Source organism: Hyperoodon ampullatus (assembly GCF_949752795.1).
Source record: "Hyperoodon ampullatus genome assembly, chromosome: 13".
Lineage (NCBI taxonomy): Eukaryota > Metazoa > Chordata > Mammalia > Artiodactyla > Ziphiidae > Hyperoodon > Hyperoodon ampullatus.
In genome coordinates this window covers 43,810,696-44,099,053 of record NC_136926.1, presented here as the reverse complement: position 1 = coordinate 44,099,053, position 288,358 = coordinate 43,810,696, and the positions used below count along the sequence as shown (strand labels likewise).

The following is a 288,358-nucleotide window of genomic DNA, read 5'->3' as shown; positions in this document are numbered from 1 at the left end:
TCCTTGAGGTGCTATGTCTCTAGTGTAAATGATGGTTAGGCTCCCTGAGGTCACATAGCATTACCTTGCAAGAGATACTTGCCGGAAATTTTATAAATGCATTAAAAGAAATTGCTGTTAGAAATTCAGTTCGCACTATGGACCATATAATTTACTCTCCAACTAAACTAAACATAATATCAGAGCCAGATCTCAGAAGGCAATAGTAAGATGCCCCTGAAACATGGGAATAGGTTGTTAATATGTAGCTGAGGAGACAACTGATCCAGTATCCATAAGTGTATCTATCATTCGTGACCAAGATTAATTGGTAAAAGAGGTTGCTGGAGCTTAATCAATGATATTAATCCATTATAAAAAAGAGGATGAGCCAGTAGAAGAAGGTTGTGTGTCTAGAATTCAGGAGGAAATTATAGTGGTGACAGATGAGGGAAGGGGAAACGAGAAAGTCTGAAAATTTGTATCCCAGTCTTCAATAATGGCCCAGGAAAGAGGGCATCGTGATAAACCTGAGTCCATGATTCAGGCTATTTGTCAGGTGGATGCCTTTTTGATAAATCAACTCTCACAGCATGGTCCTCCACTAGCCACAGGGAGAGTGGCTAAATAAACCACTTGGCTTCTTTCCATAGTTACCAAACAACAGCCTGAAAATAATATGAATTATTTTGTATGCTTTCCTAGCTTTCAGTCTTATTCTGTCTGGGCAGCTATATTTCTTGTTGAAAATAAATAGAGTTACATTTGAGTTTTTACAGGCACACTGTCTTATCAACTCTCGATGCTTTAAAGAAAATAAAATTTCTGGGTGTAAGCTCAGGACTAGTATAACTATGATGGTCATTTCAAATAATGCCATTCTGAAAGGTGCAGTCTGACTTTATATGTCTGGTGTATAAAGCATGATATATATATTTTCAGACCAACATTGTTCTTCCTCACCTATACCTTATGTGTCTTTGAAGCTCAGCCATCAGTCTACACCACATACCATCAGTCTATACCTCCCTATATCCCTTCTCATCATTTCCTCCTACTGATCTTCCAGAAATTTGGTGTTCAGCTGATAGCCTTCCTTTCAACCATACATTCTGCTGCAGCCTGACAAAGTGCTCTTTGGATAAGAATGAGGCAAAACTAATGATCCAGGCTCAGTTTAAGGTAGAGAAGAACTTTGCTTAAAAGAAAAATGTAACCAAGCAGTACAAAAATTGTTGGTGAGAGATATAGATGAGATGCTTTGGGTACCTGATGGAGAGCCAGGAACCTGCCTTAGGTTGGCTGGTTTGGGGGCTGCAAGGCTGGAGCAAAGAAGACACCAGCACTCACTCTACATCCATGGAAGACGTGGGGACTGTGTGTTCTAGTTCCCAATGTGTCAGCAGGATGGCTGTGGCATGGCTTGCCACTTCATCCACCCAACAGCCACTTCATTTCTAAATTGTGAGAAATAAAAGTACAGTCTGAGATTCCCCTATGGTTCCTGCTTTAGTCTTAGCCAGAGAGCATCCATTCAGGTGAGTGTAGGCTGAGCTCTTCTTACTGCAGTTGCAGCCTGATTTGGGAAGAATGTAGCTCTATTGGCACCTCCAGGGTTGAACTGATATAACACCAATGTGTCCCAATTTTCCCTTTTTCCAAAAGTTAATACAATACATAAGGACATTGATGTACCAACTAAACACCCTTAATATTGAGAATTAAATAGAAATTTACTCATCCAAAGCTGGAAAATGGCACGTATTACCCACAATGCGATTGCCAATCATGCTGCCTGAAGAATGGGATCACATAAGTAGTAAAAACAAACAAACAAACCTCTGATTCACCTTATCAAAATGCCAGTTTTGATGGTCATTCAACTATTTCATATCTGGCCATTTGCTGTGCAGATTTTCAGTCCATCTGCTGTTTGTGGTAAGCAGAATTCTAAAACAGCTCACAAGATTCCTAGCCCCTGATATACACACACCATGTCCCAGTTATTTTTGAAACACTAATTGAGGTAATGCTGAGAAAGGGATTTTGCAGATATAATTAGTTCCAAAATGAGTTGACAATCAGATAAAAAGATTATCTAGGTGGGCCTGCCCTAATTTTATGAGCTCTTTAAATGTGACTCCAGAGGTCAGGTAGAGAGAGAAAGAGAAGTCACAGGGATTTGAAATGCAATAAGAAATCAACATGGAAGAGATTCTCTGATGCTGGCTTTAGAGATTAAGGGGACCACATGTAAGAAATGTGTGTATCCTTTAGGAACCAACAGTGGCCCCCAGTTGAGAGCCAGCAAGGAAATGGGGATCTCAGCCCACAGGGAACTGAATTCTGCCAATGGAAGTGGACCCTGAGCTCCAGATGAGAATGAAGCCAGGCCAACACCTTGTTATCAGCCTAGGGGACGCTGAGCCCAGAACCCAATGAGCCAGGCTCAGACTTCTGACCTACTGAACTGTCAGCTAATAAATGGGTATAGTATCAAGCTGGTAAATTTGTGGTAATTTGTTACACAGCCATAGAATATGGTTGAACTATTTTTTTCCTACCAATTTATCATGAAGATTCTATAGTTTGCCTTTCAGTTTACTTTTTAAAGCTATTGCCAGGAATTGAGTTCAAAACTGAATTCTACACGTGGAAGATGGTGGTAGAGTGAGAATGTAAGGAGAATATCTTGAGTCCACAGTATTTCCATATAAGACCTTATAGCTCTTATAATGATTCCTGAGAACTTCATTTTTAAAGGCAAGAGAAATCATGACCTAGTCTTTTCTGCAAAAATAAAATATAAACCAAGTTTTTAATTTATTAAATATACAAAAGCTTTCTCTGAAAGCTTTGGTAAAATGATTAGTTCATCATATGGTTCTAAGTATTTGGCCTATTTATATTTAACAATTTTTAAGCCATATATTTCCTTTTCTAAAATATATAATATATTAACTATAATTCTGTATTATATGTATATTTGGGGTTAAACTTAACCATATAAGAAGTGGTCAGTGGAATGTTAATTTAGCACATAATATTATTTATTGTTGAAACTTTTCAATTCAGTGGGGAATATATATAAATACTTTTCTTTTTGGCCATGCTGTGCAGCTTGCCGGATCTTAATTCCCCGACCAGGGATCGAACCTGGGCTCCCTTTGATGCAACATGGAGTCCTAACCACTGGACTACCAGGGAATTCTTTCTGGGGAATATTTTAGATACTAATGTAGGTGAAGGCATATATAAGGAAAAACTGATATTACCAAGAATTAAGACAGTAATGAGCTAGTACTCCCAGGATATAATCACTGATGGCATAAATGTTCACGGATTTTCAAAAAATGAAAAAAATAAAGTCAAAAAAAATAAATGGTTTCTTCTACTAGTGTATGGAAAAAATAAATGTTAGTCACCAGTGTATTATGATAGTAAAAAAATAGAAGGATAATGTCATCAAGGACACAACACGTTATCCACTGATTAAACCCCTTTAGGGACAAATAAACACACAAAAATGACCAGAATAGGGCCTCCCTGGTGGCGCAGTGGTTGAGAGTCCGCCTGCTGATGCAGGGGATACGGGTTCGTGCCCCGGTCTGGGAGGATCCCATATGCCGCGGAGCGGCTGGGCCCGTGAGCCATGGCCGCTGAGCCTGCGCATCCAGAGCTTGTGCTCCGCAACGGGAGAGGCCACAACAGTGAGAGGCCCGCGTACCGCAAAAAAAAAAAAAAAAAAAAAAATGACCAGAATAAAGTCTGCGAGAGAAAAAAATGTGGATGAAAACATAGTAACTACCTGCAAACATTTGAACATTAAACCGGAAATGGAGCTGTTTATCACTCCATGCCAGCTACAACTGAAAGATTATAGGAATTTACAAAGGAGATTTTTTTTTTTTTTTTTTTTTTTTTTTGTTGCGGTACGCGGGCCTCTCATTGCTGTGGCCTCTCCCGTTGCGGAGCACAGGCTCCGGACGCGCAGCCTCAGCGGCCATGGCTCACGGGCCCAGCCGCTCCGCGGCATGTGGGATCTTCCCGGACCGGGGCAGGAACCCGTGTCCCCTGCATCAGCAGGCGGACTCTCAACCACTGCGCCACCAGGGAAGCCCTACAAAGGAATATTTTAATTTAATCTTATGTAAGTCTTCAGTAGATTAACTATTCTCTTTGGGATTTGAGGAACTTAATGATATAGATTTGCTTAGGCTGAATACCTTTATAATCCTAGTCAAATTCAGTGGTTTTTAAAAGTCTTTACTGCTGTCATATCTTAAACATCTCTAAAAATGTTATTTCCCTAAACACATTCTTTCCATTAAAAAATATTTTTGCAGATCTTTTATGTTTCTCATAACCCTTTTGGATATTTCTGGAACTAGGGCAATTTTTTTCAAGTCACCAAGGTGATAATCAGTGCAAAAACTTAGAAATTTAGTAAATAATATCCTAAAAAAAACAGATAATATATTTCTCTGTACCAAGCACTGCTATCAATATCATTATCAAAAGAGAATGTAGTATCTTACTCATAGTTCAATGCATACTGGACTGCCTGAAAAGTAGATAAAGGAAAACATATTTATGTGCTAAGGATCATAAAGATAGCATTTGCAAGAATTTTTCACTTGTATTACAAGTGTGAAGAACTGTTAAGTTCATTACTGGAGTACCATACCAACTATAAGGGGTTATTGGGAATTATTAATTTTTTACGTTGTTATGTGATTTTATTCTTGCTTAAGACTAGCATGATAAAGCGAAGTTGCAAACATATAATGGAAATCTATTATCACTAAAGGTAAATTATTTTTAAAAGGCAGATGATTAATTCACCCAGCAGATATTTATTTGGGGCCAACTAATTGACAGGCTCCATTCAAATCACTATAAAAACTACGTCTATCTTCCATGAACTTTCTAACAATGGCAGTTTCAGCGATAAACAAAAGCTTGACTGAAATTCCTGAAAGGTTATGACAAGTTTAAAGTTCAACTTTTGTTGACAAGCTGAGCTATGTATATTCTGAAGTTCAGTCTGATGTAGCACTACCTGCATCACACTGGCAAGTTTCCTGTAGATTACGTCTCCCTTTTCCTACTTTCCCCCATTCCCACTGCTAAGGCATTTGTTCAGGCCACTCCCATCTCTTGCCTAGATTAGTGCAATGGTCCCCTCCAGCCTTGAGCATTTTGCACCCTCTACCAGTGTGTGCTTTCTGAGGTGTTATTCCCTTGCTTATTACCTCATTCTCCCCATTGCTTTTGGAATAAAGTTCAGATTCCTTAAAATAACACACAAGACCCCTGCTAACATTTGCCACCTCATATTCCTCACTCCACTAAGCTGCTTTTTGTTCTGCAAACACACCATGCTCTTTCTCAGCCCTGGACATCCTCCGATACTTTTTCTTGTGACAAAAAAGTCCCCCGTTCTTCATTCCCCCTCTTTGTTCCCAATCCTACTCTCCAAATATGAATTTAGTCACCACTTCTGGAACTTTCCTTGATGCTCCCTGACCACTCTCCCAAGGTTAGGTGACCCTCCAGTCTTCTTCTCTAGCATTTCTTACTAACACGGCTGCTTCCCCTTGCTCTCCCCCAGAAGACATTCATTTCCTTGAGACCCTGTGCTGTCACATCCCCTACACCAAACATGGTGCCAGGACCACAGTAGACATCCAATAAAGATGTTTAATGTGAGAAATAAATGACTGAATCAAATCATCAGGGTGGACTCTGCTTTCTTATCTGCTAAATAATGTGATCGAACTGGGAATAGATTTATCCTTTGGGAGGTAAGTCTGTCTAGGTACAGAGGAATCCAGGTAGGATGGCATACTAATGGGGAACATTGAGGAAAGTTTAATAAGTGGATGATTTACAAAGGTGTGGACAGCTTTTAAGAAGATCATCCAGGAAGACAGTAGAACCCCAGGGCTAGTGAAGAGGATTGAAAAGGTATGGAAGTATCACATTTAGGCCTAGAAAGGAGAAGGGATGGAATGGTCCTAGGGTTCAGAGGGTAGAGGGTTGGGTTGTGACCTTTGGAAGAATATTTTAGTGACCCCTTGACAACCTGGGAGGCGGAAGTCGAGGGTATAAGGCTCTTCTCCTCTCTTGCCTCTTCCTCTCTGACCTGTGCCAGCATCTCACTGGCAGAACCCAGCCGGAAGCCAGAGGACAAGGAGATCTGAAGATGTGGTCCATACATGCCTGCCCTCTGACACTGGGCAGGATGGGGAGGTGACATTTGGATGTGGAGCGGCAAACAGAAAATACCCACCACAGTGATCTAATATTTCAAGAGTTGGCAAATAATAACAATGTTTAAACCGTGAATCGAGACAGTGAACTATTTAGGTGGGAAAAATTCTGCCAGAGGGGAATAATTAGTAAATTACTGTAATTAGTAAATTTCAAATTAGTGATTAAATAAATAATAAAAATTATTTAATAATCTGACCTTATAATGTAAAGGTTAAAGTGACTTTGCTCCATATACTCCTTTTCCACGATGCATGTTTCTAACCTTTTCATTCCTGGTCCAAACACCACATGGTAAGATAATTCCATCACTCTCTTGAAGTCTTCCTTGAAACCATTGCTATGCCCTTGCATTATAGAAAAACAGGGGTCTGTAGGTATCGCAGACTTTATTTAAATTGTTACAAGAAACTAGAGATGTTGAATAGGGCAGTTCAAAGGGGCAGACTATGGGATTCTGCAAGTTTATATTGCATGAAAGTTGTGAGGTTCAAAGTTGAGTGGGGCTTAGTGAGGTTCAATCTGCATAAATAAAATTTTTATTATCTTTTCTTTTAATTTTCAGATTTCTTACCCTCTGTTATGGGCTGAATTATATCCTCCCCAAAACCTATAGGTTGAAGTTCTACCCTCAGGACTTCAGAATGTGCCTATATTTGCAGGTAGGGTCTTTAAAGAGGTAATTAAGTTAAAATGAGGTCATTAGGGTGAGACTTAATCCAATAAGACTGGTGGTTCTTTTAAGAGAATATTACGACACAGATATGGAGGGAAGACGATGGGAAGACATATGCAGAAGATGGCCACCTACAAGCCAAGGAGAGAGGCCTTAGGAGCAACCAACCTTGCCAAACCTTGATCTTGGACTCCTAGCCTCCGGAATTGTGAGACACTACATATCAGTTTAAGCCAGCCAGCCTGTGGTACTTTGTTAAGGCAGCTCTAACAGCGCCCCCTCACCCCCCAGGCCACCATCACATCTCCTGCAATTTTTAAGCTGACAAATTTCCTGCATAACTCTAGGATTCATTTTCTCCCATGAATTATGTCACCTCAGGGTCTTGGACAGCCCACAATTTTATAACATGATTAAAGCAACAGCAAAATGGTGAAAAAAGATCTCAAATACCAGGAACACAGCCAACGTTCTTCAGGCCATGAGCTAGGGCCTGCTGTTTCCTGTCATCAGGGGGTCTGTGGGATCCAGTTCGTGGGTGTGCAGCTCCAGCTGGGTACTTTTCTTTAACAAATAGTAAAACCAAGCAAGTCTCAGAGTTGCTATTTTTCAAGGTGTAAAAGCCCAAAGAGGTCCACAATTTCAGTGGGAATGCCAATGATAATGGTTGAAAGAGACCTGGAGAAATCTTCCCTTTTCAGATCACTTTAGCCAAATCAAAGATCCATTCATAATCATATGCAAAACCTCACCAGAATTAATTATAAGATTGATCCTAAATTTAACCATACACTTATATGGTGGTTTATGATTTTTGTTAAAGACGTAAGCTAGACACAAAAATAATTGACTTGCTATATTGTGTGTGTGTGTATGTGTGTGTGTGTCTCTGACATAAGGGGTTCTCATGTTATGATTAATAAACTATTTCCACACACTTAAAGGTAGGCCCACATAGAGAGCATTCTTCAAGGAGAAATTATTCTATTTTAAAAGATGTTTCAGTCCTTGAAACAATAATACAACCTCTGTGTTAATTTGAACTATTGTTTACTTACATCCACTATTAAGAAATACAAATCTGACTATTCTTAAAACCATTTGGCAGCTTCCCACCACACATAAAGTGTGAAGAACCTAGGGATAAAACAGGAATAAAGACACAGACCTACTTGAGAATGGACTTGACGATATGGGGAGGGGGAAGGGTAAGCTGTGACAAAGCGAGAGAGGCATGGACATATATACACTACCAAACGTAAGGTAGATAGCTAGTGGGAAGCAGCCGCATAGCACAGGGAGATCAGCTCGGTGTTTTGTGACCACCTAGAGGGGTGGGATAGGGAGGGTGGGAGGCAGGGAGACGCAAGAGGGAATCGATATGGGAACAGATGTATATGTATAACTGATTCACTTTGTTATAAAGCAGAAACTAATACAACATTGTGAAGCAATTATACTCCAATAAAGTTGTAAAAAAAAAAAAAAAGAAAGAAAGTGTGAGTGCTTTATCATGTCCACGAGCTCTCTATGAACTGAGCCCTTTGATTTTTAGCCTTAGCTTATGAGGACTCATCCTGCCACCCACAGTCCATTTGGCTTTCTTTCTGTTCCCTAAATACACCAAACTCTTTTCCATCTCAGAGCGTTTGCACATTCTGATCCTTCTGCCCAGAAAACTGTTCCCAAGGGTTTTGACTTAATTTACTCCTTCTCATCTTTGAGGACTCAGCTCACACATCACCTTCTTTCTTGAACTTCTACCTCAGTGCCCTTTCCCCCCTATTAACTATCATATAACCCTTGTTATTTCCTTCATAGAAACTTTCAGTCTTACATATCATGTTTATTTATTTTGTGTACTTACTTAGTATCCTCTTCTTACTAGAGTGTAACTGGCATAAAGGCAGAGATCTTATTTTTCTTGTTTACATACTTATCCAAAGAGGCAGCTGTGGACACGGGAGTTGCTCAATAAATATCTGATAAATAAACAGACAAAAGATATGGTTTCCAAATATACATGTGTGTAATATTATATGATCCTTGATGCTGTCAATCTCAGCCCATTTTTTTTTCTTTTTCTTTTTCTTTTTTTAAGATGTTGGGGGTAAGAGTTTATTAATTAATTTATTTATTTTTGCTGTGTTGGGTCTTTGTTTCTGTGCGAGGGCTTTCTCTAGTTGTGGCAAGCAGGGGCCACTCTTCATCGCGGTGCGCGGGCCTCTCACTATCGCGGCCTCTCCTGTGGCGGAGCACAGGCTCCAGACGTGCAGGCTCAGTAGTTGTGGCTCACGGGCCTAGTTGCTCCGCGGCACGTGGGATCCTCCCAGACCAGGGCTCGAACCCGTGTCCCCTGCATTAGCAGGCAGATTCTCAACCACTGCGCCACCAGGGAAGCCCCTCAGCCCATTTTCTTTAAAATATTTTTCAGTGTTTAAAATTTTGCAGACAGCTTAAATAATGCTAGATTACTTGGTCTTTTCCATAAATCTTATTTTAAGTTTAACTTGATTCTGTCAATAAATAAATCATGCTTGCCTATAGTATGCCAGGCACTATACTTGGCACTTAATATGACCATGTAGTGTTCCTTCCAATTCTCTTTCCATTTTTCAGAATTCTCAGAGATTATGAAGCTATTAGAGATTATGAATTATCAGAACAACTTATAAGAATCTTCCCAAAATTTGCTGACCCTCAATACTTTTGCCTATAAATTGGAGATAGTCAATACCAAGCCTCCACACCTCTAATTCTGTTGGTATTGTAGTTCTATTTTCATTAACTTATGCTCCTAGCACCTCTTTGTATTTATACAGTGGATAAAAGTCATCAATGATGATGCCACATCCTATTTAGTCCTCTCTTTTATTTTCCTGCAGACAAGAAATATACAGCAGGAAAGAGATGGTTTGAGGAAAAGCATTTTTTCTCATGCAGGTACAATTTAAATTTTAAAATGAATGTTTAAAAGAGGCCAGTTTAATCTGCTGAAGAGACAGGCTACCTAAGGTAGGTAATGGTACCTATAAATATTTACTAGTTATTTCCATCAACAGACATGTTTTCTAAATATTCAAGAAAAGTAGGAAGGAATAACAAACACTGGGCTTCTCCTTTCCTCCCTAATGATGCTTTTTCATTGCGTATAAGATCATTTCTTGGCTGCTCTCTGCTCATCCCACAGGTTCTAGCTATTCTGTGTTCACCATCTATGATAAGTCATTTCAACTAAAAGTAATACCTTTTTATTGCATTTAATCCAAAGGGTGATTTAAAAATTTATTCATAGCAAGGGAGTGCCTGTCAAACATTATTTTTACACATCAATTCCTAGTCTTTACCACATTTACAATAAAGTCATCAAATTGAGCCATATTTGTTTCTATATCTTCCTGTAAAGTCTTTCCCCTCCTTCCTGCTTTTTTGTCACCTTGAAACACATTTCACTTTTCTCTCCCATGAAAGACTCCGGTGAGCTTGAAAAACAGATATGGGCTAACGCCTACGCTGGGGAAGAAGATATTGGCACATCTAACCCAGAGGTAGAGACAGCGTTCCAAAGATAGTATACTGGTATTTTACTCCTTTGCTGTCAGTGGTGGTTGAAAAACAAATAATAGGAGAGTTTTATAGTTTCTGGACATGTGTATCATGTATAAGTGATTTAGTACTTCCTGAAGTGCAGTCAAATATGTCTGAAAAATGCAGATTGAACATCTCTGTGCAGATTTGTTAAATAGTCCTTTCGATCAAAATGAAAAATAAACCATAAAGATGTATCAGATATGATGTTGTGAAAGTTTCTAAAAGGTGTCACTCGACACTGAAAAATTACATAGAATCAATAAGTATACTACAGACTTACTCTGTGCGTGGAGAATTTTTCAAAATATTATCAGTGTTTTGAAATTAAGAATTAAAGTGCTCAGCACAGTGGCTAGAACACAGAATGTGGGCCAAGAGGAGAGAGAAAAGATGATGCAGGTAAGAGATTCTGAGGTAAGAGTGATATCATATTGCTCATTTTTAATATTCTAACAATTAACTCATCAGTGCTTAAATCTATAATTCCCCATGAACTTAAATTTGACAACTTTTTGAGGGAGTTGCAATAAGTCACATTCTTTCTTGGAAAGTTTATTCTTGGATGTTCCCATGTGTTAAGAAATATGTTGAAGATGAATTTAAGCAAGAGACCATATCCAGAACTTGTTTACTTTTACCTTAGTACTAAGGTTCAAGTTACTTTCAAAATTATAAGCCAGAAATAGTGTCCTTTTTACCACTAGAAAAGGCAGTCTTTCAAGTTTTAAATCCCACTGTCATTAGTTCTCACAAAGACAAAAGCAAGAAAATACATATCTAATCAATATTAACTTCTGTCTTCTCCTCTCTTCTAAGTACTATGAGAAAAAAATTTAATTCCTTTTTTAACACAAGCGAAAAAAAGACTTTTAAATATACCAAGTACCCAAATAGTGTTAACAATAAATATGTGCTGACATAAGGTGAGATGTAAATAACTAATTAAATCACATGAGTTTAATGATACTAAGCTGAGCTGGTTCTGTTTTCAGCTATTTTGAGTATCAACCTCAGAAAATAATATTTGCAATACATATGCTACATTTTATGAGGCTACCAGATATAAGATTTCTTGAATTTTACACTAATTTTTCATTATATATGTTAGTTTCAAAAAAAAAATCACTATTTACCTTCATTTTTACAAAAATCCTCTTGTTAACAGTATTTATTTTGAATGAACAGTCGACAAGAAGTTCTCAAAAAAAGCTAGGACAGTCACCACAGCCTGTGTCCCTCAGGGCTGAAATGATATTAGATTTGGTGAGGTGAACCGTATATCACAAATACTCCCAGCCCTGGAAAAGGAAATATTTCATTGCATGGGAGGGGTGGATTTAGAATTACTCTCTGCCCTCAAATGCCATATTTTATCTTAGGATACATCATTGACATACTCTCTTGATTTCATCAAATCTCTTAAGAGCTTGCTTTCTTCCTTCAAATACAAACTCACACACACATATGCATACACATCATTGAATAAATATCATTCAAAGCGATTTCAATTTTGCCTTTTTTTAAACTCTCAGCGAATCTTTCTTTTTTTTTTCCTATAGGCTTAGCATTTCTAAATTTAATGATATGTGATTTGAATTCATTAGTTTTCACCTTATTAAAAGGGATCATATCTCGTTAATTTTTGTATCCAAGGCACCAACACAGAGTACCCACACTGACTAGACAGCCATGCTTGGTGAATTAATTAGCAAAATATTTGTTAAAGAAGGCTCCATCACTAACCCACTTCTAGACACTGTTGAAACTTACAGTACAGAAGGCCCCTCATCAATTCAGGCCACTGCAAATGATTTTTTATTTTGACTTAGGGTCTTGAAGTCATCTTCAAGATCACTTCATATCTTAACCGACCATATCAAAAACTGAACCCATTTCAGGAAATAAAAATGTATGTGTTCAAATATTGGTTTAGAGGAAAGCACTGCATTTTTCCAGTAAGTTGTTCACATAGAATTTTCCCTATTCCAACCACCTATCAAAAACCATCAAAGCTGTAAAATAGAATTTCTTTATACAGAGGCACATTTATAGTTCCACATGTTGTATGTTTCTAATTTAGGTTTTTCTCCATATAAACACTGGCTTATAAGATTTTTATAAAATTTCATTGCTTAAGACTTAAAAGTGACTATTTGAAAAGGTTTTGTTTTTGTTATTTTTTAAAGGAAATTCATACTCTCTTAGTTTAAAAAATTATAGACATAACTTCCCTAGTGACTTTGATTTCCCTAAAATAACTGCAAGCTGTTCTTGTTCAACCAATCAATATATATTTATTGACTTGTTCTATTTACCAAGACTATTAGGTTCTAACTATTCTATTTGACCTTGAATCATTGCTTTATTTGGGCAGCAGAAAAATAATAAAATGGTAACACATCTTGTTTCATTTTTGTTTATAATTATCTTTTAGTTTTTCTGTTTGACCAATACTATCTTGTTCTCTATTTTAAAGTTTTTAATTCTTTAGGGATCGTAGTCCTTCCTCATTTGCCATTAATCCTGTGTTTTGTCCCATCATGCATTTTCTTCCTTTTTCTTTTTCAGTATTCTTCTGGACACTTAATTTGTGCTTTAGTTATATATATCTGCTTCTTGATAATTTTTCTTAATTTTTGAAGAAAATAATTTCTTCCCTAAAAAGTGTTAAAGACAGAGCTCACAGAGCCAAATCTTTTTTATTTCCCCATCTCTCAATAATTTTGGGCAACCTCAAATAGCAGACTTTGCTTTACAGTGCTGGGTATAGCGGGAAGTAAATAAATCATTATGCTTCCAGACCCCTCCTAGTCTGTAAAGTTTTAATGCTTTGTCTTTGTCCTATTTATCCCTAATATTAAAATGATAAGATGTTTTCTTCTGAAACTTCAGAGAGGAAGTGCTACTTTGTACCATACCACATCCTGCATCCTGTAGATCAACGTTGGATAACCAGTACCACAGTCCTCTAGTGTGCTCTCATTTTTGTTTTGAATTTCTTCTACTGAAGAAAAGCCAACCCCAGGCTTTTATTTTCTGATTAGAGTTCACTTTGGATGTCACTATGCAGATCCATTGATATGTGAAGTTGAATAATCATCGGAATAGCTTGATCAAAATAAGTGATCTTGATCAGACATCAGGGAAGTTTTGAATTTGGAAGGATCATCAGGGACCATCCATTCCCATGACCTCATGCACTACAGGTGATAAAACTGAGCCCAGAGAGAAAAGACTTGCCCAACTTCGTGGAAGCAAATCCAGTTCTCCAGTACTCTTGCCATTTCATCTCACTAGACTAAGCTTTTTAAAAATGGTTTCCAACCTCTTTTTCCTTAAGAATTATTTTTATTCCCCTCCCCCAACCCGAAAAGTCTGGATAAAGTGGTTTCTGTCATCTATTACAAGAGTCCTACCATTCTCTCCTCTGGTTCAGTGGGGTAGCTTGTGTTCTCTTGATCGTGAATCAACATAAATGATGTTCTTTGATTATTTTTCTTGTTTTACTCCTGCTCTGCAGAATAAGAGCAAGAAAAGTTAAAGGGAAATTACAATAGCTTCTGGCCTATCCTCTGTTGACTCATGTAAAAATACTTCTTTCCAGGTAAATATATCTCTGCTTTCCCTCAACAAAACAGCTGGAGCTATAAATAAGATGATTCAGAGGTATTTGTAACCCCCATATGGCCTTGTACATTGTGCTTAATACATTTCAGCTGAATTATTATTTTGGCTATTTATTAAGCCAAGTCATCATTTGAAACTGCATGGCTAAAGACAAGCACAAACTCAAAAATAGCAAGAACTATCCCGTAATAGTGTTGTACTTGTACCTTAAAGTAGCTTTTTTTTGTGCATAGAGACACTGGAAAAATATCCTTCCCGACTCTTTTCCTAGTCCTCTACCCGATCCTCCTCACACACAGCTTTCATAAACTATGAGCCCCTCACTTGGCTCATTCTTTATATTACTAGTTACACTATTCTCAAAGTGAGGTTTGCATTTCTTATACTTAATCCAATGATATCTACACTGTGTGTGTTTCACAAATAAACTTATGAATGATGAAGTCCTCTTTATACAAAGGCACTCTTGTCAACGAACGTACCTTGGGATTTGATGCAGAAACTTCTTCTATGACTATAATTGTTACCAACCTACACATTAAAGGATCAGTGATCTGTAAGCTTCACACTTGCCCAGAAACAATCGATAGTTAAGCACTTTAAGAAATTCAAAGAACTAAACAAAATTAATAGACTGGAGAGTTTAGAAACATGCTGTGAACCAATGTTTTAGGAATAATGCACTATGTAAAAATTAAACTAGTTTAATTACAAAATTTAAGAAGGTGCTATTTTCACTTATCCATGTAACTCTCTTACCATGCCATAACCACGTAATCAAATGCCATGGGAAGATACATCTTATACCGATGCTTTGTATGCTTTTTAAGGTGATTCTTTGATCCTTTATTCATCAGTGTTGAAAATTCAATTTCCTTAGTCATTAAAATATTTTTAATGGGTTTGGACAGAGATTTATAAATGGAAGACAGTTCACATTTCGAAGTGTTTGATTTGCTATAATAGACAAATGAAATAGATTCTAAAGACTGGAAAATTCCACAATGGACGGCAATGTCTAGAAGCACATCAATCACACAAATTCCATGAGAACTGGCCTGACTATGCCCAGTTTCCCCCATGAGCTACAAAAACTTTAAGAATTTAGAAACAACAGGGTTATAATGATATTCTTGCTTGACTCCTTTATTTTACAAATGAGAAGGCAGAGGCCATAGAAAAATTGTATGACTTGAAGTAGCCAAGAAGTAGAGTCCAGGTCTCCTGACCCCGGCTGGGATTTATTCACTGCTCAAGTGTAATAGATGGTTACAACCCCAAGAGCTCATAGAATATGGAATGACACCCATGGGACCAAACCAAAAATGACTAAGTTAAATTGGTTAATTCATTCAATAAGCACTCATCAATTTCCAGTTAAATATAGCTCAGGGACACTACCTTGTTTCTTTAAAACTCCAACAGCAGGGCTTCCCTGGTGGCGCAGTGGTTGGGAGTCCGCCTGCCGATGCAGGGGACACGGATTCGTGCCCCGGTCCGGGACGATCCCATATGCCGTGGAGCGGCTGGGCCCGTGAGCCATGGCCGCTGGGCCTGCGCGTCTGGAGCCTGTGCTCCATAACGGGAGAGGCCACAGCAGTGAGAGGCCCGCATACCGCAAAAAAAAACAAAAAACAAACAAACAAAAAAAAACTCCAGCAGCAGAAAAAGAGGTTCATTCTAGTGGTGAATAAGGCCTTCAGTGCAGTATCCAAGTTAGCCGTTAATAATAAACCAGCAGACATACAAATTAAGATAAAACTTGTAACAAAAATCAGGCTGTGTTTAAAAGAAACCAGAATCAGGCAAACAAGTCCTATAATAGTATTTCTTCACGGAACCAGAGTTTATTACCACCAGATGTGTTCTTCCTAACCCACTTGTAAGAATAAGACCTACTGAAAACGTAAAAGGTTGATAACATCTCCGTTTGAAAAAATATATACTCTAATATAGCAATGAGGTAGGTTTAGACACTTACTACTTTTTTTTTTTTTTTTGCGGTACGCGGGCCTCTCACTGTTGTGGCCTCTCCCGTGGCGGAGCACAGGCTCCGGACGCGCAGGCTCAGCGGCCATGGCTCACGGGCCTAGCCGCTCCGTGGCATGTGAGATCTTCTCGGACCGGGGCACGAACCCGTGTCCCCTGCATTGGCAGGCGGACTCCCAACCACTGCGCCACCAGGGAAACCCGACACTTACTACTTTTAAAAAAATTAGTTTTTCTTTGTTAACGCATAGAAACTACCTGAATGCAAAGTAAGTGATCAAGGGTTATGCTAATTTTGTTTGCCCTAGTCTGTTCAAATTGTTGCTAGTATAATATTTGGAACTAACGTTTAGATTTCAACGAAGTTTCCTTTAACGATAAGAAAAAAAAATCCGTCCTGACCTTGGTCTGCCAACTTCAGCTTGCTGGATTTTGAAATGTGTGGCCTGAGAGAGCTACAAGGTCTTGGATTATTGTACAGGGCTTTTTAAGGAAGTCTTTGCCTTACACAAACCTGCTACCAAACTAGCCTGTGGCGCATATATCCTTACTGGAATTTACTGACCTATTATTTCATATACAGATAGAGATATAGGTATAGATATAGATCTATCTATATAATAATATATATATAAATAATAGATAAATCTGTCTGTAAAGCAAAAAAAATTCTAAGACTTTGGAGTCAATGTTTGCTTGTCACAACCTACTAACCTATAGATTTGTCCTTCAGGTGTTTCTAGAACACTTGGGAAAGAATCTGAGACAGGGCAGAGGTGAAGAAGAGAAGGTGACTTAGGAGACAAACGCCGGAGATCACCACTCCCTGGACCAGGAGTGGGTGGCACCAGAGCCGTAGGGCTGGGAGGGAGGGCGAGTGGCCAGCAGAGGTAAGGCCAGAGAGTGACAGCCAGAGAGCGACAAAGGCGGAGACGGGGAGGCCGGCGGGCGGGCGCGCGGCTGGGGGGAGTGAGGGGTTGGTGGGGGAACCGGGGGGCGGAGCCGCGGGGCGGGGCGGCGGCGGGAGCGGGAGCGGCCGGGAGCCCAGGCGGCGACGCCGCCCCAGTCCGGCGGACGGGCGAGGGTGAGCTCCGCGCTCAGCGCCGCTCCAGCTCCGGCACCGCGCTCCTGCCCACCGCGCAGCCCGCGGCGGGCGGAGTCCGCGAGAGTTTGCCCCGGAGCTCGTGGAAGTTTCCCGCCGAAGCTCCGCTCCTGTGAAAGCAGCCCCTGCCGGCACCCTCCGCTCCCCTAGCCGCTCGCCAGGTAACCGCCGGGGGTCGGGGCGTGGGGGAGGGGGTCCGGGATTGGAGGGGCCGAGATTGCGGGGGCGCCGCTTGCACCTTCGGTAGGAGAGGGGTCTGGGTGGGCGGGGAAGCGCGTCCTCACCTTTCCAGGTACTTCACCTCTGATGACTGACTGCAGAAGGCATCTTTCTTCTCTTTCTACCCTAATCCCCTCCCCCCCCCATTTGAACCCACTCCCGTTCACTTTATTGATTGTGCTGAGGGGAAAGGGAGATGGAGGGGGTGCGAAGACTTGGAGAGGGGCGGCGGAGGAGGACGGGTGCCTGAACTCGGGAGCTACCTGTGCTGGATTCCTGAGCCCCGGCGGGGAGGGGCACCCTGCACCCCAGGATTCTGGTGCCAGCCCCCACTCGGGGCAAGCCAGCCGAGGTTGGAAAGAAGACGCCAGGAGGAACGGTCTTGAGTTTCTGATGGCGGTTTATCCGGCCCTCCAGCGCGTTGGGCAGAAAGATGAGCATCTCCGCTGTGATGCCCCTTTTTGCATCGGTCCCAAACTCCGAGACCTCGCAGAGGCTCTTGCTTGAGGCTGAGGGCCACGTGGGAGGGAAGTGCGGAGACTCGGAGCCCAGGTTCCATCCGGGCCGGGCAGAGGGGTTGGGGGTGCCCTGGGGAGGGGGCCCGAGGTGGGTGGGAGAGAGTAGGAACTGCGTGGTTGCTTTGTGGCCGCAGCTGTTACTTTCACACGGTTACCTGCTCCCCGCTTCTGCCCCGTTTCAACATCCTGCCTATCAACGTGTTTCTGTTAGGAGGCTAAAAGGTGTTATGTTTGATGTCTGTCAGGAGTTATTTCCAACTAAGTTCACAGGAGCGATGCTGGAGCGGCCGCTGGTCCTCCCTTCTCTTCCTGCTGGTCCACCCCCAACTCCCTCCCATCAGCAAACCCGTCCTGAACAGTTCCCAGGGTTTTCAAAGAGATAGGAAGTAAATCATACAAAGTGTGTGCTTGTGTGACTTTTCCCCCAATATGTTATCACGAGCAAATCAAAACACTGTGGATGTTTAGTAGGACTCTCCTTTAACAGTTTTTATAGTAATTAAGAGTATTATTTACCAGTATTTATTTTTCTTTAGTTTAACCCCAAACATTGCGTTAATCTCTCTGTATACAGTTTTATCTGTGTTTGTCACTATTCCATTGGGTTTAAAGGACATGGACTTATTTTAGACTGACATATATATATACACACCAAAATACAGTGTGACTGTAGTTAATATTTATCTGTCTTCCTAGTTCGGTGGTCTGGCACCTGCCAATTCCAGTACATAATTATAGTACAATATGCCTGTCTACCAAATTGAGAATAAGGAGATTGTTATTGCTTTTCATGGGCAAGAGTACCCTGGACTACCAGATTTTATGATTGCTCAGAGGGTTTTTAAGGGCTTCAATCAGCATGAATCAGATACACAGAACAAAATTACAGTTCTTCCCCATGTATCCAAAAAAGGATACAATACCCGGGCCCTGGTAGTTGACTCATTATTGAGGAAAAATTTAAGGCCTCTCATCACACAGAAAACATTTTGATTGAATATAGTCAATAAGAAATAGCACACATTGAATGACTTGAGAAAACAAGAAGAATTTTCCTCTGGCCTCATTTGGGTTTTATCTCTTTTATTACAGTAGCATCCTCCAGAAAATGAGCCTTGCAGATAGTTGTTGGTCTGTGGTGACTACAACACCATATTTTTTAATACAGAGGCTTGGTGACAGTCCAAAACCATAAATGTTTTAAACCATTACCAACCATCTGTTCTCTCCCACTCAAAGCGTAATGTTTTATTTTCACAGGTATCAAGACATACATCCTCACTTTATACATTTCCATGAACATCCCAAAAGCTGTAATGGTATCTGATCTTGACCCAAGTTCAGCAACTGTTGTGTTTGGCTTATTACACTATAAGCTCCTCTCCTTTTATTTTCAATGGAAGAAGAAATCAAAAAAGTTTTAAAGCCTTTGGCCAAGGCTGGTGTATACTCCAGTGAAATCTGATTGCTCTTTTTTCCCCCCATCTTTTTATTACCAGAGAAAAGCTGAGAGTTAGTGCAGCTGCAGGCTCCTCCTGATGGCATTCTTTCCCTTTCTTCCTGGTCACAAGGGTAGTGTTTGGTGCTCTGAAGCAGTGCATGAAACAGCCCTATGACTCCAGAAAATTAGTGTGGTTTCCAGAAGAATGTAACATCTTCCCAGGAAGAATTGACAAAATGGGAGACTAACCTAATATTCCAAACCCCAAATTAAGTAGACCTAAGACATACACATTCTTTCCCGCACAAGTATTGGGTATGTGTAATATAGGGTGTTATATAGGATACGAATAAAATGTCTATGTACATAGTATCTTTATATTTGTGTTTGGGAATCTAGATGAATTTGTATATAATCAGCAGATAGATACGCACCCTTCATTTTGTTCATGTTGTCATTAAAGCAAGATTTGACGTTTTGAGTCCTCCCCCCATCCAGAATGCTTTCCCATTTGGGAATGTCTGCTTTATCTGGAACTGCAATGTTAGGATATTTTTATCACTTAAAATTAAGTCACATAATAAAAATATTGTTCCTTTAGTGTGGCCAGAGCATTGGGAAATTCTTTTTACTCAAATCTGGGTGTCCCAAAGCACTTCCGTATTTTTAAGGAAAAAGATATTGGCAATCTTGCTCACACTTTGCAAATAATGGTTATGTACTTGAAGACTATCAAGAACCAAAGAAAGGTGGGGCTTCTGTCTTCTTACCTGTTACACTGCTCTATACTGCCCTTACCTTGAAGGCACAAGATTCTCCTTACTTGCTGCCAGGATAGCATTGAAAAGAATGAACCTAAGCTATAGATAATTTTGAAAGTAAAGTTGCATTTAAAAATATGGTCTAATTTAAACCTTTGGAAAAACATAAGGATGCAATTTTTCTGTGTACTAAAAATGAATTATTGAGGGGAGACAGTTTCATCACGTATAGGAAGCACTCTGAATTATCCATGTTAATGAGAGGAATAGAGGCAAAGATAATCCAAAATCATGGTTATTTACAAAGTCATTTGTGTTTGTCTTTGGAATGTATTACACGTTTGATTTGAAAATGATTTTCATTGTTAATTGTGGGCAAGTTGCCTTTCTAATTATTTTGTTTTGTTTAGGTTAATTTTTAAATGAGCTTGCATATCTCAACCACCAAAACTGATTTATGGGGAGGTGGGGCATGTGGGCAGCCTGCCCAGAAACGAGCTGGGTGACAGAAATGGCAAACCTGGTATGAAAACTTTGAAGTAAATTATATATAACTCCCAGAGAGGTAATCAAGACTGGATTCTATATCTACTTAATGAATTTGTGTTAAGGATTAGATGTGTTCCTGGAAAAATAAAAGTCCTTCAATCAAAATTTGAGAAATTCAGTCCCACTTTGCATATGACAGAGGTGATTAATATGTTTTTTAAAAGATGATAGTGCGGGGTGCTTCTGAAAACCAAATAGGAATATTCTAACTTTTAAGTCTTTTTTTTTGTTTGTTTGTTTGTTTTTGTCTTATTAAGTGGAAGTTTTTAAGCATGAGGTTTTCCTAAAGCATACACATGTGTATGTGTTAAGGTGATACCCCTAAGCCTTATTTATATATGTATGTTCCAAAAGCAAAAATAGCAAGTTGCCATCAGAATAAGGGGTTTGGTCCATTTGCTTTCTGCACCTAGGCTCCAAATCAAGTTTTATCAAAAAGAAGCTCTCAAGTATCTATTGTTACCAAGGACCTGATTAGATAAAGTAGCTGAAGTTCAGTAGGGCTGCCAATTTAACAGATTTCTATTGTGTTTTTCAAAAGCTCCAGGGCAAAATTCATTGTCGATGAAATAGTTACTTGGACAAGAAGTTGATTCACAGCATAGCACTTGCTCTTGAACACCTTGTCTGTGGTCAGTGTTCAGTGTTCAGTTGTGTATAGATTTTGTTGAATTGTTATTGCTGTGGACTATTAGAATTTAGAAGACCTCTGTGGAGAAGGTTAGAGCTACCAAAAATATATGATTGGAAAGGCAGAGAGATAAAATCATTTTTATTTCAAGAATTCAAAGCAAAAAAGAAAACTGTGACTTTTACAACAGGGAGCAGGATGGTACTAGAAAAGTAGATGTCCCCTTCAGATTGGTGACTGTTCTCATAATAAATGTGCTCACTCCATAAGTGTAGGGGGACTTCTTTTTTGAGGAAACATTTTAATTTTTTTATAAGACATGGCATTTTTAAAAGACTTGACTAGACTGAGTACTTAAAAAATATATTGTGGTTGGAAATATAATTGCTACCCACAGGATATATTTTATATACATTTATTAAAGGAATCAGTTTCTTCTGATCAGTGCCTGTCTTAGAATCAAAATTATGCATTTTGTGATAGAGCTGGAAAGGACCTTAAAAGTAATTTATTCCAATGCCCTTATTTTACAGTTAAGGAAATGGGGGCCCACAGTGATCCCAGTGAGCTGCTAAAGGTCACACCGGTGGTTAGTGGCAGACTAGATACTAGAAACCTGATCTGTGCGACTCCTTATGCAGCTCCCTTGACTTAAGTTGGGTAGCTGGATGGGGGAGTTAACTCTTCCTAGCCATGATGGTATCAACTGTACACGATAGTCATGAAGTGAAGTGGTACAGAAGTACACGCAGGAGGCTTGTGATTTTTCTGTCTTCTGTCATTCACTGTCATTTGCTGTGGACCAAACTGTGGTTCTCAACCCTCTTAGACTCTGTCCTCTTCTTAATAACAAATATTTTGTGTCACCCCCTTAGTATCTTGAAATGTAATTCATCAATAATATAATCACTGAATATATTTGTCATGAAAAGGAACAATACAGTAAAAGTAATTTTTAGTGCAATGTGCATTTCACTATGCTAATGTTTGGGGGTGACTTCACTGGAACACATAGTAAAGAAGTCAGAAGCTTGCTTGTGTGTACATACTCTATAACAAATAAATTTGGATTTAAGACAGGAACGTCAGAAGACATTCCATATAGGAAGTACAGGAAAATGAATGGAGAATAGACTAAAAGTAGTATTAGGATAATTACAGACCAGACATGTGTATTTGGAAAGAAGAAAATGATGGTCATCATTGTAGGGAAACTATGCCAAAGTCAAGTTATAGAAAGGCGGAGTGGAGAAAACGTGGAAATATGATATTTTGCAAATGAGAGAGTAAATACTATTAATATAGTCTCACCAAAATCCCCAAACTGCTTTATGCAGCATTTTCCTGTTGTTACTAATGTAAACTCAACTTCAAGGGACTCTGCAGGCTACCCACCATATCATCAATAATAACAAATAAAATATTTCCGTGATGGAACTTATTGACAGTGCTGATACTGCCTTTTTCAGTTTATTTTCTTTTAATGTTGTAGTCTGTTAAGTCTAGATTTAAGAGAAAGACTATACAAAATCGTTGAATTATTCCCCACAGCAACCTTGTTGTAAACCACTGGACTTTTTGGTGCAAATTCTTAGAAAATGCTTAGTTATGATTATATACCAGATTCTACAGGTTGATATTCATTATAGGTTTAGTTCAGGGGACACTGCATGTTGTTTGGGATATTTGGGAAAATTCTTCACCAAAAAAGCCACTAAAAACCAATAGAACTCCCCTCCCTTAATGATTGTGACGAACCTGAGCCTCCCCAGTCCTTTGCAAAATATTCTCTAGGGGCTGTCTGGCCCTGATGAGAGTCAGGGCTAGATAAGCAAGATTTTTTTAAAAATTCTTATTTATTTATCTTTTATTAAAATATAGATGATTTACTATGTTGTGTTAGTAATAACCTATAAGGGAAAAGAATCTGAAAAAGAATAGATATAGATAGACAAGATTTTCATGTTGATGTGGGTTATTTTTCATGCCCCTATGCAATCCTTACTTCTTTTAAGTGGGACCATCCCACTTGTCCATTGGTCTCTGCCTTCAGTGGACCATGATTACAAATTTCACTGCCCATCAAACTCAAGCTCATGTTCTGATCTTTTTCTCTTTCTCACCTTTATAAAAATTTACTACTTCTTCCTTATTTCTCCTAGGAATCTATCTTTCATGGATGACTATGAGTGTTGACAAACTAATGTGCAAGCTGGATAATATTTTACTTCTCGCAGGCCTTAACCTTGTGCATATCTCCAGAAAGCATTGAAGGCTTTTATGTATAGAGACAATGTATACATGCACACATATGTATGTATATGCATGTATATGTATAGATGTACATGTTTTCTGTGTCTACGTCCATATATACATACATAATTTCAGGCACTGAAAAAACAGGAAAAGGAGGCATCAATTGAGATTATATCGTCAATGCCCTTGAAATAGGCTTATGCAAAGAACTGCACGGGTCCAATACTGGAAGTTGCATCATGAAACATAATGTTGTGAAGTATGTTCATAGCAGAGGCCAAAATCTGTTACGAATGCAAATAAACTGTTGTATTAGAATGTTTTTGTGTTACTTGAATTAAGTGTGTCCTGTGCTGGCATATGGGAGTTGGAGGGGGAGAGGTATAGACAACTCTATTGTCTGTCTCAGATGTATATAGTCTGTGCGCTGTTGCCACACTAAAAACACACCAACATCTCTTCTCTTTGCATAATATATAGTCTTTGCAGAGGGATTAGAGGGTTTTGAAGATTGCCCATATACACAACCTATATATGGGCAAGAGAGTATATAGAGTATAGGATCCGAGAAGCAAGGAGGAAATTGAGAGCGAAACTCAAATTTTCTTACTTATAATGGTTTGTTTACTAGACCATAATGTAAGACCTGCTCTTGGGAACTGAGTTATTATAAAATATCATTTCAGTATTAGTTACAGCAAGCATCTTGAATTTACCAAATTGTAAGGAAGACTTTTTTTCTTACATTACTTTCCACAGTGGGTCCACCTAAGATGTCTTTTATAACATCATATGACTTCCTCTTTTTTCTTATTCTTTTTAAAGAAAGAAGCTTTTTAATGTAAAATCTTTTAAAATTTTTATTTATTTATTTATTTTATTTTTGACTGCGTCGGGTCTTCGTTGCTGCGTGTGGACTTTCTCTAGTTGCAGCGAGTGGGGGCTGCCCTTCCTTGCGGTGCGTGGGCTTCTCATTGCAGCGGCTTCTCTTGTTGTGGAACACGGGCTCTAGGCTTATGGACTTCAGTAGTTGTGGTTTGCAATTAAGATTGAAGTCACAGTATGTCTGTGTGTGTGTGTGTTTGTGTGCGCGTATGGGAATAACCAGTTGCTTTGACATAATCATAAGATTTTTGACATAGAAGAACATGTTTTACTCAATCAAGAGAGGCAGGTTTTCATACAAAAAGGATGCAGCAATTGTACAGAACACAATTTGATCTATGATTGTTTTGCTGTATATTGTTCATTCTTACTGGAAGCTTCTTGATCAATTGAATGGCCCAGCATTCAACCTCAGACTGATCCCAAACTTGATTTGGTCCACTTTTGTTACAATTTCTAATAAGAGTCTAGTGGGGCAATGGGAATTGAGGGAAGATAAAATTGAGGGGGTTGGATTGTGGAGGTGATAAGGAAAATAAGGAACTTCTTTCATTTGAGCAGCACAAAGATCTATATAGGCAGTGAAATTTTATTGGAATATCTGCCTTTTCTTGTTACGCTTTTTACTCTTGCATGGAATGGAGGCAAAGATTGTGAAAGCAAAGCCCTTCTTCCTCTTTGTACCGTTAACAATGCCACACAAGAGAAAACCTTCTTTGTCAGAATAAACAGATATGACACATTCCAGTCATAGTGCCTCCTTTTTCCATAGGACCTCAATACTCCCCTAAACTGAAATCTGAAACACTAAAGAATGTAGGTATGAAAGGGAAAAATGCTCCCAGTTAGTGTAGTAATGTAGTAAAAGAAATGTCAGAGCCTCTATTGGATACACATGAAAATGGAGAACGGAATAAGACAACGTTGTCAATTCAAATGAAGAACACAACTCTTACTACTGCATTAGTTTCAGGAGCAAGAAGCTCAAAGCTCACTTAGCTTTGTGATCATTTCTGTTGTCTTTTTTGTCACCAAGGGGGTTAGAGCTGTGATCCAAAGTTACAGGTTACTTTATGCAAATACAGTCTGTGAAGATTTAGATAAAATGATGATGTTGATCGTATACTTTAAAAAAGAAGTTTCAAAATTAAAATGTGGACACAAATTTTTAGAAACATATCTCTCAATAAATTTGATTTTTCCACAGCACACTTGGACAGTAGATTAGAATGAGGGTAGTTTCCTCCCTCCCCCCCAAAATCAATTTTCTCAACGTATTAAGATATGCTTAGGTGTTAGTGACATTATTGGACTAAAAGTAGTAACTACCAACACTCTTTTACCTTCTAGTATTTGCACTTTATTTTCAATTAGGAATTTTTACCATCAGAGGATGAGATTCTATTACTGTGACAGGGTTGGCATTCAGCTGGGTGCACTGATGTGGTCTTACTGGTTATTTGTGGCTGGAGCCCAAGTTGTACAGATTATTAAATACTTTAATATTAATTCTGTACTTACATGATCACTTTTGTGACTTCAATATGGATACATGCATAGCTCTCACTTGCTAAATGTGTGTGTGTGTATATATATATATATATATGTATATCTCACTTGCTAAATGTGTGTGTGTATATATATATATATATATATATATATATATATATATATATGTATATCTCACTTGCTAAAATGTCTAGCAAAATCATATTTTCAGATTTTGCAGATCAGGAAATTATAACAGCATTTAGAATAGAAATGGATTTGCAAATTACTGAACTCTCAATTAACAGAGGTTGTTCTTCTAGTACCTTAGAACTTTGGTTCACTTTGACTTTTCCCAACATACTTACACCACATACTGTCCAATAAGATTCCTTGAAATTACTGGTGTATGTTTTATTCAGAGCACTCTACAAAACATGATTATGGCTCAGAAAGTCTCTCTAAATTCTCCACTTGTAGATCCAGCTCTGTGCTTGGTATTTCTTCTTGTCAGTCTTAAACATCAAATGAAACATGTCAAAATCAAACTTGTGATCTCTGCCCATCTCACCTCAACCTCCAGGATTCCCCAGCTCCCAATCCAGATTTTATCTTTGACATTCCCTCTCCTTCCACCGCATATCAAAGCCCTCACCCTGTCACTGATGTTACGCGTCTACCTTAGGGCATCACCTAAGTCTCAGCTTTCACCATCCATTGTATGAGGGTTACTACAGGGCTTTTATAACTCATCCTCTGGCATCTGATGTTGCTCCCCCTCCAAATCCATCCTCCAATAAGGTGAGAGGAGCCTTTTCAAAATGCAAATATGACAACTATCACCCCTTCAGCTACACATGCCACTTAAATGGATTACCACTGCTTTAAGATAAAGACCAAAACTGTGCACCTGATTTTTTGAAACCCAGCGAGGCTCCTCCAGTCTTATCTCTTTTGGTAGCTCCAGTCCTTCCTTCTACTTCAGCTACCTTTCTTCCAGTTTCTCTGACTCTCCCTGCTCTCTCCCATCCTCACACCTGTAAACACAGGTACCCAAACATTGCCTAGTGAACTCTTAGTTAAACCTCAGATATCAACCCAAATGTCACTTCCTCAAATGAGCCATGTTGTGCCCCTAGACTGAGCCAAATTCCCTTATAATACACACACACACACACACACACACACACACACATCTTTGTATGCATACATGTGTCTATACTTGGGTATCCATATCCCTCATCGCAACTAGTTGCAGATTCACATTTATTTGTGTAACTGTTTAATTAATCCTAAGGGAGGGACCTGTCTAGTTTTCTTGGTCCTTATATTCCTGGAAGATACCATAGTTCCCACTCAGAGTGGGAGTGTAATAAGTATTTGTTGAATAAATGTTGATTTGGTCATCCTGTCTTTAACCCCAATGTGCACATGCATACACATATACTACACACAAACACACACATCCACCCACACATTCTAAGATAGATAAATAAATAAATAAATAAATAAATAAATAAATAAATAAATTACTTGGAAGTTACAAGGCCCCATTTTTTACTTTCTTTGTGACCTCTCCAAATATCACACTCCTCTTTCTTCAGTTTCTCTTCCCTATCAGTGATTCTTTCAGAGGTGACTTCAGCAGTGCTACATTTGCTTAGAGAGTGAGGTTGGTCTATTGAATTTTTTACCAAAAAAAAAAAAAAAAAAAAAAGTCCAGACATTGCTTTACATTATTTCCTCTGACATGTGAAATCACTTGATAAATTCATGAATCTTAAAAGGCTTTACTATATCAGGGATTTATGCTGTGCTGTTTGTGCATATTTTGGCATTAGTTAGTGATCTAAGATTATACCACGTTAGAGAAAAAAAAAGAAAATCCTTTAGAAGTTTTCTATTTGTATGATTTCCATACAGAGATAAAAGAAATGAAGGAGAACAAATTAAAGTAAGAAAAATAGATGAATTTGAAAGAGTAACATAAAAATCTATGTTATAAATTAAAAGTCTATATTTTTAAGAATTGCACAAAGGCTTCAAACTATGGCTAAAAAAGTTAAGGAAGCGACCTATCATACTGACTGGCACTTACTATGTTCTAGGCACTATTCTAATTATTTGTTCCTGAATTCAAATTACTGCGTTAAAATTGAGTTAGTCTCCTTTTTATTTAAAGCCGCCTTGGTTGAACTAGTGTAGGGGAGAATCTGCTAAGCCTGGCACATTTTGTGCCAGAAAACAAGGAATTGTTCAAAAGGTGGTGGAGACACATCAGAAAGACATAAGAGCCAGATTTCAGGGATACCCACTGGCCCAACTTGGGATCATTTGAACATAAAAAGTAATAATGTATGTTATGGGTTACAGCACATTAATAAGAAGAGCATCCATGAGCCCATAGTGTGTGTAGTATGCAGACGGGGGCAGGTAGAAGGAAAAGCTCTGTTTCACTGAAGAGTACAAGCAAATGAATAAAAGAAAGGATAGAATTATAAAGTCACTTTTTGTGACTACTATTACAAAGGATAATCCACCACTGGGTGAATGGTTGATGGGGACAGGATAGTCAAACTAACTCTACATGTCAGCCCACAGATTGCCTATTAGTTACAAAGAGGGGAAGTCCCTTTACAGGGATAACCAAGTGACCACACTTGCCATCACCGATAGTGGACAAACTGACATCGTGTACCTCCTGATACACACGTGAAGTAGGATAATCCCCTCTGAAGTTATTTTGCTAGAAATGATTCTCCTGAATCTAATCTTGAGGAAACAATCAGACAGATCCAAATTGGTAGATATTCTTCAATATAACTCACCTGGACACTTCAAAAATGTCAATGTCACTAAAAATAATCCTGGAAAACTGTTCAGTATTAAAAGACTAGAAGAAATGGCAACTAACTGAAAGATATCCTTCCTGATTAGATTCTGGATGAGAAAAAAAAACTATAAAGGATAATATTGGGACAATTGGAAGGAATCTGGATATGGGCTATAGATCATATACAGTATTACACCCATGTTAAATTTTCTAATCATTATTGGAGTCATGTAGGAGAACGTGTTTTGGGAGAGATGATATACTTAAAAGTATTTAGAGATGAAGTCTCAGAATCTCTGCCATTTTCTTTCACGTGGTTTGGCAAAAAAAATTTTTTTTTAATATGGGAAAGAGAAAAAAAATGTGGCAAAATGTTAACAATTGTTTAATCTAGATAAAGATTGTACAATATTACTGCTAATTTTCTGTAGGTGTTTTTCAAAATAAAAATTGGGTAAAATATTCTGTGATTTTAAACCAACTATCCAACAGTTGCAATCATTGTCACGTTGTATTGAAGTGAGCTTTTGCGCTTGAAAGTGGTTTCATTGGTCAATTAGTAAAGTGTCCTCTCCAGAGTATCTAAATATCTTCATCCAGCATTCCATAATACTCACTAATTTATATTTAAACACTTAAGAAAAAGCTATCCTTAAAAATTATGTTGTAGGCAGTATACGAGACAATACCTAATAGAATACTATTAGTAAATATTAGATGAAGTAATATTTTTCCCGTTGTTCAGTTATATATGAGAACTTTTCAACATGTGAAATTTTATAGGGAAATTAGGCAACTTGGTAATACGTTTTTTCTTCTTTCATGCCTTTGCTTAACATTTGGTGCTTGCCTATAAAACAAAGTGTAAGATTACTGATGATTTTCACGGAAAGATCTACAACATAGCAGAATGCAGTGTGCAGTGTAGAATAGATCTGGCCAAGGCTCCAATGAGATTTAGGATCCAGTGTGATTCTCAACTGTACATCGTCTAGAAGGCAGGCAAGCACTATCAGTACTTGTATATTAGAAACAAGTACTTAAAAGCCCAATACCATGGATTTACAAATATCAGAAAACAGAGCTCTCTGTTAGGTCAAAAGTGAGAGTCGATTCTATATGAAGCACAAAGTGAAAGAGATTAAATTTTTTAAAAGTTACAAAATTTGTAATAAAAAATTATCTCTTTGGAAAAATTTCAACTTCAAAATAAGTATTTAAAATACTCCTCCTACCATTTAAGTGTATGATGTAGTATTTGCAGTCAGGTCCCTGTAAGAATACTTTGCATGAATACTTTTCTGATAACATTTAGGGCTGCTTCGATATGTACCTTTCACTTATCCAGAACAAGTGGAGCAGTGCTTCTCGATATATGATAAAAAAAGAACTTCTAGATCTTCTTGTATCTTAAGATACAATAAACCAAAGGTAAGATTATTAATAGAACTCTTTCCCCTTATATTTCATATGTTAGTTCATAAATTATTATAAATTATAATAAGAGAAGAGGTTTGAGTTTTTGAAAAATCTGAAAGAACCAGTTTCTTGATACTGCCAGGTTATACTGTCTTGAGGCTAAATTTCGCTATGTTAGGAAGTTAAACTTCATCTTCAGCTTATATTGAGACAGACGAGTAGTTTAAACTTGGAATTGTTTTTAATAAGGGAAAAATAGTAAATTATTATGGGGAGAGAGTGGTTCTTAAAAAAGTCTTGATTATCTTCAGATAAAGGTAATAATAGCTTTAGTTCTTATACCCATTGTCCCACTACACACACCTCTGCCCCAAGCTACTCATATACATGTCAGTACTTATACAATGGATACCCATACTACTGTAAGGGGGACAGAATTTTAAGACGTGAGAACTGGGTAAAATTGAATTTTGTGATCTCATTAATATATTTTAATATATTGTTAATATATTTTTATTTCATATTTTTAAAAAAATTTCTAAGACCATGAACAACATAAGTTAAAAGTTTGAATTTATAGCAATAGGAGAAGTGAACTTTCATATAGAATTTGGGTTTAAAAGTGAACAGCTATGTGAACAATTTGTGTAGGTAATTATTAGCTGGAAGCTGTTTGTACTCTAAGTTTATTGAATATACACATATGATAATAAGACTTTGCACAAATAGAATCTTTTGATAATAAATACACGTGAAAGATTGTGCCGTGGGGAATAATTCTAGATATTATAAGTATATGGAATTCCTTGCACACAGAATGCAGAACCCTCGACCAAGTATGTAACTATTTTTTCATTCATGAAAAATAGGTCATTTTACCTAAACTCTCAGAAAGGATCAGTGTAACAAACAATGGAAAATGGTGTTGTTTTATTTATACATATATCCCAAACAGCAATCACAGAAGAAATAGCAAAGTGGAGCCCTGTATCCTGTCACCAGTAGTGAGCTAAACTACGCTCAAAATTACAGTTATCAGAAACAAATAAATACCTAATCATTACCTGAGAAGTCTCCCCTGTCATTGTGTATTGGAATCCCTGATTGTTCGCTTTTGTGGGATCTACTCACCTGCTTAGAAAAAGTACTTTAGCAGTAAAATAAAATATAGAAGAGCTGAGTTCTTTTTATGAACCTTGTACATTTATAACACTTCATGGAACTGTACACTCCCCCAACAGTTTCACTGTATGCTAACAAAAATAAAATGAAGTATCCTTCCAGTTCCCTTCCCTCATTAAGATTTTTTGTTACATTTTTATTATTATGCCCTATTACCTATTTCCATATATAAATGAAATCAGTGCTCAGAATCAGTCCTTTCATGCCTGTTTCCTTTTCTGAGCTACCTTGATTTATTTCGTGGATTGCCAGATTTCACTATTAAGGAGTTTATTCTAGGAGGGCTCGTGTGCACTATACTTCCTGAATTTTTACTTGCCTGATCCTCATTCCCCACCCCCTTTTCCCTTGCCCAGCACGGATGTCTTTCATCCATAAGCCATTTTCTGATTTGCTTTTCATTTTTCAAGGGGGCTGGCAATGTGGAATGGCAGGAGCTGGTGTAGTGGGCAGTCTGCAGCTCCAGTATGGGTCTTGTCTAGAATACCCTCTCTCACCATGCTTGTTCTACTTACCCTCGAGTTTAAACAGTCAAGCCCCTAACTCAATGTTGTGATTTAGCAATCATGGCTTTCCTCCCATTGTCTCCAATGGTACACTCAGCTGGGAGACCAGTCCATAGCTAGTAAAAGTAGAAGGTGGGTGTGTTATTTTCTCTAGCCTACCATCCCCAGTCATTCTGACTTTGAGTAGGGAAGTTTCACACTCCCTAGAACCTTCTTGTACCCTCAGTGTCACTGTGCCAATCTAAGGTTGGGGACAGCCTGTTGGGACTATGATATTATTTTTAGGAAAGTTTATATCCACCTCAAGGTTTGAGAGCATATGTGAATTCTCATCATCCTCTCGTTTCTCTCTAGATTTACAGAATTTAGCAGATATGCCATGCAGTTAGTGGTTTGAAGTTGTGGTTCTTTCCTTGTTTAATTGAAGATGGAGTACTTTTTCACTAATTTTTAATAGACTTTATTTTTTAGAGCAGTTTTAGGTTCACAGAAATATTGAGTAGAAGATACAGAGATTTTTCATATACCCTCTGCCCTCCCACCCCCCAGCCTTCCTCGTTATCAACTTCCTCCACCAGAGTGGTACACTTGTTACAACTGATGAACCTACTTTGACACATCAACATCACCTTAAGTCCATAGTTTACATTATGGTTTACTCTTGTCCTGTATATTCTGTGGGTTTGGACAGATTTTAAATGACATGTATCCACCATTATAGTATCATACAGAGTGATTTCACTGCACTGGTGAAGGACATACCTCCCTCTCCTCCAACCCCTATCGACCATAGATCTTTTTACTTGTCTCGATACTTTTATCTTTCAACAGTGTCACAAAATTGAAATATTACAGAATGTAGCTGTTTCACATTAGCTTCTTCCACTTAGTAGCATGCATTTAAGTTTCCTCCATGTCTTTTCATGGCTTGATAGTTCATGTCTTTTCAGCCCTGAATAGTGTTCCAGTGTCTGAGTGTACTACAGTTTATTTATCCATTCACCTGGTGAAGAACATCTTGGTTGCTTCCAAATTTTGGCAGCTGTGAATAAACCTGCTTTAAACATCCATGGGCACGTTTTTATGTAGACGTTAAGTTTTCAGTTCCTTTGGGTAAATGCCAAGGAGCATGATTGCTAGGTTGTATGTAAGGGTATATTTAGTTTTGTAAGAAACTATCAAACTGCATTCTGAAGTGATGGTATCATTTTGCATTCCTGCCAGAAGTGAATGAGAATACCTGTTGCTCCACATTCTCACCAGTCTTTGGTGTTGTCAATGTTCTGCACTTTAGCCATTCTGATAGGTGTATAGTGGTAACTCATTGTTTTAATCTGCATTTCCCTGATGACATATGATGTGGAGCATCTTTTCATATGCTTATTTGCCATCTGTATGTCTTCTTTGTTGAGGTGCCTGTTAAGATCTTTGGCCCTTTTTTTTTTTTTTTTGCGGTACGCAGGCCTCTCACTGTTGTGGCCTCTCCAGTTGCAGAGCACAGGCTCCAGATGCACAGGCTCAGTGGCCATGGCTCACGGGCCCAGCTGCTCTGTGTCTTTGGCCCATTTTTTAATTGTTTGCTCTCTTATTGTTGAGTTTTAAGAATTCTTTGTATATTTTATTTTTATTTATATTTATTTATTTATTTTTTTGTGGTACGCGGGCCTCTCACCGTTGTGGCCTCTCCCGCTGCAGAGCACAGGCTCCGGATGCGCAGGCCCAGCGGCCATGGCTCACGGGCCCAGCCGCTGCGCGGCACGCGGAACCTTCCCGGACCGGGGCACGACCCCGTGTCCCCTGCATCGGCAGGCGGACTCCCAACCACTGCGCCACCACAGGGAAGCCCCTTTGTATATTTTAGATAAAAGTCTTTTATCAGATATATATTTTTTGAAAATATTTTATCCCAGTCTGTGACTTGTCTTTTCAGTCTCATGACAGTGTCATTTGCAGAGGAAAATTTTTTTAATTTTAATGAAATCCAACTTATTGATTCTTTCTTTCATGAATCATACATTTTGTGTTGGATCTAAAAGCCATCACCAAACCGAAGGTCACCTAGATTTTCTCAAGTTGTCTTCTAGGAGTTTTATAGTTTTACATTTTACATTTAAGTCTGTGATCCATTTTGAGTTAACTTTTGTGAGGGGAGTAATTTCTGTGTCTAGATTCATTTTTTTGCATGTCGATGTTCAGTTTATTCCAGCACCATTTGTTGAAGAGACTGTCTTTGCTTCTTTATATTTCCTCTGCTTCTTTGTCAAAGAACAGTTGACTGTATTTATGGGGGTCTACTTCTGGGCTTTCTATTTTATTCCATTCACCAATTTAAAAAAATTGTTTTTCACCAATACCACAATGTCTTGATTACTGTATCTTTATATTATATTATGTCTTGAAGTTGGGTAATGTCACAGTTCTCCAACTTTGTTCTTCAATATTGTGTTAATTATTCTGGGTCTTTTGCCTCTCCATATAAACTTTAGAATGAGTTTGTTGATATCCGCAACAAAATAACTTGCTGGGATTTTAATTGGAATTGCATTAATCCATAGGCAAGTTGGGAAGAACTGACATCTTGGCAGTGTTGAGTCTTCCTATCCATGGACATGGACTATCTCTCCGTTTATTTAGTTCTTTATATTCTTTCATCAGAATTTTGCAGTTTTCTTCATATGAATCTTGCACGTGTTTTGTTACCTAAGTATTTAATTGGGGGGTGCTAATGTAAATTGTATTCTGTTTTTAATTTCAAAGTCTACTTTTTCATTGCTGATATATAGTACAGCAATTGAATTTTGTATATTAACCTTGTCTCCAACGACCTTACTATAATCACTTATTAATTCCAGGAGAGTTTTTTTGGCAGTTCTTTCAGATTTTCTACATACACAATCATGTCATCTGTGAATAATGATGATTTTACTTCTTCCTTCCTAATCTGTATACCTTTTATTTCCTTTCCTTGTCTTACTGCGTTAACCAGGACTTCCAGTATGATGTTGAAAAGCAGTGGTGAAAGGAGACATCCTTGCCTTGTTCCTGATCTTACTGGGAAAGCTTCAAGTTTCTAACTTATGTTAGCCATAGGTCTTGTGTATATTTCTTTATCAAGTTGAGGAAGTTCTTTATTCCTAGTTTACTGAGAATTTTTCGTCATGAATGAGTGTTGGAGTTTGCCAAATGCTTTTTCTGCATCTGTTGGTATGCTCTTGTGATATTTCTTTTTCCGTCTGTTTATATGATAGGTTGCATTAATTGATTTTTGAATGTTGAATCAGCCTTGCATACATGGGATGCATCCACTTGTCATGGAATATAATTCTTTTTATACATTGTTGGATTTGATTTGCTAATATTCTGTTGAATATTTTTACATCTATGTTCATGAGAGATATTGGTCTGTAATTTTTTTATAATGTCTTTGTTTAGTTTTGGTATTAGGTTAGTACTGACCTCAAAGACTGAGGAAGAGATTATTTCCTCTACTTTTATCTTCTGAAAGATAATGTCGAGAACTGGTATAGTTTTTTCCTTTAATGTTTCGTAGAATTCACCAGTGGACCCATCTGAACCTGGTACTTTCTGTTTTGTAAGGTTATTAATTATTGATGCAATTTCTTTCGTGGATATAGACCTATTCATATGTCTATTTCTTCTTGTGTGAATTTTGACAGATTCTGTCTTTCAAAGAATTGGTCCATTTCCTCTAAGTTATCAAATTTGTAGGCATATAACTGTTCATAAGATTTCTTTATTATCCTTTGAATTTCCATGGAATGGGTACTGTTGTCCCCTCTTTTATTTCCAGTAATAGCAATATGTGTCCTCTCTTTTTTTCTTGATTAGTCTGGCTAGGGACTTATTGCTTTTTTTGGTTTTTTCAAAGAACCAGCTGTGGTTTTGTTGATTTTCTATCTTGATTTCTTGTTTTCAATTTCAAATCTAATTTTTATTATCTCTCTTCTTCTGCTTACCCTGGAATTTATTTGTTCTTCTTTTTCTAGTTTCTTAAGGTAGGAGCTTAGACAATTGATTTTAGATAAAATATGCATTCAATGTTATAAATTCCCCTCATCTCACAAATATTGATAAGTTATGATTTCATTTTCATTTAGTTCAAAATATTTTAAAATTACTTGAGATTTCTTCTTTGACACATGTGTTATTTACAGGTGTGTTGTTTAGTTTCCAAGTATTTCGGGATTTTTCAGATATCTTTCTGTTGTTGATTTCTGATTTGATTTCATTATGATCTGAGAGCAGACATTTTATGATTTCTAGTCTTTTAAACTTTTTAATGCCTGTTTTATGGCCTGGAATATTTTCTATCTTGGTGAATGTTTGTGTGAGTTTGAGAAGAGTGTGTATTTTTGCTGTTGTTGGATAAAGTAGTATAGAGGTCCATTATATCCAGTTGATGGATGGTATTGTTGAGTTCAACTATGTCTTTACTAATTTTCTGCCTGCTGGATTTGTCCATTTCTGATAGAGGGGTGTTGAGATCTCCAACTATAATAGCGGATTCATCTGTTTTTGTTACAGTTCTATCAATTTTTGCCTCCCATAGTTTGACACTCTCTTGTTAGACACATACACATTAAGATTTATGTCTTCTTAGAGAACTAACCCCTTTATCATTATGTAATGTTCCTGTCTATCTCTGATAACTTTCCTTGCTGTAAAGTCAAAAACAACCTAATTGAATCCTCTGCTTAAGGTTCCACAAGGCTGCAATCAAGTAGTTGGCTGGGCCCCATTTTTCATCTGAAGCCCAGGGTCTTCTTTCAGGCCCGTTGAGTTTATAGGCAGAATTCTGTTCCTTACAGCAATAGGTCTGAGAGCCTCAGCTCCTAGAGACCATCCCTCTCCAAAGGAAGTTCACAGCTAGCTTTTTGCCTCTTCAAGGCCAGTAGGAGAGCATCTCTAACTTCAGGGAAGTCCTGGACCCTCTTTTAAGTCAGGCCCACCCAGGATGCTTTTATTTTATTTTATTTTATTTTATTTTATTTTGGTTATCTTTTTCTTTGTGTACAACATGATGATTTGATGTACATATACATTGTGAGATGATTACCACAATCACATTAATTAGCATATCCATGATCTGGCATAGTTACCTGATGTATGTGGTGAGAATACTAAGATATACTCTCTTTGCAAATTTCAAGTAAATAATACAATATTATTAATTATAGTCACCGTGCTCTATGTTAGGTCTCTAGAACTTATTTATCTTATAATTGAAGGCTTTTACCCTTTGGCCAGCAACTCCTCATTTCCTCAACTCCCTAGCCCTTTGTAACCACCATTCTATTCTCATTCTCTCTTAAATTCCACATATAAGTGAGATCATACAGTATTTGACTTCCTCTGTCTGGCTTATTTCACTTAGCATGGTATCCTCCAAGTTCATCTATGCTATAGCAAATGGCAGGATTTCCTTCTTTCTCATGGCTGAAGTAATCTCTTGTTTAATTAACTCAAACACAGTTGATTAAGGGCATTAATTAATTCTGAAGGTTTTTTTTTTTACCTTTTTCATATACTATTCATTAAAATCAAATTACAGGTCTTCTCCACACTCAAGAGGAGGGGATCATGTAGGGCCAGGCCTATTAGGGTTCACTTTAGAATTCTATCTGCCACAGAAATCTTGCATATTGACTTGCATATTTAATTTCTTGTCTGGTGCCTTGACTTGGTGTTGTCATAAATACCTAAAATTCAATATGATCAAAACTGAGCTCTTGATCTTCTTCTTTGAAGACGTCCCCTATCTTGAGTATCATTTCAAAAGTTAATTTCAAGTTTTTTCACTTCTTTCCATCTCTACTGCTGTTACTCTGATCCAAGTCATCATCATTATCCATATTTGTAGACTACAACAGCCCCCTTCCTGGTTGATTTCTTTATTTCTCAGATCATGACTCACATGGCAGCAAAAGTGATTTTTTTTATAACAAAGTGAATCAGTTATACATATTCATATGTTCCCATATCTCTTCCCTCTTGCGTCTCCCTCCCTCCCACTCTCCTTATCCCACCCCTCTAGGTGGTCACAAAGCACCAAGCTGATCTCCCTGTGCTATGCGGCTGCTTCCCACTAGCTATCTATTTTACATTTGGTAGTGTATATATGTTCATGCCACTCTCTCACTTTGTCACAGCTTACCCTTCCCCCTCCCCATATCCTCAAGTCCATTCTCTAGTAGGTCTGTGTCTTTATTCCTGTCTTACCCCTAGGAAAAGTGATCTTAATACATAGATCTAATCCTTTCTCTCCTCTGATTATAAACACTCTATAGTTATCTGATGCTTTTTAGAATTGCCCTTATGGACCTGATAGGACCTTGCCTATCTTTCCAAGATCACCTTAGGCCACTTTCTTTTATTCATTGAGTTCCAACCATACTGTCTTCTTTCAGTGCCTAGAACATGTTAAGTTCTTTTCTCTTTCAGAGTATTTTCACATGTGATTCACTCTATGGGGAACTCTCTCCCTTTACCAGCACAATTTTGCATGAGACTAGATCCTTCCTGTCATTCAGATCTGCTTAAACATCACCTCCTCAAAGATGCATTCTCTGACCAACACGTCTAAAGAAGTTCTGCTGGTCCTTATACCAATATTCAATATGTTGACCCTTGCTTTTAGTATTTGTCACACTTCTTAATCATGTTTGTTTTTCTTGCTTTTTCTTGGCTCACTTTTGTGTCCTAGTATTTAAACAGTGCCTGTCAAATAACAGATCATCAAAACATATTTCATGAATGACTGAAGTGTTGCTATTATCAAAAAAAGGGGCTAGAGTAATTCAAAGAAGCCTTTATGGGAGAAGCTGGGCTCTTTTTTATACATGGATGTATAACTTTTTAAAAACATTTTTATTTATTATTTTTGGCTTCGTTGCTCCACGTGGGCTTTCTCTAGTTGCAACGAGCGGGGGCTTCTCTTTGTTGCCATCTGCAGGCTTCTCATTGTGGTGGCTTCTCTTGTTGCGGATCATGGGCTCTAGGCGCTCCAGCTGGACTCCAGGCGCTTTGGCTTCAGTAGTTGTGGTTCGTGGGCTCTAGAGCACAGGCTCAGCAGTTGTGCAAGGGCTTAGTTGCTCCATGGTATGTAGGATCTTCCCGGCCAGGGATCAAACCCTTGTCCCCTGCATTGGCAGATGGATTCTTAACCACTGCACCACCAAAGAAGTAGGATGGAGAGTCAGAAAGTCCCAGACAGATGGAGTAAAGAGCAAAAACAAGTTGATGGATGTAGAGATTAGCATGGAATGCTCAGGAATCAGTAGACAGAGAGAAGGCTTCACATTGGGGAACAGCAGGAAATTAGGTTGCAAAGGTATAGTTACCACCTTATGAAGAGCCTAGTAGACAGACCTTCCAGTATAGGTTATTACATGATATTGAATATAGTTTCCTGTGCTATATAGTAGGTCCTTGTTGGTCATCTATTTTATGTATACTAATGTGCATATTTTAAGGAAAGGAAAAGCATTGAATAAGCAATATTTAAGAAAGATTAGTGAGGCAGCATTATTTGTATTGAATTGAAGAGATTATCTGGAGATAAGTTGTTTATCCAGAAGTATTTTTGTTCATTTACGCAGCACATATTGATATCCCATTCACTATGTCTAAGGCAGTGTGTTTGGCATGAGGGTACCATGAGTATCACTTCAAAGTTGAGTCCTAAAAAACAAAGACCAGCTTGAGGTTGGTGGAGGGTCTGAAAAAAAGAAGAAAATATTCATGTGCCCAGGGACAAAAGAGAATGCAGTTAGTTCTTAGGAATTTATATAGTTCAGCCTGCCTTGGGAGTAGCGTTTGAGTAGAGGTATGAGTGATAAAACTAAAAAAGTGGTGTCGAGCTAGATAAGGATGGGCCTTTTTAGTCATTACACTTGACCCTTGAACAATAGGAGGGTTAGGGGTGCCAAACCCCGCACAGTCAAAAATCTGCATACTGCTATCGCTGACTCAAAAGTAAAGGAATTGATGAATGATTCACCCAATGGCAGGAAGCTGAAACCATTTGGATAAAATCAGGACTGAAACTCTACTTCTTCTGATTCCACATATTGGGATCTCTAATCAAACAAACTTTCCCCCACACTTTGTTAATTAAGATCTGTAAAATGAAAATACAGGTACTACATTTATGGACAAAAATCTGCTTGTAAATGGACCTGTGCAGTTCAGACCTTTGTTGTTCAAGGGTCAATCATATAAGAAACTTGGGCCTGTTAAAAAGTGTGAGGAGTGGTAGAATATGCAGTCAGCATTTAGAAAAAAGGGATCAGAACAGGTGAGTTATTAGAACTGGAAGCATGGATTAAGCTTTCATCTTTGCAGAAATTAGATCATTTCATGGGGGATGGAGCATAGAAAAGAGAGTAGAACTCCAAGGAAAGAAAAAGAGAAGTGGGTGAGATCATTAAAGCTTGAAAAAAGATCACAGTAAGGACCAGAGATGTGAGACGTTTCAGAATGGTCAACAGATCATGGCATGAAGAGGTCAGGAACTCAGAGGATATATTTTGCAGCGGCAAGAAGGAAATACCTTGTAACCCTAAAAAAGGCATTTTCTCTGTGGTTGCTTGAATGCCCAGTTAACAGCTAATCAGAATATTTCAGTGTCGATGCACACTTTTGTGAGTTCCTAAGATATGTGGGTAAATAATGTAAAAGTATTTGTCAGTGCTGGAAAATGGAATGTTTTCTTAAGACAAGTAGTCCCTTATAGCTTACTGAGGTTTTCAGTTTATTTAGTCAGCTCCGACTTTTGGTAACTAACTAATAAAAAAGTAAATTAGCTTATTTTGAGCAAATTTTAATAAATTTCATAATTTTGGCATCACTCTATGTAAGTGTTATTTGAAGTGTACACTTAAGTTTAGTGGAAATCTTGCAATTTAAAGACAGATAAACCTGAGTTTGGATAATGACTCTACCTGTTATGAGTCACGTGAACTTTCATATTTTGGTGTTTACTTCCCTAAATTGTCTCTAGACAGCATCCACATTTTAGAGCTTGATATTTTAGTGTTAGGCTTTACCTGTTGACTTTCCACCATGATAGAAGAGAATTTAGTCCTTTTTCCTTCATCTTACCACACATATTCATATTTGTCCTTCCCAACCCTTCTGTCCTCCCAATAGTGATAGTATTTTGTTTAGACACATATTCAGTGTTTTTGTCGTCAGGACTCTGTAAATGTTAGCCACAGCTTAGCCATGCAGTTTAATCTGGTTTTTTTTTTTTCCTTTCCTACATTTTCTGTTTTTCTGAAGTTAATAGTATCTTGCTCTTTCATTTGTCTCATGTTCTAAATTTTTGTCACTGATTCAGGCAAACTCTTCGTCATTGTTTAAATATTCTGTCAGGATGTTCAGACAGATCAGCTAGACCAGCTTTCTGAAAAGTTTCTCCCATGCCTCTGTCCTACTCCAGTTTGAACTGCTCACCCTCTAAACCTGTACGCAGCTTTCATCTTTTCATTACTGACCAGAAATCTCTCTTATGTCATCCCTCTCCTTTTCTGGGCCTACTGTTTCCTGTATCCTATTTCTTCCTCTTATTTTATTACCTTGGTTTGTGCTTTTGGGGAGGTGAATTTTTTTGAAAATTTATCTGAAATTTTTTTTACCCACACCTTTGATTGAGACTTTGATAGAAATTGGTAGCATTTAATAATATTTTAAGTGAAAATAATTTTCCTTGAGAATTTTGAAGTCATTCTAGCTCCATTGCCTTATTCTAGATTCCACTGTTGCTACTGACAAGTCTGATGTTATTCTGATTCTTGATCCTCTGGATGTGATCTGGTTGTGATCCATTTGTTTCTCTCTGGCAACACATAGAATCTTTTATTTATTCCTAGTGTTCTGAAATGTCTATACAATGTCCCTTGGTGTGTTTATTTCATACCCATTGTGCTAAGTACTCAGTAATCCCTTTATGTCTGGAAACTCATGTCCTTCAGTTCCCTGAGATTTTCTTGAATTATATCACCAATGATCTCCTTCTTTTTCTCTTCTCAGTTCTTGCTGCCTGGAATTCCTCTGTTATTCAGATTTTGAATCTCTTAGATTAATCCAATTTCCTGGCTTTTTTTTTCTTGTCCAGTTTTCCATCTTTTTGTTCTTCTGCTTTACCTTCTGAGAAGTCATCTTAATGTATCTTCTGACCTGTATGTTGAGTTTTCAGTTTGGTTATGTTTTTCATTTGCAAGAGCTTTCTTTTTTTTTTTTTTTTTTTTTTTGCTCTCTGATTTCCTTTTTTTAAATTAAATATAGGGTCCTGTGCCATTTGATGGAATCAATTTTTTTGTCTCTCTAAAGATGTAAATTATAGTTCTTTTGAAATTTTTGTTTGTTTAGTTTAGTTAGTTATTTTCCTATTCTTTGCTCTGCTTCTCTTCAGGTTATCTATTGCTTTCTCTCTTGCCTTCCCTCTTCTGGGGAACCTAGTGTACCTTTCCTGGGTTTTATAACACAGAGTATCTTGCCTCTTGTTAGTATCTATGGAAACTCTTTGATTTCAGCATTCTTGATCTTTTAAGTTGGTTATCACTCCTCTGCCCGCATTTATCTTCTAAAACTTTTTTATTCTTTCTCTCTCTCTCTCTCTAGTAATCATCTCTTATATCTTTGCAAGTTTTTTTTTCCTCTAGTGTCTTTGCTTTTGTTTTAAAGGAGATTGAGGAAGGAACACAATAAGTCCCCTACATACGAACAAGTTCCATTCCAAGAACGCGTTCATAAGTCCAATTTGTTCATAAGTCCAACAAAGTACCTAGGTACCCAACTAACACAATTGGCTATATAGTACTGTACTGTAATAGGTTTATAATACTTTTCACACAAATAATACATAAAAAACAAACAAAAAATAAAGAAAACATTTTTAATCTTACAGTACAGTACCTTGAAAAGTACAGTAGTACAGCACAACAGCTGGCATACAGAGGCTAGCATTGAGTGAACAAGCAAGAAGAGTTACTGAGTGGAAGAGGGAGAGGAGGTGGGAGATGGTAGAGCTGAAGGATCGTTAGCAATAGGAGATGGAGGGCAAGATGCAGTTTCACTCATGCCTGATGTTGATGGCACAGGTTCTGGTTCCTTGCTGGATTCAATTCTATCTACCCTCTTGAAAAAACGATCTGGTGATGTCTGGGTAGTAGCACTTTTTTTCTCATCATAGATGACATGGTAGCACTGGATTGCATTCTGAGTGGCTGCTGCAACCTTTGTGTATCATTCTACATTTGGGTCCTATCCTCAAAAACTAACAGTGCTTCCTCAAATAAAGAAAATCCCGTTGCCATTTCCTGCGTTGTGAATCTCTTTGGTTTTTCAGTTACTTCTTCCTCTTGTCTCTTTCTGTCCTTTCTCTGGGCCTCCAATTCCATCAGATTTTCATTAGTAAGCTCCTCGTGTTGCACAGCAACAGTACTGTACAGTAAAGCACACAAAAGCACAACCACTTGTAGAGGATGGACGCATGTGACAATGTACACCAGACGCGTGAACTAACTTACATGATTGGACATGCAAGTGCACGTTTGCATTTTTCAAAGTTCGCACCTTGAAGGTTTGTATGTAGGGGACTTACATGAGTTCATGAGTTCAGTCTGTCCCTTTACTAGATTTAACTAGACATACTCTTCATTGATTAGTTAACTAAATTAATTTAGATTAACCAATACAATAATAGCATTAAATGCATCACTAATTATTCATAATTTTGTAGTATCCTTCAGGCTCACAATTCTTTTTTTATATATTTTGTTGTATTTTCTGACATTTTTATGGGATGTTAATCTTCAGAGTTATATATTATTCCTACTTTGCTTTGTTGGCATCATTTCAGCCTTCTCAATATAGCTATACTTATTTCAATGACTACCTTCTGGCAGTTACTTTGATGTTTTAATATGAGCACTGTTTTGCAGTATGTTCTTTGAAAATGCCTTAAGAGCTTACTCTTTGATTTTTGTCAGTAGATATTTTTGCAAGTTTAATTTATTTTTCGTTTTTAAACCAAGATTTGTAGATTAGCACCTTTTCTGTTTTACTTCATGTTGTTTCTCTACTAAATGGTTGCAGGCGAAGCACAGATGGACTAGAATGTGAAACAAGAACAAAGAGATGGGGCATGTAGTAAAATTTAATAAATATTTGCATGAGATTGCTTGAAGCCAGCTTTGAGTGCTTGGCTCACAAACTTTGCTATCCCTAAGAAACAAATCATATTTATTTTAAAATATACACATATTTCTAGTGTTTTATAGAGGTTTAGGTTAGCCTTAAAATTTTGCTATTTTATGGAAAGTAATGTTATCCTTTCTACAAGAGACATTATACAATGGCAGCATACCAGATGTCTAGATAATATATAATGAAGGGGAAAAATCAATCTTCTAAATAGTTATTGACTGTCTAGCTAATCATTAATAGAAATAACTAACCAACATATCTGGCATAAGAAAGCAAGATACTCTATAAATATTACACCCTTACAAGGGTTTTATTGTTACTGTGATGAGCAGAAAAGGGAATATAGAAATAGTGTAATATATAGGTAACAACATAGAAAAGATATTTTATCCAGGTAACAGCAAGTAACATAGTAATAATAAAACAATCTATGTTTTATTGTCTCATCATAAAAATACTAATTTGAAAATATATCAGGACAGTTTGTTGAATATAAAGCAATGCCAAACTTTTTGTCTAAGTTATTTGTCACAGGAATTTGTCATTCTAGAAGTCGTCTTAACTATTGGACATTAATTAAGTACAGATACTGCTATTTTATTGTAAAAAGTAACATCGCAAAACCAATTTGATCCATTCTGTTTTATGTTGTAGCTAACATTCTAATTTGAACCACTGCTTACTCAGAAGAACTGCAAAGATCAAAATGACTTCCTAACATTCTGTTGCCTCTTTTTTTTGGGGGGGGGGGGGGGCGGCTGCTCCGCGCGGCTTGTAGGATCTTAGTTCCTTGACCAGGGATCGAACCCAGGCCCCAGACAGTAAGAGCGTGGAGTCCTAACCACTGGACCACCAGGGACGTCCTTGCCTGTTGCCTCTTCAGTGCTGCCATCTTGTTCTTGTTTGTTGTTGGTTTGTTTTGGTTTTTTTTACTAGTGACACAACCTCCACCAATCATAAGGAGGGCCAGAACACAATTCTACCCATGACTGGGGCGGTGGGGCGTGAACTGCAATGTTTAGCAAACTGCATGTTCCAGCAGTTTTATAGTTTGCCCTCTTCACTTAAGAAGGTATCGTGATATTTTTCTGTGATTTTAATGATTCATCTTCAATGTCAATGTTATATCTACATAATAGTTCATTACATGCTGGATTTTGTTTATTTTCTGAGGTCTTTTGGAAGTAAATATATTGCTATGAAGCTTTTAACATTCTCTGGCTTTCTCTCTGTCTGTCTCTGTTACTCACTCACTCCTACATTATCCTATTTTTGAATCATGTCACTTTTTTCAGCTATAATGCCCCAGCAAACTCACTAGATTTTGTAATTCCTTTATATATTGGTCTATCTCCCTGAAAAACAACTTCTTCCTTTACTTGATATGAAAAACTCATATCCTGCTATCACTGAAACTGAAAACAAAAATTTAAATTAGCATATATTGCTTGTTTACATAGTACTCAAAGTACTTGATTATTATTTAAGATTCAAGGGTGTGTGAATGATATTTGTATATGTTAGAACTATTTTGACCTACGGTGCACTACAGTAAAACACATATCCTTTTTCTCTTTTGACACTTCAAACTCATGGTTGGAATAAAAAAATTTTCATCTTCCGGTTCCTCTCCCCAAAATTCTTTAGTCCTTTTTGATCTTCTCTCAATAATTTCACTTTGGTGTAGTCATCTTTTCTGGTCTCTTCTTTTTCCACTTTTGGGGGGACCATATTTCATAGTTAACCTTCATGCCTGCTATTTCTTAAATCCTTGCCCTATGTTTACTTATTAAACTAACTGTTCATTTACAGTCTGCCATGTAATAAGATCCTGTCTTAGTTTCTTAATTGCATGTTCTTTATGACAAGTTTCCTACTTCATAATCCTTTCTTTCAAATTTTTATAAAGAAGATATTTCTATTACCCTGCTGTTTGGACTGAAGGAAATCCCTCAGGCTCTAACCTGTAACCTGTTTTATTCTCCCACTTTATCTGTGAATGCCCTCACGTTTAGCTATTATTTTTATGGTGCTGATGCTTATAACATTACCCATCCGTTCAATCACGCTCTACTTCTGAGCCCTGCATTTAAAGAAAAGCATTAACAAACACAAATATGTCTGGAGGAGGATGGTTAAATTGATTGAATACTCCTAAACCATGTCCCATAAGGAATGGCTGAAGGAATTGTGCATATTTATTGTTTATCTGGGAGTAAAAAGATTAAGTATAGACAGGATAATTGTTTTCAATAATTGGAAAGTCTGTCATGTGAAGGAGAGAACAGATTTGTTATGAGTTGTTCTAGAAGACTCTCCTAAAACCAACTTGTGCAAGTTGTGAAGAGCTAGGTTCAGCTGTTCTCTGATGAGGATCAGAGATTAAACCTTACTCCCTTTGGCTTTGCTTACAGTGTCTGGCACTGAGCCTTAGTCATATTCCAGCCTAATGGATGTTTATTGATCGGGTTGAATTGGCTTGAATTGAAAGAATAAACCTTCTAACAGGAAAAACAGACTGCCTTTTGAAGTAAAAGTACCCTATCTTTCAACAAATATTTATTGATTAACTACAGTGTAGCTGCCCCTGTGCTGGACATCTGGAATGTAAAGATACTAACATTTTAATATTATAGACAACCTCTATAGGCCAGGTATTCTTCTAAATATCTTTTATGTATCAACATTTCACAACGTTGACCTCACATGGTAAACACTTTTATTCTCCCCAATTTAGATGTGAGGAAACCGAGGTACATAGGGGTTACATAATAAGCCATGTGACTAAAGTAGTAAGTCATCAAGCTGTGATTTGAACCTGGCAATCAGGCTCCAGAATCTTCATTCTTAACCACTATGATAAACTGCCTCCAGTAATGAAAGACAAGAGGATGTGCGTGAATGGAAGGACAGAAGGATTTTCGGATTGGAATAGAATCCAGTCCAATCCCTGCCCTGGGGATTCCTGGCCAGCAGCTGTCCTCTTCCCAAATGCCTGTGGTCTTCTTTACCTTCCATCCCGTCTCCACACTGCCTCTGAGTGATCCTCCCACAGTGCAAACCTGATCCTTCCACTCCCTTCAAACCTGCCGTTGGTCCCCTGGTGTCCACAGGACAAATGTAGTCACCCTAGGTTGACGCTGAGGCCCTCTGTGGTCTGTGTCCACCTCCACCTCTCGCCTCACCTCCCACTGAACTCTGCATCAGACCATGTGGTTATGTGAGCCAGCCCTGCAGATTTCTTGACTGGGGAGATAACAGAGTTACTGTGAGAATTAAATTAAATAATCAATATAAAATGCTCAGAACAGAGCCTACAATGTATAACTGCTCAATAAATGTTAGCACTGTTCTTTTCATTTATTTCTGATTATCTTGCTGAAATTGCTTCACCCAAAATATAGCCTATTCCTAAGTTCTCTCACTGTACTTACAACTGCTTTGTAATACACTGAAAAATAAAGGAACTTTATTAGGAACTCCTAGTTCACAAATTCAGAGGCAGAGTGAGTACCTTCAGGGCCTAGTCAGAGCTGTTCCTCTGTTTCTCTGCAGGTTTCTCAGCTTTGCCTTCCTCTGTGCTGCCTTGTTTTTTAGGCTGGCTTCCATCAGGGCTGCCAGAAGACTTCCAGCAACAGCAGGAACTGTGTGCTTCCTTATTCACAGTCACTAAGAAAGAAAATATCACATCTCATGACCATCCATCCAGAGCGCTAAGCTTGGTTCTGATTAAATGGCCTCCAAAACAGTCACCGTGGCCAGACAAAGCCTGGTTCAGTGGGTTGAATGGTGACCCCATTAGCTTGTGCCCCCCACCCTCACCCCTGTATTGCCCCTCCCCCCTCCCCACTGGTAACCACTAGTTTGTTCTCTGTATCTGTGAGCCTGCTTCTTTTTTGTTATATTCACTAGTTTGCTGTATTTTTTAGACTCCACATATAAGTGATATTATGTAGTATTTGTCTTTCTCTGTCTGACTTATTTCACTTAACATAATACCCTCCAAGTCCATCCATGTTGCTGCAAAAATATTTCATTTTTTTAATGGCTGAGTAGTATTCCATTGTGTGTATGTATACACACACACACACACACACACACACCGCATCTTCTTTATCTGTTGATGGACTCTTAGGTTGTGGAAGCCATCTTTTATTTAACATGTCTTGGGTTATATTATTAACTACTATGGTAACTAAAACTCAGTCATTTCATTTGACTTGCTGACCATCCTCTCCCTTATCCAATTTGTAGTTATCACTTATCTCATTTGACATAATCCCTCACTGATAACTCCTTCAAGTCATCTTAGAAATGATCACTCAAATTGCCATTTCCTTGTTTCAGGACTCCAAAAAACTTTTTAAGGACTCCCTCTATCTTCATAGGACCCTTTAATGAAATAGAATTGGATGGTGTATTTACCTTATGTTTTCCTGAATGTGATCCTGGTGATTCCTGACTGACATATAAATACATGCTACAGATTCTTGTGACTGTGCTTAAACAAATGTAAAAATAACACTATTTCTGTATCATCCATATTTAACACTTTGACATCTTTAGAGTGGGGAACAAGTAAAAATGAGAAATGAGAGGAACAATCCATTCAACAATAATCTGTATGGGTATTTTTATTTTTCCCCTCTTTAATACAAACAAATATTTGCAAGGGCCTTTGGTTTTAGTCTTGTGCAGTCTTTAAAGACAGACTATTGTTGCAAAAACCAAACTAAAACAAAAAACTCTACACTGAACACTAGAATATAAAATATGAGTTTAAAACTTTTTCTTCTAAAACAAAGGATATAAGGGCAAAGCCTTGTCTTGTTAAAAACCTTAATTATAATTAAAGTTTAATTACAACAGCTAAAAGTAGAAGGTACCTGTTAAACAAATTACACAGGAAATCAAAGCAACAAAATTCATAAGGAAGCACCTACAAATTAGTGTCTAGTGAAGGAATATGTTTCTATGTTCTGTATGACAAAACACGTTGAACAATGGAGCTATTATAGGAATAGACCATGAAATACTGGGCCTGAGAAACCATGTGAAAACTATTTGAAAAGATCAGTATTATTGTACCCATGCATAGTAATTTCACAAACTGTCTTCCTTTAAAATTACTTTGTAATAGTAATGTACTATATTAGTTTTCTTTGCTGCTGTAACAAATCATAGCAAATTTAGTGGCTTAAATAGCACAAATGCATTGTCTTACAGTTCTGTGGGTGGAAAGTCTGACACAGGCTAATTAATACTGAACACAGAAATTGATAAAATACCAATAAGTTTAATTAATTATTTAATAATTAATAATAAATATATATTTTAAATGATTGAAATTAAATAGAAAATCTCAAACATGACCAGGGTGAGGAAACCCTGTTCAATGAGTATTTAAAGCATGCTAAAGTTCTTGTGAAAACTGTAAACTTTACTAGAAAAATTTATTGTTAAGAAGGTAGTTTTTAAAAAAAATTTAAAGTGCTGCTTAGCTAACAGAAATAAAATTTGTAGATTCAAAGAAAGCAGAAAGAGGAACAGAGAGGATTCGAAAATTTTAGGGAAACTAAAGAAGAAGGAGAAAACCCATTTTAAAAACAAACAAGAGACATAAATTTATGATAATTTAAATTACAAAATATTTAGAACTGGATGACAATGAAAATACTAATGTGAAAATATGTGATATGCCACAAAAGTAGTTTTGGAGGAAATTAGTGGGCTTACATAAATGTGTGTTATAAAAAAGATCTAATATACATGAATTAATTTTCAATTCAAAAACTTTGGGAAAAAAAACAACAGATGTCCCTAAAGAAAAAAAGTAGAATGAAGAAAGAAATGAAGGTAAGAGAAGAAATAGAGAACAAGAAACAATAGAGAGGAATTACAATATACTTTTAAATAAAACAGACAATTCTCTAACAAGAATGTTCAAAGAAAGTAAGAGAAAAGGCACAAATACATGTATTGAGAATGAAAAGGGGGCTATATTTACAGCTATGAAAGATATCTTTAAAATCATAAGAAAATCCTCTGAATAACTCTGTGCTTATAAATTTGGACATTAAAAGGAAATGATAGTTGTCTAGGCAATATAATTGTCTAAAGGTGACTCAAAGTAAAATGAATAAACAACCATTAATAAAATCAAATCAGTAATCAGATTCATTTTCCATTCCTCAAAGATAGGCCCATATGTTTGTACAAACATATATAGGAACTTGCTATATAACAAAATCAGCATTAAAAATCAATAGTAAAATAATAAGCTGTTATTATCATGTGAAATGAATTGCCTACAACATACACAAAAGTACACTCCAGGTGGATTCAAATTCTAATTATGAAGAGTAGAACTTGAAAACCTTTGGAAGGAGATATGAAAGAATAATTGCGTTATTTGAAGGTAAGGAATATTATCTCAGAAAACTCCTCAAGAGCACAAACTGAGCTTGATGTCCATCTCCACCGTCCCCTCCCTGTGCTGTGGTTGAGGAAGCTCATGGGAATGTGCTACATAAAAAAGCTCTCTGGTCCTCAGGCTGTCAGTCTGGTTTGCCAAATGGATCACTGGCAGGAAGTCTCAGGACAGGAGGAAATTGAGGATGGTGTATTATTCTTCTGGTTCCCATAACACCTGGCTACAGTGTATTGTCCGTGTCCTTGTACAATAGGCCACAGCTCCCCCTCAGCCCTCCCCCACCTCCAGCCCCCTCTCGAGGCTCAGGAATAATAGTTCTACTTCCTGTCTTCACTTCTAGGAGTGGTTGCTGTTCCTTGCCCTTGAGGACTGCTCTACCCCTTGTTGGTTTCCCCAAACCCTGAACACATCTTTGTAAATTGTCCCTTATTAGACTCTCCACAACTTCATGATTTTGAATACATCACGTGTTTTCTTTCAAGACTCTAGATGATAAATCAACAAGGAAAAGAATGATAAAAATTGATTTTAAACTTCTGCATAATAAAACAATCACAGCACCAGCAAAGGAGGGAGGGAGGGAGGAAGGAAAGAAGTTGCAGACAGGAAGATTTTTGCAATACATAACTGATGAAGAATTTCCATCCAATGAGAAAAGAAACAAGAAAAATGGAAAGGGCTATAAACAGGAAATTCATAGAAGAGGGAACTATTGAGTTGGCCAAAAGGTTTGTTCAGTTAGTGAATATGTTGTTCAATCAAGTTCTTCGTGAAAGTGAAAAATGTGTCTTTTATTATTACTTAAAACTGAATGAACTTTTTGGCCAACCCGATAGATTAGCAAAAAGACAAAGTGAAACAAAAACTCAGGGTATTTTAAATTTTCCATCCCTACACAACTTTGGAGCTTCATCGCATCTTCTTCAGCCTCCTGGGCAGCTGGGGGTTGAGAAAAGGCTGGGAAATAGGCACCTGAGGCCGTCAGGGCAGAGTCCTCTGTCTTCAAGCTTGCCTGGGAGTGACAGCAATGGGGCAATGACTGGAGGGGTTACAGAGGGAGAAGTCATTGCGTAAAGAGGTTCAGGATAAGACCCAGGCTCTGGAGGGTGATGCAGCTGCGTTTCACAGCAGCACAGAAGAGAGGGAGACAAGAGTGAGGACTCTTATTCATCAGAGGTAGAGGCACAGGGATGTGGACGGGGCCAGTGATAGTGAACTTGGCGAGGGGCAGGTAGTAATTGAGGGAGTTTGTCCCCGATGGTCTGTGCTTGGGAAAGCGATGGAGAACCGGGCGGCTGCTATGGGAGAGGCAGGAAGCAAGGACTGTGAGGTCCTGCGGAGGCTGAGGGCAGAGACAGGTGGTCCCTTGACTCTGGGCTTTTTCAACACCAAACTGCAGAATGAGGTCCAAGCTGGCCTTTCTAAAATTCCATAACTCCCTCCTTAAAATCGTAGGCTGCTGCCAAACTGGACAGCTCACAATTTCCTCTTACATAACTTGCCTCCATCTTGTAATCTTTCACTAGACTGAAGTCCCAAAATGCTTCTGTTGGTAACCATGGTTATTTGAAAGAATAATTTTTAAAGTGTTGGAAAAGAGATAACAGAGCGAAATAATTATTTTTATATTTTTTTATTTATTAGGGACAAATCCATAGGATATGCAAAGAAAAAGAAATACGTACTTTTTAAAAAAGTCATATAGACCCTTTCAGTATTTTAATAGTCTGTATTTCTCCATTCAAAATTTAGGACTAAGGATTTACAAATACAGCTAGAAAATTCATTACCTGTATTTTGTTATTGGAGCTCCAAATTCAATTCAGTGCAACCCATTGTTCGGTACCTGCTAGGTACAAGGTATTGTGCGTATGAGCGGGCAGAGGAAGGATTGTATAAAACAGGAAGACTTTGACCATGGAAATTGTATAATGCTGGTACCTAAAATAGCATTATTCCAAGTAATTTCCATCTCCAGTAGTCTGCACTTTTTCCGCAGGCATGGAGGTAGATGTATGATCTCCAAATAGGTGTGTTTTCCCATCACAGCTGACCTTCAGGTTTGCTTAAAGCAATACTGCCTCTCCTAGCGCCTCACCTCTGTTTAATGAGAGCCATTTCCGAATGCCAACGTTGGGTTAATGGACTGAGATGGGAGAAAATCAAACGTATCTCTCCGTTTTACACCAGATTGCCTTTCTGCCTTGTGGCTTTAATCGCTCATTTCTACTCACATCTGCCATAATAACAATTACGGGTTTTCTACCGACTTCTTACCCAGGAGGGTATGTCAGAGTACAGCAACATCTCCTGAAGAAAGGAAGGGCAGATTCTTAAATCTTTTTCCAGCATCGTAGGTGATAATTTTCCTCTGCAAACCCCCAAGGAGTACTTCTTTTGGCTTTCACACCCACCATTCCCACAGGTCTTTGGCTCTGTTCTGATTTACGAGTTTTCTTCTATCCTCTTTCATCTGGGTTAAGTTTTAATTATGTAGACAGATTGTCAAAGTCTCTTTTTTCTTGTAAACAACTATTTCTTTGTTAGTAGTAGATTTTGTTTAACTGGTTTTCTCCTATCTGAACCTTCTTGTGGACTCAGGAATTGTGTCTGTTCATTGTTTAACTGCAGCATCAACAGAAGAGAAAGCTGGCTTCCCTTCGGAGTTTTCCGTGAGGGATTCAATCTTGGAACACCTCAAATTGCAAATCTCCCTCGGGAACTGTTCTTTGTTGCATATGTTTGGAAAGCCCATAATATTTCAGTTTTGAATCAGTATAAGAGCAGAGTATCACCCACCCAGTAAGCAGTGTGATAATACTCTCAGTTCTTCTACTTATTTAAAAACTTCCTCTACTACCCAAATCAAGAAAGTGCTTGAAATCCTCAGAAGCACTTGTGAAAACATTAACTGTTGTCTCTTCATCAAGGGACTCAGAGAAGTGAATTCGAGAAAGCTCCTCAGGTAGTGCTGACAACCAGTGCTCTTACTCTGGGACCTTCTGTGTATAATTAAAATATGAAGGAAAAAATGTATTTATAATAGGTCTTTTCACTGTTGTTTTGCATAAATACTTTTACCCATTTGGTGGATTTCTTTTTTCTAATCACGAGGTCATGCTGCCACATCCACATCTAATTCTGACCTCATAGGTTACCTTTGAAGCCCGACATCTGCGTGAACATTGATTTTGCCAAGTATAGCTAAATATTATCCTTTCACCAGCCTAGCAATCTCCCACAGCATTTTTAAACTTTTACCTGGCACCTCACCAAACGCCTCTTAAAAAGGCTAAATCCATATTCTTTCAGAAGTTTTTGAGGCATCTTTGAAGAGAAAGGAGAGAGAATTTTTAGACACAGCAGTGTATGTAATGTCCTCGCAGTGAGAAACCATTTATTCAGCTCATCCCAAGGCGGGGGGTGTGGTCCGTGGCCAAGGAACAGAGCTAAGGTCTTTGACCAGCCTTAGACCCAAAGCCATGACCTTGGCCTCATTAGCTGGGCTGCTAACTATGTGAGCTCACCATGCAACCTACTGCATATTTGCACGGCTGTTCATAGGGAGCAGGGTTTCTTAACTTGGGTTGCAGTGAGTGTCCGTAAACATACTGATTTTTTTTTTTTTTGCGGTACACGGGCCTCTCACTGTTGTGGCCTCTCCCGTTGCGGAGCACAGACTCCGGACGCGCAGGCTCAGCGGCCATGGCTCACGGGCCCAGCCGCTCCGCGGCATGTGAGATCTTCCCGGATCGGGGCACGAACCCGTGTCCCCTGCATTGGCAGGCAGACTCTCAACCACTGCGCCACCAGGGAAGCCCAACATACTAATTTTTGATGCTAGATTTTCTGTGTGTTTATATTTTTCTAAGGAGAGGGTTTATATTTTCATCAAATTCTCAAAAGTGGATGGAGCTTAAAAAAAATGTAAGGTTAGGATTCCACTAAATGAGATCATTCTAAAACAATGTCATTTCAATATTTCTTTAAGTAAAGTAACCTTTTATTACTGAGGTAGATTTCTGTAATCCAACGTAGATTTCTCTACTCCATGTTATTGTGGGAGAGGCCCTTGAACTCTGACCTTTTCATTATTTATCCTTTTATGCCTTTGAGGGAATTTAAGTGTACTCTTTAAGTTGGAGAAACCTACTACTTTTCAAGGAGAGGGAAATGAGAGATTGAACCCTTCATTTTTTAATTTTTGTATATTTTTAAGACATGAAGTGGTGTTTCCCCCCTTTATCTACAAACATGTTTTTCAAAATCCCTTCCTCAACAGTCTATTCTGAGAGTCTTCTTTCCCCTCAAAACCATTCTAAGATAACTTGAACCTGACTTTACGATATAGGAGAGCTGAAGTCTGGGATGCTTCCCCTAATTAAATGTTAGACTGTTACTTATTAACTGTAGGATAGCACATTCCTTAGGTAAGATAAAGGTAACAGTAGAAAATTGCCATTCTAGGGCCATCAACTGCAGTCTCTTCTGTCTTCAGTGTTAACGTTCATGTAAATCCTCAGTATTGTTGATAGACTGTATATCTGTACCATATTTGGGAAGAAATGTTATCAGCAAGGTACAATGTGGATTTTTAAAAAATTCTAGGTTACTTCACCGAACGAGCACTTAAGAAGAAAAGAAAGGATTGAAACTCTGTGGAAAACCAAACTATGTGGTCTTCAGAAATGAGAGATGCAGCCATCTGAAATGGTCATGAACCCCAAACAAGTCTTCCTCTCAGTGCTGATATTTGGAGTAGCAGGGCTACTCCTCTTCATGTATTTGCAAGTCTGGATTGAAGAACAACACACAGGTAACACCTCAACTTGTTTTTCCTATTTTTAATTATAATGGTCATTTTCACTTAAATGAGCTATGGTGTTTATAGATATATACAAAGTCACAATATTTCCAAAAACACAGAGCATTAGACACAAAATAAAACCTCCAGCTCCCCAGAGAAAAGATGGTTATACATTTCTGGGGAGCATTTGCTTGGTCCCTTGGGACCACTCTTGGAATTTTTGTTACCGTGGCCAAGTGGCTCATTAGCCTTTTGGCTCAGCAAAGACTGCTTGTAGAGAATTTGTCTACTCATTTATCCGACCTTCGATGTGTCTACTAAGCATTGAGCACAAGTCTAAAGAGAGCTGAATATACAGCAAACTCTCTCTTTTAATTCCTTTTTAATTTTTGTGTTGATACTCCAGTTGGTGTAGAAATTCTTTCATACCTTTAATATAAAGCAAGAGTTAGCAAACCTTTTCAGTAAAAAAATAGAAAATATGTTAGCCTTTGCAGGCCATGTCGTCTCTATCACAGCTATTCAACTCTGCCAACGGATCAGAGAAACAGCCAAAGATTATTATGTAAACAAATGAATCAGGGTGTGTTCCAATAAAAGTGTTATTTACAAAAACAGCTGGTAGACCAGCTTTTGTCCACTGGTTGCTGCCTACTCTACTTATCTTGTATACTCATCATTCAGTTCGTAATTGCTGTCCGTTGGAGGCACTCAGTTACTGTTAAAATGGATTATGTTTATCATGATGCAAGGAAATGTTTTAGAGCATCATAGAAACATATACACATAAGTGTTGTGAAATTTGGTTGTTTTCCGTTAGTAGAAATAGCCTATGGCTTATGACTGTTAAGAAAAATAAAATAAAAATAGAACTATTCCTTAGTTGTTTTCAACTGTGGCCCATTTTTAAATTATTCTAGATATAAAGCACTTAAGAATCTACCCTGAATGGACTTGAGGACACAGGGAGGGGGAAGGGTAAGCTGGGACGAAGTGAGAGAGTGGCATGGACATATATACACTACCAAATGTAAAATAGATAGCTAGTGGGAAGTAACTGCATAGCACAAGGAGATCATCTCGGTGCTTTGTGACCACCTAGAGGGGTGGAATAGGGAGGGTGGGAGGGAGACGCAAGAGGGAGGAGATATGGGGATATATGTGTATGTATAGTTGATTCACTTTGTTATAAAGCAGAAACTAGCACACCATTGTGAAGCAATTATACTCCAATAAAGATGTTTAAAAAAAAAAAAAAAAGAATCTACCCTGAAAGATAATTCCATACTAAGTCTTAAATAATGATGATTTTAAAAGTTGTTTCCATTTTTAAATTCCTATCCTTGGTTTAGCCTCATAGACACTTTGGAATTATTTAATTTATATGGTAACTCTTGTGAACAGAATTCGCATATAATTATTTTCTAGAGAGTATGTAACATATTGTCCAAACTTATTCTTTTTTTTTTTTTTTTTTTTTGCTGTACGCGGGCCTCTCACTGTTGTGGCCTCTCCTGTTGCGGAGCACAGGCTCCGGACGCGCAGGCTCAGCGGCCATGGCTCACGGGCCCAGCCGCTCTGCGGCATGTGGGATCTTCCCAGACCGGGGCACGAACCCGTGTCCCCTGCATCGGCAGGCGGACTCTCAACCACTGCGCCACCAGGGAAGCCCCAAACTTATTCTTAATTCCCATTACAGTTTGTAGAAACTATAATATTTTCTGTTTTCTATATTACTGCAGTATTTTATCATACTAACTGATAATATTGAATGAGACCATCTGTGATAAAATAAATAGGCCGATTCCTTTTGCAATATAATTCCTAGCATAGATCTTGTCACATAGCCTTCAGTAGGTGTTTGTTGAATGAGTGAATAGATGAAAAACTCACTGTAGACTATAGACTGGAACGCGGCAAAGAATGAAGAATCAAAGAAATCTCACTATTGGGAGGTTTGTTAACATCATAGTCTCATAATAGATTTCCCAAGAAAAGTATCACAACAAAGCTCCAATACATAAAAGAAAATATATTCCTATATACAGACTAATAGAGAAATGTGATTTAGTCTGCCAGTAAGAAACTACATGACTTCTGAGGAAACAGCCAAGTCATATGATAACCTGACATATACAATGCAATTTACAAAATGTGTCCACAAACATCAGTAGCTACAATTGATCGAAAGCTTACTAAGTGCCAAATGTTTACATGTATTTTCTCTTACCCTGTAGACATCTCACTGGATGTGCTATTCTAAGTTTGTAGATGAGGAAACCAAGGCTCAGGTGGATGAGGAAGTTAGACAAGGCCCCACATGAGTGGGCTGAGGTACGGAGGGAAAGCTAGGATTCAAACCCAGGTTGTATGTCTCTGAAGTCCATGCCTCTACCCTATGTATTGCTTCTATGAGGGGGAAAAGGTGGATATTATTACCCCCTAGACACACATGAAGCAACTGATTAAACTGAAACTTTAAGTGACTTGCCAAAAGATACAAAGCTAAGCATTTTCAAAGTATGATCCATGCCCAGGTTCTCCTATGCCTCGTGAGCCCTGAGAGAGCCTCCTAACCAAAAAAGGCAGATAAGATAAACATATATGATACATGCTGTAGCATCAGTACAGACATTTTAAAATCACTGACTTGGTAAACCTAAGCTATGTTTACAAGTTCATAAATATATAATCTCTTCTGCAAGTTGGATTCCTTTTTTTCTAATTTTTATTTTTCTTAATTGAGTTCATAAGTTTTCCAAGTTGGGAAATTATTTTCCTCAGTGAATATGGGCTGGTAAAACATTTACCATTTATTCTCTTAATTTTTGTGATTTGCTAGAAGTACTTTCTCTGATTCTCAATATGTCCTAAATGAATTATGTAATATTTCACAATCTACTCACGACAGTGAGTATAAACGTTAGAACCAGGATTCCTTTAGATAACTATTTTACTGAAGAAACATTTTATTATTCTTCAATAAGACTTCATCTGGAGTTTTGCCTTATACTAGGCTGGTGTCCTAGGTTGTAATTCTGTAGTTTTCTAGGTAGACAGGTCCCTATGTATTTTATATGTGTTTCACATAACATCAGGCATTTTAAAAATAAATTTATTTATTTAGTTATTTATTTATTCTTTTGGCTGTGTTGGGTCTTCATTTCTGTGCGAGGGCTTTCTCTAGTTGCGTCGAGCGGGGGCCGCTCTTCATCACGGTGCGCGGGCCTCTCACTGCCGCAGCCTCTCTTGCTGCGGAGCACAGGCTCCAGACACGCAGGCTCAGTAGCCGTGGCCCAGTACGCGGCATGTGGGACCTTCCCAGACCAGGGCTCGAACCCGTGTCCCCTGCATTGGCAGGCAGATTCTCAACCACTGCACCACCAGGGAAGCCCAACATCAGGCATTTTTAAAGGCGGTCTCTTTAAATCAGAAAATACCTGAATGTATGCTTTGATGTTAAGTTAAAAATTGGAAAATCTGAGTTTTGGACACTTTAAAACTGTCACTCACAGAACTCTGAAAGATGTTTTGGTTCCAGAGATCCTCTGTAAGTGGAGCAGAATTTAAAGCTTTGGATGGTTTGATCTCATATACATTTCAGTTGTACGTAAGAACTCTTAGGTTCTTTTCATACCTTTTTTCTTTTGAGGTTTTAAAATTCAGTAAGATACAGATTGTTTTCTATACCTCCCTAGTTTTCCTGGGCTTCTTCTTGTTAAAATAAAATGCTTTAGGATTACAAAAAAAAGTCTTAAGTATGCTCCGATGTGCTAGTAAAAGATTATGAATAGACAAGACCTTTTTGGAGGCAAAGAGGAAAAATGTGTCACAGAGAAATGAAATTCTATCCAATTATAAAACAGTTTCGTATGAGCATCCATTTCAATACCATCATCAATTAAATTATGCCTTTCTCTGCTAATTTTCAGTATATGGTTGTATTATTATGAACTTTATTTTGTACATTTCTTTTCCCTAGTTGTTAGGAGTGCAAGTTTTACATTCAGAGGAAACTTGAAAATCTCAGATCTCCTTGTTAACTCTGGATAAATCACTTAGCCTCTCTAAGCCTCGATTTTCTTATCTGTAAAATGGGGATAATAATGTTTTCCATATAGGGTTGCAGTGAGGATCAAAGGAGACAATGCCTGCAAAGCACTTAGCACGGTGCCTGGCAAGCAGTAGTGCCCAATAAATGTGAGCTGTTATTATGATCCTGGAAATGATGCAGAGCATCTGCAGACTTGCTTTTTCTGAGTTATCCCAGTTAAGACTCAGCCACAATTCAGGAAAACAACCCCAAGCTTGTGCCTTGACTGATTAAGAGGAAAAAAGAAAAAAAGAAGGCTCAGTTCCAGCTCTGGTTAAAATAGCTGGGAGACTCTAACTGGCACAGAGCCATCGTGTTTCACAATGTAGACACTGGACAGGGAGAGATGGGATTGAGTGGCAGAGAGGAGAATTCGGGCCCAGGACGATCTCAGGTCTGTACAGGCTGCCCAAGGTCAGGGTACCCATTCATTCAACAGCATTTATTGAAGACCTAACAATCGGAGGTGCCAACAGAGAACCAGATATAACCCCTGTTCTCAAGGAGACTATAGTCTCATGGATTGTAAGGGAGAAAATGGTCTTGAGTCCAGGCCAAGGCTTTGGTACAAAAGGACAGTCCATTGTGACAGGAAGGAAATAAGCCCTTCTTTATGAGGTAAAGTAATGAGTCAAGACCAGGAGAAAGAGCCCAATCAGTTGTCAGTAATGGGACTGCTGACCAGATAAAAGTGTTAAAAGGAGCGGCATAGGGGTGGGGGCAGGGGCAGCAGATGCAGAGGACCAGATCCAAGCAGAACAGGTACCTGTCTGGGGAAGATGCAGTAATGAGGAGGGCCATCTCAGGATAAATCACAGCAGTGGCTCATTTTTTTGCCCAGCTCCTGTTGAAATCTGCAATTTGGTGCTCTTTCTCTAGGTAGACTGCTACTGCTAAACAGAACAAATACCAGAAGGTGTGGTACATAATTGTTCTGTATATGCAATAAGACAGGGTGAAGACCCCGTCACAACAGAGTCAGAATCTCAGCTTTAGAAAAAAATTTAAAGATTATCTTGTACACCACCTTTTTTAAAAAAATATAAATCCAATGACATCACTCCCCTGTTTAAAACTTGACCGTGATAGCTCATTCCCTTTAGCAAAATCTTCTCCCTGGGCCCACGAAGCTGTGGGTGTAGCTGCCTCCTGCCCCAGAGCCTCCCCTTCATTCCCTTGCCAGTGTTCCCAGCTTTACCTCGATTTTTCTACCAAACTAAGCCCTGGGCTAACTCAGCGCTCTCACAGTCTCAGAAGGTGGGATGCTCTTCCAGCTGTCACCTGTCAGGGCTTAGCTCAAATGTCACCTACTTTGATCACCCCACGATCCATCCGTCAGCCTCTCCCACCATCTTATTTATTTCTGTCGGAGAAATGGTCATAATTAGCAATTGCCTTGTTTAATTATCTGTTGATTTACTTATTAATTGTCTGTATCCGTTAACTGTTTTGCAACCTCCACGAGGACAGAGATCTTGTCTGTTTCACTTATCGAAGTGTCCTCTTTCCACAGCATGGAACATGTATTTGGTAGGTGCTCAATAGTATTGTCAGACAGGTGCATAAAGAATGCCTCCGGGGCTTCCCTGGTGGCACAGTGGTTGAGAGTCCGCCTGCTGATGCAGGGGACACGGGTTCGTGCCCCGATCCGGGAAGATCCCACATGCCGTGGAACGGCTGGGCCCATGAGCCATGGCTGCTGAGCCTGCGCATCCGGCGGAGCCTGTGCTCCACAACGGTGAGAGGCCTGCCTACCGCAAAAAAAAAAAAAAAAAAAAAAAAAGATGTATTCTATTATCGTATGAAGCCTGTGTTAGAAATACATATATCTAATAAAATCCCCTGTCAAGTAGTGAAAAGTTATTTACACATATTTTCAAATATATAAAGTAGTGAAAATTAAACATCCCACTGAATAGCTTATTTCTTTTTTTGAGATATTCCAGAATCAAGTTTTGTCTCGGAGACACTGCTTTGGGAAGGATCCCCAGTATCCTCCTTACTTGCTGCAAGTAATAATAAATCCTTCTTTCTACTGAAAAAAAAAAAAAGTTTAGTCTTAACTATTCCAAACTAAAATTGTTGCCTGGATTTGTATACATTGTAAAAATCTATCTGACAACTTCTGAACATTATTATTCAGGACCAGTATTTTTTAGTTTTTAAATTTTTTAAAAGGAAACAAATTTATTTAAACAAAAACTAAAATACAGTTCACCCATTTCTCCCACCGTTGCACCCCCCACCTCTGGCAACCACCAATCTGTTCTCTGTCTCTGTGAGCTTGTTCTGTTTTTTGTTTATTGTTTTTAGATTCCATGTATAAGAGAAATAATACAGTATTTGTCTTTCTCTGTCTTACTTATTTCACTTTATATAATGCCTTCAAGGTCCATCCACATTGTCACAAATGACAAGATTTCATTTTTTTACCTCTGAATAATATTCCATTGTATATGTATACAAATCTTCTTTATCCATTCATCTGTCAGTAAACGCTTAAGTTGTTTCCATATTTTGGGTATTGTAAATAAAGCTGCAGTGAACTTAAGAGTTCCTATATCTTTTTCGAGTTAGTGTTTTCATTTTCTTCAGATAAAAACCCAGAAGTAGAATTGCCAGATCATATGGTAGTTCTCTTTTTAAGGTTTTGTTTTGTTTTTTTTTTTTTTTTTGCGGTACGCGGGCCTCTCACTGTTGTGGCCTCTCCCATTGCGGAGCACAGGCTCTGGACGCGCAGGCTCAGCAGCCATGGCTCATGGGCCCAGCTGCTCCGCGGCATATGGGATCCTCCCAGACCGGGGCATGACCCCGTGTCCCCTGCATCGGCAGGCGGACTCTCAACCACTGCGCCACCAGGGAAGCCCTCTTTTTAAGTTTTTGAGGAACCTTCATACTGTTTTCCATAGTGGCTGCACCAATTTACATTCCCACCAACAGTGCATGAGGGTTCCCTTTTCACCACATCCTCACCAATGCTTATTTCTAGTCTTTTTGATGGTAACCATTCTAACAAGGGTGAAGTGATAGCTCATTGTGGTGTTGATTTGCATTTCTCTGATGATGAATGATGTAGAGCATCTTTTCATGTACCTTTGGCCATCTGTATGTCTTCTTTGGAAAAACATCTATTCAGATCTTCTGCCCATTTTTTAATCAGATTGTTTGGTCTTTGCTATTGAGTTGTATGAGTTCCTTATATATTTTGGATATTAGCCCCTTATCAGATATATGATTTGCAAATGTTTTCTTGCATTCAGTAGGTTGCCTTTTTCATTTTGTTGACAGTGTCCTTTGTCATGCAGAAGCTTTTTAGTTTGATGTAGTCCCACCTGTTTAGTTTTGCTTTTGTTGTTTTTGCTCTTGGAGTCAGATGCAAAAAATTATCTCCAAGATCTATATCAGGGAGCTTACAGCCTATGTTTTCTTCTAAGAGTTTTATGGTTTCAGGTGTTACGTTCAAGTCTTTAATCCATTTTGAGTTAATTTTTGTGTATGATGTAAAATAGTGGTCCAGTTTCATTTTCTTGCATGTGGCTGTCCAGTTTCCGCAACACCATTTATTGAAGAGACTGTCTTGTCCCCATTATATATTCTTGGATCCTTTGTTGTAAATTAATATGTAGGGGTTTATTTCTGGTCTCTCTATTCTATTCTATTGATTTATGTGTCTGTTTTTAATGCCAATACCATACTGTTTTAGTCACTATAGCTTTGTAATATAGCTTTGTTCCAGCTTTTTTCTTTTTTCAAGAATGCTTTGGCAGGACTAATAATGTTTTAGATATTGATAGTATTTTTACATGTTTACCTTAAGCAGAAACTTACTTGACTTTTCTTTCATACCTCTAATGACATTTTTTTTGATTCCTACTAGTTTATTTCTGATTTACACTAAATAAGTACTGATATCTGAATTTAGTTTAGAATTCAACATTAGCATCTAAAGTCAATTGCTTAGCTATAAATTATCATACCTAGCATATGAAAGAATCACATAGCTATAATCCCACCTTTTCAAAACTCATTGTCACCAATCCAGGCTCTATAGGACTCTGATCCCAAAAATAGTTGGCCTGAGAAGTATGTTCATTTTGGTCAATGATGTGAACTTTCTGTAAGCCAGGGCTTTATTCAGATCTTCAATGCTGTTATCAATGGCAAGATTGCCAAAAACAGATGGCTACTTTTAATTTTTTTTCTTTTGCAAAAGTTCAGTAAACATCAATAGGCTCAGGTTATGTTTTAACCTTCTTGTGTTTGTATGAAAATGATAAGTAGTAGCTACAAGCTTCTGATTTTAGGCAAAGCAAAGCCACCTTATTGTTCTCTTGGACAGTTAATTGATTCAGGACCTCATAGACAAACTGGCCTCCATGCTTTGGTATAATATTTCTAACAAGATTCCATCTTGCTTTTTTCCAAACTAAATATATTTTGTGGCCTATAAATAAGCTTTGCTTTTAGACTGGTTTGGCATAATTCTTTTCTCTTGAGCCTCTCTGATGAGAAAGTGTGTTCTTTTCCTCTGAAATCAGGCTGTTTTTCCTGATTTTGATGTTGCTGTATTGAAATTCTGTTTTCCCCCAGGGGATCTTTGTATACCTGACCTGGAGCAAAGGCACTCATAACATGGAAGGACTTTATGCCTACTGTCAATCATATCCTCAGGAAAATAAAATTGCTTTTCTTTTAAGTCACTTGTTTGAGTTACTTCCTCTGGTTTTGATGAAGGTTGCAACCATTTTTTAATCAAATAAACACCTACTCCCTCTGTCTACCTCTGGACACTGCCATCTCCCATCTTCCTTTTACATGATTTTTCCCATCTCAGTTGACTTAGCTGTTCTCTCCTCCTGGAACATGTTTTACTTCACTGCTTCCATTGCTGGCTTTTCCTTATCCTTCAGGGTATAGCTTAAATATCACCTTCTCTCAACTTCTTATGTAAAGTTGATATCCTCTGATGGTTTATCTCCCAGCACCTTTTATTTATTACTTCTTAAAATTTATTTCATGGCACTTATTCTATCTGTAATCATTCTTTTCATTTATTTATATATGCTCTACCTCTCACAATGCAAGTTCCCAAGGACAGGGAACTTGTATGTTGGTCACCAGTGTCCATTCAGACACCCATCACCCACTTTCAGATCCTGATGTCAATTCTCACTTCATTGTGTACTCCCAGTGCCCTCCAAATTCCATGTGTGTTCTTATCCACTCAGCTACCTATAACTTGTCCCTCCCAGTGGACTCTGTTTTAACTCTCTACCCTGCCTTCTAAGTCTCCTGTCTTCCTGGGAGCTGCCCCCTGTGTATGCCCCGCACCCCAGAAGCCATACTACTAGAAATGAAGGAGTAATGGTCAAAGTTGCTTAAAATATTCTGAATTTGAATAACATTCAGTGGCCAAGCTTTGCTACAGAGTTCATCCAATCAATGTAGATTTTTAAAAAATCTAGTAATCAATTGAATGCATTTGTTCTCCAAATATGTTCTGAGTACAGGTAAACAATAGTGCTGTTGCTTCAGCCCAGCACTCACCCTTCTTCTGGGTGCCACCCCTGCCTCTGTTTCTTTTGTTCCTCCTCTCCCACACCATCTACAGAGGGTAGCAGAAACTGCCACTTGACAATGGGACCCTTCGTTTGGTCCGTTGGCACCTGGCCAATGCTGGGCCCATCATCCATAGGACACCGCACATCACTGGTCACCATGAATTACTAGTCTAAGGAATGGGTGGCTGATTCAAGCTTAGCTGATGATTCCCTCTCTTGAAACTTTGGGAGGATGGCTCTGAGTGCCTGGACGATAAGATGCAAAACTCAGAAGCTCAGGTGGCTGTTTCCTACCACGTGGGCCAGAGCAGCTGAAGAGACCAGGCTGGAGAGAGAGCAGAAGGGCAGTTGGGAGGAGAGGAGCCCAGCTGAGGGGAGAGCCTCAGAGAGCGTTTGGGCTCCTGTATCATCTTCTCCCAAGATTCAGGACTGTTCCTGCCTGGGGTATTTAAGGTGGCTTGTAGGGGTGGAAAAATTTCCCCTCTGCTTTTCTTGTTTCTTTGGCTGTTCCAATAAATTGACATGAGATGGATTAATAGGAGAAAAATGAAGGTAATTTCATACATATTGGAGCCCCATAAAAATATGAGACTCTAAAAGAAGTGGCCAAAGCAGGAAGCTTTTACACCTTTTAGACAAGTAACAATACATTTAGAATTGACATGAATTGACATGAATTGAACATGAAGAATTGACATGACAGAAGTCTTCGGGGTTGGGGTAGTAGACTGGTAAAGAAGTAACAAGGTTTGTGTATACAGCCTTCTCTGCACTGAATTCCCTGTCTCTGGTGATAAGGATGCCTTCTGCCCTCCTGGGACAGGGAAGGTACCTTTCACAGGGGAGGTTTATTTCCTGCTTCAGGGGGACAAAGGAGGGTCAGAAGGTCCTTCTTGTACCAGCTGTTTCTCAAGTACCTTTAATTCAAAATAATCAACATGCCAAAGTGACATATTTTGGGGTGACATATTCTGAACCCCTACAGGCTCAACTTGGGCTTCTGTCACCTGCAGCCCAAAGAGTCCTAATAAATCCACACCAGCTCTCATACCTTCCTTCCCACCCTCTGTAAGCAGCCATCTTTCACAAAGTGGGGTTACTGGAGCTTAGAGGGGCCTCATAAAGAGCCCCATTAGCTTTATTCATCTCTTAGGGTAGGGTAAGGGGCAAAGGGCACAGACCAATCCTCCTTCACTGATTTATCTTACACTGTGGACCACAGGGTGCTGCCTTGCTCACTGCTGTGCCCCTAGCACGGTGCCTGGCAAGCAGTAGACACTCACTAGATCTTTGCTGAATGAGTCAATCCACATGAAAAACTAGTCTCAACTAAGCTAAAGAAGGCATATGAGGCTGGTGCTCAACGCTGGGTTTTCCAGAGGTTACAGTGTTTGGTTTGCAGGGCATTTTCTCCAAGGATATCCTGAAATGTCTTCCTTGAGGTTAGGGATGTGTTACCTGGAGAGGCTTATTTTTTCCTTTTGCTGTGTTTTGTTTCTAATAAAGGCTGGATCATCCTTTAACAGACATGTTGTTAGGAAAAGTTGAAAATTGAGGGAGGAGTTGTATAGGATGTCTTTTTAAGGTCCCTTATAATGTTAAATTCCCTGTGACTATCATTTTGTGTCTGAAAGAGGTATTAACAAATAAACTTGGGCTCAGAAGTGCTCCCTTTTGGAGGTGGTATTCTGTATTGGAAAGCACTGGACTGTAGTTTCTAGCCTGTTTTGTGTCCTTGAGCAAGTTGATTAATCTCTCCAGATTCTGGTATCTTTTCTCCTCTGATCAACCTCCATACCTTCTTCCTTGTTCTCCTCAGGTAACCACCATCCTAAATTTGATCTTTATCACCACATTCCTGTGCATGTCTCTATAATTTTTTAACACTTATGTATATTCCTTTTTCATACTTTTAGCCTTACATAAAAGGTGTCTATCTGTATATACCCTTTTGCAAACTTACTTTTTCACTTAACATTAGGTTTTTGAGATTTATTTATATTGCTATATATAGCTTGATTTCATTCACCTAAGTGCCGTGTAATGTTTCATTATGTGAATCTGCTGCAATTCATTTGTCCATTCTTCAATTGATGTACATTAAAGGTGCCTCTAATTTTTTGCTATCACTCACAATCCTGTTGAGAACATTCCTGTTCTCAACAATAACAATACCATTGTTCACATATTTGAGAATTTCTATAAGGTCAAATTTCATGTTTTCCAAAATAACATCATCTTCAAGATTCTATGATTTTATATTATATCTTCTCTTCTGCTTTCACACATCAAAATTAGGACTTCTTAAAACACTACAAATGTTTAATGATAATCCTTATAAAATGCATACAGAAATATTTATTTGGACACACGTTTCCATTCAGAATTATGAATGGAAGGATACAAATATGAGGCACAGAACCGGCACTCACAGTGCTGCCTGCTTTATTGGTATGCCATCGGGGTAGTTAACAGTTCATTAAGAATCAATGAAAATAACTACCGGTCATTAGTGTGGACTTGGAGTATGAGTGCAAAGATCTCACTCACTAAATAATTCATGGTGACAGGAAAGTTATAGCTCCTGTTAGGGAGTGTTGGTTCAGAATGTAATACCACCTAGTCCAAACTCTCTGATTTTCCTCATAAAAATAAACTTCAAATACCAAAGCATCATTTAGTCCCAGCCTCCTTCTTTTACAGAGAAGCAACCAAAAGGCTTAAATTTGCATAGCCAGGAAGTAACAAAACTGGCACTAAAACATGATTCCTGAAAACTGCCTATTTCCCCCTGCAATACTCTTCTCCTGCCCCTTGAGGTACAAGAGGATTCAAGACACTTTGCATTTTTGGTTTGTTTCCTAAAGTGGCTTGAACATAGCCATTCTCAAACCCGGTCTAGAAGTCTAGCAACCAGATGCATCACCAGAGGCAAGGATATAGTTTCTGTTCTCCAGTTGAAAAATCTGCACAAAGGAGAGCTTACTGTTGTAACAGCCCCAGACTTCAAAAGAAAGTTCAACAGTACAGAGCCAATGTCTTTGGGAACATACCTTTCAAGAAGAAATCAAGCAACTAAGAGGGTTGGTGGGAAATTTCATGGTATCCAGGTCATTACAAATTAAAGGGGAGTAAAATATGAAAAGAAAACATGGATTGTTTTCAAATAAAAGAAGAACCTTATTTTTCACTAAGTGTTCTCTCTGTTATGTTTCCCTGAGTCACAGATTGCCAAAAGTTATATTGAGTTTTATGTAGAGGATTGAAAGTAAATGTTTTTGTGCTAATCCAACAGACAGAATTCACCACTAGTCCCCCCTTACTATTCTCAGGCTTTTATCTCCATCTCCCGTGGTGTGACTCAGCCTGGGTTGTAAACATTGGCTTTCATACCTGTCTCCTCAGCTGGCAACCCACTGAGGGTCAGGACCACCTTGCCTGGAACACAGGAGAACCCCCAGTAAAGAGCTCGATGGGAAGAAATGGGAAAGAGATTCTGGAGACAGAGAGCAGTTCATCATTTCTGCAGGACTCACAATGTATCAGCCAATCTTCAGTGTGGTCACAACCTTCTAGGTGTGTTTGTGAGCTTGGTAGCTCTAGATACTCCATTGGGCCTCTTGTGAAGAATTAAACAACTGTTGTCTAACTTTTGTTACACAGTCACACTGGTATATATGTATAACCCAGAAATGGTTTAATTAATGATTATCATATTAATGGAGCTGTATCTTCCCAATAGCTAGAGTGACTATAGGCACTGGCCAGTCTCCCCCACTTTCCTAGGCTCAAGGTGTTGGGAAAAAACTGTACTCTTCTTGGGGTTGTTTAATCAATTTGGAATATTCTTGTGGGGATGTTTTGTTCAAGTCATGAAGCCTCATAAACTAACTGTTTAACAAAATATTACATTTTATGATGTCATCCCTTCAAGATCAGCCTGGCTGTCTGTTTTTATATCTGGCAACTGTAGACTGTGATAGAAAATTCCAGGAGACAGATTGGTAGAGGATAAACTGACGGCTCTTCATGTTGCCTGGCAATCCCGTGTTCCCTAGTGAGCTGTTTCTCTCCTGTTTTCCAGAGAAGCAGTTTCTGCCATGTTACTTTCTCCTCAGCACTCCGGGCACATGTGCTCCCCCCGTGTCTCTCTGCAGATCCCCTCTCCTCCTACTTCACAGAAAAGAGATGAACATCAGAGAAAACTCTCGGAACTTCCATCTAACAACATACAGACTGATCAACTTCCACCCCGTCTCCGGCTCTCCTCTCAGCTTCTTCCACCTTCCCCTCTCCTCACATTCATATTCTGTCTCCCGAGGGGTCTACTTCCTCAGTGATCTTGCCCATCTTCCATTTCTTCTCTTCTCCTATATTTTCATCTTTTCTCTATCACTTCCTTGTATCTGTATCTATGCATGATCTATACGTGTATCTATACATGATCCTCACAGACCTCACTGATCTAAAAATAACCGAACTCACATATCCAGTTCTTTCAACCACATTTTTCCTCCTCCCCCAATTTATCCCTTTCCTCCCCTTTCTCTTCTTAAAAGACTTTTGTGTAATCACTGTCTCCACTTTGTTATTCTCTACTCACCCTGCCCTTACATCGTGCCGTCTGCCGCCGTCAACCACTAGTCCTGTTCTCCCCAGCATCCTGCCTGCCCTCAAATCTAGCACGTCCTTCCCAGCCCCCATCTTAGATCGGTGCAGTTTTAGATACTAGTGGCCCTTCAATGCCACCTTCCCTTGGTGTCCCTGACGACAGACTCTTCCACTTTTCCTACCCTTCTCTGGCTGTATTCTCAGTTCCTTCTTCAGACTACTGTGTTTCTTTTTCCATCCCTTAGATGTTGGTGTTCTTCCGAGTTCTACCCTTGGGTTTCTTTTCTTCTCATCTTCATGCTCTCCCAGTGTAATGCCATCCATAGAGCCCTGATGCCTCACACCATCTGCTTTCAGGGCATCTGTACTTGAATGCCCCCCAGATCCCTTCAACTCAGGAAGTACAAAGCTAACCTCATCGTTTTTCTCCAAAGTCTGTCCCGTTTCCCGTTTCACTGTTGAGGCAATGGCCCCACCTAAAGACCTTGTTGCCATCTGTGATGTCTCCATTTTCCTTTTCCCTCCTGCATAAATCTCTTCTTGGCCTCCAGTGGCTCTTGGGAGAAACCTAAACTCCATAATTTGACTGTCAAGTCCCTTTATTATAAGACCTCTACTTAACTCTCCAGGCTCGTTTCTATCCACATTGGTCATGTTGCACTTACCCTTCAGCTGTGCTAAATTTCTCCTGGTTCCTTGAACCAGTCATTGGGCCTCTCAACCCTAGACCTCTGCAGGTGCCTCTAGAAGCATTTCCTGTGTTGCCCACCCCCCCATCGTGTGCTCCCTGTACTCCCTATGAAAGCACCGATGATGGTGAATTTGGAGTGTTTGTTAAAATCACGCCCATCACCTTCAACCCACCAGGTCACCAGATTTCTGAGGGTGACACTAAGCAGGCCATTTCACAGTCGTGTCCTCTGCACCTGGCACATGCTTCCCTTGGCCATGACAGGTAGGATTTTGCCATATTTTTTGCAAATACTGAGTTAGAAATCTTTGGAAAAAATACAGGTATATGCCTCCTTGCTTAGGTATATATATGTCAGCCTCCCAACTTGCATAACCATGAAAATGATATTTTCTCTCTCTGTGAGAATCCATCATCTGACTGCATGGAAAGAACAATGTTCTGTATCATGGAGACATACTTTTGTAAAACTTCTTTTTTATCATGCAATATTTTAGTGATAATCTAGTTAACTTTTAGTGTATTATAATTGTTTGGTTTTTCTCAATGATAAAAAAATTTACTTTATAGGTTAGTTATTAAATTTCTATCCTTTTACTCAGAACTCTGACTTCTCTTATTTTCTCAATCTTACCCTTCTGAAATTTCTTTGTTTTCCAGAACATTTTAAACTCACCCGGGGGGGACTTCCCTGGTGGTCCAGTGGTTAAGGCTTCACCTTCCATAGCAGGGGGTGTGGGTTCGATCCCTGATTGGGGATCTAAGATCCCACATGCCTTGCGGCCAAGAAACCAAAACATAAAACAGAAGCAATATTGTAACAAATTCAATAAAGACTTTAAAAATGGTCCACATCAAATAAATAAATAAATAAATAAACTCACTTGGGTAGTCCATATGTGTATGGCCCTCAGTGCAAAATTATTGTCCAGTGTTAGTGTGATTTTTAAAAGCCAATAAAGAAGAATGCAGGGGCAGAGTTGACACCAGTGACATTGACAGCCATCATCTTGGGAAGTTTCCCATTTGTTTGGACCCATCTCAGAGAAAAAACAAAATACATCCTGCCCAGATGCCATTTTCTTCTTTGCGGATGACATTTAACTGTTATGTGGGTGGCAGCTGGCTACATATTTAGTAAAGATTCTTGATGGAGAGAGAATTTTCCTCATTAATTTTTTTAAAACTGAGAAGGCCAGAAATTGACATCAAAAATGGTTCAGATCTAATCAGAGTAGAAACAATAACAGAGGTGAAATGTCCAGCTTTCTGTGCTGTGGCCGAGCACTGAACACAGTACTTGTGGAAATGCCTTAACATACGCTTAATAAAAACATCACAGTGATAAATGTAGAATTCCAGAATGCTTACCGTGTGCTGTATGGGTAAGGTAACAATTAATAGTTGTTTGTAAATGAAAAGCAATTAGACATGAATATTTATCTATTTCATGGTCCTGGGAACAGCTTTCAAGTTACTTTTATAACCAATTTATTACGAATTATTAGCTCATAAAAACTAGGCTCACACAATTTTGCATTTCTTGTAATATGAAATACTGCTTTAAGATACGAATGATTTTTATCATAAGATAGTCTCCATGGTTTCTACATGACCCATCACAAAATAATTAGCTAAGAAAGGTATATTTATTAATATTAAGAAACTCTACTTTTAAACTTTCAAAATTCAGTTTTAAAAGTCTCTTCAGATGCATAAAGCCAAAGGATATCTAGTAAAAGGAGAAAAGAAGAGGGACAGCCAGCTCTCACACACTCAATAAACCAATGGAGGTTTTACTAAGCCTTCTTTTAAGTTTGCTCAGGAGAGAGATAAATCCATAAAGCAGTCAGGCCGCTTATGATCATGTTGCCAGAAATACACTATAAACAATGGAATTGCCGTCAAAATTTGGACTCAGAATTTTATGATTGACATTAAGGGTCAGTGCCTGCATTTTAGATCCATTCCCAGAAGCAATTTAATAATCAGCAGAAATCAGAAGTCCATTCACTGAACCACCGGCAGAAAATTAGGTAGAGACTCCCAGTCTCCTTTGAATCAAAGGTATGTCCGATAACCCAAAGCTAGGGAAAAAGACATAACTACAACCTGAAATCCCATATCCAAAAAGTGAGATGCTCTGTTTTTGGTAGTGCTGTGAAGAGTTATGAGCAATAGATGGGAAAAATCACAAAATGCCCTTAAATGGAAAACTGGTAGTAATGGAAAAAAATTAATAGGTTTTTATTCTGTTCCTCATTCTTCTGAAATATTTTTTACATCAACTAGATTGAGCTTGTAATGGCAGGTGACCCTTTGAAAAACTCTGAACAAATTCAAATTCTACTAAGGCAATACCCAGTGAAATTTAAATAGCATACGTCTTGTTTATTTCACAGGAACAGGTAGGCAGCTTTTCTTCCTCTGTATCTCCTACATTTAAATTGCATGCTCTCTGTTTACAATTGGCAAGAGTCAGGGGTTATCCTCAATTTCTGCCAAGATGCCAAGTAACTTGGCTGATGTTGGATTCCAGAAGGCAAAGAGCCTTCTTCCCCGAAGCAATTTCTGATTAAGAAGAAAATGAGATCTCAGGTGTAGTTTTAGCATCTGGAATTCTTAAATATTCATTTATTCAGTTTTGACTTTGGGATTTGGGTTGTTACATTTTTGGTGTGTCCAGTGAATAGCACTACTACGTGAATCATTATATCAACTTCAAACAATTGTGTTGCTGTTCCTTCCAGAAGGCTCCCTTGTAAGGTTCATATAACTTCATAAGGGCATCCGTCTGTGTCTGTATTCTCTGAATATTCATGAAAGTCATTGAAGGCCAAGGACCGCAGGGAGGAGGGAGGGTTACTGAGGGAGGGGGTTTGTGCAAACATGACAGGATAAGATTTCAGCTTCCTGGTCCAGTGTGAAATGCACAGACCGAAGGTTTCCTGGGGGTGTTGGTGATGATTTGCAAAGAATAGCCTTGTTGCAAGGCTTTGGCTATCTTGTCAGATCCCAGCAGACCACATGCTTGATGTCAGTGCATAAAAATGGCCTCTTCTCTTGCCACAATATTTATGTCTGCTTTGGAGCAAGCTGCTCCCCAGCAATTCTGAGAACTAATAGAGTGTCCTGGAGAAATGAGTAAATCTTCCCTTGTTTTTGACATTTCTCCCCATTACCTCGTTGCCCTCCCCAGACTTCTCACCTCTTTCGTTCTGATTCTGTAGGATTTAACTAAACCGAGGACATGATACTCTATCTTTATGGCATTAAGGACTATCTTTTTTTACAAATGTAAATTTCTATTTAAAAAAACCACATAATTCCAAAAGGTTCATTAAGATGCCACTGAATACTATGGCCTTTTACCAGGTGACTATGCATTAGGGAAAAGGAAATGATCAGTCTTTTCGGGAATTACTGGACACTGGCCCTGAATTGACACTAATTTCAGGAGACCCAAAACATCACTGTCAGACTAGGGACTTATGGGGGTGGTGATCATTGGTTTTTTTAGCTCAGATGCATCTCACAGTGCGTGGGTCATCCCCAAACCCATCCTGTGGTCATTTCCCGAATTCTAGGAGGCATAGGTGGAATAGACATACTCAGTACCTGGCAGAATTGCGTTAGAGATCCTGAGAAATATGTCTAGTGGAAGAACACTATCTGATCTGTGTGCTATTTCCTAATAGATGTATATTTTAGGGAAGGAAATAATCACTGATTAGCACCGAGGGAACTCCCCCTGAGTAGCTGTGTGGCCTTGACTGAGGCCCTCAGCCCACCCAAATATGTCTCCTAACCTAAAACACAAAGAAGTGATAATAGTCGTTTTCAGCTCTAAAATGCTGATATTTTTATTTGCTTACAACTCACTTCTTCCAGCATTTTTTCCTTGAGTAGTCACACTGGAGATGTATTGGGTTCATATCTATTTCGTTTGTATTATGACCAAATAAAGATAGCTTGGCACTCCTGTACATTTTTAGTGATAGATCGTGCCATAAACGCTGATGTTTTCCTACATTCTTTTGCTTCCACGTGCGTCAAATTTGCCTTTTTCCTCTTCACTCTTGCAGCCCCACCTCCTCATTTTGGAGTTCTGGCTAGTTTGACATGAAAAATGTGCATTAGAAAGCCTAATGAATAATTACATCAAGGAGGGAGGGAATGATCTAAATTTCAAAATCAGAATAATTACCTAAGTCTTAACTGTAACTAGCATAATATAATTACTTTTTTTCTTCAACTTTTTTTTATTGTTCTGCATATACAAGGATGATTTTTCATTAACTTTTAATGCTGTTTGTAACTCCATTCCAGTGTATTCGATGCAGCTTTGAATAGAAGAGTTCTACTCACAATAGAACACAATGTCGCTAAGCTTTACCATAAGGCACAGACTGCTACGGAAGCTGTAGAAATAGCATTTTTATTAAGGTTGTTTTGTTGAAGGGAAGGGACAAGCCCACTCATATCTGGGATCATATCTCAGCAGTAGCAAAATTTTTGAGCAGTGCAGGGTAGTAGATACAGTTTTAAACTTTTAAATTTATCTGAATCACTCATTTTAAGTATGTTTGCTCTTCAGTAATTGTAAAACCTGGCAAGCTTGAAAAGTGACAATCCTGCCTTCATCTCCTATCTATGCTTCTGCTCTTACTTCTCTGGGTTGTTAACTGGAGATAACCTTAGCTTTTCTCATCAAACACAACTTCACAGGACTTTGGAATAAGCCATATTGACTACAAATATGGCAGAAAAACACCCAAAGGTATTATGCAGAACGCTGGGTTTTAAGTGACAGAAATCCATCTCCATGTAGGTTAAATCAATAGATAAATAGGTAGATATATTCCACAGGAGACTTCCTTAGTCTCTGCCCAGGCCCTGGGAAGTCCACAGTGGTGTCAGAACTATAGCAGGATCCAGAGTTCCAGCAGTTTCATCATGAGGACTCCCTCCATCTCTGGCTTCCTCTCTTGGCTTTGCTTTCTTCTGGACAGTGGCTTCCTCAGCGGGTGCCTGCATTTGATGGCAAAGATGCCCATGGGAAATTCCAGACTTTTATCATCTTTATTGGTAGCAATTACAAAGAAGAGACCCCTTCCTCCCCTGGTGCTTATGTCAGTTACTGAAAATGGACCCTGATCCATCCTGCAGGGGTCTTCTGCTACAATTACTGTCTTCATGGAAATAAATATTCTGAACAGCCAACCTGACCTTCCCCTGTCTCACAGAACATGTGGCCTAACAATTGACAGCTTTGTGCCAGTCAAGGGGGTGTGGTGGTGGAGGTAATACTGCAGAAGAAGGCATGAGGACAGGTTTTAAAACTGTAGCTGATATTCATGCTACCACATTCAACTCTGCAGCGGTGGAGTTACCCAGCTCCTAAAGGGACTCACAAAGTGACCTCTAGAGATGACTCAGTGGAAGTCCTCCTGTCTATGGGACAATCCGGAGTTGTGAAAGTCCATAGAACTGGCATTTCCTTCAGTGATTGTCTTTCTTATCCAAATATGTTACATGAAGTCAGGATTCTCTACCTCTTTTTATACTCACAACAACCCCATAAGATAGGTACCATTATGATTCTCAGTTTGCAGTTGAGGAAACAGTCACAGAGAGGGTAGGTAACACACAGCTAGTAGTGTAACAGGGTTGCTCAATCCTTTTTAAAATCATAATCACCTGAGAAGCCTTTTTTTTTAATGTGGATTACCTGGGTCTCACCCTAGGACATCCCAATTCAGTAGTTCTGGAATTGGGTGGTGAGCCTTACAGTTTATAATGGCCAAAGTGATTCTGGTGAGTGACCAGGCTCAAGAGCCACTGATCCTGAGAGCAAGAAGGAAGCAGAATGGCAAAGGGCTGGAGGATTTTAGTTATGAGATAAGCAGTAGTAAAGAACACAGGAAAAATAAATAATGTATTTGAAATCATTTGTGGCAACCTGGTCATGAAACTCTGGTCCTGTTATATCAGGAAAAGAGCATCTGGGAGGAGGCTGAGTGGTAGTGACTCTAATCTCTCCTTCAGCCACTGCTTTCTCTACTCATTTCTAGAATTTACTCTTAATATAGGCATCTGTTTCCTCTATATCTGTTTCAGCTACAGTGGAAAAACATGTTTTTTCTTTGGCTAACAAACGTTCTTACTAGTGTGAAATGAACAACTTAAAACCTCACAGTGATTCTAGAGGCTGTTTCTTCCATTTGGAGTAGTCCTGCCCATCTCCCTTCACTACCACTTACACTTCAGTTCTCAGGTTTAATATCACCACCTCCATGAGGCCTTCCCTGATCTACCCATCTCTGTCCAGGTTCCCTGGACACACTGTCTATCAGCACCTTGTACCTTTCCTTCAGAGCAGTTACCATAATTGGCAATTGTTAATTTACTAGTGTGACTGTTTGATAGTCTGGTACTCATCGCCCCCCCTAAACTATAAATGAGTGACTGCATTTGATTTTTTACTGCTGTATTCTCAGCATGCTGTACTGTGCCTGATGACACATACTAAATATTTGATAATTCTCTGTTGAATGAGAATAAGGATAGTCTCCTTTAAAAAGCCAGTGATGCCTGGAATAAGTCCTTAAGGAGACATTCCCCCAAGTGGAATTTCTCAAAAGAGAAAGAAGTAGAGAAAGGCTAGGAGAAACTAAGAAAACGCTTTGAGAGCAAGTAGCAAAAAACTGATAAGGAGGCAATTATCACCTGCAATCTAAGTACAGACTTAAGCAAACAGAGCCTTAGGCTGTGCAAATAGCTGGGTAGCCACAGGAAAAGGACCACTAATCAGGCCATTAGCTAGAGAAACAAGAGCTAAGTACAGGGAAGAGGATATAATGTTCTTGGAAGTATTTTGTTGTTGTTTCTTTTTTCACAAAATGTTACAACTGAAAAAGACTTTTAATAACACCTACCCAGCAGTCCCCAAGCTGGGGTCGCCATATTCCAGAATCTTAGATTACTGGGAGCTCTTAAACTATATTCAAAGTTTCTGACAGTCCAGTGAATGGCATATCTTTCTCTATAATGTGGCTGAATGATTTAACAGAAAGCAAAAGTCCTTTGCATTTGCTCCCAGGCTTATCACCTCCATGAAGTTATGGGTGTACCTTGTTAATTAAAACAAGAAGGTAGATGTAGTTGGTTGGGTGGGTCAATCATTTAGAAATACTGGGTCCAAGAGGAGATATAATAGAGTCTGATGACTTTATCCAAAGGCAACTCCCATCAGCCCCATACCCAGAGTCTATGATCTTTTCAAGAACTCATGAAAATGTTTGAGTGATTGACAGACATAGTTTTTGGTTCCCAAATTAAAAAATAAAATGAAAGGAAACTGCTAAATCAAAATCAATGCACATTCACCTAAATGCACATAAAACATAACTCTTAATCAACTTCATTAATTATCTAACAGAAATCATTAACATTTTCATTAAGCTTGAAAAGTATATAATGGTTAGCCAGGAGATTTTGATGTGGGTAGGGGGGATGGTGGGGGAAGGAGAGGTCAAGAGGAACAGTGACCATTCTGACAAGACTAAGGGCTCCTTGGGAAGAACTAAGGGCCTCTTCCATGGTTAAGTGAAAGGAGTCCAGTGGTGGAGGTGGTCCAAGGCAGTGGTGACTGGGGACAGCAGTGCATAGGTGAACAGGGGCTCTAGCGTACATTGTGAGCTGCTTTCTCCACAGTCAACTTTAGATCTACAGGTGTTGCTATTATTTTGTTTTCTGTTTATTAAATCTCTTCCTAAGGTATTTGGCTAGTACTCTTACTTGGAAAGAGTTTTTGAGTCTGGCCTTGAAGTCAGACAGCCCAGGTTCAGATTCCCCACTCTGTCTGCAGATTTCAAATTCCCTGATGTTGAGCTCTCCCAGCCTCTGTTTTCTCATCCATCAAATGGATTATTAATACTTGCTTCCAAGGCTGGTGTAAACATATTAAGTAACGTAGGAGCACTTAGCATAAGGCCTGACGTAGAGTAGATAAAATTTTTCCTATCCTAAATATCCAAGTAATTTTAAAATAGCATGCATTTTACACATATTACTTGAGTATGTTCCTCATCCTTTGGTCATTTAAGAAAAGAGTCTTCAAAACTGGGTATGAAAGTGGAAAGTGAAGTCTGGTATCCACATTTAAAACTGGAAAAGGTATCTATTTACAGATGATATGATATTAAATATGGAAAGCCACAAAAAAATTAAGTGAGTTTGGCAAGGTTGAAGGATACAATCATATACAAAAATAATTCGTATTTCCATACATGCAGTGAACAATCCAAAGTGAAATTAAGAATCCCACTTACAGTAGCATGTGGTGACCTAAATGGGAAGGAAATCCAAAACAGAGTGGATATATGTATACGTACAATTCACTTTGCTGTACAACAGCAACTAACGCAACATTGTAAAGCAACTGTACTCCAATAAAAATTAATAAAAAGAGGAAAAAAGAATAGAATAAATAATTAGGGATAAATTTTGCATTTCTTCTGTTACAACAGAAGAAATGCAAAATTTATGCTCTAACTACAGACCAGTATTTAAAGAACTAATGACTTCAGGAACACAGTCTTCTTCCATGAAAGATATTGGAGAGGGCATAGCAGTAGACTCCTAAATCCACTTTACCCCAGGTGAGTGGTGGAAATCAGACTTGAACTTGAATCAGAATCACTGAGGTGTTTGTTAAAGCACAGATTGCCGGGTCCCACCCCCCAGAGTTTCAGATCCTGTATGTTTCCGGTGGGGCTTGAGAACTGGCATTTCTAACAAATCCCCAGATGATGCTGGTGCTACTGGCCTGTAACCACACTTTGAGAACCACTGGTCTATGGTCGCCATTGCCCTGGTTGTTCATGGGTGATGGAATGGGCATCTGCTCTAAATTTAGCCCCGGAAACCTGAAGGGATGTGTGCTGCAAGACGTGACATACCTCACTGGAGAATGAACAGTGCCTCCCCACCATCCTTTTCCCCAGAGACGTTCTGTTTCTAGATATGCAGCCTAGAAACAGCAGAGGCCATCCTGTGACCATCTGTGACCATGAGGGCACACACCTCATCAGGACACCAAGGCTGAGATGGCTAAAGCAGGGAACTGGAAGAAATTTGGGTCTGTGATGACATATGGCCCAGATGGTACTTGGCCTGGGGCCTGAGCTTCCAGTTATGTGAGAAAATAAATATCTTCATTGTTTTAGCCAGTTTGAGTTGGACATTTCTGCTCATTATGGCCCCAAATATCCTAATTAATATAGAAATGCCAGAGGGCATGAAACCTATAAAGGGAACAGAAAGATTTTAGGTAGAAAAAAACCCCATCACCTGCAAACAAGAGGACGTGTTAGACGCTGTGTGAAGCAAGAGGCAACAGTAGAGCCCAGATCTAACTAAGTGGGAGAAAGCAAGGAGGCAAAGGCCAATAGCAGATTAGAAAAACAAAACTTTTTTCAAGTGGCAGAAACGAAACAATCCAAACCAAAAACTAGACCATAAAACTCTACAGTGAACGTTTACACTTTTGCAATTTGATTTATTTTAATGTGTTTTAAACCCTCAGGCAAAAGCTCTGTCTTCCCCCTTCTGCCTTCCCAGACCAGCCTGGTAATAAATTACTCAACTCTGCTTCCACCTTAATAAAGAAAATTAGACTTCCCCATTTCTCTCCTCAGCCAGGAGCTTCCCCTCCCGATAATGGGTAAGACATGGAGACCTAACTTCTCTTAAATGTGCCAATGGCTCAGAGGCTACGGTCCGGAAACTTCCCTGATTATGAAGAGAAACATCAAATTGTCAAACTCACCTAGGTAACCAGGGCACAGCCTTGAGGTTAAAAACAATAGTTGTCAGAATCGATTTTAAAATTTACTAGGAGCTGCTGTCAGACAAATGAAGTGGTGATGATGAACTGATTCAGATAAGAAGTGATGGAAGTCAAGCAGCTGGCCTCAGCACCGATTAGACTCTGGCACTGGAGCAGCCAGCCACACACATGGCCACGTGCTCCCTGGGAATCAACAAGCCGTCAGGGCTACATTGGGATCGAACAATTAGATAAGATACAGATCTCAGTTGGATTAGTCAAAGGCTTTGCATAGTCTTCAACTGTGGCCACATGCCCCTTCTTCCCTAGGTCCAAGACAGGGATCTATCACTCAGTATTTTGCTGTCTAAATCCAAGGCAAAAATGAGCAACTTCTCAGCAAAATTTAAAATAATCCAGCTCCTTCACACTATGAACAAATGACACTTGCCAGGGTAAATAGGGACATCAAATCCCAGGAACCAGTAGGCTCTGTCCCATGCGCTTGTAAGAGAAAAAAAAAAAGGTAGTTGTGCCTTGATTAAGGACTGACTTAATGAGATCCAGCTTTCAGGTGACCAGAGGCCATCCCAGGTGTGGGCACAAATTCATGATACTGTAATATTATCTGCTTTCACATGCTCTGTTTATTTGCTACATAAATCTTGCTGTGTAGTGGGATTTGCTAGAAACACTATTGGCATTTTGTTATGAATACAACTCAACACTTCTGACCTCCTCATCCTGTAATTATTCCATAACTGCCTTGAGAATTATCATATGATATTTTGGCATATCTATGAATGTAAAACAACATTGTCCTATGCAGTGAGGATATAAAATAAAGATACTTATTTTTAAAATGTCTGGGAAAAATAAAGTTTCTGCCCACTTGGACCTGATAAAGACCAGAATTGAAAAAGAAGAATGATTTATATATCCCAATATGAAATGCATTAATAAGTATAATACCTTTATGTTACATCATATATATAATTAATAGTGATTTTTCTATTTGGTAGGATAAGAGGTGATAATAGGGGATAATTTTTTCCACACTTTCCGTGACTCCTTCCTCTCCTTTCAACTTTCCCCAAATGATTCAGATATTTCTTGGTTAAAAAAAAAAATGAAATAGCATTATCTTGAAAAAGAAAAGTGTTCTTTGGAACAGAAAAATTCATATTTCTATTTAGATCCATTTTTTCTTTTCATTTTTCGTTTCCCTCATCTATCTTCCAGTATCTGTAAATATGTAATCCAAACTCTCAGTCTTTTAAAGCGATTGTCTGTATTTATCATACAAAACTATCTATCAAAATGAAACATCATTTAATATTATTCACATATAATTTAAATACCCACACTAGAAAAAGCTCATTTGCTTATTTCTATAAAATAATACACCTTTTTCTATCACTTTATATTCAAAGTTGTAAAGAACTATAATTTAACTGATGATAAAAAGCCAAAACCAGGGAGTTTTGAGTCTTAGCACTCAACACATCCCCTAAGTGGGAACATGCATTTGGAAGTAGCTCCAGCCACAGCTATTAGGGGAAATCTCAAAAGACAGGTGGAACATGATTACAAGAGAATCATAAAGGTCTAGTAAAAATAATCAGTGGGGTTTCCAGGAAACATAGAATAGATTAACAGGGGACTCTGGGAAGAGGCAATAGGTAGTGTCTGGTGGGTGGATGGTTGACATCAGGACATTTCAGAGAGAACTTCCAAGAAGAGAGAAAGACTTCAGTCTCTAAGGAACTGGAGAGGTTGACAGGGGACCAAGAGAGACAAGCCCCGAGTGATGACATGGACATGAAATTTGAATGTACTACAACATAAAGCAGAAATGCAAGTGGTAGGGAATCTACCAGTATGCTTCATTCTTGCCCACAATCACCCTTCATCCAGACTCCTATCCTCAAACGCAGCACATTTGGAAGGAGAGACATACCATTAGAATTGAGCCCTGGAGATATTTATCAATTCAAGAGAAGTATCTACTGAAATGACAGCAGAAAAACTATGACTGTCTCCGTGGAATTTCCATTTTTCCTATTCACCAGTACTATGAGGACTGGGGGCTGAGGACCGTCTACACTCCAGAGAAGCAACAGACACTTGGTTAAGAAGCACACAATAAATCTGAAATTTTCAGCCTTTTTAATCCCAGGTCCAGCTCGTTACTGAAAGCTGCATGTCCACCATAGACTTACAGCATCTGTTGTAGCTCCCTTCTTGTGTAACTTTAGAGAACATTTGACTGACAAAATTGACTCATAAACAATGAGACCTTAGGAAATTCTCAACACTAGTCTCTGTGCTATTTATAAATAAAAACTGGGGGACAAGGTGATACCCATGCAGCAGTGCTATAGGATGAGCTGAAACTGGGCAACCCATAGCCAGAGGGGATCTGAGCAGATCTGCTTCCCTAGACTAATTTTGATACTGTTGCAAAGGTTATCTTCCTAAAATAAGTCCCCGTCATACCTCTGCCCAAAACTCCAGTAACTGTCCATCGCTTATAGACTAGAACTGAAACTCTGTAGGCAAATTTTAATACAATTCAAGGTGTAGCCACTATCTACCTTTGGAGACCAGTCCACTATTCTAATCATCACACACTTCATCCCCCCAGGGACCTTCTACCTTTCCTTATCAAAGGCTTTTGTCACTCATGGAAATCCTCTTCATCTTTTAATGTCAGCTCTAAGCCATACCAGTCACCAGTTATTTCTCTTGATCTTCAAATACAAACCCACCCACTCAGGCACGTACATAAGCTACTGTGATATTTAAGTGTAACCAAAGTCCCAGGATTATTTTTTCCTTTCAAATTATGAGAAAGACCTACGTAAGTAAAAAGGTTATTTAATGGAAATAGGGTATTGAATATTAGACAAATTTGTCAACTGCTTTAGATAGTTGATAAATTGTCAATCGTGGAATTTATCAAAATTAAAAAAAAATTTTGGTATATTCTTTCAGTTTTTTGACATAGAATTTGCATAGCAAAAGGATGTGTTACATTATGTAAATAAGCAATGCTTTAATTTAAACTATATTCCCACATTTTTTACCATTAGCCAGAAACCAAACTATAAATATTAAATGTCTCGTTCATCATAGTTGAAAATATATGATCATATATGCAAAATGTAGAAGAAGAGAAGTTTTATTATACAAGTTTTCAGTGTGTTTTCCTAAGGTTATATGCAAAGTCTCAGGGAATAAGAAGCTGTTATAAGACAGCAGTTACAAACAAATGGGAACAAATTGGTTAAGCTGGTAGGTGAATTTATCCAACTCCAATAATAGCATTAACAAAATTAGAGGGCTAGTTTTCAAATGGAGCTAATCATTAAGAGGGGAAACTAAGAAGAATGATCCTTAGTTAATGATTTTGTTCAAAGTTTAGGCTCAGCGAATTTTATACTTAGTGTGGGACTGTCTCTGCTTCCTCAGAGACAAACAAAACTGCTGGAAAAATACACAGTTCAGTCAATCAGTACTTTGGGTGATGATACCAACCAGTCACTAAGAACAATTGTGTGGCTGAGTTTCCTGGATATTTATGCATTGATTAATCTTTCAAAAGTTTATTTGAGTTTCTAGCTACGTAAATTGGATTTTTCTTCTAGACATTCAATTTTTTTTTTAGTTTTATGAGCAAAATAGCCTGCTTCTATTGAAGTAAAATCTAAAATTTACAAAGTGAGTTGGAATGCTAAACTTTGGAGATATATTTTTGACAACCTGTATCCATTAATGTTTTGAAATTTTCCTACATTTGAAAAATGTTTTATCCTTATACCTTAAAATTTCATTCTAACTTTTAGTTGTCTACTCTGAGTAGCGCATTGAATTTGGAATTGCAGATTTTTATATGTGTAAGGGTAGAGGGCTAAAGAACATTTCTCGTCCAAATAATCAGACTTTAAAAGTTACTGTAGGGGCTTCTCTGGTGGCGCAGTGGTTGAGAGTCCACCTGCCGATGCAGGGGATGCGGGTTCGTGCCCCGGTCCGGGAGGATCCCACATGCCGCGGAGCGGCTGGGCCCGTGAGCCGTGGCCACTGAGCCTGTGCTCCGCAACGGGAGAGGCCACAACAGTGAGAGGCCCGCGTACCGCAAAAAAAAAAAAAAAGGGAAGAAAAAGAAAAAAAAAGTTACTGTAACTGCACTTGTAATGACACATGGACCAGGTTTTGCATAACATAATATTCAAAAGAGTAGAGCAAGAAATTAAAATAGAACTGAAATGAGTCTTGAATTGAGTCTCTTACATGAAAGAGGTGCTAATTCATTATACATAGTGGCACTTCTCAAAAGTTTCTGTCCTCTCTCTCCTCCCTTCTCTTCTCTTGTACCTTGTGGCTGCTTGAGAGTTTCTCATACACCAAACCTCCAAAACTTTCTCCTGATAAACACTACATAACCCTTCTGTCTGTCCCTTCCTTTCTCTTGGTTCTTTATTTAATGAGGCTCTCCATCTCTTCTCCAGATTCAGAATCACAAAGAGTGCTCACATTGTTCTGACAAAGACAGAACTCTTCTGAGAGAGAAAGCAAGGGGAAGAAACTAACTGCTCAAAGAAAGGTTTTCTTCCTTTCTTTGTTTTCTTTAAAGCAAACAGAGTGAGTGATTTCAGGAGAGGAAGAGGAAAAGGACCTTGAAAAACTCAAAATTAATAAAGTGTGTCTTTGTTGAGACTTTCCTGGTGGTCCAGTGGCTAAGGCTCCGTGCTCCCAATGCAGGGAGGCCCGGGTTCGATCCCTGGTCAGGAAACTAGGTCCCACAAGCCGCAACTAAGAGTTTGCATGCCGCAGCTAAAAGATCCCACATGCACAGTGAAGACCTGGTGCACCCAAATTAATTAATTAATTAATTAATTAATTATTTAAATTCTGTCTTTGTTTTACAAACTTCAGTGATTCAAGAGAAATGGAAGTCCATGTTTATTTTCATGGTCATAATTAATTTTTTTCCTTAAAATATTCATTTATGTTACTAAGACCCCAAATGATGTCTCCATTTCAGACATTATTAGCAAAAGAAAAAAAAAAGAAAGAAAGAAGAAAGAGCAAGGAGGGAAGTGAAGAGAAGAGAAACCTTGAGGTAGTTAAACCTCGTTCCCATGTGTTACTGGAACATGACAGTTCCTTTGCTAATATGACTAGCAATTGCTTCTTTTATTCACTTAACTATTTCTTGAGTTCTTGGCTGCCTACAGAGTAGGCATCCTGCTGCTTGAGATTCAAATGCTGGACGAATTTCATTTTTCTTCAAGGAAGCAAGATGAAAGCACAGAATAGAAGGACGACATATTCTAGATAATCTATGGATATAATTATTTGTCCTAATATGGTTCCTCTGCCCCTTGCTTCACCTTAGTTGACAAAATTAGATTTGAGAGATTATGGAAAGTACACGTCTCAAAGCACAATCAATCATTTTTCAAAGTTTAAATAAACAGTCAAAATCAGTAGCTTAGCCAAAGAAGCTGCTTATTCTGTAGAGATAATCCACCCAAGTCAGTAACCAGTACAGTTTTGAGACTTGCTTAATGACATATTCCAAGAATCACCCTTTATATGCTGAGTTAATGCTTCTCAGTAGCATCTCTGGCCTGAACGAAATTCGACTTTAACAATAGCCTAAGGAGAAGGTCTTCATTAAAGCTGATTTGTTACCACACAGGACACTAAAGTAACAATTTCTGGTATAAATTTCTACCCATGAAAAGAGGTCAAAGAGCCTGTACCAGTGAGGTTAGCAGAAGGCAGGAAGTTTTGCCTCTGTATACCTATCAGACACACAACCCCTTTCTCAGACACCATGAAGCATCACAGCAATGCCATGACTACATATTCCAGTATATTCAGTCCTGCTACTGTGATTTAAAAGACCATCTTGGAGGGATTTGGAATTTAATTACAGTATATGGAATGAAGCATTTTTGTTGGGTACTCAGCGCAGTGCCTGGCTCTTAATAGGTGCGCTGTACACGGTCGTTGTGATGGTGGACGTAGGGGTGAGGCAGTAGTTATTAGCTTTTAAAATGATAATAGTCATTCAAAGTCTGATAGAAAGAAAAATTTAAATGTCACATTATATTGTTCAAGGAGCATTTCACAAAGTATGCACTCAAGGTTTATTTAAATAAATTCTATTCTCATTCCCTTGCATCAGGTAGTGTTGACAAGGCATCAGTAAAACCTAGAAATCATGTAATAGTCAAAGTTCAGGGTAATGAGCCTCTGGCTTCTTTGTACTTGTTAAAGGAGTGCTTATAAACAGCCATGTGAGAGCACACTAATCCTAATTATTACAGTAATTTATTGCCTTGAAGTCTGTTAGTGACCGGCAGTTGATGATTTAAAGAAATCTGTATTACAAAAGGCCACCTGGCTTAATTCACCAAAGGCATCTATATACTCCCATGTAAGGAGTCCAAGATTTTTCAACAAGTCTTATTGATTGTAAATGATCATGTGAAAGGATGAACTTGAATTTGGTCAACCCCACTTAATGGGCTCTTTGTTTGGTCTTACACCTTTGTGGAAACCATCTCAGCCCCACGCAGATTATTTGCAACATGGATTACCACCACCATGTTTTTCTGACAGTGGGTTTCCAGTGATCTCGGTTAGGTTGTAAGAGTTTGTAAAGAAGGACCTGACTGAGCCCTTAACCTTGTGCTTCAGCATCTTGAAGGGAGCAGTGAGGCTGAACCAGTGGTGCCACCTGTCCCCGAAGAAGGAGTTTAGCAGAGACTGATCAGTGAACAAGGGGAATCATGGCCGAGAGGCAGCCCAGAGCAGAGGGACCGAGCACTGTGAGATACTGGGACCACAATTAGGCACTGGCTGTTTCCACTGTCTTGTTATATGAACTTGAGAGAATCACCTACTCTTTTCTATACCTCAGTTTACTCATCTTTACAATAAAGGGAAAGGGCAAGAGAAGGTGTCTCTAAGGTGCATTCAAGACAAAGAATTCCGAGCTTCTCTTCATCATTCATATGGCCATTTTCCAATTATTTTTCCACTGTCTGTGTACGCATTCAGTTGCAGAATTGGCCAACAACAGAACACGTTTGCCTTCTATCACATTAGCAGGACTAATGATTCCGCTTTTCAAAGAGAGACGAATACCCTTTATACAGACTGATAACTGCTATACTTCACCTCATCACGTTCAAGATAATCACCAACAGTACCTTACAATCTAGTAGGTTAAAAAAAAAGCGTGGAGTCCCAGCTATGCATCACGCATTGTGTTAAGCACTGGGGCATAGCTTTGGCTAAAACAGACACAGTTCCTGTCCTTAATGAAGCTTTGAGTGGGGGGAGGGTGGGATGGCAGACGTTAAACAGCTAATCACGCAAACAAATATTACAGTTGAGACCACTTCTGTGAGGGAACAGTCCAGGGTGCTATGTGAGTATATCCAAGGGGAATCTAATCTCACCCAAAGGGACAGGAGTACTTTAATGTGAATAAACTTATCTAAAGCTTAACATCAAATATTGATGTGATAGTATGATTGTCCAAGAAGTTGTTAATTATTATCTGAAGAATATTCTATATTTTATCAACAAAGAATGCTACATACTTACAGAAAAAATCCACTGTTCAGGATGGAGTAAAAATAATATAATCTTATTCTTTTTTTATGCTTGAGGGTAGTCAATTTCCAAAAATTAATGCCATTGGACAAAAGTAGACTGAATCCCCAAAGAGGGAAAAATCATAGCCATTTTTTCTCAAGCAGTAATCATCACAAACTTTGCTCTAGCAAATAAATGTATGATCTGTACTATAAATTACTAACACTTTTCCTCAAATTCATTTATAAAATGCTTACTTAGGGTCATCCTAAACAAAGATATCTGTAAATTAGTACAGAAGTTTTACTATGCTAATTAGATTGTTTAATTGACTTTTAAAATGAGTACATATCGGGGAAGGGATAAATTGGGAGATTGGGATTGACAGAGACACACTACTATATATAAAATAGATAACTAATAAGAATCAGCTGTGTAGCATAGGGACCTCTACTCAATACTCTGTAATGGCCTATATGGGAAAAGAATCTAAAAAAAAAAAGAGTGGGTATATGTACATGTATAACTGATTCACTTTGCTGTACACCTGAAACTAACACAACACTGTTAATCAACTATACTCCAATAAAAAATTTTTAAAAAATGAGTACATATCTATGCAAATAAAACTTGGTCATCTATCTTCTAACATTATCTTGAGTACCAGACTTTAAGAAACGCTGATCATAACCTGTGGCTCCACATAAAGACACAGACACAAACTGTAACGTTGGAAAAAATTTTCAATTAATGTGAATGATGCACAAGCCCAGTTACAACTCAACATCTGTGCCTTTCAGCAGAGTTTTCTTAAATGTCCCTCATGAAGTCATTTGTGATTTCTAATAGATTCTAATTTAATCAATAAGTAATTATGAAGAACCAACTGTGTAGTATGATTTCTAAATACAGTGATATCCTCACTAAATATTTGGAAATTTAGAGCTATTTTGATTTGACGTGAAGACTAAGAGCATTCTATACCTTCAGTCTAAGAATGTCTACACCTAATATAATTTTGCAGTAATACGCTGGAATATAGAGTTTCTCAGAAAGCTGATTCAAAGCCTTTGCAATAGCAGTGAAAAACCTTGGGAATTCTGATAGCAGAAATGTCATTTATAATGGTTATCACCTGTGCGATGAAAGCATAGGTATTTAAGAAGAGGGTGTTTAAAGCCAGAAAAATAATTTATTTTTTTTACCTCTGTGGAAGTGTTAGTTTCACTCTATGGTATTCAAAAATAATTATTCATGTAAAATAAGATAATTTCTTGAACTTTCAGTACCATTTCCCCATTTCTCTGAAAAACTTAATTATGCTTTAGCTGTATCTCCCAAATACTGTAACTAGAAATAATTTTTTTTGAGTCACAAACTTTGTGGGATATTTTACATCTTACACAGTGATGTACTTGGGGTTTAACAATAATTTAGAGATTAGTGTTTTCTAGTTACTTGAAAGCAAGGAAAATCAATTATATTTGTCTTTTCAGGGTTTTGGGTTCCTGCATTAATAAATCATCAGAGATTAGGGCATGTAGAACAAGCGTTTATCTGTGTCTAGGAACCAAGTTTTCCTCTAGTTCTCTTGACAAGTGTGCGAACGATTCTTAAAAGAGGTGAATTAAAGTAAGCAGTGTGCTTCACAGATAGAAAAATATACCTGACTTGGCTGCTAAAGGTTACCTGCAGCAGTCTCCTTTGTACCAACCAACGGGAGATGCTAAAATCAATTAGGATGAATCCTGGACTATGGCAAGGGATTGGGTGTATTTGTTGCTGTTAAAGCTCCACAACTTGGGTCTGAATGATGTACTGTGGTTTCTTCCTGTTCATTTTAGCTGAAATTATTTAAAATCTAAAATCATGGGAAAGATATTTGAGGCTGCCATATTGATTTCCTTAACATGTTTTGATTTCACATTTATTGCCTGTAGGATATAAACACCAGTAATTTCACTCACGAATGAATTCCATTCAGCTTAATTTTAGTTAAAAGATTGTTCTATTGGCATTTATGTCAGACTTGAGAATCATGAAAAATATTATAACAGGCATTGCTTTTCCTTCAGAGTAGCTCTTGTTTCTTAAGTGTGAATACGTGGTACACATTTGAAAGCTCCTGGTCCCACTATTTATCCAATGCTTATTCAGTGCTGGAAAACCAAGATTTGCACATTTCATATGCCCCTTAAAGTTGTGAGTTAGTAACCTTTATGTTAAAGGAAATCCACCCCCAAATTTTATTTTATAATGTAAATTAACCTCCATATTTACTGTAGTAGATAGATTGCAGATCTTAGAAATAGAAAACCTGGGTTTTAGTTGTGCTGTAAAAATTGTAGAAATCACTTCATCTTACTAGGATGAAATTATCTTGTCAGGCACCATGGTATATGGAGACAATCATGGGCTTTATATCAGAAAACAGAGGTGTGAGTCCTGCCTTAGATACTTGCTAGCTGTGTGACCTTTGGTGAGCCACCTAACCTCTCTTAGCCTCATTTTACTCATTTGTAAATTTGCAGTTGTAGCTTAGATTTCATTGGGTTGCCACGAAGGTTAACTGAAATTTCAAAATTTCAAGCATTGTGTCTGGCCCATAGTATAGATGTATGACTTGGTAGGTCCCTTCTGCCTATGCCTTTATCTCTAACTTCCTGAAATCCATATCTGGCATATTTAAAATGAAATGTCATCTGTAATTTCCACTGCTTACATTCTGTATAAATACACATCGAGTTTGGTAATTGCAGTCATTGTTGCTTTTGCTGTGGTCATCCATTTACAATGCTTGGTGTCAGTTTATCTCTTGTAAAAATAAAATACAGTGTGTGTGTGTGAAAAAAAAATAAAGAAAAATAAATAAATAAATACACATCAATACCAAGATAAACATACCCGTAAGAGGAGATTGCTAAATCTACTTAACAATTTCGTAGTGGAAACTGAGAACTCAGTCATAGGCATTTTGGGGCTGTCACTTTAATGTTACCACCTGGCAAATGAGGCTTCTAAATTTTTCTCATGTCAGTATTTATTATGAATCTTGGAATATAAGAAGGGTCTTGTTTGACATATATATATATTAAAGTGGTAATAGCTGGAAATGGAGTACAGATGGTTATAACTCAGTATATTAACAACATGGGAAATGAAACAAACTAAAAACAAATGAGAGTAAAGATTTTCTTTGAATAAGATTTTCTGTTTTCTTTACCGAGTGTTGAGGAATTTTGTCCCCTGCTCCGCACCCCACAGTGGATGTGACAAGATGGCCCAGCTCTGTCAAGGGGTCTCAGTTTTTGATGATTGTGTCTGTCCCCACCACCACTTCATTCTATCTTCTAGAGCAAATAAGACTTTTTCACTATGTATATATAGTGCCCTATAAAAATGGGAAAGAAGGTATTTTCCATAGCATCCCTTAATTCTCCCAGTATGAAAATAAATTCCATTATGTGCTTAACCTAAAATCTACATGCTTCCATATAAGCTTCTTTACCTTTGATTCTGACTTAGCATGAAGAGAAAGAGTAAAGGCATTAGTCTTTTCATGTTTGAAGAGCATTATTTAATCATGTCACAATCTCTTTGATCAAAGAAACACAAAAGAGAGAAAAGACAGAGAAAAGAGGAAGAAGGTCTTCTTTAACAATTATATGGAATATTGATGTGTTGCAAATAGCATGAAGTTGGAAACTGGAAAATGAACCAGGCTATTAATTGATATATTTTAATATCAAGTAAAATAATGACACTTTATTGCAAACAGTGACTAAAGAGTAGCCTCTTCTCATCTTCGTGTACAGAGGTTCTCAAGGGCTTACTGGTATAGCCATCAGCCCACTGTCCTAGGCATTAGAATTCAGGAGGATCCTGAACCACAGTGCCGGGTCTGGGAGACCCTGCCTGGCAGTTCCTCCCTGTAGCAGCTTTGGAAACCTATACGTCTCAAAGATGGCATTCAATTTAGAAGCAACTTGCAGAGGTAGCCCCCTTCTATTCCTAATGGACGTTTCCCAGCCTACAGGCATTTTAAAAAGTGATAAAAGCTGGAAATGGGGTACAGATGGTCGTAACTCAGTATATTAGCCACACGGGAAGTCAAATGAGTGAGGGACAGAAGTGTAAATTATGGGTAAATGTAACTCAGATGGAAAGAAGACATTTCTCAGGAGCTCGTGTCCTTTAGCTTTGCCCAGTAGACCTTCCTTTTCAACCTCTTCATTGCTAATATGGTTCTCCTGTTTCCATAGGTAAATTCTTCCATGCTTTCATTTACTGTGGAGTCCAAAACTTTGTACACAGTAATCTGCAAGATCCTGGGTATCACATATTCTGAGATGATGGGGGAATCATCACTATTATAAAGTGGGAGCCTATAGTGTAATATTTACTTAAAGGACACAAGTAAGTTTCCAAAAGCTTCCCAAGTCTTTGAAAAAGAGCATTTGTCCTTTGAAGAGTCACCAAGTGGGGGGAATTGAAGAGCTGAAGAATCTCTAACATGATTGTCCTGTGATACCTGAAATTGTCAGGAGATTGCCCAGTAACAAAAAGATCGCTTTGGGCTCTATCTGGGACCAACCAAGGCGTTGATAGGCTGCTATCCCCTCCCCCAACAGAGTCTTTTTTCACGAATGCCATTCCCTAGGGACTGCTGTGTACATTAGATTCCTTGGGAAAATAGTTGCTAGTAAAGTTATCTGGCTAGTAATTATTATCTAATAATACTGTTAGATACTCATGGTTTTTCCCAAAGTCATTGTGGGATAATGTCCCTAGCAATTTAGTGGAGTCTTGGGAGCAGGGGAGAGGGGGAGGGCAGGCACGTATGAGGATATATTCACTCTAAGTCATGGTTCTGCCCATTTCAAATTCTTATACATTAGCAAAGCAGCATCTATTAAGAATATTGAAGTGAAATATGCCTAGTACACTTTCCTTAGAAAAAGAAGGCACTCGGTAAATATTAAGAATGAATGATTGCGTGACTTGCCCCAGTCTGCTATTGGAAAAACCAACCAAAAGGGCAAGGACACTCAACAGAAAGGCAAAGAAGCTCATTTAGAAAGGTGATTTTGCCAGTGTTTCTGCGAACGTTGGGTCCAGATGAGAAGTGAAAGTGACGGATTCTGACAGCGGGGATGATAAGATGGAAAAAAGCTTCCTGACACCTTCTTGAAGTATTTTTTTCTCCTTTTCCTACTAGCTCCATGCTGACATTTCTGATGTCAATGAACATAAATTTTTAGAATAGCCTCTGGGAAAGAGAATAGAGGCCAATCCAAGAAAGCTGACTTTCAGATATCCCAGTAACTGTTCTGCAGTTTTATTATGGCAGGAGTAGAAAGTGTGGAGGGCTCCCACCCTCTTTATAGACTTACTTTCAAGACAGCGTTACACACACTTCAATTCTTGCTTCATATAATAGACATGCTCTCCATGAATCACTTTTTAAGGGTCTGTTTCTTTTCCATTTAAACCTTTACAGGAACTTTAAGAGACTGACCAGCTCATTTTAAGAGCCCTTACATTCTGGTTAAGCAAGACTATCCAGCTCTCATATTCTGACACCTTCCCTTTCTTTGCAGAGATGGTTGCAGAAACTCATTAGAATTTTATCTTACCTGAGTATTGATTAAGACTTTGAATCTCTGCAATTGTGTAAAGTATACACCCTTTATCCAATTTTAGGCTTCTTCAGAGCTTCCCATCAGGAAACAAGTCAGAAATTATTTTACTTTTTTTTTTAAGTAATTGTCCCATGTATTAAAAACACTGTGTTTCTGGATGTGGTTTAGTTTAATATAAGGCACACTAGCTTTAGAGTCTGACAGGCTAGATTCAAATCCTAGTTTTGCTGCTTAATAGCTCTGTGACCTTGGGCAAATTATGTAATCATTTTAACCCTCAGTTTTCTTATGTGTTAGAAAACTCTTTCAATTACTGTCAGAATTCAATGAGGTGATACTTATGAAGAGCCAGGCATAAAGAAAGGACTCAATAAAGGATACTATTATTTTTAGATTTTCTTGGGTAGTTTTAGGGAATTCCAAATCAATTTGCTAAAAACCATTTCCCCCAAGTTAATTGGTAAAAGCCAGTTCACCAAATTTTCAGTCCAAGAAAAGTTTGCTTTAAAGTGTTATACAGGTATTTCAAACCAGGTCTGGGACAGGTTGGTATAGCCAGAGGCAGGAGTTGAAGCAAATGTAAGGGCTGATAAAAGAGCACAGGTGCGGTGGGGACACATGAGACCAGAGGCAGAAGTTCCAGAAATTCTAGACATCTGAATTTTGAAACATGCCAAATGGATAGTAGCTAAACCCAGCTGATAAGCCAGTGGGAAAAGAGGTTAAAGAGACGTGATGAAATTAACGCTTGGAAAAAAACTGGCAAATTGGTTATTCAACAGATTGATTTTTGGTGACTTGGCTTTGTGTAAATTAGTCATTTAGCAAATTGGCCTGCTTTTCTTTGAGGCCTATTTTTCTAACAAATAGAGAGGAATGAACATTTTCAGTCTAATGTGTCTTTAAAAAACGTATTTATCTTGGAAATAAAAAATAATTTATCTCAGAAAAATGCATCTCCAGAGACAATGGAATCGTAAGTTAGTGCATGTATATCAACTGTGTGACATAAAAATAAATGTTTCACCCCACCTGGAGTTTGCCTGTGCCCGGTCTCTCTCAGAATGTGCCTTGAACAATTCATGACAAATAAGTTATAATTGATGTCAAATTTTAATCATGCATCACAAGTTCGTCACAATTCTGCATGTGAGGTTGAGCGGTAAATAGAAAGAATACCGCATTACTTCTTTTCCAGTATCTATTTAAATAAGCTTAACGCTGACCTAAGCGGGAGCTGATGAGTATATCGAGCTATCATTTTTCAGATTCAATTTAACACCTCTCCTTGAAGCTATCTCTTCATACCGGTTCTACATTTCTCTCAGAAGCCTTCATCACCATTTGGGTTGTAAATAAGCAATACCATATGATTTGACCACCTTTCTAACATTTGATCCAATATACCTACCAAAGAAGCATGATATGTTTCACCCTGAAAAATATCCATTCCCTAAAAGGTATGTGAAAATCTCCTGGTTCCTAGAGGGATTTAAGCAACAAATTGCACACAGCACACAAAATAAGCATTTAGAGAAAATTCTCTAGAGCTTGAGTGCCCTTTCAACTGGACATATCAAAGCCTAAATGTGTTCCTCTTACACTATCATCTTGCTCCCTCAAGCAGAAAGACTCCTGAGGTTGTCTTTTCTCTGTAAATTGCTAAAAACTTCAAGTAAATGACAGTAGGAGCCAGCTGTGAAAAGCTTTTGAAATTTTTGCCCAAAAGTTTTTCTTAGAAACTGGCTTGCTTTGGAAAATTAATCCCAGTTCCTGAATAGTGTAATTCACCCATTAATTGTATTTTTCAGTTTTATTGTCATTCACAGGATTGAGGCAGGGTAAGTGCCACATTGAGGACAGGGGAATCAGCTAAAAGGGTTAATGGGCCAGTTGGATGGTTACTGCCACAGAACATGCTTGGAAAGATAGAGGCATGGCTGGAAAGGAGACTGCACTTACCCGGGTGTGGTAGAAACACAATCTGCGCATTGTATGTTTTTCCATCCAATATTTTCCTTAATGTAAATCAATGCTAGATCTGAGAATTATCTGCTAGTAGGACAACTTACTGAAGTTAATAAATTGTCACTTCTTTCATGCTTAACTGTAAAATATAAACATTTTGATGAGTTTTTCAAGTATCTATTATTATGACTATACCAAAAAGCAAATTTTCATTATCTACATATTCAAACATGTGAATGTCCTTTGTCTTAAGTCTTTTGAAATCCTGGTCTATGAGATGTGTTAGTATTTAACATATTTTCTGAGATCCACTTTTAAGGGAAACTTGGTAGATCTTTTGTTAGAGCTACATTTCTAGTAACTTAAGAACTGATTACCCCCGGGAGGGAGCATTCGGACTGGCTGATAAACCCGTTGCAGGTGACTTTTGGATTAAATCTCATCCTGGGACAGAAAGCTCCTGTTTATATTTTTAATTAAGTGCAGGCTTCTGTCCTTTATATGAACCTGAGAGGTATCATGTAGCAGGAAGTTTCAGCTGAGCACCGTCCAGAGTATTTTTCACACAGTTCCACTCTGCAAACAAGACAGAGAATTAACACAAGGTGTGATTTAGCCTCTGGCCTGTGCATAGTGTCTTTAAACTCCTTTGTAGCATTTTTTTTTCATTCCAGGACCTTAGGCAAACAGGAGAAACTAGATAAAATATTAAGAAAAGCAATACCACTACTCCTGAATCTCATTCATTTATTACTCTCTTGATCAACATACGAAGTGTGAAGAACAGAATCCAGCACCTGGGAGGCATAGAGATGCAAAGATAAAGCCCCCACCCTCGAAAGTGTATCATCCAGGAGGGTGGGCAAGTCCAATACCCTCCTCACAGAACAGTGATGCAAAATACACACACTGCTTTGTGCCATCTAGCGGCTCAGAGATGGAAGGAATCACTCACCTACCATCAGAGGATCAGTCCTCTGAGAAAAATTGCTCCGTCCTTCATCTGTTGTTGATTTCTTTAAAAAGTGCCCTTTTAGCTGAATCCCTCAAAATATACTCACCGTCTGTCTCTGATTCCTTTCTCTTCCCTTTTGACAGTCTTTCTCTTCAAGCCACCCTTCTGGCTCATACTTAACTCCTAAAGAGACTAATTCCAAACACTACCCCGATTTTTCTCCTAAATTCCACCTCGTCATTTCCTGGTTATCTCAGTCAGCTGTTGCCTTAAACTCTTCAGATTCATGGAGCTGAGAAAAAAGTCATGATCACTGCACACCGAACCTCCACCTCCCCACCTTTGTGTATTATTTCTGTTATGGCCATGACTGTCTTTCTGCTCATCCAGGCTTCCGAGTGGAGCTTCATCCTAGACTTTTTTTCTCCCAACTTCCCTCCCCTCCCCTTTCTCCATCAGTCAGTTGAAAAGGCCCTCTTTACCCAGCTCCAGTATGTAGCTGACCTTCCCACTGCACGTGACATCCTCGCTGCCCAAAAGGATGTAGTCAGTCATCATGCCCTCTGTGCACAGTGCTCGCCCCAACTAATTCATTTATGAAATATTTCCTGGGTGTCTATTATATGCAAATCATCATGATGCGTTGAGGATACAAAAATGAAAAAAGAAACTGGAAGAGTTTCTTAGAAGACAAGAACTCTTTCTAGTGAGAGAGGCAATTAATTAAACTATTTTTTTAATGTGATAAGAGTACCATCTCTGCTTAGCGTATCAAAGGATGCATCCCAAAAGAAGTGACTCTTGAATTTTAAAGGATGAGCAGGAGTCAACCAAGTTTAAAAGGGGGGAATGGCATTTCCAGATGAGGAACAAATAGGAGAAAGTTGAGATTTTTCCAGTTGGTTGGTGACCCATCTCTTCCTTCTCTGAACTCCCATAGGATTGGAAAGCAGCTCTGCCTTGTGTGGCTATCGTAGTATTTACCAGCTCCTGCCTAGATTACAGGTTTTAAGGGTAGAGACCATGCCTCACTGTCTTTGAACTCACTATAACACTTGTACCCAGGTTACTTTTGTGGTAGGCTAAAAAATGACCCCAAAGATGTCCATGTAGTAATCCCCAGAACCAGTGAATATGCTACCTTACATGACAAAAACGACTTTACAGATGTGACCTTGAGATGGGGAGATCATTCTGGATTATCCAGTTAATTTGCGATTACCCTGATAATCACAAAGCTCTTCATAAGAGGGAGGCAGGAGGGTCAGAGTCAGAGGAGATGTAGAGACAGAAGCAGAAGTCAGAGCAATGTGACTTTTAACTGTGAAGATGAAGGAGGGTCCACAAGCCAAGGAATGTAGGCAGGCACTGGAAGCTTCAAAAGGCCAGGATTCTCCCTGAGAACCTTTAGAAGCCATGCAACTCTGCCTGCATATTTTAGACCTCAGAACTGTAAGATAATAAATTTGTGTTGTTTTAAGCTACCAAGTTTGTGATAGGTTGTTACAGGAGCAATAGGAGACTAATACAAGGTTTAATATTCGTCCATGTTGTGTAGATCGTGACATGATTTTTAGTATTTTCTATATTAGCACAACAGTTGTAGAAGCATTTTAAAGAATTTTTGTATAGGGAATTCTAAGTGTAACAACCACTAGATCATGCTGGCTTGAAAAAGTAAAGCAAATGCAAAATTTTCATCATACAAATTTGAGTCATCAAAGAGGATTGAAAAAGAAGACTGATGAGAAGTTCCAGATGTTGTGATAAAGCTACTTTCTTCAACTAATGATATCCTTTACTTTGGAAGATAATTTCAAGAAAAATTTCTCTGCGTGCAATTATCAGAAAACGTGAATTTTTACTAAAGTTCCCACAAAATACCATCCTACATTTATCTGTAACTAACTCTGTAATTTAGAGTATGAAGATAATATTTCATGTGCATTGAAAATCTCTTAATGTTTTCTGAGAAGAGAGTCCATAATCCATTTTGATAAGTTTTGGTAGACAGTGAAGGTAAACATGCTATCGAATGCAAACATTGGTGGCAGGGGTCAGGACGGTCTCCAGAGCACACCCAGAGGCTTTGCCACTAGCAGGTGGTGGAACAAATACTTGGGGAAACTCAAGCCTATATAGGACATCGGTCTAGGAACTGAGCTACGCTGAATTTAGTCCTAATGTTAAATGACCTGTACTGATACAAGGTTCACAAATACAGTCCATCCTCATTATTTTGAGATTCTAAATATGTAAATTTGCCTACTTGCTAAAATTAATTTGCAATCCCCAAATCAATACTTGTGGCACTTTGACAGTCACACGCAGACGAGAACAGAGTGGCAAAACTTTGTGTCACGCAATGCATACATTCTCAGCGGAGGTCAAAGAAGGCCATACTCTGCCTTCTTGTTTCAGCTCTCCGACAGAGGTGACCAGAGGATGGAGACTGTAGCGGGCGGCGCACTACAGTGCAGGAAGCTCTGGCTCTGGGGCCAGTTGGATGAGGACTGAATCCCCACTTTGGCACCTGTTCTGGGGCGGCCTCAAGCAAGCCACTGAACACCTCCAGAGGACTAGACTCTGGTCCAGCTGGCCTGTGTACCACACTCTAGTACCCTGTTTCTCACTTGTACCAACAATAATGAACAAAATAATGAATGCCTTCTACCATGTAGTACTGTTTTCTGTCTTTATATGAGCAAGATACATTATTTACTTATTTGTTTTTAGCAAGTTACAAATTTTTCTACGGTATTACATTTTAGACACGTGGACTTAAAAATATACAGAATTCATAGAGATGTAATGACTTTATCACTCCCCACTTTCCCCAAAGAAGTTTATTTCTTTGTTGCGATAAGAATCTCCAAACCAAGGCCCCCTCCTCTCCTATCCACAGCATTCTCTATTATGAAACAGAATTTTTGTTCCCAAGACTCACTCAACAGGATTGATTAGGCACTGCGCTGAGTGCTGTGGAAGATCCAGATAAGGACGGTGTCTCTCCTTCTTACCAAAACATAGGAGGAAATTCAGTGAACATACAGAAAAGAAAAAGAAAACTATATGATCAAATAAATACAATTATATTGAAGTCTATGTGTTTAGTCTCTAACTTAAAGCATTCCAAGAGTCTGCCAATCAGAATTTTAGCCATTTGGAATTTTCCTTATTTTCATCCATTTTGTAATTAAAATTACCATAACGCCTCTCGTTTCTGTCAATGTGATGGGTTCTGAACATTGGTAAAGATGAAGGAAAAAAACACCACTGGCGCCACCAACAACTATTAAAAATTTTTTTCCAAATTTCCATACAAATGAGTCAATAAACTCTAGCTTGGTAGGTTAAATGAACCATGTGAAGCTATAAATTCAGAATTTTATGCACCTCCTAAGAACATGGTATAAACATAGAGGGACTGCCTCTTCCAGTACAGTGAGAACTCTTTGATCAATGTCTGCAGTTATGCTCTGTATTAAGGCCTCTAGAGTCCGTTTGATGAATCACTGCTCCTAAGGGCTAAATGTATGGCTAAATGATCGGTTCCCCTTTCTGTTCACCTCCTTCCCCCTCACTGGCATGTAGTTCTCGTCTCCTTTTCCCATTCTGTGCAGAAAATATGGAACAACCTCTGTACTAAATTTTCTGTCAGACACCTACCTTATTGGCCTGATTGTGGGTGAAACAGCGATTGGTGCCTAGGACTCAAAGCTTACACATAGGATTCACATCCTCAACGGAATCACATTCTCAAGACCCTAAGGTCATGTCCAGGGAAGCATGGAGTCCCTTGTGTTAACTGCAGACAGGATGTCTATTCAGGGTTTGCTCCCCTAAACACAGACAAAAACCTCACTGGCTTTAAACAGGAGTCAGCACAGGACTGCAGGCCTGGAGACAGCGTCTGTTCATTCTGATGTCCTTGGCATTCGGCTCTTGGTTGCCACACCAACCGACCCACACCTATCCCCAGGTTCACCTATTGGTCAGGTACCAAAACATTCCAAGCATCCTTGAGACTTCTTCTTTTGAAAATAATTTTAAAATGGAACCTTCGAGGCCTATGAAAGCTGAGCCTACTAAAGTGAACCAGTATTACACACACATGCATTCATTAAAAACAAGCTGGCCCCTTAAATTAAATAGGGCAGTTACTGCTACTGCTTCTGAATTGTTCCATATCAGAAAGAGCCTAAAATGTCTAATATGTCATTTAACTAAACTCTCAGGAATTTAATCCTTTTCAAATAGAGCCTATTGTCTTGAAATTGCACATTTAGTTAAGGGACCTGAGTCCTTTTACCAGAGTACTTCATGAATATTGAGAAATGTCAGATTCAATAATTTATCACCTGGATAGCGCATGCATTGAAGTTGAGGACACAGTAACAGTGGTAATGACACAGTGAATTATGTTACCATGGCAGGACAGCCTCCAACAGCTACTCGGGTTTCAGCTCTGTGGACTTCACATCTTTATCAAGACCTGGGTCAGAGGGGCATGGTGTTGGCACACGTGTTAAAATTGTTTGCTCTCATGGAATTTTATAATTTGCTCCTTGGATTCAGACATCCATGACGATCTTTTAGGTACCATAAGAAATCCCTGAATATGACAGATCTTTAAATATTTAGGTGTTTTGTAATTAATTTTAGTCATCCTCACACTGTACATTTGAAAAGAGTGTTTTCCAGCTCTGATAGGACACAAAAGAAGTTTTGTACTTGTGAGAGTAGGTAAGTATGTGGAAGAGCTACTTCATCATTAGTAATTGGTGCCTAGTAAATGAGATGTTTCAGGTTTGTTAGAAACAAAAAAATCACCCCTGGTATGGTCTAATTTTACATGTTATTGTGGTCCAATAATCTATGTTCTCATGAATTCTACCTAAAAAAGGATAAGTGAAGTAAATTTGTAAGAATGTCAGACCATTTGGTCAGATAGGATGTATTTTCTCAATATTGAATCAGAGGCTGAGAATGAATGATTAGATACGATCAATTGGCAGCCTGGAGTTTGTTTTCTCCTTTCTTCTTTGGTATCCTTCTGGAAATAAGGATTTCTCTGTGTGTGTGTGTGTGTTCTTTGCATTTGTAAAGTTTTGGAAATTTAGTATGCTTGCTATCTATTTGGTCAAGTTTGTAAAATAAGTATGACAAATATGAGTCACCCAGTGAAGCTTCTTGCAACTAATAAAGTGTATCAGCAAAAGAAAGAAAGCACCTCTCACAAGAGCTGCAATATATGCTAGTCAGAGAGGCAGTTGCTGCACCAATTTGGGGACACTTCATTTTTATTTATCAATGATCCACAGTCTATACTTCCCGGCTTTTAAAAATTAAAAAAAAAACATGGTGGGTGAACATTTTCTTTAAAGCATTGTTTTTATTACTTATATTCAATGACGAAGTTATAGCTATCAAATCATGTATTGCTGTACTCTCAGTATATAAATATATAAGATTTACATATATATTAGATATTAGATAGTATTATATATGACCATATACAGTACATATATATTATATATGACCATATTATACTATGTATACTATATACTATATTATATAGGTATATAATTATATATAAATTATGTATTATACATTAATGTTATTTATCTTATATTAGGATTTACTAAGTCTTATATATTGGTATACTGTCTTCTAACCTTAGCAATATGTTAAAAAGCAGAGTGTAATAACTGTTGCTTATGCAAAGCTAGGAACAGAAAATAGCGTCTGTGTTTTGTACAAGTACCAACATCAGGACACAAACCACCCTATTACTCAGAGGAAGGCTGATAGCACTATGTGAATGTCAAGGTTGCGGGTGTAGAGATGGAGGTCAGGAAGGTGGGAATCTCTTGTAGTCATCATATCCCAGAGAAAATCACAATTTGTCAGATGGAGAAAAGATAACATTAGTTGATTCCATTTTATTCATTTCTACAAAAGAACACACAAAAACTCATACCCCGCAGGCTTTTTTTAAAATGCCAATTTGTTACAAGTCAGTTGGATTAACTTGAAAGCATTTTTATAGTTTTGTCTTGTTTAAAAATTAGTACCAGTCATTAAAGACTCCATTGTTTACTGAATAGATAGTATACATGTGGATTCAGATATTTGGGGTAAATAATAAAGAAGAAAATGAGATGAATTTTAGAAAGGATCCTTCAAGCTAAGCTGACCAAAATAAATCACAGTTTTCAAAATAACATACCTCTTGAGAGAAAGTTGCTTCCATGCTTCATAACTTAAGGATGTTAGTCTCATAAAATTTCACACATTTGAAGGGAATGGTAAACAACTAGGTGTCATATTCAAAAGCGCTAGGATAAAATATGAATATCTGTGTTCTATTCTTAACTTTGTTACCAAATATGCTACCTTAGGTGAGACAAGTGGTTCTGTGTCACAGTTATAACTCAGCTTCGACTTATCAAGGCTGAATTATACCTGCACCTCCTCATAGAGCTGTAGACACAACTGAGATTAGAAAAAATAAGACAAGATGAGAGCATAAATGCGAACCCAGAGAAATAGAAAATATGATGGACTGCCCTGTATACAGGGGAAAAAGATAGATTTAGTCATGAAAAATAAGTAAAACAGTGTTGAAAGATATACGAAGGTCAGAAGCCACAAATAGCTTCCTGGGGAGGAGGACCACAGAGGGAGCGGAAGTGGTGACTGAATCCCGGTCAGACCAGCAGTGGCTGCCTGTTCTCCTTCCTGCAGCGCCCTCTCTGCATCAACCCTAGTCACCCCTCTAAGTCGCCCCTAAGAACTTGTCTGTCTGGGCTCCTTCTTCCCTTTAGTCCCAGTGCTAGTTTTCCTGACTACCTGTCTCTAATGATGTCACCTCTGTGTACCTATAGTATAGTTGTTGACACTCTGGGCTACTGAGTCTGAGGGGGGTCCGCTTCCCCACTGAGACCCTGTACCTGCCCTGCCCCTCGGCCGGGTGCTCCCCTTGTTCTCACCTAACTTGTTAACCCAGCAAGGGCATCGTTCTCGGGGTGTGCTCATCTCCCGAGGAGATCGTGGAAGACCTGTGAACCTGGTCTCCACTCCACCTGGCTAGCCCTGTCCCTCCAATACTGGGGCCTTGAGTGTCCCCTGCTGATTGGAATTCTCAGAACATTGTGAGGCAGGTCATTGTGAATTCCAGCTTCCTCACCCAGCCAGGTATTTACCTACAAGTGCAAAGTTCCCGTTGCCAGTGAGGAGGCCGGGTGCTCTTTTTGAGCTAGTCACCTGGTGATTCAAGGCAGTGCTTCTCAAACTTCACTGTGCTTATGGATTACTTAAATCTTGCTAAAATGTAGCTTCTGATTCACTAGATCCTGGAGTGTGGCCTGAGATGCTTCACGTCTAATGAGTTCCCAGGTAATGACAATGAACTTGTCCCCTACACTTTGAGTTGCCAGAATCTAGGCAGAGTTGGGTTGAACCTCTCAAACAGAAAGGGAGTCCCCTGCAGGAGCAGTAATTATGCTTCTTATGGAAAGTTGCCAGCCACTCATGCCATCTATTGCTTTAAGGCTGTAAACTGGACCAGAGTCTTCTGCCAAGGCTCGGGTTAGAACAGCACAGCCTGTTGTACCTGTTAAGAAAAGGGCTGTCCCTCTCTGCCAGGAAGGGCTGTCTTGACTCCCTGAATCTCATCACTGTGGGTTTGGGTCCAAGTGAGACTGAAAGTCTGGCTGGGCAGCACTGGCTTATCTGTGAGACAGGGTGTCGAGGCTGTATCGTAGTTACAGGTCACATATATGGACACCCACGTCTGCAGCTTCAGCCTGTGCATCTCAGATGTCCCCTTACCGACTTAAACCATTTCATCAGCTATGGTAAATATTGCCACGAAGTTGCTAAGAAGAAGCCTTCTGGCATTTTAGAGGTTCAGTGCTTATCCTTCAGTGCTCATCCTTCAGTGCCTTCAGTGCTTATCCTAAGTCCAACAGGAACGAGCAGATCATGAAATTGTTGTTGACAACCCTGGTCGTACAGCATCCCAAAGTGAGGGAACTGCCGACAGTTATGCCAGAAGGAAGGCTTGAAGAATGTTCTGCATCCAGGATTCAAACAACAAAGCTTCGCTGCCGATTGCCAGAAGGCGGCAGGGACAGGGAGGTGAGGCTGGCACATTGCAACCCACAATGGAAGAGCTTTTCTTCTGAACGGAGACTTCACAAGCTTGCTGTTAGTTTAGGAGCAAGAATTGCAAATAGCCTCTCAAAAGCCCAGCTGTAGCCCAATCAAAGAACAATCTTCACACTGGGCAATATGGAAATAACTACTGAGCCGCCCTGTATCCTGACAGCCATGCTCATACATGATGAATGAAAAGCATGATGCAGGAAAAGCGTCATCTTCAAATAGAGGAGCTCTATTACCATGCAAATATGTAGATGCCCCATTGATAATCAAATATGCCATGTATAAATGTATGTCCGGCAGGAAGAAGGCAAGTTGAGAGACTGTTTCCACTAATTGTGAAGATGTCTATAATTGGTAGAGTTTTAGAATCATGAAAATATCGACCCCCCCCCAGTACTTCTATTATTATATTAATGCTGTCCATTATTTTTATGTCTTCAAGCTATGATGTCACTTTCATCTGAATAATACACAGTCCATTTTGTCCTGGCAGTTGATTTCTCAGCACTATATGCATATGAGAAATGCAGATATTTCCACGGAAATATTGGTTTCTACACAGAGAACTATGAATTAAATTTTTGGACTGAAAAAAATGCAGTATCTAAAATTCACCGCTATATTTAAAGAATTACAACAATGAATTTCTTGAGCACCTGGTATGGGAGCGGCATCGTCTTAGGATAAATCTCACTTTGCAAGTGTGATTCCTCACTTACCCTAGACTGTGTTCCTGTGCTCAAGGACAGTAAACACATCTGCATAAGCGTTTATCAAATAAGTTCAAATGTTTTAAGTATTACAAAAGAACTATAAAACGTGGATTGGACTTGTGCCCCGAAGGGTGAATGAAATATTGACATGTGTCAGTAAATGGAAAGCTAGGTAGAAAGGAGGCACAATTTTAGAAAAAAAAGAACAGGATCCAATTAGAAAAAGAGAAACTACTATGGTGACACAGGTGCTGGAAGAGCTGGGCAGCCCAGCAGTGGATAGTGGGGCTCCAAGATCAGCGAGACAGGAAGGGCACTGCCACCACCAGGGCTGAGAGGACAATAATGTTACTGGAGCCCAGGAGCCAGGACCAGTCAGCAGATGCTGACCAGCAGGGGCTGGGACTGTGGGCGGGAGGAAGTGTGGGCGCATGGGAATGGCCCCATGAAGATGGCACAGGAGCCTGCAGGGTGGTGGGGATAGGCGGTGGTGTAGAGCCTGCCTACTCTGCTCTTTTATTCTACAAACTTTCATCAGTACCTACCACTGGCCCAGCCTACCAAGGAGTACAAGAAAATCTGGGAAATTGTGTTTCTGGTTAACAGGGAACAAAGCAGGATAAGGATGGGGAATGAATCTGAGAGCAAGCGGGCATAGCTGGCAAATGCAAGGATTGCAGAAAACAAGGGCTAGTTGGGAATTTAATGCAATTCCAAGTTTAAAAGTAATGTGATTTACCTGTAACACATGATGAGTTAGAACAAGTTCATACTTCTTTTCTTCACAGTTACTGGAGGACTAGAAATGAATCTTCATTAAACAAATGCATGAATGAAGGAATGGATGAGGTCAGGTAAATTAAATATGGAATCATATATTGCAACCACTTCTTGGAAAGTATTGAATGACAGGCTAAGGAGTTTGATGTTTACCTGGTAGGCAATAGGCCATTTAAGACTTTTATGCCTGGAAACATGATCAAAATTTTATGCCTCTTACTGGACAAATATAGAAATAGGCTTATCATATTTAATCCAGTCAGGACTCGCTACATAATTTATGGGTCTCGGTGCAAAATAAAAATGTGAGACCCCTTGTTGAAACATTATTAAGACTTTTTAATAAAGATATAAAACTTTTAAGACAGCAACAGCAGGAGGTATGAAGCTCTTAAGGCTGATCTGAGCCCAGTGCATTATATCAGATGCTTCTGAGAAATAAATTTACTGGGATTGATGTTAATTGTCAAACTTTTGGTAGATCATAGCTATAAGAGAGTTCTAAATATAATTTAAGATAACTATCATTATTTGATTTATTCTCAAAGAGACATTATCTTTTCTGGTATCAACTCTTTATGTGCCAAGCAAGGGCAGACAGGGTATTGAAACAAAAAGTTTCTTCCCATGAAATAATTGATTTTAAAGTCACTAACATGTGAAAGGCGCTGTTGCTTAAGTTCCAGACTGTGTTCTCATGCTTTATTTAATTCATCACTCTTGAAATAATTTATTTCGAACTTCTTCCTAGGCTGAAATAGGAAATATACTCTGCTATTTGGTATATCCGAGCTAGAATAGTATTCATTTTGCTGCAATTTGTGTCTGGCGGTGCTCTCTTCAATCCCGGAAGTGATTTTTCATGTATCTGCTTAATCTTTATTTCCTGTCTTACTTCTACTTGTTTTGCATTGTAACAATCTAAGACAGGTCTACCAAAAAGATCACAATGAATTAATATAGCAGGAATTTAGAAATCGGAGTCTAACTGCATATAGCTCCTAGGATCTCAACAGATGTTCTAGAGCAGCTGTCCCCAACCTTTTTGGCATCAGGAACTGGTTTCCTGGAAGACAGTTTTTCCACGGATGGGGAGGGGGCGTGGTTCAGGCGGTACTGTGATTGATGGGGAGCGGCAGATGAAGCTTCGCTCCTCGCCTGCCATTCACCTCCTGCTGTGAGGCCCGGTTCCTAACAGGCCGCAGACCAGTATCAGGGGTTGGGGACACCCTGTTCTAGGGTACATTCACTACCTCACAGCAGATTTATTGTCCTACAATCTGTATAATAGTTGGCATCTATAATCTGTCATGACTTCATGCTCGGTGAAGAAGGAATGTTGATTTTGAACTTAGTATGAGAATGGGGAGATTGGTCTTTTGGAAAAAAATTTCTTTCATTCTGTTTTTTTAAAATTTTTTTACTGAAGTATAGTTAATTTACATGTTGTGTTAGTTTCAAGTGTACAGCAAAGTGGTTCAGTTATACATATATATATATTCTTTTTCAGATTCTTTTCCATTATTGGTTATTACAAGATAATGAGTATCTTGTGTAATACAGTAGGTCCTTATTGTTTATCTATTTTATATATAGTAGTGTATATATGTTAACCCCAAACTCTTTAAAAAGTTACATATTTTTTTTTCCATGTGAAAGACTTATAAAAGAAATGCTTAGAAGTGCTTGCAATTGTCTCACAAACATATCGAGCCAGATAAATGGAGACAAGACTCTGTGGAATCATTGCTTCTTTGAACTCTAAAGATATATTAGGGGACTGCAAGGCATATTAGAGAGCATAACTGAGCCTGTGCTCTAGAGCCCTTGAGCCACAGCTACTGAAGCCCACACACCTAGAGCCCATGCTCTACAACAAGAGAAGCCACTGCAATGAGAAGCCTATGCACCGCAACGAAGAGTAGCCCCCGCTCACTGCAACTAGAGAAAGCCCATGCGCAGCAACGAAGGCCCAAGGCAGCCAAAAATAAATAAGTAAAAAAATAAATTAAAAAAAAAATGAGCCCTCACTTATATTATGATGAGAAGACCAGTGGTGAAAGAGTTCACAATAAATAAAGGTCCCAATTCCACAAATTAGTTAACTCATATTCATTCATTTGCTCATTTGGCAAATATTCACTTAGCCCTTACAGAACTGTACAATTAGGCTGTCCTGACATCAAGAGCTTACACTCTACTGGAGGATAAAACTAAGTAATAAAAGTAAGCAAGGATTCCCAGTCAATTTGGCAACTGACCTGATGTAAAAAAAAAAATTTCTCTCCAACTCCAAACACAAAAAATATCAAATAAAATACAAGAAAAGCTTTCAAGGTTAGCATGAAACAATGGAAAACCTTTGTATGCTAGAATCAAAGAGTAATTAAAAGTAAGAAACGTGAACAGGAGCTAAAGCTGATATCATTCTCATGTCCACATTTGAAGAACAATCCAAGCTACGAGGCCCCATGCAAACAAAAATATGGAATTACGGCCACGTTTGTGAAAGGGACCTAGAGGAACCTGGAAACTGCCCCAGAGTTGCAGCCTTAGCAAGTAAGCCAGGGGCCTCAAGAATAAAATTAGTCATGAAAAAAGAGAAAGGAATGTTATTTAAACTGACAGTATCCATCTTCAGCAACAATGGGTGTTAGAAGACAATGAATTAGTCTTTTCAAAGTGTTGTGAAAATATAACTTTTATCCTAGAACTCTATCCTCAGCTAAACTATCCTTTTAGATAGTTTAAATATATATAAAATAATAATATATAATAAATTAAAAATGAATATTAATTTTAAAAATATATATATTTTCAGGCATACAAAGACTGAGAGAATTTACTCCACAAAGACCTTCAGTGGAAGACTGAGATAACTCCTCTTTTTCTGGCTTAGGCAGCTGGGTGAATATTGTTTCCATCTACTGAGATACAGAATACAATAACTGTATGTTGACTTTTAGAGGTTTTAGAACATATAAATGGAGATGTTCAGTAGATAAATGGAGCTGACAATTTTGCTAAGGATATAGATTTGAGATTCAGTGGCATTTAAAAGATATGGGAATGGATGTGGTTGTCCAGGGAAAGAATTTAAAATGAGAATAAAAGAGGTAAGAACCCTAAGAACCCACCATTTAGAGGATGAGCAAAATAAGAACATGACAAAAGACTGAGAAGGATTTATCAGAGAAAAGGAAAACCAAAAGAAAATGATACCATGTGAACAAAAGGAAACAGAAGTGGACACCAGTAATAAATGTTGAGATGTCAGAAATGTCAGAGATGAAATAAAATCAAGACTGAAAATCTTTCCACTGGATTTACCTAAAAGGAGATTTTTGATGATTTAGGCAAGAAAAGAGTCTTTGAAGTAGTGGAAACAGAAGACAGTTATAGTGAGTTGAGGACTGAATGGGGAGTGAGCAAGTGAAGGCAGTGAACATGGGCAGCTCACAAATCCTGGCTGTGAAAGAGGTGGGAGAGAGAAGAGGAGCTGGAATGAAAAGAAGGGTAGAGGGAATTTGATTTGTTTTGTTATAAAGTGGAGACTTCATCGCATTAAAATACGGACAGCGAGGATCTAATGGGAGACAAATAAGAGAGAAAGAAAATAATCTGGGGACCCTGGAGGGTATGGGATCAAGAACAGCCTTGAAGAGGGAAGGGCTACTTCGTCCATCCTGACAAAGAGAATGAGAATTGCATGGTGGCAGGTGCGTTGCAGAACTTTGGGAAACCCATTTAATGATGACGATTTTAATCTGCAAAGTAAGAAATAGGGTGATGCTTTTTATCTTTGGATAAAGGAGCAGGTATGAAATGCCCATAATGAAGGATAAGAAAAAGAACTGACTAAAGAAACCAAGAATTTCCAGGGCCCCTGACAGCCAATTTGGGTTGGATACCATGAATTTGTGGTTGTGTGCTTGTGAAAGTAGGTATCTTGCTTGTGAAATGTGCATATTTGAGTATTTGATGCATTTTCAGTTATCAGTCAAATGAAAAGGTAGAGAGTTGGATTGATCCTAGAATGTGGTTTTTACCAGATAGTTAAACAGAAAGGCAAGAGAACAGAGGTGTTAAGGCAATGATAAGAGAGGGTTTAAAGTGACAGACTATAGGGAAGTGGCACTAATTTACACACAGTCTTCATTTGTAGATCTAAAAGGAGCAGAATATCTTTAGACTACGTTTTTAAACAATTTTCCACTTCTAATAAGAGAAAATAATGTTTCATATGGTGTGACTGGCATAAGTTTGTTCAATGGTCAAAAACCACTTTTAGGAGTAAATGATTGAAAATGTATTTCATAAAGAAATAATCCTTGCCTCTTTTTATTCCTCTTATTTTCTCCAGATTAATTTCCACAAAATATTTGTATTGTCTTTTTTTTTTTTTTTTTTTTTTTTTGTCTATGGGATCTTATCATCACTTGATTATTGTTCCTTACAGGGGCATGATTGAAGTTGAGGGAGGGAGAGGAACAGGCAGGAAAAGTTGGAGAAGGAATCATTTATGAGAGTCTTCTTTTCATGGAAGAGAGGGAAAATGGATCATTTTTAGAGTGCCCAAACTAATATAATATGCAATAGTTATAACTTGCTTGTTTTCTCACAGATTATAAAAAAAATCTGCTTTGAGTTTCAGATCATGCCCTAGTGTTGCTGCAATAAAATGCTTGAGGGGCAGCGGGGCTTAATAAACTAAAAACTGGATAGATATTCCCAAAATAATCAAGTGGCCTGTCAATCTACATGTATTAGATTTAACACTCTAAAGGTCACTGTAACTACTCCTTTTTAAATTCTACTTTTACAGAGGGGTGCATAGGGCCTATAGAAAAATGGAGGTAGGGTGTAGGACTAGAAACACTCAAAACAGTCCACTTTTTCATAGAAAATAGATAAATGGAAAAGAAATATGTTGGGTACTAGCCCTGCTTTGAAATTGACAGAATTTAGTAGTTGAGTTCCTTGACCCTGTTACAAGAAGGCTTTTTATTTTTCTTTTAGTTTTCTTTCTTTCTTTCTTCCTTTTTAAATTTCTAAAGAGAAGGAAAATGTCAGGTACTGGTATGTTGTTACTGCCACAAAATATTATTAAAGCATAACTATCAAACCAGAAAGCATCACCCTGTAAATTTAACACAGTGTCAGTTTTGATCTAGGTGTTTTGTGCTCCAAAGAGATGCTTAATCTCCTAAACAAAAAGGAACTGAATGGATTTCAAAAAAAAAGTCTGTAGTGGTAAGATGTCAGTACAGTTTGCCAGCCAAATAAGCAACTAGAGACATTCCCATAGGTGAGTATATGACTTTGTAACTTTGGTTGAACAATGAAAATATTGATTGGGTGGTGCAGTGATAAATGGTACCACTTTACCTTCAAGAGGCAATTAGAAAATTGGATCATACTACTTGAATTTAAAGTTTGGAACGTAGAAAATTTGGCCTTGACAGTAACAAAAAAATCAGAGGCATCAAGATCAAATGAGATCATACACATGAAAGAGAAACCACTACAGAAATGTAAGGCTTCATTGGAGTAATCATTAGCAAGACTTGAAGATATTTATTGAACATGGTGATTTCCTGAAAGTCATGATATTTACAAAGTTTAATGAGACCTATTTAGTTAATCCTTTTAGAAATGACTTTAATTGTTTTTAATAACCAAATAAATATACCTATGAAATTCAAATAATTTGGAATATATAATGAGACATCATTAATGAAAAAAAGACAACTAGATTTGCATGAAATTGTATGTAAAATATCACCAACTAGTTAAGACACTTCATTAAATAATGAATGTAGGAGATATGTAAATAATTTAGGCTTTTTGGGGATAGTGGGATCCTGCCAGGTTTATGGAATCATATTGATTTTTATTTTACTGTGGTTTGAAAGTTGTTAATTTAGAGCCCTCATTTATTGAGAACATGATATTCAGTATTTCTTCTCATTTTTATAATAACCCTAATATTCAGTAGTTTAGTATTATTGCTTCTATCTTGAACATGAGGAGCTGGAAATACATAGGGGAAAGCAATTGGCCTAGATCTTGTAACTTTTAAGTAGAAGAATGAGGATCCAAATGCAGGCCCTCCCTTTACTTGTTAATGCCTAACAATTAATATTCAAAACATGCAAATCAGTAAAAGCAGTCTTACACAGTGCTCTTTTCCTTTATTTTTAAATTTTATTGAGGTATAGTTGATTTACAATTTGTGTTAATTTCTGCTGTACAACAAAGTGACTCACTTATACATATATATATTCTTTTTCATATTCTTTTCCCTTATGGTTTATCACAGGATATTGAATATAGTTCCCTGTGCTATACAGTGTTATCCATTCTGTATATGCTGGGGGGGGGGGTCTTATAGTTTTTAACCTTTTTGATTTTCTTGCCCAGATTCAAAATTCTTCTACCCTTCCTGAGTCGACCATTCTTTTGATAACCAAATAAACAGACTCTTCCCCCATCCCCTGTAAAGTCCAGTGTCCTCTGTCCACCCCAGTGGGCTTTTCATTTCTTCTGCTCATCAGCTATTCCATTTTCTGCTTATGCTCCTTCTCCATGTTTTATCTCCTAGAACAAAATGCTCTGCAGTATATCAGTCCAAAACCTTTTGCCACACTATCATGCCTAACCAAAATTATATCAGTCCAAAACCTTTTGCCACACTATCATGCCTAACCAACTTTCGTTGATTTGGGAGGTTCAGAGAACAGTGTTCAGCACATTACAGAATTGGAAACAACTTACATTGAAAGTAGTTATTGTGGTTGCAAACGTTTGTTGGCCATTTCCTAAAAAGGGAATTTCTTATTGGTTGTATCTTTCCTTCGGTTCTAACCGACTACCATATTCATATATAAACCTGAACCCAGCCCCTCCCTTTTTAGACCATTTTTCCCCTTACTTTTTTCAGAGTTATTTAACCTCTCAAAAAAATTAATGAATAGCTCCACAATTCCTCTTATTTTATTATACAGAAAAATCCACCCTTCCTTTTCTGCACACTCTCTCAACTAAACTATCCCAGGAATCTCACTTTCATAACCAAAGTGGGTTTTTAAGGCACCAGGGAATTTTCCTGAAGAACAGTTTCCCTAGCGATGGCATTCTGCCACTCCCCTAGAAGGCAAAAAGTGGCTGCCATTTGTTTTGTTTTTAATAACAAACCCTCTTTCTTGTTAGATTAGTATATTCAATGCATATTTATTTTCACACAATGGTTATGAAAGATACCAGAATCACAAAAAAAAATTCTTGGTTTTCCAGAATTGGGAGAAAATATCCCAAAGGCCCTTGTATTCCTTTGAAAGCAGACTAAAGTCCGACCAAATGTAGCTGGCTGTGAGGTATACTTCACTCAGCAACTTTCCTTAAAATGCATGTATTTTAATTCTGTTCCATGGAATTATTCAACCTTAAGGTTGAAATATTAAGATGCTTATTGAAGACTTTTCGGTCACTTAAACACAGAAAGAAAAGCTCCAGGTGGTGGATCTCCTTCCTCTCCCCTTTGGTTAATATATTACAGCCCTTATTGTGTGCACCAAAACTAAACATCTTGCCAGGGGACACATACCCCATGTGTCCTGCTAAGGAGGTAGTGTGCGATGCTTGAAATGTTTGAGATGACAAATAGCCCAGCGGGTCTGGCCTCTTCTCCTCCTGCCCTGCGCTGCTGGCAATCTATTTCAAATTGTGTGTGCATTGTCAGGTGAGCATGTATCTATGAGTGCCAACTTCACCCCAAGCAGTGTCCTATTGAATATGGGATTAAGTGAACGTCTCTGGAGACCAGCCAGAGAATGAAAGTGCACTTGATCACCAGAGGCACAATCAGCTGAACAGAAGAAACCTCTATGTTCCATGCTTCTTTCAAATGTTTGTGGTGTCATATGCAATTCTGTGAACTATTTCTGAAAAGGCAAAAAATAAAAGTATGCACCAACCGCATTCTTTAGATGAATAGTTCACCCATCCATGGGGCCATCATTTGGACACCAAGAACAAAATCTAGGTTTTGAATGACATTGAGTTGAAGCTAGCCTTGCCATCTTGCTTAAAGCCCAAATAGTACTTTCCACCACAAAAATGTCCCCTCTCTGAATCTCAGGAAACAGAGTGTGGTGACTGTGTTAATAATCTTGGTGGCATCCAGATGGGTAGATATTGTTGGAAGCCAGACACAGCAACCTGGCTACATCAGGCTGAGTCCATGGAAATGATGGCAGAGTTCACAACCTGCTTTTTTTTTCACTTTAAGGCTGAGTTATTGCAAGTGTGTGATCTGGATTTTGTAATATCTTCCTCATCTTTTTGAAATGATTCTTTTCTATACGTATATGTATTATCACTTTTCCAGGATTTCCTACCAGTTTCTCAAGAACTGATGTCAGCCTGCCTATTAATGCTCAGGCTTGATTTTTTCCCCCAAAATATTTGGCAGTGTCACAACACAGTTAAAAAAAATTATCTAAGTGTTTTCTATAGATATTCAGTATTCTGAGAGAAATCTCTTATGTGTTTGAGAGTATAAGTGAGTCGTATACACGTGGAAATGACATCTCCCCTTCCAGAGCTACCCCAGGAAAGATGAAAGGATGAAAGTAATATTACAAAGGTCTACAACCCTCCAGGCCTCCCCTCCACTGCCCTCAGCCAGATTTAAATACAGTTGGTTCAACTGGAAGATAAAAAACTGAAATTTACCAAAAAAAATATGCAAATCACCTTGTAACTTTTTTCAAAAGTCTGTAGCAAATAGTGAATTGGGGAATTTAAAATCAAAGTGACAGATTGGGGCTATGTAAGCAACCAGTTCATATAATTTTATGGAAAATAAAACTTACATACTTCGCACAACAAAGGGAAAAGAATAGATTTGACCCATTTCCAAAAAACTTCAGAGAACATTTTATACAAATGAAAGTGGATCATCTCTATCCTGTAATACCATGTGAGAAGGAAAGGCTTACCCTGTCCCACTTTATTTACTTTATACCAATATAATATTTTCACTTTTTAATAGATAAATTTAACAATGATTCATTTATAAAGAAATTTGATTGAATTTCATTTATTTGTATTTTACCCACTTAGAGTAAACATTGCTAAGAATTTTTGAGATAGGAAACTGGAGACAAATAAAAAGGGTAATTTAAAACAATCTCTGTCTTTCAGTTTTGTATAGAAATTAAACCAACATCACAGAAAAATCTGAGAGAGCATATGCCGTAACCAGTATGATCTTCAAAGGTCCTGGATTCAGATCCAGATTCTAATACTTACTGGGTAATCTTCAGCGAGTTCACCTCTCTGAGACTTTGTTGTTTTCTCATTTATCATCTGTGGATAAAATACTTCCCCCTTCCTTCCCTTGGAGTGTTATGAGAATTCACTGAGACACTGTTTATGACCCCATCATTTCCATGCATTCTTACAGGAGCTACCCTCAGTGTTTGTGTCATGACAGACCTGCCCTGTAATTGCTGGGTCTGGGGCAGGAGAACCAATATAACCCGCTTTTCTTTCTACCTTCATCACAGCCCTCCATCACAGCCCTTCCAGCATCATGAGGGGCCTCACTCACATGAACTGGGACCAGTCTGCACACACATCCAAGCCCCAGGCATCCTTTGAACACCCCTCTACAAGCCTAGTACCAGTGGTGCAATATGGTCCCCCCTTCTAGAGTTCTGATCTGGAGAGAAATCCCATGCAACCCTGCAGGGCCTCGGGGATGTTTGGCCAGGGAAGTCTGGCATCCCAGGTACCCAGTGCATGGTCCAGGTAAGGCATGGACTCCATGGGCAAACATTTTGGTCCTTCTCACCCTCTGTGAAGTGACATGCCTGGAAGAGCTCAAGACCGGACCCTCTAAAGTGTAGCCTCTATAGCCAGGGAGTAGTCTCACCCCCACAATTCCTGGGGCTCTCTGAAAGACAGTACTCTTTCCTTTCCTTCAGGTTTTATTTCTAATTCTTTTCACATAGAAGATGTAATGAAATAATTATTTTGCATTCCCAGTTTATTTTGCATAGAACACTACTGTTTTGCTGTTGACCTGTGTACAAGATACACAATGCTTTCAGCTGCAAGTAACTAAAAACTGTCACTTAAACATTAAAAGGTTAAATAACCCATAACAAGAAATCTCAGGGTGGGGTGGTTCTGTGGCACATGAATTCAGAGCCTTAGGGACATCCTCCTGGGGTCTGTTCCCTTCAGTCATCCTTGCAGTGCGTGCTGTTCTTCTCCTGTTGCAGGCATCATACCTAGATGTGACAACATCCTCTGAAAGAAAAGAAGGTACATAAACTCAAAATGGATTAAAGACCTAAATGTAAGGCCAGACACTATCAAACTCTTAGAGGAAAACATAGGCAGAACACTCCATGACAAATCACGGCAAGATCCTTTTTGTTCCACCTCCTAGAGAAATGGAAATAAAAGCAAAAATTAAAAAATGGGACCTAATGAAACTTAAAAGCTTTTGCACAGCAAAGGAAACCATAAACAAGACCAAAAGACAACCCTCAGAATGGGAGAAAATATTTGCAAAAGAAGCAACTGACAAAGGATTAATCTCCAAAATTTGCAAGCAGCTCATGCAGCTCAATATGAAGAAAACAAATGACCCAATCCAAAAATGGGCAGAAGACCTAAATAGACATTTCTCCAAAGAAGATATACAGATTGCCAACAAACACATGAAAGAATACTCAACATCATTAATCATTAGAGAAATGCAAATCAAAAGTACAATGAGATATCATCTCACACCAGTCAGAATGGCCATCATCAAGAAATCTAGAAACAATAAATGCTGGAGAGGGTGTGGAGAAAAGGGAAGCCTCTTGCAGTGTTGGTGGGAATGTAAATTGATACAGCCACTATGGAGAATAGTATGGAGGTTCCTTAAATGATTAAAAATAGAACTACCATATGACCCAGCAATCCCACTACTGGGCATATACCCTGAGAAAACCATAATTCAAAAAGAGTCATGTACCACAATGTTCATTGCAGCTCTGTTTACAATAGCCAGGACATGGAAGCAACCTAAGTGTCCATCAACAGATGAATGGATAAAGAAGATGTGGCACATATATACAATGGAATATTACTCAGCCATAAAAAGAAACGAAATTGAGTTATTTCTAGTGAGGTGGATGGACCTAGAGTCCGTCATACAGAGTGAAGTAAGTCAGAAAGAGAAAAACAAATACCGTATGCTAACACATATATATGGAATCTAAGAAAAAAAATGGTCATGAAGAACATAGGGGCAAGACGGGAACAAAGACACAGACCTACTAGAGAATGGACTTGAGGACACAGGGAGGGGGAGGTGTAAGCTGGGATGAAGTGAGAGAGTGGCATGGACATATATACACTACCAAACGTAAAATAGATAGCTAGAGGGAAGCAGCTGTGTAGCACAGGGAGATCAGCGCGGTGCTTTGCCACCCCCTAGAGGGGTGGGATAGGGAGGGTGGGAGGGAGACACAAGAGGGAAGAGATATGGAGATATATGTATATGTATAGCTGATTCACTTTGTTATAAAGCAGAAACTAACACACCATTGTAAAGCAATTATACTCCAATAAAGGTGTTAAAAAAGAAAGAAAAATTAAAAGAAAAGAAAGAAAAGAAAAGAAGGTGTTTTCTCCAATCTGTTGTTTTTTATTGGCATGGGAAACCTTTCAATGAAATTCTTCAACAGAATTCATCTGACATGTCATTGGCCAGAAATGTCAAATGACCATCTAAAGAAAGGGGAGTGGGACCACGATGATGAGTTTATGTCAGTCATGTTTCATCCATGTCATCCATGTGATTGGAGGGTCAGGTACCAGCATGGAACAAGAGGAGCAGTGACTGGAGGGGAGGCACTCAGCTGTGTCTGCCATAGTAAACACAGCTAGAAAGTCACTCCCCTCCCCTGGGAATGCCAGATTCTCAATCTTGTGCAAATCTAAGCTTGCAGTGGCTGAAGTCGGTGAGAAGACTCTCCTCCATGCTCCCACTCCCTTCCTGTGCTCACCTGCACCCTCTCCGGGGTGGGGGAGTGGGGGGTGTTCTACTTCCTGTCTTTCTGGGTAAGCTGCAGCAGAAGGACCTCCACTCTGCACTGTGTCAGCCCTGGCTTGCTTTTTCCAAAATCAGCATCTCACACCGAACACCAATAAAAGATCTTGCCAGAAAATAACTTATTGCCTTAGGTGTTCAGATGATATTTATTTCTCTTCCCTCCTGGAGCGTTTCCTCTTCTGTCTCTATTATTAGGTAAAGGCCCACTTCCAGCCCCTGCTGGAGGCCGCATCCATTGAACCAGTCAACAGACTCTGCTTTCCACAGCCCTTCCCTTGGCCAGGAGTTTCTTGTCTACTCTTTACAGAGTGTTGCAGACATAAAATGCTGAGCTTTCTGCCAGTCATGTCATAGGGGCTTGGCAGCATTTCTCTCTTGTTGCTTTCTCTGAAGGACCCAAGTGTTGGTGAGCCTCTTTCCCTATACATAAAATGGACTAGATCATTAACAACTTTTCTAGTAAACTCGGGTAGTCAGCCAGGTTTACAGAGGATAGTTTTACAAGATCACAAAGTACACTGCAAAGTCTGAAAGCAGTAAATCCATGGCCACTAATCTACGCACACTTTCTTCATCGTCTTCCTTCAGTCTATGAAATAAGAGCTTCCCTGCATGTCTAAGGCCCAAACCTTTGATGCAGGTCAATGTGAAGGAAAGGATAAGTATGATGAGCATTTTTTAAAGATAAAAAAGGAAAAACTTGGGGCTAGTGGGAATGAAAATGGTGCTGACATCTCAAAGAGTAAATGAAGCTCACCTCTGGCCCCTAGCAGCTTTCTTCACAGGCTAATGAGGAGATGATTAAGAACACAGGAGAGAGCAGTGAAATGTGCTCATTTCCTTCAGATGAAAAGCTGGGCTGGATTGTCTGTCTGTGAGCCAAATAAATTGTATTTAAAGTGAACAAACTCCAACTTCACAAGCATAGTGTCTGACTGGACTCAAATCATTACCTTTCTTAATGAAATGTTTCCCCTTGTCACCTTCATACAGAAAATGAACCCTAAATAATATCAAAGCTCTTAATTCAATATAGATTCTACTAATTTATCCTTTAAAAGTAAATCTACCAAGGGAAAGTAAGATAATTTTAAATTATTTAACAGAAATTGCTGTTGAATCTTTTCAGTGTTTCAGTTCAGAGGGTTTCTGTATAATTTCCAACCATCAGCGATAAAGTTTTTGAAGCCTGGATGAATATTTAAATGTTGTTTCAAACGGGTGCCTCATTTGATGGTTGACAAGTTCTGAAATGCTACATAATTGGCAAGTCTCCACTTTACTTTTGATTGATAACCTGGACATAGGCTAATATTGTAATACTTTTATTAAACCAAAGTACATATTAATCTATATAGATTGTACATAAATTAACCATACTCAATAATAACAGGTTTCATTCTGTGTCATGAAGAGGAATAAGTTTAAATGCTAAAATGCTGGATAATAGAACATATTTATAGGTATAGTTGAGCAAGCCATCTTAGGAAAGAAGGAACCTAGGTGAGCCCTGCTTTAAGGGAAAAAAAAAATCAATATATACTGGTATATATTGATAGGTTTATCAATAAATATTCTTACTGTGAAAACAGAAACAGGAGATTTTTTTATTATCTTTTGATTAAAACAAAGTATGCCAAAACATAATGGTATAAAACAAACATTTATTTAGCTTTCAGTTTTGTAGGTTAGAAATTTTGAAAAGTTTCATCTGGGCAATTTGTCTAATCCATATGGTGTTTGCTGAAGCAACTGGAGCTGGAAAATCCACTTCCAGGATTGCCTCATCATCCACACAAGTTTGGCGCCTGGGTTGGGATGGCTGGAACAGCTAGTTGTCAGTCATGTATGATTCAGGCAGCTCACTTTCCACAGGGCCTCCAGGTGTGGCTCGCTTGAGCTTCCTCACAGCATGGTGGTCTCAGGGTAGTCTTTCTTACATTATGGCCAGACTTCTCTCAGAGCAAGTATTAAAAGACTCGGGAAGTGGGAGCTGCCTGATTTTCAAGGCCTAGAAACTGACATTTCCGGCCTATTCTACTCATTAAGCAATTTACAAAGGCCTGGACAGTTCAGTAGGAAGGAAACTGACTCCACCTCTTAAAACATGGTCATTGTTATTCTAGCACAGGACTGAATAATTATATTATGAAAAGATTCTTTATTTTGCAAAATAATTCATTCCTATTTCTTTTATATAATGAAGATTCCAAGGGCACCTAGAATAATATGTCACTTAAGAATAATTATTAGGGGGCTTCCCTGGTGGCGCAGTGGTTGAGAATCTGCCAGCCGATGCAGGGGATACGGGTTCGTGCCCCGGTCCGGGAGGATCCCACATGCCGCGGAGCGGCTGGGCCCGTGAGCCATGGCCGCTGAGCCTGCGCGTCCGGAGCCTGTGCTCCGCAACGGGAGAGGCCACAACAGTGAGAGGCCCGCGTACCGCAAAAAAAAAGAAAAAAAAAAAAAAAGAATAATTATTCACGGGGCTTCCCTGGTGTCGCAGTGGTTAAGAATCTGCCTGCCAGTGCAGGGAACACGGGTTCAAGCCCTGGCCCGGGAAGATCCCACATGCCGCAGAGCAACTAAGCTTATGCACTACAACTACTGAGCCTGTGCTCTAGAGCCCGTGAGCCACAACTACTGAGCCCACGTGCCACAACTACTGAAGCCCATGCACCTAGAGCCCGTGCTCCACAGCAAGAGAAGCCACCACAACGAGAAGCCTGCGCACCACAACGAAGAGTAGCCCCCACTCTCCGCAACTAGAGAAAAGCTTGTGTGCAGCAACAAAGACCCAACGCAGCCAAAAAGTAAATAAATAAGATAAAATAAATAAATTTATTTAAAAAAAGAATAATTATTCACATCTAACGTACAAGGAACATGTTATTGCACAAAGGAAAGTACAAATGCACACATCCCTGCTTTGGTCAGTAACTGAAACATATATTAGTAAAACTAGCATTCCCATTTTACAGAGATATTTAAGACCTGGGTTTGGGTTGATTGGATATTTTTTCCAATCTGACTTCAACATCTAAAGGTCTTCCAAAAAACTTCTCTGCCAACAAATGATTGCTTCAGAATGAGGTTCTGAATATCAAAAGGTTTACTTTAAGATTTAATTCACCCAGGCCAATGTTGGGAATCTGAAAGAAACTGTTGCTTGTCACATTAATTATGTGCTTGTCAGGTGGATCTAAGTCGGAAGAAATTCTATACTTGAGAATTTCCAAGAGAACATAAAACTGTTGTTTCTCCTACTGATTTTCCTATTTCTCTGTAGAGGGGTCAGCCCAGGAAAACTCTTTGAGCATTCAGTTCTTCTCAGGCTTTTTACACGCGATGACGGATGGCAGACCCTAGGGCTAGGGGGCGCAGATGGAGTATCAGCTCTGCCAGGGCAGATGGCCAACCTCAGAGGCCAGAACTATCGGTATCGATACGTTTCTGAAGGGTGTTTTTCTGTGGCTCAGTATACACTGTCTGGAGCTCACAGCATGCAGTGTGCTCATAATGGCTCCGTCTGCCTAAGCATCCTAGTGACACATCAACTCAGCAAATAGAAATGGACAAAAGAGCAAGTGGAGTTTATCTAAACGTGCAGGAGGGCAGTGAGGGTCCACAGCCATAGAGGCTCATCACAGTGTCTGCTGAGGCCAGTGCCGTTTCAGCATCAGCATAAATCCAGATATCAATAATAAAATAAACTCCTCTGCCTTTTTGTACAATTGACCAAAGAGAAACTATGCAGTTTCTCCAGTCTATTTTTTTAAACTTTTTATTTTATATTGGAGTATAGTTGATTAACAACGTTGTGTTAGTTTCAGGTGCACATCAGAGTGATTCGGTTATACATATACATGTATCTATTCTTTTTCAACTTCTTCTCCCACTTAGGTTGTTATATAATATTGATCAGAGTTCCTTGTGCTATATAATAGGTCCTTTTTGGTTTTAGACTAGCTGGTCTTTACAGTGGCTTAGTTAGGTGTCTCTGTTCCTGCCCTATAGTACGGTACTTGAAATCTTCTCACATCCCTGTTTGTACAACTTCTTTTGGTATTATTGAAAGATAGTATTTACCTATCTAACTAAAGAGACCTGTGAATCTTGGAAATGTCAAGTTACTTGTTCAAGGTCTTACCATTTGTTTCAAGGAATAAGTTCTGGTAATGAGGTCCTCTGGTTTCTAGAAAAGCTCTCCCTTTCTATTTAGACCATATCAGACTGTTGACAGTTCCATAGCTGCTGGTCAGTACAAAATATGGATAGGGATTTGGACCACACATGCTGGGTTCTAAAATCATGTCATCTGAACTCATAATTGGGGAGAGTTTTGCCATATCAATGTATTTTATCAAACCAATTTGTATTTGGAAAGAGTTACGAGGAGAGGAAAGGAATTCACTAAAGTGAAAAGCTACTTCTCGATTAGAAATTCTAAGGGAAAGCAAGAAAGAGATGTGATGGTAAAAATCTGAAGTGTAAACAAAGCCATTGACCTTGAGAATATGTAGAAGTATCATATGTTACCATGGACCACCTGACATGGAACATTCATAAAGAGAAGCACCTGACAATACGCTATGTTGCTATTTTCCAGGCACTGAAGTGAGAACATTATAAATGTGATTGCATTATGCACTCAAAATATTTAGGATTATTATTAAACACATTATTTTGTTTAACCCTCACAATGACCCTGTGAAGTAGGAACTAGTATTATCCCTATTTCCAGATAAATACAATTTAGAGAGGTTAAATGATGCTCCAGTGTCCCACATTGATTAAGTGGAGGAGCTCTTTACCACTCTACAGACCTGCCTGTAATCACCGCAGCCAGTAAGCTCAGAAAGGGTACAGATTTCAGCTTCAAAGTCTAATCCTGCTAATCACTAACTGGAACCTTGTGCCGTTTCAGAGAATTTTCTGAGCCTCCTTTCTCCACTGGAAAATGGAAGTAATTTTCATCTACTCCATGAATTGGCGACTGAGAAATTGGTGTGCAGTGAGGAAAGCTTGATAAGATTCCATGACAGACTTTATTACACAATGACGGAAGCAGGTAGAAGAGTGTATATTTTGGAGATTAGACTATATCTGATTGTAAAATCACAGGACACACACCACATGTACATACATGTAATGCATTATGTATATGTAGATATATAAATATATATACACACATATATACGTGTATGCCCACTATTTGTATATGTGTATACACATAAATACTTACATATGTGTGCACAAAATTTTCTTTTCATTAGAAGTGGCATAAGATACTGACTTGTGATACAAACACCCTGCTCATGATTGGTGAGACATCGTTGGATTGCCATGTATGTGTCTGTGGTTTTAAAAGATCAGAAAAAATCACTTCGATTAAGGGACTACTTCAGTACTGAAATGTGCTATAAGTGGATATATATTTAATGTTTCTCCATGAAACCATATCAACCCCAAGTCTAAAATAGCTTTTAAAAATATCAACTCAGTTAGTTGTGAAAATTAAAGTAAATAATTTTTAAGTGTTATTAGGGTGCCCGACTCATAGTAGGTACTAAATAAATACGAAACTACTAAAAAAGTTCAAAATCTGAAGGTCTTTTTGGCATTCTACTCCTGAAACATTATCATTAGGTATTTAGCAGCTAAAATAAGCAGTTCATTTATTCAAACAAATAATTTGATAAATAATGAAGAGCTAGTTTTTAAAAGTCTATGGAAATATTTTAACAAAATAATTTATTCAAGTAACCCTCCAAACCTAAGGACTGATTATATACAGTTTATGGATAGATATCCAAATCGTTACTCCTCCCTACCTTTCACCGCAACTATTTTTTATCCTCTGGTTATTTATTTGCCACTAAGCAGTTCAGTGATTTTGTAAAGTTATTTACCAAATTTCTACCGAGTTTTCTTACCTGAAAATCGGTAGAATGTAAAGTCTCATAATACTGTGAAGATAAAATGAATTAACACATATAATATGTTGATTACAGTGATGAGCACATAGATATTGTTTAATAAACATTGGCTACTATTATTAGCATGATTATAAAAATAGCACTCTGCTAATACCACTTGGAAACAATATTGGAAGTAAAACTCCAATTGTTTATGTTTTCAGTTGAAATACAAGAGTTAGGTAGAGATAGATACAATAGATAAATATAGATAAGCAGATACTATGTATATGTATGTCTTGTGTACACACACACACACACACAAGCACTGGAGAGAGAAGAGGAGACAACAGAAAGGAACATGTATTGAGGAGATACTCTATGCCTTGTTCCCAGGATTACATAGCTCCGAGGGACCAGTGGTTAAGACAGGAAGTCACTCCATCTAACTCCAAAGTCCATGTTTATTTCACTATATCATGCTGTTTCCTGTGGGAAGAGATTGACTAAGAAAAACCTTGCATGTAGGTGAATTTTATTTGCATTTAGGTGAATATATAAAATTCATATTCTCTCTGATTACAATCAATAAGCAGGAATCTTTGGTATACTAATACCCAAAACAACAGTAATTTTTTAAGATATTGATAAAGGCATTTTTTCCCCCATTACTCAAATGCACATTCTGAAGGTTACTTTTCTCTTAGGTCTTGCATTAAAATAGCTAAACATGCAATAGTGGTGACCTGTGTATTAGGCTGGCTCTACAAATCAGCTAGCACTGTAACCTAGTAACCCCATCTGTAACTGACGCATTTGAAGTGAGTGAATCTTAAAACCCCACCCTCTCTAAGTCCCTATAAAGGAAACAGAATTAAAACCCTACCTCCTTCTACTTTTCCTAGTTAACTCAGAAGTAGAGAAGTACTACAGATTCTCATTATCCAGAAATATTGCCAGCATTTTTCCATTAAAGTCTAGGTGAAACAAACGGTATTAAAAAAAAATTCATGGGAGTTCACATTATATTATCTGGTAGTTATGTTTCTTTCCCCCGCTGCTTTTTTAAAAATAAGTAGCATGTGCACAGTAATTTTCCTTGTCATGATTCTATGCCATCTTCATAGTGCATTTTGCCAAAGAAACATCAGACATAAATGAACATTCTCAGGTATCCTAGCAACAGGATGTGATTAATAATACCTCTCAGAGCAGGGCAGATAAAATGCCTGTGACTGAATGCACACTCAGATTTGGCACTGAGAAATTGGTAGTGCAGTGAGGGAAGCTTGATAAGATTCCATGACACACTTTATTACACAATGATGGAAGCAGGTAGAAGAGAGAGTATATTTTGGAGATTAGACTATGTCAGATTGTAAAATTACAAGATACATATCACATGTACATATATGTAATGCATTATATGTATGTATATATGCATATATGTACACACACATATGTGTATACCCACTATTTGTATATACGTATACACATAAATACATATATATGTGTGCACAAAATTTTCTTTTCATTAGAAGTGACAAGATACTGAGTTGTGGTACAAACACCCTGCTCGTTATTGGTGAGACATCTTGGATTGCCGTTTACGTGCCTGTGGTTTTAAAAGATCAGAAACAATCACTTCGATTAAGGAACTATTTCTGTACTGAAGTACTGAAATGTGCTATAAGTGGATATATATTTAATGTTTCTCCATGAAACCATATCAACCCCAAGTCTAAAATAGCTTTTAAAAATATCAGAACTCAGTTTATATAAATAAATAGTCATGAGATGTGGAATTTTAATGTTCAACTAAATATATTTTCTCAGAAGAACAGTTGGACCCTGAAAATTCCATTTTTATGAAATTATAGTTCATTTTGTTTCCTCACAGGTGGAGTGCTACATCCAGGCTTAAAGAGAAGTAAGATGCAAACCATACTTTAATGCTTTGTTCTTAAAGTAGAATCTGTGTTACAATAAAGCACAACTAGAGCAAAATGTATGTTCATTATTCTGATAGCCTCTGTTATTTTATCACCCACTTTTCTAATATAATAGCTTTCTAGGTTGTCAGTTGTAATGTAGATACTTGGTAAAAGCTCTGTTCTTGGTTGTACTTGCGCTCAACGTTAGCAGCACTAAAATAGCTTTCATGTTCTTTAGCATTTGAAGGAGTGTTGGGATGATACATAAGTCTCCCGGTGCCCACTCAATCGCAAGCATTTGTGTTCCAGGCACTGTGAGGCGTGAGGAGACAGAGAGGCACAGGATACACCCCTTGCCCTAAAGGAGGCCGCAGTCCAGCTGGGGAAATAAACACACAATTGATTATAAACCAAACACTGGAGTTAGTGCTGTAGCAAAGGTACAAATAAAGGACTAAAGGAGCATAGAAAGAAGAATGATTAATTCTGCAGGGAGTGGACCATTGCGGGAGGTGACACAAAGCCGAAGGCTTCACAGAAGGGCCAGCATCTGAGCTCAGCTCTGAAGGATGAATGGAGTTTTGATAGGCCCAAAGGACACGACAGGACATTCCAGGAAGCAGAAGCATCATGCACAGGGAGTTGGAGGGGGAGGTACAATTCCTGATATAGTTGGTAAGTGTTCTGTATGGTGCTTCAGGGGTGGTAGCAGAGGGTAGGCCATGGCCAAATCTTCCAGGGTCATCAGTTTCATATTAGGGAATGTGTATTTTAACCTTTAATAGAGATCAGACTGCAAGAATGGAAAAACGATCGCTAAAACCAAAGAAATCAGTTCGGAGCCTCTAGAAAATAACCCCAGGAAGAAATATCAAGTTTATGAAACAGGACAATGGCAACGAGAAAGGAGAGGTTAGATCTTAAAGACCCTGTAGAGAGAGAATGTAGTGGTCTGATGTTGAGTGAAAGGGAGGAGCTGATGATTCTTAGGTTTCATGTTTGGGTGCCTGAGCAATAGGAGGATAGCACTAAAGATAAGCAGTTTGGGAGGGGAATATAATGGTTTACATTAAGGACTTGTGTTGTGAAGTAGAAAATACAGATAGAGATTTCCAGTAGACCTAACACCTAGGTAGATTTTGGAGCTGGAGATGTAGGTCTCACATCATCTTTCTGTGAAGGTGAACACTGAGAGATAAGATCACCCATACAGAGCAAGATAAAGAGACCAAAAAAGAAATCTAGAGGGTTATCTCCAGTTAAGCTGTGCAATCTCTGTGTCTCTTGATCAATATAAGATTGTCTTATTTATCCAGTTTTTATTTTTCTCATTTGAAGTTTACTGTATACGTAACTAAGAATAGAAATCCAAGTGATTCCTATAACAGAACTAATAGCATAATAAAACGAATGCAGAAGATTTATACACCATTCCACAGTTTACAGAGCCCTTTCATACAACACAAGGGCAGAGAACTGTTTGAGATCTCAGTGAAAAAACATTATCAGCAATGCCGTCCAGGCTCCCTTCTAAAACCTCGAACCCCAGTATTTTGTGTTAGTTTCCTCCATTTCTTGCTGGCTCTGCATATGGACTTATTTAATCCTCACAGCATTCGAGAAAAGCAGGCTCTGACCCCACCGTACAGATGAGAAAGTCAGGGTGACTGACTGATCTGCCACAACTAACATCACTGTAGGTATATCCTATTAAGTGGTAAATTAACCCAAACTTTCATAATAAAATTATCCCATAAGTATTAGTTATGTAATACTGTATAATAATTTACCCAAAACTTAGCAGCTGAAAACAACAGTAAACATTTATTACGTCACACAGTTTCTGTGGGGAACTCTGGAGTGGCTGATTGGGTTGTTCTGGGTCAGGGTCTCGCAGGAAGTTGCAGTCAAGGAGACAGCCAGAGCTGCGGCCATGTGAAGGTTTGAGAGAGGCTAGAGAATGGGCTGCTCGTGTGCGGGCAAGTTGATGCTGACTGCTGGCAGGAGGCCTCAGTTCCTCATTGATTGTTGACTGGAGCCCTTGGTTCCTCACTGGCTATTAACAGGAGGTCTCAGTTCCTCTTTGGCTGTTGACGGAGGCCTCAGTTCCTTGCCACGTGGGTCTCTCCTTTGGGCTGCTTGGGTGTCCTTGTAACCTATTATCTGGATTTCCTCAGAGGAAGTACTCTGAGAGACAACAAAATGGAAGCCACAATGTTTTTTGAGGCCCAACCTTGGAAGTCACACTTGATTATTTCTGCAAAATCCTACTGGTTACAAGTCAGTCTAATTCAGTGTGGGAGCAGACAACACAGGATACAAATGCCAGGAGGCGGGAAGATGAGGATCATTGGGGTCACCTTGGAGACTGGTTACCACACCCTGTTATTAATCTTCAATACATTCATTGTCAACTTTAAGGATTTATGATGCATCCTCAGACAAGTTAAAGGCTCTCCAAAAAGATGGGGTTTTTTAAACATCTTTTTAATATTTTTTTTAATAATTCAGGACTTGAATAGCATTTTTTAAAATTCATGAAAGTGTTTGAGGCCCCTAGTATATAAAAATTTATAATCAAAGGTACATAGTGGCTTGCCCAATAAAAATCTTAAATGAGGAGGTACCCCATCATACTTGGTAATGAATGAAACCTTTAAATGGACCATTCATGCCATTTATCTGTTTGTATCATTGAAATAAATTGCATCAAACAAGTCCTCTGGAAATCACCCAAATGAATAGAATGTGAGATTAATCAAGATGCCAGTTAAATGAATTCTACACTTTGGGCAGCTGCACAAGGGAAGGATTATACATTTTCCACCTTACAGTCTAGGATTTTATTTTATTTTATTTTTATTTTTAAATTTATTTATTTATTTATTATTTTTGGCCGTGTTGGGTCTTCGTTTCTGTGTGAGGGCTTTCTCTAGTTGCGGCAAGCGGGGGCCACTCTTCATCACGGTGCGCGGGCCTCTCACTATCGCGGCCTCTCTTGTTGTAGAGCACAGGCTCCAGACGCACAGGCTCAGTAGTTGTGGCTCACGGGCCTAGTTGCTCCGCGGCATGTGGGATCCTCCCAGACCAGGGCTCAAACCTGTGTCCCCTGCATTGGCGGGCAGATTCTCAACCACTGCGCCACCAGGGAAGCCCCAGTCTAGGATTTTAAAAGACACGAAGTGCTGGTAGAAAAACTTAAAGTTTACGTGCAGCTTCCTTAAACTCTCAGTAACTAGCTCCATCTGTGACAAGTTGATAAATGACAAGAAGGTGATGGCTGGAAGGGTGGCCCTCACTTACTCATCACAAAACCAAGGCTCTCACCTCAACTGTGGTGTTTACACACACCACTGCCCTGGTGCAACGTTTCCTATCTAAGCCTGTAAACATGCTGAAGTGTCCCAGAAACCCTGACTGAACTCCTGCCCAAACTGTTACCTCATCTCATTCATGTTTGTGCTGGCAAATGTCGTGAGCAAGTCATTTCCTCCTCGGCCTCATCTTCCTCATCGCCCACTGCTCTTCAGACACTCACAACCTCTTACTATCCCCTCTCTGCTAAAACTTCTCATTCATAGTCTAGCAACAACCGCGTGAACTCAGTGGTATCGGAGGCTGTTGGCACCCCTGATACTTCTTAAAACTTTATTTATGGTACATGACTTTGTGTTCTTTTGATCTCCGTGGAGGTCTGCTTCTCCTTCTGTCTCCTCATCGTCCTTCATCACAAAACAAGAGTAGAATTTTTGTTCTCTTGGTCACTGTCTTCAGCCCAGCCCTCTGTTCTGTCTGTCTTTATGTTTCCATTTCCCCCCTCAGCTCCAGCCATCTTCTCAAGATGGACATTTTCTGCATCTATAATTTCAGTTTTGATCTCTCTCCCAAACTCCGTCTCCTGGAAGCACTTCAAACTCATTAAGTCTAAAACTGAACTCATCATTCCCATGCTCGCACCCTATTTTACCATTTCCCCAAATTGCATCACCACACCCAAAGTCAACTAGCAGCCATTCATCTTGACCTTTCCTTTTCCCGTGCACTTCACATTTTGTAAATTCCTGGGCCCTATAGGTTCTGCCTTCCCACTGTCTCCTACACCCCTCACTTCCCTCCTCTCTACTCCCACTGTCATACTCAACCAGTTACCTCTTGCCCAACCTCTGGGACAGGGGTCCCCAACTCCCTGGCCGCAGACCTTCGGAACCGGGCTGCAGGAGGTGAGCAGTGAGTGAGCGAGCAAGGCTTCATCTGCCACTCCCCATCACTCCCCATCCCTCCCCACTGCTCCCCATCACTCCCCATCACTCCCCATCGCTCCCCTCCACTCCCCACTGCTCCCCATCGCTCCCCACCACTCCCCATTGCTCCCCACCGCTCCCCATTGCTCTCCATCACTCCCCATCACTCCCCACCACTCCCCATCACTCCCCATCGCTCTCCACCGCTCCCCATTGCTCCCCATCACTCCCCATCACTCCCCATCGCTCTCCACCACTCCCCATCGCTCCCCATCACTCCCCACCGCTCCCCACCACTCCCCACCGCTCCCCATTGCTCCCCACCGCTCCCCATCGTTCCCCATCACTCCCCATCGCTCTCCACCGCTCCCCATCGCTCGCATTACCGCATGAACCATCCCTTCCCTCCCCCGTCCGTGGAAAAATTGTTTCCACAAAACCGGTCCCTGGTGCCAAAAAGGTTGGGGACTGCTGCTCTAGGATACTCCTCCTATGGAAAGCTACTCTCATTCAGGTTTTTAAAGCAAGCCCTAAACATGACCCTTCTTGCTTAAATAGCTTTGTCCTACATAGCCCATTACTGTTTCCTTTGCCAAGAATCAATCCTTTCCCCTTTTCAAATTCCCCAAATCACATGTATCTCTCAAGGTCCAAATCAAGTACTACTTTCTCCGTAACTTCATGGGCACCCTTTTATTTCTTAAAATAATCCTTTCATCCTCTCATATCTTTAAACATTTATACCCTTTGGGGGCACATCTCATTTCATGTTATATTGTCTGTCCTTTACCTTCCCAAGTAGGTTGTAAGAGACCATGGTCTTATCTTAGTCAGGTGTTTACCCCCATGTAGAACAGTTTGTTCTATGGGGATTTGCACCTTGTAGGTTTATTGTTGAGTAAATGGCTCTTACTAACAAGATTTTTTAAACCCAGAAGCATGTTTAATGCATATTCATTAATTTTTGACTTTCATAAATTGATTTGAGAATATTTTTCACCCTTTTCCTCTGTGCCCAGTCATCTCTAGAGGAATGTTGGACATGGCTGACCTAGTGACTGTGTCTGGAAGTTACCATTAACTGGGCTTTCATCTTAGTTACATCATATTCTCATGGCTGCACATTGCAACTGATCTGCCACTTCTTATTTCAGGGAGAGTGGAGCAGAAAAGAGAACAAAGAGCAGCTTCAGGTAAGATGTTGACTAATTGGCCTCAGCTTTATGTTGTGTTTTTACTTCCACCTTGAAAAAAAATCTATTTGCAATGTAGTATTCAAAAACTCACCTAAAAATGTAATAGTTTATAATCCTAGACTTGACTGATTTTAAATTAATTAAAATAAATTAATGCATTTAGCTTTTTCACTTCCACATCAGTCATGTCCTTTTCATCCTATCTTTCTATTCAAACAAAAATGAGATGGCCTGTTATTTAATTTTTCCATGATTATCCATTTAAAAGGTAAGTGTTGCAAGCACTGATTTCAAAATATGAAGGTTGTAATCGTTGACAACTATTTCATCTTCCCAAATACGTATGAATCTCGATTATTTTTCTTAAGCCCATTTATGTAGCTGATGTTTTTCAGGACAGTGTCAACTGCTTAACCAAGAAGAATCTTTACATTTTGGAGAAATTTTAAAAAACATTCCACTTCTAAATCCTAATATATATTCAGAAGTGAGTGATGCTTTGGCACAATGCCATTGCACATAGTAGGGGCCAATATTTGCTATCTAATACAAAAATGAGTCTTTACATTTCCATATTTTCATCACTTGGCTTTTGGCTTAAAGTCATAAGGTAAGATAAATTTACCAATTAAATCTTTGCATAAGGGCAATCTTCCAGCTCCCAATGCCCTAAAATTGTCAATATTTGTAGAGAATTCTAATTTGGCATATACATCTATGCCCACCACCCTTCCGAAGTCTTCACCAACCCACTATTTTATGATATGTGAGAGCACCCAACATAAAGACACATTACTCCCAAACACTTACCTTTTTTCATTTTTTTAGTCTGGTAACAATGTATTTTGTGTGTTTCCAAACAGTGAAGTCAACAGAAGACCAAAATCTGTGTTAATCAAAAAATGTATAAACAGTCTAAGCCCCTGTCTCTTTTCTCCTTTCCAACCTTAGCATTCATCTCAGACAACTGGGCAACTTACTACCTGCCTGATTTCCCTCTTAGATGTTATTGTTTGCATTCTCCTTGTGGCTCTTTTAAAACCTGATCATGAATACCAAAAAAAAAAATGTGAAGGCAAGCAAGTATCTGGTGTCCTCACAGATGTGCTTACCTCTATTATTGCTCCTTGGGGGAAAATTATTTATACTGTTTCTGAAATGCTATTGCTATGATCCTGTAGGTATGGGCTTAAAGAAACTTTATAGTTGGGAAGAAAGCTAAATTGGCCAAAGTGTTAAACCAGATGCCTCTTTAAGTTCCCTCCATGCTCATAGATTCTGATATGCTGTGTGACCAAGGTGACACAAAGGACTAGAGAGAGAGGCAGGAAATGAACTCAGATTTCTTCATTCCGTATTCTTCCCAGTGTCCCCCATTCCTAAGCTTTCTTTTTAAATCAAAGTGCTAGTCAATTTGACACTGTATTAGGTTTCTTGCTTAATAAAATATTTTTCAACAGTTGGAAAATCTTTTTAAGGCAACAGGAAACACTAATCATCAGGATTCTGAGGAAACTCCCTTTATTAATGGAGCTAATTTTCCCCAACTGATTCACAGCTTGTCAATGTGTCCCATTTCTATGAGAAAGTGAAAGAAACTTTCTATGAGAAAGTGAAGTCAAGGAGAACTAATGGAGAGAGCTCAAATTATTGGGAAAATTTTTTTTGACTCCTCATGTCAAAGAACACAAATCCTGCCCTCGGGAAATCTACATTTGTAAAGATAGTCTGAGTTTTCAAAATTGAAACGTAACCTTTGCCAGTGCGGTCCTAAGTATCACCATGTTCAATTTGTGGTGCTAGAATGAATGTCTGCCTCTTTATAAAGCATGTGCCTGAGATACCAAGAGCATCATGGGCATCCCTGCTTCTCACTTCCTGCCTGGACTTCTTTATATCATTCGTTGTTCATTCTGCTCAGATTCTATGTCTTACCTGCTGTATTAGACAATACACCCCACACCCTTTTGCTTATATTGGGTCTATCTCCCAGTATGGGAGAAAGAATTTAGAAGAAAAATATTGTAGACAAAAAAAAAAAATTCCCCATTAAAATAGGGACTTCCAGGACCCTCACTTTTTGGGTAGGTAAAGTTGGTTAATTCTTCGTTTAAAGAATCTTGCACTAAGATGAAACTTACAGAGGTAAGTTTTTACTCAGAAAAATAAATAACTTTCTAACAAGGAAACCTCTCCAGGACTGGAAAGAATGAGATTGTGTGAGTAAAACTGTACAAAGGTTGTGCCATCACCTGCAAGGGATGTTGATAAGAGATTCGTGAAGAGTTTGGTTGGATCATTCCTGAAGTTCTTTCCAATTTTATGTCTATGATTCTACTTACCATTATTAATTTATTGAAATGGTTCTACTGTGTGTGTATGGATCGACACAAAATAAAGCCTTCTAAATGGCTCACATTATATAACTGAATGAATCATGCTCCAAAACTTAGCTAAATCAGTTTAGACTGAGTTGCTTAGTAGAGCATATAGCTAATAGAGCTAAGACTATGAAATAAAATTGTTCTATAGGATATTTAGCTTCTTTGGGGGAAAAAGTTGTTGTTTGCACCCTGATTGCAACCCCAGCTGTCATTTCAAGTGTGATGCTGTTTTTGATAATCCAGGAATGAGTCACAAGAGAATATGTATAACCTGATATCATTTTTGAAAAGCTATGGTAAGCTTAGTCATTTTTGAAAAATAATTCAAAGCATATGCCTCCTGACATTGGATTTGGAAACCCATGTCAAATTCATAAAACATGGCCAGCAATATCAAAGCTAAATTTGGCTATTTGGGTTGGTAAAGAATATTAAAAATATGTGGTGGTGTAATGGTAAACAGACAAATATTAGGGGTCGTGTTACTGATATCATCAATTACCTATTCGCCCTTGATTATTTTAAGGACCCAATGTCCTCACCAGAAAAATAGAAAGAAAAAGAAGAAAAAAACCCAGCTATATTCCATAGATTTCTGCCTAAAACCTTTATTGAGTTTGAAGTGTTTTTATCTTATTAGGAGAAAAATCCCTTTTGAGGTCAAGGAATTCTTGCTCTTTAAAAAACAACACAGCAAAAAATACAAAAAATTCTCGCAGAGAAAGGTGCTCCATAAATTATTATTTAGAAAAAGATAAATTAGAAGGCTTACTAGGGTAGGCTATACTGACGCCATCTGTTAAATATATATTGTTCCAATTTTTCCAAAAAGGAGAACACTTTCAAATCCAGTTAAGTATTAAGTAAAGAATAGCCCTAGTGGACCAGAGAATGGAGTCATCAGTATAGATGATAATGAGTGTTTCAAAATGAATTTGCCTTCTTTTCATTTATGACATTAAAACATCCCTAAAGTTCAAGATGTTTTTTTATTTGCATAATTTGCAAAAAGTAACCGGTAAAGAAGAACAATGCTATTTTTTTCTCAACTTAAAAGGTGGAATTTATTATTGGAAATTCAGCAAATGGTAGAACACCTGCTTTGCAAGTTTAGATCTTGCTACTTACTCTTTGACTGGGCTTTTCACTTCTGTGAAATGTTCTAAAACAGAAATAGCACCTCCATTTTAAAACTTTTAAACACACATTGAACATGCAGTCATTCAGGTTTTTAAAAAGTTAGATACTGAATAAATCCTTCCATCTGTGCGGGAATAGCATGTTCAGTTTCTTAAATGTTACTCATTTATTGAACGCAAATTTTCAAGTGGATGCATATCTAGTGTGATTTTCATCTGTGCTATTACTATTTTGTAATGCTTTTTGCCACAGTTCTGATATCTAAAAAAACCCTCAAAAATAAACATGAGAAGACCTAATTTGTCATTGTCTTCATTACTGGTGACCAACAGTAAACATGAAGTTAGCAGGCAGGTTGTGTTGCAACAAATATGCTTAAGTAAACTATCATTCTTGAAAAGTCTATCATTTCTTGGATTTTAATATTTTTTAATATTCTACATGTTTTATTCTCACTTTGAAAATCATTATTCCAGTTAGAATCAAGGTTGAAAATGCATACCATCCTAACTTGTTCATAGCTTACAAAAGCTCTTGTCACTTAATACTATATAACATATTTGAGGGTTGCTAAGAAAGTAGATCTTAAAAGTTCTCATCACAAGAAAAAAGAAAGTTTGTAACCATGTGCAGTGACAAATGTTAACTAGACTTACTGTGATGATCATTTTCTGATATATACAAATATTGAATCATGTACACTTAAAATTAATATAATGTTACATGTCAATTATATCTCAATTAAAAAAAAAAACTCTTGTCTTGATTCCATCTCATCTAGCACCACAAAGAGGGCAGAGAAGGAATCTGAGAAGGCATTTAGAAGTTGATGCATTCAATTTGCTAAACATTTTTGCAGTCCAGGCTTTGTGCTTGATACCGGAGATGCAGTGGTGAATAAGATATGGCATTAATGTTCATTCACTTTCTGGGGGAGAAAAACAAATGCATACAGATGATTATAATCCAGTGTGAAGAGTGCCTTCTAGAGAATCATGTACTAGGTGTCCTGAGGATTTCAAAGAAGGGTTCATGGAAGAGGGGAGACTTGAGCTGATCCTTGAAGAAAGAATTGGAATTCACTAGATGGAAAAGGGGAAGGGCTGGCTTTCCAGAGAGGTAAAGACAAGAAGAAGCATGGCCTATTGAGGGAAAGGTTTGTGGTTAAGTAAGACTGGATGGAGTATAGTCATAAATAGGCAAGAGGCAAGAGACGTGGCCAGAAAAATAAGCATGAGCCAGAATTAACAAGGGCCATTTTGCCCTTCCGTGGAGTTTGACCTTTATGCTGTAGGTGTGGGGAGCTAATGAAGGGCAAGGAATTACATGATCTATTTGCATTTTATAAAAATCCTCCAGAGGAAGTGTGGATTGGAAGGGGAATTGACTGAAGGCAGGAAAATCAGGTGGTATATCACTTTAATATCAAAGAATGACAGTATGAAGGTCTGAGGGGTCTTTACTAAGACAGTGTCATTATCGAGGAAGCTAAGGAAATGAATGCAGATATATTTACAAGGTAGAATTGGCCTGTTTGATTGGATATGGGAGGTAGAGAAGGATGACTCCTAGGTTTCCAGCCTAAGAAATAAGATGAATAGGTCATCCTGTGTAGGGAACACAGGAGGAGGGACAGGTCTGGTGGGGAAAATGATAAATTGAATTATATCTTTGTTGATTATAGTGGGACCTATGAGATATAAAGGCAGAAATGTCAAGAATGTTAAATAAGCAGCAGGCATTACAAGCCTGGAGCTCCAGAGAGAGGTCTGAGATGCAGGCTTGCCTTTCAAGTTGGTGCCTGGATAAGAGTTGAAGCCCTGGTTATGAACGAGCTGCCCAAAGGGACAGGGGTGTGTGAGAAAAGAGGCAGGGATGAGTCCTTGGAAAATCCCTAATGTGAACAAGAACACAGTAAGAAGAACCAGAGGCTACAGCCTAGGAAAGATCTAGGTTGTCTTGTGAGAATCAACAGGATTCTCTGTCTCTGAATCCAAGAGAAGAAAAAAGAAAGAAGAAGAAGGAATTGGTCAAGTATGTCAAATGCCACAGAGCAATCAAATAAAATAAGCACCTAAGAAACGTCCATTGGAGTTGAGGGGAAAAATCTGCTGGTCACCACAAAGAAATTACTTTTTAAGAGTTCTATTAGTGAAATCCAGATAGCGATGGGTTGAGTGAGGGAGTAGAGAACAAATACGAACTGGTTCTTTTGAAGAGTTTGCCTGTGAAAAGGAGGAAGGAGAGAGACAGAATCGTTATGTCAGGGAATCGATGTGTACTGAGACCTGCTATTTCAGGCTCTGCGCTCAGTGCCTTCCATTTTACCCTCAAAATGGCCTTGTAAACTTTGTTTATGGTCAACATTTTAAAAATTAGAAAACCGAGATGTAGAGAAGTTAAATAACTTGCCTTTGACCCCATGTGTTAATTGGTGGAGCCAGAAATGACACTGAGGCAGTGGCATTGAGCCTGTGTTGTCTGGGGAGATGTCTGGAGTGAACTGTTTGTGCTTTTCTTGTCCCAGCTCTGTGCTCAGTGAGGTCACGTAGGTAACTTCAACTGGCCATGGTGGGAGCATTTACACCACGGAAATTAACAAACGTTACAAACCAGAGTTGGTTGATTTGTTTGCTTGTTCCTGGAGAGCCAGTTGTTAAACACTGACAAGCACAGCACTGGGTCTCCATCTGAGTGACAGCAAAGCCTCAGTATTTCCCACTGCCTAGTATATGTGACTTGGCCAAGGTCACTTGGTTAGCTAAAAACAACAGAGTTGAGACTGGACCCCAGACCTGTGATTCACATCCAGTCCTACACGGGCCCCAGGGCTTTGATGAAAAAATAAGTAAAATATTCATTCCTCACATTCTGTACCCAAATGGTCCAGGTTGGTATAAACGATGTCTCGTCTTTATCCATGCTCTGGTTCTAAACTACCAGTCTTCTGCTTCGGCCTCCCAGGCAATGCATCTCTGGGGTGTTGGCTTTTTTCAACAGCTTTCCTGAAGCATTGACTCTCTGAACTATGTTAACGAAACCTATTTAAAAAAATAACCGGGTTTCCCTGGTGGTGCAGTAGTTGAGAGTCCGCCTGCCGATGCAGGGGACACGAGTTCGTGCCCAGGTCCGGGAAGATCCCACATGCCGTGGAGTGGCTAGGCCCGTGAGCCATGACCACTGAGCCTGCGCGTCCAGATCCTGTGCTCCGTGATGGGAGAGGCCACAACAGTGAGAGGCCCATGGACCACAAAAAAATAAAAAAATAAAATTTAATTTAAAAAAACCCAATCTTCTCCGGGTTTGTGGTTTCAGAACAGTATTTGTCAGCGAGTGAAGTAAGTTATCTTAGATGCATTTTTCTGTCCACAAAATGGAAGACAGACACACGGGCTGTTCATTAAAAGGAGTCCTGAAGAGTTTATTTTTAAACAAACTTCATTTTCCAGCTAGTCGAATTTATGATAGAGAATGAATAGCAGCACAGCTGTGTCACATTATTCAAAACTCTCTTAAATTTCATTGTATAACACTGCATTTAAAACTGTATGTGTATGCAAACTAAACAAATCTAAAACGATAAATAGCTAATGTGGGAGAAATTGCCATGTCACCCCACATGGTCAAAGTGCAGGTATGAAAACGTTTCCTGGAAATTCCCTCCACATGTTAAATTTGGATTGCTGCTATGGTGCACAGAACAGGATTTATTTGCACAAAACTGAGGCCTGAGACATTCTTTAGGTGGTAGAGGAGAAATATTCTTTTTAGCTGCATCACAATAGACTTTACCTTAAAGCAGCGTGGCTCATTGTAAAACTGAAAAAGAAGAACTTTTATCTGGGTTGATTCTTGAACAACATATATGTGTTCCTTTTAACCACAAGATAAAATAAAGAAAAGTTTTGTAATTTTGTTAGCCAAAAATTACTTCAGTCTTTCATCTTTAATATTCTATAAGAAAGCCACAAGGAATTCCCAATTAAAATGGAAAATAACTCAAATAAAAATGGACTTTCAGGAGGTATATGATAGAGCTTATTAAGGCAGTATAAGCCAAAGTGTTCTCAACAAAATTAGGCTCACACTAGTTTGAATTTATTGTGGAAGTTACACCAAAGGGCATCCGAGGTGTGTATATCAGTCAATATAATAGTAACTACACTTTTGTCTGACCTGATTTGCTCCAATCCCGAGCATTCTAGGTCAATGCATATTTTGATTAGTTAAAAGTTGTACTTACACTAACAAAGGATTAAAAATGCCCACAGAAATAGAATATAGGTGATCCTGTGGCTTTCTTGTGAAAGGAGTCTTAAGTCATACCTGATTTTCCCACAGAGAAAACAATGAACTTGTACTTCTAACCAAAGGAACAGACGCCCAACTTTTTTTTTTCATAGAAATGATCACAGACATTTTAATCAACTGTAAATGATATACTTGTACACGGTGTCACTGAAAACCTTCTAAAGGGAATGTAGTCATTTGAGCTGAGCAATACAGTAATCAGTTGTATAAATGATCCTATTATCTCACTGAAAATTCCCGATAAGATGATTTGTAGGACAGGAGAGAAGCCAGGAGACTAGGAGGAAATAAGAAACACCTTCAGACTGCTCACCCCAGAAGTGAGGTTATGACTTGAGTGGCAGTTGCAGCAACTCTGAACGGGGCAGAGCCTTGGCTGAAGTAGAGACAACCAGGAAGGGGAAGACCAGAGCCAGGGGATGCCTTCAGAAACAGCTGAGTAAACTGATCACACATTCATACTGAGGGATTACTACACGAATGACTACATTACTGATTTGAGAAAGCATATTTAATCTGTGTTCCACATGACCATCAGTGTCTTGGCTTATTGAACCACCTATAGACGATGATCCTGACCACGGCCCATGCCTTTGTTTGAACATCTTTACCTCGTTTGAGTCCTCACAGAATGTCTCTTGAATTTATCTTTGCTTGCCTGCCTTTGCTTATACATCTTCACCATGGAGTTATTAGCATGACTGTAAATCTGTAACACATTTCTTACTGCACAGAAACAATCTGTATTTCTCTGTCAAATGTGGTCCTTTCCTCCTCAGAAATATCCCTGAGATGCAATTCCACCCAAGCCTTCTCTGAAAACACAGCTTTCTATTTCATTGATAAGTTGAGACAAAACGCCACATTCAAACCTGACTTTATTTAATGCATTTTTCTCTTGTTTTCTTTGTCCATTTGTGCACCTAATCTGCTGACTTCCCTGCCATTTTAAAATATTCATGTGGGAACATATAGATAAGCAAATATGGACTATGTTAAATTTGATCTTTTTCATTGACCCCACAATACATAGAAATACACTCAATCTTACTAGAGTAATATAGCTACTTTCCCTATAAGGTTTAAAAAAATTTTTTTAATTGCAATAATTACACATAACAAATGTTACCATCTTAACCATTTTTAAGTGTTCAGTTCAGTGGCATTGAGAACATTCACCTTGTTGTGCCAGCATCACCACCATCTATCCACACAGCTCCTTCCATGCTGCAAAACCCAAACTCTGTACCTGTTAAACAACTCCCCATTTTTCCCTTCCCCCAACCTCTGGCAACCACCCTTCTGCTTTCTGTCTGTATGAACTAGACTACTCTAGGTACCTCATATAAATGGAATTATGCAGTATTTGTCTTTTTGTGTTCACTCAGTATAATGCCCTCAAGGTTCATCTATGCTGTAGCATGTGTCAGGATTTTCTTGCCTTTTAAGGCTGAATAATATTCAATTGTACATGTATACTGAAATTTGTTTATCCATTCATCCATCAGTAGGCATTTGGGTTGCTTCTACCTTTTGGCTATTATGAATAATAATGCTGCTGTGAACATGGGGGTACAAATATCTCTTTGAGACTCTGCTGTCAATTCTTTTGAGTATATACCCAAAAGTTAAATTGCTGGATCATATGGTATCCTATAAGGTTTTAACTTAGGCAGAAAGAATGATTATATTTGTAAGATTCTCTAGATTTTATAGTTATTTGCTTGCTTATAGTTGTTTGCTTGCTTTGGTTTTGTTCCCTCTCTCTTGCTTTCTTCTAGATTAGCCATATCCCATAGAAATACAATTCAAACCCCAGATGTATATTTAAAATTTTGAGTAGCCACAGTTTAAAAAGTAAAAAGAAATAGATGAGATTAATTTAATGATATGCTATTTAACCCAGTATATTAAAAATATTATCATTTCAACCTGTAATCAGTATAAAAGATGATAAATGAGATACTACAAATTATGCATTTGCCAGACATGCAATGAAGATTAATAGAGTACGTGGTACAACAGTTAAAGAAAAATTGTAGTCCCACCAAAACAACAAGGTGTGTTTAATAGAAAAATGTTTTATACTGGTTTGGTTTTAAATTAAAATTTAAATTAATTAAAATTTAAAATTCAGTTCCTAAGTTGTCCTAGCTGCATAGCAGGTGTTCAGTAGCCACATAGCCACATGTGGCCAGGGGCTACTGCAGTGGACAGTGCAGAGATGAGCATTTTCTTTTTTTTCTTTTTTTTTCTTTTTTTGCGGTACGCAGGCCTCTCACTGCTGTGGCCTCTCCCGTTGCGGAGCACAGGCTCCGGATGTGCAGGCTCAGCGGCCATGGCTCATGGGCCCAGCCGCTCCACGGCATGTGGGATCTTCCCAGACCGGGGCACGAACCTGTGTCCTCTGCATTGGCAGGCGGACTCTCAACCACTGCGCCACCAGGGAAGCCCCTGAGCATTTTCATCATCACTGGAAGTTCTATTGGACAGAGATGCTCTATTCTCTGATATCCCTGAGGGCCAGGAACTTGGATCTCTTTTTTATCAGCAAAGCTTTATCACCTGGTGCCTAGTAAGTGTTGAATATGTATTTGTTGGATGATCTACTAAATGTATTTAGCAAGCTCTGCATTATCGAATGCTCTCCATCTACCAGGCACTGTCATGGCACTGGGAACTTACTGAGTGAGTTTATATCAGCAACATGTCCCATCCCGGAATGTCTGTCTAGAGATTGAGGTCTTGGCAGGTTCTACGTTCTGTTTGCTTGGTTTCTGAGCTAGACTTTGAATGAAATGGGAAAATGTATTGAAAACAAATACAGAAGTTGCTTGTATGGTTCTGTTTTGTTCCTGGGGCCTCCCGCAGGGCCTGAAAGAATTAAATATTGGCTCAACAAATGAAGGAACAAGTGGCCTTGTGAAATCATCCCACACAGAAAATGGCCCTGTGAGTTTCCTGAGGAAAGAAGTCCCTGAGAATGGTGGGAAGGAATTGTAAGGGGAAGACAAGAGAAAACCAGAGAAATGGGAACACACAGGAGAAGGGTATGAGCATCCTAGATGGTATATCTGAAGTAAGGAGAATTATCTGTAACCAGCTCAGAGCCGTGAGCACTTCCTTATCCATAAATTAAAAGGCAAAATTTATTAGTTCTGCATATAAATTTCTGCAACCTAATTCCATTTGGAAGCGAAGTCATTCATTTATTCATTCATTTGTTGAACAAGTGTGTGCTTGCCTTCCCAGTGTCTGCTGTACCCAGGCCTTCTCAGCAGCGACAAACAGTAGTGCTCATTGTGTGCTAGGGGGACAGCTGTGCATTGACTTCCTAGCAAGTATAAGGGCATTTGTGGAAAGTCAAGCAATAGCATTCGAAATATCCTTAATCAACGTGTTTATAGAATCATCACTATAAACTAAAAAAAAAAACTGCCTCATATTCAAAATATGTAACTCATACTTAATTCATATGTAAATATGTTTTTTTTAAATATTAAGTAACAATGTTAAAAAATCATTACAGTGGTTTAGCTAAAATAATTTTGGGCCTAAAATACCCAACACATAAAGTGTTATGACTATATCATTTAGGATGATGTTTTTGATTATTGAATATATTAGAAAGTTAGCATCTTCTTTCTTTATTTAACCTGATACAAATGTACAGAATTTTTTAAGGTAAAATGTAAATTCATTCCTAGAATTTAATTTACCTTTATTGTGTTTATCAAGAAAACAAGAAAAAATCATTTTCCTCCTCCACATGAGGAAGAAAATCAAGAGAGATAATCAAATGAATACTTTTTAACTCCATAGCAGAAGTCTTTAAATAACAACTTCCTAACACATCTGGATTAGATCCTGGTTTCACACTGAGGAACCAATAATGTCCTATTCTTAGTATTCTAATTATAGTCACAATGTCTGAATTTCACTGAATTTTTCAGGAAGCATTTAAACTTGGCAGTAGTCAAAGTCATTGAGATTGTAAAAATCGATCAAACAAAAGGCCTGAAAGATGGATTTCGTTATCTCCTCTTTTTAAGTAACATGCAGTGATTGTTGGCAGAAATAGATAAAGCAAACAGATGTCTCTGATCAGCTTGCATTTTTAATCTTTTCAGTCCAAAGACCACCCTGTTGTGTCCAGGATCATCACAGTAGGATCTAGTGCAGCATAACTTAGGGATCATACTCTTTTTTCCACTAGTAAGTTATCAGATTTAGCATTGTCACTCATGAGATAGTGTCAGAGGAATATCTTTGTTGGTGAAAAATAAAAGATTTGCATATAAGATGGCAGATACGATTAAACTTTTAGTTCATATTTGCCGATAGAAATGTAAACACCAAGGCTAAGATGTGACTCATTTCGATTTTTTTTAACCATTTGACTTCAGAACTTGTATAAGTAGCGCAACACAGGCAGACCTCAGAGATATCGAGTGTTTGGTTCCAGACCACCACAGGAAAGTGACTGTCACGATAAAGTGAGGAACTGAGGCTAAAAGAAGATCCCTATTTTGGATACCTTAAGTTCGAGATCACTATTACCTACTCAGCTAAGACACTTCTTGACCATCTATTGCAGTGACAGTGGGGCTGGAGGAAGTGGGTGGATTTGAGAAAAGTTTGAAGAAAGAATAAACAGCACTTGGTTATTAATGGCAAGTGAGCATGAGGGAATTTGAGAGGAATTCCAAGGCCCCTGATTTGGATGACTGAGGGTGCCAGTCCCTGAGAGCGAGCACTGGGGCAGGTGCATGGTTAGAAGAGGAGGACTTCATACTGAAGTAGGCGCGGTTTTAGTGCTTTGGGAAGATCTACAGCCATGTGCTCTGAACACGTTCGTGTTTCAGTCTGGAGCTCAGGTGAGAGACACAGTTTAGAAATTTGGGAGTCAGTGATGTAAACATAGTCATCATCAATGCCAACAAAGTAGATGAGATTACTCCAAAAAAGCTTGTAGGGTGAAAACATAAAGAGACTGTATTTCAGATGAAAAGAAAAAGCTTGGCATGGATCATGCTGCTTAGCAAAACAATCCCGAAAATGCAGAGAAGGGAAAGAAGGATGTGAACACCCTTCCAAATCAGGTGCGTTATTTTATGGGCATAGCTCCTCTTCAGCTAGAACTTACAATGAGGGAATATTGGACCTGCGTGCAAGTCTCACAGTCAAAGAGCAAAACCTACAGCCGTAGAACAGGGCAATAAAGAATTCAGAAATGGAGACTTTGATTTTGAATTCTTAGGTAGTTACATACACAGTGTTGGTGAGAATGCAAAATGGTGCAATCACTATGGAAAAGCAGTATGGAGATTCCTCAAAAAACGGAACCACTATGTACTCCAGCAATCCCTCTTCTGGGTATTTACCCAAAAGAATTGAAATCAGGATCTCAAAAGATATTTGCACTCCCATGTTCATGGCAGCATTATTCACAATAGCCAAGATGTGGAAACAACCTAAATAGCCATTGACAGATGAATGGGTAAAGAAAATGTGGCATATACATACAATGGAATGCTATTCAGCCTTTGAAAAGAAGGATATTCTGCAACACACAACAACATGGATGAAGCTTGAGGACATTATGCTAAGTGAAATAAGCTAGACAAATATTATAAATGTCCACTTATATGAGGTACCTGAGATAGTCAAAGTCATAGAATCAAAGAGTGAAATGGTGGTCACCAGGGTCTGAGGAGAGGGGGATATAGGAAGTTACTAATCTATGGGCATAAAATTTCAGTCAAACAAGATGCTCTCCAGTCCTGCAGTACATTGTACCTATAATCAACAATAACGTACTGTGCACTTAAAAGTCTGCTAAGAGGGCAGATTTTCAGAGAACATCTGGGCTGGCCGATTATCTTCCAGGCAGCTAAGATCAACAGGAGACAAGCCAGAAGTGATGGATGCAGGGCCCTGTGACGGGGGCTACGGTGAGGGTGCCAGTTAATAAAACAAACCTGCTTCTTCTGACTCCAAAACCGGAGAAGTCTCTCTGCCCCAAAGCTGCCTCTTTAGAATAATGGACGATCTGTGTCTGGGAGGAAGTCTGGAGATGATCTGGTGCTAATTTTTTATTTTACAAATGGATTAAATAAAACCCTGAGAGAGTAACTTGTTCAAAGTCACACACCTGCTTTTGGGTGAAGTCTGTGCTGACATTGGGAGCATCCCTACTGGACTCTGATACTATTCGTGGGACTCTTTTCAAAGGAAATGAAACCAATTTTGCATATGCCCTCTGCATGCCATGTGGCTAAATCTACTCCTGGAAGAAGTCCAGGGTTAAGGTTAACAGTATAAGCTCTACGGCTTCCCTGGTGGCTCAGTGGTTAAGAATCCACCTGCCAATGCAGGGTACACGAGTTTGAGCCCTGGTCAGGGAAGATCCCACATGCCGCAGAGCAACTAAGCCCGTGCGCCACAACTACTGAGCCTGCACTCTGGAGCCCGTGAGCCACAACTACTGAGCCAGCAAGCCACAACAACTATGAAGCCCATGCACCTAGAGCCCATGCTCCGTAACAAGAGAAGCCACTGCAATGAGTAACCTGTGCACCGCAATGAAGAGTAGCCCCCGCTCACTGCAACTAGAGAAAGCCTGTGCACGGCAACAAAGACCCAACACAGACAAAAATTAATTAATTAATTTTAAAAAAAAGAGTATAAGCTCTAGTCTCAAATGACCAGGGCTGGAATCCCACCTCTGTCCCTTGGGAGTCATATGATCTTAACCTCTCGACTTATTCCCCTTATATGCAAAATGGAGATAATAATAGTATTATCTTATAGAGTTGTTATGAGGATTAAGGGGGAAAATACCTGTCAAGGCCCTGATGTCTAGCTCATGGTATGTTCACAATAAATTTTAGCAGTCATTTTATTGCTTTTGATATTACTTTATATTACTCCATCTTTCAGCATCTGGGGTGGAAATGTTAATAACACCCACAGAGATTTGTTTTTCTGGCATGTAGTGTGCATAAAACAAATATTTGTTGAGAGAGTGACAAAAGAAGGAAGAAAAGAAAAAAGAAAATGAGGGAGGGAGGCTATGACATTAGAAGACCTTTCTTCATTGTCTGACCCACATTCTGAAACGTGGAAATGTACAAGGTATTTTTATTATGAATATTACCCCTTTTCTGATCAGCACAACATGTAGCCGTGCTTTTAAGATAATGTAGGAAAGCTCAGGAAGGGAGGTGTGTGTCTCCATGTGTTTTAGCGAGCTTCCTGCATCTCTTAGCATCTCTGTTCGCTGGTCAGAGGTTCAGAGAGAACAGAGACAAAGTGCTTTCCCTTAACGAGCTTCCATGTGGGACAGACACTTGACACGATGATTTCTTTTTTTAAATATTTATTTATTTATTTGGCTGCATCATGTCTTAGTTGCAGCACACAGGATCTTCCTTGCAGCATGCAGGATCTCTCATTGTGGTGCATGGGCTCTTCGTTGTGGCATGCAGGCTCTCTCTAGTTGTGGCATGGGGCTCAGTAGTTGTGGCGCACGGGCTTAGTTGCCCCACGGCATGTGGGATCTTGGTTCCCCCACCAGGGATCGAACCCACATCCCCTGCATTGGAAGGCAGATTCTTAACCACTGGACTACCAGGAGAGTCCTGACATAATGATTTCTATAACAAAAGATGCTTCTGTAGATGGTGGTGTGAGGGCTAGGAGCCTGCACTCTATGGCTGGACTGCCCAGGTTTGGATCCAGCACTTGGCAACTTTGTGACCTAGACAAGTTAAGTAACCTCTCTGAGCCATGCTCTGACCTGTAAAGTAGGAATAGGCATTGTACTTACCAGATAAGGTCAAGGAACAAGTGAGTTTTTATACGTAAGTGCCTAGCCTGGCATGCTGTTTATTCCTGGGCTTTGCCTGCCTCTCAAATGAGTGATAACTACTAAAGTTCAGAAGACGACCACCCAGAACATGGAGAGATGAGGTCATCAAGGTTAGATCTTGAAGAAGGAATGGACTTTGTCAAACAGAAGGAAGAGAGTTGGCTATTTCAGGCTTGGGAATAGAAATGGACTTGGCCTTGTATAGGCAAGTTCTGAGTTGCTCAGGTAAGCAGTGATCATATTTTAATGAGCACTGAATGCAGAGTTAGACAGGATCTGGTAACAGTGAGAAGCAAATAGAGATCTTGAGGAGGAGATTAGCACAGGCAAATTGGTTATTTTAATGATTAATTTGGTATATTAACATTAGGATGGAGATTGAAATCAGGACATCAGTTTGGAGAACATTGCAGTAGTATAGACTTTGATGTGCTCAGGATCTTGGAGGGATTGATGGGAGGTTAATATAAAAAAGAAGAATGAGTATGAGACATAGAAAGAAAAGATCAGAAGGTGACTGGAAACAGGTGTGAGGAGGAGATGAGGGGAATGTTAGAGTCGCAAGCCTGACTGGCAGAGAAGTCTGTGTAATAGACACACATGTGCAAGTTCAGAGGGATGGGTGGTTTGTGGAAAAGGATTACAAGTTTCTTTCAAGTCTAGTCACATTTGATCCAACAATAGGACACCCATGTGGAAGCTAGAATTTGGAGAAGCAGAACTGAAGTTCAGGAGAGGTCAGAGCTAAACGTCTATATATACTTGGGACTGAATCAAGTATAGGTGAAAGTGAGAGACAGGAGAGAGGGTGAAATTTCTGCAGAGATGGTAGGGCGAGAGTGAGGCAGGATAACATGCCAGCAAGTAATAGCAGTGAGGATCAGAAGAGGTGACATATATGACAGCACGTATGGGAGTGGGGGTGATGAAATACAACATAAATAGGAAAAACTTGGTGACTACCCTGTTTCCTAGAATCTCAAAGCCAAAATGGACATTAAGACATTTTGTAGGTGAGGGAATTAGGGCTCAAGGAGGCTGAGTTCATTGATTTCCCCTGAGATAGCTGCAGAATCGGATCTGTCCCTTTTCAGTGCTGTTCTCACTTTACAGGCTCCCGCCTGGCTCGTCCTGTCTCTCAGTGCCCAGCTGCATATGGTTCAATCTGTACTCTGTTTTACATAAAGCATACTGTAGAGTGCTGGGTCCCCCTGAGTGGGCAGCGTGCACTTGGCCAAGGGCAGACCACAGAAGCTGCGTCAGCCTAGCAGGATTCCATGAAAGGGCGTGTTCAGTATACACACTGATGTTGGATCTCGCCCTATTTCTCTTTTTCATGTGTACTTCCTTTAGTTAATTAACTAATTTTGCAATCTTTAGAAAATGAAATAAGCAGTTTACCCATACACTCCTTACCTTTGCATGCATGTTAATTAAATAATTATTCCACTGCTTCTAATATTGCTTCCCAAAAGATATTGAACTGTTTTTTATATGAAGGAGGCTCTAAATCTCAACCACGTTTATAGCTCAATGATCGCAATAATTATTTTTTAAACCACATCAGTTAGAAATCGAAATAGCTGCTTTTGAAAATGCATAAAAGTGATGTCCCATGTCCAAACCGTTTGTACAACTTAACATAATTTTATTGAAGGGATAACCATTTGAGATCTTAACCTTTTTATGAATTTATTATGAAGTCATAGAAATCTTAATGCCTTTCTAATTTTCTTCTTGAAGGAAACAATTTGGAAAATGCCAAGGACAAAAACATAGGAAGCATTTAACATAAACTGAAATCATTAATACTGAATGGAAAAGCATAATCCATTCCGAGGCATTTTAAAACCTCTTCCGTAAAATCATTGCTTCTAGGAGGTGTTAAAAAACAAAATTCATCCAAGTAAATTTGAAGATCTAATTGGCCTTAATAAATGCTTCATGAATCGGTCAGCATCCCATCTAGCAAGTTGAGAGGAGCTCTGAGGAGGCTGTACAAGATGGAAGGCTTTTATAGGCAGAAAGAGGAAGGGATAAGGAAAGATCAGATTACAGCATCTTCCTTTGGTGGATAAAAAGGGTCTCTGTGGCAGATTACCTCATCGGTGCTGACCAAAAAATTCCAAACTGACCAGTTAAGACTACGTTCCTGGGGGAGATTCAAACTGCAGTTAGGTTAAGTATTAAGTTTCTGTTTGGTGACATGGGCTTAGCACAAGTGACTCCATTTTGGACCTGTTGTTTCTTTTTTAACAGAGGCTAGGTGGTTCTTCACAACTGGTGCTTCAATAGTCTTATTCAAAGAAAGACTTGATGGAAATAAAAGCCATAAAACCCAAGGATTAGAAGGAAGTGGGGGTGAGATTCAAATGACCTCATTTAAAATGCTATTTGTCATCACAGATTTCTACTAAGCTTGCTCCCACACCTGGCTTCCCATGGGACCCTTGGGTCAGAGGTTCTTCTGTGTTGTTTTTTGTTTGCTGGAGGGGAGGGATGCCCTTTCAGGGTTTCTTTAATTTCAGAGTTGCAAAAACTGGTTCTGAAAATAGTTGGCAGTATCCGTTGGCCAAACTTATTTGCTGAAAACCCTTTTGTTTTGAACCAGTGAGGCCCAAGGTCAAGAAATACTTGGGTTAACTTAAGGTTAACACAATAACAGGGTTCTTCTTTTGCAAACTTCCAAGACTATTTCATTACTTTCTGGCTTCTTCTCTCTTCTGTTACTGTGTTCTCTTGCTGACCACTGTTGAGCTGTCTCAAGCCCCCTTCCTTGGTGGCAGCAGCCCACCCAACCCTCCAGAGTTCTCTCTGTGCTGAGGCTCATGGGATGGAGGGAAAGAGCACTGAAATGCTAGACTTGGATGCTGAATTCTGGAGCCAAGTCCAGTTCGATCTCTAGTTTTGTGATCCTGGGCAAGCTACCTAAACTCACTCTCCTTCTTTTTCTGCTTCCATTTTTTAAAAAATTATCTTTTACAGTAATTTTATCAAAGTAATGCCTATGCAGTTAAAGTATCAAATACAACAAAAGTTCTTTTAACTAGCCTTCTCTTAAATGATTTCCCGGACTAAGCAACTCTCTCCCTTCCCTAGATATAACCTGCTGACTGATGCTCCCAGCCAGCTCACACCCAGGGCCTCACCTGCTGTCTCTTGAGCCCTCCTATAACTTCTGACCCCACCTGTGGGGATGAATATGGACCAAGAATTAGTTGTGTTTGTTCCCATTGTACTTGTTAATATAATTGTTCAATTATAAATTATATACAACCAATGACGTATGAATGCATAAAAGAATTTCTATAAAAATGTTTTGGAAAGACTCAAAGTTGAGTTACTAAAAGTAAAAAGCTACAGAATTAGGTGTGAAAATAAAATGGTAAAATATTAGGAAAAAACTCAAATCTAAAAGGATTCCGCTTTGTGTCTTTAAGTTCTCAATCCACTTTAATGGAATAGAAACTAGGAAATATAGATGATGGTGATGGGTGTGATTTATGTAAAAAAGTGAAACACGTAGTTATATTCGATAAGCAGAAATCCAGGTCATATTCCCATGGGATTCTTCTGGTATTAGATTAGATGAGGTTCACATAAAGTGCTCAGCATCATGTCTGATATTTAATAAGGATTCAGTACATGTTAGCTGTTATTGTGGTTACTATTGATTTAATAACTGTATATCCAGGTGACATTAAAAGGAAACAGGAAAGAAGGTAAGGTGAGACCAAACCAATATTACAAAATAAAATATTGGGATAAACCTAAACCCAGCAACCAAATGTTATACAACAAAGGACCTAAACTTCACTGTGAAAAACTTTTTTTGTATCAAAATATCTTTATGTTAAACTAAGAGTGTATTGATAATCACATTTATGACAGGTATAGCTGGAGAAAAAAAACATTCATTCATGAAATGTAACCCTGTTTCAATTTTAACAACAAATTGCTGCATGGCCTTAGGAAACTGCCCAACATTTTCCTGTCTTTTATTCTCTGTTAGGCAAGGATGATGATAACCAACTGAACAAATTTATCATGCCGCCAGAAGAATTACTTTCAGAAAAGTACATTATGGGCATATTTGTGTTTTGTCACTTGAATGTGAGCTCTGCTTGCCTGTGCTACTCATGCTGCATAGAGCTCTCAAACCCTCAGAAGAAGGATCCGTGAAGTGCCTTTTTTAAAAAATTGATTTCCGGCAGCATGTACTGTATGTGGAGCAGTATACAGTGAAGCGGAGGGAGAGCGGCTCCGTGAACTCCTCTCCACTTTCCCATAGAGAACCCTTGACTGCCTGCTGAGGGTGAGTCACACACATTCCCTCATGCTCAGCAAGCCCGCAAGGTCGCTATCATAGGACAAAGGCTTTGCTGCAGTTCATCTTCCTCCCTGTGTACATTCCATTTGCTTTCTTGGAATCCTGTTGCATCACAGAACCTGGAAGTTCTGATTTTCCATTGAAATCACAATGGAAAGTCTTGACTTGCCACCGTGTGGCAGACAGGCCCTTGGTGCTCCAGCCAGGCACCAGGTCTGTGCCTCTGAGGTGGGAGAGCCAAGTTCAGGACACTGGTCCACAAGAGACCTCCCAGCTCCACATAATATCAGATGGCAAAAATCTCCCAGAGATCTCCATCAATGCCAAGACCCAGCTCCACTCGACCAGCAAGCTACAGTGCTGGACACCCTATGCCAAATAACTAGCAAGACAGGAACACAGCCCCACCCATTAGCAGAGAGGCTGCCTAAAATTATAATAAGGTCACAGACACCCCAAAACACACCACCAGACTTGGACCTGCCCACCAGAAAGACAAGATCCAGCCTCATCCACCAGAATACAGGCACTAGTCCCCTCCACCAGGAAGCCTACACAACCCACTGAACCAACCTTACCCACTGGGGAAAGACACCAAAAATAAAGGGAAGTACGAACCTGCAGGCTGCAAAATGGAGACCCCAAACACAGTAAGTTAAGCAAAATAAGAAGACAGAGAAACACACAGCAGATGACGGAGCAAGGTAAAAACCCACCAGGCCAAACAAATGAAGAGGAAATAGGCAGTCTACCTGAAAAAGAATTCAGAATAATGATAGTAAAGATGACTCAAAATCTTGGAAATAGAATGGAGAAAATACAAGAAATGTTTAACAAGAACGTAGAAGAACTAAAGAGCAAACAAACAGTGATGAACAACACAATAAATGAAACTAAAAACTCTCTAGAAGGGATAAATAGCAGAATACCTGAGGCAGAAGAACAGATAAGTGACCTGGAAGATAAAAGAGTAGAAATAACTACTGCAGAGCAGAATAAAGAAAAAAGAAGAATGAAAAGAATTGAGGACAGTCTAGGAGACCTCTGGGAAAACATTAAATGCACCAATATTTGAATTATAGGGGTCCCAGAATAAAAAGAGAAAAAGAAAGGGACTGAGAAAATATTTGAAGAGATTATAGTTGAAAACTTCCCTAATATGGGAAAGGAAATGGTCAATCAAGTCCAGGAAGCCCAGAGAGTCCCATACAGGATAAATCGAAGGGGAAACATGCCAAGACACATATTAATCAAACTATCAAAAATTAATACAAAGAAAAAATATTAAAAGCAGTAAGGGAAAAACAACAAAAAACATACACAGGAATCCCTATAAGATTAACAGCTGATCTTTTAGCAGAAACTCTGCAAGCCAGAAGGGAGTGGCAGGACATATTTAAAGTGATGAAAGGGAAACACCTACAACCAAGATTACTCTACCCAGCAAGGATCTCATTCAGATTTGATGGAGAAATTAAAACCTTTACAGAGAAGCAAAAGCTAAGAGAATTCAGCACCACCAAACCAGCTTGACAACAAATGCTAAAGGAACTTCTCTAGGCAGGAAACACAGGAGAAGGAAAAGACCTGAAATAACAAACTGAAAACACTTTTTAAAATGGGAATAGGAACATACATATCGATAATTACCTTAAAGGTAAATGGATTAAATGTTCCAACCAAAAGACATAGACTGGCTGAATGGATACAAAAGCAAGACCCATATATATGCTGTCTACAAGAGACTCACTTCAGACCTAGGGACACATACAGATTGAAGGTGAGGGGATAGAAAAAGATATTCATGCAAATGGAAATCAAAAGAAAGCTGGAGTAGCAATTCTCATATCAGACAAAATAGACTTAGAAACAAAGACTATTACAAGAGACATAGAAGGACACTACATAATGATCAAGGGATCAATCCAAGAAGAAGATATAACAATTGTAAATATTTATGCACCCAACATAGGAACACCTCAATACATAAGGCAAATACAAACAGTCATAAAAGGGGAAATTGACAGTAACAAAATCATAGTAGGGCACTTTCACACCCCACCTTCACCAATGGACAGATCATGCAAAATGAAAATATATAAGGAAACACAAGCTTTAAATGATACATTAAACAAGATGGACTTAATTGATATTTATAGGATATTCCATCCAAAAACAACAGAATACACTTCCTTCTCAGGTGCTCATGGAACATTCTCCAGGATAGATACTATCTTGGATCACAAATCAAGCCTGGGTAAATTTAAGAAAATTGAAATCATATCAAGTATCATTTCTGACCACAATGCTATGAGACCAGTGATCAATTATGGGGAAAAATCGGTAAAAAATGCAAACACATGGAAGCTAAACAATACACTACTAAATAACCAAGACATCACTGAAGAAATCAAAGAGGAAATCAAAAAATACCTAGAAACAAATGAGAATGAAAACACAATGACCCAAAACCTGTGGGATGCAGCAAAAGTAGTTCTAAGAGGGAAATTTATAGCAATACAATCCTACCTTAAGAAACAAGAAACATCTCAAATAAACAACCTAACCTTACACCTAAAGCAATTAGAGAAAGAACAAAAAAACTTCCAAAGTGAGCAGAAGTAAAGAAATCATAAAGATCAGATCAGAAATAAATGAAAAAGAAATGAAGGAAATGATAGCAAAGATCAATAAAACTAAAAGCTGGTTCTTTGAGAAGATAAACAAAATTGATAAACCATTAACCAGACTCATCAAGAAAAAAAGGGAGAAGACTCAGATCAATAGAATTAGATATGAAAAAGGAGAAGTAAAACTGACACTGCAGAAATACAAAGGATCATGACAGATTATGAAAAGCAACTCTCTGCCAATAAAATGGACAACCTGGAAGAAATGGACAAATTCTTAGAAAAGCACAACCTTCTAAGTCTGAACCAGGAAGAAATAGAAAATATAAACAGACTAAACACAAGCACTGAAATTGAAACTGTGATTAAAAATCTTCCAACAAACAAAAGGCCAGGACCAGATGGCTTCACAGGAGAATTCCATCAAACATTTAGAGAAGAGCTAAGACATATCCTTCTCAAACTCTTCCAACATCCAACCTATAGCAGAGGGAGGAACACTCCCAAACTCATTCTACGAGGCCACCATCACCCTGATACCAAAACCAGACAAAGATGTCACAAAGAAAGAAAACTGCAGGCCAATATCACTGATGAACACTGATGAACACTGATGCAGAAATCCTCAACAAAATACTAGCAAACAGAATCCAACAACACATTAAAAGGATCATACACCATGATAAAGTGGGGTTTATCCCAGGAATGCAAGGATTCTTCAATATATGCAAATCATTCAATGTGATACACCATATTAACAAATTGAAGGAAAAAAACATGATCGTCTCAATAGATGCAGAAAAAGCTTTTGACAAAATACAACACCCATTTATGATAAAAACCCTCCAGAAAGTAGGCATAGAAGGAACTTACCTCAATATAATAAAGGCCATAAATGACAAACCCACAGCCAAAATTGTTCACGATGGTGAAAAACTGAGGCCATTTCCACTAAGATCAGGAACAAGACAAGGTTGCTCACTCTCACCACTATTATTCAACATAGTTTTGGAAGTTTTAGCCACAGCAATCAGAGATGGGAAATAAGTAAAAGGAATCCAAATCAGAAAAGAAGTAAAGCTGTCACTGTTTGCAGATGACATGATACTATACATAGAGAATCCTAAAGATGCTACCAGAAAACTACTAGAGCTAATCAATGAATTTGGTAGAGTAGCAGGATACAAAATTAATGGACAGAAATCTCTTGCATTCCTATGCACTAATGATGAAAAATCTGAAAGAGAAATTAAGGAAGCACTCCCATTTACCACTACAACAAAATGAACAAAATACCTAGGAATAAGCCTAAAGGAGACAAAAGACCTGTATGCAGAAAACTATTAGACACTGATGAAGAAATTAAAGATAATACAAACAAATGCAGAGATATACCGTTTCAACATTGTGAAAATTACTATAATACCGAAAGCAATCTACAGATTCAGTGTAATCCCTATCAAACTACCAATGCATTTTTCTAGAACTAGAACAAAAAATTTCACAATTTGTATGGAAACACAAAAGACCCCAAGTAGCTAAAGCAATCTTGAGAAAGATAAACGGAGCTGGAGGAATCAGGCTCCCAGACTTCAGTCTATACTACAAAGCTACAGTAATAAAGACAGTATGGTACTGGCACAAAAACAGAAATATAGATCAATGGAACAGGATAGAAAGCCCAGAGATAAACCCATGCACGTATTGGCACCTTATCTTTGATAAAGGAGGCAAGAATATACAGTGGAGAAAAGACTGCCTCTTCAATAAGTGGTGCTGGGAATATTCGACAGCTACATGTAAAAGAATGAAATTAGAACACTCCCTAACACCACACACAAAAATAAACTCAAAATGGATTAAAGGCTTAAATATAAGGCCAGACACCATCAAACTCTTAGAGGAAAACATAGGCAGAACACCCTATGACATAAATCACAGCAAGATCCTTTTTGACCCACCTCCTAGACAAATGGAAATAAAAACAAAAATAAACAAATGGTACCTAATGAAACTTAAAAGCTTTTGCACAGCAAAGGAAACCATAAACAAGATGAAAAGACAACCCTCAGAATGGGAGAAAATATTCACCAATGAAGCAAGTGACAAAGGATTAATCTCCAAAATATACAAGCAGCTCATGCAGCTCAATATCAAAAACACAAGCAACCCAATCCAAAAATGGGCAGAAGACCTAAATAGACATTTCTCCAAAGAAGATACACAGATTGCCAACAAACACATGAAAGGATGCTCAACATCACTAATCATTAGAGAAATGCAAATCAAAACTACAATGAGGTATCACCTCACATCAGTCAGAATGGCCATCATCAAAATATCTACAAACAGTAAATGCTGGAGAGGGTGTGGAGAAAAGGGATCCCTCTTGCACTCTGGTGGGAATGTAAATTGATACAGCCACTATGCAGAACAGTATGGAGGTTCCTTAAAAAACTAAAAGTAGAACTATCATATGACCCAGCAATCCCACTACTGGGCATATACCCTGAGAAAACCATAATTCAAAAAGAGTCATGTACCACAATGTTCATTGCAGCTCTATTTACAATAGCCAGGACATGGAAGCAACCTAAGTGTCCATCATCAGATGAATGGATAAAGAAGATGTGGCACATATATACAATGGAATATTACTCAGCCATAAAAAGAAATGAAATTGAGTTATTTGTAGTGAGGTGGATGGACCTAGAGTCTGTCATACAGAGTGAAGTAAATCAGAAAGAGAAAAACAAATACCATATGCTAACACATATATATGGAATCTAAAAAATCGTTCTGAAGAACGTAGGGGCAGGTCAGGGATAAAGTTGCAGACACAGAGAATGGAGTTGAGGATATGGGGAGGGGGAAGGGTAAGCTGGGACGAAGTGAGAGAGTGCCATGGACATATATATACACTACCAAATGTAAAATAGATAGCTAGTCAGAAGGAGCTGCACAGCACAGGGAGATAAGCTGGGTGCTTTGTGTCCACCTAGAGAGATGGGATAGGGAGGGTGGGAGGGAGATGCAAGAGGCAGGGGATATGGGGATATATGTATACATATAGCTGATTCACTTTGTTATACAGCAACAACTAACACAGCATTGTAAAGCAATTATACTACAATAAAGATGTTAAAAAAATTGATTTCCCATCAAAGTTCTAGACCTATTACTTAGTATGGTGCTTACACCAAGTTTCAACAGGCGAAACGTGCTTTCCCACCGAAAACAAAAATGACTCAGAATAAAGTAATATGATGATGGGGAAAGATCTTGTTTCATTAGATTGTCTATGCCACTCAATTAAGTCTTTAATATTGTAATCAATCTTGTAAGTGCAATATAAGAACAGGTTCACTGGATGTGAGGTTTGAATTCTTATTAACTTTAGTGGCTCTGGCCAAACCCAGTTAATTTCCACTGTGTGAAGCAAGCCCGTATGCTGACATTTAAAACCATTTCCACAGCTGACCATGGGAAAACATTTATCGTTATTTAATACATGATCACGTAACAAGAAAGTCGGCCTATATTGATTATAGAGACTGAGCTCAACATCCTAGTGAGTCATTACATTAAAAAAATATATAGGAACAGCAATGATTTAAAAGATATAGTCAAACCCTCTAAAGGGCTATGCATGCTATTACTATTATTGGGAAGTGAGAGAGGAGGCTTTTTTTTTAGGAGACCGTTCATAAATTCAAAAATAAATGGCATTTACTTTCCTGTCTTTTTATCAGATCCTTAAAATTAACATTAATTAATATTAACCTTTGAAAAGAAATATTACAGTTTAATTCATTACTTATTTATATACAACACTAAACTAGATTTGGGGAAATTATAAAGAGAAGTAAGACTGAATCATCTAACTAACTTGTTTTCATCTAACTTGTTTTCAACAAGTTTACCATATAGTGTAGGACACACATTCATCTAACTCCATACTTCAGTCTGTGACAAGCAGAAAGCCAAACTAGACCATCAAAGTGTATCCAGTCTGGGAATATAATCTTATTATTATGCCCCAGTGTCAGGTTTCCTGAGACCCTTGAGAAATTGACAGATGGTAATTTCCTGGGGATGGGGAGAGCGGCATGGAGAATTGCTGTTCCATAGGTAGAGTTTCAGTTATGCAGGATGAAAAATTCTAGAGATCTGCTGTACGACATTGTGCTTACAGTTCACATACCGTCCTGTACATTTTAAAGTTTGTTGAGGATACATCTAATATGTTTTTTACTACAATAAATTAAAAAAAGAAGAAATTGGCAGAAGTCCTTGCACAGCCTTTATAGTTGAGCCTTCGTGGAGATGGGGAAAAAGCCTGTCATATCCACGTTTTTAAAGGAAATGACTTGGTCATTATAAACCTGAGAGCTTAGAGGCAACACCTGATGAGAACAATTTCTCATGCAATCTGCAAGCAATTTAGCAGAATATCATAAGAGATAAGGAAGCAGCTGCATTTGACTCTTTGAATAGCCATTTTTTTCTACATCGATTTAATTTCCTTCCATGGTTACGTGACAGATTACATAAACAATGAGATGTGCCAGATAAAATCAGTTTTGTGTAGAGAAAGATTCTGGATCCTAACCTAAACAATATTGTTATCACCAAGCCACAAAGGTGTGACCTTAATCATGCTATTGTTACATGGGTGACCAGTAAATATAAAGTTGCAATTACATCAAAATGAGTTGAAGCAGTGGATTAAATATCAAGTTCTAACCCGTGAGAGTCAGTTGTACTGTAGGACCTATAACTTATTGATGAGCTGTACAAATGACTTACAAGTACCTTCATCCAAAATGCAGAAATTACTAAATCAAGTGGAGCTGTTGATACCTTATCCCAGGAAACTCATGACAATACAACGCAAAATGCCCTTGGATATATTTTTAAAATCATTCTAAAGATAGAATAGCATTTTTTAAAAAAACGCTTTTTTTAGTTTTATTTATTTTTTATATTTTTTAATTGAAGTATAGCTGATTTACAATGTTGTGTTAGTTTCAGGTGTACAGCAAAGTGATTCAGTTTATATATATATATATATATATATATATATATATATATATATATATACATATTCTTTTTCAGATTCTTTTGCCTTATAAGTTATTACTAGAATAGCATTTAATTGACATAAGTATAAACTGGTATATTCTAGCACAAATGAAATTTAGTGATAGATTAATTAAGAAGGCAAATGCCAATAGGATCTTTGTTTCAATTAAGGTTAGGAAAACAATATTATATATGAATCACGCTGATAGTGGGTTTTTTAAATGGAACAGAATAGCAGGACAGAGAATTAATCCTACCATTGTTTAAGCCTCATCATTCTTAAGTAATTGTTCAAATTTTTATCAACATACTTTGAAAGGGATATTTTGAAAAACAAGACAATACGCAAAGAGGAAAACATTACATATACATATGTATAAGATATATATTAATATATAGTTTCACATGTAGTATATAATATATATTAAAATTATACAATATATAAAATATATTGCATAGTGTACTGTATATAATATGTATTATATATTATATAGTTATATAGTTATAATATGTTTTTTTGAAAGAAGAATTGGACCAGTGTAATCTAGAAAGCAAAAGTCTGAATAGCCGTCTTGTGGTTCCCTAGAATTGTTCTCAGAATGAGCTGAGACTCACCTCTCCCAAGAGATGACTAAACCAGAAGAAATATTCTATGTTACATTTGGTAATTTCATCTGGCAGAAAGAGGTCGTCTTTCTTGATTATCAGGATGGAAAATCGTTGGCTCAAGGGAACCCCCCAACATTAGAGCTCTTCACTATAAAGTAAACCACCAGTAGTTCTGGATGATTTAAATATCCATGGGATCGCTTCCCTCAAAGAGCTTTTGTCCTTTTATCCTAGATTTCAGTTCATTTACTCTTCCAAGCTTCACAAACCAAGTTATCCAACAGTGGGTCACTGGATGTACCACACTAGGAGATGTATCTATCCCAAGTATCAATTTTACCTAAAGAGATCTATCCTAAGTACTCAAAAATTTTAAGCAGAAACTATAATTGTGTATCAACACCTTGAAAGGTTATGGAGTAGAATGCAAAGATCCAAGGAAATTTTCTTCCTTGTGATGGATGTTTTCCAGCTCCACCTACCCCAGTAGTCCCCAGATCTCTTTCTCTGATGTAGACGGTATAGGCACAAAGCTGTCTTTTCTGTGGCAAAATTTGAAGGTAATGCCAGGTTTCCTAATAAGTGACATGAAGCCTGTCACCACTTGAGTAGCCCAGAAACACAGGGATGACATATTCTGTTTCACAATCCTCTCCCTTCCCATGATTTTCTTGGCTAGCAATAAATATCAGAGACTTGAGGTATATCAATGTAGATTGTTTCATAAATATCTTTCCATGTGATGGTAATATATGAATTTCCTCTCTCTTCTTTTCCAGGATGGGGGCCTGTAAATTACTTGCAGCCTATAGCCAGAAACAGAGAGTAAACTCTCCGTGATGTTTGGGTCTCAGGTAGTTTTAGATAAGCAGAGCAAAAACCCACAATATCTGAAAACCCCGTAATGTTGCTTTTATACACCTGTTCTTATGTTGATAACCATCATCAGAAAGCACAGCCTAGGTGACATTGCTGGGGTGTATAAAGTCTTGGAGGGTGGGGGAGAGAAGCGAACAAACCATGATCCTTGCCCTCAAGAAATTTACAAAGGAAGCCAAAGACTCTGAAGATGGATTTCACTTATATCTAGCTTAATGAATAATTAACGTTCATCTTATTTGAAAAAATTCACATTTTACCTATTTTTATTTTAAAAGTATTTAACACTTCCCTGGGACATTGGACTCTATTCATTATTTTCCAGAAATGTCTTCCTCTAAGAATTCAGTAAAACCTTATTAGTTCAGATATTACTGTTATGCAATTTTTGACAATTTGACCAAGACCAAGATAAAATTTACCTTTGAATTCTCTGCAAGGAATGGATTTGTTAAGAGAAATAGAGGGAACACCTGTAACTTACTTTAAAAGAATAATTATTTTCATGGCTTTAGCATATACGGTGGTCCTTAGGCAAAAAGATTTGGCTATAAAATAAGGATCCATGTCATTAGACAGACTTTACTGGCAGATCATAGTATTGAAAGTAATAAAACTGTATTGCTTTCAATAATTCTGACTTCCATAATTCAGGCTAGCATCCCCCTGTTCCTCCCATTTCCCCAAACTCATTCCAATCTAATGAAAAGTACTATTGTATTATATGTGAACATAAACATTTGTTAATAGAAGAGGATCAATTCTTATTATCTTATTTTTTTAATTTACAAATATAAATTTTAATTCTTTGGATGCTTATCTGGTACATTGATCACCTGGATGGCAGTCGTGTGTTTATTTTTACAAGAAAAATGATGTATCATTTCCTTTCCTTTTCTGTGATTTTTATACAGCAGGTAATTTTTTAACATTTAAAACTCAATATTTTCACAAAACAGGCTAGAAAACTTCCCAGGTTGATAGTGAAGATTTAAGCTGAGAAAAAAATAAAAATAACCCCAAAATCAGATCATGCCCTCCTTGGGGCATGTTGAAAAATCAGAGCAGTAACTAAATCACCATTCATTCATTCAACAAACACTTAGCCAAGGGCTGTGCTTATTGCTTCAAGGTGTGTAGAGATAAATAAAACTGTCTTCTTGTCTACACTGTGCCGGCAGCCCATAAGTTGAAACAGAGATGAAGACAGTTTTCTCATGTGGTAAGTGATGTGTTATTCATCCTTGTAAGCAAAGTGCTTTGGCAACACAGAAAGTATACCATTAAATCTGACTAAAAAGTTGGGGAACTATTCGTAGCAGGTATAACATTGGAGCTCATTCTTAAAAAAAATAAAAAGAATTTCTACAAGTAGAGAGAAGGCTAACGTTTCAAATCAGTATGAGCAAACGTATGGAGATAGGGAATACATGGATTGCTTAAGAAACACAGAGCAGATGTGTTAGATGTGGAGAGCTGAGGAGGTGGAGGAACAGTATATGGTCTATAAAAAGGTATATTACTAAAAAATATGCCCTTCCTTAGTGATTGGAAACAACAGTTGGAGCTCACAGAAAGATTTGAGAGTCATGTGCAGAGACCTGAAATGTGAAGAAATGGGAATAGATAAGACTATTTGTGAATAATTGAGAGAACTTTTAGGAACACAGGACAGAATCAGCTTCTCCCTGCTGGAGGAGAGAAGGGGAAATTAATTAATTAAAATTTGTAGTTGCATATAAAGAAATTTGAGGGAGTTTATATCTAAGAGCTTCAATTTTCTTTCCGTTATACTGTTGGATGAGCATGGGATGTAGACTAGGAGGATACAAGTTTGAATCCCAGCTCAGGTGCCCATGAGTGATATAACATGGGCAGGTCATGTAACCCATGTACATTTCAGTGTTGTCTTAACCTCACTGCGCTCTTGTCTATAAAATGAGGATAACAGTACATAGCTTATATGGGTTGTTGATATTATTAAAGACGAGCTATGTACAATGTATTCACATGAAAGTGCTCTACAGATGAGAGCTGTGAGATGATTATCATCTGTGAATAGGAGCTTATCCCCAGGGAGAGAGAAAGAAAAATTGGAATGAGGAATGAAAATTGGAAGGGGAGATGTAAAAATGTTTTTAGGCAGCATTAAGAATCCTTGTGAAAACATGACTTTGCATGTACAGTCACACTTAAGAGCTCCAGAGCAGCCAGTAGAGGTGATCTGATGGCCTGGGGTTGGGGAAGGTCAAAGCAGGCACTGTGTCATTAAGGGAACAATTGAGAATGTTGATCAGTGCAGATCCCAGGACCTTGGTGGCTGGTACTCCAAGACCTGTACTCCAGCCTCTACACTGGGTTGGCAGAAGGCAGTGTTTTCTCTTCAGGGTCAGCTGCCTGTGATCCTAAGGCTCTTGTCATTATCAAGTAAGAGAGTTGAGTTGCCAAAGTCCCCAAGGTTGTCTGTTCTCCTACCAGCTGAGCTCCAGACACAGGCTGCTACTTAGAGATCCGCCAGACCCTTTGCCCCCTCCTCCCCTCTCACCGACCACCCTTGGCTCACAATACCTACCCCAGCCTTTCCTCCACTCAAGTTTTAGTTCTTCCCTAGCACACAAGGCAGTGAAAGAGGTTTCTGCCTCCTCTGGGATAAAAAATTGATACATGAACCAAATAAAAAGGAGCCCAAGGGCATGCTGCTGGTCCTTCATGTCACCAGCACCCTTTCTAGACCTCAGTACAGACTTCACTGCGTGCAGCAGGCAGGACCACGCTTCCGCTCCCACACCTGGACATGGGTTATCTCACCAGCCACTAGGATGATGTCCAGTGTTCTCTTAAATGCTTAGTGAGCCTTGGGGACCCCAAAAGAGAGCTGCCAAGATCTATCTTGATAGTCAGCTTAACTTCCCTCAGAGGGAGATTTGAAAGGCTGGAGAGCATCCTTCATATGCCAACTGGCAGTAATAAAGAAAATATAGGCTATATTTTACCCATTATTGACTCCTATTTTAATTAATGGGAGACACACTCCTCTTTTGGGAACTGGATTGATTCATTCAGTGAGTAATTATTCATGAAGGATATACTAATTCAAGGTGTTAGCTACTATCCAAGATCTTTGAAGATAATGAATATAAGCACCTTAGGAAAACGTTGTCAAATTCAGACAAAACTCTAGGTTTCTGTGAAAATACAACTGCAGAGACTCATTAGGGGTTGGGAAACCCCAGAGCTCTTTCTTCTCTCTCCTCAGACTTGGTTCCCAAAACCCACTCTTCTGTGAATGCCAACGGGGGGTCCCACAGAATTCACCTCTAAGCACCTTGCTTCCTGTACATTCTGTTCAGTCATTTGCGGTCACCTGAGGATGTATAGATTGTTCCAGATCATACAACATCTTCACTCCCCACATGTGGTCCTTCCCTACATGGCAGGAGCCATGCTGAAGTGCAGCCCATCTTTGCCTCCCCCAGGGTAGGAAACACCATGTCTCCCGATTGGGTCTCAGGCTGGGGATTCTCCCACATGCCATAAATGTACATCAGCCCTTTCTGGAATGTGCTTTAATCACCTGGTGCCATGCCAGCCAGAGGAGCACTCCCTCTACAACTGCCATTCATTCCTACCTGGTTTATATGCCGATCGATCCAATATGGTGAGCAACTCACCCCTCATTAAAAACAAACACAACGATTTGCAAATATTTTTTTCCCAGTTGGTAGGTTGCCTTTCCATTTTGTTGATGGTTTCCTTTGCTGTTCAGAGGCTTTTTAGTTTGATGTAATCTCACTTGTTTATTTTACTTTTGCCTTTGGGGTCAGTTTCAAGAAACTATCACCAAGACCAATGTCACATGGCTTACTGCCTATGTTTCCTTCTAGGTGTTTTACAGTTGCAAATCGTATATCTGGTAATGAAATAAAATGTATATTTTAAGGCAGGACAAGAACATTTAAACATAAGATTCTTCTCTCTGTCTGTCTGGGCTTCCTCCTTCCCTCCCTAATGTGCAATGTGCATCTGCCTTACACATTAAACAGATCTCCTCAAAGGGAGAAATGTTTCTCAATTGAAAGAAAAAAAAAAACACAACAGCTACCAATTATAAGATAAGTAAGTCACAGAGAATACAGTCAATAATATTATAATAATTTTATATGGTGCACAATCTATAAAAGTATTGTATCACCCTGTTGTGCACCTGAAACTAATATTGTTAAGTCAACTATACATCAATTAAAAATTAAATTTTTAAAAATACACAAACATCTCTATCTTTTTCCTTTCTTTAGCTCTAACTACACCTTCCTTCTATTTCCTCCTCTAATCAGTATTTTTCCCATTTCTGGGTTCCATGTATATTTTCTCCTTTCTACTTCATCTCTACCCTTTGTACCTCTCACAGGTTTTAGTTAACTCTTGGGAGTTAATTTTGGTTTATTTTCTGCTTAGTTGGAAGAACACAAGACTCATGTCCATTAGGTGGCAAACTCAAAATTAGGACCATGTGTGCTGCAGCACTTCATTTCTATATTTTTCTCATTCTTCTTTAAAAATCCTTTGCTGCATAGTGAAATGATGATCAGTGTGGGACAACCCAGTGAATCCTTGCCAGCAAAAACACAGTCCAGATTGTAACAGCACAGACTTGGGGGTCTGGAGAAAATGTTCAAGGCAGAGTCTAAACTTGAATCTTCTTACTCTGGATCCTATATTTCCTTGGACATCCATGTATAGAAACTGAAAAAAAAAAAACCTGATTTCCTTTTATTTCATGAGTGGAAGTAATTCCAAATCGTTTCTTAGGGACTTTGAACTGAGAAGTGTCCTGTGGATTTCCATGAGGAGAATATTCTGGCAGGGTTTATGTCCCAGCAAAGGGACCCACATTCATGGGTGATGCCTTTTTGCATGTTACTAGCATCCACTCTCCCAGAGTAGAGGGATGACTTTGTGGAAGGGCTGCAGTGGTGTGTGATTTTAAAGGAAGAGTTGCTCCTGGCTGCCCCTGCAAGTGCCCATGCTGAGTTAGCCTACACACTTGCTCATGTTCTAAAGCTTTGCATTCTGTAGGTGTGTTCTACATGGTTCCAGAAGGGACTCTTGCTTCTGTGTACCAAGTGTCCTCGGGCTCAACTGGCTCCAAGGGAGGAAGGCACATCTCAGATTCATGAGCACTACAGAATGTAGAGATGTGGCTTTCCTACAAGTGGGGATTCCAGCCCCCCCACTGGGCATGGCTCAGGGCATTTTCCAGGGCACACAATGCTGGTTCCTCTGTGCTCAGCTTCTCTGGGGCATGAGGAGAATTGAGACAGTGCTATGGTGTTAGAATCAAGGTCAGTGTTATTACGAGGTTAGCGTGTAAAGGGGGCAGTTACCCATACTCTAAGTGTCCCTACTGGGAGCCCTGCATTTGCATGTGCCTGGGGACATGCTTGCCATTGTCAGCCAGAACATTCTTTTCTGTAAATCCAGGATTACCGAACCTGGCAGGAAGGGATAGTTAGAGATTTTTCTACAGCCTTCCTGAGCTTATGTGAGAATTAAGCCTTACAAATCTTACAAGAATTGATGAACATGATGATATATATTAAAAATGCAACATAAACCTTCAGATTCGCAGCCTAGCCATCTCAACTGAAAAGCCCTTATGCTTCAAGATTTTAAAAAATTACCATTTGCCAGTCTTACCTACGCTCAGACAGACTCCAATATTCAAACAGCTTGCAAATTCTGTACAAACGGATGCTGTTATTCCCGCATCCATCAAAATAGTGGAGTTGTTGAGGTCTTCTTTTTGTGGGAGAAGGGGATGTGCGTACATTATTATTCTTGTATGGGAATAATTAATCAAGAAAAAGTGGCATCCCACAGTTAATTTAGTTGTTCTTTTGTTTTCCAGGTATCTGAATTACGTGAACATATTCTTTTAATAAACTGATCTGTTTTTTCCCTTCTCACTGAGGTGCAAAGTAATCTAGAGGGTCAAGGTTTCCAATCTTTTTCTCTTGCATTAAAATGATCTGTCATTTCCATTGTGGCTACACCCAAAAGTCAATTTTTGGTCTCGTTAAAGTGCCTATAGAATAATTCAGTCGTGTTGAGGATGAAATTCTTCTCAAAGTGTAAGTGCTCCCCTTGCTGGTGTACTGTAGCAATGACATTCATCTTTGAAAACTTAATCCTGATTCAGAGCAGGGGTTTTTTGTTTGTTTTGGAGGGTGAGTTTTTTTGTTTGTTTTTTTTTCTTTTTTGGTACTTCTTTATCTTTATGGTTTTGAACTTCACAGTAAATTGAGGCTTAACCTAGTGAAACCGGATAAATTACTGTAGTCATCCTATATTGTAAACCAGGCATGTAGAATTCAATAGAAGAAGAATTTTTTTAAATGCTTCCCTAGAAAGTAGAGAAATATTCTGAATGATGTTCAGTGTTAACGTTTTTTTAAATAGTAGAATATTTTAATTTTTTAAATTAATGTGCAATTTATATGCAATAAAGCACACAGATAATTTGTTTGTTTGATCCAATGAGTTTTGACTCAATCCAAACATTGTTTGATCCAATGAGTTTTGACAATTGTATATGCCCTGTATAATGGCCACGCAAAATACGACACTGAATCTCATACCCTAAATATTTCCCTCATGGCCCTTTCCAGTCAATTCCAGTTCAAGAGCCTACCATTTCCCTCCCACCCATCTCCTCTCTACTGCCCAAGCAACAACTTTCTTATTTCTATCACCATAGGTTAGTTCAGTCTATTCTTGGTCTTCAAATGAATGGAATTATACAGAATAGACATTGTAAATGCTCCATTCACTTACCATGGTATTTTTGAGATTGTTGCATGTATCCGTAGTTCATTCCTTTTTTATTGTTGAGTAATATTCCCTTGTATGACTAAACTACAAGTTATTTATCCTATTTTTGACATTTGAGTTGTTTCTAGTTTGGGACTCTTATGAAAAAGACTGCTCTGAAAATTCCTGTACAAGTCTGTGAATAACTTGTTTCATTCCCATTGGATACAGACCAAGAAATGGGATTGCTAGATCATAAGGTAAATGTTTAGCTTTGTAAGAAACTGCCCCACACTTCACCAGCAATGTTCAGAGTTCCAGCTGCTCCTTACCCTCACCAACAGTGGGTAGGAAATGGTATCTCTCATAGCTTGCATTTGCAGATCTCTGATGGCTATTAATCTGCACCATCTTTTTATGCACTATTGCCCATTTGTATATCTTCCTTGGTGAGATGTATATTCAAGTTTTTTCTCAGTTTGACCAGATCACTTGTCTATTGCTGATGGTAGGAGTTCTTCCTATATTCTGGGAAGTCCTTTGTCTGGTACACGTATGGTAAATATTTTCCCAGTTTGTGATTTGTCCATTCACTTTATTTACTGTGCCTTTTGATGAGTTGAAATTTTTTAATTCAATAAAGAACAATAAATTACTTTTCTCCTTCATGGTTAATGCTTTTTAGTGTCCTAAGAAATCTGTGCTTACCCTGAGGTTGTGAAAATATTCTGCTATTACTCAAAAAAGTAGTGATAGCAACTTTTAAAATTGAGAATAATAATAAGGACAGTTTGCAGACAGAGAAGGAGGAGTGTTTCTAATGACTGAAACACAGGGCTATCTCTGCACTTTTATAAATTTGTGATTATTTGTTAATTTTCAAGTGTCTCCTTGATTTAGCCTCCTTTTCTCTGAGAAATAGAAAGTAAGTCTGGGTGTTTCGAGAATTGTCAGGATTGAAGTACGAGGAAAGAAAGCTCAGTGTGAGGTTTGAATGTCCTGTGTATGATAATGACTTTAGATAATGATCTTTATAGTACAGGTGATTTTATAGCATTATTCACTGTCCTTGAGCAATGACTTCAGCTCTAGGGAGCCCAACCAGGCTATTTCTCTTCTTTATCCTCATCTCTGCAGTAAGGGTATGATTGCAAATTATCAGACTTTCCTAAAAATATCATTTGTTGCATACATTGATTAAAATATACCAAATTTGTAACATCTTAAATATATGTGCAATATATAAATATATTATCTCATCATCTTTACTAAGGTGATGCTCTAACATTATCTAGAGCTAAGGAAAGCTCTGATAATATTTATCCCTTTGATTAATATATATTGACCCATACTATGTGCTGTGGTGGTGATTAATATATATTGATCCATACTATGTGCTATGGTGAAGAAACAGACCAGGTTCCCACCTCTAGGGGCTTCCTATCGAAATGAGGAGAGTTAGCCAAGTAAACAAAGGTACTCTTCAGTTTTCGTTAGATGCTCTGCAGGATATTACAGGACACCAAGAACGACAGTAACAGGGAGGACGTCATGTAGGAAGGCCTGCCTGAGCAGGTGACAAATAACCAGAGACTTGGGTTGACAGGGACCCAGCCAAGTGGGGGAACAGCAGTCTTGCAAGAGAAGCAGCACAGGTGACAGCCTTAGGCAGGTAAGAGCCGTGTGATCCAGGTGAGGGTAGGGGGCAGTGAGCAGAGGAGAGAGACAGGGTAAGGTGGCAGCGAGGTCATCGAAGGGCCTCACTGACCATCATTAGGTGTTAAGTTGATGAAGACCATCCTACCTTATATGCAGAGCCCACATTCATCACAAAATGAGCACGAGGTGTTCATAGATAGAATAAGGGATATTAATTAATGCTACTTTTGTTTAGAGTCCCTGAAGAGTAGCTTATATATATAAGCAGATGACATGTGGCCTGGATGAGCAAGTCACTTGCTGGTGCTCATTGAATAAAATTCTCAAGACAAGAGATCCATGGACACGTGGAGCAGAGAGGGGGATGATGACCTAGGGGATTTGGATTTAGAACCCACGTCAGGGCCACTGGGTGCTGTGCACAGACACAGTGAACAAGTAGGGAGAAGGCCAGCAGTCCCAGTACTAGGTTGAGGCAAAGTCTTGAAATAATGTCCAGAAGTTAGGATGAGACCATATGAGGGACAGCACATCTCACATGCACCAACTAGTTATAGATCATTCTCGAGCAGGAAATGTGGATTGAACAGAGAGAAACTGGAAGCAGGAAATTCCACTAAAAAGAGCTTCAAAGAATTCATGTAAATTGCGCAGAGTGGTAAAGGGAAGGAAGACGAAACCAAGAATTCTTGTGCAGAGACCTCTATCAATTGTCAGGTTTGCTATGGGGTATCGGAGCCCCTGTGGGACTCTCTCTGTGATTTGAAGTTATTTCCAGCCTCTAGGAAGTATAGACAAAATATGCCAACATGTATCCTTCCCCACAGAGTCTTCTAGAGAGGCAGGGCTGTGGCTGGAAGCTACCAGCACGGCTCTGGGCAGGCAGATGAATGAGCTGGGTGTAGGGTCAAGGCCAGCATCCTCTCCCTGCCTCTGTGCCCCAACACCAGTTGGGCAGCATTACCCTCTCCTCTTCTCGGATAAGCATTCCCCTTACCCTGTCCCAAGGGTGCACAGTGCCTGCACAGGCAAACACACAACTCCTTCTCTGGTGATGGTTGAAACTTGGAAAAATTAAAGGTAATGTTCCCTCACACTGAGGAGACTGGAACCCTTAGAAAGAAAGGTGTCAGATTGACCAAACTTGGGACAGATGTGGAAGGTCGACTGTACTATGCCTTTTTACATAACAGACTTGAGCATCCTCGGATTTTGGTATCCCTGGGGACCGTGGAACCAATCCCCCCTCGGGTACCGAGGGATGACCGTACCAGGATGGTGAGCTTACAAAAGAGCCAGAATGTAACAGTTACGAAAGTGTTTTAGCAGGAAAGTAAGGAATTTTAATACCTCTTTTGTTGTTATTGAGCTTGAGGGTCAAATTGGATATCTGCAAACGACAATAAATAAAACCTAGGCTTGGGGGAGAAGCTCAGATGGAAATAGATATTCAGGAACAATTAGCTTCATAGATTGGAGACAAAAGACTTGATGTGAAGACTTGATGTAGAGATAAACAAGTAAGGGATGAAGGAAACAGTCCTTGGTGACACGCACAGTGGGGATTGATAAAGAAATAAACCAAAAAATGGAAAAGAGAGAGACACCAAAAGAATGATGACAACTGGAAAAGCAGGGCTTCCCTGGTGGCGCAGTTGTTGGGAATCTGCCTGCCAATGCAGGGGGCATGGACGTGTTTGAGCCCTGGTCCGGGAAGATCCCATGTGCCGCGGAGCAACTAAGCCCATGAGCCACAACTGGTGAGCCTGCGCTCTAGAGCCTGCGAGCCACAACTACTGAGCCCATGTGCCACAACTACTGAGCCCGTGCACCTAGAGCCCGTGCTCTGCAACAAGAGAAGCCACCGCAATGAGAAGCCCATGTGCCACAGTGGAGAGTAGCCCTGCTTGCCGCAGCTAGAAAAAGCCCGTGCACAGCAACAAAGACTCAGTGCAGCCAAAAATGAATAAATTAAATAAATAAAAAATTTAAAAACTATTAAAAATAACTGGAAAAGCAAATAAGAAGAGTATGGCAGAAATAAAGATTTGAAACAGGAGAAGATCCCCTATGGTCTTTATAATGTGTATGCAGAAAATAGTTTTCAGTCAATCACTGTTCAATTTAGTTTTTGGGGTTTTTTTAGGAAATGAACTGTATTTCTTACATAAATCCTCTAGTTCTTGTTTCACTGCTTTTGAAATCTAGAAGTAAATCTATAGATAATCTCAGTCATTTTGTAATAGAATTGTCTGAGGGCTCTTTTACAACACTAAATATATTTTTGTTGAGTTGGTTGCAAAAACATTCGTTTCAACAGATCTGTGATTCTTTAAAAGGTTTTCCATTCATTGTATTAGATATTTTTTCATACCTCCTAAGGCTAAATTTGGTTGGTTGATATCACTATGGAATAGGAACATGGGAGTGTAGAACTAATCTCCTCATTTGACTTTTAAATTAGTTTTGTGTGTGTGTTAACTAAAATTGAAATGTTTCGATTATGAATAATGCTAAGATGAATGGGTACACTCCATTGACTTTAATGAAGTGTACATGTTCTTGCAGACTTGTGAATGATGGCATGGTAGCACAGTTCTCGAATCCTAGTGTTTAATATTTGCTGCACTTACATATTTTATTTATGATACTACTTACCACAATCACAGCTTTTTACTTTCATGAATGCAATTGAACTTAAAATTTTTGTTTCATCAACTTTTCCAAGGGATTCATATTACCAAGGGTGTCCTTTTTTTTTTTTAATTACCAAGGGTGTGCTAATAATTGACAAACAATTTATTAAATTTAAATTAGCTAACATTTACTACATGATTATTGAAGGCCCTGTACTAAGAGATTAATTTTCAAGGAATAAACAAGTCACCTACATAATTGAAACTTTAAAATAAGGGACTTCCCCGTTGGTCCAGTGGTTAGGACTCTGCGCTTCTACTGCAGGGGGCACGGGTTCGATCCCTTGTTGGGAACTAAGATCCTGCATGCCTCGTGGCCAAAAAAATTAATTAATAAAATAAATTAAAAATAAAATAAATTTAAAAAATGAAATTTTTAGTCTTTAGTGATCAACAAAATGTACATAATAAGTTAAATATCAGACAACACTTGCTGCTAATATATACAAAAGAAAGGAACAACTAGGAAAATTTTGAATAATGAAGTTAATTGCATTGTTCCTTGAATAAGGGTCTTTGCTAATTTTTTTTAAACCAAGGAATCCTTACTTGAGTTAAATCTTTAGTGGCTGTTAGAAGAGTAAAATATGCTCAGATACTTATAAGTGCATTTAAATTTCATGTCATATATCCAGGGCTTCAAGCTCGAGCTATGGTTTTCTTGTTTGAATACTTTGCTAATTTATTCATGCCAAACAAGAAATCAAATTATAAAAATATATTTAAATCAACAACTGTTCATTCAATATTAAAAGGGTAAACAACTTAATAATTTATGAATGTACTAATGTTGGGTGTTAAAATGCTTTGAGATGAACAGTGGATTCAACATGTGTAACATGCTCTGAAAATTAACTATTGCACAGACTTGGCAAGTATTATATGCTGCACAGATTCATGAAATGAGAAATTATGAACACCATTTTACTTGTTGTTATTAGATACTTCATATGTGTCATACAAGTCCTTACTAGTTGAATCATACAGTGCTGTATTTCACTAACAACAGTGATTAAATGTCCGTTCCCAAGCTGGTACACTAAATGAAAGAATTCGATCTAGAAGCCAGGACTCCCCTGTCCTAGCTTGATGGAGGTGTATTACAGGGGTAACATCTTACATATTACAAGGGTGACCTACATCTTGCATGCTGCAGTTTCCATGGGCACATGATCTAGTTTAATATCCAGCTCATAATTTGCAGTTCTTTGACAGATAGTCACGAGCTACAGTTTTCAGCCCCATATCCAAAACTATTGAGGGTAAAATTTACCTATATCATTGCACCTTTTTGTTTTATTTTGGGTTCTCAACTTGGCAAATATATGCCCTGGACTAGGGTTCTAAGTCTGTTATTATATCCTGTCTGTGTGATCTGAGGAAACTTGCTTTACCTTTCTGAGTTTCCAGCTTTTGTTTTTTGTTTGTTTGCTTGTTGTTTCCATTTCCATGCCAAAGAGCTCTGAAAAGGGTAAAAAACTATGTAAGTTACAAATATGAATTTATAAATATATTTGTTGGTTTGAGGGCTTGGGTGCCTACTAGAGGCATCAGAGTCTGGGCAGGTGTGCCTGCTTCCACCAGAAACCTGTAGAAACGCACGAGCCAAGACACAGCCGGAAACATGTGGGTCTGTGCACCAAGAGAGAGGAACACCTCTTCTTTTTACAATTTTCTTCTTCTAAAGGGCAGAGGCAAGAGTGGCCTTGCCAGTAGAATGCAAGCAATCTAAACCTAAAAGTCAGTGTGCAGTCAATTGTCAGGAAATGCCAGCTGCTAACACCCGCCAGCCTTGTGGGAATTTGGATCCATGAGCTACCTCTTCTGATGAAGGGGAGTTGGGAGCAGAAATCTTGAGTCTGGCTGGTCACCTGGCAACACAGAGAGACCTTCTGGATCCTTACTGGACAAGTCTGTTTGTCTCCCTAAGACTGAAAGTTTGGAAGCATTTAAATAAGAGAAATAGAATCAATAGACAGTGATTTCAGTCACTCAAGTGCAAATGCACCCCAAGCTTGCTTCTTTGTCTTTCCGCTTAAAGGCTCTCCCTTGTTGGTTTGCACCCTCCGCTGTGCTGTCTCTCCTCTTCTCCCCTGGTTGTATTTCCTAATTCTGGCCACCTCCACTCCGCTAACCCCTGGCTCTTCCCTCCTAGATGGAGTGTCACACAGAGCTGCCTTGCTGTATTAGTTCTCTGCCTGAGAATGGCTCTGAGAGTTTTCGCAATCCGGCGCTGGCTTTCCAATTCTACCTGGGTTCCATCCTCTCCCTTCTGCTCATACCAGGCTTCTCATGACCCCGCATTGTTGACCCTCTGAACATTTTAAGCATGCCTGTGCTACACCAGTAAAGCACTCTCTGCCCTGTGTGTTCTCTGAGATAAGACACAAGTCCTACCACTTTGGTGGTGGGTTTCCATGCAACTTTCCTGATGATTGCAGTATACACTGGCCTCTCATTTATCCATGCACATGCCATATTAGTTTTTTGTTTGTATTTGGGTTTTTTTGAGGTACGCGGGTCTCTCACTGTTGTGGCCTCTCCCCTTGTGGAGCACAGGCTCCGGACATGCAGGCTCAGCGGCCATGGCACACGGGCCCAGCCGCTCCGCGGCATGTGGGATCTTCCTGGACCAGGGCATGAACCCGTGTCCCCTGCATCAGCAGGCAGACTCTCAACCACTGCACCACCAGGGAAGCCCCCACATTAGTTATTAAATGATGCACGGTTTGGAATTTAATTGCCCGACAATTGTTCAGCTTCCTGTCTTCCTAGATGAGTCAAAAGAATGTACCATGAACTTCTGTTGTGTCATTCCCTGCCCCTCCCACATCATGCTTGAAAACCACCTGTTTCTGGATTAATCGGTGACCATGGATGAATACATGTAGGTGAAAGATGGGCAATGTTTAGATCTATTTCATTTTTCTCACCATCAACCTTCCTCCTTTGGCTTTGAGATCGATTCTGGCTCCTGTTCCCTCCCTCAGGTGTTACAAGCCTTTGGCCTCTGGAATCTGATAGAATGGGGCTCAAGCCCCAGCCTGTTGTAGGACCTTGGGCAGGTTGTTTCACCTCTCCAAGCCTCAGTTTCTCTATAAAATAATGATATGTTAAGAGTTGTAGGTGGTTTATTTTGGAGCGGGGGAAGTGTTTTGTTTTGTTTCATGGATGTTTTGACCATTCTAAATTCTTGTAAGGAAGTGTTTAAAGATATATATGTAAAACATGTTTCTAAGAGTGTTACTTGGGCACCACATTGAGAACAGCTATTTCAGTGAATGATGTGCTCTAGATGAGGAATTACATTTCCTGTTTTCAGGTAATAAGTGTGGGTTTGGGGTACAAATCTGAGACTGTGGGATCCCAAACCCCACACTCCTCCCGTTCCACGTGCCCTGTCTCTGTGTCTGCGGAACATAAGAGAATATCTGTCTTGAAAGACACTTACAATTACTGCAACTCGTGTCCCATTCATACATATTTAATAACTGGCATTAGTCAACTGCACAAGGAGAGAGGGACTTCTTTCTCCATATGCTGCTAAAACAACAGTGGTCTGAAAGAGGACAGATGAAATGAGAAAAAACATTATAGACCATGAGAGATGACATCACTTAAAACCCTGGGCTAAAAGCCAAGGATACAAGGTCCTGCTTTCAGCTGTCAAGTATCATTTTGTGATCATAGATAAATTTACTTCATATGAAAAGAAAGTAAGTAATGTATGTTCAGACATGTTATAGATGAAATTAATTACTGAGTCATATGAAAAGAAAGTAAGTTATGTATGTTCAGACATGTTATAGATGAAATTAATTACTGAGTATGATATAATTAGGTGTAGGTAAAGAATCTAGCAGCCATAGAAATATCTGCAACATCTAAGACATATAAGCCTGCACAGAAATCTAAGGTTAAAGGGTGATATAAATGAAAACAATAAAAGTATTACCTTGTTACTTTTTCTGGTTTAATTTAGAACCTAAGCTTTCAGGTTTCACCTTGAAGCCTTCTGGTGCTAAGTGTGTATTTCTCAGACAACCCAAAGTAAGTTACCATGGATTTGATTCTACCAAAGGCAAAAAGAAAGGAAAAGGAAAACATAAGAGAGATGAGAAAATACTTTTTCACAGTTCAATAATGTGAAAGAACTTCAGAAGTTGCTTTCGGAAGAAATGTTTCTACAAGTATTTGATGGTACCCTTTTCAACAGAGCCACAGAATAATAAAAGCTTATTTAATTTAATTTTCTACTTCATTACTCCCCAAAGTACGGGACCAAGTGAAGGAATGCCCTCACAGATTGCATGCCACATGTCAGAAATTTATTACCATGCTCAGTGACGTTATTTCACCTATTTTTCTGTAATATTTTCATTCTAAACTGAAGGAAGGGAAATTACATTAAAACCTAGATCTTAGTCTGATGATGACTTGGCAACCTCCATTAATCCAAAGATCTGTGCTCCTTTTGTTACTCAAGGATCCTGAACAACAAATTCAAATTACCCAGCGTTCATTAAGCAATAATGCATGAGAAGCGCCATGCTAGAGTCTGTGGGCAAAGAAAAAGATGAACCCATCTCAGAAGGGTTTAAATGAACTAACATCCTAGGAGTAAGTTCTATACCCTGTTCACAGATGACTGAGGCCATCAATTCAAGGAATGGCCTCCTGGGGCCACAAGCTAAACCACTGTAAATTTCTCATCCATAACATGGAGTGTGGTCCAGGCCAGCGGGGAGATAAAATGGTTTCTAAGATCCTTTTCAGCATTAAAGTCTTAAGATTTCATGACTGGATCAGAATTACACACCCACACAAGTTGCAGCAGAATGTTAAGTAGAACCCAACAGAGCATTCTTTCTTCTCCTGATGTTTAGAGCAAAAACCTATCTCAAATTTAGGAGTATGTTTCTCTACGTGTGAGAGAGAAGCACAGAAAAAGAGGGAGAGAATGCTTGCAAGTGATTCCCTGGGTTTCCAATTTGGAGTTTCAGTATTTTTGACAAAGGGAAAAAGAAAACAAAACAAAAAAGCCCAGAGCCTGCCATAACCCTGTGTCTCGAGATTGAAGAGCCACTGAAGATTGACTCTTCATGGTGGCACAAGAGATACCGTTAGAAGTACCGACGTTATGGATTCCTTGCTGCAAGTTCAGCACCATGCTGGGTGCTAAAGAAGTAAGAGAGCAAGGAAGGAAGGGAGGGAAAGAAATAGATATAGGAGAACAGGTCTGGCGGGGTGGGGAAGGGGGGGCGGTGGAATGAAGGCGTGGCCCCTGGCCAAGCAAGGAGCTTGTTTCACAGATTCTTTTTTTGCAATTAATTTTCACTTTTCGCAATTCAGTGTTTTCCATCTAAAGAAACTTCTGCTCAAAACACACCTTTTCAAAGCCGAAGTGTTTATTAAGTTGTGGTGAATCACAAATGCGCAAAGAACTAATGATTGGTCTTAATATAGCATGTTTAAGAGAGATAAGTATAAGTGGGGAGAATGATACTTTTGGAATTTCTACCTGTTATCCTCCAATTTCCGACTGATTGATTGCTGTTGCAACTACTTAAAAGGACCGTGTGACCATTCCGAATTCTTTCTCTAGTTAGGTCAGTCTCTGAAATAACCTCCTCTGCTTTGAAATTTCATCCCCCAAGCCCCATCTTCCACATCACTCCTTGTCAGTGCAGGACCTGGCTTTATGTTTCAGAGAAGTTCACAGAAGCTACCCACTGAGAACTGTCTCAAATACCTACGCCAAATCCATCAGCCAGTTTGCTTTAGTTCCCATCCGCTTCTCCTGTTACAGTGGAGGAAGTGGACCCACCTGCCATCAAGGTGAGCTCCACCTGTACTCTGGGTCCCCTCTATTCTCTCCTCCTGTAAACCTCCCTGAACGGGTGACTCCCTTTTTCTCCTGGGTCTTCAGCCTCTTCCTCTCTGTGGCTGCTCAGTATCAGTATTCACGATGCTCTAGTTTCTCCTTTAAAAAAGAAAAATAAAAGAAAGGTTTTCCTGAAGCCTGTATCCTCTTGCAGCTACAGCTCTTTCTGCATCTCAAAACAGTGATCTGCATCTTTCCCCACGCCGCTGTCCACACCAGTCTGGCTTTTGCCCTAGCCACTCTACTGACTTGCTCCAGCTAATGATCTCCGAGTTGTGAAATTCAAAGGACACTGGGGTCCATCAGACTTGACCTGTCTTCATCTTATTACTTCCTCCTTGAGGAATGGCTTTTCCTCCTCCCTCTCTGTTCCTCTTCCATCCCTTTGAGAGGCTATTTTCTTCCATCTGAATTTCACACACTAGATTCTTCTTAGCTTGGTCCTGGGTCCACTTGGCCTTTTAATCTACAGTCTTTCCCTCGTGATTTCATCCACTCCTGTAAACCAGGCTCTCTTCTCCACTTGTCTTCAGAATCTCAGAGCCATGTCTGCCTAGCAGGTGCCAATGTTCTATCCGCCTCAAACCTTCCCCTCCTCCAGCATCCCCCGTCTCAATAGTCTCAGTAAGTGTCACCTAATTGCTCCTGCTGGAAACGTGGGACTTGACACTTTGCCTCTTCTTAAGCTCTCATATTCAATTGTCATGTCGTATCAATTTTGCCTCCAGAATATATATTGTACTGTCTCTTTCTGTGCTTCTCCATCGGCCACCTCACTGGCTATGGAAACAGCCCCCTAACTGCCCCCCACCACCACGTCCACTCGGGCTCCTCTCTATCCCATTGTCCATATCACAGCCAGAATGAATTTTACCAAATGCAGATCTGAGTGTGTTGCTCCATAGCGTTAAATGCTTCAGAGGCTTCCCACTGTCCTTAGAAGAAAATGCAAAATCCTTTACATGATCTTATGCAATCCTCCCTTTCCCTTCCGACCTCTTTCTCCCTACTTCCTGTTATCCTCCTCTGACCCATCCCTCTGTTGTACTGAGCTTCTCTCAGCAGCTTCATCGCAAAAGCTCCTTCCTGACCATGTGCTGTTCTTTATCCCTGAAATTCTCTCCCCACCTCCACCCAACCATCCCTGCCCACCTCCACGCTTTGCCTTGGGCTTCAGATGAAATCCCACTTCCTCCAGGAAGTTCTCTCATCTCCCCAAGTGCTCTTGACTAGGTTTGCTCTCCCTGCTCTTTCCTATTTCCTCTACGCCATTATGTCAGCTACCACAATTGTAATTATGTAATTATTTGGATAATTTTGTGACTTATCTTCCCCACCAGCCTGTATTCATCCCTGAACCTCCATCAGCTAGCATATATTCTAATACATAGAAGGTCTCAAAAATGTTTGTTGAATGAATGAATGATGTACCTTCTCTTTTTCTTGTTCTCTTCTAAAATCTACTTCCCAGCCACTCAAAGTTTACCTTAGGTAGGTTTCCCGACTTATTAGGAAAAATCTGAATAAAATGTAGAAAAACTTTTGATTCTATTTTGATTCTAGTCTTAACCCATCCTCTTTGAGGCTGTTTGCTTTCTGCTTTTTTCCTTTTTTTTTTTTTACATTATTTTTATTGTAGTCCATGATGAGTTTTTAAAAATTTTTATTGGAGTATAGTTGATTTACAGTGTTGTGTTAGTTTCTGCTGTACAGCAAAGTGAATCAGTTATACATATACATATATCCACTCTTTTTTTTTTTTTTTTTTTTTTTCAGTACACTTGCCTCTCACTGCTGTGGCCTCTCCCGTTGTGGAGCACAGGCTCCGGACGTGCAGGCTCAGCAGCCATGGCTCACGGGCCCAGCCGCTCCGTGGCATGTGGGATCTTCCCGGACCAGGGCACGAACCCATGTCCCCTGCATTGGCAGGCGGACTCTCAACCACTGCGCCACCAGGGAAGCCCCTCTACCAAATATCTTTAAAGAGAGAAGAAAAGACACAGGAATGGTCTGTATCAATTAATGGGCTGCACATCGTAATGTGTCATTTATTAAGCCCTAAGTATTTGCAGGTATGCTGCTAAGAGCTTAATTTATTTAATCCCCCGTAACAGTCTATTATTATTATTCCCATTGTGCAGAGATAAGACTGACATTTAAAAAAATTACATAGCATGCTCCATATTCCACAAAAAGTTAGCAAATTAGTATTTAAGCCTAAATTTTTATGATTGCAACGTTTTTCCTTTTAGCTACCACGCTAAGTTTATGGGGCTATCAGAAGTGATCAGGAGAAATCACAACTGGAAGAGAGTTGTAGAGAAGTGTGTCATTCTTCTTAGCTGTGCTGCTTTTTTATTGTTTCACAAGATGAATGAAAAGAAACTATGTCAGGAATCTGAGTCTTAATAAAACTTAACAGAGGAGGAGGGGGATGTGACAGATCACATTCCCAAATCGTTTGTTTTGTAATAATATAACTGAGGGAAACCTGCTCTTCTAATAGGGGACGATCACTTTTTCCAATTATAAGTTAAGTTATAAATAAAAACAGTAACTCACTGTTATGGTGTCCTACAGCTACACAAGAAACTTTCCCCTCTGCCTAATTAAAATAAATTGATGATAAGTCACATGCTTTGTCCCTGAGATGGCCACATTTGTACTGGGAAAAGGAACTGTTTAGAGCAGAATTACAGTGAAAGAAATTTTGAAATTGGACCTTGTCACTAGGGGGCACTTAGGGATATAAAATCAGCATCACCAAAAGTACTTTCTGAAATAGAACAATTACTGACATATACCTTTTCAAGGGAGGAAAAAAGTACCTGATTAGAGACGTAAGAATTCAGGACATCTTCTGATGGACTATTTTCAGGTATCCCATTGGTTAGAGAAGGAGCCTTTAAAGTGGGCACCGTTTTGAAGTCAGGAGTCCAATCTTCTCTCTCCCTCTGTGTTTCACCACTGGAAGTATGAATGTGATGTGAAAGGGGAAAATAAGAAGAAGAAGAAAGAAAGAAAAACCAGTGGGGACAAAATCTTTGTCTTCCTCAGCTCCTTTCATGGCTTCCTCTTGGTCTCTTTCCCACTGTCCGCATCCCTTTCTTTTAAACTGCCCCTGAGGGCATTTGTCCCCCTCCCTCTGTGGCTCAGAGTTACTTGGCCTTCATTTTTACAGGCCTCCCTCTTTCATTTCACTTTTCTTCCCATTACACCTGGCTTTGTTCTTCCACTTTATTGTTCCTCTTTGTTTTCATTAGCTGTTAGACTGAGTTCCAGTTCTAGTTTTGTTCCTGTTATGTGGCTTATTTTATTTTTTCTCCTTTTTAAACACTCACATCCCTGTTTCCTTAAGAAATCCATTAAATGTGTTTCCAGGATCTGTTTTACCTAAATGTGATGGTAATAGAGAACATGTTATCTGGTGCCAAAGGAGAATCGTTTCTCAAACTGATCAAGTAAATGGGGAGAAACATAAGAGCGAAAAAACACATTCTTACATGCTAGTCTCTCACAGGACAAAAACAAGCAGAAAAACCTTTTCATGGTGTGTGTACAAGGCTAAAACTACAGATGGAAGAATGAAAGTGTGGCCGAAAAAAAGCTTGGTTTGGTCCACATGTCACTGAACAACCAGTTTAATTGATTTTCTTTTCCAAACTCACCATTTCTTTTGCTTGGCATGTGAGGAAGTTGTAAACTATACTAAATCATGGAGTCTGTATTTAGAGGATTTGGATATCTCAGCAACATCTTAGAGCAAAGATGGGAGACCTTCAATTGCCCTTAATGTGAAGGGAAGAAAAATCTTTCCATTTTATGCACCCTATCTGTGGAAATTACCCTGCAGTTATAATTAAGAAAATAATTGCAAGTACAGTTTACCAGGTCCATGCCCATCATTTGATCCTGTAAATTGAAACACTTCACCCACCGACCTAGTTTGTGAGCTTTGGGCTAACCTCCCATGAGCAGTAGATCTAGTTCTTCTTGAATAATGAAATGGTGGTCTGGGACTGGGAATCATGAATTTGGTTCCTTGCTCCCCTGACTCACCATGTGGTCACAGGAACGTCTACACATCATCAATTTTTCTGGTAGGAAAATGATTAGTGTAATTGTTACACAGATTACTCTAGAGCTTTGGCTTCAATCAGCCACTTGTGGCACCCAGCCCTGCCCTCAACCTTTAAATAAACTTTTTATTCAGATCAACAAAAACTGTTGCTTCAGATGCCAGTATTCATAAGATTATTATTTCAAAATTCTTTTAAGATACGTTCATGTTTTCACGTATTTCAAGCCAAATCAAATCATAAGACATCCATCCAGTTAGTCAACCCCCATGGTTGAGTTATAATAAATAGATAAATTAATTTTAATTTCAGTTTTTGACTTAGGAAAAGATTTTTATTTTTCTACATTTTTGCCATTTGTCTTCTCCTACACAGCCCTACTCCACTGACTTCACTTCACATTTTATATATTTATTTACACAGTCGTTAATGTTGTGCGATTCCTTAACACTTCTCCTTAGGAAGCTAGAACATTTGCTTTTCTTATTCACTGTAATCTGTTGCATTTCTATATTGCATACACTTCCTGGCTTCTAAAAAGACCAAGATGTTCCGTGAGTTCAAAGAGCTCAGTGTTTGTAGCAGGGGCCTATAAACAGATTATCCGAGTGTAGGACACTGTAACGTGCTATAATATATACAACAGCAGGAGCCAACACTGTATTCAGTGGAGTGGTGATTTCCTCAGGGGATAGATGACCTCCACGGAAGATTTTTTGAAAGTCTGTGAGGACAGTTTTTTGTTGTCACAGAAATTGGAGGTCACTGGCATTTAGTCGCTAGGAACCGGTACTGCTAGACACCCATTCTACGCCCAGGTCAGTTCTGCCCAGCAAGAAACTGACCCCAGTTATGCATGGCTTTCTGAAATCCCAGTGGACATCCTTGCAGTTAAAAAACATGTTTATCGGGCTTCCCTGGTGGCGCAGTGGTTGAGAGTCCGCCTGCCGATGCAGGGGACACGGGTTCGTGCCCCAGTTTGGGAAGATCCCACATGCCGCGGAGCGGCTGGGCCCATGAGCCATGGCTGCTGAGCCTGCGCGTCCGGAGCCTGTGCTCAGCAACGGGAGAGGCCACAAGAGTGAGAGGCCCGCGTACCGCAAAAAAAACCAAACAAACAAAAAAACATGTTTATCATTAGGTGGTCCTAGACCCTTCCTGTCTCTGAGATATAAACACAAAGAAATTATTGCTATCTTAAGAGACACTAAATTTTCCGGGGAAGTCAGTACCTCATAAACCAAGGGAAAACTCTTTTTTATTTTGTTCAGCACTTGACTAAAAATTATTCCTCTGAAAAATTGTCACCAACTGCTGATTTGCACATCAGGAATACTAACACATAGTCTGTGTAAAAATAGGATTTACACAACATTCAACAGAAAGTGGTTAATAATCTTAATATAAAGAGCTTTTTAAATCAATGAGAGTTGAAAATGAACTGGTTTATAGGATGGGTAACATTAAATGTTGATACCCAGTTTTATATAAAACACAGCAAATATGTTTAATAATTATGTATAAAGGTATAATATATAAAAATATACAGTATACAAGGGAGTACATATGCAAAGTATAATTTCATAGAGATTTGTAGTAGTATTATTTGACAATCACACATTAATTTTTATATGTGTATGTTTATATGTCACTCTACTATATTTAACTGCCTACTTCCTTCCATTGGATCATAAGTGAGTTTCAAATGTATTCACAGGAACCAACACAGGTGCCTGGCAGAAAGCAGACATTCAATAGATGTTTGTTAAATGAATAGATTCTTATGAAATATAATTACTACTCTGTTTACTCTTATCCCTTTGAACTAGAGAAGGAAAATATTTTACCAAATCAGATGCATGTCTAAATTATAAATCTCTACTTTCAGTATATTTTTCTCTATTTAGAAACTTCTAATGGAAGGTGACAGACAAACTGGAAACTTGGCATTTAGACTGGTATCTTGTGTGCCATAAGTAAGTAAACAAAAAAGCAAATACAGTCAAAGGAAATAAATTGATTAAATTTAACTTTCCCAAAATTTACATCAAAATGATACTCACCAACACTTTAAAAAATATAGTAGAGAAACTCATTATTTAACGAACTCTCTTGTCTAAAATAGTGGCTTTTCACAGTAGTTTGGAATCTTGAGTTCCACATAGCCTTCTCGGCATTGAGCGGGCGTTCTCTCTGGACTCCACCTCTTGTTTCAACCAGAGCAATTCTGCTTTTATTTATATTATGTTCTGGGCTTCCGCGTAGACTCTTAATGGAATAAAAAGTTCAATGACATTAAATAAATAATCAAACAAATATGAAAAACATAGGTGTCAAAAATAATCCACTAGTCACGTGCACACACACATCATCACCTCCTGTATTATCTGTTCTGTATCCTACTCATTCTTCAAAAAGCCAATTTATAAATCTACTTCCTCTGCAAAGTCTTGCCAGTTCCCCCAGTGGGTTAGTTCCTTCAGTCTCAAGGTCTTCTTATATTATCTCTTCACATGACTTCGTATCCTTTCCAGGCAGTGATATCCAAAGTGGGTTGCTAGGGGCTTCCCTGGTGGTGCAGTGGTTGGGAGTCTGCCTGCCGTTGCAGGGGACGCGGGTTCGTGCCCCGGTCCAGGAAGATCCCACATGCCGCGGAGCGGCTGGGCCCGTGAGCCATGGCCGCTGAGCCTGCATGTCCGGAGCCTGTGCTCCGCGACAGGAGAGGCCACAACAGTGAGAGGCCCGCGTACCGCAAAAAGAAAAAAAAAAAAAAGTGGGTTGCTAGTACCTCAGGGGGTATGCACCATAATATATTAGGGAAGAAAATATTAGAACTTCCATTTATACTTTTTTTTATCCTTTTAATTCTCTGTTTTGGGGTGGAATAAATTTTATGAAATGAAAATATTCTACCACAGTGGTAGATGATAGATAGGTGATAGATGATGATGATAGAGATAGATAGATAGAACAAATAAATGAATAAATGATGGGGAAAGTTTAGTGCTACACAATGCAAAAGGTTTTAAGACCACTTCTCTAGGCTTTGGACTCCTATGCTAGGGTTTCTTCATCCTGGTGTCTTCAGATTAAATATCGCTTGCTCAATAAATTAACTTTGAAAGAATAGATGAATTATTTTGGATATTCTACATTTGAGTTCTCTGAAAGCAAAACATGCCTGGACTAAAATTTTGAAAAGTCCCTTCATAAATGAACACCTCTGCCACAAAACACATCATGTTTTTCTCAAAAGACTCCCCCATGACTACAGTTTTTTCTGCTGAAGTTGCCAAAGCCCCAAAGTGCCCAACAAATCCACACTTCCATGTGTGGAAACTGATAGCGTAGCAGATGTGGTTAGACAATTTAGAAGTCTGGATGAAGCTAGAGGGTACAGTTAGATCGATACATGACTTTGGAAATGGGGTGGGAGGTGAAGATGGGAAAGGGGGTGTCGGTAGTGTGATCCATCAAGCATGGGGGGTAAGAGGGAGGTGGAAGGTGTCATTCTGAATTTGCTTCCCAAAATCAACAAAGACAGCCTGGATCTCTGTGTTTGCAAGCATATTATTACCAAGTTACATGAGTCCACCCTCATTTCATTATGCTATTCTCTTGTATACGGGGTTCTTTTCTCCCCTATTTTAACTGATGTATTTTTTAACCTGCCACTAAATAATTAGCTTTATGTCATTACACACTGTTCTTACTTAACATCTGAGTATCCAATTAATTATATGTATTTTGAATTTCTATTTTAATTTTATCAATAGACTTCCCTAAATATTTAGATAATGATAACTCTACTACTACTAACTCCGTGATATTTTATAAATTATAATACTTATAAAAACCCCGGGGCTTCCCTGGTGGCGCAGTGGTTGAGAGTCCCCCTGCCGATGCAGGGGATGCGGGTTCGTGCCCCGGTTTGGGAAGATCCCACATGCCGCGGAGCGGCTAGGCCCGTGAGCCGTGGCCGCTGAGCCTGCGCGTCCGGAGCCTGTGCTCCTCAATGGGAGAGGCCACAACAGTGAGAGGCCCGCATACTGCAAAAAAAAAAAAAAAAAAAAAACCCGAAAGGCAGGTAATTTTTATCCCTTTGGTTAAAATGTAGGATGTTAAAGAGAAAAATACAGCTTTCTCAAGATACAGAAAATGATATACTATAATGAAATCCTTTCATTTTCTCTAACTTCCAATGTTTTCTTTACATAAACCCTTAACATTTTTGTTGTTTAAATTTAAAATTAAATATTGAGTTTGATCTTATAAAACATTTAATTACTTTTGGAAATGTACTTTATGAGACCCAGAAAACTCAGTTTCAATGAAATGGAATAAAAATCTAATATCATGCTTGGAACACAATTTTTGAGAGCGCAATGCATCACTGGTGGTATTTCCTTTGGAAAATGAATTATTGTATTATGGGCTAAATCCTGCCAGAATTGATTTTGAAAATCCAAAGTGGAATATTTTGGATACTATAGTTTCATATGAAGTGAACAAGCAAATAGTATTTTTATCTTTTTAAAAAACAAATAAAATGGTTTCAATAAAGTGTGATACTCATATTTATTACCTACTCTGTGTCTCTGAACCATAAATCTGATGGCTATATCTGAAGTGTAAGCAAATCCTGTTCTGCAAAGTCTAAGCATTTTCAAAGCTTGTTGCACAATCTCATTATTGTGATCAGTTATTGCTTTTCTTCCCAAGAAAAGGGTTGCCCATCCTAATTTAGTAGTGAAGAACTGATTTTTATTATGTTCTCCCAGGTGAAAAGTAGCTCCAATTCTTTCAAATGGAATGACAGCCAGATTGACTTATGGAGGGGCTGGGGCTGGGGAGTAGCCAGAACCTGCAGCTACCCAGAGAAAACCCCACTGGTGCTGTGGGCAGTGCACCCCGTCCCCTCAGGGAAAGAGCATGGCCTAAAAGTCCTCCCTGTACATTCCCACATGATAATCAGGAATTTCCAGCAGTTACAGGAAATGCTTTCCCATTTGATATGAATGAAGAAGAAGACTAATACCTAATCGTCTCTCTGGATTTCTTTATTCAGACTTATCTTGTTTTATTGTGCTTCACTTTGCTTCACTTCACAGATATTTTGTTTCTTACACATTGAAGGTTTGCGGCAACCCTGTGGTTGAGCAAGTCTGTGGGGCATCATTTTTCCAAACAACGTTGCTCACTTCGTGTGTCTGATTCACGTTTTTGGAATTCCAGCAGTATTTCAAACTTTTTCATTATTATTAAATTTCTTATGGTGATCGTGGTCAGTGATCTTTGATGTTACTATTTTAATTGTTATGGGGCGCCATGAACTGCACCCATATAAGACAGTGAACTTAATGGGTAAATGTGTGTGTTATGATTGCTCCACTGGCCGGCTGTTCCCCTGTCTCTCTTCCTCCCCTTGGGCCTCTCTGTTCTCTGAAACACAACAATATTGAAATTAGGCCCATTAATAAACCTACAGTGGTCTCTAAGTGTTCAAGTGAACAGAAGAGTCACACTTTAAATCAAATCTCTCCCTTTAAATCAAAAGCTAGAAATGATTAAGCTTAGCGAGGAAGGCATTTCAAATGCCAAGACAGGCTGAAAACTAGGCCTCTTGCACCAGTTAGCCAAGTTACTATTGCAAAGGAGAAGTTCTTGAAGGAAATTAAAAGTACTACTCCCATGAACTCACAAATGATAAGAAATCAAAATAGTCATATTGCTGATGTGGAGAAAGTTTGAGTGGTCTGGCTAGAAGATCAAACCAGCCACAACATTCCCTTCAGCCAAAGCCTAATCCAGGGCAAGGCTCCACTCTCTTCAATTCTGTGAAGGCTGAGGGAGGTGAGGAAGCTGCAGAAAAAGTTTGAAAGAAAAGTTTGAAGCTAGCAGAGGTTAGTTTATAAGATTTAAGAAGAAAATAGCCATCTCCATCACATCAAAGTGCAAGGTAAAGCAGCAAATGCTGATGTAGAAGCTGCAGCAAGTTACCTAGTTTACAACATGGTTTACTGAATATTTTAAGGCCACTGTTGAGACCTAATAACTCAGAAAAAAAGATTCCTTACTGCTCATTGACAATGCACTTGGTCACCCAAGAGCTCTGGTAGAGACGAACGAGATTAATGTTCTTTTCATGCCTGCTAACACAATATCCATTCTGCAGCCAGTAGTTCAAGGAATTATTTTGACTTTCAAGTCTTATTATTTAAGAAATACATTTTGGGGCTTCCCTGGTGGCACAGTGGTTGAGAGTCCGCCTGCCGATGCAGGGGACGCGGGTTCGTGCCCCGGTCCGGGAAGATCCCACATGCCGCAGAGCGGCTAGGCCTGTGAGCCGTGGCCCCTGAGCCTGTGCGTCCGGAGCCTGTGCTCCGCAACGGGAGAGGCCACAACAGTGAGAGGCCCATGTACCGCAAAAAAAAAAAAAAAAAAAGAAATACATTTTGTAAGGGTATAGCTGCCATAGATAGTGATGGATCTGGGCAAAGTTAATTGAAAACCTCCTGGAAAGGATTCACCATTCTAGATGCCATGAAGAACATTTGTGATTCATGGGAAAAGGACAAAATAGCATTAACGGGAATTTGGAAAAAGTTGATTCCAACTCTCATGGGTGACTTTGAGGGGTTCAGGACTTCAGCAGAGGAAGTAACTGCAGATATGGTAGAAATAGCAAGAGGACTAGAATTAGAAGTGGAGCCTGAAGATGTGACTGAATTGCTGCAATCTCAGGCTAAAGCTTTAATGGATGAGGAGTTACTTCTTAGGTATGAGCAAAGAAAGTGGCTTCTTGAGATGGAGTCTACTCCTGGTGAAGATACTGTTGAAATGACAACAAAAGCTTTAGAATATTACACAAATGTAGCCGATAAAGCAGTGGCAGAGTTTGAGAGGGTTGACTCCAATTTTGATAGAAGTTCTGATGTGGGTAAAACGCTTTCAAGTAGCACTGCCTGCTACAGAGAAATCATTTGTGAAAGGGAGAGCCAATCAGTTCATCAAACTTCACTGTTATCTTAAGAAATCACAGCATCCACCCCAGCCTTTAGCAACCACCACCTGACCAGTCAGCATCCAGGCAAGACCCTCCACCAGCAAATACATTACAACTAACTGAAGGCTCAGATGATGGTGGGCATTTTTTTTAGCAATACACAATTTTTTTAATTAAGGTTTGTACGTTGTTTTTTTAGACATGATGATATTACACTTAGTAGACTACAGTATAGTATCAATAGAACTTTTATATGCACTGGGAAACCAAAAAAATTTGGGTGACTGATTTTACTGTGATATTCGCTTTATTACCATGGTCTGGAACTGAACCCACAATATCTCCAAGGTATGCTTGTACTCTCATTTCCTTACTTTCATCTTTTATTTTCTTTTTTCCCCTTGTCCGTTGGTTAGTTATCCAAATTTTTTTTTTAATATCTGTTTTGTGCTAGCTCAATGTTAGAGCCTGAGGTTGCAGAGACAGAGAATCTATGCTCTCAGAAGGAAGACAGATATGGAGACCAGTAAGTGGGACCCAGTGGTACAGGTGACACAATAAAGGTCTGAGCAGGCTGCCATGAGGGCAGGATGGAGGGAGAGGCAAGGCACACTTTGGAGATCTGGGCCAGCTTCCTGCAGGTCACCCTCATGCTGCACCTTGAAAGATAAGAAGCTGCTCTTCATGTAAGACTCAGGTTCGGCCCTGAAGCAACAACTGCTCTGGCTGTGGTTACTAGTGCTGGTGATACAGCTGCTTCTGATGATGACAGAATTAAACATATAGTTATGAAATAACCAGCCACCTAGGATGGAAATTTAAAATAAAAATAATGCCTTTTTAATTCCATAATTCAAGACTGTATTTGAGAGTATGTACCCACGTGCTTTGTGGGAAAATTAATGGCAGAAAGTGTGTGTACTGGACCTTTCCAGGCCTTGACCAGAGGCCTGTGGCACAAATTCATATCAGGTCAGAAAAATGATGTTGGGCCTTGTCTTATAGATAGTAACATAGTAAAGTGGTAATGTGCTAATATAAAGGGGAAAAAAATAATTAGCAGTTGGAGATTAATTTTCAGTGCTGTTGTATGGCTGACTGCTGGAATGGCCTGCGGGCTACAGGATGACAGCCATCATAATCTTTTCCTCATCAAAAGTTTCCAACTCAGTTTGCAGGAACCGTTTCCCATAGAATCACAGCTACACTCTAATGGTACAAGTCAATGGGACAATCCCTTACATGTAGCTTAGCTGGAAACCTTCCCTTGTGTAGAGATGTATCTCTATTATATAGTGGTTCAATGGGATCAATTTAAATGAGATTATTGTCATAATAAGTAACTAAACCCTCACAGATGGTTTAGAAAGATGGAATGCATTATAACTACTGTGCTTTGTAATAGATGACATTGGAACATTTTGGTTTTATAGCTGAAGACTAGACTATCTCAACTTAGAATTTTGTTTGTAGTTATATTGTGGAGAACTACTTACTTTAGGAAAATTTCTTCGACCCCTCTGTGGACTGCTAACATTTATTGAGCAATGGCTGTGTGGTTGGGTCCTGAGTACCCTACAACGCTGCCAGTAAAGTCTGCTATTATTCCCTTTTAGAGACAAAAAATGTGACACTCACAGAATTAAACAACTTGCCCACTTAGCAAACAAGTGGTAAAGCAAAATTGGAACTCAGGTGGTCAGAGTTCAAGATCCATGCAATGACATCATTTTGCTAAGATGTTTAAAATACTTATAAAAAATACTGTATACTTCTCTGACAGTTGGGGGACATTTGTTTAATGATACAAAGGATTATTGTTGACAACAGAAAAATATGGCCCGAATCAACTGATTTTCTATTGTTTTTCTCTAATAAGCAGCATAAAGTCAAATTAAGAGATTAGATATAGTTTATACACCTATATGTACACACAGATATAACATCTGACATTAGATTGTACACACGTATGCACACAGGTATGTACTCACACACTACACACACACGCACACTGTAAAGGAACAAGAGACACTTAGACAGAAATTCAAGGCTGTCCTTTGACTTGAGTTGATATCCTTGAGTCTGTCTAGGACATTATTGGACTGCCCAGTCTCTAACATCTTTGGGGGCAGTAATTAAACCTCCTCCCTTTCAGCTTCTCTAGCCCATGGAGTTTAGGTCCTGTCCTTTTTCCAATATTGCTTCCGTAACTCTAACCAATAATTATAAAAGCATTGATGAAGAACAGACCTTTCCTCTCTTTCACTTCCTGTGTCCAGAGCCCTCCGATAAAAGGATGTTGCTGGCTAAGAGTCACGTTTACAGCTTATAAGTGATGAGAGCATAAGTACAAAGCACGAGGATGTATGGACTGTGCACCATGAACTGTCTCTTAGGGCTGCCACCCAGGCCTGCCCACAGCATCCTGCATGGACAGGGCTTGTGAGCATCACAGGATGCGGTGCTGCACAAAGCATGCTGAGACTCAAGTTGGGTCAGACCCAGTCCTTGCTGACAAAATGCGTAAGCAGAGCCCAGAGAATCTGGCTTTATCCCCAGATGGGCATTGCATATTAACTATATAATTTCTTATTATTAAAACTATTAAAAACTAGGTCTTTGATAATTCTTGGATGTTTTTAAGTTCTTTCTTTAAAAGGAAACTGAAATTTCAACTGAAATAAAGGAAACACAACCTCAACTAAATAATTATAGAACTAAAATTAAATGCAGTTAAGATACACACTAGACTGTTTTCATTTAATAATAGGAAGACAGAGCAAAGCAGGGTCTTCCTTATGTTAAAAACTGTAGCATAGACCCAGCTTAGATTTTTAATCTCAATTTAAAGTTTTTAATAAAAATGGTCTGAAGTAGATTTTTTTTAAACACTTGCTCATTTTTCATGTGTCTATGAGCTACAGCTTCAGAAGGGAATTTTTGTCTGATGTTTGTAGGCTGAACTTGTATTAGTTATCTATTCCTAATTACCGAATTATTAATTAGCTGTTAATAATTATGAACAAATTACCCTAACATTTAGCAGCTGATAACAACAGACATTTATTGTTTCACAGTTTCTGTGGGTCAGGAATCAAGTCAGAGCTTAGCTAGAGAGTTTTAGCTTGGGGTTTCCCGTAAGGCTACGTCATCCGAAGGCTTGCTACTTCCAAATTCATTCATGTGAACAGGCCTCACAAGATACAAGATCTGCCTCCAAGCTCTGCCACAAGGGCCTCTCCACAGGACTGCCTCAGGACATGGCAACTGACTCCCCCCAGAAGTGAGCAATCCAAGAGAGAGTGCCCAGGATGCAAGCCACAGCCTTTTTATAACCTAAAATTTAAAGTGGTATCCCAACACTTCTGCCATATACTATTCGTAAGAAGGGAATCCATAAATCCAGTCCACATTTGAGGGGAGTGAGATTACACAAGGGCATGAGTACCAAGAGGAAGAGACCATGGAGAGCCATTTTGGAGACTGCCTGGTATAGTTGTTTATCAGAAACTAGAAGAGAAAAGGGATTGAGAAAAGGAGATTAAGAAAAGCGATTGAGAAAATATCTCTCAACTCTCTCTCTCTCTCTCTCTCTCTCTCTCACTCACACACACACACACACACACACACACACACACACACACACACGCAGGCATACACACAGAGTAAGCATTTGACTGATCACAGCTGTTATAAATTAGGATATTTTAATGCTCAGAAGAATTGTAAGAGAAAAAAAATTTTCTAGCATTATTTTTTAAATTATGCATTAATACATAAATTTTTTTTCTGAAGACTAGTGGCTGTGGACTGAATTGTGGCCTCCCAAAATTCATATGCTGAAGTCCTAACATCCAGTCCTTCAGAATGTGACTGTCTTTGGAGATAGGGTCTTTAAAGTTAGGTGATTGGGTTGAAATGAAGTCATAGGGCGGGCCTTAACCCACTCTGACTGGTGTCCTTATAAGAAGAGGAAATTTGGACACAGAGAGACACCAGATATACACGGACATAGAAGAAGGACTCCATGAAGACAAAGAGAGAAGACGACCATCCCCAAGACAATAAGAGATACCTCAAATGAAATCAACCCTGTGACACCTTGATCTCAGACTTGTAGCCCCCAGAACCATGAGGAAATAAATTTCTGTTGTTTAAGCCACCCAGTCTGTGGCATTTTGTCATGGCAGCCCTAACAAATTAAAACATTTAGTTGTTTTACAACCAGAATCCCTGCACGCACTCTGGATTTCACAGTTTCTTACTGGCCTTGTATGAACAAGGTGAACAAAGTGAATATTCTATTTTATTTTCTTTCATTTTCCCCTAGACATAGTTCTAACCCTTATATTTTTAGGAGTGTTGGAAATTTTCCAAAGAACACAGTTAAATTAACTTTATCTTTCTATTTCTCTTTCTTTAGTTTTTCTCCTTTTACTCATTTATCGTATTGTTTCCTCATTTGTCTTTGCCTCATCTTTACTAAGACAATATTAAACTGCCTCTATCGTGGCTTGGTAGTAATACTTATGGCTTGATAGGAATCTTGACACTGTAGTGATGGCATAAGAATTCAGAGATGATGAACATTTTTTGGATCCTTTTGCTATTTTTTATTGGACAGCCATTGGCACAAGAATACTAACACCATTCGTTATCCACCTTTATTTCTAGACTTCAAAGTTATGACTTTTCCCAAGGGAATAAAATTTAAAGTTTACATTCTCTTTAATGTCTATGATTTTTCTATTTAGTGGGAAAGGCATATGCTCAGCTTTGTTCAATACTAACTACCATAGAGTTTTCCAAGGTGGTTATACAAATTACACTCCTCCCTTAGTGTATGAGATTCCTTTTGTCCAATATCCTCATCAACACTAGGCGTTTTCTGCTTTTTTATTTTAGCCATACTGGTGAGCATGTATATAGAATTTTTATTTCCTGATGACTGATGAAATTGAGTAGCTTTTCGTGTTTTGGGTCATTTGATAATCGTCTTTTATGAAGTGCCTTTTCGAGTCCTTTCCCATTTTTCTGAGTGGTTGACTTTTATCTTATTGATTTGTAGGAGTTCTATATAAATTTGTTTGTCAGATACATGTATTGCAAATGTCTCCTTATTAGTGGATTTTCTTTTTACTTTATTAATGATGTCATTGGATAAGCAGAAGTTCTTAATTTTAATATAGCTGAGTTTATCATATTTTTCTTTTATGGTTGGTTCTTTTGTGCCCCGTTTCAGAAACTGTTGCTTGCTCCAAGTTCATGAAGATATTACCCAATGTTTTGTTCTAAAAGCTTTATTGTTTCCCATTCTTAGTCAGTTCCATGATCTGTCTGGAATTAATTTTTTATTGATGTGAAGCAGGGGTCAAGATAGGAGTAACCAATTGCTGCAGCATAATTAATTGAAAGGACCATTTTTTCTGGGCTGACACTTTTGAGCATTGATTATGCTGTGGGCACTATGCAAGTTGATACTTCATTTTATCCTCACAAAATCCCTATAAGATAGATGTTGCCTTACTTTATAGATGAGTAAATGTGCAATTAGATGAATTAAATAAATTTCCCAAATGTTCATGGCTAGTAAGGTATGAATCTGGGTTTTGATCTCAGGTCTTTTGACTTCAAAGCCTTGCTTAAGTCATTGTCATCAGAAGGAATAATTATATTTTGTTAGTGAAAACCAAAGCAGTGAATGGATTGGGAACCACTGTGAAAGAAGAAGCATTGACCCTAGAAAACAACAGGCCCTTGAATAACACCTCGCACATAGCAGGACTTAGTAACTATTCACTGCATTGCAAAAAACATCCACTTTGGCATAACTATGAAGCTTTGTAATTCTATGCATATATGTATGTATATATACATGTGTGTATGTATATACATGTATACAAGTGTGTATGTGCATGTGTATGCATACATGTATGTATATAGGTATGCATGTCTATATATGTATCATATATATACATATGTATATATATAGTTTTTTATATATAGGGCACATATGATTTTTATATACAAAACTTTTTGTGATTTGTTCCTTAATTTTCTGTGGCAGTGGTTTTCAAAGTATGATTTCCCCAATCCAATAACATCAGCATCACCTGGGACCTAGTTAGAAATACAAATTCTTGGGCCCCATGTGAGACCTACTAAATCAGAAATTCTGAGGGTGGAACCCAGAAAACAACAGTGTGTTAACAGGTTCTTCGGGTCACAAAATTTGAAGCACACCACTAGTCTAGGGCCTATACTTTCTCCAGTCACACTCCACTACAGAAGTTTCCTCTAACCTGCCATGCTTGGCCGTACCTCCAGGTGGGTGCCTCTGCCTGGATGCCCATCATGATTGGTAGCCTGGCTGATACCTCCTCCAGACTCAGCTCCTCTCTCCTTACACATACACACACACGCAGGGGCCCAGATTCAGTCTATCAGTCACTCTTCTTGTCACACTGCTTTGTCATTGTCTGTTTGCTTGCCTGTATCTGCCACTCGGCTGGGAAGAGCTTAAGGCCAGAGACTTTGAATTTCCAGAGTGTGGCATATAGTAGGAGTTCAATATAATTTTTTGAGTAAATTAATAGCATTTAATTTTACTCTTGAAGGACTATTATGTGGGAGGGAATTCTGTAATTTTTGAGTAAATCAAGGTAAATTTGAAGGACTCTCTTGTGGAAAAGGAATCATAAAACAAGGTATAGGGAATAGAGACTTCAAGGAGACAAGGAGCACTGAAGGACCTGTCACAGAGGTGTTCAAGAAAAGACTGGAAAATCTCAAGGACTCTGTAACCTCTCTCCCCTTTGCCCTTCTAAACTGTGAGCTCCTGAAAGCCAATGACAGCATCCCATCCCCTATCCATCCCCAGTCCCCAGCAGGAGCTGGTACAGTGCCTGGCACACAATGAATTCACCATAAGTGAATGAATGAATGAATGGATGAATGAATTAATGAATGAACAAACAAGTTACTTAATGGCATGTGTGGGGTTTTCTTGTCACTACTGTTTTGTGTGCTTGAATGTTTTTTGCTGGAGAGACATCTATAGTTCTAGATCATCCAGTTGGCTAAGTATGCAAAATTTTAGGAGCACCAGTAAAGCACAGGGGGAAAAAAGTGACAGATATTTAGCTTTGATAAATTTATCCAACTTTCTGTAATCAGAAATGTTTTAAGAAAGCATTTTAACTACAGCATCCATATGTGTTTGGTGTTTTTTGGCTTCTTCCTCTCTTTTCCTTAGTTATATATGGATGAAGAAACCAGGAAATGAGGCACCATAATCTTTTCAATGCTTAGAGGCTCTGAATCTAGCCCCTGGGCAGAGGCCAGACCATGAAAAGCCTTGTGGGTCTTGTTTACTCTGTGTAGGAGTTTGTACTTTATCTTGAAGGCAGCTGTAAGCCATTGAATGATGTTAAGGAGGGAAAATAACATAATAGATTTGTTTTTCTAAAGGTCACTCTGACTGCTGTGTGGAGGATTGATTGGGAAGCAGGAAGGGGAGGATGGAGACTGCAGTACAGAAGACCAGTTAAAAGAAATGTTGAAACCAATCAAGAGAGAGTTGATGAGAACTTGCATTAGGGCTGTGACAGGATGGAGGGGAAAGGGACTGGCTTCAACAGATATTGAGAACATTGGCTCAGCCTACTGAATTTGCTGACAAAGATAAGGGGCTTGTCAAAAATTATTAGAGTTAGCTTTCAGTGTAATAGTAATAATTAAATTGTCAGACCTCTGCTTCTACTGGATCTTCGAGGTTATGTCATGGAAGCCTTTGTTAATTACAAAGCACTGAACACATACAATGTGGGATAATTACCCACAGAAATCATACCTTCAAATCCATGTGCCACAGGCAAACACTGAGAGTCTGAACATGAGTTCATGTTTACTGGGGCTCACCAGCAGGATTGTACATGTATTCCTGAACAATGAGCTTACTGTTCATTCTCAAGTGCTCATTACAATGGAAATTAGTAACACTTGAAAGATTGATGTTGCTCTACTCTAAACATGCCACTTAGCAAATACTTGGCTACAGCCCAGTAAGTCAGCAATTCACATGCTGATTAATGCCAGACATGAGTGGCTATTTTTTTGTGAATGGAGTGAAGATGGGTACCTCACCGTGAAGAATATACATCATATCTGCATGAGTCACGAGCAAGATTTTGTTTATAAGTCAGCGTTTAGATGTGAAGGACTTGGCCTGGTTTTGCATATTTATGTTTTTAGCACTGTCAAAAGGAACATTTAGCTTCTTCTCACCAATACTTTTTTTTTCAAAACCAAAACCTTTTATTTATTTATTTTTGCAGCTTGGTCTTGAGGAAAACTATTCTTTCTTTTTCTAATTTGATTGAAGTATAGTTGATTTACAATATCATATATTTCTTCTGTATAGCAAAGTGACTGTTATACATGTATAAATTCTTTTTTATATTCTTTTTCATTATGGTTTATCACAAGATATTGACTATAGTTCCCCGTGCTATACAGTAGGACCTTGTTGTTTATCCATCCTATATATCATAGTTTGCATCTGCTAATCCCACACTCCAATCCTTCCCTCCCCCTAAACCAAAAGCTTTTATTTAACATAGAAAATTCAATCTGCAACCAATTCTCATTTCCCAATCCACTTCTTAATTTGGGAAACTAGAAAAAAATGCAGTATCCCAACTCAGCTCTGAGAGTACGTGTAAAAATGAAGGAAAAAGGGGCCTCCTGGCCTTAATCTGTTTCCATCAACAGCACAGAATTCTCCTTACATATTTAAGGATGATTTTTATATAGATGACGATTGATCAACATTTTGAAGAAAGACAAAAAAAGTGAAAGGCACTCCCTATATTCTTTAAGATCCCTTCATTTTATGTATCCTGGCACTGGGATTTAGGACATAGAATATTCAGGCTTCTGTTTGGGCCAATGGGTTGCTACGAGATAATGCTATAGCTTCTTTCATACCACTTTGCTCATTTTCTGCCCTTGGTAAAATATCCGTTATTAACTGTTATAAATTATAAGATCTTTTTTTCTTCTCAAGAAAAGTGTGGACTTTCTTTTTTTTTAAACAGATTTGGAACTGATAAGGCTGCTTGCCTGCCTTAGGCAGTTGTACCAGTAACTGAATCTGCATGCTAAAGTAGTAAACCCTCGGAATGTTTAGGGAAGGAAGTCTGATGTATGAAACGGAGTAAAGGCAGGTTGATGGAGAAGGGAAAATTCACTATTGTGAAACTTCCTGACTCCACTTTGTGAACTGTTGAATAACCAGACATTATAGTCTGTACTGAACATTAGTTCTGTCGAGATTTCCCGAGTGAAGAATTCCATTAATTCTATATCTCTCTGGCCTCCACCTTATGCTTGGTACATAATAATCATCGCCATCATTAACTTTATTCATGGATTGATTTTATTATATAGTTGGATTAAACACTAGCTACTTGCAGTCAACAAGAATGTATTGAGAACTGAGGATTATAAAAATTAGTAAAACTTGCCTTTTTCCCTCAAAAAGCTTATAGTGTTGTCTGGAAGAAAGAGGAGTAAGTACATAACTGCAATAAAGCATCATAAATCTATGGTGGAGGGTTATATAGAAGTACAGAGGAGGCATACCTAAGCTTGACAGGTCAAAGCGGTAGGGAAACAGAGGTTTCCTGGAGGAAGAAACATCTGTGCTGTCTTAATGGAGCCTTAGGATGCTAGGATAGAGACTGGAAATGTGAAAATAGATGCAACCTCTTCAAAAGTAATTGGACGATACATGTCGAGTCAAAAAAATGTTTATACCTAAAATTTACATTCTTTGAGTCTTTAGTTTTAAAAATATCTGAAATAGAAAAACAATTATATTTAAGAATGTCAATTACTTAGTTATTTGTGGTAACAGTATTGAAACCAGCAATAGAAGAACTTTAAAGGAAATTATGGTTTATCCACTAAAGGACTATAGAGCAGACATTCATGATTTTTGCCAAGAATTTATCTCGACACTCGGCCCTTTATTCTACAAATATTTATGGAACAGCCTATGCCAGGCACTGATCTAGGCTCTGTGTATACAAAGTCAAATAGACATGTTTTCTACTTGAAGAAGCTCATGGTAAACTGGGGAATACAGATGACTGAATTAACTTATAGGAAGGAAATGGTCTGGTCTCCATTGGTGGCTTTAAACATGTTATTAGAATGTAACTGAGACCCATGTAAATCAAACTAGCTGGACATGTTAACAACAGTGTCCTACAGTACAGCACAGGGAACTATATTCAATATCCAGTGATAAACCATAATGAAAAGAATATGAAAAAAAGAATATGAAAAAGAATGTATATATATGTATAACTGAATCACTTTGCTGTACAGCAGAAATTAACACAACATTGTAAATCAACTATACTTCAATAAAATAAATTAAAAAAAAACAAACTTGCCAGATATGCTAAGATGCCTCAAGGGGATGGTGCAGGGCCTGAGTTTTGAATGACAGGAGGGGAGAAAGGAAATGGAAACATAGAAAATTTCTTCTTTTATAATGTTAGGTGGGAAATAAAAGCAGACTATAAGATTGGATGTGCAGTTTGACCACAACTATATAAAACCAACCAACCAAAAAAATTATATGCATAGGAAAAGAGAACAAGAGAGACAGCAAAGAAATAGAGTGTTAGTCGTGGTTGTCTAAGGACAGTGGTACTGTGGGTGATATTTTTCTCACTTCCCCCTTTTTGTCTTTCTCAAGTATCCTATTATGAACATATTGCTTTTATAATGAAAGAAAAAGATGCAAGAGGTTGTCAGCAGAAGGATAAAGGGCACAAAGTGTTCATATTTTACAGGAGAAGTATTCATGGTCAAACTCTCATAACAAAACAGGATGGCCACATGTCCAGGACACAATTTCACAGGATGACATTCTCAAGGATAAAAGACCCTTCTGTTCCCTCACGTACCAGCCCATTCTTAAAAAAATCAAAATACAAAAGTAATATATAAGCATAGGGTGTGTTACATAAGCCACCAAGAAAATTCTTACCCTCTCTTGAATTCCCTTCTTTTTATAGAGAGCCCACATTGCTTAGCACTGAGCCAGGAACTGAATCTGCCATTTACTAAGTGCATTAGTACCTTAAATTTGCATAACACTGTAAAATTTATGAGGCATTTTCATAGTTTTTTCTTTTTATTTCTCCACAGCCCTGTGAGGTAGATAGGACCGGTATTATCTTTCTCATTTTACAGTTGAAGAAAGTAAGACTTAGATGAAGTTTCTTGCCTCTGGTTACAAGGCTGGTAACTGTTGGAAGCAACACTGGAACCCAGATTTCTTTCTGAACATTGTGTTTGTTCCTGGGTCACAAATACCAAATGGTAGGCAACTCTCTCTTCAACTAACAAAAGCAAACCAACATTCGTGAGGGCAGACAAGGTGGTTTATTTTTAACTTATGTGTGTGCTAGTGTCTAGAAGGGTTCTAGCACACGATAGATATTCCATACATTTTTGTTGGGGCGAAGAACAAAAGGATTATTAATACTCTGATTTAATACTTAATAAACATACAGGTCCTAAATAAATCATCTGAATAGATATTGTCATTGTCCTTAACGAATCTACTCTGAAGTGCAAGAAAGCAAAAAAAAGAAAAAAAAATTATATTAACACAAAAAAATCAGAAAAAGGGGAATGGAAGAGGGGTTGGTTAGAAAGAGTGAAAAGGAAATATTTGAGACAGAGATTCCTAATTAAATAAAGCAGAATAATTTATTATTAATTTCTGCTTTAAATCTGAGAAAAATAAATTGATATTCCACATTAAACATCAAATTTTTTTTTTTTTCGGTACGCGGGCCTCTCACTGTTGCGGCCTCTCCCGTTGTGGAGCACAGGCTCCGGACGCGCAGGCTCAGCAGCCATGGCTCACGGGCCCAGCCGCTCCGCGGCATGTGGGATCCTCCAGGTCCGGGGCACAAACCCGCGTCCCCTGCATCGGCAGGCGGACTCTCAACCACTGCGCCACCAGGGAAGCCCTAAGCATCACTTTTTCTTGAAAAAAAAGCATGGGAGAAGAGAGTGTCTTTCAGAATCATCAAAGTATGTCTTATTTCTAACGCACGCACATACCTGCTCTCCTTCTGCTGCGTTTGAAAAGGGGGCTCATTTAGCATCACCGATGAACAGGAGAGTATTTCTGAGCTCCTGCTGAGCTAGTGAAGAATTTCTTTACACTTATTAAGGTAGCACATGTAATCATGCCCTAGTGACTTCAGTTATGTATGCCCTTTGAAAAATTTCTAATGACGTGTTGGACACCCTGCATATAAATGTCACCCTTTGGAATGAGAGTGAGAGTTTTACTCATTGGAATGTTCTCTGCTTGGCTTCAGTGTAAGATTATCCCTGATCTGATGAAAGCAAATAGTTCTCAGTAACTCCCTCCCAGATAATACTGCATATTCTTTTTCTGCCATCCATAAAGTAGTGGTAAATAGCTTAGCAATACACACAGGGGCAATTCTACTGATGGATAAGAAAATTAAATTGCGGTCTGTGTGGCCCTAGACCTTTTAGATTGTTTTCAAAATTCATCACTGCAACAATGCTTTCCCTTATATTACTTTTGACCAGCAGGCCTGGTTTTCTATGTATATGGGACGCATCTTTAAACCTATATTACTTTTTTTTTTACAAATGACCTTTGGAAATGATTTCCAATAACTGCAGCCGACTTGAAACTCATGTCTTGGTAGTGAAAGGTCACTCTCCATTTAGACTAAGTGTGGGTAGATTTGTACTCCCTACAACAGGCTATTGCTTTAGGACCTGCTATCGTATTTGACCCAATCTTCTCTCTAACCCAAGCATTTAGACAGTTTCCAGCTGGGTTTTTTTAAACTTCTTTTTTTAACTTCAGTACAAATTAAGTGGCTTTATATATTAGCACGTAACATATTTTCTTTAGAGATGCACATTTTCCTTAGAAATTTACAAAAATAGAACGGGGTATTCTTGTTGGACTTCTCCTAAAATGATTCTGTGACTTCCCACGGGATACTCGTGGTCTAGGCCAGCCCTGCACACATTGATTGGAAGGGCACGGAGAACACACTCCGAGGCACAGGGCTCGCCAGATCTCTCCTCTCCCTCTCATTCGCCTCTTCAAATAAGACTATTCCCTTATAAGGAGGGCAGGGGGTGCATGCAATAAAGCCTCTAACCCAGGCATCTGTGCAGTAACCCTTTGTAGGGCTGCATGGTGGAGAATGCAAGGAGATGGATATTTTTTTCCTCTTCTAAACTCAGGAGCAATGCCCACTCCTCCTGCCTACAGCTTCCCTTTCTCACCAGCTCTGGTGGTTTCCCATTTGAGCTCTATGTGGATTCTGTACCTGTGACTGTCACGCCATGCAGCCTCTGCCGATGAGTCACAGAGGTGCTTCTCTTCTTGTCCTATGAGATTCCATCTGTGGTGGAGGCCTCAAAGAACATGCAAGAGAGTCAATCTCCTCCCTGTGTCTGGACAGGCTCTAGGACTGCTGGCGGCCAGAGTCCAGGGAGGGAACACCCCCCTACCCCTTTCCCCCCACCCCTGGGTCCTCGCCTCAGCACTGCCCAGCTGGAAAGCAAAGTTGCTTCTTATCGCTTGCCATGTAGGGACCCAGAAAGGACTCTGGACTCGGTGTCAGGAGACCTGGGTTCCCATTCAGGATCTGCCATTCACCAGTTTTATGACTTGGGGCTAAATCACTTGTTCTCTATGCTTGATCTTCTGTCTGAACAGGATGAGTTAATAAAATTAATTTCTGTACATTCGGTGAAACAACATCCAGGCTTGACACCCCTCTTTTCTAAATGAGTGTCTTTGTATCAGACTCCTCAGGGAGAAAGTAGGATTACTGTAGCTCTAATTCTGATTTCAAAGAAAGTGCCCAGATAATTCAGTCTGCCCTAGGAATGCACTGGAATAAAATGATTTCTTATATTCGTATAGCATTTTTTAAATTCTAAGTTGCTTTCATTGATCCCACTTACAGTAGCTCATATAACCCTCCTGATTAGCATAGGTTTGGGGTACAATGTTGGAGTCCCTTTAGCATGCTTGACTGCTAACAGCCCCCTTCAGAGGGCTGTTCCCAAGCACCAGGTGCTTACCTAAGGCGGTGGGTGCAACCACTTCTTACGGCCAACATGGAAGTGTGTGGGAATACAGAAGGCCAGCTCCTTTGCCTCCAGGTGAAATAAATTCAGAGATGTAACTTATGCTCTTTGGCACCCCTCCCTCAAAAATCAGCCTGAGTCTGGCCCTTCTGGAATCACCCTTCCCCACCTTGCTTCCCCACCCCTTACTGACTTCTCCTGGAAGCCCACCCTTACTACCTCACTTGCACCTGAAACCGTGGCTCAGGAGAACCTGATCTAATAAAGCAGTGGATTTAAACAGAAAAGTCAGGCTGACAGGACACAGTAGGTATGCTATCAGGAGACCCATGTTGGCACCTCTGCCACTTTACAGTTCTGTGGCCTGGAGCAAGTTGTCTGAAGCTCAGAGCCTCTCTCTCCTCATTTGTAAAAGGAAAATAATAATCCCCACTCTGCCTACTGATAGGTTGTTGGGAGGATCAGACGAGATGGAGGATTGTGGAAGTGTTGGAGAGCCGCCAGACACCGTACAAGCATAAGGACATTAATTTTTAAGCTAAAACAAAAATTCAACCCAGTACTAAAACCATTAACACGTGTTCAGAAGAAAGCAACTCAACAGCAGTTTGAAGAATCAGAAAACATGCTTCCCACCTTGGTGTCCTCCCTACCTTCTTCCTGCCTCTCTCATCTAAATGTTCGCTCTTCTTTTAAGCAGTCCAGAAAGTCACTGGAGAAAGTGGAAATTAACTGTGTCTCAGTTATTAACCAGCCTCCACTGGTCGGAGGAATTTCCCCTGGCTTCTAATGCTTACCAGTGTCCACTACCTATTCCTAAACCCAGATTTTCATTTTATTAGTTCCTTATTTCTTTCATTTCAAAATATATTGGCTTTACAACTTCAAAAAGGAAATAGACATCTCAGGGAGATCCAGGTCATAGACCGTAGTTCCAACCCTCTACTTCAGATTTGGTGGTGTTGGCATGAATTGATGGAACACAACAAAACAGGGTTAATAAAACATATGGCCCAGATGGTGGCTTGATTAGAAAGATCTCAATGTATTCCAAAGATCATGGCATGTGTGCAAAGTTATTTTTTTCCACAAAGGCCCAACGAGATTCATGATAAGATTTTATTTTAATAAGGATCTAATTAGAGAGCTCAGCATGAGAGAGTTAGAAGACATGAGTAGTCAGTACAGTTTGGTACAAGAAGTATGTGTCGAGCACTTAGGCACCAGGGATAAAAGAAAGAATAATACATAACCCCTGGTAGAGCAAACAGATGTAAAAACAGATCATTTAAATAGAATATGTTAAGTGCCCAGTAAGCTCAGCACCAGTCTGGGGTTCCAAAAACAATTCACCATCTAAAGCATCACCTCCTCAAGTTTTTACGAGTTACTTGAAAGATCTCTTTAAATTCCCCTGGGACCATTTATCCTTTGACCTGCATCCTTGCCTCACTGACTCCAGCTTACCCTTTGGGACTCTTCATTCATTCGTCTGTTCATACACACATTTGTCAGGTAGCTAAGTCTGCCAGATACTATTGTAGACACTGCTTAGAGCAGGACAGACCCCCTCCCAGCTGTCTTGTCTCGGAGCTTACATTCCAGTGGTCAGCAACAGACAGTGAACAAGGAATTCAATAAGCAATAGAATTGTGGATTGTAATGAGGCCCATGAAGGAAATGGAGGGATGGGGTACCAGGAAAAACTAGGAGAGGCCTCCTTAAGCTACCTGGTCAGGGAAGGCCTCTCTAACATGAGACATTTGAGCTGAGACATGAAAAAGGAGAGACTGTTCTGGGTGGAGGGGGTGTCCAGCGAGGCTGGGAAGAACTTGGGGTCATCAAGCGAGCAGAAGGAAGCCAGTGTAGCTGGAGTTCATGAACAAGGAGCAGGTGGCAAAGGATGCAGCTGGAGCAAGGCAGACGCCATCACAGGGGCTGTGGGAAGAGACCACATTTCACTCTCAGTACCTGTGCAACCTTTGAAACTAAAACTGCATTTGAAAGCACATACACTGGAAAGGAAATCTGAAAACAGAGCCCAGGGAAAGAAAAAGTGCCATCAGCCCATGTGAGCTGCCATCGGCTCTCACCTGGATGACAATGGCAGCCCTCTCATCCCTCAAGGGTTCGTTCTTAACACAGATCCTTCTTAAGGTTAAGTGAAATCATGTCATTTTTCTGCTCAAAACCCCGCCACGGCTCCCTGAGTCATTCAGAGTAAAAGCCAGAATGCTTACAGTGGTCTCCAGGGTGCTACATGGCCTGGCCTCAGTTCCAAGGTTCCTGCCCATCCTCACCTGCCCTGGCCACACTAACTTCCTTGCTGCTCCTCAAACACCCAGAGATGCTCTCAGTTTTGAGCTCCTGCTGGTCCCTCTGCCTAGAACCCTCTTTTCTGAGTAGCCCCAACTAACTCCTTCACCTCCTTCAAGTCCTAGTTCAGTGCCATGGCCTCCTGGACACCCCAGTTTACACTGCAGCCCTGCCGCCATCTCCACCACAACCCGACACTCCATCCCCCTGGCCCCACTCTACTTTTTCCTTTTCCGTAATGCTTATCATTGTCTAATATGTTCTACAGTTTACTTACCTACTGTCCCCGTAACTCATTGTCCGCCTCCCCCTCTAGAGTCTAGAAGAAGCCCCAGAGCCATGAGAAGTACCCGCTGCCATGCAGGTCTGTCTCCTTCCAGATCTAGTGTAGGTGTCATTGTTTTCCTGACTCCTTGGATTTAGATGAGACTCTGTGACTTCTTTGGCCAGTAGAAGGTGAGCAGAAAGGATGAGTGCCACGTCTGGCAGAGCCCTTCCTGGCAGACCACTCTTTCACGTCCCCTCCTCCCTCTGACCCGGCATCCCACACCTTTCAAGGTGGAGGTTGATCCATCAGGCTCGGTCCCTGGGTGAGTAAGTTGAGCAAAATCCCCCTGGCAGCCGTTAAAGAACATACAATGAGATCAAGAAATCAACCTTTCTTTAGAAACCACTGTGAGTTGATGATCTTTGTTATTGCAGCGTCACTTGGCCTAATCTGACCGACTCATTTGTTCAGTGACGCATCACAGGGACTTAGAGCAAAGCCTAGTGTACGGCATGTGCCAAGTACGTGTTTGTAGGTGAATTTCTGTCTTTACTCATAAGTTTTTTTTGTTTTTTGTTTTTGTGGTACGTGGTCCTCGCACTGTTGTGGCTTCTCCTGTTGCGGAGCACAGGCTCCGGACGCGCAGTCTCAGCGGCCATGGCTCACAGGCCCAGCCGCTCCACGGCATGCGGGATCTTCCCGGACCGGGGCACGAACCCATGTCCCCTGCATCAGCAGGTGGACTCTCAACCACTGCGCCACCAGGGAAGCCCCTACTCATAAGTTTTTATGTGGCATGTTTTCAATTTAAATATACTAAAGGTTTCAATAATATCTGGAAACAGGCTTTATTCCAGACCTGGGCAACAATCAACATGAAGCACCTACTGTGTGAGCTAGGATTTTCTCAGGGCTCCAGAGGAGTAAGCCACTGTATCTGATGTAGTTGATGAGTCTGCAATCTAGTGGCAGAAACAGCACCCTTATCCGCATATACAAAGTCATGTGCAGTAGTAGGTGATACATCCTAGAATTATCTTAATTAAAATTATCCTGAGAATTCAGAGATGGGGGCAACCACTGAGAGGGAGACTGGTTAGCGAAGGGATGGGAGGCTACCTGAGCTGGGCCTTGAGGACTTGGACAAGCAGAAAGAGAAGCAGGGAGTGAGTACTCCTGCCTGGAGGAACAGTATCCATCACACACAAGCAGGAACCAGTTTTGAAATATTAGACGGAAGCATATACTGCCATGGTTAGAGGCCAGACTGTAGGGCTAGACTTCCTCAATTGAAATCCTGGCTGTCGATGTGACTCTGTGGCTCTGTGACTCTGATAAGTCTGTTAACTTCTCTGTGCCTCGACTTCCTCATTTGTAAAATGACAATCATACTAGTCCCTACCTCAGAGGGTTGTTGTGAGGATTAAATGAGTCAATACATGCAGTGTTTAGGATAGTCCTTTGCAGAGAGGGAGTGTTGGTTTGTAAAGAAGAGTTGAGAATTGTGCAGACCTCAGATTTTGCAGGATCTTGAGTCTGAGGTGAAGATGTCTCTTGTTTCATTCTGTAGGCAGAAATACTTTCCACTAGCAGATCAAGGGTTTTTATCAGAAAGCGATAGACAGTGAATATTATAGCCCGGTGAATAGGAGCTGAAAAGCGGAGGCCGAGAGCCTGGTTTGAAGGCAGCTGCGACCATCTCATTGCGGGAAACTGGAAGTACATGCCCCAGTCATGGCTGTGGCAAAGAAGAGACCAACGCTGAAGACATTCTGGAGAAGATGCTCTTGTTCCACCAACAGACAGGCTAGGAAAGAGAAGAAAAGCAAAAAGGATCCAAAGGTTTCAGGGTCTGGTGACTTAAAGATATAATGATAACACTGGCCAAAATGATGAAGAGCAAAGGGGAGCAGATTTTAAGGGAAAGATGACAAATTCTATTTTCAACACTGCAGTATCAAGGTCAAGCTATTTAGAAGGAAATTGGATACAATAAGCTGAAGCTTGACTAACTTGGGGCTATGCTCAAATGTCACTCCAAAAACCTTCCCCAAATAGCCTATCTCAAATATCTCTCTCCTCCCCTCACTGTCTATCTTATCACCTAATTTATTTTCTTCATTCCACTTCACGGCACAATATTACATTACATATTTGTTGATTTGCTTATTGTTTGTTTCCTTCCACTTTCTATAACGTAAGCACAGTAAGAACAGGGACCTTTTCATTCTTCTCCATTGCTCAATCCTCAGAGCCTAGGACAGTGCCTGGCCCTGTAGTCTTTCAGAAACTATCTTGGGGAATAAAATCATTTTTATCTGTGAGCCCAACTGCCAAATATATACTAACAACCAGAGGTCACCTTCAGCCTGTGTAGAGGCTTTCATCCTTATATTATTTAGGAATTAACAGGAAAAAAAAAAAGGAATAAAGAAGGAAGGCTAAATAGTAAAGCATTAAAAAGTAAAGATGTGGGAATTCAAACAAGAATAGACAAGGAAATCAACAGAGCATATTTGAGAGGAGATCTGAACTCATGTGGATATTTTGTGTACGTGAAGCTGGCATTTCAAATCAGTGGAGGAAAGATGTGTTCTTCTAACAATAGTTTGGGCAAAACTGGTTAGCCATCTAGAAGGAAAAATGTATTTGGGTCTTTTCCTAAAGCATTGCACCAAAATAAATTTTAAGCATATCAAAATTTTAAATATAAGATAAGGAATCATCAAAAAATAATAAAAGTACTGGAAGAAAATAGCTGATTTTTTAAAACAGCCATGAATTAGGAAAATTCTTTCTAAGAATGGCAGGAAATGCATGCAGCATAGTAGAACGTTTAATAAATTGACTTCAAAAATAGTAAAAATGTGTACACGAAAAAGTATTTCCCATGATCCAAGTTAAAAGACAGCAAAAAGTTACAAGTCCCTCAGAATTTGGCACACAAATATCTGATTTCTTTAATGTGCAATGAACTATTATAGGATATGATTTTTTTTTTCTGGCCGTGCTGTGCGACATGTGGGATCTTAGTTCCCCGACCAGGTGTCAAACCCTTGCCCCTTGTAATGGAAGCATGGAGGCTTAACTACTGGACTGCCAGGAAAGTCCCACAATGAACTATTATAAATGAAAAGTAGATGTGCGGAAAATTCACAGAAAAGTAATCATAAATGATTAGTATACATTTAAAAATCAACCTCACTCCTAATTTTTTTAATGCCAATTAAAGCCACGAAATAGCAATGGCAAGGATTTCAAAGCTTGATAACACTCTAGACTAAAGGATATGGGAAAGACACACTCTCATACATTGCTGGTGGGAGTGTAAATTTGTTAATATTTTTTATGGTCATTTGGCAATAGCAACCAAAATTTTTAATTTACATACCCTTTGTCCAAGCAATTCTCATTCTAAGAATTTAACCTACAGAATATACTTGTATGAGTACATGAAGATAAAAGAAAGTTCATTGACAAATTGCTTGTAATTAAGAAATTTCTAAACACATACCATAGCTACCTGCTAAAAAGTGACAGGACTTCTATTCAGTAGAATACAAAACAATTACTAAAAACAATGGGGTATGTCTGTGTGGATTGACAGAGAGATTTTACAATATACTATTAAATAAAAGAAAAAAAAGAAGTCGCTTAACTGCACATATAGCATGGCCCCATTTGTTAAAAGCAAAAAGACAAATGTAAAAATCCTTGTATGTACAACAGAAACTTTCAGAATACTATACAAAAAGCTATTAACTGTGGCTTCCCAGTTAATAGCTTTGGGGAGAGAGTAATACTGGGGGTGAGGTGACACTTTGAGTTTTCACTTTATTTTTTTCTCAATATTGGAAATTTTTTCACAATGAATAAGCCTACCTTTAGAATTTCATAAGAGAAAGGGTAAAAGCTTCAATACTTAGGTCACACTATTCTTATGACCCATCCCTCGAAAAAGTGTACCTGTAGAGTTTGCTTGATTATTCCTGAGATTATGTGAATCCTCGGGCTAGTCCAAGACATCTGCCAACTAGAACATTAGAAGATTGTGTAGATTTCCAGAATCTTTTAAACTTCCGCAATAACTTCTGTGAATCTTTTTTAGAGAGCAAAAATTAAAGTCTTGTTTTTATATCACCGGCGATCACCAAAAATCAGCCAGGGAGAACCTAAAATACTAAAATAATTAATATGCCTCAGAATAGCTAACTGGCCTTCACTTGTCCAGTTGATACCTAGGCAGGATCATTTCCAGCATTGCCGAGGGAACTAGGAAACTGATGGGACAGCTGAGAAGACATAACAGGAAGATTTGTGATTAATTCATTGGAAAGCCAAACAGTTATAAACAACTATATAAATGTATGTGTGTATGCACGTATATGTGTGTGCAAGTGAACATATTTGTGTGCAAGAGAGTGAGATTCTAAACCAGTATTAGCATTTTATCAAGGATTTGGTTTCAATCAAAAAGTACTGTTTGTGGGGCTTCCCTGGTGGCGCAGTGGTTGAGAGTCCGCCTGCCGATTCAGGGGTCGCGGGTTCGTGCCCCGGTCCGGGAAAATCCCACATGCCGCGGAGCGGCTGGGCCCGTGAGCCATGGCCGCTGAGCCTGCGCGTCCGGAGCCTGTGCTCCACAACAGGAGAGGCCACAACAGTGAGAGGCCCGCGTACCGCAAAAAAAAAAAAAAAAAAAAAAAAGTACTGTATGCAATATTTATATTCCTGCCTTGTTGTTTCAAAGAATTTGACATGGGGAAATGAATTGTTTTAAATCCTCAAAGTACTAGATTACTGTTCTTGCAATTTAAAATGAATGTATATTTCTGGTTTAGAGTGCACCACAAGAAGAACATACTTTTTTCAAGGTTTGACTCACTTTTGCTGTGCTTGATCTTTTCCAAGGACTTAAAGAGATTTCTTTAGAAAAAATGAAAGTATCCTATCAATTATAGTTATTCTTTGATTTTTTTTGCAATAGCTGTCGTAGCAATAGTTTTTATAAAGCATTTCACCTTTTCAACTCACCAACAAAATTCTTATTCAAAATGATTAACAACATTGAATTTTTTTAACTTACATTTCCCACCCTAAATGATCAGTTGGGATTATCAATTAGGAATGCTGGAGACTTTAGAAAGAAACAAGACAATTCGTTGAGAAGAATGAAAGCATCATTCTGAATATACTAGAATATATTTTTGCTAAGCATGTAGCATTAGGCATACAGACGAAGATAGGCCATCCACAGGTCTGTTGTGTTTTCATTGCCAGCGTCATTACACTGGGTGGTAGAGTCAGGATTCCAGAGGGCTTTTGTTCTTTGCCCACTTCTTCAATGCCATTTGTTTTCTACTAAGAGGTGTTTCTTTCCTGGGTCCCTCAATAGGCCAGCCACTTGGTCACAAGACCCTCGGATCCCTGTGAATTTATTTATCATCTGCTGATACTCATAGAAGAGTTTGTTACCAGGACTAAAGAGTGAACCTATTTTAAGCTCCCCCAGGCCCTTGATACACTTTATTCATTTAATCTTCACAACAATGTCTTAAAATCAGTTCTATTATTATCCACATCTCTCTGATTTGCAGTCCTTCGCTTAGAGATGTTAAATAACTTGCCCAAGGTTGCACAGCTAATCAATGGCAGTGTTGGAACTTGAACTCAGGTCTGTGGATGCCAAAGCTCATGCCACAGGCCAAGGGCAAGCCAGATGGCCCGCTGCCTGGGGATGCTGGTCTATAAAATGCACAGAACGTCACTGAAGTAAACGGATAATGCGTCATCAGTTCACTCATGTTTCCAAACACAAATCTTCATGTAATTATAAGCTGGTGGCCCTCCCACCAAAACAGACTGCTCTTGCAAGTGGAAATAACACTCCCTGGGAATCAGGACATGTTACCTAAGATGAGGATTTTTGTGAAACCCAAGGCAAGTTGCACAGTGCCGCTTCAGGCTCTGAACCACCAACCACGTGACATTACCTGAGGGTCATAGTCCAGCCACAGTGAAAATTCTAAACCCAAGTAATGCCTGGCCGGTGCTGTTAACTGGGAGTGAGTCCGTGTATTAAGTTTTACATTGTTTAAAAAGTTTCCCAAGAAGGTGCTGACTTTGGCCAATTACGGGTAATGAAGGGAGACAACAGATCACTCTTCTGAACAGACAAAAGGAGATGTGTCTCTTATTTTCTAGACCAAAGAGTCTGCCATCTTGACCTGGCCTTACCTCTGACCATGAAGGAAAAAGACCTCCTATATTACACCTCTTTTGCACATTTGTTTGCTGCATCATTGATGGTACCTTGTGCACCACTGTGAAATACAGGATCAACCCTGCACAATTCCTTTGCCCTAAAAGGGCACTGCTCAAAGTTTCCCCTTCTGCAAGACAGGGCTTTCCATCCTTTTCCTATCGCCACATACCTGCTATCGGTGGTACTGGTGTGGAATGCACATGCACTTGGGTGGTGAGCAGATAGACGGGGATACTGGAGGGGGCGGGCAAAGGGCCCTGAGACCTGGGAGCAGGGGTGGGTCAGCATGCTGGCACAGATGTTTCTTTTTCATGGCACCTTGCCTGAGAAGCTCTGCCATCAGACACACTAGATTTTCCATTACTATACTCTGGGCCTGGCTTTGATTTTCTTGCTTACTGCAAATGCATCAAGAAAAATAAAACAGCTATAATTAATGTGCACTAAGTGGGAAAAAGAAATTTGAAATCTAAAATAATCATATTTGTTTCTGAAGGAAAAAAAAACTGCCTTCTCCCCACCCCCTGCCTGGGACTGGCGCAAACAGACCAAAACACACCGAAGCAGAGATAGCCTGTCCCTGAAGTACCAGTCCAGTAACCAGATGGGCAGTTGAGAAAGAATGGACACTTCATGTAACAATATCTTGTTAGGGGGTTAACTGAAACATATAAGAAAAGAGCTGCCTCTGAGTATATCCATAAATTATTGCACTAATTTCTGAGTGGCTAAATTAAATGTGAGTGATGGAGTAAAGTACATGATATGGATTTAGATTTGGTCTCCAGTTTTTATAGAGCTTTGCAACTTTAGTAAATGTCAGACTTGTGTTAGTTGCATCAAGATCTCAGTTCTGCTTCTCTGATATTAATGTAATTTGTGGTTTCTCTCTCAATTTACCTAAAATTTTCTTCTTATAAAACCAGGACTTTGCTGCACTGGCTACAAGTACTTGGATCTTGTAAGCATTTCCCCCTCCCTCCCTCATGTTGCAGTAAGTCAAAGAGATAATGCACATAGTAATAGTGAGTACATTTATTGAGGAATTACTATGTGCCAGGCACTGTGCTAATTATGAACCATGCGTTATATCATTCAGTCCTCAGGAAAACCTCACGAAGGAGGTATTATTCTGATAACCCCATTTTAGAGGAAGAAATCAAGGTTTAGAGATGCTAGGTAAATTGTCTTAGGTCACATAGCTGGTAAATAGAAGCATGGGTACTGAACCCCAGGTCTGTCTGACACCCTGTCTGTGCCCCTAATCATTACATTCTGGGGCTACAGGATATTTCTTAAGTTGTAATAGGTGCTTACATATGAGGAGACGCATAAAGAGTTGTTTCACTTATTATGATTATTTTTTAATCCTCTTTAAAGCTACAAGCTTGAATCTGTGCCGCCCGGCACCCTAGGGCTCTGTGAAGTTTTTCCATTTGAACAGCTGGGGGAGCTTGTAGGCAGGTAGTCTTTTCATTCTCTCTGTTCTTACAAACAGACCCAATGGCTCAGTAATAGGCAGGAGCATCCGCTTTTACGTCTAGTCCCAGTAATGACTTACCAGGCTGCAGGGTTCTAGAAGCTTTGAGGCTTAACTAAAAGTGTGCGCATCTAGAGGAAGACAAGATGCATAAGCAGCTCCTCGGTCTGTGGTGTCCCTGGAAGTGGCAGAGGAGGGGGTCTTTGAAGTAATGTTTTGGCGAAGTGAGACTTTGTCAAATACTTTAAAAGGAGGCAGCCCGAGGCCACGGCAGGCACACTGTGTATAAAGATAGCCCAGCCTTGGGCTTCCCTGGTGGCGCAGTGGTTAAGAGTCCGCCTGCCGATGCAGGGGATACGGGTTCATGCCCCGGTCCGGGAAGATCCCACATGCCGCGGAGCAGATGGGCCCGTGAACCATGGCCGCTGAGCCTGCGCGTCCGGAGCCTGTGCTCCGCAACGGGAGAGGCCACAACGGTGAGAGGCCCGCCCGCGTACCGCAAAAAAAAAAAAAAAAAAAAATAGATAGGCCATCCTGGGTTCAAGCCAGCACACCTGGCTCCGTCACGGAAGGGGTTTGGGTTCACTGTGCTCACTCTTTATCCTCAACAAAGTGGCTGGTACTTAATATGCCCTCAGTATTTGCTGAATGAATGAATGAGTAAATCAACTTATTGAAGCCTTGATTTCCTCATCTAAGTGATGGGTGTTTCCCTAAAAACATCAGCCCTTGAGTTTAAAACAAACAGACAAACAAAAAGCCTTATCATCGTAAGACCAATTATGTTTCTCCAGCTCCATCCCATCTCAGTAACGATTTCTAAAAGTCTTCAGAGTTTGTCCTACCTGACGCAAACACAGTACCATCTATCACTTGCCAGTTTTCTCCTCGTTTTATCAGACACCTGTACAGGTGTGATAAAATAAATTAAGGAAAACAATTAAAATTTGAGTAAAGCACACTTTTTTCAATGGCAGGAAACCAAAATTGGACCCCTCACTGACAAAAGTGCCTTCAAACTTCTTCTGATGGAAGTTGGAATAAAGGCTGTGCTCATCTAACTGTCACACTCTGTGGTTCTGGGGACACTTCATTGCAACCATGAGCTGAATCTCTGCTCAACTTCAGCCACAAGCTCCCATGGCCACAACTTGACCTTGACCTATGACTGCTCTACTTCAAAAACTAGAAACTTAAAGATCTTGGACTGCATCTTGCTATTATTATCTCAGGGCACTTCTTGCCCACCTAACTGTTCTTTGACCTCATAGATATCTCTGCCATTTAAGCTGCCATTCTCTGCACTTTTTTGAGCCCCCTTCTTTCTTAATCTATCCCAAGCCTTCATGTCCAACTTCAGATCTCCCCTTCTTCAGGACCATGGAGTCCTTGTACCCTCTATTTTCACATCACCTGCTAGAAAGATGGAGAACATTCCACAGCGATGCTGATGAATGCCACTTAGAAATCATGTTCTCTAACATGAGGAAGGTGTTTACATCACCCAGTATTCTAATGTTCTGACTCCCATTGATGATGATTCTAACCCTTCACTATCATCTTTAAATCCACACTCTTCTCACTTTTTGCAGGCTGCCTTGCTTCAGGTTTTTTGAGGAAATGGAAGCCACAGGCATGCACTCCCTCAACTTCTCACTTTCCCTACAAACCTTCCATACCCCTTTCCTTCAGTATCAGAGGATGTGCATTTCTCCTCCAGGTCAAAGCCAATCCTTTGCTTTGGATATATTGCCCAATTGCCCAACCAGGACCTGTTGCTCAAAGTTTCCAGGTCTGTCTCCAGTATATTCAACCTCTTGTCATCTGGCTCCTTGGTCTCGGCCAGAGCTATTTTTAAGTCCTTTGGTTCCATTAATATTTCTACATTAACTCAACCTTTTGCCTTTCATTTTCATTCAGATTTCTCGTATGTGGAGTCCTTGCTTTCTGTCTCCATCTTCTCACCTCCAAAGTAACTGACATTTGGCCTCAGCTCCCACCATTCTTTAGAAATTATTCTTACTCACTGCTGGTCAACAAATGAACTTTTCAGATCTTATCTCTGCCATCCTTAGCACTGAATTCAATTGCTGCCTTCTTCTTTTTTACCTCAACTATGTATTATGAAAAATTTCACACCTTTCAGAAAAGCTGAAAGTATAGTACAATGAGCATGTAAATAGCCGTCATCAAAATTCACCAGTTGTCTACATTTTGCCATTTTGCCTCATTTACTGCCCCCCACTCTGTGTATATGTACATACACATTTAAGAGGAAGTTACAGACATCATAACACCTCACCCTAAATACTTCAGCACATATTGCCTAAGAATGAGGGCGTTCTCCTACATAACAATACCATCTTCATATCTAAGAAAATTAACAATAATTCTGTAATGTCTTCTAATATCAAGTCCATATTCAAATGTCTCCAATTATCCCAAGAATATCTTCTACAACTACTTCCTTCCTGAACAAAGATCTGATCGATGTTCAAACATTGGTTTCTATGTTTCTTTATTCTTTTGTATTCTAGAATAGTATCCTAGTCTTTTTTCCCCCATGACATTAAATTGTTTAGGCCTCCAGGTCAGTTGTCTCTAGGATGGTCTGCATTCTGAGCATTCCTCATAGCTTAGTTTAAATTGTTCCTTTCCTCAGTAAACTGACAGTTAGTCCAGAAACCAGGTTGAACATTTTTGGCACTGATACCTCATACTGTGTTGTCACTTTTCCACTAGTAGTGATGCCAAGTTTGATCACTTTGTTCGAAGTGTGGACAACAGATTTCTCTATATTAAAAGTACATTTTTCCTTCTCAGTTACTGAGAGATCCATGGAATAATATTTTGCATGGTAGTAATATTCTGCTTGAGAATCTGTTAACAATTCCCACATGAATCAGCTATGACATTGGAGATTTTAAACATTTTTCTTAATTCTGTCACTTCCTCTACATTTATTAGACAACTTTATTTAATAAAGAAACTTTCCCTTTTTTCACTTTCTCTCCCTTTTCCTTGGGCTGGAAGATCACTAGGAACTCACTGATTTTTATCTATGAAATCTATTACTATCAGTTCTAATCATTCTTCTTTTTGGTGTGCATTTTTCCTAATGTGGACAGCGAAAAACTGTTTAAGCTAGTTCCTGAGTCTCTTTGGTATGACCTCATTAGTTTTGAGTACTTCTTTGGATTGCTAGAAAAAGATATTTTTTCTCTGCCCTAGCCCTGGAATCAGCTTCTCTAAGGGGCACTGGTTCCTTTTAATGAGGAATAGCACATGGAAACTAAGACCTGGGTATTGAGTGTGTCCATTGCTGCAAAAAAGTTAGTTTTTCCTAAATGATGCCCTTATAGGTTTTCAATTGAAATTTAGAATTCCTCTGCCTTTGTCCCTTCTTTTTTTTCTTACACTGAAAACTTGAGTTCCTAATACTATTAATATACTTACTTATTTTCTTTTTCTTACAATATACTTTAAAAAGTTTCAAAATATAATGCCAATATTACTACTAACAATAAATCTGCTGGATGTTAGGCTTATAATTACTCTGTGATGCTTTTTGTTCTTGGAATATAAACCATAAAGATAAATAATGAAATAGACCCTTCCCAGAGTCAGGGTTGTTACAGAAGAAACATAACCTAATCCAGCTATTGGAACCAAGAACCAGCATCATGTTATTATGCAAATATTTTCTAATGGAAGAAAAAAATTTACTATAAGTAGTGAATTTAATCAAAGTCAAGGAGAAAGGATTTTCTAGTTGTATAAAATTGTGATTGGTGATTCAAACTACCAAAATATTATTGACCTTAACTTCATTAACAGAGAAGCATGGAATGCGCAAAACAGTGAGAGATAAATCAGCATCTTAAATTCTTATTTATGCCACTTGGGTGTGCTTAAATGTAAGAAGAATTATAGTAATGTTAGCACTCAGTATAGCACTCTAGTAGAATTAGTATTATTTGCCTTTACCATAAAACTCTAAAGGTTTATGCTCTCTATTCTTTCAAGGAAAAAAAAGAATGGGAAATTTTAAAATAAAAAAAGTTGTATAATAATTAGTACATAAAATGGTTTAGGAATTCATAAGTTTAAGTTACGTACTTAAATTATTACTTTTATGGGAACTACCAGATTTAATCAGAGATATACATTTTCCAAATGGAAGCGGAAAACAAAACAAAACAAACAAAAGAAAATGATTCTGTCACCACTGTGAAACAGAATAAGCAACACATTTGGCTGCTAAGTGAAAAAATGGTGAGCTTTAAAAGCCCAAAAAATCTTTCTTCACAAAAAGTAAGAAGCTAGGAATCAATTATAATTCAAATGACTCTTCAATGATTTCCTCCTAATTAATTTTAATGATGTAAAATAAATCAGTATCTGAATAAAGAAGAATTTGATATGATACAACCATAGATCATGTTCATCTTTATCTCTACCTTTTCCCACCACAGAATTAATTTTATGAGACCTCCCTATGCTACTCTACCACCATCCCCACTCCCCTTCACCCCTCACCCCCTACCTTGGGCAGGGAAGGGTGATTAGAATATACTTAGAACCTCTGAAATGTATAAGCAAACATGGCAAAATTCCCCCAAATGCCAAAAAATATACCAAAATGTAAGGGAGATGAAATAAAAGGATAAAAATCACGAGTCTGTCCTCTCCTGTGGGTATTGTCCAGGAAAATGTCTGGTGCATTGATACTGGGAAAAATGATGTTACATGGAGCTACCAGGGGCTGTCTGTTTACATTCGGTCTCTGCCGCCTGAACCACAGGCTGTCCCCATGCCATGGCGTGACCCACTGATCATACAAAGGGACCACTGACAAAGGCACAGCCTTCACTTCTCTCCACAGAACTGTAACCTACTCAATCCAAACAACCTCTCTGGAGGTATGTTTACATCATTTACAAAGAGCTGGGAGACTGACTAACAATTACAGCCCCTTAGCAATCCTTTTAGCTAGTTCTAGCCTTGAGTGGGTAAGCTTTGATGTATGGAAATGAGGCAATTGAAAAACATCCATATATACTGTCTGTAGTCTCTAATACTCTAAAAATTACCTTTAAAAAATCAGCTATCCCAATTCAGTGTTTTTTAAAAATATCTTGCTTGAATTTGAAAGGAAAAGGGGAATCCATTTCAAAAATAATTTGATTTTTCAAAAATAAGCTAGTATTTCCTGCTACTTCCAAAGGTGGGTGGGGTAGAGGACCTTACTTTTAATAAGACTGTGGACCCTACTGTAAATGACACTGTGAAGTCCAGGGTATGGAATTGAGCGATTGTGTCATTTACAGTTTCCCTGATTGAATACTAAGGCTTTAGTATGGAATACCAGGAATAATTAGAAGTTGAGGGTACATGGGATCTGCAACCTTAATAAAGAGTTAATAAAACTCAGTCATTTTTCACAGCATAATGGATATAAAAGAAAGAAATGAATTTAATGATAAGATGTTAGGTGTGTTGAAGAAAACAATTCCAACACTTGTTAAAATGGTAAAGAAGACTTTATTCAGGACTGTCACAATAGGGGTATGTAACAGAGGAGAGAGATGGGCTCAAATACAAGGACAAGTGGGGACTTACAGCCAATGAGCAGTGTGGAGTCAGTGGATGGAAAATGACTAAGAGGGGACCTTAAAGGGTAGGAGGATTCTTGCTAAACTGACCTAACAGAATTCTTGCTAAAGGCTGACCAAAGACTTACACATCAAAGGTGAGCAATGAGGAACTTGATCACAGATCAAGTGTGGAGGGACTCTTACTCTTAGCAGGATTCTTGCTAAGACTGGGCAAGGCTGGCAGAAGACTGGACAGGGGTCAAAGTCAAGGTCAAAGGAACCTGACTAAAGTCTGATCAAGGAGAGAGTCTTTGTCAGGTGCCATATTGTAGTTCACCCTAAGATGCAGCAAAAGGTGACCAGGAAATTGTGCACATTCTTCTCCTCATAGCATGTGTTACAGGAGAATGAAAATTAGTTCACTAGAGGCACTGACTCCCCCAGTTCTCCAGGGAGGTCCTCTGTGTCAGCTGGTCCCTCTACCCCTACGGCACTGGAGGGAAAGCTGCAGGCTTCGTTGTCCTGTGCCTCCGTGTGGCAAGCTGGGGACTGGAAGCCAAGAGCAGGACTTGGATATATGCCTGTGCATTTATGCCTTAAGGTGAAAATAGGATTCCAAACATTTTCATTTTTATTAATTGGCTAAGCTAAAGTTCTTAAATGTTTGACTACTTGTTAATCATTTAAATTGGGCTAAATTTTTTTTTCATTTTTTTGACACTGAAAATACATATTATCCCTAGTTTTCTCCCACACTCCCTGGTTATTCCAGAATAGGATATTGGCTGTCTTGAAAGTTGTTACTCTTCTTAACCACATTGAAGAACAGCTTCCATCTGGGTTGTAAACAATCTGGTTTTGTTATCCTTAGCTGGAGCCTCTTGTGATACAAGTCATTACAGATGCCAGGTATTGTGCTAGTAATCCCTTTATGTTAACTCGTTGAATTACCAAAAATGATCCTATAATATACTTGTTATCCTTATTTTACAGATGAGAAAACTCACAGAGGTTGTTATTTGCCCAAGGCCACCCAGACAGAAAGAGAAACTGAGAATCAAGCCCAGACATTCTGAATGCTTAGCCTCCACTCTTGACCATTGCTAAAATCTGTGTGGTTGGTGTCCTTAGGAAAGTCCCACACTTTCATAAGCTTCAGTTTATAAATAAGGAAATCGGTCTAAGTTTCTTTTACTAGAACTTGCGATTTGCCTTGATGATATTGTGATTTACAATAAGAAATAGATCTATAATATTTGGTCTTTGTCCCCAGTTTCTGGCACAGAGCTACCAAAACCCTTGGAATTTCCTAAATGATGAGCATGATAAAGGTGTCTTTTGTTATCTTAATAAGGTGACTTTTGGACCCCACCTAAGGGTGGAGGCTGGTTGCCAAGAGAACCAACCCTGTGATTAGAGGATTGGAACTTTCAATCCCACCCCTGACCTAAAGGGAGGGGAGAGGGGCTGGAGATTGACGTCAGTCACCAATGACCAATGATTTGATCAACCATGCCTATGTACTGAAACCTCCAGAAAAACCCAAAGGGTTGGGGTCAGAAAGTTCCCTCTTGGTGAAGGAGTGGAGGTTTAGGGAGAATGGCACCCGCAGAAAGGGCATGGAAGCTCTACGTGCCTCCCCCATACCTCGCCCTATGCATGTCTTCCATTGGCCATTCCTGAGTTATATCTTTCTGTAACAAACCGGTGATCTAGTAAGTAAAATGTTTCTTTGAGTTGTGAGCCCCACTCTAGCAAATTAATCAAACGCAAGGAAAGGGTCATGAGGACCTCTGATCTATAGCCAGTAGGTCAGAAGCCCAGGGGACAAGCTGGACTTGCAGCTGGCATCTGAAGTGTGGTGTGTGTGTGCATGTGCATGTGTGTGTCAAGGGGCAGGGCTTTGTGTGCAGGCATCTAGGACTGAGCCCTTAGCCTGTAGGATCTGACTCTATCTCAAGGGAGGTAGGTGTCAGAAGTGAGTTAAATTTGTGGACAGCCAGTCAGTATCTGTGAAGAATTCAGTTAATTATTTAGTGTGTTAAAGGAAAAACACACCAACGGAACTGGTGTCAGAATCAAAGCCTTTGACTCAAATCCAGGACCAGAGAGAACTTAAGCTCTGAAACTAAACTTCTAACTTGCTAGTTCCTGATAGGAAATCCTGTTAATAGCTTAGAGACAGTATCTCTTGTTCACCACAGACGATGTAAAATCTGCATTCCATTACCTAAAGAGGTATCACTGAATATACATTAAAAAAAAAAACCTGTTTCCCAAAGTTCTAATTTGGTCATTATTTCTCTGTATAGACTTTAAAAAGAGACTTGCATTCTGTAGCTTCCCCGGGCATCTCTCTGCAGAAGGTTGCCTGATATCGACCTCTTTCCTGATCTCACTTACTGCCCTCCTCCAGGATGTCTTTCTGGTATTTTAAACCTAACAAATGTTGAAAGGAGCTAATCATTCCACCTCCACCATTACTCGCCAAATTTACTTCTTTAAACTGGCCCTATTTCCTTGTTTCCATCTTTGCATTAACAACGTCTTCTCCCAAGCAACCAAGCTCAAGATCTTGATCATCTTTAGTTCCCTTCTTTCCACCACCTGCCCTGCCACCCCAGGCCCCATCTGAAGGAAGTCCCATTCTACTCACACAGTGTGTCTCTCATTCACCCACATTATGCCGTCTCCGTACCAGCACCTCTCATGCTCAAGCCATAGCACTGGTAGATTCATCTTCTTCAAACAGTTTTGATCACTCTCTGGCTCAAAAATGTTTTAGAGCTCCCTTACCAAATAAATGTCAAAATCTCTCCTAAAGTATTTAGGACTCTCCACGATACTGGTCCATGACACACATTTTGCCTTGCCTTTGATTACTCGCGAATATACAGACTTCACTGAAGTCAAGCAAAACTAATTACTACTCCTCGTACGCACCCCATGCATTTCCTGGTTCTGCACTTTTGCTCATGCTCTTCCTTTCAGGTGAAATACATTTTCTCCCATCTATTTTTATTAATATAACTACCCAGATCAAATGCTGTCTCTTCCATGAAGCATCCTCGGGATACCCCACCAAACACGACCTCTTTTTTATTTGTGCCACTTCTATGGAAATTTTCAATCTCCCTGATTCTTTTCATGGCCAGAGAACTTAAACTATAAACAAACTTAGAGACCATCTGTACTTGCAGCATTGTCATTATGTAGTGAGGATAAAGCAAAGACTACAGGAGTGAAGTCATACAGCTTCATAGTGGCAAAGCCAAGAGGAGAAAAGTCTGAAAGTGAACCCATCACCATTTCTACTATATCAAGATTTAAACACCTTTTGATCTGACTACCTATGCAGTTTACTAGTAAATCTCTTACAGCTCCATGACTGCATGTTGTTATTTTTGGGGGGTGCTCATCTTGCTTCCTTTACTTCTGTACTTTCAGAACACCAAGCATAATGTCCAGAATAGATGCTCATTAAAATATTGCTGTAGGATTAGATGAGTGAGTTTTGCTTGGGGGTAATCTGAAAATTCTTTAACATGAAGACTATGGCTGTTGAGAGCTCATCACTCTTTTCTTTACTTAACCAATATTTTTTGAGTGGTTCAAGTTACATATGTAAGCTCATAAACTTTGAAAATTTAATTGAATCCCCAAATATGTTTATTGACAAGAAAAAGAAGTCAACATTAATGCATCTATCAATGAGCTGAATAAAACCCCTTTGACTCTAGATTAACTCAAACTCAGATTATTTAACTGTTATTGAGCCATCCCTCAAACACTTTGTAAAATGAGCTAAGAAATAAAAAATCAGCAATTTTAATTTTTCAGCTCATAACCATAAAATGTATCCAGGTACTTTTCTGCCTCATTTTTGCCCAGGTGTGTGTGTATACACACATACACGTACACTCACATGATGCAACCCATACATATGCACACGCTCCACCTGCACTGCAGTTACCTTTCAAAAATGGATACTGCAGCTCCAGAGGCAAAGTCTCTGACAGTGGTGAAGAATTAAGTCATTCGTTATTATGACAATGATAGCTGCTATTAGTATGGTCATTATTACTTAAAGTCCACGTTTGGTGCCTGACTTTTTCTGCAGTAGAGTTATAAACAATGAATGCCAATTTTAGAGATATCAAGGAATCAAGGTAGTAGCTACAAATGGCACTTAAAGGTCCCTCTTTCTAACTCACTCTCAGCGGGAGATAAAAAACTATTGAGAGCACTCTTTGAGACAAAGTCATGAGATAACATGTCTCCACTATATTTATTAGTACATGGTCTTATTAGCCATCTGTCACAGAAATGGACTGACTTCAACCAACAGTTTACATCAAACTCATTTTCTAGACAAGGAAACTGAGGCTTAACAGAGAGTGAAGCATCAGCCCAAAGAGGTGATCATGAGCTCCCATAATTCACTTCGTCCCTAGGTTCCTACACCCCTCATCCTTTTCCTCCTCAGTGTTGCAGGGCATTGTTCCTTCACTTTGCACTCAGTTGGTTGAAGGTAGGCACCATAGGTTTGATTGATACATCAATTTGCATCTCAAGGCATCACTTGATAAAGACAGTGCCATGAAAGGCTACTCTCTCACAAGCCAATTTCCCCCTCTGGGCTGACTTTAGAAGCTCATTGATGTCACTTCCTTCCTCAGTCAGCAAGTGAATTTTCTTTAATTCTCAAGACCAGCTGTCCATGCTGTCAACAGAAAGTTATTAAAATTCCTTTAAAGTGAATAAAAATAGCCTAAAAGCAAATGTACTTGGAAACAGGAAAGAATCAGTATGCAAAGTCCACAAACCTCTGAGCAAAATAATGTTGATCCAACCAGAGATTTCAAGCATTGTATATTCAAGATGCTAGAAAAAATAATTAAAAGATGCTAAACCACATACTTCTTAATCTTTTATTAGCAATGGCTTATGCAGTTACAATTTATCCCCTAAATTCCATTCCTCTTTCTCAAATATGATTTGAATAAATTGAGGAATGACTTAGGTTTTCCTTAAGTGGGATTCCCTCCTTTTTTCTTGTCTCAGCCAGGGAACATTTACATCTCCATCAGGCTAAGACTATCAGTGAGCAAGAGAAAAAATTATCATTAGCTGCAATCATAACCACTAGAGCCACAAAATAATTATATATGTTAATTTATTAGGGTTTTAATAGCTCAAGGGAGGAGATCATTTTTCTCATATTTAAATTGCTGTATCTCACAGAAGTGGTCCATCCGGCTCGAGTGCCCATGATCCTCAACAGACTTTCTGACCTTAGGAACTGGAATCCAACCCTGTTACCTTCTAAATCAGCCCTTGCCTTACCCTTCAGTCCCCAGCATGGCTTCTACCTTGTGACCTGAGTTGTTCATGAACTGGTCCCTAAGTCCCTTCAAAACATGGATATGTTCCCTGCCACTTACATCACCTAAAATCACCTACCTCTTCCTTATTTGGATAGAAACCACAAATCCTGGACTCACTGTGACCTTTGGCCAGGGAAACTGTATCCGACCTGTCTGTCTTATCATCCCAAGACACAGCCCAAGTTTGTGTGTTGGGTTCCTACCTGTAACTGGGGCACTCAGGTCAAGTCTACCCCAGTGCTGCACCACCCAAGGCCCCTAATTCTGCAAACTCCACAATTCAATTAAACAGAAGCTTGAATCTTCACTGTAACTATGCTAAGAAGCCCTATTTTAGTAAATAGCAGTTTAGTGAAAGAAAATGGTGGAAATTTGGGTAAATTCAAACTAAAAGGACAATTAAAATATTGTTAACCTTCAGGAAAAGTATAAAAATGGTGTTTTGTAAGTTATCTAAATTAATTCTCAGTCTTTCACTTCAATTTCCACAATTTTTGTCACTTATTATGTTTGTAATACAGAACTAGGCTACTACAGATGTTGTATAAAATAGGAGGGAAAGAGGATATTAGACATAATCACTATTACTTGGATACTTTAAAATCCTTGAAAATCCATTGGGAACTAATACAAAAATGGCTGCCATCACAAAACAAAGTATTTGGTATGGGCCAGAATTTATCAGTAGTCAACTTCAGGCCTTCATGTGATCCATCTAGTGAGTTTTAACCACTGAACCTCTCCTTTCACTAGGGAGCAAGAGCCAGAAGTAGCTGCCCTTCAAATATGGGAACTGGTACAAGCTGCCCCCGACCAAAAATACTGTCAGTCATTCTGTAAATTTGTACTGAACACTTAGAGTGTGCCAGCACTGGGCCCTGGATACAACAATAAAAAAGATGGATCAACTATACTCCAACAAAAATCAATTTAATAGAACTACCATGTGACCCAGCAATCCCACTACTGTGCATATACCCTGAGAAAACCATAATTCAAAAAGCCTCATGTACCACAGTGTTCATTGCAGCTCTATTTACAATAGCCAGGACATGGAAGCAACCTAAGTGTCCACTGACAGATGAATGGATGAAGAAGATGTGGCATATATATACAATGGAATATTACTCAGCCATAAAAAGAAACAAAATTGAGTTATTTGTAGTGAGGTGGATGGACCTAGAGTCTGTCATACAGAGTGAAGTAAGTCAGAAAGAGAAAAACCATATGCTAACACATATATATGGAATCTAAAGAGAAAAAAAAAAGATTCTGAAGACCCTAGGGGCAGGGCAGGAATAAAGATGCAGACATAAAGAATGGACTTGAGGACACAGGGAGGGGGAAGGGTAAGCTGGGACGAAGTGAGAGAGTAGCATGGACATATATACACTACCAAATGTAAAATAGATAGCTAGTGGGAAGCAGCTGCATTGCACGGGGAGATCAGCTCCGTGCTTTGTGACCACCTGGAGGGGTGGGATAGGGAGGGTGGGAGGGAGATGCAAGAGGGAGGGGATATGGGGATATACGTATATATGTATAGCTGATTCACTTTGTTATACAGCAGAAACTAACACAACATTGTAAAGCAATTATACTCCAATAAAGATGTTTAAAAAAATCAATTTAAAAAAATAAATAAAACATAGAAGAAGAAAATAGATTTTAAAAAAAGGTACAGATTCCTTTTTGTGCAGTGTTGAATTTATAGACACTTTATAAAACATCTTTAATAAATAACAAAAGTATAAGCAATTGTCATGATATTTTAATTTTTATTGATATTTTAAAGGGACCCACATTCTTTCAGTGTTAGTAACCACTGCTATAAGAAATAGAAAATTAAACCTTTTCTTTAGTGCTCTTACACTTATAATAAAATCAGCTGCCTCATAAAAATGGTTATTACTTTTTCTTGTTCTATTTTTAAACATAGTTTCCTCATAAGAGATCTTGTCTTGTTAATAAAATGTTATTGCCAGAATTTTTACTTGAAAACTTTAAGGATTATGTACTGTAGTCTCAAATCAGAAAATAGCAAAATTTTAAAAAGACAAAATTAAAAAAAAACAAAAAACAAAAACAAGATAGGCAGGGTCCCTGACCTCAGGGAGCTCACACTACAGAAGAAGAAATGAGCAAAGAAGCAAGCGAACATACAAACAAGAAAACAATCGCAAGTTGTGGTAAGTGCTGGGAAAGAAAGAAACGAAGGGCTGAGATCAAGACTCACAAGAGGAGAGGGGGTGACCAGAGAAGAGCCCCTACGGTCTTAAACTGAAACCTGAAAATTTGAAAGAGCTAGCTCTGTCAAATTGGAAAGACAGCAGCATGCACAAAGAACCAGAGGTCAAAAGGACCAGAAATTCACATAAGACCAAAGTGATTGGAGGGTGGAAAGGGAGAGGGGATGGAAATCAAGGCGAGGTTGGAAAGATGGGCAAGAAGCAGATGGGGCAAGGCAAATAGGATGTAGTAAGGAGTTTAGGGAGAGCACGGGTGGAAGCAGGGACCAGCAAAAGGCTGATGTCACCATCCAGGGGAGAGCTGGTGATGGGCTGCAACAAGGCAGGGGCTATAAAGAGACGGCATGTCTTGTAGATAGATTCTGAAGACACTGATGCACTGCTCTGAAACCTCTCCCCGGCTCCCATCTTTGGCTCCCTTGAACTATTCCTGGTCCCTGAGCCTTTGCATAAGCAATGTTTACAGTTCTGTGCTCTTTTGCAAGATAAAGACAGGGCCCTAGTTCACCAAATTGCCAGATCTGCCCTGTTACAGATCACCATATTGGTCCTCTTCCCCAAATTGTCATGTTCCTTCCTAAAATACCCTTTAATGGAGAGGAGGGGGGATGTGATATTCCAGAATCTGGCAGCTGTAGAATATCAAATTACCGTACGAAATACACAGAAATACAGTGGGCGTATTTGCACTCCAAGAAAGAGGAAGAGATTCATAACCTCACCTTCTTTTCCTTGTCTTAAGATTTCACATGTGGTACCTTCAAAACAGCTTGAACATCGCTACAGACTGGATAAGGCTAAAAGTAGACTATAGTCCAGAAGTAGACAATGTCAGAAAAGCAGGGAACCAAGCCAGCAAGCTCTTTGGGAGCAGCCAGGGACCAGGCCTGTGTTGGTCACAGTTGAATCCCCAGAGCTTAGTATCCATATGTGACATATGGTAGCTGATCAGATATTTGTTGATTAAGTGACTAAATAAGCCAGATATGACTCTTTCCAATCTTTATTCCCCTTATCTATTTGTTACCAATTTCTTTCAAACATTTCTTCCATGTGCTCCTTTGATTTTCCTCGCTCTCTCTCTTACTTCCCGTTTCAACCTCCCTGGTCTAGGCCCCAATCCATCACCTAGTTTATCCACCCACCAAAGCCGCCTATGTATTCTCCAATTGCTCTCCCTACTCTGTCCAATGTATTCACCAGTTTAATTTTCCTTCATATTCCACCTCTGCTGAAGAAACCATCATTGCCCACAGATTGTCTACTGTTGCAAACATAAGGCAATTGACTTGTTTCCAGGTCACCCTGGGCAACAGTATTTCTCCCAAGACCCTCTCCTCTAGTCAGAGTTGTCATTCTCATGATGCCTTCCAAATTCCAGCCATTTCTGAAGATCTGATTCAAGTTCCACCTGCTCATTATTCCGATTCCTGCATCCCAAGGATAGGTCCTATCTCATCTTTTTTTTTTTAAGCTCTTGTATTCATCCTCTCTCTAAGAATTTGTTCAAACATGCCTATATCCAGAAGATATTCTTAAACTCCATTAAGTAAGAGGCCAATAAAAAATCAATAAGAAGTGTGGTCCTTGGGACTTCCCTGGTGGTCCAGTGGTTAAGCATCCACCTTCCAACGCAGGGGACGCAGGTTCCATCCCTGGTCGGGGAACTAAGATCCTGCGTGCCGCAACTACTGAGCCCACATGTTCTAGAGCCCACACACCACAACTAGAGTGAAGCCCACGTGCCGCAACTAGAGAAGCCCGTGTGCCACAACAAAGAGCCCGCCTGCCACAATGAAAGATCCCACATGCCACAAAGAAGATCCTGCGTGCTGCAACTAAGACCCAAAGCAGCCAAATAAATCAATAAATAAATATTGTTTTAAAATGGGTGGTCCTTGGTTGTTCGTGAGATATTTCTGCATAAGCCAAAAGGGAGGATAAGAGTGGTTGTTGGCAATATTTTTCCCGGAAACCTATTTGTTCCTCAAGATCAGCCACACTGGTTGCTCTTCATTTGTGTTCTCACATGGTGTCATTCATAAAACTCTGTTAAAACACTTAAAATGCAGTGTTGCCACTTATCTCTACTTACCTCTCTCTCCCACTTGACCTTGACCTTGAGGATGGGTGCCCTGCTGTGTGCATCTTTGCACATCCAGCATTCAGGAGGCATCTGCCATCTTGAAGGGATCATATTTTTTTAGGATAAATATATTAGACATTGAACGCATACTTTCAGTTCATTAAGTTAGGGAAATGCCTGAACAGCTGATGAGTCTAGTTGTGAGGGAAGGAAAATGGTCCAGAGGAGCTGGAATCTGAGAAATTTTTATTTCATGTGTTGAAATAAAATAGACTTGAAACTGCAGATTCTTGCAAATCTGTGCATGGCTGCAGAGGTCTCCTAGCTTCCTGCATTGTCCCATTTTGCTGTGTGTTGGCATTTTTCTGAGGAGCAGATTCGTAGCTGCTCTTGGGTCCTCTTCCTCCCCATCAATCCATCCTCCACCCCACCTCTCAAGTCATCTTTCCCAAAGCTGGTGTCTCACCTTCTTCCCACACCCCTTCCTTCCCACCTGCTGTGCTACGTATGCTTATACTATATAAGCCACTCAGAATGTCTCACAATTTACCCAAACACACCCTCTCCTTGCCTCTGAGACTTTACTCTTCCTGTCCCAACTCCCTGGAATGCCTTTCTCTCACCCTTTGCCTGAAAAATTCATACTTATTTAATCTTCACAAATCCGGAGAGGGGTAAATACTGTTAACTCTTTGTTATAGATGGCCAAACAGGACCAGAACGTTGAGTAGCTGGCCCTGAATCAAGCATCCAGTAAATGACAGAGCTGTAAATTAGATGCCAGGTTGTCACCTACTCCGTTTTCTAGACTCCAGTGGGCTGCTGCATGATTAGGTTATGATTATTTGATTGTTTGGGCTCTTATTTTTCAGCTGAATTCCTTCAGATTTCCCTTGGTTCCTAAGGAAACAGAACTAAGATTTTGTGCTGCTGCTGCCCCTGATGTCACCTCCAGCCTATTCCCCAGGTAGCAACCAGCCCCGAGTGATCCTCTGAAAATGCACGTCTGACCAAGGCATTCCAGTGCCCCTACTCACATCCTGGGTTACACCCCCGTAATAACTGACTTCCCTCTACTTTGGGGAAGATCATAAATCTCCCCCAAACGGTCTACATGACCATGGCTGTATGTTTCTTGACTCATTTCACACCACGCTGGCCTCCCCTTACTTTCCTCCGGCGATGCTGGCTTCCTTTCTGTGCTTTGGACCCGCTGGCTCTCTCCTTGCTGAATGTTCTTCCCCCTCTTCTTGGCCATACTGGTGATTTAATTCAAAAGGCAAGTTTTCTCCCCACAAACCATTAAACAGGCTTCTTTAAACACTCTGCATATTATCCGACAAGGGAAATCTAAATATTAAAATGTATCAAGAGGTCCGATTGGGCAGTACCGTTTAAAAAAATGAAGAAAATTGGTTCTTATTATCTAGAAACTCCAAGATTGGCCCCTGGTATTTTGGGACAGTGACTAGATTTAAGATCCCACTCAACAGAGCCATTCCATTCTCTGGACTCCTTATTCTTCTACTGCATCCCATGTAACACTTAACCTGGTACTGAACACTCAGTAAAATTTCCAGATATACTTATTATTAGTTGCTCAACTGACTGGTAAATATCACTTATTCATTACAAATCTTTTTTTGAAAACAGTTTTGACAGTTTCTTAAACAACTAAACATGCAACAACCATACAACCCAGCAATTGCACTCCTGGGTATTTATCCCAGAGAAATGAAGACTTATGTTCACATAAAAACCTGTACATACATATTGATAACAGCTTTATTCACAATAGCTAGAAACTAGCCAGATGTCCTTCAGCAGGTGAATGACTGAACAAACTTTGGTATATCCTTACCATGGAATACTACTCAGCAATAAAAAGGTAGAAATGCACAGGAATGCACATAGCAACCTGGATGACTCTCCAGAGAATTATGGTGAGTGAGAAAATCCTATCCCAAAAGGTTATAAAATGTATGATTCTATTTACACAACATACTTTTTTTTTTTTTTTTTACACAACATTCTTGAAATGACAAAATGATAGCAATGGAGAACAGATTAGTGGTTGCCAGGAGTTAAGAAGAGGGTGGAGGCGGGAGGACAATTGATGTGACTATAAAAGAGCAATGTGAGGGACCCTTGTGGTGATGGAAATGTTCTGTATCTCAACTATGTCAATGTCAATATCCTGGTTATGATATTATTGTACTATAGATCTTCCAGATGTTGCCGGTGTAAAGGGTACAGTGGATCTGTCTGTATTATTTCTTATAAATGCATGTCACTACACAATCATCCTAATTAAAATTTTAAAAGGACACATTTAATAAAGTGTACGTATCACACCAAGATGTTCCCAAGCACGAAATAACTGCAGGGCCACAAAATGTCTTCTTTCCTCTCTTTCCTGATGGTTTGTTGGTTATTGATTATTCCTAAGGATTTTTTTCCTTGTATGTAAGACACATGATATTGATCACTTTTAGTCTATTTTTGCAATGACTGAGGTTTATTATTTAGAGTCTTTATTATTTATACCCCTGTGTTGCTTTTCATATGTTATGTTACTCTGATTTGTTTCTGTCCTGACCAAGATACCATTAATAGAACTGTTGGTTTGTACTTTAGTCTCTGCCAGTACCAAAACATAAGGACGTCTTTATCATCTTCATAGGTCAGAGAAAAGTAGCACCTCTGCCATCCACCACTTTAAATCTCCTGGCCTGGTCCTCAAGGTTCCTTGAGTTCAGTGTTAATATTATGCTTGAAGAGGTTGTCATTGTTTGTAAACCTTCGACTTGACTGGCTGTGGTTCAAATTTTTTCTTTGGTCCTTTCATCTCTTTACCATTTCTCTGCCAAAGTTTAATACATTCTCTGGTATCACCCTTCCCGGATTTCCACTCCATTTTCTGTTATCTTTGCCTAATGTGGTTTATTTCGGTTTTGACTTTTTTTTTATCCCAATTATTGGAGTGATTATAAATGTCCCTATTGTGATACACATTCTTGCTCGGAGAGTTCTTTTGGAGTTTTGAGTGAGAACAGAGCAAGACCAGTACAGTATTTTATTCCTTTTCATACTTTAATGTTGAATTTCTTTTTTGCTCTCTCTTTCAGTGACCAGAGAAAAAATCCAGGACCATATCACCAACCAGGTATTTCCTCACTTCTCATAAACTGTAATGTAGAATTTTGCTTTAAATATTAATAATTATTTGTAAATATTTAGAAGGGGGCATTGCTAGTTCTTGGGTATGAGCAATACACGTGTTATTGGTTCTGAGAACGAATAAACTGATCCTCTGTAAACGATCATACACTTTCCTTGTCTCCCTCACCTCATTCCTTCCCTCCTCAACATCCTCCCCAAGGGTGGGAAACAGTGAGAAGTGGGCTCTGCCAGTTCTGACATAAGCATCCCTCGGAGCGTATCATGATCTCTCTTTGATTCTATCATGGCTGCAAATAGATACTTTTATCTGCTTCTCCCTTAACTAAGGTGACTCTCCTCTGTGATTTTCCCAAGTTCTAATTCGCCCAGTCACTCCCTCGCAGACAAGTTAAGAGCTAAACCCTTAGCAGTGGAAACGTACAAGTTGATTTTCCATTCTGGTCTCTGATTTCTACCCACATTTAGCCAGTGTCTTCCTGCCTGCCTCACTATTTCTTATCCATTCCTTTTTGATTAATTTTTCATATTTACCAGTAGATGGAGTCATTCTGTACAACGGTTTAAGGGGTTTGAGACATGTAGCCACACATCCAAACCAAGTTCGGCCTGTCTTGCACCATCCCACCCTCTTCCCATGGGCCAGCTGAGCTGCAGTTTCTCCCAGTGCTGCCTGTGTCACTAGACCCAGGGAATTCAGACACTGGCCTATGGCAAAATATGCACAGCTTTCATTCATAGACCAGAATCTCCAAGTCTTTTGTTGTTGTTGTTCTCCTCTGGCATAAATTATAACTCACCCTTGCCAAGGTGAAGAATGGTGCGTCTACATTTATACCAGTCAAGGGTACATTTTTCAACATCTTCTCCTAATGGGCTTCAAAATAAATTCCAATTCTGGTCCTCATTGTCATTCCAACCGAAGTAAGTTCTAGCTCTACCTAATCTGTGCCAGATGCCCTGTAATTCATCGAGCTTAAAAAATGGTTCTTTCATTTGGCTAATACAATATATTGCAAATTCAGTAGGCAAAATTTAAGGCTTATCGGGTACCATTTTTCTTTTGAATAAATTGTAAATACTGTATTGACTCTTTGTAGCAGCCATCTTAATACTTGAAAATACCACCCCTGTGCAACGTTGAAGTCAATTAGTCGTTTCAAATAGTTTATTTGCCTTTTGAACTTAGTCTCTTTAACATTGTATTTCAACTATTTGTATATACTCAAGTAGCTTGGTAAGGCTGAGCAACAGTTAACCAGTAATGTTTATTGCTACAATTTTTATTTATTTAAGTCACAGAGGGAATACCTTTCCTTATAAAGACAACTGTTTTCTTTATTAACTTAACAAGGTAAAGCAGTTGGTCAAGAAATAAAGACCACTTCTCTGGGGCAGATTTTCATTTCCTGTATTTTCCTTCTTTTTACCCTTGGCTAAACTAATAAAGTAGGTAGACACCAAAACAGAACACCAAATATTTACTTATAATCTTAAACCTTGATTTGGTGCCAGATAAAATCATAATGGTTTCCAGTCCCAGTAAGACAGCGAAATCCTTTGGACTTTAGCTTAAGAGGTAAGGGTCTTAAGTATATTAGTTATATAGTCATTCTCAGAATAGATAGTTGTATTGTTCAATCAGTGTCTGCCAGCTGTATTTCTAATTCTACAGTAGAATTTCTATTTTTTCTTCTTCTATGTAGGGAGGCATTCCCCACTCTCAAAAATGTGCCGGGAATACAACTCTACAAGGCATCTTACACTTCTAATTTATCTAAAGTCTGACAAAGAGCCACAAAATGAAGTCCCTTCCTTTTTAATTTTTTTTAAATTAAGGTATAATTGACATATAACCTTATATTAGAATCAACATAATGATTCCATATTTCTGTACACTGTGAAATGATCTCCATAGTAAGTCTAGTTACCGTCTGTCACCATCCAAAGTTACAAAACATTTGTTTTCCTCGTGATGAGGACTTTTAAGATTTACTCTCTTAGTAACTTTCAAATATGCAATATGCTAAGATTGACTATAGTCACCACGCTGTCCATTACAGCCCCAGGACTTATCTGCTTTATCACTGGAAGTTTGTACCTCTTGATCTGCACTCCCCTTCTGCCACCCAAAGAATCTGGCTCTTGAAAAACATTTCTGTATACTCACTTTGGATAATCAATAGTGTTCTTTATCAGAAAGTCATGTAAAATAGAGCACTGGTGAGCGTTAATCTTGCCCCGAAATCCTTCCCACTAGGCACTATAGATTGTGTAATTAAATTGAAATTGAAAATCAAGTCCTTTTTTTTTTTTCTTCCATTAAGCAAGCTAGGAGTTGCACGCCAATGTGAGAAATCAGAGCTGGAGCGGAGGGAGGGTTCTAGCCTACTGGCCAATATCCAGCGTGCATTTTTAGCCCACAGCTATTTTACCACACCTGAGCTCTGAGAACAAACAACTATTTGAGTTCTCTGGAGGGAACGCCGAATTCTTTCCTGTGTAATTCACTGGGGAGATTAGTATGCTATTTTAAAGTAACCTGTTAACGCAGTTTGTTTACGGGAAGAGGACAAAAATGAGCAGTGAACCGCTAGGCAGCTCATGTCCCAGAATGAGATGAATGCATGACCCATTTTTTTCAGCTGTCCCTTTGGCAGTTCATTGCTGCAACGATTTCCTCTCCGAAAAATGTGCCTTGTAGACATGAAGTCTCCTGTAGGTTTTTCTGAATAATTTTGACTACGATAGATTAAAGATAATACCTTAAAATACTACCAAAAATACCTTCAAAATCAAATTAGCATATTGTCAGTACGAGAATGGGAATACTGAATATAAAAACTTTTGACTTCAGTTCTGGAAACTGCCTTCTTACATAGTAGGCAATTGAAACCTGTAGTAAATGAATACCTCTGTTTATGCCTTTTGGGATAGTAGATCACTGGAACCCATAGCGAATTAATAGGGGCTTCCCTGGTGGTGCAGTGGTTGAGAGTCTGCCTGCCGATGCGGGGGACACGGGTTCGTGCCCCAGTCCGGGAAGATCCCCACGTGCCGCAGAGCGGCTGGGCCCGTGAGCCATGGTCGCTGAGCCTGCGCATCCGGAGCCTGTGCTTCACAACAGGAGAGGCCACAACAGTGAGAGGCCCGCGTACTGCAAAAAAAAAAAACCCAAAAAACAAAAAACATAGTGAATTAATAGTTTGTTTTTAAACAGCTAGTTGATGAAGAGGGATACCGAACCTCGGGCTCGGTTCCTCGTGGGAGGGATGTGCATGTTGCAGAGGGACGTCCCCAGTTCTGGTTCTGGTCATGAGAAAGGCTCGCCTTCGCTGATTGGCCGGTTCAGAGAGGGCCAACGCCATTGGCGGCTGTTACAGCTTATGGATCTGTTTCCTGAGACTGCTGCAACAAACTCTCACCAACTGGATGCTCTCAAACACACTAATGTATTGTCTCTTGGTTCCGGAGGCTAGAAGTTCAAAACCAAGGTGTCGACAGTGCCAAGCTCTCCCTGAAACCTATGGAGGCGGATCCTTCCTTGCCTCTTTGCTGGCTTCTGGTGGCGCCGGCAATCCTTGGGGTCCCTTGGCTTGTAGCTGCGTCTCTTCAGTCTCTGCCTCTGTCGTCGCGTGGCTGTCCTCCCTGTGTGCCTCTTCTCTTCTAATAAGGACGCCAGCCATATTGGCTTAGGGCCCACCCCCGTGACCTCATCTTGATTACATCTGCAAAGACCCCGTTTCCAAACAAGGTCACACTCACAGGGACCAGGAATGAGGACTTCAACATATCTGTGTGGGGGACACAATTCATCTCATACCAGACTGGAAACTTTAGAGTCATCCTCCGCTCCATATCTCCCTCTGACCAGCCAGCACTTGAGGTGCTCTCCCATAGCCCTGTCCAATCCAGCTCCTCTGCCACCACCCAGCCCTTGGCCTCCGCTCCCCCAGGCCCTCATCTCGTTTGCTCTATATGGTGGCTCCACACGGCTCTTCCACTGCTTCACCGCCATCCCATTCATCTTGCATTCTGTTCCACTTTACTTTCTGAAATACCAATCACCTGGCATCTCTCCTCTGCTGAAAAACAATAACTAAACAGAAATGCCTCCCGCATTTTTAGCAGTGATTATTAACGCTGCATGTGCATTATAATCACCCTGGAACTTTGTTAGCACAGATCCTGAGACCCGCCCCCCCTCAATGTCACATGCACCCCCAAGAAATTCTGGGCCAGGGGTTGGGTTCAGACAGGGCCTCACTATTAGACCAGGCCAAGAGGGCTCATGTGCTTTCGAAGGCCTCAAGCATCACAGGCACAGAGAGACAAACACTTTTTTTTTTTTTTAATTCATTTATTTTTGGCTGTGTTGGGTCTTCGTTTCTGTGCGAGGGCTTTCTCTAGTTCCGGCGAGCGGGGGCCACTCTTCATCGTGGCGCGCAGGCCTCTCACTGTCGCGGCCTCTCTTGTTGCGAAGCACAGGCTCCAGACGCGCAGGCTCAGCAGTTGTGGCTCACAGGCCTAGCTGCTCGGGCGGCATGTGGGGTCCTCCCAGACCAGGGCTCGAACCGGTGTCCCCTGCATTGGCAGACAGATTCTTAACCGCTGCGCCACCAGGGAAGCCCGACAAACACTTTTTTTTCCTCTCCAGCCTCATGTTATAAAGTTTGATGACCAATTGAGCACACACAAAATGTTGGAGAGGGATAGAGCAGCTGAATTGGACACTCTGGTCCTTTGGGGTGCTTGGGAAATGGGTGCAGTGGGCAGGTGTAATTCTGGGCAGTACTTAGAGCTGCCTGGCAATCCCAGGTCAGAAAAGTGAGACATGAGGTGAGGGAACCTGCCCTTCCCAGGAATCCTGTGAGCTTTACTGAATCATCCCATCCTTAACAGGGACAGGTCCAGCCACTGCCCAGGAGTCCCCAGCTGTGTCTAGTTTCTGGCCTGTCCTCCTCCTGAAGGTCCATTGGGCCACTCAGGCCTCTGTGGCAGGGTGGCCCTCAGGAGACAGGGCTTCTTTAGCTTCTAGGCCCAGAGCAGTCCTTTGAGACAGGCTGCAGACCAGAGGTGGAAACAAGGACTGGGCCTTGTGTATCACTTACTTTAAAACTTCTGAATATTTAGACATACAGTGTGTGGGCTTCCATTCATCCTCCTGCTCTAGGCCCTGTAAATGTTGAGGATGATCCTGATCAGACATCTACAACTTAAAAACTCAACATGTGATTCCAATAAGAAGCCAAGATGGAACCCACTCACCTCTTGTCTATAGGATAAAATTCAAACCTGTGAGTACAAAATCCAAAGCCCTATGATCTCCTTTGGAGAGCATGCACCCCGCCTCCCTAGACTTATTTCCCATTCTGCTCCTTTATGTAAAATTATTGTATCCTATTTAAAACTGTTCTACCAACATACTCACCCCTTTCTCTGCAGGTACAAAATTTACTCATATTCCAAGACCTCACTCCAATATCACCTCTTCCATGAAGCTTTCCTCATCACAGAGCTAAGAGTAATCTCTCCTTCTTCTGTGCACCTATATTATTTTTCCTGCCCCTTTGCTATAGACCCTTGCATTTTCTACTCTATATTCTAATTATTGATATTCCTATGTGATTTTGTAACTAGATAGTATTGTCCCAAAGGGAAGATATCACGTTTGGCTCATTTCTGATTTCACTGTTAGACCTTGCACATCATAGGCATCCAACCAATTCCTGGTCCCTTGTAAATTCTTCCACTCACTAAGTTATTATCCTAGAAACCAGAGGAACTGCTGGTTGCAGGCAGGCTGCTCCCTGTACCCCGGACTGCTCACACCTGGTGTGCCATTGACTCTTATAAGGCAGGAACTAGGTGTTGTCCTTTGCCCTCCCAAGTGAGGAGTCTAAACCAGAAACAGAAGACACAGCTAAGGCTGCACGTGGTCTCTATGAATAATGGTCACACAGCTGGGGAATGAAAGAATCAAAGGGCAGGGCAACCCACACCTTTATTTCACCCTTATGTCCACATACCATAACTGCCTGTAGAGCGCTGAACCATTTGCTTGGGTCAAGACTTGGCACCTGATTTTTTTTTTCTCGAATGTAAACATGGAAATGTCATTCACTACTGCCTTTTCAGTGTAGCGTGAACTTTACAACTTCTAAATTTAAAGTGGGATTGCATTACCTTGCACTATTCTTATCAAAATGACAATGCACTCAGGGAGACAACTTTGACCTAAAGAGAGTTTCTCTTGGCAGGTTCAGCATAAATAGAGCTAGTAAAGATCCCATCCCCCTCATTCTCTTTTAAGATTACCTTCTAGAATTGGGAGTTGTGCTTTTAAAAAGCTACCCCATTTATGAGTCTTTTTAAAATGCTTGAAAGCAAGACTGAAATGATCCAGAAGTGGTGGCTCTAATGGTGGTTAACAAAGAAGGCTTTGTAAAAGATGGGCTTTATTAAAGGTCCGAAGGCTTCATAACTAGAAGATACTCAGGTCTAAGTGTCAAAGGGCTGGCACTCGCCTCTTTATTCGGAAGCCAAGAAAGTTAAAACGTTGTGTAAGGATGTCTATGGAAAAAGACAATAGACAGTAGTCTCTGGAAATATATTGTCATGACAAAGGGAGGGAGGAGAAGACAGCCCTCAGGTGTTTTAAAAGCGTGAACACCAAGAGGAAAATAATGGTTTATTAGCCTCACTGCAAGAGCTGTTAGCAATCAAAAATGCAGATAATTCTCACTTAAGCATTCCCACTCAAGATCATTCCCACTCAGAATGCTTCTGAATAATTGTGACCAAGAGTTTTGCTAGTCAGGTAATGCGCCATCTCATTTATTTGTCACAGCAACCCCAAGAGGATGCATATTTTAACCTCCTTTTTATACAGGTGGAAACTCAAGCTTGAAAGATTTAGTAATTTTTCAGGTCCTGCCATGCTTAGCACTAAATTAATAATAATAATAGTTAGCATTATTATTGTTTAGTAAACTTTCTGTGTGTAGGCATTATGATAAGTTTTACATAAAATTATCTCATTTAAACCTCACAGCAGTAACCTTGGAAGGCAAGTACAAGTCAAGGGAGTCAATGTTAGTGAGGTTAAATGCCTTGCCCCAGATCACACACCAGGATGGAAGCAGGCAATCCAACCCTACCGTGTAAGCACCAGCCACTGTTCCTTGCTGCTTTAAATATCTTTATTTAAAGGCACACAGATGATGAGTGGCAGAGCTGGAATCTGAATCTAGGTGGATGGATCTCCTTCTGAAATCCTTTCTCTTCACTATTGTGCTGTCCTACGACTTGTTCTGGAAGTTTTTCTATTAATTAAATGATCCCACTTATGACCACCCTAACCAGTACTCCAATCTTAACACCAGCACTGAAGCAATTGGTTGTGAGAGTCTAGAATACAGATATTTATGATGTGGTAGGTTTTTTTTTAAAAAACATTTTAACTATCAAGATAGCATGTACTGGGCTTCCCTGGTGGCGCAGTGGTTGAGAGTCTGCCTGCCGATGCAGGGGACACGGGTTCGTGCCCCGGTCCGGGAAGATCCCACATGGCGCGGAGCGGCTGGGCCCGTGAGCCATGGCCGCTGAGCCTGTGCGTCCAGAGCCTGTGCTCCGCAACGGGAGAGGCCACAACAGTGAGAGGCCCGCGTACCACAAAAACAAAAACAAAAACAAAAAAAAACATAGCATGTACTTACCCTGGGGTTCCTGATGAGCATTAAATTACTTTTTTAATTAAGTGAAAAATCAAATGAATCTGGTCTAAGAGAAAAACTATTTGTCACCTGAAAAGAGATTAAAAACTAAAAAAAAAGTAAACATTAGGATAATCTCTTTTGCCCACTGGCAAGTTAATTCAGCAGAGCCCAGACCAAATTATTATGGACATGAAACAAGAATTGAAGTAGAAACCTTTATTCTCACCCACTATAAAATCTTCTCTTGTTCTTCTGTTTTCCAGAAAAGCACCTTACTTCTAAAAACTCTTTCATGAGTTCTTCACTATTAGTAATAAGGTGTCACTGAATATGTACTCATGTGAGAAAATATAGGATTCTAAAATGATTGAAAATGTAGCATCTATTAGAAAGAATAAAAATAAAGAATTTACCATCTAAAGTAAATGAATCGCACCACCTAAGATGTTATCACCGACAGGCCAGGGAAATCTATTCCACAGATGATTTCTAGTCAGTCTGTTTGTCATCTTTTTCCTCCTCTCTTTTGAGATTTCTAATCACACCCCTTCCTACTTGCTAGCATCTGTACCTGAAGATGAGTATAACTGCGTAACTGCAGTTTTTCAGCTCAACAGATGTTATGAGCAAAATGGTCAGCACCATCATTTGGGATTTTTCCTCAATACTTAGCAACTCAGTATCCACTTTCTACAAGCCAGGAAGCCAGTTAGTAGAGACCTGTCAACATTCGGTAACTCAAACACCTCCTCCCTATAGAAAATCTTTCTTTCACTTCTTGGGTTAAAGCTATGATCAAACTGGTACAAAGAGCCCATTTGTCATCACGATTGAATATACATTCTAAAATACAGTATTTTTTTAAATCTACCTTTAAACTATTTTACCCATGTTATTCTTTCTTCTCATGATAAAGAACTGAATGAAGGACTCAAGTGAAAACTTGGTCTCTTCTGGAATTGTGTGAAAGAGGCACAAGGGTAGTCATCATTTTGAATAAAAGTTGTTTGTGGACATAAAAAAATGTGTTTTGAGAAGTAGTGATCAAGCAAAATGGAACATACTACACGGTTTTGTTTATATAAAATTCCAAAAAATGTAAACAACCTATAGTGACAAAAAACATAAGTGGTTGCCTTATCTGGCTGGGGGCAAAAGAAAGGATGGATTGCAAAGGTCCACAAGGAAAATGTTTGTTGTGATGGAAATTTTCTGTATCTTTATTTTGACAGTAGTTTCACAGGTGTGCACATTTGTCATAATTCATCAAAATGTATACTTTAAATTCAATTATACCTTAATAAAGTTGATTTTTAAAAGAAAAAAAGAAGTAGTGATCAAAGGATCAGAAATATTTTTATAGTGTATATAGATCATTGCTTAAGTTGAGCTCTATTCCCTATAATGATGCTAAAATGGCTATTTCCTTTGTATTTACAAATTGTAATCCTTTTTCATTTTCATCAGTTTGAATTTCACTATTTCCAACATTAGGCCACAATAAATATTTCTAAAAGCCCCAAAAGAAAAAAAAATAACAAGTAGTGGTCATTAATACAAGGCCAATTCTGTAGAATCCATGCTATATAAATGGTTTTGGCCCCTCAGGGCAGATCCCATGGGCATCCCTGATAGTGTGTGTAGACTTTTGTGTGTATCTGAATTTGGCTGAGGAAACAGTCCTCATCAGAATTTCAAGAGTGAAAGAAAGTGTCCTGGAGAGTTTTTCTACCTCTCACTAGAGAAAGAAAGTGATCAAACCTATCTCTTTGATTATGCATAAATTAAAACCAATTTTATTGAAACTTTCTTTTGTAAAGTTTTTTAGCACTTATCAGAGAACAAATTTCTGGGAAGGAAAAGATGCACAGACAAGTAGTGAAAATTCAGAGTACCAATAAGGATCCCACTGTAAGCTACCTTGCTTTATTTTCCTTAATGTGGAAAAAGTTATTATCCATAGAAGTCTTATGTTATATTCTGTGGTCGATCATCAAACAAGGGTGGAATAAACAAGATTATTCACTGTTTCATCACTGGTATGTGCCTTGCTCAAAATGTATTAAAAGGAAATATTTCTGTCATACTATTACTGGATAATTCAATTAGGCCAATGTTCTGTGGATGCGGAATAATGTAATTTACTATGTTGACTAATTAGCCAATCAGATTTCTCTCATTTTCTAAGGCAATGGATTGACTAAAATGTGACCATAAACAAAATAGATTTTATTAGGCATAATCTGCTTTGTAAACAAATGAAATTAATTCTTTGCCTGACCTAAAGCTTTGAAAATGAAAGACCAAAATTGAACACATGCTTCCAATTTTGGTTCTGTTACTAAGATGACACAGAATATAAAAGTTACAATTTAACTTCCCCTCAAGTATTTCATACTTGAGACTAAATGACTCTTAGAAATATGTTCATCAACAGATGGGAGCCACTTATGGCCTCATAAACTCCAAAGCAAGTGAAATTATCTCAGCAAAATAGAAAGATTACAAGAAAGCCTCATCTGCTTATCTCGGAGATGATTCATGCATCGCATATTGGCTCAATGGTGCAATGAATATTGACAGATAATCACCCTTCTTCATACAAGAGAAATCCTGAAAAAACGAATGCTCGGGATGCATGTTTGTCATCAATCAGTAAGCAATTTCCACACATACCCTGTGTTTTTCCTTTTTACTGCTTCTCCACTGATACCAACCACCAGCCTCTCTCCAGGCTACTCTGTTTCCACTCTTAACGGCCCCCAGTCCGTTCTCCACTTGGCCAGCAGAGTGAGCTTTATAAAATGTGCTTCACATCATGTTATCCACCGTATAAAACTTCCAGTGGCTCACATTACACCTCTGATAAAAGCCTACATTTTCCCTTGACCTAAATCCTAAATCTTACATTCTCCATGACCTGGTATTCCTACAGCACGTGGTCCTGCCCTCCTCTTTGATTTCATCTTGAGTCCCTGGACCCTTTGCACTTACACGACAACCATCTGCCCTCTGTCCCTCCACTTGACCAGGCTCATTCCCCTTTGAGGGCCCTTTGCCCTTGTTGCCCCAGCCTGCAACACTCTGCTCCCAGAACAGGGGCTTCTTCTTGTCATTCAGATCTCTGCTCAACTAGCTTCTCCCAAATAGATCTTCCCTAGACACCTAGTTCGTGTGGTCTTCCCACTCTCCACCTGCCACTCACGATCTGCCGCATCGCTGTGTTTTAGTGTTTGCATCACACGTATCATCATCAAAATTTTTGTTCATGTATCTGTTCGTTATCTATCTTCACCCACAGGAATGTAAGTACCACGAGAACAGGACCCTTGTCAGAGTAGTTTGCCCCTCTGGCCCCAATGCCATTAAACAGGGCACATATTAGATGCTCATAATAAATACCCATCAAATGAACGCATCGCTTGATCCTGCTAGCAGGCTATGACAATAGTCTGGGTGTGAAAAAATGTGTCTAAGTGATACATTGATAGTGGGAATGAACAGTTTAAAGAAAAAATGAATAGAGCTTGGTGTCTGAGTATGAGAAGCGAATTAACAATCTGAGACAAAGATTAATGCAAGGTCCCCAGGGTTACTGCAGGAAGGTGATACTCTTGGCAGAAATGTAAAAGTTGTGGTTAAAAGCTACATGACAGGAATTGTGTATTTGTTCCATTTATTTTTCACAACTCCATAAAGTCAGCATCATTATCTCTCTTTTATACATGGGAGGCTGAGTCAACTACCCCAAGCTGATTTGTTAGATATCTTATTCCAGTGAGTGAGGTTGATTTGGCAGAAAGTACTAACTTAAGGTCAGTTGAAAGTTGCAAGTAAAGCATGAATAAGAGTAAAAATTTACTAAGTCTGGTCTCCCTCCCATTTCACAAGTTGTTGGGCCGAAATAGGTGTGAAATGTGTGTCTCACAACCTACCTTGGTACTCAGGGGTTCTTTTGCAAATTGGTCTGAGCACCTGTAGACCACCACGATTGTCTTCCTTGTTCTGTAACCATGCGGGGCTGGGGGCTGGAAATACCTTGAAGAAGACACCCAACCGGAAAGTGACTGGATGGAGGTAAGAGATGAGATCAGTAGAACAGAATGATACCAGTTACCTTGGAGACAACCACCTGGAGGGTGATAGGACCCCAGAGAAATTAACCAGGCTGAAATACACAAAACTTTTTGGTTTCTGTCTTTTGGGCCAACCATCTGATAAGTTACTAACCTAGAACATGGAAACTAGACTTTGCTAAAAATGAGTTCTATACTAGGGTCCGGAGGAGACACGGTCCTGCTGATGAATCTGGGGTGGTAGAAGATGCTGTGACTCAGCAGTCAGGGGTCCTATTACTCACAGCAAGAAATGGACATTTTTTCCTCAGCGTATAAATCCCCATGGAGACGGAGTCATAGAACTAGTGATAAAAAGCCATGGGGACCAGATTCACTGGTCACTGGGAGTTTATCAGGGATTGAAAGATACCTTCAACTTCCCTCCTTTCATCCCTGATCCAGACACACAGCTCAGAAGCACCCACATATTATGTGTTTTCCCAGATTTGCAGCCACTGAAATACCAAGATGTAAAATAAGTTCTCTTGAAAAGGCCACCGGGGATGGAGTGAAGACATCATCACTCCATAACCACCAAGTTGGATAGATGTTTCTAACAGGAGTGTAGAAGCAGGAGAGGAAATAAAGATACCGTGAAAATAAGGAGCTTTGTTCTGAGGCATAAAATCTGAGCTGATGATCACAATTTCTGTGTGGTTTATGCAGCATAACGGGAAACCCAAAGTCCAGGCAGCACTAGCTCAAAGCATGGTTTTCTAGAAACAAGAGCCCAGTACCCCCTCGGCCATGCTGATTATTTGGGACTGTCCAATAGAGCATCTGTTCTTGGTACCCAACATGTGTAGTTTAAATTGCAGAAGAGAAGCAACCAAAGGTTTGGCAATGTCCACTGCACACTCTAGAGTTGACTTCAGCACATGTGGCCATCTCAAGGTAGCTCGGTACAAAGGATAGTATCCATGTGGACCAAAGGGCAAGGAAACACTCTTCTAATTACAGACGTGATGGCACTGAGAGCCCTGTAGAGTAAACATGTGCCATATTGTAAGAAACACAAGGTTTGGAGCCAGACAAACCTGAATTTTAATCCCAGCTCTAGGAGTTGCCAGTCGTAAGACATCAAGTAAGTTTAATGGAAACGTGATCGTAACCACCTGACAGAGGTGGGGTGAGGATGAACTCGTTGAAGCAGCGCCTGGCACACGTGAAGCACTCTGTCGATATTCATCCCAAACCCACCCTCACCACTCATCCTCTCCCTACGGCCTTGGTCCAGCAGCTGTGCTTTAACTAAAGGAGGCTGGAGCCCTGACAGGGGCCAAGACATGAAAACCAACCCTCCCTGCCAAATGGTATAAATACATCCTTCCTTGCCCAGGAGGGAGTGTGCTCTGGACCTGGGAATCTCAGTATATGGGCCATGAGTTGCAGGTGAGGCAAGAGTCTTCCCACTGGTCTGAGAACTGATCCAGAAGTGCGCACCTTTTCTTTGGTTTTCACAAGTGCGTGGTGCTCAAATCCATGCACTTTCATCTTGTTACAGTATAGGCTGTAGTCTAGTTGCTAGTGGCTGCAGTTATGGGCGACCCTAAGAAAATCCCCTGTGTGAAGCCTGAGACATCCTCCCTCCTACTGTAGGCAGTTTTCTCTTGTGTGGGAAGTAGATGGAGTTAATAGACTGTGATTGTATTTCTGAGCAATGTATGTCAAGATATGTTTGCTCCTTACAAGAAACAGATTATAGACTCATAGTGAGGAAAGGGGGGTGACGACGCAGTGTCTGCAGGACCTTTAGAGAATTATGCTTGCCTGCTTGCTGATGATAGCCCTATAAATAGAGCTGTCTCTATATATAGATTAGGCATGATCCTGTCCATCAGTGTCTCGATATAAGAGAATTGTGGTTGGTCAACACGAGCCCTGCCACTGTCACTACCACTCTCCCAGTTGGCGTTGTGTTCCCAGGGTTCAAGTAACCTTGGACCAGTAAGTAATGGATGGGGAAGAAACAGTTCCCCAGGTAAATGCTGCTTCCTGGGACTGGAGCTCTGCCTAAAGAAAAGAACAGGAAGGATTGGACTGTCCCTGGCTCCTCCCTCCCCCCTTCTTCCCCTGCTTCTCCATTCGCACAGTTGCACTTACTGAGCCTGGGCTGCAGGGGGCAGGCGGCCCTCTGTGATCTTCCCATGTCCAGCATGGGCTCATTCTGTACCAGCTCTGGGGAATGAGGTTGTACAGACACTGAAGGCTCCCAGCCTCAGGCTAAGGGATCAGGACCAGTGGCACTCATACCTGGCCTTGAGAAGAAAGGGAGACCAAAAGGTGTTGGCTATGGCCATTGATACTTCTCAGTAGCCATTTCAACGACATCTTGAAACAAACTGTCATCTTCAGGAGACAGTATCTATCTTGGAAACCCTCAAAAAACTTCAAAATTTATTATTAATAAAATAATATTCTTAAAATGAAAGTGATGAAATTTATCTTAATGGATGAAGAGATAAGACTTTGCCAATATATGCTGGATCATCACTTTGTTTTGTCAGTCATCGATTCCCTCTGACCCCCTCTGACCCAACCCCCACTCTACTCCTCCTTGCCTCTCTGTCTTGCTTTGCTGGGAGTTTATGTCATACATTCTTCCTTTGCATTATTTCTCAGCCTGAAATCCTGAAAAGAAATCCCTCTCAGCACGGCCCCAGGTTCCCCAGGGCACAATCTGGTGCCCCAGGCCACCTTCCTATCCTAGCGCAGGCCCATGGTAGCACCAAAGAGTGAGTCACCTGCTCTACACTGAGAAGGTTGGGCCGACACTGAAGATGCAGCCCTGAGTAAAGCTGAGTTGTCAAATATTGCAGGCGACGTAAGCCAGAGGGGTGTGTGTGTCACTCAAAGGTGCTGACACAGGCAAATCTGATCTGGGACTGGCAGATGCTTAACCAAATAAGACAAATGGAGTGTATCCTGCCAGTGTCACTGCTGCTCTCCCAGTTGGCATGGCTGTCTCAGGGCTCAAGTAGCTCGAGTAATGGATGGCAAAGAAACAGGTCCCTGAGTATACGCTGCTTCCTGGGACTGGGTTCTCACCTGTGCTGAAGCCCTGTGTGCCTTAAACAAGTTAAATGAAGAGCCTCCATTTCTTCATCTGGAAAGTGGAAGTGAAAGATTATCATGGCAGCAAGAGCGCCTGCTACGGGTCGGCACGTAGCAGGCACTCAGTAAACAGCAGACATTGTGATGATCTCTGCCTCTCTGTCTAGGAAATGCCTTCAAGGCCCATAAATTCAGCTAGCACCTCCACAAGCCAACACCTCCCAAATCTGTATACCCAGCTCTGAAGTCTCGGTATTGACTTCCAGATTTCCCAAGGTACCTCAAACTCCAGAGCTCTGAACTTGAAGATAGTGAGTACCCACACCCACTCCCTAACCTCTCATAACACCTACTGCTCCTGTTTCATCTCTCTGGGAGATGGGAATCCATTCTTTCTACTCCCTTCACTCCCACTCTCCCAGTCTGATCAATTTCCTAAATTTGCCTCAGATAATTCCCTTTTGACCCCATTGTCTTAGTTCTTCTCTTAAGAATTCCTGATGGACAGTCACAGTTGTCTTTTACATGATCCCCCTACCCCCAGTCACACCTCCCTGATGCTACTAGAATGTTCATTCTAAGTCCCTGCCTTACTGAAAATCCCTGTCACCTATGTGGCAAAGTCTAGACTCTTCATATGGGCACAAGGCCCTCCGGAGTGAATCCCAATCTGCTTGCCTCTCCCTCTCATCTGAATCTGGTCCCTCAAGTGTCCCCTTGATGGTACCTTCCCATCCTGGTTGGTCCACCTGTCAGCTTCCCAGTCATCCTCCCAGACTCCTCTCAGGCATCTACCTCCTCTCTGAAATTTGCCCCCAAAAAAATCTCTTGAGAAAAATTAAGTACTCTTTTCTATATTCCCCAAATACCCTATGCATTCTTCCATTATAACAATTATCACATCTTTTTCATAAACTGCTTTTTTTTTAATCAACCCAGTTAAACTTTGGCTTCCTCAAGGGGCCATAAATTTGATCTACTTCATCCATTTCTACAAGGCCAAAAATAGTATTTAGTGGTAGTTCAATACATGTATGTTGAATGAATGAATGATCAACAACCTTGAGTTACATAGTTTCCAACAGCCCCACAATAGCAGATCAAGTTTTGCAGAATTACAACCCTTGTTGACAGCATAAAGCCTGTGTGCATTAGTTGCCTGAAAAGGGGGCAATACAGGAATGATATTGCTTTTGCTTCCATTAAATTCAAAACATATATTTATGCAAAATACTATTCTAGATGCTAGTGGAGACAATATAGATTTATAAGCCTTTACACTGACCTTTAATAAACTTACAATTAATTGGAGAGTTAGTCACCTAAACAACCAACTATAACAACTAACTAGAGTAAAACGAAAAGTGCTAAACAGAGGACTTAACACCCAAACTGAGTAGACTTGTCTTTGTACCCTGCAGTCTCATTTCTGCACTCCCAGCCTCCAATAGCTTCCCGTTGGGGCCTTTGCCACTATGGTAATAGATTAATTAATTGTGTAATTATTTGATTTTTTTCCTCTATGTATATGAGCTCCAAGGGGGCAAGGACCACATTTGTCTTATCCACAAAGCCACCCCTGGCATCTAGCGCAGTGCCTGATGTGTAGTAATGGCTCCATGACTTTGAGGGGGAGAGAGGAAGAGCAATTAATTTAACTGTTGACGATCAGAGAAGACTTCACAGGGGAGGTACATTAGGCCTTAAAAACTAAGAAGAGTGAGGCTTTCAGATTTACTGCAGAGTTCATAAATATTCCACAATTTTTCTTCTTTAGGCTTCTTTGAATACTCATTTTTTTTATCTGTGGTTACATGTCTTTCAGCTAATTTTGCAATAATATCCACTCTTTAAAGGCATATATGGAAGACTATAGCTTTCTGCCAGAGTTCACAGTTTAGCTGTGGCTAAAAGGGTTTCTCCAGAGAGAAAATCAAATAGCAGCGTAAGCTGGAATAAAGTTATTTTCCTTACAGGTGGTACAGACTAAGTGCTGAAGTTGTTTCAAAGAAGGTGGAATCCCTCACTGGAGACCTGGGTGGTTTTCATGGGGACAGTGGGATTTTATATCAGCTTCGGAGATTTGGGAAGTCCCAAGAAAGGGGGAGAACATGGATGGGGGATCCTGAGAGACTGATAGAAGCAAGTAGAGGACAGAGAACACATCAGGAAAGGAGCAGAACACAAAGTGACAAGAGGCCTGGTGGTGACAGGCTGCCCATGCAAGCTAAGGAGTCGGGACTTTAGTTTATATGTAGTTGAGCCAGTTCCAATTTTAAGGGTTGAAAAATAAAGTATTTTAGGAAGACTAATTTGGCAGTACTTTTCAGGAAGCCTAATTAGGAAGCTACTAAAGAATATCCAATTAAGAAATAATAAATAAAAAATAAGGTTTTTTTGAAAGTCATTATGAGATGTAAACTAACCAGTTTACTTTCTGATTGTTAAAGCATCCCTCAGATTTTGTCAGTGGGGACCAGAATGTAATAGAACCATTTCAGAAACAGAAGAGAGTGCAGGAAGAGTCAGTTTTGGAAGGAACAGGATAAGTTTGGCTTTATATGCATTTGCTTTAGGGACAGTCTGAACGAAGTACCCTGAAGGAAAATGGGAATGTAAGAGTTTACTCTTATTATTATTGTTGTCATTATTGTTATTATAACAATCATGATGGAAATTCATTGGTATAAGCCTCCAATTTAAAATACCATTAACCTTGATATTAGTAGTCCAAACCCCTCAGTCTTTGCTGTGATTAAAAGGAAGTGCAATGGGGGGCTGGGTAGGGGGAGGGATGTTACCACATCCTAGTAACTGGTTTTTTTCACCTTAAATATATACAATTTTTATTTGTCAATTATACCTCAATTAAGCTAGGGGAAAGGGGAGGTTTGTCTAAGATGAGTCAGAAATGAGATTAACTTGGTTCAACTGCATTGGAAAAAATATATACCATGAAGTCCATATGGCTGAATGCATCAAGGTAACAGCCATGTTCTCTAGTAATTGTTTTTGTAAGGTGAGTGATGGTGAAGTGAGGCGTTGCTTGGAGAGGGTCTCATGGCCATCCAACAAGAAGGCTCATGGGGTATCATTACCTAGAATTAAGCCTTTGTCCGTACCTTGATTTGGTCAGAGCTGAGGAAACAGACTGGTACTCAATAAACTAGTAGGAGACTGAAGTCAAATTTATGAGCAATGAATTTTTCCCTTGTGTAGTAATCTCCCCAGTCAAACCAGTGATTGGAAAGTAGCTTGAGGAACAGGGACCTCCAGCAAAGGGAAGTGGATGAAGGTGAAGGGTATTTCATCTGGTCCGTGTGAGGCCTGATGTGACACCCTGCCTACAATAGAGCATTTGTCTCTGCTTACTGAAATATTCATGTCCACCATATTTGGAGTCTTTGTCTCCTGGATGGTATGAGATGGACTCTTACTTTTTACTTTCCTTTGCTATGCTCCGGTTCAGTGGACCCCAAATGCCGTTATTGACTGTGGAGTACCTGGGGAGCTTGTCTAAATTAGAGTCAGGACCCCATCCCCAGATTCTTTTTGGGGTGTCCACAGTGATGCCTAGGAGTCCAGATGGCTGGCAAGCCTCCAGGAGTTACCAGGCCGCACTGAGTGACTTTGAACCAATCTGACTTTGCAGGCAGGTAAGGCTCCCACCTACATGCCTACTTTAGCATGAGCAGTTCTACCTGTGCCTGTTGTATTTGTCTTCTCTTCTGCCAAAAATTTGTTTGAATACAGATTTTCGGCACCTTAAAAGAATCGGTCAATTATTTATCTAAGTTAACCTTGATCTTCTGATTAGCACTGTTTTTCTTCGACAAGTCATGAAACAACTGCTTAGAGGCCCATCATTAAATTGTAATCACATTCACTCATTCAACAATTATTTATGGTCATCTTCTATGTGTCAGGCAACGTGCTAGGTACCAGAGATCCAACAAAGAACAAGAAAGGTTAGACTTCTGCAGTCATATTCTAGTGCAAGAGATGAGGATGGGGTGAAAATAGACAACTTAGAAGTAAAACAATCATTTCATATTGTGATAAATGCTATGAGCAAAATAAGCAGGGTTCAGTGGGAGAAAATCTCGTAGGGGAACATAATTTAGACAAGGTAGACAGGGAACAAATCCCTACAGAGGTGACTTCTGAGTGCCACCAGGCATGCTGGCTGCTAAGAGCTTGAATAACATAGTGACAAGTGGTCATAGAATTGCAAAACTGGAAGCAATTATGTACTGGAAGGTTAGACAATGAGGGTCAGAGAGGTGATGGAGGTGGTGCAGCCTCTGTCAGTGGCAAGTCTCTCCATGTGAAATGGAGAGACTTCTACGAAAGGCAAGGTGGTCAAGAAAGCAGAGAGTTTATTGGGTGTCAGAGTCACTACACGTGATGACAATAGTGGAGATGAAGAAGCAGAGTCTGAGCCGGGACCTAAGCTCTTCAGTGCATGAAGATGAAAGGTCAGTGGGAAAAGCAGGTGACAGCATGGGAAGAGGAAAAGGGAGGTTGAGCAGGACACACGTGCTTCACAGAAGCAGGAGGGTTTTGCTGGGGGGTGTCCTGGAAGCCACAGGGAAGGACAAGGAAATAGCTCCCTATCTTCTGGCCTGAGGGACAAGCTGCCCAAAGAATTGAAGTTTCATCTACTTGAAAAAGTGCAAGGGAAACAGAGGTTTGGGGGCCATCCAGGTTTCGTTAGAAAAAGTCATGGAAAACAAACATTCCAGAAGTCTCTGGAGATTAAAGAGGAATTTGATGACCACAAGCTGAAGATCCAGAGGGCACAGTGGAAGGCTGATTTCGTTTTTCTTTTTGTTAATGGGGCAAGGAGAGAATTAACTGGGGCGTATGTAGAGACACACAAATAACATTCTGGATCATAATGGACAACCAGTGAACCTTGAAATTCGCTAGGTCACTGGGATAAAATACTATTATGATGAAGACTGCTATTAAAACCATAATAGCAATTATTATTTATAGTTGGAGTTGTTGAAGAAGTAGCAGCAGAAGTGTAGTGGCAGTTTGATTTCAGGGCTGTGCTAAGCACTTCCCATGCTGTCTACCAATAACCCCATGATCTTTCAAACCTCAAGTCAAATTTTACATTATATGTGAAAATTTTAAGGACTACAAGTTGTTGATCAGGGTAAAGAGGGATTCAAGGCTTTCAAGTCACCCTGGCAGTCTCTGAGAAGACCACAGACAAATGCTTTTAGAGTTGAAACCCCAAGTAGTTGGCTCAGTGGTGTGGAGGAGCTTGGTGGCTGTTTTATGGGGCTACGCAAGTTGGTGTATGGTGATCAGGGGTTACTTAGTCAATATTCTTCCACTAGAAAGAAGCATCTCTCCTTAAAGCTCAGCTAGTGGAAGGACTGTGATGCCTGGAGGTGGCTCCATACACAGTGCTTCATCCCTCTGCTCTTTTGCTCAATTTGCTAGAAAATTCCTAATCATCCTTGAAGACCTAATTTGACTCATACATTCATTCCTTCATGTAACAAATATTTGAGAGCAATAACTAGAGATTACAGACTGTTCTTGACCCTGAGAACATAATAGTAAATAGATCTATATCTATAGCTATCTACCTCTGTCTATGTATATACACACATCTCCTCTAGGAAACGTTCCCCAGCACTTCCTCCACATCTAGGCTGGTGGCCCTATGCTTTACTCCCTCAGAACGTCATTTATTCATTCATTTTTCCAATACCATGCTGACAACCCTACATGTATAGCCTCAGTCCAGTCTTCTCAACCATCTCTTTCTAGTCTAAGTGAGATCATATTACTTCACTGCTCAGAACACTCCAAAGCCTCTGTAGTTTATCCAGAGTAAAAGTCAAGGTTCTTACAAATTTTGTCACTATCAGAGGATGCCACCTCGTAAACCCCATCTCCCATGTCTTCCTTTATCCAGTCACTTCCGAGAGTTGTAGGAAGGATGTAGTCAGATGAAGAGCAGACGGTAAATGGGTTGATTCATCCCACTGACAAGAGAAGTAAATTCTCATTCCACTTTTGATACAATTTTATGTAGCAGGACATCAAGTAGACTTTTTCGGTTTCCCTAATCTTTCTTCACTTGGGAAAGAGGGAAGGGCTCATACATGAATGAAAGTGTATGATAACATGATTATAGTTATGAGATTATTGTGATAAATGAATTTAGAAAAATAAAACATTTTCCAAGGGAAAATAATATATATCACTTTTTGCAAGTGCTTGGAAAACTAAAGTGGTCACCAGAATTTTATAATTGGCCTTGCTACAATTTTAAGTTGTAATTTATTGCTTTGAACTGTTCTGCGCATTATAGAATGTCCCCCAAAATGACAAAAATTTCAACCCAAATACAGCTACATTTTGTATCTACATTCAGATGCATTAAATCAATGCTTGAAAGTAACACACTCCTTAATAGCTCAAGAATCGTTGACCTACAAAATGATGGAGTTATATTTTATTGCATTACAGGCAAAGCTTAGATAGAAAATTCAGGGCCTTTTTCCTTTCTATCTTGTGTATACCTTTTTTCTTTTTTTTTTGCGTTTTGTAAGATTATATAATTGATACCCACAGATGCAAAGACAGTACAAAAACAATAACAAACTTACTATGATCATAGATTCATATCAATAACTAGTAGTTTTATCCCAATAATATTCAGATAATTTAGTATGAGAGTATTAATGTAATGCAGCACATGAACATTAAATGAATATCATAGTAGCCCAAATATATATACTATAAAATGTGAAGCTTTGGTTCAAAGTGATGCATGGATACCATTTTCGTCGTTACGTTTTCTATGAAGAAGCTTATTACAAAGTGTATATTCCACATGTTTTGCTAAATTGTTCTGGCAGCCTACACAAAATGTGTGCCCCTTGATAGCACTTTAAAATAAATATTTTAAGTTCCTTATCAAATACCCACATTTGTGAATGTGCTTTCAACATTTCCCCTTCTCTATTTTAACAGAACCCCAAGTACCACATGTCCAAGGATCCCAAGAATAAAGAGGAAAATCTACTCAACTCTGAGAGGCCTACCAGGGTCTTCACAGATAACAACCACTCCCAAGGAGAGGCTCAAGTTTTGAGTAGGATCACAGGGTCACCAACAATTCAGTTGATTGAAAAACATCAAGGGACTAAGACCCTTTTCAGGAAGTTCAGCGAAATGAATTGGCCGGTGGACATTCACCCTTTAAACAAAAGCTTAGTCACAGATAGCAAATGGAAGAGAATTGATGCAACTCAAGAAAAACGCAGGTCTTTCCTTCAGGAATTTTGCAAGAAGTACGGTGGGGTGAGTCGTCTTCAATCCCATCTTTTTCACATGGTCTCCAGGATCTATGTAGAAGATAAACACAAAATTTTATACTGCGAAGTACCAAAGGCTGGCTGTTCCAACTGGAAGAGAATTCTGATGGTACTCAACGGATTGGCCCCCTCCGCGTACAACATCTCCCATGATGCTGTTCACTACGGGAAGCATTTGAAAAAGCTCGACAGCTTTGACTTAAAAGGGATTTATACTCGTTTAAATACCTACACCAAAGCTGTGTTTGTTCGTGATCCCATGGAAAGATTAGTGTCTGCATTTAGGGACAAATTTGAACACCCCAATAGTTATTACCATCCAGTATTTGGAAAGGCAATTATAAAGAAATATCGGCCGAATGCCTGTGAAGAAGAATTAAATAATGGATCTGGCGTCAAATTCAAAGAGTTCATCCACTATTTGCTGGATTCCCACCGTCCAGTAGGAATGGACATTCACTGGGAAAAGATCAGCAAACTCTGCTATCCATGTTTGATCCACTATGATTTTGTAGGAAAATTTGAAACTTTGGAAGAAGATGCCAATTATTTTTTACAGCTGATTGGAGCTCCAAAAAAGCTGAAATTTCCCAACTTTAAGGATAGGCACTCTTCTGATAAAAGAACCAATGCTCAGGTGGTGAGACAGTATTTAAAGGATCTGACTAGAACGGAGAGACAATTAATCTATGACTTTTATTACTTGGATTATTTGATGTTTAATTATACAACTCCATTTTTGTAGTGTGCATTCATTTTCTAAAACCCTGGATGTACTTCATGATGATGGCCTCAAATCAGCTCGCTGTAATTTTCCTATAATTCTGTCTATGAGAAAAATTTAACTAAGTGCAGTTGTCTTGATTTAATGAAGATTTCTACCAAAGAGTATGAAACCAATTGGCACAAAGTTATAGGAAAATTACCACAGAGACATGTAAACAACTTCAGTTGCTCTAAAATGTTTGGAAAAGAGCTGCTTTTGCATTATGGATTATATTATAGAAGCAATAACCTAGCCAGCTGCTACATTAGGTACAACTGCCTCTTGCAAGGGTAGGAAAAGCGATCTAAAATGGCATGAGTGTATGTCTCCATCCTGGAATCTGTTGTCTAAAGTGCATGGAGATATTTTTAGCAGTCTGTGGCATATGAATCAAACGTTGCATAGTCTTCTTACATCCCTGGAAATCTTTCCATCAACTGTAATGATAAATCAATTTTGAAATGGTGTTTTGGACCTGAACATTTTACTTTAGATTGGAAGGCATTATGTGATTTACAATATGAGAAGATAGCAGAAAAACCAGATGAAGCTATGGCTTTTTATATTCAACAGCCAATAAAAAATGCACAACATGCTAAGATCAAAGCAACAAAAGTAACCTTCCTCTTCCAGAAAAACTTAAGGGAATTGATTCTGTTTCCTTTTGAGTCCTTTTTGCAGAGACAAAATATGAACGTAACCACTAAAGGTCTTCACTTTTGAAGCAGGCGACTGAGAAATTTAAGCCTCATCAGATATAAATGTGCTCCTCATTCTGGTTTAATTGGGCAGGGGGGAAATTGTTTCAGGATGGAATAATCATCAAAAACAAAAGTTGCCACTCTGAATATAGACCTCAAACAATAACAAAGTTTTATAAGAATATTATTTGAATCAAAGCACCATGTGCATAGCTTTATATGTGGAATGTACTCTAAGAATAGCTTTTGTCTAATTATTCAGCTTGGGAATGACTTTTTAAAAACTAATATACCACTTCAAAGATAGGTTACATTCTAGAGAATAAACATAGAGCCCCTAGAAATGTTTTTTTAATAGGCTTATGCATAAACAAAATAAGGTATTTTCTTTTCAAGTTTAAATATTCTGTACTAACAGAATCAAATACTATCGTATTCAAGCAGTCAATCAAAGCCTTTGGAAAATAGGACCATGTGTCACCCCTATGGAAAGTTGTAATGCATTTTGGAAAATTTTTCCAAGGAGCCCTAAATCTGTAGACACATTTGGATGGGAAATTTATTTTAATTGGTTGACGGTTACTCTGAGTTAAGCAAACCACACATTCAAACCCTGTTTAAACACATTTCTTGAATATGTTCCTCTTCTCAAATGGTTTTTTGTGTTTTGTTTTGTCTTGTTGGCTGTGTTGGGTCTTCGTTGCTGCACGGGCTTTCTCCTGTTGCGGTGCGCGGGCTTCTCATTGCGGTGGCTTCTCTTGTTGCAGAGCACGGGCTCTAGACGCACGGGCTTCAGTAGTTGCAGCACGTGGGCTCAGTAGTTTTGGCATGCAGGCACTAGAGTGCGTGGGCTCAGTAGCTGCGGCACACGGTCTTAGTTGCTCCACGGCATGTGGGATCTTCCTGGACCAGGGATCAAACCCATGTCCCCTGCATTGGCAGTTGGATTCTCAACCACTGTGCCACCAGGGCAGTCCTATCATTTTTTCTTGTCAGTAAATATTCAGTAATGCCTCTCAAAGAAAAGTAGGTATTAATATATGAATATTAATAGACCAAGATAGTTACAATTGTGCTTATTTCATTTTGACTTCCCATTTCATGGCTGAGTTTTCATGAATTGCTTCATTCTTTACACCCGTCTGCCGCATCCCATCTGTCTCCCGAGGAGAGGGAATTGCAGCAGGCCGCCAGATCATAAGTATTAAACCTTCTAAACCAAACTTTTACTACTTTTCCACTCCATCCACTCTTGTCTCTAAACCACACACTTAAGCTGTGCTCTCCGTTTTTAAGTAGTTTCACTCTAGAGTAATCTAAATTGTATAATTTAAATTTTGCTATACCCTGTAGAGTGGATTCCTAGTCAGTTAGAGACATTGGACTTATCTTTTCATGGAGAAAAAGAGAGAAAGAATAGAAAATATGCCAAGCAGCCTGACATTTTATTCCTAAACTACACAAAACTAGTTTTAGATGGGATCTGCTATAAAGGATAGGGGAAGTTTTATCAAAGTTATTCCTAAAACCATATAAAGAGCAAACAAAAAAACTTTCTTTTCATAACTTTGGGGGAAAAAATGGAAACGAGCATCCTCTCTTATTAACATTTCTAATGCATTTAAGAGGATGGAGTTAATATATATATATATATATAAACAATCATATATATGTATGTATATGATTGTTTGGCATTGGTGGTAGAGAAGAAGGGTGAGAGGAAGTAAACGACACACAGTGCTCTCTGTCAAAGCCGTTCTGTATCTTACACTGTAAAAGCTCCTTTCCCGACCCTTTCCGCAGACCCTATGTAACCATAGTTAGCCCTTCCGTCATTCTTTTCCTCAGTGGACTCTCTGATGCCAGCTGGCATCCTGTGTGGTTGATTTCCAGGGGCCATGTGTGTTTTTAGGTAGGAAGAACATTTTTAATGTACCTGCTCTCCCTTTTAAATGATGTCTTTTCACATTAGGACCAAAGAAGCCATCATCATCCTGGATTCCTTGGGATTTTAAATACATTTCCCATTTATCTCCCCTGAATTACTCTATTTCTTAGACCAGCTCACGTTCACCTTTGTCATTTCTGCCTGAGTATAAATGCCAAGTGTGAGCATCGCTGTTCCATTGGACACTCACTATTTCTTGGATTTAATTTCCTAAAGGCAAGTGACCAAATCTGGACTCATCTTCCAGATGTCCAGTGTTCCCATTTTAACATTAGCATGCTTTAGGTGTAAATGTTAGTCCTCTAATTAAACCCTAAGGATCTTATTTATTTTTATAGACAGCAGTAACACAGGGCCCTTCACTCTGTTATTCTCCTGTCTGGAATTGCTATTAGGGTAGCAAGTTGGCAATTAAGCCCAAAACCACAGTTATTTAACCTGGTAAACTACCCATGGATATGCATTATTGATGTGATTGCATCCAGAAACTGCTGTAAACTTCAACGGAGACGTTTTTGCACAGGACACCCAACTTTCTGATTTTCACATGTATTTGGAAATATCCATTGTCAATGGGAACATGGGGCCACTTGCTAAATTCTCTGACTTCAAGGTCTATAAATATTATTTACAATTCAAGAACTACTTGGGCACCATTTATAATGACAAAGAGGAAAAAAGACTGTTAATTACACTTTTTTCATGAATAATTACTCTTCAAAAAGGTGTTATCTCTTAAGCACTGTATATTAGTGCTTAGCTGAAGGGAATATATAAGCAGATACAGAGAATTTTTGAATATTAAAGCTCTCTTTGAAAACATCACTTGCTGAATTAGTATAAGTTGGAATTAGTAAGCTGGGGCTGCAATAAACATCTCCCTACTCTGAATTCTCATTTGGCCCCTTGAGGCATCTTTAAAACTCTAGACCTTTGTGGAATATGGTGAAGCAGAAACCTTGCCCCTGGCTAACATCCCCGTGTGTCCTGATATTTGAAGAATGGTTGACCAAGGTGTTTAATAGTAGCTCAACCACCTGAGGACCTTAGACCAGGGCTAACATAATTTAGTTCTACCATTAGGGTCATACCGTCTCAATCTTAATCATAATCATTATAGTAATATTCATAATCATAGCTAACAGCTATTCAGTACTTAAGAGCTTTTCATGCATTAATTTATTTAATCTCCATAGTCAATCTAAGTTAGGTGTTGTTATATGCACCCCCATTTCCCATGTGTAATAAAGGAAACTAAAGCAGGGTGTGCTTTAGTTAAATTACCAGCTAAAGAGGCATAGCTGGTAATTAGGTGGGGAGGCAGAATGAACCCAAGCAGCAAATACCACTACCAAACACTCTTCTTCTTCTTTTTTGTTTTTTTGCGGTACGCGGGCCTCTCACTGTTGTGGCCTCTCCCATTGCGGAGCACAGGCTCCGGACGCGCAGGCCCAGCGGCCATGGCTCACGGGCCCAGCCGCTCCGCGGCACGTGGGATCCTCCCGGACCGGGGCACAAACCCGCGTCCCCCGCATCGGCAGGCGGACTCTCAACCACTGCGCCACCAGGGAAGCCCTTCTTCTTTTTTTTTTTCTTTTTAATTAATTTGTTTATTTGTTTTTATTTTTGGCTGTGTTGGGTCTTCGTTGCTGTGCGCGGGCTTTCTCTAGTTGTGGCGAGCGGGGGTTACTCTTCCTTGCAGAGCGCAGGCTTCTCATTGTCATGGCTTCTCTTGTTGTGGAGCACGGGCTCTAGGCACGCAGGCTTCAGTAGTTGTGGCATGTGGGCTCAGTAGTTGTGGTGCATGGGCTTAGTTGCTCTGCGGCATGTGGGATCTTCCCGGATCAGGGCTCGAACCCATGTCCCCTGCACTGGCAGGCTGATTCTTAACCACTGAACCACCAGGAAAGCCTCAAACACTCTTCTTAGAATAGTATAAACTTAACTACTTACTTTTGGTTTCTCTTACCTATATTCAGAACAGGCAAAGGCAAGAAATATATATTGGCACCTGAAAACTTTTTTGACATTTCAAATCAGCTTATTTCTTTATTCCTGTTGAGTTAGACTGACAAATTCAAAGATTTTATAAAAAATTAGGCTTCCTCTCCCTCCTCCTTTTTTTGTTTTCCTAGTTGATCATGAGACACAAAGTTTTCAAAAAGAGAAAAAAAGTCCTTGGAACAAATTTAGTCTAACAGAAACAAAATGTCATTTTGACAAAAAGTCCAGACAGATACAGCAGTGGGCAAGGTCACGGGGGATATAGCTCAAGAGGAAGGGAGTTTGGCCAGTTTTCCACACGTCAGCACTTGATGGCCATTGAAGATGCTCGTGACTCAGCAAGTCAGCCAAAGGGAAAGCTCCATGACTACTGTTAGAAACTAAGCAATTGTGCTCGTATCTTTTTCCTGAGTTCCCATCCCCAGGACTAGTTTAGTAGTTAGATAACCCTAAACTCAGGAAGACTGTAGAAAAGAATAGAGGAGCAGCTTGACTTAAACCAACTGAAAACCACCATGAAAAATGTCAGATTAAATAAGTGCTCAGCTAGAAGGCGGCAGACTTTTCCTAGGCCTGCGACGCTCTACCTGAGGAAGGCCAACTCTGAGTCCAACAAAAGAATATTGCTCTGCATCATTTAATTCTCAGGATTGCCTAGTCCCTCCCGTCTTGGTTTTTCACCAGGATCTTATTCTTCCAGGTGAATTTCTTCAAATCCACTTAAGCGATCATTTTTTCTCATTTCTAAGCCTCTGCTCTAAGCCTCTTCTATTGAAATACTTTCTCTCTGGACATTCATTTCATGTTAACTCACCAAGGAATCTTTTTAGACTAGTCAATTTTCAAATCTTATCTCTTCATGAGCTCTCTCATCAATGGAAAAAGGCAGAATGATCTCCTCCTGATACGACATGCATTCGATTCTTCTTCTCCTGCCAATGAATGCAGGCATTCCTTCCCTTATTTTTTTTTCTTCATTAATTTATTTGTTCATTTGCTATATCCCTCTTTATATGCATACAAAATCTCTGTTGTCATTGGAATGTGTCTTAGGTCTTCCAAGAGTGTTGTTTATTTCACTTTGCACAGTTTCTAGCAAAGCATTGCATGGCAAGAGTTCCTTTAATAAATGTTTTTGTGATGTTTTGTGTAAAGGTTCCCCTACTGTTTCTCTTAGTGTATAATGTGTATATTTCTGCCTATGACTTTCAGGCATCTATAGGCCCAGTGGATCTAAAGAGGAGGCTCCAGAGCAGGGCAACTGGGGGAAGTGAACCAAGCCACATGCCTTTTCTATACTAATAAGGTATAAGTATATACCTTAATCTAAAGTATAGCTGTGGACACAGCAATCTTGTATTGATACATTTCTAAGGTGACATATTTGTTTATGAACTTTTCAGAGGAAATGTTGAAAAAATGCATAATTCTGGTCAATATAAGAGCCATTTACTGAGCACCTACTGGGTAGCAGACACTGGAAAAATACATACATTCACTTGACATGAAGAGTATGTTTCATACATTCCCAAAAATATGAAAGTTACATATTACTCCACCCATCATTCTATAAATGAGAAAACTGAGGGTCAGAGAGGTTTAATGACTAGCTCCAGAGCCAGCTTCCCACCAAGGTCTCTCTGGCTCCAAAGCTAAGACCACACTAGCCGCCTACAGGCCAGATCTGGCCACAGATATGTTTGGTTTGACCTACAGTGCATTTATTTAATATTTAGATTAGTTGGCAACATTTTAAATTGGGACTCTTTGGTCAGTGATAGGGAATTTCGGTTACCCTGCATCCTACCTGTCTGCCTGAAAACATGCAGAATCAAGGTCAGCCCCTTCAGATGAGGCCAGAGATCTCTCTTGTTCATGCTCTCCACCTAGCCATCATCACTCATTTGCCTTACCTGGCTGACTCCTAAGTGTCCCACTTTTCAACCCCTGCTCTGAAGAGTATGTTCTTCCATCCACCAAGCTTCCAAAGGAAAAGCGATTTCTGAATATTTTCTTTGTCTATATTTGTGTTGTGCAATCCATGAGGTCATCATATTTTGGGTTTCCTTATCCTCACTCGAAATGCTGCTTGTCCTTTGGTCTTCTACCCAGTGTGATGGCCAAACAGTATTTCATCATTTAAAGAAATCTCTTTTGACCCACAAAAGAGATGTTGGGAGAAATCCAGTACCTTTCTCTGGCATCCTTCTGTCTTAGCCACTGGGTACCCCTGGAAATAACCGTCCTTCCCATCCCCTTCAGCAGAGATGAGTCATTCTCCCATGCCCTCAGAACCTTGGCATCTAGGGACGAAAACTGGTTCACACTGATGTATCCAGACTCTTATTCGATAACCTTCCTGCAAAAACTCCTCCTGTTTTGAAGGTGTACCTACTCTTCCTTAACTCTGAAAATTGCCTGTTTCCCAGATTTCTCTGAGGATTTCCCTATCTGGCTCATAACACTCCTCTCCACACCCTTCCTGCAATTATCCTGGGTGACGTCAGCATTCCCGATGACTTTCCACCAGCTCTGTTTCTCAGTGCTCTAACCTCTCTTTCTCCCACTTCAACTCTTGGACAGCTGGAGAAAACAGAAACACAGCCATGAAAATCAATAGCCACAACTTTTGTCCCCAGAGAGCAAACCAAAACTGTGGTAACCAATATAGTACTTCATTTTATCCATTCATTTCCTCAAAATATATCCAAGGCTTAGAAAAATGTTCTTCAGAAATATTTTGAATTGAAATTTACTTGGCACACTAGAGTAATTACCGAATTAAAATGACAATATTACAAGGGTGACTGTAATTATCCTTAGGAAAACATAAATCCTGATTTAGTTTATCAGTTCTTCAAAAAAATAATGTATGGGCCACCTGGACCAAATTTTTGTTAGACACGGATTTCTGTAGCCCACCCAGGATGCACTGAATCAGAATCTCTTGAAACCCACTTGGGAATTTTTTTTTAACAATCTGCTGGGATGAGTCTTACATACAGCAAAGTTTGAGCACCACTTATATGTGTGTGATGTTTAAAAAATCCTGGTTGATTGTAAGCGATGATAAAGCCTGCTCCTTTCATTCCATTGCTCTGTTGAAAAGTTAAAAACTCTCAACTGAGAGACGGGTCAGCAGGTGTTGGTACCAAAGCCCGGCATGGGATTTTGACACCAGTGTCGAAGCAGAAACTTGGCATCTGAGGCTGCCAACTGCAAGAACTAGAGCTGAAATGAAGTGAGTTATGGGGACAGCGCTGGGCACTGCCCAGGCTTTTTGAAAGCTTTCAGGATGAAATGGGGAGATGGAAACTTTCCCCTTTTGAAACACAAAAGACAAATGTGTACTGAGGACAATTCTGACAACTCAACTTCACACTAAACCAAGTGAAGACAGGATGAGTTTCTCCAATAAAAAAGAAAAAACCTTTTTCAAATTGAACTAAGATGATTGAAAATGGAAAATATTTGCTATTTGGGTTATTAGTTTGAAAGCAAGTGCCCCAGGAAATATTTTGCAATTAACTTAAATCATAAGAATGTACATTTCTTGGGCTTCATTAAAGAATTTGTCTCTCCTTTCTGTGAGGTTGAATCACATAACATTGTCAACATCTGAGCACTTCTGACATACAATCACAGCATTTTTAATGTTTCCACTATGAGTTCTACTGCTCCCTACCAAATTCTAGCTACACTAGCATTTGCCTGGACTATTAGAAATCGCCTCTGGAAAACGCCCTACCCCTCACCACTCTTCCCTTTTCTTTTCTCTTTTTTCTCTTTTTTCCCTTTTACATTTTTGATTGCAGTTAAATACACATAACCTAAAATTTACCATCTTAACCATTTTTAATTCATTATGCAACCATCACCACCATCCGTCTCCAGAATTCTTTTCATCCTCAAAACTGAAGTGTCATACCCATTATTATTTAAATAACTCCCTCTCCTCTTCCTCCAGCCCCCGTAACTGCATTCTACTTTGCACCTCTATGAATTTGACTACTCTAGGTACACCATATAAGTGGAATCATACAGTTTCTGACCTTTTGTGACTGGTTTCTTTCACTCAGCAAAATGTCCTCAAGGTTCACCCATGCTGGAGACATGTCAGAATTGCCCTCCTTTTAAAACTGAATAATGTTCCCTTGTACATGTAACTTCTCTCTTTAATCCACTCTGCACACTTCGAAAATAAACTTCCTACAGCATCATTCTGCTCCAAGCTTCTCATTGCCTGGCTTTAAGACCCTCAGTAATATAACTTTTATCCAGTATTACCTGATAATGGCATCAGACCCATTATTATCCAGCCAAATTGAACTATCACATTCCCTGAAAATATCCTTGCTCTTCTCCCTATTTTGTTCCTACTATTTGCACTGCCTGTAGTGTCCATGCTTCTGTCTCTTAAATGGCCTCCTCATAGGCCCCCTCCAACATGATGCTGCCTCCCATCCCCCCATTCTAACCCCATCCCTCCCTCCCCCCCCTCACCATCCCTCACTCAGCTGCTTCACCCACTCTGCCTGGGGAATCTCTTCCGTTCCCCTTGCTGTAACTCCACCCATAGACTGATGGCTCCCAAATCCCTGTCTCTAGCCCACATGTCTGTAGTGGACCTTGACTCAGATTTCCAACTTCCTGCTGGACCCCTTCACCTAGATGGCCCATGGGCACTCCCAGCTCCACATGATGGAAGCTGAACTCATCACCTAACCCCCAAACTTGTTTTTTCCTTATTTGATGCCATCACCATTCATCTCCTCTGTCTCCCGTGACAGGAGCCGAGGAGTCAAGCCAGACCTCTCCCTGTGCTGAGCCCCCATAGCCAGAGGCAAGCCCCCTAACTTCACCACCTACATCTTCCTCAAGCTTCTCCTCTCCTCCCATCCATTCTGCTACTTTCCTAGTTCAAACCCTCACCCTGTCTGGCCTGCAACACTGCAATACTTTCTAACCGTCCTCCCACCCTTTTGCTCAATGTCATCCTCCATACTGCCATATTCACTCTCAGATGTAAACCCAAGCCTGGCATTTCTCCACTTAAAGCTCCTTAGTAGTGCCAGTCATCCAATTTTGTCTCCTAACACATGTGCAGTGTCCTCCATGATCCTAATTCTTCTCCAGCCACATTTTCTGCCAGTTCCTACCTCCCTGCTTCCTCTCCAATGACCTAGAATGGCTGTGATCCCCGGACAGTGGGTGGTTTCCTGCCCCCTGCCTTTGCTTATCCCATCCCCTCTGCTGGAGCATCATCTACCCTCCATTCACCTCCTGAGGCCTCCTAATCCCTAACCTCAGCTCGGACAGGCATCCCTTGCCTCTGCCTTGGCTCGCATGAGATGCCCTGCTCCTGTGTTACTGGGAAGCAAAATCCTATGGTGGTTAAGAGCTGGGGTTTGTCATACATAAGAACTGGGTTTGAATCCCATGTCTTCAACTTTCAAACTTTGGGACTTCTCCAATTTATTTAACTTCTCTGAGTGCTAGTTTTCTCATATCAAAAATGAGGATAGCAATGCCTACCTTGTAAGGTTATTGTGAGAAATAAGCGGGAAACTTGTGTAGTGTTTAATAAGTGCTCAATGAATTATAACTACTGTTATTATCCCATTAGACCCTTGCATATCTCTATCTTTGCACTTATAGAATTCTAATTATTTCTGTATATGTCAGGCTACCCCAGTACACTGAGTTCCTGTAACCCCAGAGAAGGCACTTGCTAAATATTTGTTGAAGAAATGAATGCAGGAACGAATCTTGCACACCAACCCCTATGTTGGCATTGCACTGTGTCCTTCCCTTATGGCATTATGACTTGTATTATGACAATATGAAAATCTGTCTTAACTTTTCTGTTAGATTCTAAGTTACCTGAGGGCAGAAACCATGTCTCGCTCAATAAATGTACATGTAATTGAATTTCAGACTTTCAAGTGTTGATTCTTTTTAATAAGATAATCGTTTAAAATAGTGGGCTTTCTAACCACAACGTAGAAACAAATAAGAAAAACCTGTCACACTTGCCATCTTCAGCCCCTTTCTTTCCATTACCTCTACATCCTGACTGGGCTGAGCCTCGATCTCCTCAGATAAGCACACTGCTCCCCATCTTAGGGCCTTTCTGAGCATCTGGTGCCAATGCACATGCAACCTGTAGGTAGAGGAGAGTTAATACCTGATGGGGAGAGCTTTTGATGAATGGGAAGTGGGACCAAGTGGACATATTACTCTCCCTTTATTTCCTCAACAGACAGTACAGAGACTTTTTTTTCCCCAGTGGTTCTACTGGCAGCCAGCTAGACATCGCATCCTCACAGTGGCCATCCTCCCGTCCCTGATTCACTCCACTGACCCTCACTTCAGCTCCCTGGGGTTGTACTAATTGTACTGATTCAGGACGAGCATGTAAGACCTCTGCCTCAGATGCTGCCTTCTTGGGAACTGGGGTGTCGTAGTTTCCTACAGCTGCTATAACAAAGTACCTAAAACTGGGTGCCGTAAAACAACAGAGATTTAGCTTCTCACAGTTCAGGAGGACAGAGGTCTGAAATCAAGCTTTCTGCTTGGTTGGCTCCTTATGGAGACTCGGAGGGAGGATTTGCCCCATGCCTTTCTCCTAGCTTCTGGTGATTTGCCAGAAAACCTTGGCTTTTCTCAGCTTCATCCCTCCAATCTTGGCCTCCATCATCAAATGGCATTCTTCCCAGGGTGCTTGTGGGTCTCTTCAGGTGGGCTTCTTGTAAGGACACCACTCACTGAATTTAGGGCTCACCCTAATCCACTATGACTTCATCTTAACAAATGATTTCATCTGCAAAGACCCTATTTCCAAATATGGTTACATTCCAAGGTTCCAAGTGGACATGAATATTCAGAACGCTCGCCCAGTGTACTGGGCTACAACAGTGGGAGCCAAGAGTGACGTGATGGTTATCCCTAACAAGCAGGGGCATCACAGTTACTAAGGCTTTTACCTGTGGTTAGTGAGTGGTTAGATGAGGTTCAAGTGGAAGGTGGAAGGTGAGTCATTGAAATATGCAGTGTCTGGACCATGATAATTATAAGGGCTGTGGAGTAAGCTGGTTTCTTCTAACAGCATTTGAAACCTTGAAGAAGGACGATATAGGCTCAGGGTGGACTACTGCCAACTCAGGGTATTCTTTCAAAGCCAGAGAGCCTATGACAGCTTTGAAGAAGACTTTCAACTCCTGAAGCATTAGGGCAGATTCTGCCGCGAAATCAGGCCCAGGACCAAACTGTGATGGTGGCTGAGTTGAACACTAAGATCTGGGATGGGAGTTCTTTAGATAGAAGAGTCTTGAACATCCAGCCGAGCAGGAGCAACCCCCTTCCCCTTGCCTGAGAACAACCTCACCTTCCATGAAGGTCACACAAAAACACACCGAGGGCAGGGGTAAGACGATGCTTATTTTCCTCAAGATCTTCCATTACCCCCCTCATTACCTCCAGGCTGATACTAAGATCGGCACAGCCCAACAGGGGACATTCTGGTATAAAATAATTTGCATGCCGAAAACATCACCAATATCAATCAGCAGGAATCAGAGGAACACATGTGAGAGTGAAATTTGAGGGTGTTGGTTAGGTGGGGACAAGATGAAATACAAAGTTGGAAAGGGCACAATTTATGGGCATGGTGGAACTACGCATGTTGTTCTTGCAAAGATTCCTGGAGCTAATCCTGATAGTTGGTTGGTATGGTTCCTTGAATGTTGGGTATGATTATGGCCTACAGAAAATAAATGGAGATGCCAGAACTTTGGGCACAGTACCAAGGAAGGGATCAGACGCCTCCAGATGGGAAATTGTCAAAATGGACTTAATGTGTAAAACCGTGGAACTCACCACTGGACCATGATAACCAGGACAGATCACAAAACACTCCTTTCTCTAAGGCAATACAGAATGCACTAGTGAGTACAAGCTCATTTTTGAGAAGCTCAGCAAATTTTTCTGTAGGACAGGATTGACAGTTGAAGATGCTGTAAGAGAACTGGACACTATAACATGACTGGGGATGATGGTGTGGCGATGGTAGAAGCCAGGTGTACACTGGGCTTTCTGAGACAAGGTAGATGTGGTTCCCATAATGAGTGAGAAGACTGGGGTGGTAATCAGGGGGCTGGATCTGCAGTGATCTGTGGCAATGGTTACTAGATCATTTGATTCTGGAGGCAAGATGGATGGCCAGCTGATCACGATGTTGCTCAATTTATGTAATCAAAACACTTGAGAGGAGAGAGCAGATGGTGAAATCCTCTGCTTCAGTGAAAAAGCATGGATGTTCGTGCAGTTTCCAGACCTATGCTGGTCTACAGACAGAGCTCCTTGGTTGAAACGAAGATCTTATCCCCTTGAGAAAGGACCTTGCAAAACTATGACAAGAGGACATGGTAAAAATTCCCCCAGTCTTTTCAAAAAGGGACTTGCCACCATTTGTTATGATAACTACGCTTTGGGAAGATACCCAGACTTTTCCAGGTCTGTAAGATACAGGGTCTGAAATAACATTGATACCTAAGGACGCAAAACACCATCACGATCCTCCAGTTAGAGTAGAGGCTTATGGAGACCTAGTGATAAATGGAATTTCAACCTGTAACTATTTTTCAGTGAGTCCAGTGGTTCACAGACCTAGACTGTGTTTGTTTTCTCTGTCTCTGAGTTTGTAATTGGGATAGATATACTTAGAAGTGACATAATTCTCACATTGGTCCCCTTAGCTGTGTGTTCTTGACCATTATGATAGGAAAAGATGAGTGAAATCTCCTAAAACTGCTTCCACCCCTGGCCAAGATGCTAAATCAGAAACACCACATCCCAGGAGTACTTTCAGACTTTAAGTCCTCAAAGACTTAAAAGATGTAAGGGCGAGACTCTCCATCACCTCCCTATTCAAGGGCTACTGTAATCTAAACCAAAGGATAGCTGGCCAGACATGGTGTCTTTGCTGCATCAGATCAACACCGCCTCTGACATCTGCTTTGTGGATTTTGATCTAGGGAAAGCATTCTTCTCTTTCAATCGAAAAGATCAAACACAGATCAACTTCACACAGAAGAGAGAATATTCACCTTCTTGCTCCAAGGCTAGGTTAATTCTGTTGCCTTTTGTTGGAGTATGCTCCACAGAGACCTTTTTACCTTGACATTCTGCAAATAATCACATTGGCTCACTCTACTGATAACATCAGGTTAATTTTCCCTGCAGAACAGGAAATGGCAAGTTCCCCAGATGTCCTAGAAAGATACACGTGTGCAACAGAGTGGGAGGTAAACCCCTTGAAATTTTAAGAGTCTCCCACATCATTAAAGGTTTTGGAGGTATAACACTCTGGGAGATGTGGGGCATTGCCTCTATGGAAATGACAAGTTGTCGTACCTTGCATTTCCCACCACTAAGAAGGAGGCTGAGTTCATGGTGTACCTCCTTGGATTTTAGAGGCAGCAAATACTGTACTTGGGGATACTGGTCTGATCCATATTGGGAGACACTCAGGGGACTGCCAGTTCAGGGGTGGCTCAGACCAAGAGAGGAACCAGAAGCTAGCCCAGGCTAGGGTGAAAGCTGCTCTGTCACTTGGCAACATGACCCAGCATGTCTGATAGTACCAGATGTGCCTACAATGGATAAAGATGCTATAGAGACTTTCTGGCAAGTCCCAACAGAAGAGCTGCAACACATGCCTCTTGGGTTCTGGAGCAAATCCATGCCTTCAGCAGTTTAAGACTACTCTCCTTTTGGAAAATAGTTGTTGGCACCTATGAGAAAATACCTGACCATGAGATACCTATGGAACTCCAGTAACTGGAGCTTCCTATTAAGAATGGAGTGTTGGGCTTGCCTGGCGGCGCAGTGGTTGAGAGTCCTCCTGCCGATGCAGGGGACACGGGTTCGTGCCCCGGTCCAGGAGGATCCCACGTGCTGCGGAGCGGCTGGGCCCGTGAGCCATGGCCGCTGAGCCTGCGCGTCCGGAGCCTGTGCTTCGCAACGGGAGAGGCCACAACAGTGAGAGGCTCGCGTACCGCAAAAAAAAAAAAAAAGAATGGAGTGTTATCAGATCCACAAAGTTATAAGGTCAGATATGCGCAGCAGCGATCCAATATACAGCAGAAATAGTCTATTTATAATCAGGCCTGGCAGTTCTAGAAGGTGTGAGCAAATCACATAAATAGATGGTAAATAAGCGGCTTATATTCCCATGCCACCTGCCTCTATTGCATGGATGTTCCTCCATCAACTCACACCTATGGTCTGAAGGTGACCAACTGATGGAAGAAATAACCTGGGCCTGGTTCACAGCTGGCTTAATGTGATATGTTGTTTTCACAAAAATAGACAGCAGCCCCATTATAGCCCCTCAGGGTGGTTCTTAAGGACAGTGGCAAAAGTAATTTCCTGCAGATGAGAAAGCTCTAAGAAAATATATTTGATCAACTGCTTTGCATGGAAGGAGGAGCCTGAGAGGTAGACATGCAAGGGTCTCTAGGTAGAGACCAGTAGTATCAATAGCTCAGCTCTGTTCAAGAAAAGGCCTGAAAAAAAATGAGGTTGAAAGAATAAGGAAAATGAGATCTACAGAGAAGATATGCGGACATATGAGAATGGCACAAACAGTGCATGAAGATCTTTGTGTCTCAGGAGCATCCATCCCAAGGGACTCTCTCAACAGTCACGTACACAGAAGGGCTATCAGTTTGCCTCTCAGCTTTGCCTCCTCGGTGTTGGTACAGCGGGTGCATGAGCAGAGTGACCATGAGAGCAGGGATGGAGGCGTTGCATGGGTCCCACAGCGTGACTCCCTGTCACCAACACAGATCAAGCTCCTTCCACTACTGAAGGCCCTCTCTGCTTGCAGCAAAGACTAGGCATCTACGTGGCATCCACTGATTCCACTGGACCTGTTCCACTCTGGAGGAAGCAGTAGTTTGTCCTACTGGAATCTATATCTGTTCCAAATGTAGGTTTGCCCTTCATGTCAGGACACTCAGAAAGACTGACCTACCAACAGGTGTCCCAGCCAACACTGCCTCCAATCAAGAGATTCCGTTTTTGGCAAATGAGGTATGACGGTGGGTACACAACCATGGAATCCACTAGACTGACCATGTATTGCTTTCCCCAGAAATAGCCAACAAAAGATGGAATGGCCTGTTAGAGACTCAGCTAAGGCACTGGCTTGAGAAATACACCTGTCTACGTTGGGTCCTCGTCCTTCAGGATACAGCACATATACTGAAAGATAAAGCTGTGTCTCAATAACTGGAATATGAGGCTGTTTCTCTCTTCATTACTCACAGCAAATGACTTGCAGAATGTGTGCTTCCCATTCCTGGAAACTTAGACCGCTGGGTTTGATTTACTGGTTCCTGGAGAGGAAATTTTCAGCAAAGAGAAATTATAAAGTCCCGTTAAGTTTCTGAACACCTTGGACTCCTCTGCCACTGGGGGTGGAGGAGGGGGACGCGGGGGGAAGGCAGAGAAAGGAGTCACTCTACTGGCAAGGGGATTTGACTCTGATTCCATAAGAAACTAGAGATGCTACTGCCCAGTAGGGACAGGAAGGAAGAAGTCTAGAACCCAGTGGACTCTTGGAAGGTCTCTTAGTGCTTTCACACCCAGGGAGAACAGAAAATAAGCAATGGCAGCAATCACAGTCCTCCGAGCAAAAAGCAACTAAATGTCTCACATCCCTGAAGGATGCCAATCTGGGTGGTGACACCAGACAAGTAACCCAAACGAGGAAAAGTGCTGGCTGAGGATCAGGAGATTTAGAATGGGGAATTGAGGAGGGAGGTGATGAATATCTATTGTGATTTTGGAAAAAAGCTGTACCAGAAGGGAGCCTTCTTTTTTATTCTCTTAGAAATTTTGGTTTGTAGGAGACGTTCTGTGTGATTAAATTTATAACTCTTCTCTTGGGGAGAAAATGAGGACAATAGATTTCTGACAGATTCCCCTGGGTCTCTCAGTATGGTCATTAGAGTTACCTTCTTAGAACATAAACACCATTCTCTTGTCTAAACCTTGCTGATGGCAGGAGACACAACAAATGAACTGGGCTTATAGTAAAATACTGTGCAAGCTCCACAAATCACACTTTTGAGGAATATTCATGAAATTAAAATATGCTCATGACAAAGGAGAGGGGCAAATCATAAATGAGTCTGTACAGTAGGGTTTCACTTGTTAAATACTGTATGTATGTTTTCAAATGTGTATTTCTGGGGTAACGTTTTTGAAATACAGTCCGATCCTTTTTCCTTGCATTTCTGTGTCTGGGACCCGTACGCATTCAAGGGCTGGGGCTGAGCATCTAGGATGAGACCTGTTCTCGCAGAAAGAAGAAATGCAAAGAGGGGAGAAATACAAAGGCAATATTCAGCTTTTGGTTATTGAAGCAGAATTTTTGAAATAGTCTTGAAATCTACTCTTTACCAAGACAAGAATTGACTTTTAGAAGTACTTTTGTCTCCCAACCAAGCTCTAAATATAAGAAACCATACTGATGACCAGATCACAGAATTGCATCGCTATGAACAAAAACTCAGGGTCAAAGAGAGAGCAGTGGTTCTCGAACTACTTTGTGAACTTGAACCCTTTTACAATTCTTTAAAATTATTGAGGACCCTAATCATTTCTATTTTAACTACTGATAGATATTTGTTTATGTGGGTTATATCTATTGACAGTTACCATATGCCATAGACTGAATGCTTGTGTTCCCCCCAAATTCATATGCTAAGACCTAATTTCCAATGTGATGGCATTTGGAATAAAGTCATTGAGAGGTAATTAGGGTTAGATTAGGTCATGAGGTAGAGCTCTCATGATGAGATTAACGCCCTTATAAAAAGGGAATAAGACATGAGAACTTTCTCTCTGTCATGTAAGTATACAGCAAGAAGATTGCCATCTGCAAACCAGGAAGAGCGTTCTCACCAGACACTGCCACCTTGATCTTGGACTTCCAGACTCTAGAACTGTGGGAAATATATGTCTATTGTTTAAGCTTCTGATAATGTGTTATAGTAACCCAAGCTTAGATACCATATTAGAAATTAAAACTGAGAAATTTTTTAAATATTTATTAATGCACCTAAGATAAAAATAACTCTACCACATTAAGTCAACTACATAGTTTTATGAAAAAAACCTTTTCCAACTTCAAAAGAATGAGTAAGAAAGTGGCATTATTTATATTTTGGCAAATCTATTTAATGTTTGGCTTAATGGAAGACAGCTGGATTCTCCTGTTTCCAATCTGTTGTGGTATTATTGTTTGGGTTAAAATATAGGAAAATAAATCCAGCCTCACACAGATATGTATCTGGCAGAAGAAGTATTTTAATAGCCTTTTCAGATAATTGTGCATATTCTTTGATACTATGCCAAAACTCGACAATTAATACTTTCTTAAATGCTAGTTACAACTTGGAAGCTGAAACCATATCAGTGAACATTCATACTGCTACATTAGAGTTCATTCATTTATCTTGAACTCCAAGTGAATATTTAACCCATGCATGATTTTAAACATGCATTGATCATTTGGAGAATATTAGTTCACTGAGTTATGTAGATTTTCCTAATGTTTATATACTTCATTATACAATATCAAAAATCACCATCATCACAAATCTCATCAGAAAAATGTTGAAGTATTGGGAAGCTGTCAACTTCATATGGTGGTGGATACACATTTTCTAAACTTCTACTTTTGGGTTGAAAGCTCAAATTTTGTTCTTGGCAACAAATACTTCCCGTTGTTTTCCTTGAAATGACAGGCTCACTTCATTCATTTTTGAGAAAATGTCCACCAAAAATGCAAGACTGACTACTCAGAGTTTGTCTATCAGTTGTTCTTTCAAGTAAAAATGGTGTTCCATGAAAAAAATTGCTAATTCAGCTCAGAACTCAAATAATTACATAAGTGCATTTCCTCAAAATACCCATTGTGTTTCAACATAAATTAGAAGTACTTTATTTGTACTTCCTAGTTAGCCACACAGAAAATTCAAAAGATGTTTAATCAGAAGTTGAGATTTTATATATATATTGCTTTACCAAGGACTTTCCTGAATGAAATTAGCATGTTACTTTTGTTTTAATTTCTTCTTTGTCTCTTGAGGTTGTGTGTGTGTGTGTGTGTGTGTGTGTGTGTGTGTGAGAGATGGATACTGTATAGCACAAGGAACTATATTCAATATCCTGTGATAAACCACAATAGAAAAGAATACGAAAAAGAATATATATATGAATAAGAGTCACTTTGCTGTAAAGCAGAAATTAACATTGTAAATCAACTATACTTCAATAAATTTTTTTTTAGAAAAAAAGGAGTAAATGAAGGTAAGATTAAAAAAGAAAAAAGAAAGAAAGAAAGAAAAGAAACCAGATGAATCAGGGGCATCTTGCAGTCACTGGTAAGGAGTAAATCAGAACAGCCTCTCTGCCCCTGAGGTCAGGGTCACTGCCAGAAAGGTACAAGGACTTGCTTCATACACTCAGTTGTGACCTTGGAAAGGGGAGGGAAAAGGAGCAGAAATCTGGAAGACTGAGCATTTAACTAGAGTCTAGCTCATCCAAACGAAACTATTTAAACTAGCCTTGATAGAGGCTGAAACTCAGAAAAGATTGAATATTGAAACAGAAAGTAAGTATTTTTAAGACTGAGATATAACTCATGATTGAGCAAAGTCCCCCTACTAGCCATCAGGATAGGACCTCCAAAGGGACTATAGAATCCCCTATAGAAAGCAGTCATTGTCTGAATAAATAAAAAAACTAAAAAGAAGTATGTTCATTGTTACCAGGGGTTAACTTTGGGTGGTGGAATTATGGATGGCTTTATTGTCTTTTCAGGCTTATCTGAATGCTGTTAGTTTTTTATAATAAAGAATCATTTTTTAATAATCAGAAAATAGGAGGTGATGTCATATTACCTGAAAGATATTGTTCACATTTCTGAGCCTGGTGGAAAAACACCCTCCTTCTACCCTGCTTTACCTCCTCATCTTCCTCTCCACCCACTGCACCTCATTGCCAAGCGACTCCCTGGGCCCCACTGGCCAAGTTTGCTCAGGATTCTGAAAATTTCTAGCAATATATGCATACTTAATCTTAAATGGAGAAACAGACCTCTATAGCAAAGGGTAGGTCAAAGCTCATACAACATTTGTATTACCGCCCCAAATATCTTTACATAAAAGAATATCAGTAGTCACTTTCAAAAATTCACGAGGTTTGCTAATCGAAGCAATAAAATTACAGCATAATAGTTTTTGAAAATTTAGCAACTTCTTAGAGCTGCACCATTTAATAAGTAGCCACTTAGCCACATGTTGGCTACTGGGTACCTGAAGTGGGGCTGGTAAAACTGAGAAATTGATTTTTCAATTTTATTTCATTTTAATTACTTTATTTTTTATTATTATTATTTTTTTTGCAGTACGCGGGCCTCTCACTGTTGTGGCCTCTCCCGTTGCGGAGCACAGGCTCCGGACGCGCAGGCTCAGCGGCCATGGCTCACGGGCCCAGCTGCTCCGCGGCACGTGGGATCTTCCCGGACCGGGGCATGAACCCGTGTCCCCTGCATCGGCAGGTGGACTCTCAACCACTGCGCCACCAGGGAAGCCCCATTTTAATTAGTTTAAAATAAAAACTGTTAATTCAGTTATTGGAAATTTTTTAAGTATGTTTGTGAATCTACTCTTTTGAATGTAAGTATTATGATATCTGAACACCAGTCAAGTACAGTCCTCCCTCAGTATCTGCTGGGGATTGGTTCCAGGACCCTCGGTGGACACCAAAATCCATGGATGCTCAAGTCCCATAGCTAGACCTCCATATCCATGGTTTCACATCTGGGAATTCAACCAACCCAGGATCTTGCAGTACTGTATGTTTTTATTGATAAACATTCATGTATAAGTGGACTTGGGCAGTTCAAACCTGTGCTGTTCAAGGGTCAACTGTATTTCCAATGAAAATTTAGCTTCCAAATGGAAAGAGACTGTAAGTGTACAATACTTACAAAATTTAAACACTTAGTAAGAAAAAATATAAAATGTTTCATTACTAATTTTTTATATTGATTTCTTATTGCAGTGATAGTATGTTACATATATTGGATTAAATAAAATACAGTATTATAATTAAGTTTACCTGTTGGTTTTTACTTTTTTTATTGTAGTTACTAGAAATGTTTAATTATACATGGCTGACATTATATTTCTACTGGACAGTGCCAACTTCAAGCTTGTTGAGGTATAATTAGACATAAAATAATTTTGTTTACTTTTGACTGCTACTATAGGTCTATTTAAAAATCCTTCTGTATCTCAACTGGAAATATTATTCTTTTTCTCAAAAGTTGCCTCTTTTAAATGCTATAATCTTCAAGCTACCTAACCAGGTACCTGTAGTGTGTGAAAGATTAATACTTAAGATGAGTATGTACTTATGAGGAGTATGATTACGTTATTGCAATGTTGTTGCTAGGACATTTCTTTAAACCTAGAAAGTTCTGCCTTTCTTTCCAAGCCAGGCTAGTGGAAAATGGCTCCAGACATTGGGTACTTTTGTATAAAGCTAACAGTAGTTTTGTTTTCTATTTGTCATTATGACTCAATCCTCTTTGTCTTGGCTTTGTGGTGAAGGGTTGAACAATTAATATTTCCCAGAGGTCCCCTTTTTAACTCTCAACAAAGCCCTAGCAAATGCTTCTGTGTCTTATTCACAGCAATGGTTTTTGCCTTTCAATGAAAAAGTAAAACTGGGAATAGTTTTCAGAGCTTTCAGAACTTTTTCCATTGAAATGCAAACACTCCTCTGGTGCCTCTGAAAGTTCTGAGAAATTGTTGGGTTTTGGCGATGTTTCCAGAAAACCTGGCATTCTTCTCCTGTTCATGGCTGGTTTAAGTCCTTCTCTTTCCAAGTACATTCAAGCAAAGTCAGCAGTTGAGATTGTCTCTTGCAGGGCAAACTCCCAACTTGAACACTGAACAAAAGGGTAACTTTTTCATTCCAAATTTGGGATTGTGACCAGTAAACCTCGCAACCTTACCTTGGCACTTCTCTCCAAATGCAACTTAGCTTCTCACATGCACCTTCTACTTAATCCTGTCCATGAACTGCCTTGTAGGCAGCGTTTGCAATGACTAGGCACACACCCCAACAAGTCACTCATATGTTATAAAGATAATGACAGATATTGGCTTGGATTTCTTGGATTCTCTAATGCAGCCTTCCTAACTTGCCTAAAAATTCTTCATCCATAATTTTCAGCATGCCACCCAGCCCATGCTCCCAATTCCAAAGTATCAGTGTAAAATGAAGCCACCCATCTTTTCTGTTTTCATTTCCTCAATAGCAGTAGTCTGAATATGTAAACCAAGAAAGTGATTGCCAAGCATTCAATTAACACATCACCAGACTCTGATCTGATATAGAATCAATGTAGATATGTCCTCCTTATTTACTGTCTATAATATACAACCTTGCTTCTGTTATGCCATCATATAATAATAATTTGAAAGGTGATGTTATTCACTGTTCTGCATGTATTTATCTCAACTCGAGAGCAGGAATCATGTCTGGTTTTCCTTTCATGGATCATAGTTTAAGTCCAGTGGATACTTATTTAATGATTGTTGCTTAAGAAACATTTAACCTAGCAGCTACTAGCATGTTGGGGAAACAAACAGGGCCAATTCATGCTCAGGTAGAAAATAAGAAGATCTCATCTGGGGTGGAGCTAAAAGTGGCTAATGCATATGGAAGAAAAGCAAGAAAAAACTAAGAAGGGATAGCTCTCTTCTATTAGATGCCCTGCAACCTTTTGATTTAGTAAATCATCTTCAATCTCTATATTCACCAAGTATCAGATACTTAAACATCATAACAAAACCCTAATTAAAATGTTGAAGAACAATTCTGTTATAAAATATAGTTAAAAACACAACTCTCTCCATTTATCAACAAATATCTCTGGGACTCTATTTCACCTTCTGAAAAGTGAGGGAATTAGACTAGATATCCAGATTCCAGGGGTTCTATAAATCTGAGGCATGGACCTTTAATTACTGCAGTTCTAAAGAAAGCTTTGCAAGCCTGTGACCCAAAATAAAATGAAAAGACCAGCACTGTACTAATTCTTTTTTTTTTTTTTTTTTTTTTGCGGTACGCGGGCCTCTCACTGTTGTGGCCTCTCCCATTGCAGAGCACAGGCTCCGGACGTGCAGGCTCAGCAGCCATGGCTCACAGGCCCAGCCGCTCCGCGGCATGTGGGCTCTTCCCAGACCGGGGCACGAACCCGTGTCCCCTGCATCGGCAGGCGGACTCTCAACCACTGCGCCACCAGGGAAGCCCTGTACTAATTCTTAACAACAAAATTGGCGTATATGGGTAATAATGATTTTCTTGAAAATGCAAACATTTTTTTAAAACCAAATAGCAGAAAAGATCAAAATACAAGACAACTTTTAGCCCTTAGGCTATGGCTACAGTTCACACTCAGACACTGAGGGCTCAGTCACAGTACTGGGCACAAACTATGTGTTCAAGAAATGTTTTCTCTATGATTGTGTAAATATACCCCAGAGCACTCTCTGAAAGCCAAGATAGCAGTTCTGGAAAACTGCTGACCAATTAGCACATCTTCTGGATATTATGTGAACAAGGAGAAAGTGGCATCACCTACATGAGCCTGGTTGACCTTGCCTGTGTTCAGGGAAAGCTCTCCTCCCGGACTCTTCCTCCTTACCATCCCATCCTCCCCAACCCTCCATTCCATGCCATGCTGGCCAAGAAATATTTTTCAGAGCATCTTTCATATACGTTTATAGGCTCTGGGATATGGCTTTACTAGGGGTTCAAACTTGAGGCTGTAACTAAAGTTCCAGTATTAACAGCAATGTTCCTGTATACAGATTTTAAATTGTGGTAAATTTAAGAGTTCAAAGTATTTTAAAACTATCACTTGCAAGACAAAACTTATTATCTGGAAACTAACCATACAGCACAGTGGATTTCCCTTTTATTTCACTCACACTCACACACACACACACACACACACAGAGAGAGCTTTCCATATTAAGCTAATCTTTCCAGACAGGAGGACTAGAGAGATGAGCAGAGGCTACGAATGATCAGTGTTGTGTTCTGTGAAATGCAGTGAACTTAGTATTTATCACTAGGAGAGAAAAGCATTTTTCTTACAGTTGTGAGATTATCCATGGACATATAACACATTAGTTAGAAAACAATTTAAACTGGGAAATAAGATTTTGAGCCAGTGACCTACACATGTAAACAATGAAAATTCTTTAAAAGCCATTTGCTGAGTTCTTATAATCTTCCAAGCAATAAAATTGACCAAGGAATCAGTGCAATCACATAAGTACCAATACTGGGGAAAGAATCTCCTTGGTTAAATCATAAATTCACTTAATTTTTAATCTGCCACACATCTCCTATTTAGAAAGCCATCTTGGGGTTGTTTCTACCATATGGCACAGAACAGTCTAGAGGGTCAGGGGATCCTGGGTAGAAGAGGCAGAGAGAGCTAGCCATAGCAGCAAACTGCTTTCAATTGGCTCTTCTGTTACACAGCAAATGGAGTGATATGTCAGTTTGCAAAGAAATAAAATGAAAAATTGCTTTCAAAGGCCTCAGAATGGACCCTGCTTTGAGGCATTGGAAAAAATTGATTTCAGTAATTGAAAGCAAGTTTTGCGGTGCATGAACAATCAGCTTCACAGACAATTCTGCCTACACAGTCCGCTGACTTTCATGATATCTGAATTAAGATTGTTCCATATCCACAAACAAGCAAACAAGCCAGGTGGGCTCAAATCTGTGTCTTTTTTTCTACATGCCTCTAAACATAAGTCTAAAAGTTAGTTATGACAAATGTCAATTAAGATCTTCCACACACGATAGCAAATTTCTTCCCTGATGCAGCCACGTTACCAGATCTTAACCAAATGAAAGATGAACCCGATCCAGATTGGATTTTTTTTCACCTCATCACAGACAGCCACAGCTCTCAACCACAGCACAGGTAGCCAAATTATTTGTTTGAAAATCTATCTTCTCAATTCTAAATAATGAGATTAAATCCTCATTATTCCTCTATCAGAGTCTAAATCCAAATGAAACAAAAAAATACCAAGCTTAGTTTCACTTCCCTAAAGATAGGAAGAGTTTGGGGTGATCATCTTGATTATAACCCACTTCCAAACAAGACCACATCTAAAATATTCCAAAACAGCTAAAATGATACATTCGATTTTTTTTTTTTTTTTTTTTTTTTTTTTTTTGCGGGCCTCTCACTGTTGTGGCCTCTCCCGTTGCAGAGCACGGGCTCCGGCCAGGCAGGCTCAGCGGCCATGGCTCACGGGCCCAGCCGCTCCGCTCCGCAGCATGTGGGATCTTCCCGGACCGGGGCACGAACCCCTGTCCCCTGCATCGGCAGGCGGATTCTCAACCACTGTGCCACCAGGCAAGCCCCACATTCGATTTTTTAATGACCTTCAGAGAAGATCACTATACTCTATTTCAGGTGTTCATTCTGGAATTGTCAAATCATCAAATCCCTCATACTGAAATTCCATTCATCTTCAGTGTAAGTTGAAGCAATTGGGCACAAATTTCTGGAATCTTCATCAAGCCCTGGAATCACCTTGCCCGTCCATTCTCCCCAGCTTGCTAACCTTCTTGTGGTCACAGGACTCCTGCCAAGTTCAGAAATGATGCATTTAGACTTAAGAACAGAAAATGTTATATAGTAAGAACTGAAAAAAAAAAAAGTTAGTGATTATGATGATGACAGTTAGCCCAAGTGGCATGGCAGCCACTGCGGTGCTGCTCTCACCAAACACTGGATTTTGTTTTTAAGCAGTCACTGTGCGAAGCTTGATATAACCCCCTCCATTCCCTTTTCCTGTTCCTTCCCTGGACTGTGATCATTGCTAAAGAAATTTATAGAACTTTACTGACCTTTCTACAAATTCATGCTAACTTCTACTGCACTCCTAGCTAACCAAAACCTTATTGTTTATCTCATGGGCCTTCCCTAGCACACTTCCTAAACAAACATCCAAATCTTTGCTATCTTCAATCTTTTCCACCTGAAGTCTCTTCTCCCACATGATTGATTTTCCTACTATCGATTGATTTTCCTACTATTGATCTTCAGGAATTGATTTTCCTACTATTTTATGTACACCAGCGCCTTGCAAAACACCTGAAAGATAGAGGTTATTCAGTATATATGTATCTGATTGAAACCAAAAACAATATTTAGTGTAGTTTCTTCACAAACTTCTACTTCCTTTTTTCTTAAGAATTAGGGAAAATCTTAGCCAAATGCAGGTAAGGGACAATTTTCTGTGTTCATCCCATTCAGGCCCCTTTCTGTCATCCTGTTTCCACAACTGTTGCTGTTGTTCTGTGTCCTACATTACCCTGTTCCAACTGGATCTGTATCAAAATGATCACAGTGGTGACTTCTATGACTCTCGTCTTGGTGCTAATCACACATAACGCTCCATGTCTTGGTCTTAAGTTGACAAGTTCCCAACTTGATGGTGGAATTTGCAGTACACATTCCCTTTGAACTGATGCTCCTGTTTCCTGGGGATGGCTTCTCTCTCCTTGGTTCAGTTCTCTGACTCGGAGGTGATCAAGTCCACTCCTGATAGTGGCATGACTGGGTCCCCCTTATTCTTCCCAGTCACCGCGCCACACTACCCCATGGGGAGTGTCACATGCACAAGTGTGGACACCCCAGTCCAAGCTCCATACACACACACCTGTAACAGCTGTTCGTTGGCCACAGCTGGGACCAAGGCTGTGCACATCAGCTGTGGGATCAGGGGGGCGGGGGAGGGATGCCAAAGAAGAGGCCAGTCCAGGCCCCGAGAACAGAGAATTGCAGAGTCCCAGTCATGGGGCGTGTGGTCTACAGGGGCTCTAAGTACCGGAGGAGGACGATGCACTCAGTTGAGGCAGAGCCTTCTAAAGCAGGGGTCCAGGGCAGGGCCCCACTGCCAGGGTCTGAGGACAGCACTGCTGCCACTTCAGTCGTTCTCTGATCTGCATAACAGTTTCCGAAGGACAGTAGAGCCCGAGCTTTTCACTTGAAAAACACCATCCTTTATCCCGAAGTAATTAATTCTGTAATGATTTCTGTGCTGCTCTATCAAACATTCCTTAATCTCTGTGGCCTGAAGGGCCAACCATTTTTTACCACCATCAATTGAGATGCACACAAATCTTCATTTTCCTCCTCTTTTCATTTCATCTTGACAGAAGGCATTTCCTCCTTAAGTCCTCTCTTCCTTGCCTCCTTTCTCAAAAAGAGGGTCATTCCTCACAATGGAAACAGCATATACACACTGATGGTGTGCAAGGTGGCTTGAGGTGGTACATGGAATAGACTTTTCTGAAAATTATATACTGAATTTAATATGCATTATAAAAATCGAACCAGCATATCAGACTGATGGTATTGTTGCATAGATTGACGCTGAGTAAAAATCTGAGTTGACTTTAAATACAGTTGACCCTTGAACAACTCGGGGATTAGGGGTGACCACCCTCCGAGTAGTCGAAAATCAATGGGCGTATAACTTATAGTTGACCCTCAGGATCCGCGGTTCCACATCTGTGGATTCAAGCAACCTCGGATCATGTAGTGTTATAGTATTTACTATTGAAAAAAGTCCGTGTATGGGGAGCTGTGCAATTCAAGCCCACATTGTTCAAGGGTCAACTATATATATATATATATATTTATATATTTATATTTATAAAATTGTAAAGAGTTTACTTAGATATGGAAAAAGTGGTGACGGTGGAACAGAAATGATAGAAGTTTGAAAAACTGATAACAACAAACCTGGAGAATGATGTCATGGGAAAGGGAAGGGGGTGTTTCTAGAAGGAGGTATATTGTGGTGCTCATGACCTGTGGCTTTGGGGTCATGAAGACCTGAGCTTGAGACTCTGCACTTCTACTTGTGAGCTGTATGACCTTGGGCACTTTTCTTATTTTTTTTTTAATTGTGAGATGGAATAATAATCGGAGCTTCATCATCGGGATGCCATACAGATTAAATGAGCTGTCTTGTGCCAAGCACTTAGCACAAACCCTGGCACATATGATGATGGACGGGTGGTCAGCGGGGTCAGGTGCTGCAGAGGAAGGTAAGGGCTGGGGCATTTCCTCTAGAATCACACAACAGAGAAGGCCTGAGTACGTGAAGAGAGCATTTACAGGAAGTGATAGGGACAGAAACTAGGCTATAACCGGTACCAAAGGATAAAACATGAAAAAAGAGACAATAAATGGAGATAATTTTTTTTTTTTTTTTTTTTTGCGGTACGTGGGCCTCTCACTGTTGTGGCCTCTCCCGTTGCAGAGCACAGGCTCTGGACGCGCAGGGGCCCCAGGGTGGGTTTGCACTGCTGAACCAGGGAAAGCCCTGTGCTCAATACCCTGCCAAAGCCACTCCACAAGGGCAGTCACATACTACCAGCCAGCTGGATTTATGGTAGTCAGTTAATTTCTTATCAATTGAATATTACAACCATACAGAAATAGAACAGAATCTCAAAACGTTGTAAGTCCACCACCACCATTTTAAGAGTTATAATGTTTTGCCATAGGAAACGTAGACTGACTGTTTAAGCTAACTTATTTCTAGATACCTCAAAATATCCTAAAATATTTGATTAGTTGCTTAGTTCACTCTTGACATTCTGATTTTATAATCACACAGTTTTAAAATTCTGCTTCCAATGTTGATTTTGAAATGTAACTCTAGAAGATTGGACAGTTGACAATCACGCTGTCTTATTTTAGCTTTATACAGACAACAACAATTTTACTGGGGAAAAATTGTTGAATGGATTCATTTTTCACTTTCTCTATTAAAAGTTATTATATGGCCTGTTGACTCAGTGTGTTACATAGTGAGGCTCTGATGCAACTAAAAAAATCAAAGCTCAGCTTTCTTGTAAAAGTGAACAAATTCCAAGGGTTAAAGTGAAATCTTCAGGACCCAAATTCTAGGACTGGATCATGTCCTCAACTATGTAATTTTTTATGATATTCAGTGATTATATTTATTAGAATATTTAATGCAAAATTAAAAAACAGGACAGTAATGACAAAAGAAATTAATAAAAAGTATAAATGATACACAAGACTGTTACTACTATAAATTAGAAAACCACAAGTATATTTGAAACACCTATGAGTGTTCTAAGAGCACTATTCAATACAACACATGCCAATTACACAGATGTGAAGATCACTTATTTTACAAGTAGAAGACCACTTCATGCATAATCTGGTGTAAATCATTTGGTCTCTGGTGCTCTAGGCACCAAGAGTCTTATTTTACTAGCAACTATTGAGCACCTGCCAAGATTCTGTACCATGGATGTTACAGGAGTACAAGTAACTATGACATGGTCTCAATCCTGAAAAAGCAAGTATTGTAAGATAACCATTGGCTGACAACCAGCCACAGAAGCTCAGAGCCTTTGACTGTGTAATTTTGACAGGTAACTAATCTTTAGAACTTCAGTCTCACCAACTATGGAGACACTTGTTCTCCTTTCACCAAAATTAAAGGTTCAGAGGATTACACAACACTCTGGGGCATTTGAGGAGCTATATACCCATGTTAGGCTGCAGGCGGGCCTAGTGATCGCAGCTGAGGTCAAGGTATTGAGAACATCACAAGCTCTGACATGAACAATCTCTGTCTCTGACGTCCCATGAGCCATATGGTACCACAATTTTTCTACTCAAAATGTTGTGCAGGGCTTCTCTGGTGGCACAGTTGTTGAGAGCCTGCCTGCCGATGCAGGGGACACGGGTTCGTGCCCCGGTCCGGGAAGATCCCACATGCCAGGGGGCAGCTGGGCCCGTGAGCCATGGCCGCTGAGCCTGCGCGTCCGGAGCCTGTGCTCCACAACGGGAGAGGCCACAACAGTGAGAGGCCCGCGTACCGCAAAAAAAAAAAAAAAAAAAAAAAATGTTGTGCGGAATGAGAAGGGTAGTATGAAGTTTGCATACTTATTCTGTGAGGTCTTCAATGTGATCCACTATTGAAGGGTATAATAATGTTGGTATTACCAGGACATTATAGAGCTCTTCCATTTACTCAACAAGCTCTCATTTTTTAAATGGAATTATTAGCAGTAATAATAACAATGAAGAATTGTATTGCTCTTGAAAGTTTATAAAGTGATTTTTGTATGTCCCCTTCAGTGATTATAAAGACTTGTACACAGAAAAGTATCACAACAAAACTATGAACTATACATTGAGTATGTCTATAAAACTGTTTAGACCTTGTTACAATGCTCTGTTGTACTAATCCCTCTCAGATAGCAGTGGGAATCATAGTTCATTGTGTCAGTGTGTTCCTGGTTCACTAAACTGTTCTTTTAAAAGTCCCTCCAACTAGAAATGAAAATGTTATTTAAAAAAATATTGGGCTGGGCTTCCCTGGTGGCACAGTGGTTGAGAGTCCACCTGCCGTGCAGGAGACATGGGTTCGTGCCCCGGTCCGGGAAGATCCCACATGCCACGGGGCAGCTGGGCCCGTGAGACATGGCCGCTGGGCCTGCACGTCCGGAGCCTGTGCTCCACAACGGGAGAGGCCACAACAGTGAGAGGCCTGCGTACCGCAAAAATAAAAAATATTGGGCTGGCCAAAAAGTGCCTTCGGTTTTTAAGTAAAAATAAAAGACACATTTTTCATTTTCACTAAGAACCTTATGGAACAATGTATTCACCCTTTTGTTCCACTGCCTTCTGCCATTTTTCAGGCAGCTTTGTAATTCCATCTTTCCAAAACTTTTTATCTTTTTGAGCAAAGAACTGTTCCAAGTGCCTTTAACAGTCTTCCAGGGAATGAGAGACAGATGATTCTGGACGAATAGGATTTCTGGGTGGCATTGAGGAGTAAGTTTACTTTGGAAATTATAAATTTGTAAAATTATCCATCCTCAATGGTATTATTTTTTCCAGCAGTATTCAGTGGCCTGAGTGGACCTGTGAGAGCCATAAATGTCATTTATTATCATCCCCAAAGAGCTAATGAGGAGATGACATAAAGGCAGGGTATTTTTTTTTTGCGGTACGCGGGCCTCTCACTGTTGTGGCCTCTCCCGTTGCGGAGCACAGGCTCCGGACTCACAGGCCCAGCGGCCATGGCTCACGGGCCCAGCCGCTCTGCGGCATGTGGGATCTTCCCGGACCGGGGCACGAACCCGTGTCCCCTGCATCGGCAGGCGGACTCTCAACCACTGTGCCACCAGGGAAGCCCAGTTTCTTATTTTTTAAATAAAATTTGCTGAGACCTTTTGGATTAATCCATAAGACAGAGGTTTTTTTTTAAAATGTTACTTCTGACTTAAACTCTGAAATATGGTCTTGAAATTACCTATGTCCATATGAAGTTTATAAATTTTTATCATTAATGTTAATATTTTGCAATTATCTAGATCTTTATTTCAAATGACTTTTTCAAGGTTTGGCATAGATAAATTTCTTGACTTATAACTGAATGCCTTTTTATCACAAGCATCAATATCATCATTATTTACATTTATCAATTATGTTGGCAAAGCACTTCTGCTAGTATCACCCTATTTGAGCCTCATTCACTTATTTATTTATTCCACAATGTTTTTCAGTCTTCAGAATGTGTCTTGGATCTATACTAGGTGCTGGGGATACAGCAATTAATTACTAAGTCTAATTAATTACTATGATTATTGAGAGTGTTCTCTGCTCTCATTTCCATTACAGACTAGTGATGCAGTTACACAAGTAAACAGATGATTCCAGTATGCTGGGAACAATCCTATGATGGCATTTGGGGAATTCCCAAGTGGAATTCCCATGCAAGCACACATGAAATGGTTCAAAACCAGAACAAGGTCAGGAGGGCATCTGGCCTTAGCACAACTTTGCAAAAAGACAGGACAGAGAAAATGCTTTGTTTCATTTCACAGATGAAGGACCAGGGTTCAGAAAAATCCAGTGCCCTACAGCCAATAAGAATTGCCAACTCTTACCCCTTCTCCCTCCACTGCACAATGGGTATCATCACCAAAATCATTACTGTCCCTTCGTCATCATTATCAATATCATCATCACTGTAAGAAATTTAATAGAACATATATAGCCCACAACCTCAGTTCATATCCAAAAAGAGAGAGTAAACTAGCATCCAAACACTGGTGAATGATACAGAAACATTACCTAGTAATAACTGTAGAGTATCACATAGGTTCACAGGTTGCTATGGGTATTTCTTGTGACTAGAGCCCAGCTAGTTTGCGAAGGGCAGGCTTCTTGGAGGGGATAAATGTTGAGGAATGCTCAAAGAAGAATCAGAGAATCGTGTGGCAAAGAGAGAAGGGAAAGGGATTGAAGATGGAAGAATCATTTTAGGTGGCTCCCTAGAGGGGCTGATGAGATGTAGCTATGGTGTGGTTCCCCGCCACAGGCACACAGGCCAAGGGTAGCCAGAGATAAGAATATTCAAGTATGGTGAAACCATCAATGAGGCTTGACACTTCTAAGAGGTCCTGTGAATTTCTTCACACGTAAATTTCTTCTGATTGTACAAGAAAAGGAAATACAGAGGTTAAAGAGAAGGATGTATGATCATTTAGGAAAGAAGCAAGAGAAAGTTTAGTCTGAATTATGAGAAAGGTCATCTGAGAAAATTCTTAAAGAACTAGAACGTTGAGAGTCTATCACATTTTTTTTATGGTCACAGATTATGACCCTTTCTTCTCCTTTCTTAGAAAATGTTCATTTCTAAGAAAAGGCAGCATTTCTTTTAACTGCCTAGTTTTTCGGTCTACTCCTCCTGTCATAGCCCCCTTACACACAGAATTTTAAGTATTTTGCCCTTTCCTTGAAACTGGGACTATTTTTCTTAGTCTATTAAAAACATAAAGATTCCAAGCCTTTCTGTATAAGTGATAATAATTGCCAAAATGTTGATTTGGCTTTTAATATCTTCAAATTTAATTTAAATTTTGGAACAATTACTACTACAGACTACACTTTACAGATTACTGACCATTCCAAACATTTCAGTCCAACCCATTAGATCCCAAAGTCCTTTGCTTCCCAGAGAACAGATTTTTGACTGTGGATGTCTGAACAGCCTTTAAAACGCCCAACCAAACTCTGAACTGTCATAGTAGCTGGGTAGGAGATAAGGGGTAAGAAAAGTATCCAGTCATCCAACCACATTTCTGCTTTTCTGTACAAGCTTCGGATGAAATACAGTCACTCAATACAGTCCTTCTGTTTCTCTTTCCCTCCCTCCCTTTCTCTCTGCCCATTGGCCTAGAGAGGGGAACCCTAAACCTTTTGGAACCCTGCCAGCAGGACCAAAAGAATCTCTTGACTATTTTCCCAGGGAATTCCTGCCTTAAATGTCAGCAGAGTACAACTTGCCAGCCAAAGCAGAATCCGCCTGGACCTGAATCAAGAAAACTGCGCCTGCTATAACCAAACGGGAAAACCTGGCCCCATGGGGCAAGGGAACAGGGGCAGCGATAGAGTGAAAGGGTCCACGTCCATTGCTAAGACCCATGTTTTGTCAGATTCACCTCATTGAGGAAAGGAAGCTAAGTCAAACTTTTTTTGGTTCCCTGCTGTTTTTTGATTGTTATTTTTATTTTTCTCTTTTGGTGGTGAACCATATCTCTAGCAACCACTCTGAATTACTATAACAGTGATGAGGTAACACCTCTTTGAAAAGGGAACAAATCTCCACT

At 39.5% G+C, this 288,358-nt stretch overlaps 1 protein-coding gene across 1 annotated transcript; it reads left to right on the top strand.

Annotated features, from left to right (window-relative positions):
• Nucleotides 1-55,287: 55,287 nt before the first annotated feature.
• Nucleotides 55,288-254,818, top strand: CHST9 (carbohydrate sulfotransferase 9; the record flags this gene model as incomplete). Its single annotated transcript, XM_079717756.1, has 5 exons — nucleotides 55,288-55,408; nucleotides 131,406-131,444; nucleotides 160,589-160,634; nucleotides 231,790-231,820; nucleotides 253,730-254,818. The coding sequence occupies 5 exons, from the start codon at nucleotides 55,288-55,290 to the stop codon at nucleotides 254,816-254,818; spliced, it is 1,326 nt and encodes a 441-aa protein (XP_079573882.1).
• Nucleotides 254,819-288,358: the final 33,540 nt, after the last annotated feature.